Consider the following 231,533-nt stretch of genomic DNA (forward strand, 5'->3'; position numbering starts at 1 on the left):
GCCTACAGCTCCCTCATGGCCTGCAGCCCTGTCATGGCGGCCTACAGCTCCCTCATGGCCTGCAGCCCTGTCATGGTGGCCTACAGCTTCCCCACAGGGGAACAGAGGGGTAGGCAATGCTCTCGACCATATAGTCTGACTTCTGGGACTTGATGATCCTTATGGGGCCCTTCCAACTTAGGATATTCTATGATTTTATGCTTCTATGAAGTGTCCGAGCCCTCCATATCAGATAGTGCAGGACGTGATTCTTGCTGCCAAAATGTCTCCTGTGTGACAAGAACCAAACCCTCTGCATTTCACCCCAAAACCACCAGACTCAAGGTTAGCTCCTTGCACCAGTGCAGTATCTCTGCTGCTCAGCTCGGTAACAAGCCGCAGATAAGACAGTGGGGCTTACATTTCAGGACTTAAATATTCAATTAATCAATGGAATATTCCATTAGTGTAATAATCACTTGGCATTGGCTGATCTATAGGTACATCTCAGCTGGGCCTCGCAAATTGATTTCTGATGAAGTTCTAATTGACTGCACAGGCAGAAGAGGACCTGTCTGAGCATATTGAAGCAGGGTCTGTGGAGGCTCTGGCAGTACCACCTCCCCACAAGTAAGGGGAAGGAGAGGGGGAAGGTGTGATTTATGCCCCATTTATCACAGCAGCCTCTACCCTATCCTGTTTTATTGGTCCCAAGTGAAGCATGAGAGCTTACAGCTTTAATGTGGAAATTTGCAGGCAGCTGGAGACCCCCGTGAGCTGCTGACAGCTGCTTGTCACTTGTGCAGTGGGTGCCGGGGGGACCTTAAATCCTGAACCTCTCAACACGGGATGCAGCCGTGGATCAGGTCGCATTCAAAGGGCTGAGGTTTCCTCCAGAGCTCCCCACTCTCTGTAGAGCTGTACCAGCAAAGTCATGGGAGTTTATTCCCTGCTGATGTGGCTCGGATCCTCTGGGAATTGCGGTGCGTGGATGGGGACAGCAAGGCCTCCTTGGCTATCCTGGAGCCCTGAACCCTGTTTGCTGCCGTGCCTGAGCCTGGTGATAGCATGTCTCCTTTGCAAAGGTGTGGGCTTTGTCATGCAAGTTTGAGGGCACCTTGGGTTGTAACTCCAAAATGTCTCCAAAGGTTCTGCTGTAAGGACTTAGGCAAACTTCGTCCCTGCAGCCTGGTTGTGCACTTCTTTTGCTAGAGTGGATGCTGTGGGAGAGCCCCAGGAGAGCTTTGTGATGCACCTGTAGGTACAGGCACACAAAATATCATAGAATATCCCAAGCTGGAAGGGACCCTTAAGAATCATCAAGTCCAAACATGGAGGCCCAAATTCCCACCCTGGTAGGACAAGGCTGCTTGGAGATGTGTGTTGCGCCAGAGTATGGTTCTCCAGTGAAGGTCCACGCAGCCCAGCTGACAGTCCCATTTTGCTGCTGAGACCATCACCAGTGACCTGCTGGCTCCTTCTGAGCTCTCCTGGTGGGAAGAGGACACTATGCCAGGTATCTGAAGCATGCCTGGCTCTGCTTCTCCTGCAGCATGCATGGGGACTCAATGGTTGAGCTGGGCAGGAGGAAGGTGATGGATAGTGATTTCATGAAAACTGAAAACGGCAGCATCAACAAAACCAATAAGCGCGTGTGTGGCTGGCTGCTGAATTTTAAGAGAAACAGCTGTGTTTTTCAAACACACAGAAGTGACTGTAACTTCCTCTCCATCCTCTACCTACATTAACTTAAGAGACAGCCAGGTGCTTAAAGGTTACTTTGTAGGCAATGACTGTGCTGTAAAGGGCTACTCATCTCTAACAGAGATAGCTTTTCTTTTATTGAACATCATCCAGAGTGGCTGAAACCTGATAAAAAAATCCAGAGTGATAGCTTTCTTTTTTTTTTTTTTTCCCCTTCCTATTTCCAGTGAGGAATAATAACCAGCAAAATAAAAAGGCAGTTGTCTTGCTGTATGCACTGCTTTAAGCAAAGGCTTTGTGTGGCAGGGAATGCAGCTTAGGTAAATGCCCAATTAGAAAGATTTTGAAGGAAGACCTTTGAATCACCATGTCTGAACATGCCTCCCCCACACCATTTCCATTTTCAGTATTTCTAGCCTTATCTATTTGTTATACAGGAAGGAGATTTAAGAGGATGAAGCTGCATGTGTAGAGTGTAGGTGACGGAATTATCCCTGGGAAAATCAGATTCGGGTGGAAAGTGGCAATGTTTAGGGAAATGGCTTAGTAGGGAATATTGGTAGTAGGTAGTAGACTTGATGATTTCAGAGGTCTTTTCCAATCTTAATTATTCTGTGATTCAGTGATTCTGTGATTTTATGATTTTATGAATATGGTTTCATGTGGTCGTCTCTGGGACATGCAGTTGTGTGAGACACCTTGGGTTGATTCTCCTTCCTTGCAGCAAGGAAAAATGCACTGAGATTTATGCAAAAGGAGTTTCTAGCTCAAAAAAAAATAATAATAAATTCTACTTGGGGATGATGATTCCTCTTCACCTCAAACCTAGGGTGACAAGCTGGGAATCAAAGCTTTTCTGTGGTTGTAGCTGCGGGTTGCTTCAGAGCAATCTTGACTGATGAGGTTTGACTGATTCCTAGTTTGTTTGTTTTTGTTGTTTTCCAAATGAGTGTTTTTAATTACTCGGTGAGCAGAGCCAGAAATACAACCCGCGATGGAAATGCAGCTGAGTGGGGCTGCAAACGGGGTAGGAGAAGCCCATGCCTATGGCATGTGAGGACCTTTCCGCACACCACTTCCACCTGCACAGGAGACCCATTTCTCACCATCCCTTGGGTACTTTGGCTCATGAGCTCTCCCCTTGGGAGACATCCATGGCTGAAACATAGGGATGCAATGCACACTGAGAAGAGTCCTCTCCAATCCTCAGAAAATCCACCAGAATAGGATCTGGCCATACTCACGAGCATCTGGTGCATATATCTGCTATGGAAAGAGTAGACCCTGATCTTCAAAGCTGTCAGCCCTATTTTTACCCACAACATGAAGTTCAATTAAAAATCACATTTTATCTCTCCCAGATATATCTTTCTCTCGCTTGTCTCTCTCCTTTTCTTGCAAGCTGCGCGACATATGGGGCAACCACGCTGCGTGTGCTCAGAAAGCCTGTCCAGTCCTCAGCATGTCATAGATTCCCACACAAATATGGAGGCTATTAAGTAGAAGTTATTAAGTGTCATTGCTAATATGCTGGAATGTGACAAGGAAGGATTTATTTTTATGCTGGTGCCTTGGCCATCAGAGCAGTGGTGGGTGCGTGGTTTTTCTCCTCCACTGTTGGAGCTCATCAGAGTGGTTTCATTGACCTCTGCCTCCCATTTAGTCCCTGCTTGGGATGTTTTGGGGCTGGAACTAATGACATGGTGTGGTTTAAACTTGGAAAAAGTGATACTGAGCATTTGAGAACATCAAAACCCATGTGGAGAAGCAGATGTGGCCCAAGTGCTCATCCTGAATTTAAAAGAGCGCACAGGGCCCAGCTGAGTTATGGACCAAGGCATGGAACCACTTCTGATAAACTTCTCAACTTCCATTTCAGAGATGGGCAATGGGAACACCCGGTTTGTGTAAGTACTACAGGTTGTTTAATCCTTCCATCCCCAACCCACCTCTGGCTGAAGACCATGCCTGGAGTCAACTGTTCTCATCAGAGGCTGAATTTCAATCTTTCTAATAAAAACACTCTTCTTCTCCATGTTCTGCGCTGTTTTCTGGGTGATGAAATGCAGTTCCTCTCCTAAATGAAGCTATAGGCAGTTTATTAGCCTGCCTAATTAACCCATAATCAGCGTTTCGTGCTCCTTTAATCACAGGCTGCTCACACCCTCGGTTCACAGAGTGCAGCCATGCTACAGCACATGTATTTATAGAGGGAAAAAAACATGAAGTGTGCCACATGCTCTGACCTCTATTTACAGGGATAATGTCAGTGTGTTCAGGCACGTGGTGTGGCTGGGGGACAGAGTGCTGGGGTGGCTGGAAGGGTGAGTAGGTGCACGTGGGTCACAGATGGCTGGCTGTCATTGATAGTGGTGGTTTGGGATGTAGGCAGCTGGGGATGGAGCAGTGCCTCCTAACTCCATCCCTGCACTGCAGGACTGTCTCCCAGTGGTCTAGTTTTCTAGCAGTGATCCTTCCACAAATCTACACCACATCTGCTGAAAACAGCATATTCCTGAGACAACACCTGTGGCTTTTCATTTGTTAATTCTTCCTCTCCTTGTACACCTGGTGCCACCTCCCTCACCACTGCCTCCTGCCCTCCCAGATCCTCATGGGTGGATGCTCAGTCCTCCGCTCTAGCCAAACAAAATAGATTCAGCCTTCTTAACATCTCCTTGTAAATCAGGTTTCTGATTATTGCTGCTGCCCCCTGAACTCCCTCCAATTTGTCACTCTATTCCTGATGCTGTGGTGCGCCGACCATGAAGAGACAATGTTTGAAAACATCCTCAACCCGGGCAGCGATCTAACGAGACAGTGTATAAAAATATCGTTACATGGTGAGCTGAAGGCATTGTGCAGCTCTGTAATCATTTTCAAGATGGTAAAATCATTCTGCAAGGACAGCCTGTCTCCACTCTGATAAAATCAGGGCCAGAAAAGCAGTCCGGCTTGGAGGAACAAATTGCAAACTTGTTTTATTTTTTTTTTTTTGGCAAGGATTTATTTTTAAATAAGGGAGCTGTCATAAAATGGGACAGCTGTTGAGAAGATCAGGTATGAATAAAACCATTCCTTCCAGTCTGCTCGCCCTCTCCATATCCACAAGATCTGTTTTGTACAGAAGGAGATGGAGAAAATGCATCATGCCAAGAAGATGGCCAGAATCTGGATGATAAGTTGACATTTGAGCCTGGGGTACTGCTAGAGATCATAGAGTCATAGAATAGTTTGAGTTGGAAGGGACCCTTCAAGGCCATCTGGTCCAACTCCCCTGCACGGAACAGGGACACCTACAGCTGATCAGCTGCTCAGATGTTAAAGGCTTCACAAAACAGCCCTAGCATTCTCCCAGATTCTCCCAACTCATGAGCATTGTGTGCTTTGCTTCTCTTCCTCCCCATTACTTTCCTTCCTTTCTTCATTCCTGTCTCATATGCTGGGAAAAGGTGAATTTAATTCTGGGCTAATGAAATGCGTAATGTATTTCTTGAAGAATTACAGTCTGAGATAAGAGTGTGTACTGCTTTTTGCTAAACCTCTTGTGGTGGTTTTTTAAATTGTTTTTTATTTTTTCTCTCTTCTGTCTTTCCCTTTGTCTTTGTAAACACATATTGTGTAAGTGCTCTGTGCGTTTACGGAGTGCTCAGAACATTGTCCTCAGTGGCCATTGTTTGGGTTAATTTATGCTGCGTTGGGCATCACCGTTGGAATAGATCCAAAGTCCTGGTGATGTAAATCTTCTTGATTTATGTCTCTTCCTTTAAAAAAAAAGAGAGAGAGAGAGGAAATTTTAAAAAAGTAGAAAAAAAAAATGTAGCGAATCCCAAGGAGAGGAGAGTTCAGGACAATTTGCACCCATTGCTCGCTCCTGGCAAGGAAGGCTGGGATGATATGGGCTTGGTTAGCACAGACCTTTCATCTGTTTGCAGAGAGAAGGAAAATTAAATCTCATGGCCTGTTTGTGAGAGGAAATTGCCCAGAATAGCTCTGACAGAATAAGCTATTCCACAATAGCTCCCCATGCGGACACTCGAGCCACTTTGTTCCAGGCTAATTAGTGTGCTTCCAAGCGGAGTAATTACTTTGGAAGGGAAATCTCTCTTCTCCCACAAAGAGTGTCTACACAGAGGTAGTAGCTATTTGGGAATGGCACGAATGGGCCATTGCTGCTCTGCTGACCAGCATCACCTTGTTGACACATCCTGGGCTTGGAGAGGTCCCATCTGCGGGTGGGATACTCTGGGGGATGTTTGGAGAAAGGCTGGGGGAAGGAGATAGCACTATGGTGTACCTGTCTGCTTGTCTAGGTGAGGTAGGCTCACGTGGAGACCTCCAATGCTTTCTTATGCATCCCAGAAGAGGAGATGATTCAGAAATTAGAAAAAAAATACCACCGATCCTGTTATTTCATGTCCTTTTTTTTTTTTCGTTCCACAGTTTTATGGCCGTGTTATTAAATGTCTGCTCTGAGGGCTTATTTTTCTCTCAGAACGTCTCACTTTTTTTCTAAAAGCATTTTTTTTTTCTCACCTACTTTGCTACTGACTCACTGGAGAGACTAGATTTAGTCTAAACGTTTCTCAAGAGACTGCCTGGTGTCTCACATGGCTCGTTCCTCGTAATTCATAGGGAAGTTCTGTTTATGAAAGATGAGGAGGAAGATAGGGCCACGTTGCCAGCTTTGGTGTCGAAGCCCTTGGCAGGATTTGGTTTCCTGGAGACGGATGCTGACCTCCTTGCTGCTTCCACCAGCTTTGGTGGAGGCTGACTCAGCTTATGCCAGGGGTCCCAAGAACAAGTCTCCCAGTGACGACCAGTGCAAGAACATCTTCCCCACCATTCCTCCTGGAGCAGGTGTATATTTGCACTTGCCTTGTTGTTTTTTGAGTTGGGCCTGGCAAAATATTGATGCTAAGGAGAATGGAAAAATGACAGAGGATGTCTGATTCATGGACATGACTTTGTAGACATGGTGCCGATGGGTTGATGGTTGGACTACATGATCTCAGTGGTCTTTTCCAACCTTAATGATTCTGTGAATCTATGATCTCAGAGTCCATCTCCATCCACTCCAGGACCCATGCTTGCATTCAATACTTGATAGCTATCACCCAGCCCAAAGCAAACTCTCAGTTATGCTCTTCTCTTACGAGGAGTTGCTGGGAGTCTCAGCGCCAAATTCTTGCTCCTTGCACATTATTTTAGAGGGTGGCAAAGTCCTACTCTGCTTTACTGGAGTTTATGGCCTCTTACTGCTTGGTTATTCTTCCCCCAGGGCTTAGCCCAGAGAATATGGTGCTCTGGGATTTGGAAGGGGTGGAAAGAGGCTCCAGGAGGGCTGGATGATCCATGCTACATCCCTCCCCCCTGGAAAAAGTTCAAAACAACTTCATAAGCATTTTAGTGTCTGTTGGGGAGATTCTCCATGGCAGTAAACCCTGGCACAGTCTATAAATGCAGATGATCTGCCTGCCCACTCTGGAAAATTGATGCTTACATGGTCCACTGGGCCCTGTGTCCCTGAATTGCTGTCAAAATGCAGATCAGCTATTCCCAAGGGAATGCCGATCCTTCCTTCCAAAGAAGCACTAAAAGAAAATGGCTGGGAACTTTTTTTTTCCCCTTTAATGAGAACATCTCCTTAAGCTCAGTCTCCATGGGGTCCAAGAGAGACTCTGTGATGGGAAATGAAGTGGATTCCCCATGTACCCGGCTGCGAGAAGTTCCCTGCTATTTGGTAGCCTTTGAGGTGGGCTCACGAGACACGAAGTTGCTCAGGTGTGAATGGGAATCCTGTGCTGTGAATTCTATGGGTGTGCTGGGCTGGGGCAAGAGATGGATGGAGGGAGGTGGGGATGTGATCTGAGCCACCAGCATGTTCTGCTCAGAGTTGCTGCCTCTTCCAGTGGGATCTGGAGTCCAGACTGGGCAGTGGGGCAGTCTCAGGGCATATGTGGAAGGTTTACAAGCTGGCGGACCTGAGAAGAATGTCCTCTTGTGCTGGCAAGCTCAGGGTTAGAAGTTACTGCTGCAGATAACTAGTTGCCACCCTGCTAAACCTGCTGCTCCCTCCAACCTTGCCATGGACCCTCTCTTCAGCCAGTGGAAGAGACAAAACTGGGAAAAACAACTGTGCCAAAAGAATTGAGAGAGAAGGTTGTGTCAGTAGTAGAACCAGGCTTCATGAACCACAAGGTTCTATCCAGGGCCACATGTCTATAGAGACTGGTCATACCCCATACCACCTGGGCATCTTGTTGGCCAAATCCCTTTGCCCAGATTGTCCTGCGTGAGGAGAGGGAACATGTCCCGCAGAAAGGCCACCCCGCCTCTGCTTCTGGGAGGCTAGCAAGGGTCTCCCCTGCTCTCAATCCAGCCCTGGCTCTTCTACACTTACCCCAAGGAGGCAGAAGAGATTTTTGGGGTAGGGACAGGCAGCAGCTGGGGAGCCTCAGTTTCCCTTCAGTGAGTGGGAGAGAAAAAGAAACTCTTGTCAGACAGGCTGACACCTCATCAGTGCCTGCAGTGATGGATGTCTCCTTGTTCTGAGAGATTAATTACCTGAAAATAACCGTGCACCAGAAACTATGGGATCTGTTCTCTGCAGAGAGAGCAGCATGGAGGAGTGGGGACACCTTGGGGGGCTGTTTGGGGACACAAAGGCTGTCTTGAAATGGACAGCACAGGGAAAAGCCTTGTTGTGGCAAGGCAGCCTACCTATTTCTCCCTCTATCAAAGCTTTACCCACTTCAAAATGAGCAAATGCAAATATTGACAAGTTCAATAAAAAGGCCCTTCCAGCAGTAAATAGCTAGCCAGGCTATCTAATGAGGGGGTGCAGTGAGGGGTGTGAAGGTAGCTGAAGAGGAAATTGGCAGTTTTTACCAATTTCTACATGCTAGCATCTTGCTTATACCCTACATAATCCTAAAATATAGGCAGGCAGAGCTGTTGCCCCACCTCATACCTTCCCCAGCAACTGCTCCTGCTTCACTCAGGGAAGGTGGCTTTGTCCTTTGTGTTCAAAGGACAAAATCTCTTGCATTTACTGAATTCAACACTTTCCATAGGAGGAACGAGACATGAAAGTTCCTTCTCTCTTTGTGCCAACTGAAAACAAGGGGTGCTCTGCTCCTAGCAATAATTTGTCTTCCTCAGCTCTCTTGCAGAGGGCAGGACAGCTAGTAAATGTCTGCAAAGCACTCTGAAGAAGGGAAACATCCAAGGAATGCTGCAGGTACCAGGACTGTTGCTCCTAGCCCTGCTCTCACTCAGGTATGAGGGCTACAGCTATGGGATGAGCTCCACCCAAAGTTTTCACAGCATGTCACCAGCACTGGACGTGTGCAAATGGAGAAACATGGGTACAGAGCACTGGGGAGCTGTGGCGCAGTGTTGATCATCTCTAACAGGGTTGGCATAGAATCATTAGAGTCATAGAATCGTTAAGATTGGAAAAGACCACTAGGATCATCTAGTCCAACCATCCACCCGCCCCACCATGCCCACTGACCATGTCTCTCAGTGCCACATCCCCACGGTTCTTGAACACCTCCAGGGACGGTGACTCCAGAACCTCCCTGGGCAGCCTGTGCCGGTGCAGCACTGCTCTTTCTGAGAATAAATTTTTCATAATATCTGATCTGAACCTCCCCTGGCACAACTTAGGGCCTCTTGTCCTGTGAGTCCTATTCTGCATGCCATGATATTGTCTGCATAGAGGTTATTTGGACTCGAAGACGGTTGTGTTTAGGAAGCGTGTGTTAACTTACAGTGCTACCATAAAGATAAAACACTCTCTGGAAGCCAAGTTGAAGATCGTCTTTACTCAAAAACCTCCATGGGTGGGAGCAGGGTGCCTAAAACATTGTATTAATACTTTCTTAGCCTGAGGGACCCAGCAGAGATCCAAGAGCTCATCCCTTTGTGTGCCCCTTCCTCAAACAAGGCCAAACCACAAGCTCACCAGCCTGCCTCTCCACCCCCCTAAGCCTTAAGAGGGACTGAAGGCATGCTGAGTGAGTGATGGAGGTGACCATGAGCCTGGTGTGGAGCAGAGGACCCTGCTGCAGCCTTGCTGGAGCCTCCAGCCCTCCTCCACAGAGCTGCTGGTGCCAGGAGGGATGTCTTCCTGGAAGCCAAGCTGAACATTACACAGCAGACTCTAATGAAAACTAATTTCCACCAAACCTCCCCATTTTGTCTTCACAGCAGAAATGCAAACCAGGCAGTAGAGAGAAGAAAGCCATACCAGAACATGCTTGGCTTTGTTCCCACCACCAGTTTGCTTCCCTCCATCAACAACCAACCAGGACAGGAGTGTCTGCATCTCTCAGCAGGGCTCACCAGCATACTCCGTGTACCTCCACACAGAAGGCACCAGATTTTGCCTCCTTCAATATATAAATCTTGGCCAGATAGTGTCAACAAAACCCTTCTAACTATACTTTCTGTAGAACTCCATCACACCCTTGGCATGCGCAGAGGATCCTGAGCTGACATGGAGATTATTGTGATGCCCGGGGAAGTCTCTGAAGAAGATGAGCAGAGGGTGGGAACATCTTAGGAAAAATTCCTTTGAACGGTGGTGAGGCATTGGCACAGGCTACCCAGGGAGGTGGTGTGTCACTGTCCCTGGAGGTGTTAAAAGAAAGGATAGATGTGGCCCTGAGGGGCATGGTTAGTGGGCATGGTGGGATGGGTTGATGGTTGAACTGGATAGTCATAGCAGTTTCTCCAGCCTTAATGATTCTTTGATTCTATTCTATTTCTGCTCTTGGAGAGATCAGCCCTCATCAAACCAGGTGTCCTCTTCATTGCTGCTGGGCAGGGATCGGAGAGGCATGGGACGTACTTGGTGCGCAGACAGTAACAGCCTTGTCCATGCTTCTTCTTTCTTCCTGCTGACAGCTTGACAACCTAACAGGAAAAATGAAGTCAGTGAAGGGAGAAATGCTATCAGGAGCCCCGTGCTAAGAGGGCAGACAGGCCAGATTGGAGGAAAATGAGAAGCTGTCCGGACTAATGCAATCATTTATCACATAATCTTGCTCAGCAGTTGGGCGGGGAGCCTGGCAGTGCCTGGCACTCGGAGAAGGCTCTCTTGGCCCCTGGTACCCTTCTCCAGTTGGTGAGGGATGCTCCTCCTGGATTCTCCGAGGCTTGAGGTTTCCTTTTTGCGTCTTGTTGTACTTGTCAGACCCTCCTCCTTTTGCTTCCTGTTGTCCATTGCAATGTTTCCCTCCTTCCCAGAGCCAGCCTTTGCCTATCCCTGCTATGGGCTTGCACTGCTTCACATTGGGCTTGGTTTTTTTTCAGAAAAATGGCATCTCATCAGGTCATTGCTTGCGCTGAGACATTTCATCACCAGGCGATTTTGGCTCCACTCTATGTTAGCACAAGCCTGGAACTGGGATTTACTGCTTCCTCATATCCAGCCATAAAAAGAGGCATTGCTGAAACGCCGCTGCAAAAAGGGGTCAGCGCTAAAGTGTTACCAAAAGGAAGCAGCAAGGGAATTTCGCTCCCTGATCATGTTGCATCTTTGAGTTTGCTCTGCGTTTGGGCCATATGTGATCCGTGCCCCAGGGGAACGGGCAGATATCAAAGGGCGATTTCTGGTGAGGATGAGCTCATTCACCCCTGCTCAACCCTTGCTGCAATGCAGAGGGTGGGAGCTCCATGTTCACGCGGCTGCAATGTCCAGACCGTGGCTGGTTGGGGTACAGGCAGGGAACCCCACAAACACTGTGCTGTGTAATCGCTGGAGCTGGCCACAGGACGAGGAATCTGACTTCATCACCGCTCCCAGCCTTTGATGTTTGTTTGTTCTTTCTCCCAAGACCCGGCAATTCCAGGAGGAACACGGCACTCCTATGGCAAAGGGCAGATGTGGGTCACGATGGAGTCTCTCAGGGCTTTCCAGCTCTGGCTGTCTGCTGAAGCAATATTGGTTCAGGTCCAAGGCAAGGGGGGGATTTTGCACCCCATGCTGAGGTCCCACCAGGCATATAACAACAGCCACCTGTTTCCAGGCTTTGCAGCAGAGAAGTAGAATTTCTCAGACTGTTGCCTCCTCCAGGAATAGGGAATGTTAATTATTATTAATGGCTCCCTGTGTCTTTTACTATTACCAATACTAATTAATTGGATTATTACTATCTCTTGGAGATGTTTGGGGGTGGCACGTGCAGATAACAGACATTGCTTTCAGTATGGAAAAGGAACGAGAGGGAACTCAATGGTATTTGAATAGCACAAAGCAGCAGGGGTGGGCAGAGATCTGGGAAACGTGTTCGGGAGGGGACAGAGAATGAGATCAGAAATGCCAGCCCCAAACACTTCTTGCTTTGATTTAATGCTTCGTTTGCTATTTTCCAGCTATAAATGCAGTCCTCAGTCCTTAGTCCCGAGACTCCTTAGCTTGTTCACCCCGTGTCTGAACCAGTGATGAGCGTTTCCAGACAGAATCATAGAATATCCCTAGTTGAAAGGGACCTGTAAGGATCATCAAGTCCAACTCCATGGTCCACACAGGATCACCCAAACATCAGACCATATGACCGAGATCATTGTCCTGTCATCTCAGTGCTGTGACCGCTGCCCTGGGGAGCCTGTACCATGCCCACTGTCCTCTGGCAAAGAACCTTTTCCTGATATCCAACTGGAACATCCCTGTCTGGCCAGGACACTCCTCAAAGGCAAAAGCAAAGACTGGCACCATGGCATGAGTGTGCCTTTGTCCCCAGATCTTGGTCTCATTGCACTCCATCATTGTCCCACGGAGAAGCCCATCACAGTGGCTTTCCCATGCCTTGGACTTGGAATGAGCCAGCCTGCTTTGCAGTGAGACCTGTATGGCACAGCACCAATTTAACAAAAATATCTCAGAAGAATGAAGAAGGGGAGAGGTGTGTGTGCAGTCATGCGTGCCTGTGTATGTGTCCACAAACCCATTTGCTGTTTAGGTGTCAGAAATAAATTTTACCACTGGAGTCTGCAGCATCTGATTAGTGAATTATTCAGTTTGGAGATTGCCTTCACTGTGACCTCATTAGTAACCCTGAGGTGAGCGGGACGCATTAGACTAACCACCAGGCTGTCACTGAGGAGCAGAACTGGGGCATTAAAATGGATTAAAGTGCTTTACCAAGAAGTGCGGCGCAACTCATAATAAAAAAAAAAAAAAAAAAAAAAAAAAAGAAGACAAAAAAGACAAAAGAGAAAGCAATAGTAAGGGAAGAAGAGAAAGACAGACCAATAAAATAAGTAAACCAACCTGTTAAACAGGCAAACAAGCGTAGGGGCACAAAGTCTCAGAGTGCTGGCAAAGCATGAATCTTTGCACTAAAGCAGGGGCAGGGCTTTTTTGGGGAAGAGGCATTTGCATGATGCAGCCAGCCCTTAGGATCCCAGCCAAATCACCCTGGATGCCCAGGAGAAGCTAATCTGTGTGATCCCCACCGTGTTGACACCCAGCCCTGGAGCTGCTCCCCATTGGGGCAGGTTCTGTGGGGATGCAGGAAGGTTAGTGGAGTGTCATGGTGGGGTGTGGGGCTGTGGATGGGGCACCACCACTCAGGTGTGAGCAGGGATGGGGAAGGACTCCCACCAGTTAGGGAGCAGCGGGCACTGGTTTCTGTGTCCTTGTTCCAGGTGGCTGGGGCTTCTGTCACCATGTGTGACACTGGGATATGAACAGGGTGTCCTGGGCTTGCACCCAGTTGGTACATCCAAAAGAAGCAGGCTGGGAGGGGAGCAGCCCATCTGCTTTGTGTAGCTCTTGGGTGTGTATTTCTCAGTATACAGCATATTTCAGCCTTTTACAATTTTGTGGAAAGGGTTGGTCCTTTTCCATCTTCTCATTCTTTGGGACTGTTTTCCAATGCTTTCACATGGATCTGGTCTCTAAGCATTGGTACCCATGGTGGGGGCTCTGATTCTTCCATGTGAGGCTGTTCCTAGAATCAGACAGGAGCATGATGGGGGTTGTGCACATCTCTCAAACACACCTTGCAACTGGGAGTCACTGCTGACATGAGGAGGATGATGTGGTCCATGGTGACACCCTGAAGGGGACATGACAGCGGGAGGGAGTTTTGTCCCTTCTTAACAAACCTACAGAAGGGAGAGGGGGATGGGTTTATATCACGCTCTCTCAGGCTCAGTTATTCTTCTTACCTTAAGGGGGGAGGCATGGCTGATATGAACTGCTCTCATCAGGGGATGGGCCCAGTGACTGATGTGGTCTCATTTGTTTGCTCAGCAACAGTTGCAAATAATGGATGCTAAAAGGCTTTGTGGTTCATTGATGGCCATGCTCATAACCACACGCCCTTCGTGCAGAGCTGGGGAAGAACTGTGGAACACTCCTTCCAACTTCCCAGGTCCTAAGCCCTGCCTTAAACATGGTGTGAAGCCTGAGTCCCTTCGCTTTGTGCACAAGAGACCCTGTTTGAAAGAGATGGTCCTTGGTTGTGTCTGGACCCTGGGAGATGATTACCCCATGGTCTATTCCTTCCTCCCAACAACGCGGCTGCTGGAAGTGTGGACATGCAAACATGGCACAGCGCCCAGACTTCTATGGGGTCTTCATGTGGCAGTCCCTGTTGCTTTATTTCCATCTCCCTCTTCTTTAGTGACTGTCTGTACTGGCAGTGCCTTGCCGCCAGCTCTCACCAGAGCCAGTCTTTGAGAGGAGGACACTATGGGATTGCTCTGTGTTATTTGGTACGCAGAGGCATGGTGAGCTCCCAGGTTTTTTCAGTGGAGCCAAGTACTTCCTTTCCATCTAGCTTCAGCTGGCATCTGTCTTAACCAGGAAGACCCTACTTAATACTGTCTGCATGTTTCCTATTAATGGTCCTCTAACTGTCCCAACCCACCCAACTTTGGCCATCTCTGCACCTGGGCTGATTGCTGGATCGTTGCAGGAATGGCAGCTTGTTGTCTAGTTCTTATCCTTTGTAGGTTTTGGACATCTTGGACTATTCAGATTGGAAAGTGTTGGCTGATCCCTTACACTGAATCCTTCAGGCATGCCCTGGCCTCTCATGATGTTATGTAAGGAACAAGAGGGAACAAGGAGGGTCAAACACGGCTACTTGAGTTTTATTAGGTTTAATTGTCCCTGTTTTATTATACCTGAATGCACTAGGAATCTTAATTGAATCAATTTCAAACAGTCAGGGCAAACAAACCACTCAATAGAGACTGAGCAGGGAGCAATTCAGGATGTCAGTTCCCTGGGTCTTTCCTGAATCCTCCAGCCCTCACCCACCAGGCTAGTACGGGAAACTCATTCATTTATTGCTGTTTAATAATATATACTTCTGCACCATCTATCTCAAGCCCTTTGCATTGTCAAGTCATGTGCATTGACGTGGAAGCTTTGCTTTCCCTGGTGTTGCTGCTGGTGTCATCTTCAAGCCTTCGCCTAATGATGACTTGACGAAGTGAAGGGGAAGATGCAGCAGAAATGAAAAATGGCTGGGGGAGACAGAGCAGGGATCCCTGTCACTGTCCCAGGAATTGCTGCACTGTGTTAACTGAGCATCTGGAAGAGGCATATGTAGCAGTACACCTTAATCCTCTACCTAGATAGAAGCATTGCCATTTAAATTAGTGACATTTGCTTTGTTTTGATGTTGAGGATCTTGCCCAGGGCTATTGTTTGTTCCACACCTGTCCTGGGGCTTGGTGTTACTTGATGTCTTGCAGAGTTTGGAGGCCAAGCTTGCAGGATGGGTCTGAAGGACAGATGACAATGAAAGAAGCCTGCTCCCTTCTGTTAGGAATGAGTTTCTTTCTTCCATCATGTTTTTCCCATGGGAGCTGTTTGCAACCCACATCTTCAGTGATGAACAGATCTGCACGTCACATCTCCTCACAAGGCTTCTCCCAGATCCTGTTGCTTGCTTAATTATTTGGAGCAGTCCTTCCACTGCTGCAGGTTGGACAGCTGTAGCATGCAGCCTGCCCATCATCGCTCCCAGCTGTGTGCCTGCTTGTGGGACTACGCTCATCCTCACAGCTGGGCAAATGCAGATGTGAGAGCATCCCTTGTGTTGGCCAGATGCACCCTCTCCCCTCTGCTTGTCACTAAGTTAGTGGTAATGAATGTTAGTCATCAGCACAGATGGATTAAACACTGATCTAAGGCCAGAGCTCCGTTTACCACTCATTAGAGATGAGAACATAGTGGAGGACCAGCCCTAAAATCAGTGTGAGACAAGTGCGCAACCCCACATACATGCAGCCCAGCATCCTCCCTGCAGTGGAAGCCCCTCAGTCAGCAATTGGTACCCAGCCCAAGCATCCCCTGCTCACTCCACAGCAGCCAGGAGAAAGTGGCAGAAATCCCTGCCTGTTTTGTAAAGCAAAGCTGGGGTTTTCTGTTGGCCATTTGCTGAACAGCTGGAATGCTCCCTGTATCCAAGGAAACCTGCCTTAACCTGCTGCTGATGGGAGCCTTCAGTTTGGCAAGTTCCTCAGCTGTTCCCTGTGCACCCAACAGGAAGGTGCCCCCTCCTGGACCACTCAAGCTTTTCTGCCATCCACCTGAGTCCTCCTTTCTCCTGTGCTGCTCTGCAGAGGCAAAGCCTGGGAGCTATTTTTCTGCTTCTATTTTTTCTCCCCTTTCTTTTTCCTTACTCCTAACATCTCCAGTGGGCGAAGCACAGTGTAACCGCCCACCCCGGAGATGCTCCGTGCTGCATCTCTGGCTGGGGTCGTGTGCAGGAGCTGTGCAGTAGCGGGAGATGAAGGCTCAGAGGAGCTGGGAAGGATTAAAACCCAGGAATGCTGGTGAGGCTGGGAGATACCTGTGGGTGGACAGTGGACACCCTGCCCAGTGGGTGTGGCTGCAGCACGGCCCTTCCACCTCTCTGCAACAGCAGAAAAGCATCAGGGAAGCAGAGAGAAGGAAAACACTATCAGGTTTCTCTAAGGTTTCTCTACTGCTGGCCCACATTCACTGTCTGGATGGGGGCTTTCAGCAGTTCTGTGCCCAGAAAAGCTGCTCTTGCTGCCCTGACCCTTCCTAAATGCTAGATCCAGACAGAGCCCAGCTCTTTGCCCTGCCCTGCAGCAACTGAGCTCCCCATCCCATCCATCCATCCATCCATCCATCCATTCATCCATCCATCCATCCATCCATCCATCCATCCATCCATCCATCCATCCATCCATCCATCCATCCATCCATCCATCCATCCATCCATCCATCATATTCACTCCATCCCATCTCAACCCATCCATCCATCTATCCAGTCCATCCCACCCCACCCCATCCCATCCTATCCAACACTGCCAGTATCCCCCATCACAGAATCACAGAACCATACAATCAGTAAGGTTTGTAAAAGACCACTAAGATTATCTAGCCCAACCATCAAACCCATCACCACCATGCCCACTAAACCATGTCCCTCAGTGCCACATCCTTGCACCCTTGCTGTCTCAGCATTCTCTCCCAGCACAACTGATCCCATTTTTCCTTCCACGAATACAATTTAAAAACAAAAACAACAACAACAAAAAACCAACCCCTTTTCCTTTCCCATTTCCACTGCTGCTGGGAACTGGGAGCAGGCAGGAGTGTGAGAATAAAACAGAGCTCTATGGACCCAAGAAGCTGTGTTGGGGCTGCAGGATGGGCTGGAGGTGGGAAGGGTGGAGAAAACCCACAGACTGAGCCTGGGGAAGGCAGTTTGAGCAGAGAAGGGCTGGAGACCATGCCAGGTGTCCCCATGGGCGAGCAAGGAGAAAAGTGCATCTGTCCACTCCTTGTCTCCATCCAGCTTGGTCAGCCCTGCCCCAGCCCACAGCTGGCTTTTCCCCATTGCCCCACAGCCAGTCACCCTGGCTGCCCCCCCAGTTTGGACCCAGCACCACTTCTTTTCCTGCTGAACCTGCCAGAGCATCCTGCAGCATCTCCGGGAGGATCAGTGGTGTGGTGGGAGTGGGAGGCTGCCTCTTTGCTCCAGCAAACCCATCACGTGCGGTGGTGGTGGCTGCACTAAAAGCTTCTGCCTGCCTGTGCTGGAGCGTGGCCGGCAGCTTTCCCAGAGCTGGGTTAATGCAGCAGCAGCTGCAGAGCGCAGCCATAAGTGGGGTTAACACACTCGCCCTCCTGAGCATCCCTCGCTGCGTGGAGGTTAAACTCCTGCCTCGGCCTTGCAGGAGCTGGTTTTTAACACCAAACGCTTTGCGAGAGCAACCAGCACGCTTGCTCTTGGGTTTAGCATTTCTTTTGCTATCCCTAAGGTGGCAGTACGAATCCCCTTGCAGCAGCACCCTCTCGCAGTCAGGTTTTAAGCTTTGCAGTGTCTCTCCGCCTCCTAAAAAGCCTGGTGTTAATTTTGGGACTCGCACCCCGTCCGCGCCATCCTGCAGCCCTCAGCATCTGCTCAGCTTCTGGGGGACAAGGGATGCTTCAGTGGTGTGTATCGTGGGATGTCAAGGGGACACACCAGGTCTGGCAGAAGGAAATGCTTGGGGAATGGCTGGGGTTGGAAGCTCAGGGTCTGGTCAATAGGGCAGGAGATGATCAAGAGGCAGAATGAGCTGTAAAAAAATCCCAGTTTTCTACCGATGAAGAGAGAAATGAAAACATTATTGCTTTGTATTGGTGTGGGAAGCTTTGAAGGGTGATAAGAGGGTGTCAGAAAGCCTCGAAGGCAACAAGAGGACACCTTGCAAGCCAGCCTAATGTTTTCTCTCCCGGTTTCAGGTTTACTGGCTCTGTCTCTGGCATCACCTGTACAGTGCAGTGTGGCTCAGCCAGGGAATGGCATTTTGCAGGGGCAAAAGCTGTCTATGGCAGCACCGTGTGCCCAGAGGTTCAGAGGGTCCCCATGGGATCTTCTCCACCTCCAGAAAGACCCATCCTCTTCCAGAAGTGGTGGGCTGCCTTTGGGGTGGGCAGCTCCCGCAGTGGTCCTCCAGGCTTCAGGGCACTGCGACCAAAGGAGGTTAAAAATGATCTGGCTGGCAAAAATACCCTGTAATTTCCTCTCTGATCACAAAGTGCCCCCCTAGGAGTGCCAGACAGCCCTGGGCAGCAGGCACAGATTTGGATTTACTTCTGTTGTTCTGACCAAACAGCTGCTAAGGGCGTCAGTTATAGAGACATGATGATGTTGTCACTTTATGTATCATTTTTATTTCATTGCTCTCCAATGTTTGTAATACCCCGGAGCTCAGAAGCTTAAATAACAGCTCTCTCCATATTGATTTTATCCTTCACCATTTGGCACTTCTTCGTTCCTTTCCCTTGGAGTTCCTTATATCCAGGATTCTCACCGAGCCGCATCCCTTTCCCTCTCTGTGCCTGTTCCTTCCCCAGCCCACTAAACCATATTACCAAAAACCACATCCCAAAGGTTCTTGAACACCTCCAGGGACTCCGCCACCTCCCTGAGCAGCCTGTGCCAGTGCTTCACCACTCTTCTGAGAAGAAATTTTTCCTAATATCCGACCTGAACCTCCCCTGGTGCAACTTAAAGCCATCACCTCTCATCCTATCATTGTTACCTGGTGCCTTTTTATGCCCATTTCAGCTCTAGGGGCCATCTCCAGATTTCAGCTGGGTGCAGTCTTCTTTGTATTTGCAAAAATAAAGCAATCCTTTAATAATTAATTGGACTCATTAGTTACTTTTATTTATTTTAGTCAGCTGAGCTGCATCACAAGTGTTCCTCTGACACCTCCTCATAATGGAAACTCTTCGCTGGAGGAAAATTTGGTTGTTTGAGTTCTTGGACTGACCGGAGCTCGAGAAATGCCGCAGTGGATGGCAGAGGGCTGTCTCCATCCCTCCCCAGGGCTTCCCAAATCTCCCCAGCTCTGGGGGAAGAGCAGGGCTGGCGGCGCTCTGCCTGATGCTGCTGATGGGTTTGGCTGCTGTGGCCTGCAGCCTCGCCTGGCAGTGGGAGCGGGTGCTGAGCCAGTGGAGGGGAGAATGGGAAGATGGGCTCCTGGGACTGCCCCGGCTGAGAGGTGGGTTGTGTTTCACATTAGCTGATGCTCCTTGTATGGCTTCCAGCACTAGCCCCGGCGCAGAGGTGTGCGGCAAACAAGCTCAGATATGCGGTAGGCATAAATCAGGGTAGCCAGACCTTTTTCGGTAAGGATGGGGAGAGTCTCCCTGATGGTGGGAAGTGCTCAGTGCTGGGAATTGCTCTGCAATGGGCTATAAGATGCAGGGGACTTAGTCCTTTCTGTAGAACAAAGATTAATTTGCTTTTGTAGATCTCGGGCTTTGTCTTTTCCATGTAGGGATTACAATGGCGGGGCAGGAATGATCCAGGCAACACCATGGAGAGCAAAACAGCGCTGCATCTTCGAGTCTTGCTGTTGTCTTCTGCCTTGCAACCCTGGGATTTTGTCCCACAGCCCTGCAGTGCCATGCTCCAGATGGGCACCAGATCTGGCAGCTCTGGTGTGTGTCACTGCAACAAAAATGGCCTGAGAGATCACTACGTTGCTCTCTTCAGCCATAAGGATGGAACTGAACAGGAGGCTGGAATGCTGTTTTGGCATCATGAGCTTGGGATAGGTAAGTGTGAGGTTAGGGGGGGTGCTTTTAGGAGGGCAATGATCTTTAGTAAGGGGCACAACAGGAGAAGGATCCAGGCAGCAAGGGAGTAAGCAAGGCCATCATATGGCCATGGAGAAGAGAATCTCCCCATTGTTTTCTGTGCAGGCAACAAGACCCTTTGCTCACCTCAAATGGCAGATCTGTGGGTCACTGAAGGCCATGATGCACCATCTTGCTTTGGTGATCCTGCACTGGTGGTGGTGGGGCTGGGGCTGAGATGAATGCTTCTCCCACCCCGCCCCATGCTCCTGCAGACCCTGACCCCTTGTGGCCCCTCATGCACTTTCCTAAAGGTCTAAATTAAACTCTACCTGGAGTGTGTTCAAGGGCTAATGTACATCCTCCCTTAATTATTGATTGGTTGATTGCAGACTCTTTGGCAGGACATGGGCCACAGCTCACACGCCAGGCTCCTGCCTTTGATTCCCCAACAGCTCAAGGGGACCGAGGGCAGAGTCCTCATCACCATCTGCCCAGCCTTGAAGACTGCACTTCTCCATCCCCACCAGCCCACCTGTGCATCCCGGGGGCTCACGGGTTAATCCCATTAGCCCAGCACAGTGGGGATGGCCAAGTGCTTTGCCACAGAGCCCCAACCCATCCCAAACCCCACCCTGAACCTGCAGGTGAAGGCTTCCAACAGTCAGGCCCCATCCTGCAAGATGCCATCAGCTCCCAGCCTGTGAGGCTCAATTATGCCATTGAGCCTCAGCTGCTGTCATCCCCGTGTGGGGAGAGAATAGATGCTACACATTAGCGTGATTGTTAATGACTGGAAAACCAATGTTGAGAAACAAGTGTGGCAGGACCCGGAGAGGACGGCCCAGCTATTAGCCTGTCACCTCATGCTCCAAGAGCTCCAGCTTTTGTGTGATGTTGGAGAGCATCAACACAAGAAAACACCAACCCCAGCAGCCGCTGTGGGAGAGCATTCGCTTGCTTTTCTCTGGAAAAGTGTTCAGGGGTCCTGGTTGCTAAACCCATCTATTTTGGTCATGACCCCTTTGGGTTTGGCATGGTCAGTTCTTCTTCCCTGAGACTGTGGTGGGGGGAGAGAGGCTGTCTCACCTACACCCATCACAGGATGAGGAGATGCAGGCTGCCCAGAGAAGCTGTGGGTGCCCCATCCCTGGAGGTGCTCGAGGCCAGGTTGGATGCGGCCCTGGGCAGCCTGAGCTGGTGGGGTCAAGCAGCCCATGGCAGGGGGTGGGAGCTGGGTGATCTTTAAGATCTCCTCCAACCTAAGCCATGCTATGATTCTGTGATCCTATGCCTTAGGTAATTCAGGCTTTCACAATTCCCACGGTGAACCAGGAAACCATTTCAAGCAGCCAATGGTTCAGCCCATCCTTGGGGTGAGAGAGGTGACAGAGATTGCTGAAATGATGCTCTTTTGGGGCCGCAGCCCTTTCCCATGCAGATCTGCTGGCCACCACCCACCCACCTGGGAAGCGCTCTGGAGGCATGGGGTGCTTGGATGGGGCTGTACAGCCTTCCAACATCAGGGTCTGGCCTGGCTCTGAGCAGAAAGGCACCCAGGAGACACGCTGATGGCAGGCCATTAGCAGAACAATGCCGGGCCATAATTCTCTTAATCTGCTTGCAGCACACCCGCAGCCCCTGTCTGCCCTGGGACTCCTCTGGCGGGCGGCACATGGCTGCGGTGGGAGCTTTGGTGGTGCTGGAAAGGTGCCACGGTGCTGTGTGAGCTCGCAGGATGCTTGGAGATGGTTTGTCCTCCCTATTCCCTGGGCTTTCTAAGACCTTTATTTCTGTATATATTTTTTTTCCTCTTTGACCATTGCAGCCATTCTCCCTGGATACTGCATCCATGACTACACCTTTCCCCTGGCCATTAATTCAGGACCTGCCCAGGTGGGAAACTGGTTCAGGTTATAGCCATGAATGCAAGCACAGAAGTATTTGTTATCTCTGTGACAGCGCCGCCTCTTTAGTCCCCACCTGAAAATGTTTTCTCTTGAAATGTTTGATTATTCTGCTCAAATATACTTTGCTATACTAGTTCTAGGTTAGGCACTTGGTTAGGCACTGGCATTTAAGACCAGGTTGGATGGGGCCCTGGGCAGCCTGACCTAGTGGTTGGCAACCCTGTCCATGGCAGAGGGTTGGCACTAGGTACCTTTAAGGTCCCCTCCAACCCAATCCCTTCTGTGACTCTATGATTGTCCTTACGCTATCCTTCAGGCTGCCCCATGGAAGCAGTGGCTCTCCTGCCCTGCAACCATCTGTGTTCCCGAGATGTGCGGAGCCGTCCTGCTGCACTCAGCCTTACACGTCACCCTGGGTGAGAAGGGGCCAGAAAAAACATTGGCTCATCATTTCCAGCGAGTGCTGTGCTGGTAAGAGGCAGCGGGGCGGTGCGGGCCTGAATGGATCAATACAGCGATCAGACGGCGGAGCTGGGGATGACTGAGCAGATATGGGGTTATGGGGTCTGTGTGGTCCAGCCCCAAAAGACCTTTTGTGCCAGAAGCTGAGGGGCATGTTGCAGCTGTGACACGAGGCGGTGGCATTTACCTGGGTAGATCCTTCGCAGGTTGTCTCCAAGGGAAAGGCAGCCTGGAAGCGTGGTGCTAAAGGAAGTTGGGAAGCACAGAAGTGCAGGTAAAGGAGCTGGTTTGGAGAGCGGGGCGATCTCCTGGAGGCCCCCAAGACCAGGGGGAAGGAGCTGCAGCCCGGCCCCACTGGGGAGAGCTCTTGCAGGAGGAGCTGATTTCATCCTTCATGGAGATGCTTCTTGAAAGAGCAATTTGCCAGCATCCCTCAGAGCAATAACGGCGAGGCCTCTGCTCGAGATACCATCTCTGCGCACTGACAGCCCCATCACTCACGCCCCGCTCCAGCCTCCCTCTTCCAACGGGAGCAGGAGTGAAAGATGGAGGCAGGGATGGCACAGTCTCACCACCAATGATCCCGTCTGCTTTTGGACCTGAAGCAGAGGTGGCCTCACTGAGCATCCCCTTCCACCTGGGGGAGGAGGACATGGATGCTCAGCCAGGCAGATGCGGTGAACCCTAAACAGGTTTCGCGCATATGGAGGTATGATGCCAAGTGCCATGAAGCTGTGACCTCCAGGATAAAGGGAGACCCGCTCCCAACCAGGAGCTGGTTCTGCAGGTTGTGGGGTGTCCCTGCCTCCTGTGCTGTGCAGCACTTGGATGGGATGTTGGTTTTTGGGAGTAACGGGAAGGGAGAAGTACTCTGGGAGATGTATGAGGGAATGGAAAGACAGTGCCCCTCTGTAGTGATCAGTGATGTGACGCAGAATGGCATCTCTCTGCCGTGGGCGAGGAAACTGAGGCAGGGAGTGAAAAAACAGTGGGGCAATTCCTCCTCTGGTGCCATTAACCCCCCACCCTGTGCTCCTCTGTCTCACAGCCTCTAGTGCCAAGCTTACCAGGGATCCAGGTGTTCTCCTTCAGAAATGGGGCTGGAGAAGGAGCCTGCCCTCCAACCTGGGTATTTATTCACTGCATACTTTGATTCTCTGGGGGAATTTCATGAAGCTCCCCTTCCCCCCAGAAGCACCCATGAGAGCAAGACTGAACCCCTGTGCCCCACTCTGGCATCTCCAGACCTGCAATGTGGGTGCACGCAGCTGGTGAGGAGCTACGGGTGCTACGGGTGTGCGGGACCAGCTCCCATGAGCAGGGCTACAGGTGGGCACACTGCGCTTGCAAATCCCTGAAGGTGTCAGGTTGGCCCCTGCAGAGATTTGTCCGCCTTTCCCCACAATGTAAAGCCTGGCAGAAGCAGACCCTTCAAATACTCAGAGCCCTACACCTGTAATTCCCCCCTTCTCCCATGCTCCTGCCCGAAGCATCATCCCCTCAGCGCCGTGCCTCCGTGCACAGGAGTAGAGACATGAAACTATAGGGGGAGGAAAAAAAAAAAAAAAAAAAAAGGCATGCAGAAAAGCGCTGTAGAAAAGCCGAGCAAATTAAGCAGCGCTGTGATCTGCTTGGGTTTGTGCTTGCCAAAAATGCACCATGCATCTTAATTCGCTCTGCTGTTCAGCTCGCGCTCACTGCTCTCCTGATGCCATTTCGGCGCTCTGAGCTCAGCCTTTTCAACACTTCAGTCTTCCTCTTTCAGGAATGTTTTTTCTTTTCTTTTTTTCTTTCTTTTTCTTTTTCTTTTTTTTTTTTTTTGCATGTCTGAGTGCAGAATCTGCTGCAGGAGAGAGGGAGGAAGCGCGGGGAGGAGGACGGAGCGCTGACCCCGCATCTCCCGCAGCCCACCTCGGAGGGGTGTGTGTGTGTGTGTGTGTGTGTGTCTGTGTCTTTTCTAGAAAGTCCTTCCTGGGTGCTCTCCAGGCGCAAAAAAGCCGTCTGATCTAAAGAAAATAGAATATATATATTTAAATCGCCGTCATCCACGCCGCCTTTCATTCTCTTTCAGTCCCATCCAATCTTTCTCTCCTCTCCACCCTCCTGTCCGGATTGCAGTGGTGGGGCNGGGGTAGGAAACACCCAAGCAAAAAGCAGCATCGTCCTCCTCCAAAGAGCCGGAGAGAGCCGGAGCTGTCTCCCCCAGCACAAATTTAACCCCCTCTGCAACTTTTCCTCTGCTGGCTCCAGCGTTGCTGGGGTGGGTTTTTCCCCCTTCCCCCCCCCACTCCTTTTCCCTCGGATTGATTTTGGCGGAGAGGGAGGGGGTGGGGAATCCTTTTTATTGCGGAGAGCAGAGAGCACAGAGCCCGGCTCGCGCTGCCGAGCCTTCCTCCTCCTCTTCCTCCTCCTCCTCCTCCTCCTCCTTTTTGTGCCCTGCAGCAGGGCTGCCCAGCCCGGGGGAGGGAAAGCGATGGGAAGGGGGAGCTCGCCCCCTCCTCTCCCCGTTTCCCTCGCTGTGTTTTTTTTGCAGGTGTGTCAATTTTAATTCTGCCCAGTAGGTGGGACTTGGTGACTTTCGCACCGGTTTGCCTTATTTATTTATTTCCCCGTCGCGATCCTCCGGAGCGGCTGCGGGGAGCGGCGGGCGGCCGGGCCAGCATGCATCCCCGCCCGCTGCCGCTGCCCTAGCGGGATTACCGAGCCAGCTGCCAGCATGATTTCATCTGCTGGAGGATTTTTGCATCTGATCGCTTGAAGGTTTTGTTGTGTGTGTTTTTTTTTTTTTCCTCCTTTTTTTTTTTTTTCCTCCCTCTGTCTTTGTTTCCTTCCCCCCTTTCCCCCCCTTCCCCTCCCTCCGTCCCCCCTTTCCTCCTCCTCCTCTTTTTTAGAAGCAGCAATCGGAGATGGATGTCTCTCTTTGCCCTACCAAGTGCACTTTCTGGAGGGTATTTTTGCTCTGGAGCATTTGGGGAGACTATCTGCTTTCGGTGCTGGCTTGCCCTGCTAATTGTCTTTGCAGCAAGACAGACATCAATTGCAAGAAGCTGGATGATGGGAACCTCTTCCCTCTCTTGGAAGGGCAGGATTCAGGCAGCAGCAATGGCAACACGAGCATCAATATCACGGACATCTCAAGGAACATCACTTCCATGTAAGTGGGCTGCTCTCCCGTGTGCCGGGCTCCGGTGCCCTCTGCGCTGTTGCCGTCGCTCGCCCCGTGCCAGCCCCGCTCTCCCTGCGGAGGACCAGGATCGGGCTTTTCCCTTATCCCATCGGTGTGGGAGAGGAAGGGGGGGGAGGGCGTTAAAAAAAAAAAAAAAAAAAGAAAAAAAAAAAAAACGGAAAAAAAAAAAAAAAAAACACCAAAAAAAAAAAAAAACCCCAAGCCCAGCAACAGTTTGGCCAAGGCTTAAAAAGGAACGAAGTAAATGGGATTTGATTCCTTAGCAGGAGAGAACAGCAGGCGAAGATGCTAAAGCTGCCGCTTCCTTTAACTGTTTGCTTCTGCGGAGGGAAGGGGGGGGGAGAGCGGCACGGCAGAGCCACACACCGCCACACATACCCAAATCGGGCAAGGAAAGCGCGTTCGGAGCCGTTTGCTCTTTTTCCAGACTTTGGATCTAATTAGCGTGTCATTTCTTCACCCACCACAGCAAACGCTCCCTTCCGTGCCCTGGCTGCGCGGGGCTGTGGGATCTGTGCTTTTTTTCGCCTTTTTAAGGCTTGAGAGGCGGTGGGGGGGGGGGGCGGGGGGGAGAAAAGCAGAGCAGGGCACAGCATCCCTGGGTACCTTACCTAAGTCCCGCCGCTCTCACCCTGCAGCTGCGGCGCTGCCGGGGGCTTCGTGCAGGCGGGGGCAGAGCCGTGGAGCAGCACTGGGGCACTTCGCGTTTGTTTGCGTGCTTGTTTATCTGGAAAATCAACTCCAAGTAGCAAAGCCCACGTTATTCCCGTCTGAAAGGAGCGGATCTCCTCCCGAATCCATCACGCCGTGCCTCCGTGTGCGTGGAGGGGAGAGAAAAAAAAACAAAACATCCCCATCGCTTCCAATCTGGGCTCCTTATTTTCCAGTACATTTTTTGGGCGAGCTGAACTCCGAGCCGTTTCATTATTCTTATGCTAATTGAAATGTGAGCATTTAGGGAAATGCAGCCCCCAGAGCAAGTTGCCAGTGGGAGTTGAGCGGAGAAGAGGTGGAATCCTTGATGCTGGCAGTTAAATGCAGCAAGGTTTGGCATGAGTAATGGAGGCTTATTTATGTATTATTTCGCGTGGAGGGAGGGTGCTTTGCTGGGTCTGGTTGCATTTGGGCACCGTGCGATTGCAGCAGAGCCACGGAGTAATTGCGGTGCTTCTTTCGCTTGTCACCTTTGCTGGGTAAAAGATGACTGGAGCAGCTTCCCTGCTCGCTTGCGGTGCCCAAGCAGATTTCCAGCACCGCTATCCCCCAGCCACGCCACCGCCTTCCCAGCAAACCCACCCCGCAGCAGTGGGGCGAAACGAACGCTGCGCTCCCTCCCTGGTGCCCCATCTCCTCCCTGCGCCGTGGGGCTGGGGTGTTTTCTCCGAGTGGGTGATGCTGGAGAAGTCGGAGGAACTCGTGTTTTTCCCTGCGCTCGCTGTTTGTTGTGGTTTGGTTTTAACCCGTTGTTGGGCTGACGGCGCGGGGAAGGTTCGGAAGGCGTCGGCGTGGGTTGTCAGAGGTGCTATGGCGTGGGTCCTTTGTGCCCAGAAAATGTCTTTGGTGCTTTGAAATGGAAAAAAAAACGCTGATAAGCAGCTTGCAGAAAAGGAGAAAAGAAGAAAAAGACTCAACTCTGCCACTAGAGATGCTGGGTGGTTTTTTTGGGGTTTTTTTTTTTTTTTTTTTTGTGGTGGTGGCGTCTGGGTTTATTTTTTAAAATGTTTGCTCTTCTGTCACTTAATATGGATTGAGATGATCTATATAATTATGCTCAACAGATGAAGGATATTTTCTTCTTTTTTTTTTTTTTTTTTTTTTTTTTTTTTGGGGAGAGGAGCTTCTCTGTGTTGGGGGTGAGGAGAAGGTGCCAGGTTTGGCTGGGTGCATCCCGGTGCTGCTGCCAGCCCCACACCCTCCTCCCGGGGTGGAGAGCAGGTGGGTGCAGGAGTGGCGTGATCCCCAAAATGCTGCCAGAGGCTGAGGCAGAACAGGAGTGCAAACTTTACCCAGGAGGTCTGTGCTTCCAGGGGAGACGGTTTGAGTCTGGTGCCTATGGGAGCAGTGGGATGGCTTGGGCGATGGGGCTGCTTCCCAGTAAAGGACGAGCCCCTTAGAGCAGGGTCTTGCTCTTGCACGGGTGACATCGGGTCCAGCACCCACCATGCTCAGGGGTGGTGGTCTCTGCTCCATCCTCTTCTGGCGAGCAGGAAGATGGAATATGGGGTGGTGAAACCACCCTGGGCCAAGTGAGGCCTTAGTGATGTCCAGATGACAGGCTCAGCTTGGTAAGGGGCTGCTGGGAGGGTAGGGAGAGGGAAAGGCTCGAGACAAAACACTGTGAGCCACCTCAGCACATGCCTCCATCTCCGCCCTGATGCAGAACAGAGACCCCTCTGTGCCACCCCATCCCACTGCACCCAGGGATCTTTGGATTATTTTGCATCTCCGTGATGGATGACAGGAGGCTGCCACTAAAGCAGGGAGGATGGAGGCACCCAGCCCGTGGATGCCCACAGCATGATACCCCACAGTGGGCGCTGTACGGCCTTTGCTTTGCTGCTGCTTCTGTTTTCCTCCTCATCCTCCCTTTGGGGAGTGCACAGCAGTCCTGGAGCTGGGGGGGTTTGGTTTTGGGTAGCAATGTAGGCCCCCCCCCCCCATGTCTAGGGGGCACTAGATCTCATGGCTTTGGGATCCACAGGGCCATGGGGCAGAGCACGTGGCATGCAGCCTTCAAGCAGATCCAGGCAGGGACAGGTTAACAGCGAAGCACGAGATGAAGATGGAGGAGGCTGGTTGGCTGCCGTCCCCTGCCCTTTCCCAGCGAGCCCAGGAATGTCTGAATTTTTTTTGGACCGCATCCCCAGTGATGTGACTCTGAATGCGGAGGGTCCTACCCAGCCGAGAGTTTGACATATGCCCCAGCTGCAGACCTCCCGTCTGGCCTCACTCTGCTGCCTCCAGATCCGGGCAGAGCGTGACCCACGGGGCCGTGCTCAAGCCACGCAGCGTGCAGCCAGGGTGCTTTCCCCCATTGGCTCCCCACCCATCGGGATTTGGGGATGCTGGGCTCGCCTGGGCCGCCACGTGCCGGGAGTTACCCCGCTGGCAGTGTGGGCAGCGCCTGCACGCTCCGGCACGGCGCGCGGGGAAGGGCGGACGGAGGAGTTTGCCATCTGGGCCTCCCTACTCCTCAGCTGTTGCTATGGCACTGCGGAGATGCTGCCAGGAAGGTGGCAGTGGTGGCCTGCGTTTGTCACCCCTGGCTCCTTTTTAGGCAGGGAGATGTCCACAGGCCTGGCTGCCTTGCTCCCTGATGCAACCTCTCTGGGGAGGACGGGGTTTCTTAGGGTGAAATATCCCAAATGGGTGGGTTTGTATGGTGTGTCTGTGCATCCAAGAGGAGATGGGTCATCACACAGCACCAATGGATGCGGGATTTGGGGGTCCATCTGCTCGCGCACCCAAAGGTGAGCATCTTGTTTGGGGTTTTCCCTCTGAGGACAAGAAGAGCAGCCCATGGCGGCATCTGCTGCATCCCATGGGCACGGCTGGGAGTGGGAGAACTGCATCAGAGCTGGGTGTGGGGTGAGAGCTGGAAGCCAGCACCAGTGGTACCCACGTACCCACGCATCCTCCTGGGAGCAGCAGAACTCGCTTTGGTAACCCAAACAGCCACGAGCAGGGCTCAAGTTTGGGATTGCTCTGCTTCAGTCCCACTGTGCTCCATGTGATGCTGCTCTCTGGAGACGAAAGGCTCTTAAGTCCCCAAAGCATCCCGTCCCATTGTTCTTCCCACCTCCTGGTCCCTGACGTTTTGGCTGCTGCAGGATCTATTCAAAAGGGCCCTAATTCAACCCAGCTTTGTTTTGCACAGCCCTTGTTTACACAGAGTGGCTGTCCCAAAGCAAGGTCCCCAAGGAGGAGGGAGGCACAGCACGAGGCTGAGAGGATGGAATAAGCTTTGGAGATGCTTGTGGTGAGGAGGAGGAATAGGACGGTCCCGTTGTCCTGGAGATGCCTTAAGCTGGGAGCACTAAATCCTGACTGCCACAGTGCTGTGGGATCAGGTCTGCGGTGGGTGTTGGCCAATTTTTTTGGAGCATTTAAACTTGCACCGGCGCTTGGGCTTGTTGGGTCCGTGCCCTGCCCTGATGACCTTTCTGCTGGAACAGTCTTGGACGGATACATTTCCCTGGCATAGACAGTGTCTGGGACCTACTGTACTTTCGCAGCCTGTCAGGCTCTGTGCAGGGGCAGAGCAGGAGGATTGGGGACAGATGCAGTGTTGGGAGGAGTTGGCCATCAGGGCCAGTGCTCAGCTTGCTTTTCTCAGCCATGGCCAAGCTAAGTCAGAGCAGAGCAGAGGGCATCGGGCACCGAGAGTTACATCCCTGGTCTGTTTGGAGCGTGGGATTCCTGCTGGACTCCATTCCTGCCAGAGTCTGCAGGTCTCTGCCCTTCACACTCTGCCTGAGGGGTTCTCCAGGGAAGAGGCAGCTTTGTGCTGCTCAGATGCCCCAGGATCTTCTTGCTGAGCTCAACCTGGAGCCCGGTCTCGAGGTGACACAGCTAGGTTCCAGGGTGTATGTGACATCTTCCCAGCCCTCACCTTCCTGTGGGGCTCGGCGAGCTCTGTGCCAGCTCTGCCTGCTGGTTCCTCTCCCTGCACTGAGAGGATGCTCCAGGGCTAGGACAGGCATTTCACTGGGGAAGAAGCAGGGATTGGGGAAGGAGGCTGAGGACCGACATGTTTGCTGTTCTTTGGGGCTCAGAGATGTTTTCAATCTGGCTTTTTCTGTGAATCCCCCCAGCAGGCCATTACTGGGGTGCCCTTGGGGATTCCCACAGGTTGCACTCAGCGACGCTGTGCTGTGCTCCCCAGCACGCTGCCTTCTGCACCCACTGCTAGGAGGTGACCGCCAATTCATTCCGGTTGGATTTGGTGCATCCCATCAAGTGGGGAGTGAACCAACCCCCTGATCCCGCCAGGCTTTCAACAGAGAGCGTTAATAACGCTCGCCGCTCACCTGTTCAGCGTGTTATTTACGGGGCACGGTGAAATAGCAGTAATTTTGAGCTTTGGGCTTCCTGCAGCGGGGGCTTCGGCGGGTTGCATGGATGCTTTCGAAGCAGCCATTTGAAAGCAGCCTGCGGGCGCTGCTCTTCCCCAAATTCTCTCCTGCATCGAGAGGTGCACGACCAAACCCTTTGCACGTCCGTGGAGGGCAGAGGCTGCGGGCCGTGCATGATGGCAGCGCGTGGTGCACGAGCACCCCCCAGCCCACCCGAGTTTCGGCTCCGTGCTCCCTCTCCCTGCTCTATCAGCCTTTCCCCTCCCACTTTCCGAGGGCGGCTGAGCCGCTAGAGGGCAAGCGGCTGCGTGAGACGGCTCGGGTGAGGCTGCAGCATCCCCGCATCCCTACACCCCTGCATCCCTCCGGGCAGGTCCCAGCTCAGCACCCCGCCGTGCAGCGGTCCCATGGGGTCCGACCCTGGGATGCAGCAGAGCATCCTCCCACGGAGCTGTGGCAGCGGTCACTGCTTCTGCCTGGGTGTGAGCCACAAAACGCCGTGTGTCCACGTCTCTGTGCGTTCCACTGATGGGGAAACTGAGGCGCGGAGCAGTGCTACAGGCAGCACAGTGGGATCAGCAGATCCTTCAGCTGATCCCTGGGTATAGCACGGGGAGAGGCTGGGCACAGAGGGAATAAAGCTGCCAGTCCTGTGACATGGAACAGCCGTGAGAGGTGTCCTCAGGGAAAGCCTGGATGCAGAGGCAAGAGGGCACAGCTGAGAGCTGTTTCTGGCTGCCTGCAGGCTGAGTGCCATGCTCTTTGCTCTTTCAATTAACTCTTTGCTGCAGAAGCCAGGTGGAGGTTGGAAGTCTGGAGAGGCTGTGTGTCCTTCCCCATAGAAAAACGGTGAGGATATCTTGGTGCGAGCTGGAGAAAGAGTGAGCAGAGGTGGGAAACTGGTCAAGACCCCACAGCCTCTTCCATTTGTGGCTCCCAAGAGTGATATCCTCCCCTTTGGCATACCGGCCAAAGATGAGCCTGGTGCTTCCCTGCTGGCAATGGGCATGTCCTGCCAGCATGGTGGAAGGGCTGTGACACCCAGCGGTCCCAAAATGCAACAGCAAACAGGTCCCCAGCATCAAAGTAGGGATGATGATACGTGGGTCTGGAAGGACACTGTGATAGGAAGGGGGTGGTGGGCACTGGTTAGAGCTGTGATTTTGCTCAGAGCTTCATTTCACTTCAAGGAAGAGAGATTAAACTCCCCTTGGAAGGCTGCACAGCAGTCATTGCTCCGCTTATGCATAGCTATTGAGCAGCCAGCTTGTGTCGCTATGGGATTTGGGAGAAAGGAGCCCAGGGATGATGCAGGTTATATTTACATGCTTGTGCTTCTCCATTCTCACCATCCCACCCTATTCCCTGTCCTACCCCTGTGCAGCTGGGGACCCTGCCCTGTCCCCTCTGTGTGACATCCACCAGCAGCTCTGGACCTTGCTTGCCTGGAAGAGCAGCACTAGGAAAATGTACAGCGTTTTTAGCTTGTTTCCATGTGATGTAGCCTTTGGGAATCCAAAGCAGAGGCCAGCACCATAAATGCAGCAGGCTTTCCTCTAGCTGCCACACAGTGCTCTGCTGTAGCAGACAACAGAGCATTAGGGACCATCTCTGCCATCTCCTCTATTCTCTCCCTCTCCCAGCTTCATTCTGCCTACATGGTGAGGAAAACAGCCTGCTTAACCAAAGCTGTGGATTTGGCACAGCCTGGCCAAGTCCCTCCCAGGTGCAATTCCCAGTCCTACCCCAGCTCCTTATCCCCCTTGCCATTCTGCCTCACCCTCCTGCCTTCCACCAGAAGACACGTCCCAGCCTATTGCACTTCGCTGCTGCATGGAAATATGTTCCAGCAACGTCATCCTTGATGTCTGTGAGGGCCCTGGCTGTCCGTGGGGGGCTGAGAAGGTTGTGGCAGGGGGCAGAAGCCCTGTCCTGGGCTGTGCAGGTCTGTTCCTTAACTGGCCCTCCTGGAGCTCTACCCACGTGGATCCTACCAGGAAATGTTAAGATGGGAATGCTCAAGCAGATGCAGGTGCTACTGGAGACCCTATCCACAAACTAGCAGATTTCAGCAAGATGTGGGATCAGGGATGCTGCATGTTCCTGGCTCCCCAGCATCTGTCCCCTGGGAGTTCCTCTGCGCCAGCACAGGGTGGCTCAGTGTCACTGGGCATGTGTTCCCAGCTTGGGCCCTACGTGGGCTGTGGACACTTCTGTATCTCCAATGGCTGTCCCAGGATGGGCTCTGCAGCAGGGAGAGCAGAGCAGCACAGAGCCAGGTCAGTGTGAACACAGAAGCCTGATGCATTCTTGGGAAGGACCATGCAACTTGCTTTGAGTTGGGGTAGGTGATAGAGGGTGTCCTTGGGGGCAAAACCTGAACTTAGGAAGCATGTGCAGGGCAATCATGGGATGCAGGTGTGCTGATTGGGCAGGGAGGGACCTGTCCAAGAGAGTTCTCCACGGGGCTGGCTCATGTGGGGTTAACGACACTGTACAAGGCACAGCTGGGGCTGATTTGGAGGGGGCAGAGCCTAAAGAGGAATCAGGTGGGGGAGGCTGGGGCAGGTGCTGGTGGTAGCAGTGTTTCTGGGAAGAGGCTGTGGAGTGGTTTGTCGAAGAGTTGCTGGAGCTCTCAGGTATGAAGCTGTATGGTTGTCTGGTCTCTGGGTTTGGCAGCAGTTGTGCTAGGAGCTGTGTGCTCAGTGGAGGCTGTGCATTTGCTGGTTGTTGTCTTTTTTTGTGTGTGTTTTCCTGATGCTTGGGTTCTACGGGTTCAGCTGGACTCCTTGAAGCTCCAGCCCTTAGCTCCTGCAGTGCTTCTCAGCTTTGCTGCTTTGGAAACCTTGGTCCTTGTGCTGTCCTCTAGATGTGAATGACCTGTGTCCCCTGATGTTCCCAGCCTGAGCTGAACTTGGTGCTGCTGCTTCACGCTGCACACAGTCCCCCGTAACCTACGTGGAGCCCCTGCGTGGGCTGTGCTTGTCCCACTGTGCTTTGTGCTGCCCTGGCCCCATGGGAGGGCTCCCTGGCTCCAAGAGGCACTGGGAGCAGAGATTTATTTATTCAGAGACTTAATTAGCATCTTTAAATATTAAATAGTAAACAAGCTGTGTCTAGCGGGATCAACATTTACAAACAGGGATTTTATTTTATTTTTTTTCTTTCATCCCTCCCTGGGACATGCACTTGCCTTGTAAAGGAGGAGCAGCTGTGTGTGAGCTGTGGCCAGCGAGGGATGAGCCTAAAGCACTACTAGGGGGAGGAGAAGGGGGCCAAGCAGCCAGAAGGGCTGGGAAAAAGGAGGCAGGGATGCAAACGAGCTGAGATGTGCGCTTGGAGTATTGGGGCATTGCAGTGCAGGGTTTTGGAAGTTCCCTGCAGGCTGTGCGATGCAGGAGGTGCACTAGGAGGGGAGGGTTCCTTGCACGCAGCAAACTGCAACCCAAAGGTGGTGGTCCCTGCAAGGGGAGGTGTTTCACAGCTGATCTGCATGCCATTATCTCTGCAAATGGAGGCCTGCCTGTAGCAGATTACACTGGGGGTTATTTATTGGCAAAGCGCTGTACAGTTTTAATTTTTCCTTTTTGCTTATTCAGGCTTTAGCTCCAGAGGAAAATAGCCTGGGGTGGCTATGAAATGGATTCTCTCTGCCCCATTAACTTATTCAGTGAGTTTAATGGGCCTTTTTTCTCTGAGCCTTGAAGCCATCATTAAAAGGCAGAGATTTATAAAAGCAAAGATACTCCTGAGCGTTAGTCAAACTTTGGGGCAGAGGGGTGGGGGCAGCAGTGGGTGTGGGTGGGAGATGCTGTGTGCCTGCTGGGGACAGGGCTGTGGCACCATGTGGGCAAGGCTCGGTGCTCACCTGTGTCCTGAGCTCTCTTCTCTCTGCTAGAGGAACCTGTCCTATAGCAACCCCTGTGCTGAGCAAGTCAGTGCAGCAACGAAAGTGTGCTCTGTGCAAAAGTTACGCTTGTAGTCTGGTGGTTGCATCTGTGAATCTGGAGGGTGGCTGGGAAAACAACCCAAAGTGCAATGTCTGAGCGAACCCCTTCTTTGTGTCCTAATGCCACGATGTGCTCCAAATGCACCTTTTGCTGAGCCTCCCTTCAGAGAGTATGACTGATGAGGAGAGGGCTGGGGACAGAGCAGGATGGCCTGGATTGCTCCTGAACTTTAAGTCAAACCTGTGTAGGAAATCTGCTCCTGGCCTATTGTGTGTCCCCAGGTGCCCCAGCAGTGTGTGCTGATGGGAGGATGCTACAGGGGGGTGGAGCAGAGACAACTTTCCCCATATGCTTCTGTATATTTTTAATGTTATGTGCAGCCTGTGACGTGAGCCCCTGCTCAGATGTAATCCATGCATCTCTGCACCCATTCTGCTTCCAGTGTGAGGAGGCTGAGGAGCAGCAGCAGCATCACTGCACTGGGACTGAACTCTGAGCCCCTCAGTACCCCTGAGTGTGCTGTGGCCAAGCCGTGATGCTCTGGGATGGGAGGATCCCTGGTGCTGGCCTGTCTGTAACCTCCAGAGCAAAGGGGAGATTAGTGGCAAATCCAGCTGCTCCCATGTGCCTTGCTGGGTCATGGTAATTAGGTGAAGGAGGTGCTCATTTCCCGATAAACACCAGTAAAAAGGACTTCTCCCCTGCCCCTATAAATCCTTGCCTCCTCAGTGCTGTTACCTGCTGTGTAAATTGCTGCTGACCCCATAAATCAGCTGTGCTTTGCTCCAAGTCCCCTACAAGTGCCCCTTCCCTGTAAATCCTCTGTCCCCATCAGCTGTAAATCCTGAACCCCTGTGCAGCTCCCTGACCCTGGGGGGGCTGCAGGGATGGGCTCCTGGAGAGTGCTGCTGCTCCAGGACTGCTTTATTTTTTGAGATGTAAAAATAGCCAGAGCGAGAAGAAAATCTCCATTTATCCCTCAAGTGTTCAGGGTCATCTGGTGACCCAGCTTTGCTATGCCCATGTTGCTATCTTTTTTCCAGTGAGCACCAAAGGAGTTGCAAGCAGCAGAGTTCCCTTATGGAAACAGCCATCTGCTGGGGTGCTGCTGCCACCTCATTGCTGAGCTGTGGTTCCCAACAAGCTGCAGAGATGGCTGTGCTGTGGCTTTTCCCCTTACGAAAACCTGAGGTGAGGGATGAGGCATAGACCTGACCACGGGGATGGGCAGGAAGTCGGTGTGGTGACACCAGCTCAACGCTGTGATCTGCATTGCTTACATCTTTGCAAAAGGCTGTGGTTGGAGCTGGTGATGGAGTGGGGTCTTTGGGATGGGCAGGAGCTCTGCTGGGCGCACACAGCTGGTGCTGAGCCATGGGGTCGGGGTGCTGGCTGCTGCTAGGCTTGCAAAACACTGAGCCTTGCTGTGTGCAAGAACTTGGAGAGCAGGAGCTGGTTGCACGCAAGTGGAGCTGCCTCTCTCCTAATGAGCAGGAGCAGCAATCACTTTGCAGTTAGAGGCACCTGAGCTCTTCCCCAGCTTCTCCAGGCCGGTGCTGCATCAGCAGGATGAGGCCACTGGGGCACCTGGGGATGGTGCCCTTGGCAAGGTACTGCTGCTATGCAGGGTTTGGAGGCTTCCCCTTGGCTCCCCACTGAGCAAAGCAGTGCAGGAGAGCTGCTTACCCTCAGCTTTATCTGCCCTTCTGGGGATGCATCCACCGGTGTCATCCATAGCTCAGTTCTGCCCGATTCACAATAAAAGGTGATGCTGCAGTGTAAAGCAGGAGGGTGCTGCTTTAGGCGCTAATAAATTGCTCAGCCCCTTGGCCACGCTCTGCACTGAACCTGGGTTTGACCCAGCTCGCTATTTCCTTCAGACCTTTCTCCTGCTGCCAATTGTGCTTTTTTTTTTTTGTATTGTTGTTTTTCTTTCCCTAGCATCTTATGACTGAGGCCGGTGGTTGTGTGTTAACACTGGCACATGGTACCTTGCAAAAGGCTGGAGCAGATGCGTGGCTGCAGCACGGGGATGCTGATAGAGGTGGGGAAGGCAGGGGGCAGCGAAAGAGAGCGGAGGCAGATTTTAGAAATCCATATAAATAGCAAAAAATAAATTTCCAGCAAACACTTCCAGTCCCACAGTATTAAGAAACTGAAGCACTAGAGGATAAGGAAAGCATGAGCAATAACAGCGGGGATTTAGGAAGAATAAATCTTGCCAGACAAACCTGATTGCTTTTTCTTTTTGATGGAATCGCGAAATTAGTGGCTGAGCAGAACGTGGAAATCCTAATATATTTGGGTTTAGTAAAGCATTTGATATAGTGTCTTGCCAAATCTTACTCTTAAAATTAGTTTGGTTTGCCTTGGATACGATGCTGCTGAAAGGAGGGAAAATGGGCTGTAGGGCCCTGAGCAAATAGTGGTGGGAAGCGAAGGGAAAAGGGGGGAAAAAACACCAATGGGGGGGGGAAGTCAGATTAGTGTGGGAGGAGGCTGAGGTGGATATCTGCTGGGGTTGGGGGCAAGCAGATGGTGGCTGAGGGTGTCCCCAGGCTGTGGCACAGACCTGGCACCTTGTTGCCTTTGCCCCCATGCAGCATGGAATCGCCAAGCTGTCCATTTCATGGTTTGTTTTTTCCAGCTATTACCGAAGTAGTGGAGAAAATATTCAGTGTGACTGTCGGAAAGAACATCCCTGACCTGTGGAGTCAGGCACGTTTCCTCAGGGAAACCTTCTGTCTTGGAGCGAGCCTGGCTGGAGCAGCCGGAGGAAGCCCTGGGGGGACTGGGGCCATCTGATAGGGAACCTCCTGCCTGGGGTGGTGATGTGGACTGGAAGACATCAAGGTGCTGCCTCTTCAGTAGCAGGCTGCAAATATAAAGATACCATAGGGATGCAGCATGCTGGGATGTGGTTTAGTGGGTGTGGAGGTGATGGGTCAATGGTTGGTCTAAGATCATGATCTTAGAGATCTTTTCCAACCTTAATGATTCTGTGTTTGCAGCTTGCTGGAGGGGGCGTTGCATTATGGAGGCAGTTGTGGAGCTGGGAACAGCTTCTGGAAGGTGATGGGACTTTGATTCAGTGCTCCAGATTCCCTTGGGGTAACATGGGCTTTCTTCACCTCTTGCATTGCTCCCCACCACCCAAGCCCATAGCTGAGACCACCCGTGGGATGCGGATGTTTTAAAGCCAGGCAAGGTTCAGGAGGTATTTTTAGCTGTTCTAATTGTGGTAAATAAATGCCATTTTTACTTGTTGGGATTGAGCTACGGATAAATCACAACTAGTTCTAATGATGATAATTACCGGATTTCAATATTTATAGAAACGGGCGCTTCCTTCGTATCGGCGGCTGCTGCTGTGCTCTCACCTTCACAGATCGAAACCTTGGCTCATTATCGCTGCAGCTATTTATTTACTTGCACATTTTTAACCCACGGGTGGCAAAGCGGGGGGGGGGGTTGTGAAATGATATGGGCTTACCGGTGGTGTTGTATCTTTGGGCTGAGGATGAGTAGGAAGCATCTCCTGAGAAGCTGCTGGCTGTGTGCATACTTTTGGGGCACCCTTGAAAGGTGTGCAAGCTCAGCTGTGCCTGACAGGGCTGTAACCCCCAATGGGTGGATGTGGCTGTGCATATTTTTGCATATGCTAATTCAGAGAGTTAAAAATACATAGGTAAAGAAACTCGTGTGTGGCATCCCATCACCACACCTGAGCTGGGACAGCCACGCAGCCGCCCCAAACTGTTCCCATCCCACGTGTCCTCATGGGCATCCAGACTCTTGCACCCAGTGGGTCGGAAGCTCCCTCTCCCCACAAGGTGTAGAAAAGATTCACTTACTCAATTTGCTATCTCTCCAATGCCACATAAGCTGTATTGATAAATTAATCTTATATTGTTGTGACTAAACAGCCCTGCAATTTTTTACACTGTGCAGTCTAATCTATCTTGACAGCTGTATCATTAGTTTATATTTGTTGTAATCTTATTTGCCATATCGGCTGGGGGGGGAGTCGGGGGTTGAGGCAGCACTGTGCTGCTGCGCAGGTTCTGGGTGCAGCTGGTGTCTCAGGGTGCAGCTGGGATGGGTACACTGGGGGCTCTGGGTGCCCAAGGAACCAGCCCCGATATACTGTTCTCCCAATGGATAGATAATGCCGACTTTGGGGCTGACCCAGCCTCACCAAAGGAGATGCTGCTGAGGTTTTTGTGGGACGGGAGAAGGATGCTGAAAAGGTGAGCACTGGGAGACTGGCATCTTAAGAGAGGCTGTTGGATGATGGATAAGTTGTTTGCTCTGTCTGTCCTTCAGTTTTTTGAATGCATGCTCCATCTCGGAAGTGAGGGCTTTTGGGATGGTGTGGCAGGAGAGGGGCTGTGGGAGCAGGATCAGTGTGGTCACCTGTGCCTTTGGGGTTATGGAGCTGTGAGGACAGTGATGAGATGTAGTGTCATGGCATCGCGGTTGCAGTGATGTGGTGCGACGGGAGGATTGCTGCTCCCCCTGTGTTCGCTGTTCCTGGTCAGTGCTTGGCTGGGCTTCAGGTTGGGTATCAGGAAAAATCTCTTCTCAGAAAGAGCAGTGATGCATTGGAACGGGCTGCCCAGGGAGATGGTGGGGTCACTGTCCCTGGAGGTGTTCAGGAACTGTGGGGATATGACTCTGAGGGATGCGGTCAGTGGGCATGGTGGGGGTGGGTTAGGGTTGAACTTGGTGATCTCAATGGTATTTTCCAACTGTAATGATTTGCAGATGGCCTCCTTGCTTTGCAAGCAGGTTTGCATGGCACTTCTTGCCGAAACTATGGAGCAATGTTCTGGGCTGGTGCAATGACATTTCTGGGAGCAGGGAGCAAAGAGGTTCTGGTGTGCACCCAGGTGATCAGGGTTGTAAGCACTCGGTCTGCTGCTTTGTGCTTTAGGTCTTGAACCTGTTAAATCTGGGCCACAAATGACAACGTGTGTCACTGGAGCATGGGCTCCTGTTTGCAGCATCTCTGACCAAGAGCGAGTGGCTCAGTGACAGCCCAGCCCTTCCTTCCCTCCTGCGTGCAGTGCATTCTTCTGGGAGAGCGCTTAGGGTCTGGCAAGACTGAAGATGCACATAGCTCCCGATGCTGATGTGCCTCTCGAAGTTTGATGATGTAAGTGGTTTATTTAGGACTTTAATCAGGGCTTGCGCCCAAAGGACAAGCAGGATCTGGCAGCTCTGTGCTAAACTCGGACCCAGCATCCATCACCCCATGGATGTGCCATAGTGCATCTCGGTGCTGTGATGGCACTGCCCCTGTGCTGCAAGACCAGGGGCAGAGAGGGGACGTGCTGTGTGACAGACTCTGAGGCTGCTTGGAGGATGTTGGTGAGGATGGAGACATTGTGAGAGGGGTGCAGCGTCAGTGTGAATGTAGGAAGAACCCTGCTCCAGGAGACGGATGCTTGGGGAAACACCCGGCTCGGCATCTGCAGCCTGCTCACTGCCAAGCGTGGAGAGATGCTGTGAAATGTGCTTCATGCGTGTTTTTTGAGGTAGGGATGTGGGAGCACAGGGTGGGCAGCAGAAACCTCCCTAGAGGGGTGCACTGCACCTGTGGCAAAACTTGCCTCTACTCCTGCTCCCCTGTCCATGCCTGTCTCCCTGCCTACAGCGAGGTGCTGCTGGGGAGGGCTGCACCTTGCTGCTGTTTATAACCCTCAGCCAGTGTGAGGGTGTCTTGATTTTTTTTATTATTATTATTATTTTATCCTGGCTTATCCCTGGGTGAATTGCAGGTCCCTGCCCTGATTCCCAGATAAGTCTCAATCAACCACCAGTGCCAACCGTGGCTTTAAGGTCAGGGTGTTCCCTGTGCAGCTTGGGATAACCTCCTGCACAACCAGTTTCTGGACACTGGTGTCAACTGGGAGCCACAGGGAGTTCTGGCTGGCACTGCTATGTTCCACCCATACTGATGAGACCATTTCCATAGCAACTACAGAATTTTTCAAAGGGGAGATAGGGAAAAGATGTTTAAAAAAAAAAAACAAAAGCTACCCAGCTGCAGACTGCCTTGGGCAGAAGCTGTTGGTCAGCAGGTGTGATGCTGGGAGTTCAGGAGACTGTGGGTTGCCCCTCACCCGGTATGGCTTCCTTGGCTCAGTGTTTGGTCCCTGTGGCCAGGAAACCATGATGCCCTCGTAGCCCAAAATATGGAAACCAGAGGTGATGGTTGTATTGGATTGCTGGGCAGGGCTGTGGTGTGCTGCTGGGATGGGGATGCTGGGAGAGGTCCTGCCCTCACCTCGCACTGCCCTGCTGAGCCAGTTCATGGGAGCTTCAGTTCCTGGTTGAACTCAGATGTGTTTCTCTGCAGGAAACTTGCAGAGTGAATTACTGTAATGTGGCACGGCTGCTTTCTTCCACTGGGCAGCCTTATCTAGTGCCTGATCTAGTGGGTTGCAACCCTGCCTGTAGCATGGGAGCTGAAACTAGATGATGATCTTTGAGGTCTCTTCCAACCCAAGTCGTTCTGTGATGATTTCTCTCTGTAGTTGGGAGTAGCTAAGTTTGGGTAGTGGCCTGGAGTTGGTGGCCAGCACTGGGGCTTTGGCTAGGCATGCTGGCCACCAGGCAACCAAAATGTGGTGCTGGGGGCACGTCAGCCTGCGGCCCTGGTGGCATTGTCCACCATGAAACCCACCCTCATTCCTCCTCCTGCAGAGCAGAGAGAAACACATCAGCCTCTCTCCATCCCATTGCGGTACCCGCAGAGGGAGGAGTGGTGCAGGAGGGCTGTCCCACACCAGCTGCTGTCCCCAGTGAGCCCCAGCCTGGCACACAGCACAGGCTCTCAGGCCCCAGCTGCTGCAGGCTGTGAGTGAGCCAGCAGCACACAATGTCCGTATTCTTTGTGCGGAGCGATCTTCTCTTTGCTGCTGACTCTCTGGGCTCGTGTGCTTTGCTCCAAGGTATGGCTGGGACCTCCAGGTCCTGGAAAGGAGCAGAAAAGAAATTTGAGTGAGTGATGTGGTTTTTTGGTTTTTTTTTTGCTTGCATACAAAGTAAGATCTACTCAATCAAGGGCTTGTTTCAAGGATCTGGGGGAAATTGCTCTGTGACCCTTAGCAGCACCAAGAAGAAATGCGTCCCACTAAATAAATCATCAGCATCAGTGGTGAAAGCTCATGTTTGGGTAGCAGGAACCCGTGTGCTTCCCCCTGGGGAAGTTGTGCCTATAACTGTGCCTTTAACTGGAGATCTGAGATGGAAACCATCCCTGTATTCCGTGCTTCCATGGCTGGGTCAGCTCATACACAGCAGCCCTGTTAGCAGCATCTGTGGCTGTCAGTGCCTTCTCATGTTATATGTTTGCAAAGCCCTTTTTTTCACGTTTCTGTGAACAAAGTGGAGCGCTGGGAGAAGAGCTTTTAAAGTGTCTGTTCCTGCCCTGCCTCCTCCTGCCTGTGTCATGTTTACAGGCACATTGGCTCACGTCTCCTTCTAAGAGCTAGTTGTCTCCCCATTACGTACCTGCTATTTCCATGACCTTCTGCCCTATTGTAATGTGTGCATCCCCCTCCTCCCGAGTGATGCTTCTGTTCTTCCACCTCCGTGATAAGCAAAAACGCAAGCAGAGAAGAGAGAGGAAAAACCAGAAAGGGATACTTTATTTTCTCTGCCTGGGCTGATTGCACGCTGCAGGAATCCAAACGTTATCCTGACGCAAGTCTGCTGCCAACCTGTGGGTTTGGAGGCTCAGCACCCTGAAGGGTTTGGGAGCTGCTGTGCCTGTCTCAAGCAGAGCGGCTGGGAGCCTGGCCCCCATCCAGCCCAGCTGGGCATTGCTTCGTAAACATCGGGGCAGCCAAACTGCTGGTGGAGCGGAGTTCAGGCTCCTTGGGAAAACGAGTGCTTCGTGGGAGCAGGGCGTGAGCCCAGGACAGATTGGCTCTGCCCTTGCTGCACGGGGTCGGCAGGTTTCCTGGTGTTGGGGCTGTGGGAAAGCCCCGATAAATGAGGTTGTGGAGGAGGATGCAATGGAATGGAGGGTGCTGGATTCAGCCACTGAGCGGCCACAGCCATGGCAGAAGCACAGAGACCTTTGGGTGCCCGTGGTTCACAGCTCTGAGCTTTGAGTTTTGCACTTTGGGTTGCAAACGGAGGAGAAGTGTCTGCTGTGTGGCCCCAGAGCTTGCGGCTAAATTTAAACAGGGTTTGGGATGAAGCTGATGTGGATGTAAAAGCTGCCAAATTTAGACTCCTGTGGAGCTTGCACTTCTGCAAAGCGTGCCTGTGGGTTCATGGGAGTGTGCAGCAGAGAGCAGAGGCATAGCAGCGGGTCTGGATGGAGGGGGACAACAACAGAGCTCAGGGCAGGAGAGGATGCTTGGTGGCACTGCTTGTACCAAGGGTTACTCATGTCAGGTTGGGCACGGTGATCCCGCCTCTGGGCTCCATCCCTTCATTTGCTGGTGTGTGTGGGCACCATACTCTCCAGGAGAGGTGTGAAGCTGGAGCAGAGCGTGGCAACTCTGTCTGCATGACTTTATTTATATATTTTTAATTTCTGGATGGCCACAGACCTGTTCAGAGGTAGGAGCACAAGGGAATCTCACCTCTGGTTTGAAGTTGCAGGGAGAGTTTAATAAGGCAGAACAGGATTACTGGAGCTGATTTTTCACTAGGGTGCTGCTTCCTCTATAAAATGCTGTTTGATCTTTAAAGACCGCAAAATGCTCCACGCTGCCAACTCTCACTGCATGTGAGATCCTGTGGGTAAAAGCATCCTGGCAGGTGCATGGGGAGCCAGCTGCTGCCTGAAGGGGAGCCTGCTTGGTCTCCTGCACCCCATAAAGCAAAGGATGCTCTCTCATCTCAAGGCTTGTGCTCAGTGGAAGATACCTGAAGGAATGGTTTATTTCCCCTCGGATTGCCCTCTTGTCCCAGACAACTGTGGTGCAATTGGACGCACACGTTTGTGATCGCAGTCATTAATGGGATGTTAATGAGGTTTCTTCAGCACCATGGGCTTCTGGGACACCTCAGTTCTTGAGCACTAGCTGAGATGTAACAGCGAGGAGAAATTAAGGAGGACGTTTGTTGAAGGCAATTGTCCTGCTGCCCACAGCACTCCTTCAGCTCTGCTGTCCCACTTGCACCTACTTCTTCCTTTCTGAAAGCAAGTGACAGGGCATAACTCTGCACTGAAAGGTTTTGAATGTAGTGTGAGAAAATGGGAACATACTGCTTCTACATTCTGCAGCAATCTGTCCATGCTGGGTCTGGGCAGCCTGCTGTCCTCCAGTAATGCTGAAACATTGTCCCTGCGAGGGATTCTGTCTGCACCTTAAGTCACCAGCCGGAGCTGGACAAGGACGTGGAGGCTCCCCTGGGATCACAGAATATCCTGAGTTGGAAGGGACCCATAAGGATCATTGAGTCCAACTGGGGATGGGAATGGAGGGCTTTTTCTTTTGCCCAGCCTTTCTAGAAGTGCCCATTTTGGATTGTTGAGTTGGATGCCCAAGCTGACAATGGCTGGAGCCCTGGGAGGGTGAGTGGGAGCATCCTCCCCAGCACCGTGTACCCTGTGTGTCCCTGGCAAGAGGAGCAGATCCGCTAGTGCAGCAGGAGCTGTGTCACAGTGGTGTGTTTTATGATTGTTACCTTGACGAATTGCAATTACACTGTGGGGCTATGCTAATAATTAATTCTACAAAGCTGGATTTGCTTGCATCCCCACCCTTTCTCTCACTGACCTCAAATTATCCTTAATGATGTAAAGTTATCTGCTGCTGGGTGACTTTTCCATGTGCACTTGGAAAGGGGAAGCCCACGCTTTAAATAGGGAAAATATTGCCCTCATAAGTCTTCATTCAGCTGCACTTGCCTTTAATGCTCAGTTACCAATTCAATTTTATAACTTCCATATTGAGGGAATCAAGTCCTTCATGCCTCTGGTTATTAAATGTATGCGATAAGTGCCTTATAATACTGTGAAAGATGGCTGATTTCTTTATGGCTTCCTCAGCCCCATGGATAAAAGGGGCTGTCAGCCCCTGCTTGGCTGTGCTGTGCCCTGGAGCACAGGGCTTGCCCCAGTGAGGTGACACTGGTGACAGTGCTTTCCCAGCCTCCAGGGCTTGCTATCTGCTCCTGCACCTCTGCCTGGAGGAGGCAGGGCTCAGCACTCAATAAATGACTTCTCTCTGTTCTTCCCCCCCCATCACATTCGTATTTTCATGGTCTAGCGCTGGCGTGCCAAGCGGTTTGTTTATAATGCTAAACATATCAGGTAATTGAAAGCTAATGCTTCTATCTGCATTGTGAGGTGTAATGTGCCTGGATGACAAATCAATTTTCCTGCTGCCCTATGAGAGAAAGGAGTCCCATACTCTGCTTTCCTTTCCAATGTGTGCGTATCCTGAATTGGAAGGGGCCCACAGGGATTGCTGAGCCCAACTACTGGCTCCGGACAGGACCACCAACAATTCTAACCACGTTTCTGAGAGTGTTGTCCAAACCTTTTTTTCTCCCATGGCCATGTCCCTGGGAGCCCAATGTGGCGCTTGTGCAGCATGGCTCTGAAGATGAAGCGCCATCTGCTCTGTCAGATTGGAGCTGATGGCATCCTGATGGAAAGTCATCCTTCTTCATTCTGGGCTGGATGTAGATTTGGGTAACACATGTGTACGCATGCTGGAGAATACTTGGTGCTCCTCAAGTGCCTTTTTTTAGCTATTTACCACAGCACTTGAAAAGCTGAGAGAGATTAGATAAATATTATCCTTGTCATATAAGGAGGGTGAAGGAAGGTCAGAGACATTAAGTAGCCTCAAGCTAATCACTCGATAAATTGGCATAAGCTGCTGCTTTTCACCCCCCTGCCTCATTCACGTGGGATAAAATGAGTCTGGTTGCGTTTAAATATTTGTGGATGTTTTCATCTCCCTTGCTGTGTAGTCCCTGGGCTGGAAGAGGAGCACACAGGGGTGTGCAGGCCTGCTGCGTGGTCTCAAGAAAGCGACACCAGCCTGTGCTGTCAAACATCTCTGGCAGAGTGATGGGAATTCCCATGGGATGGTGGCCACTGCTCGGCTTCCAGCAAATGGGGCTGGCTCTTGGCATGTCTGGAGATGAGCCAAAAGTTAAACCCTGCCACCGGGTGACCATATGGCCAACGAGATCTCTGATCTGTCAGCAAAGCAGGGAAAAAGCCACTGGCTTCACATAGTGCGTGGGAGCTGCAGGGCTGGCAAAGAGGGCTTTGTGCTGTTGTAATTGGAGGCTGAGATACGATGCGGGACTGACCTCCTGAAGATAGCTGTTGTCCAGATAACTCTATATCTGCTAACTAATTTCCTAAGCAAAGAGACTGCTTCATGAGGAGAGGTTAATATGATGGTGTTACACTGGGAATAGCACAGCGCTGGTGGTGAAGAGCTGGATAAAGGAGGAAAGGTGGTGAAATGCATTGGGAGAGGTTGCTTGGAGGTGAAGTTGGCTCCTGCCTTCATGAAGGCATTGGCACAAAAGGAGCTGGCTCGTGGCCTTTGCTGCTGGCTCAGTGCTGGGGCTGTGGGAGCACAAAGGACTTAGCATGGACAGAGGGAAGAGCAGCAGCAAAACCAAGGAAGTCTGTAGTGTCTGTATGGGAGTTATGTGGGCTTTTGCTGCCAGCTAGGAAGTCATGTCAGTTGAGAATGACCTGGGGTAGAAGTGCTTGGTGCAGTGCTGGATTACAGGTGTGAACATGCCACTGTGCTGATGGGGCTGTGATAAGGATGCTATGATCTTGGGCTGAAAGCCAAGGTATTGCGAGTGCAAGCAGGGAGCTGCCTCTGTAAACTGAGTCCTGGAGACTGCTCCGTGTTTCTGGTCACCCTTATTCAAGATGAAAGGCTGATGAAGAAAACGGAGCAGTTCTCTATTACAGTGTCTATCACAGCGGAGATTGTTGTGAAGGTCACCAAGGCAGAAGATCCAGTTGTGTGCTGGGTCTGAAACCAGAAGCGAAACAAGCTCACCACCAAGGCTCTGTCTGAGCAATGTATCTGTATCACTTCTGGGTCTTCAGTCAGTATCTCTTAAGGCATTTGAGACAATTTGCCTTGCACTTCACTGCTCGGTACAGACCTTAGGAGATCTGACCTTGTGTAATTTATAAATGATTGGTGGGTGGGTCTGACTTCCTTGTAAAGGAAGGAGGAGTAAATAACAGGAAAGGAAAGCAGCTGCTTAAGCAAGGATAATTTTGACCCAAGACAAAATAAATATGAAATGCTTGTGTGTATGTTTTTATAAGAAATGAGAAGAGCAGGGCTCTGCTGCAGCATTTCAGTACAAATCTGTAAGGTAAAGCCCTAGCTTCTCCTAAACAGGATGTTTTGGTCTGTAAATGGCAGCTTTGCAGTGCAGGAGACCTGGACTTGGCCAGGACCTGCCGAATAGACATGAGGTAGAGAAGGAAGGGAGTAATTAAAATAAACAACCCTTTTCCCCTTTGCTTCCCCTTCCAGAAAGTGAGCGCTGCCATCTTTGTTGGTGATTCATCTCATATGGTCTTGATATTAAAGCTGGAAGTGAGTCTAGGTGGACACATATATGGTGCACGGTTCAGGATTTGTGGAGTATGGTATTACTCTTGAAGCTATTGCATCCCGCAGAAGAGCGGTTTACCTTAGTAATAACTGAGGAATGCCACAGGAATATATGTTGAGAAGAATTTGTAGGGAGGAGGGACTGTACTACTTGTACATGATTGCAGAGAACAGGGCAGGGCTGGGAGTTGTCACATCTGTTTTTGCTGTGAGGCCCGCACACGTGTGCCTGCCAGGTTAATGATCTGAGACAGAGGAGAAGGGAAGGGTTCCATTTTGGGCAGAAATTGGGAAGATGTAATCTTTCAAGGGCAAGCAAAGCCATGGAAGGAAAAGAGGAGGAACTGGCTTGAGAGATTGAAGGACGTGAAGAGGGACTTAAGTTCTAGGAATGAAGTTTCTTTGGTTGGTTTGCTTTCCTGTGCAACTGCTGCCAATTCTGCAATCACAGCTTGACTCCTTGAACTTTCAGAATAAGATGCATTTCTGTTTATTTTGTGCTGGCTGGATTCGCCTGAATCCACTTCTTAAAGGTTACACTACTCTTTCAAAAAGCTATAGGGAACAAAAGAAAATGGATTTCCGGGTGTATCTTTGGGGTGCCTGTCAACAAAGTCTGATTTGCCACTTCTAGGAGCTAGGGGGTGACTCCTAAGTTGAAAAAAAAATATATGTATAATTAACTTTCTGGGGCCCCTTGTGAAGGAAAGCGTCTGTGTAGCTACAAGGACTTCAAGTTGCTTGCTGAACTGTGCACCTAATTCAAGATGATGCTATCACCCTCTGTTGCACTCTATGTAAAACAGCTGCTGTGTCGTGGGATTATTCTATACGTAAGTGTGTGTGTATTTATTTCCACTTCCCTTGTCACTCCCTATATGGGTGTTGTGTGTGTATGTTAAATAACAAACCAAAGCGTATCTGGCTCAGGAAACTCCTGGGCTGCCTTTGGGAGGCTGGAGCATGGATTCTGGAGGTTTATTTATGGCTTGGTGCAATGTCATTTCTGGAGGGATTGAACTGCTCAGAGGGCAATAGTTGTTCTGCCCGGTGTGGGTCCATACTGGCATTATGGCTCTCTTCTTCTACTCCATGGTTATTGTGCAGCATTTTGTAAACAGAATGAGAGATTTCTTAATTTTGAGTCTGGAGCAGGCCAAGATGTTTGTAGTTCTGTCAGATTTGCAGCTCTCACCAAGACCCCCAGCCACCAGCAAGCCTGTGCGTGTCACTGGGAGCAAGCACAGGTCTCTTTCTACCTCTTCTAATTTGCTGCATGTGGCTTTGAGTGTCAGGTCAAAAATAACCTTGACTATTTTATTTTAGCAACCACAATCAATAAAACAAGAGCCAATCTGGCTGCCACCTCCTTCCCAGCTGCGGTTGCTCCATAGCTCCTGGCTCAGGGTTCCTCCATCTCTGCCCTTCATCAGTGCTCTCAGATGCTGTAGCTCCAGCATGCCCTAGTGGTAAACCCAAGTCATCCCCTGCCTGCCTCTTCTTTTCTTGGAGGAGCCTCTCCTTTGAGTTGTAGGAGCTGCTTTTGTAGCCTTGCAAGAAGCAAGTCCCCAGAAATATAATCCTGCAACCTTGTGCCCCAGGACATGCAATTTTAGTGCTGCCCCTTCATGGACTAGAATAGAATGGCTTGGGTTGGAAGGGAACTTAAAGATCATCAAGCTCCAACCCCCTGCTGTGGGCTGGTTGCCCCCACCAGCTCAGGCTGCCCAGGGCCCCATCCAACCTGGCCTTGAGCACCTGCAGGTTGGGGCACCCACAGCTTCTCTGAGACAAATTTAAAAGGCTTCAGTGATCCATTGAATCTCTTGACTGATGCCTCTCAGTTTTGTCCTACAAGAGTCTGCAGCCTTGGACGTTGACAGGGAACATGAAATGGCTGTGATAATGTCCTGTTTCTCATTCTGTCTGGGATGCAGGTAATCCAAGCTGATGAGCAGGTCGTTGAGGGTGAACCGTAACCTAGCCTGTCATGCAGCAGCCAGCTGGGAGTTTGTGCTGTGTCCTTATGCTAATCATTCTGGGGATGGGGAAGTAATGGAACATGTGGAAAGCAGGGGTGACTCTTGTGGGTCTCTGCTCTTCTTGGATCTGGATGGTGAGAGCAGAGAAACATGTTCAGGGTTTAGGTTTAATCCAGACTTTGGATTTTTATGTTGGTTTTTTCATGTGGATGGTATTTGGGTTATAGCTCAAGTAAGTCCAGTTTCTGTTGTGCTTGTTCATCTGTTCTTGTGCAAACAGTTCTCCCAGTGCTCGCTGTGTATTAAGAAGGAATGTATGACCTCTCTGACTGTTCCAGGAGTGGCTGAAGGTCCCCATTCCCCTTATTCACCCTCTGTTCCACCACATGAGGTCCTGTACCCAGAGGTGATGGTTCTTGGTGTTGGCCTATCACCCCAACCCTCCATCACATGGAAATGTTTCTCCTCCACAGGGCTGAGCACAAAGCCAGTGATGGCATCATGGCAAATGTGAATTTGGGTGCATGTGTTCCTGAACTTTGAGGCTGGGCTTCTTTTATGTCTTGTCTAAGGGAACTGGCCAGATGTTTCATCTCCTCTGAGGTCACTGTGATAGAGGACCACATTCACCTTCTCTGCAGCAAGATCCTCTTGGAAATGTGCTTTCTGGTGGAAGGAATATGAGTTTGGTCTGGAAGAAAGCCTCAACTGACCAAGGACTACCTGGCTGGAGAAAACCAAGCTTCTTTCCAGCTGCACAGTGTTGCAGCTCGTTAGGGGGCCCGTGGCCACGCTGCTGCCAGCACCATTCCTGTGCTGCTGATAACAGGGGACCCCATCCTCTGGGGCTGTCGATCTGTCACCTTCCCCCAGCTCTAATATTTACTGAGTAACGATCCCACGGTGACAGATCTATTTCTGTTTTCGTTCTCCATAACATACCTGCTAGACTGCCCCAGGCGACAGAGGAATTTATAATAAAGGCATGGTTTCCAAACTGAGTTTGGTGCTCTGCTGCCAGCAGCACTTCTAGCTAGCGGAAACCAGCGCCCTGTTTGTCCACCATAGTAAGAGAATGGATAAGTATATGACCATTTTTCCCCCCTTTTAGGCCACATATTTTTGTTGAGAGATCTTATTTACTTTTACTCCTTTTGAGTGGCATTGTTTCACTGATGTGCACGGAGAGAAGCAATGACTTTACCAATGGTGTACAGTGGATCGGTTGCATTTTCTACACTGAAAATTCTAGGTAAAACCATGTTGTTTTTTTCTTCCTTGGAGCGCTGGGGAAAGCAGAATAAAAAGCAGCATGAGAAACTGCTTATTTTGGCAGCGTGATGCATACCACATGTATCTGGGGATATGCATGCTTAAGCCAGTGTATGTCCAATCCCCAGATCTTCTGCAAGTTGCAGGTTTGGGCTATAGCAAAGGTGAACACGATGCTGTGTGCTGTCTGGATGGGTAGAGCCATCTGGATGAGCCATGGCTGAGCATTTCCTTCTCTTTCACAGACACATAGAGAACTGGAAGAACTTGCAGACGCTGAATGCTGTAGACATGGAGCTGTACACGGGACTCCAGAGGCTGTGAGTATGTCTTGCATGTCGGGGAGGAGAAGTGCACTGGGCAATCCCTTGCTTCCTAAGCAAATGGTTCCCTCTGTCTCTGCACTGTGGCATTCGGAGCCTGTTTAAGCTGCTGGCTCTGCAGTGTTTTGTTATGAGACTTCACAAAATGGAGATGAAGTGCTTTCTGGTCTTTGCTGGATCTGGGAGAAAGAAGATTGCTAGCTCCTGACAGCTCTGTCAACACACATCAGCCCTGACCTCTCCTCTCCCCCGCTGTTCTGGTGCTGGGCTTGTGCATTGTTCTGACTCATTTCAGTCCCACAATGTGAATTTCCAGCTGTCTCTGCCAATCCTTCATTGCTGGGCTGTTGGTTCTCATTTAGTGTGGTGGTTGTTGTGGTAGTGCTGCACAATAAGCAAATGACATCCCTCTGCGCAGCCCTCCTGGTTTCGGAAGAGCTTGACCTTGTGCATCACAGAGAAACTGAGGCCCTTGGGCCTGAAGTGGTTTGCTTGGTGCTTGGGAAGGCTGGGTACCAGCATCTGAACCCCATCAAACTGCATGCTAAACATACATCTTGCATGCAGACTGATGCAGTTCTCACCTTGTCAAAGCAAGCAGCAGTGGGGCATGCTGCTGTTTGCAGACCAGCAGCTGCTCCATGCTGAGCCTGTGCTGCCATGTATCAGCTGAACCTCAAAAGCCCAATTTCCTCTGCACTCGAGGAGGCTGTTTGGGGTGAGATGACCCTCCCCAGGGACTGGAGGTCTCCCAGCATACCTGCTGTGACATTGCCACTCCCAGTATCGGGCACAGTCTCTGGTGCTCAGCGCAGGGCTTTAGTGCAGTCTTCAACACTGATTTCATTGCTGCCCTTTCAATCTCTTTCCAGGACAATCAGGAACTCAGGACTACGAAATATCCAGCCACGCGCCTTCGCGAAGAACCCTCACCTGCGCTACATGTGAGTGCAGCTGGCTCCTGTCCATGTCCCCTTTTCTCCCTCAGCAAGACTTCGGACACAGAGCATGGCAGGAGGGAGGGAAGATGCTGAAGGGGAAGGGGTTGGGAGGTGGCCATCTCGTTATGCAAATCCTGAGGATCGTGGCTGTCAGCTCTCCTAATGAGCGGCTTTGTGAGCTGGCCTCTTCGGTGGGCATGGGGTAGGGCTGGAGTAGCAGTGTTGTGGGGTATTGTGGAAGTGCCCAGCTCCTGGGGCATCATTAGCCATCAGGTATGGTGTCCCACAGAGTTTCCTTATGCTTAAGGCCAAGGGAACTGATTCCTTTACTGGATATCTATTCACCTTCCCAAGGCATTGAGCAAGAGTACTGTGCTAGCGTGGAAGGTGTTCATGGGCTTGAAATGTCTTGTCAAAACAACTGTATCCAAGTTAAACCTTTCTTGGCTCTGGCATAGATTAAAAGGGGAAAAAAAAAAGTTGGTGAGAAGCGCAGAGCTTTGGGTGTGAGCTGACAGGCTGGATGGAGAGCATCCCTCCATTTTAGAAATGGATCCCAGTAGCTTTTTCCATGGAAAAATGGCCGTAGAGCACAGCCATTTGACTCTGTGGATGCATGTGGCCATTAATATGGGATGTTACTGGAGGAGAGAGAGAGATACAACCTGCAGAGCCGGATATATTTGTCTTTTGATGTGTGCTTAGAGATTATTTGAACTGAAAACCTCAAAAGCTTCATTTTTGGAAAACCAGTTACAGTTGCTAAGTGACGGTAAAGTACTTGCTAAACAGGAGATGTGCAGTACCAAAGGGCGTGAGTAGTTAAGGGCATTATGAACAAACATGAAGCTTTTCTGAGTTTTAAAAGTGCATATGTTGTTATAATAATACCTCCTTAGCACTGACCAGAGGGATTTCCCTGATTTCCACGCTTTATTATTTTGATTTGTGGCATTTGTTTTGTATTTTCTGTAGCCGTTTGTTAGTGGGAAATATTCTTTCCAAAATGCCTCTCCCAACTCGTTTATTTTTTTGAAGGTAGTTTGTCAATGGTGCTGTTGCGTTTGATGTACGTTACAGATCGAAATGAATAACATTAGATTCCTGATGAAATTAGTTTGGTTTTTGTAGGAGTTTAGAAAGAATTACGCTTGTTTTGAATCTGAACGTGTCATTAATGTGTACACATGCAGTTATTACTGCTTTCTTAGAAAACGTTTGGGTTTTTTTTGTCTTTTGAGATGGGGGGAAAAAAAAACATCCATCTTGTGTCAAAAGCTGAGGTTGGTATGCTGTGATGAAATATGTGTTTGTTTACTGCTCGGGCCATGTAAGATTGATCATGTTCTTAACGTCTTTCTTTCCTTGCTGTTTGAAGCTCGAGGCAAGTGAGTGCATTATTTGGTCGGTGTTTGCCAGTGGGATTTGATGCTGTTGTGCACACCCAGCAATGTGTCCTAGCAGTGTGTGAATGCAGCCAAGGTGGCTGCTCCCAGTGGTGGATTCTTATCCTTGGGGATGGAGACTTGGGTCTTGCAGGGACATTGGCTTCCTCAAACTCTTAAATCATGGTGCTGGCTTCCTTCTCCTGGGACTATCCAACTTTGGCATAGGAGCATGGATGCTGCCTGGGCTTTATGCAGCCTTACAGGCACCTGGTGCCAGCTGGGGTCCATTATGTGCCCATGGAACTACGTCAGCACATCAGAGCGTCTTCTCAACTGCTGCTTTCAGGGGAGTTCAGCTTGCTGAGGACCTGATGTTTTCTGGAGCTGCCATGCATAGGTGCCCAGGATAAAAGGGTTAATGGAAATGTCACTCTGCTCTGAGTCTTGGACAGCTTTAAGTGGTTACAGTAGCTGACAGGAGCAAGGGATATGGTCCCAGTCCACCCCCAGCAGAGTTGGCAGCAGCTGACGGGGTTGCAGAACAGCGGACTTAAGGCTCGTGGAGTCACTGCTGTGTGGTTTTGCTCCTCCTTTGCCAGGTGTTTGGATGATTGCAGGTGGGGTTGAGCCTGGAGACTGCATATGTCTAACAAACAACATAGAGACTTCACAGCCTGAATGACAGTGACCCTTGGCTGGTCTTTGTGGGGTGCTGCAAGCTGGATCTGAAAAGCAGCAGGCATTTTTCCACATGAAGCTTGTATACAAATGACAGGGACTCAATTGCTTTTTTCTTTCCCCCATCCCTCCCTGTTCTGGGTTGAATCCCAGCCTCCCACTGAAGTGACTTTTTCCCAATGCCTTTCATCAAGGCTTCCTCATCTCGGATGGACCAGATAGCTCTGCCTTCTCCCAGCAGCTTCTATTTCTGGCCCTTCCTTGGTGCATGCACTTGTCTTCAGACCCCAGCTGTGCAATCATAAGCAGATCACTTAGCTCTAATTGCAGGAGCTCAGGTTTGTAGGGGCTTAAAATAATGGTTCTGGATGAGGTTTGGTGTGTTCATTTAAATTCCACCCCCTCCCCCATTGTAGATCTTGGGCCATTGATTTCTTCTAAAAGTAGTACTGACTGGATGTTGAAGAGGATTGAATGTAAGTCTGATCTAAACTGAATGTCATCCAGAGTCTTTCTGCATGCTTCTTCTGGAAGTCTTTTTTAATTTCTGTGCAAAGTTGCATTGGCAGGTTCCTGCTCCCACATCTGTGCAGCTTTGATTGCCCCTTGGCTAATAGGGAAATGGTTGTGGAGAGCACTGTGCACGGAATGTGAGGAGCTGCAGATATAGGTTGTGGAAAAACTTAGTCCTGACTGCACAGATCTGGGTTAACTGGTGTAGTAGACTGCATAGGTGAACATAGAAAATGTTTAGTGTTGACACAAAACCTCAGTCTTTGGCTTGACATATACAAGAAGACTTTAGGATGGAGACACAGAAACCATCTGAATACATATTTACTATGTCACTGCATGTAGAAAAGCTTATTGAGGAAAAAGTCTTGCGTGCTCTTACCCTACCTGTCCTTCTCTTGGTAATACTGGAATGTTCTGGACAACTTAATTCAACTTGATAGAAAATTACAAGTTATGAGGATCTTCTTCGTATAAGTGTCATGATCATAGACAGAGAAACAGTGCAGACATGTTCACAATGCTTATTCAGGCACCGGGAAGTCACCAGAAAAACCCAGCACTGGGAATCAGTGCTCAGGAGAGGACAAGACCTGATTGTTTCCAGGCAATGCGTCCAGCCCTCGCTGCTTGCAGGTGGGAGGGTAGAGCTGTGCATGTGGGAGAGGAGGGTTCCAGCAGATTGTGCCTAGGGCTAGACAAATTGACTTCTGTGGTGTCTGAGTCTCCCTGTACTGGGAAACAGGTACTTAAGAGACTGTAATTCCCTCTAAATGTTTTCCTGAGCAGCTGCATACTGGGCCAGCCAGTCAGGAGGCACTGTGTTTGCAGAGGGTAATTGTGCGCACCTTATTTATTGTGGAGGAAAGAAAACAAATTAAGGCTGTGTAATTATAGAGACAGGCACACTTTTAAATAAGGCTTAAGTAGTCAGATTTCTATTTAGAAAATTAATAATTGCCATTTCTGCCTGCGTTTAGAGGCTCTTCTTAAAGTGTCTTCTGGAGGTTTATACATGCTCTAAATGGGTTTGTGGGCTGGCCAAGACACAGCTCCTGTCAGAGCTCTCTCTCAGCACTGCCAGAGCAGGGATGGGGTTGAGGATGAAGCTTTTTCCTCTATTTTTCACCCAAGCATCTTAAAGATGGAGTCTTTTGGAAAAGCCAGAGTGGGCTTCAGGAGTATTTTGTGCTGACTGCAGCTGGTTTTTGAGTATTGTATGGGCAGACCACTTTCTGTTCTATCTATGTGATCCTATCTGTGTTTTTGCTACAAAACTGAGGCTTGAGGATAAACTGGAAGGTGCTGGCAGGAACACACGTGGACCTCCTTTGACTGATGAAGACTGAGCTGGCTGATGTATGGGATTTACCATAGGTAAACCCACAGTGTGGTTAACCTGGAGTACCCTAGGACCTGTGCTGTTTGTTGTGTAGTTTGGAGGGTGGAGCTGGCTTGGGTGTCCTTCTAGGCACTGGGCAATTGTGTGGTGTCCATGTTCATTGCAGGGAGCTGGACTAGATGGCTTTCAAAGGTCCCTTCCAACTCAAATGATTCTATGATGTCACGTGAACTTGTACTCTGGTGCTGGAAGTAGTCTGCAGCTTTGATGTGGGAGTTCCCAGGGGCACTTTGTGGCTTTAGTCTTCGATAGTGAAGAAACTGGGCTGTGTCAGCTGAAAGCTGAGGGAGTCGAGCAGCTCAGAGTTGGTGAGTTTGTGTGCTCTTCAGTGCTGTTTCGGGACAGCACTTGAAGCCCTCTAGCAGCTGAGGCCTGTGTGATTACAAGGGCTGCAGGCAACAGGTTTGCAAGGCTGGCAAGGTTCACCTTCTTTGCTCTGTGCATTTGGGAGATTGATCAAGATCTTATAATATAGAAAGAAATAAACAAAATATCGGACTTTGAATTACTGCAAGGATAGCATCGTTCTCTCAGTCATGGCTTGAGGGTCGTTTTCCTGTCCTTTGTGTTTAATGATCTATTGCCTTGCTCTAAAAGAGCCGCTTGTGTATACAAGGCAGAGTTAAATTCTCTCTTTTGCTCTCCTCCTGTAAACAACTCCACACCCTGTGACTGCCTGCAGTCCCTTGCTTGATCCTGGATGCGCTGTTACCCTTTCTCTCTCTTCCTGATGATTTCTCCACGTTTTCTCCTTTCATCACTACACTGCTCTCATATCCATCTTGGCAGCCTCCTCCTAATCCAAACTGTCATGTGTTAATTGCTTATGTTTTCCTTTCTGTACTCCTGAGCTAGTGCAGTCTGACAAGTCCTGAATATAAGCTGGGGCACGGTAGATGAGAGCTCTTAGCTCACGGAGAGTATGAAGTAATGTGCTTAACTAAACCATCTCCTTGATAGTTTAATGTGTTTTATTTTGCATTTGCAAAGGACTAAATGGGAATTGAATTTTTTTGTGACTATAGGAAAAAAAATAATATGAGAAAAATTAAATAGTCTTTCACTTCCATTAGGTGAATGTTCTTTCATTATTCCTAATCAAGCAGGCAGTTTGGGTACAATTTGATTCACACTTTTGCTCTAAAGGAATACCACCCCACCACCTTCTAACAGCGAGCCTCCATGCTGTGATTTACTTGGGAAGCATTTTCCCCCATGTCTCTCTAGTTGTTCTGTAAAATGATGGGCACGCTTACAGTGCAGTTACTAAAATAAACAGTAGCAATGTCTCCTCTTCCGTAAACTTTCCTGCTCTGACTTTCTATCTGCTCTGTTCCCTGGATGCCAGCGCAGAGCAGGTCCTTGCTGATATGCAACTGACAGCGGTGGTTTGGTGGGGTGTTTATTCCCAGTCCTTACTGCAAGTGACAGACAGGCAGTTCACTGCAGCTGTTTGTTTTACCAGCCATTGTGAGCAAGGCTAGAGGAGATTCCAGTTCTCTGCAGGACTGTGGTTTTCCTTCAGGCTGGGTCGAAATCATTTGACTTGTATGTGAAGGGCTGGGTATAGGATTCCTGACTGCAGGCTGCTTCACTCAGCTCAGGAGAAGGTTTATGGTGTTGTAATAGGAGGTGGAGCAGTGATTTTATGAATTGTGTACTCCAATGGGACTTGAGAAGGAGACTTTCTAACTCAAGCACTTTGCACCTTGGGGCAAGAGTTGTTCTGCCTCAATCCTCCACTGAAAACCTGGAACAGCAGTGCGTGTTTTCTCTCCTCTTATTTGATCTATTTGCAGCATAACGCCTGGTATGGTTTCTAGTGATATCTGGCATTGAATTGTGGGATGTGGTTGCAACGTAAGATGAACTATAATAATTCTACCACAAATATTTGTTGCCTGCTCAGATTCTTATGTCATGTCTATTGTGTCTAGTACCTGGGCTCTCAGGATTTTAGCATGACTTTCTCTTTCCTTCCTTCCTTTGAAACGTTGAGATGTGTCCAGCTGTACTGTATGACTAAGGGGATCTATTTTTCTTTCTAAAGATTGATCAATTGTTTTTTAGAATATATGTGAACGAGGCAACTGCTGTTCTTCTCCAGCAGTTGCCTTTCTGGTCCTGTTTTTCTCTTATCTCATTTTTATTTAAAAAAATAGGAGAGGAGACCTCTTAGAAGAGAGGTCTTAGAAGAGAACACCAACAGTGCAGAATGAGCTGATTCTATGAGATATGGGACTGACTATGACCAGATTTTTTTTCTAGGCTCTTGGGGTCACTTCATAATGGAGATATTCCAGAAACATCCTCTGGCTGTTCCTTTTGGTTGCTCCCCAAAACCTGTGGCTCAGTTGATTAGTTGTGGCATAAGATGTGTCTTACCTGTGCCAGTGTAAGAGCTACTGCATAGAGAGAAGGAGCCTCCCAGAAAGGACCTGAGAGCATGGAAGCCTCATGGAAAGCTGCTGGGAGGATGAGCAATTATGGCAGGATGAATGAAAATTAAGTGACCACACAAATTATCTCACCTGAGATTTTTCTTTTTCTTGATACTGGTTTACTAATGATACAATTCTAGGGATGACTTTCCCTTTTTTTTTTTTGATGTGCAGGCAGGTAAGCACTAGGGCAGAAAAATAGAAACATTCAAATCATACGTTATTTGAGTAATAAGATACGTCAGGGCATGAATGATGAGATATTAATCCATGATAGTGTGTGACTAGGCAATAATTTAAATGTCATGAGTTAAGCAGTTGTGTGTTTTATTGGAATTATAAAATTTTATTAGAAAAATGTAGGTGAGGAGGGGAAGGTTTCTCACCAAACCTCTCCCTTCGTGTTAGGGATGGATTTTGAATTATCAGATGCAAGACACCGGGATGTTTATAAGGCTGTGAATAGGAGCACGAAGTCTTTCTTTCCCATGTGCTGTGGGTGATCAGAGGGGACAGGTCTGATCATCAGGCTGAATCAGGTGTGCCTGGTGTCCCCTTCTCCCTGCCTTGCTGTGAGTGGCCGTTCAGCACCACGGACAGGGGCCCTCCCGGCCTCCAGCCCCAGCTTCCCACCCGGGCCCCCTTCCCCGTGGCTTTGTCTCTGGTTCCCATCCTCCAGCCCGGGTCTGCCCTTTGTCCCACTGACCGGGCTTCTCGGTCTCCCAGCCTCCAGGTTTTCAGGCTTCCTGCCTCCAACCCTCCTGTTCTCTCTGCCTGCAGCTGGGCTTTCCAGCTTCCAAGCAGCCCCAGCCACCCTGCCTGCAGCACAGGCCTTCTCTGCTTGCAGCCAAGCCTCCCTGCTTGCACTGAAGCCTCCTGTTTTCCCTGACTCTTGCTCATCCCCAGCCTGCAGCGTGCTCTCCTTTCTCTTAGAACCTTTCCCTTTTCCTTCTGGCCCCCGCTAAGCCCCCCTAAAGCGATGAGTGGAGCAGCACTTGCGCATGCCTGGCTGCAGGTGCAAGCTGTGTCTAGCAATAAGGTGTGAGTTCACCTGAGGAATGACCTGCCTGGTTTCACTGCCAGCAGCACTTCCATTCTTCCATCTTTCCCTCTGTATGAAGCAAGTCTTCTGAGATGTCTGCTTGACAGATGCAATATAAACTTTCTGAACTGCAGTGGCTCCTGGCACTGGCTTTGTTCTGCAGCAGGAATGGAGTCATCCTGCAGCACTACTACCCGGCAGCTGTCTGTGGGTTTCTCACATGAGAAGTTTACTAGGAGAACTGGCATTTGACCTCACTGTAACCGCAGCTCGTGGAGCTTGGTTAAATGTTTGTTGAATCCAGTTGTGCTTGTTGATAATTGTGAGTAATTTGCTATCATGGAATAATGAAGGAATGCTTGCTGCAGTCTGAAGCACTCTGTGCTTCATGGTGATTATGCTTTTCATTTGAAAATACTCCTCATGATGACCGAGGTTTGTAGATAAAGGGTGGAGGAAATAAACTTCTCTTTTTTATGTACAACATGTTTTGAGAAGAACAGGAAATATGCAGCCCCTTTCTTTGGATATTCCTGTGAATTTTTTGACGGAACTAATTGTGAAGGACAAAACATGTTTCTGCTTTCAGTGTGGTTATGAGTGAGGATTGCAGTAAGCAGGATGTGCTGGACTCTGGCTGCCTTTAGTAGCTGTAGGCAACTCTCTGCTCAGAACAGTACTCCCCTGCGTGTGCTCAACTGCTGCAAACAGGCACATTTCTGCTCCAAACCCCGAGCTCAGGTGTGCCCCTAGGTGCTGCTGCCTCCCTGCTCCCCATCCCCATGGGTCCCTGGAGAGAGCTGTGAGCAGGCTCTCTGCTTGATGTTGTCTGTCTCCCAGGTTGAGTGTTTATCTTGCCATTTGATGCGGCATAGCTGGAGCATATCAGCATCACCTCCTGCTGAGGATGGGAGCCTCTGTGATGCACAGTAGGTGGCAGCTGCCAGCTCTACTGGCTGACAGTGCGGTCCCTTTGGTGGAATGCAGTCCCACTGGAGGTGCATGATCCCAGCTCTACCTTCTCCTTCCCCACGTGTGCCCCACGGATCTGCTCCCTCGGGGTGTCATAGAATCATAAAATAGCTTGGTTTGGAAGGGACCTTAAAGGTCATCTGTGTGTCCAGCTGGTTGATCCCAAGCTCTGCTGTGCTCAGCAGGGATGCGGGCTGGGTGCTGTGGGCTAATGGCAAGCTTTCTTTTCATTAGCTGGTGTAAACACAGCTCTTTGGCAGCAGCCTCCTTTTCTGAGCCTGGGAAGACTGTATTTCCTTTTATCTATAATTTAGTGAAGTGTCAAGCCACAGAAGTTGCAACAGTAATAAGCTGCAGAGGAAACTTATTTTTTTTTGCTGAAAAGGTGGGTTTCATTCCAGGGCTGTGGCTTTTTCATGCTTCTTCTGTAAGGGATGATGGCTGCCTGTGCAGCCTCCCTTGCAGTGCATTCATGCAACCTTCCTTGGGAAGCTCACAGGCTTTCCAGCTCTTTTCCCATACAGTATCTGCATGGCCAGGCAAACTGGGGGTGAGCTGTGTAAAATGTCATGGGGAAAATGGATCTGGTGGGGAGATGGAGGATTGTCTGGGGTAGGGAGGAAGTGTGTGTGTGAGTTCATGAGATGTAAGTATAAGGGAGAAATGGGTTTGCTAGAAAATACTTGGGAACAGTGCTTCTATATTAACCAGAACCTTCCTCTCCTCCTTCAACATGGCTTTGGAGGCAATATTAGAGTCTTCCTAATTATTTTTCTTGGACGAGTTTTGCGATCCTGATGATATTAATTATTCTTAAAGGTCAACAGCACTTACTTGAATCCCCTTCTGTTCTATCATGTAATCAGTTAATTAATTGGAAACCATTTAGCAGTGTCTGCTGAGAGCTTAGCCTGCCTAATGCCCTGTTGTTTTGCTGTTGCTGGGAGATATAGGCGTGTGTGTGTATATATATATATTCATCTTCATACCCTTCCTTTCTTCAGAGCCTCTGCTTGCAGATTCCTCATCACTGTCCCAGACTCCCTCTGCCTCTGGCAGCTCCCCAAGGCAGACAAATCTATGCTCAGGCATAGCTGTTACTGTTCCCTTTACTAACCCCTGCAAGAGCAGTGTGTGAGATTATTCAGGGCTCATTGATTTCTGGGCATTCAATTAAGTGCATGTGTGGGAGAACTATTTTTAATATAAATTTGATGCAAGAGCCCTGCAACAGCTGAGAGTACAGCCCTCACTGGGATGGGAGAGGGAGGACAAGACCCCATCCCAGGGCTCTTGTGTGCACCTTGCCCAGCTCCCGCATCCATGGGGTGCCTCCTAGCTGGAGTGGGGCGCCCACCCCTAATGTTTTAGCATACCCATGGGAGACACAGTGGGAAACACGTGGGATTCTAGGAGGTTGTATATCTGCAGTCTGGTGTCCCTGTGTGTATGGAGATGTTAGGAAATGTCCCTTAAGGTACTTTCCATCCCATGCTGTCTCCTTGCGCTGTGTCTCAGTACAGCAGGGGTGATTTTTATCATGCAGCCGTCTGGTTTGCTTGGGCCTGCTGGAAACCTGTGAGTGGGAGGCATTCCCCAGCTGTTTTCTGTTCCTATCTGGAAGAAACATGCAATTTGAAGCAAACAGGCAGGGTAAAGCCAGCCCCTTGCTGGAGTTGTCAGCTGGCAACCCTTGTTCTCAATCAGCACAACTCTCCAATACCTTTGCTGGGTATCAAAGCAGGAGAAAAGCCCAGTGTACAGTTATTCTAGATGTAATGGACCTAAAATGACTCCAGGCTGGGAGAGAAGAAGAAGGGTTGGTGCAAAGCATCTCTGAGGATACCTCAGCTGTGAGAGGACAGCCATAGGGACGGGCTCTTGCCTGTTGCAGGTTAATTTTCTTTTCCTTGAGTGGGAGATTGGCATGTTTTGTGGATGCTGCTGAACTCTGCCTTGCGGGGAAGCTGGCAGGCAAAAGGAAAGCAACTGCAGGGCTAACCTCTCTTTTAACCTTTCCTCGAGTCCTCTGGGAGCCCAGATGTCTTCAGAGAAGAGCAGTGTAAACAGCATACAATGACAACAGGAGGGCCAGATCTCCTCCTTTTGATCCATCTTGAAGCATAGGGGATGATATTACCCACATCTGCTGTCCACTTCTCATCTGTGCCATGCGCAGAACCAAAACTGTGAGCAACGATGAGCTTTGAGGGACGATGCGTCTCCATCAAAGCTTAGTGCAGCTGGGAGGTGCCTCAGATGAGATGAGTTGGAGGGTGTGAAGGCATCATGGAGATGGCCTTTGAGGGCTTTGGGCTGGGCTGCAGGCTGTTGGCAGAGGCGGTGGGAGGAGAGGTGCAGAGCAGATGTGCTGGGATCTGCCAGAGCCGTGGTGCCACACGCCCCTGCCCTGCTATGTTCTACAGCTTCTGCGTTACTATGCTGTTATTTAAAGAACAGTGTGGAGGAGTTGCCCCTCTCCACCCCCTTCCATCCTGTTTCAGTGGCATTTGGGATTTACAAATTATGATCTCGGAACTAGGAGGTGCAAAGGGATGCTGGGCTGTCCCTCTCTGGTGTCACATCTTTTGGGCATAGTGGGTGCGTACTTGAGGTGGCAGGGCCCCCACTGGTGATGCTCTCCTTTAATACAGGAGGTCTTGAGTTTGGGAGATTATCACAAATTTTGGCAATTAGAACAAGAAATAGCTGGGGGGGGGGGGAATGATGTGATAATAGGATGTGATGTGTGAGTTCAGATGCCTTGTAAAGCATGGTACGATATTTTTGGATGCATTTGGGAGCAAGGGGAGTTATGGTGTCCACACTCACAATGGCAATTTGGACCTTGGTGGCTATTTTATTCTGCTGTGGCTTGGGCCAGTAAAGACCTGGGCACTGCTGACTTACCTAGCTGTATTTTCCATGTGTGAGGTCCGTGTGTGCTGGGCACTCTCTGATGCTTTGCAGGCTCTGGTTCAGGTGTGTCCTGCTGGGGCTTTGTGTTGAGCTATGGGAGGTTTCAACTGAGTCCAGCGCTTGCAGAGTCTGCTTTGTGGTGAGGTCTGTATGTGTTTCTGCAGCTTCTGGGACTGGCTGGGGATAAATCTAACACATTAAGGAAAGACATCCAGTTTTGTGGAAGGCAGCTGGGGAGGTATGATGTATGCCCTGCCTCTGATTCGTGCCAGGCGCTTGCTTGAGTTCCTCCAACCCTGGCTGCTTTGTTCCGTGAATCCCATGATCAGAACTTCCAGAGTGGCACCGTGTTATTAAAATGCGTAGGAAACTTCCCCCATGCACAATTGGATGCCTCATGGTAGAAATGAGGGTGAGTGGAGGAGGGACAGGCAAGCAGAGTCCCTCCCCAGCAGCGCTTCAGACATCACGTTGGACTAAACTGCATAATATAACTTACAGTTTAATTACAGGGGCTCTAGCTTGTTGGTGTCATTAATGAGGCATCCAGCTTAATTTAGCTGAATAAAAATGGCTTTAATAGTGGGAACTCTTTTGGCAGCAGGGTAATTGAGAGAAAAGAAGAACATGCTGTTTCCTCTTTCACAAAAGACCACTTGCTCTGGGCTGCATGGATCTGGGATCGTCTCCTGATCAGGGTGGTGAGGCACTGGACAGGTTGCCCAGAGAGGTGGTGGGTGCCCCATCCCTGCAGACACCCAAGGTCAGGCTGGACAGGCTCTGAGCACCTGATCGGCTGTAGGTGTCCTTGTTCAGTGTGATAGAATTGGACCAGATGGTCTTGAAGGGTCCCTTCCAACTCAAATAATTCTGTGATTCTAAGCACAGGAGTGAGGGTCCTGTGCGGAAGGTGATGCTCTCCTAATCCCCACATGTCCCTCATGCACAAGGACCAAAAGGAGTGGCCCTCATTCCTCAGCCAGATTGCCACACCTGTGTCCTGAGACGGACTCTGGTTTGCCAGTGTAAAATCCACAGAGAAGGTGTTTTGCTTCTCTCCCAGGTGTCTCCTTGACACGTGATGTGCCATATTTTATTACAGGTGGAGCTGATGCTCGGGCTGTTATAAAGGTTGTCTGGCACGCTCTGCTACATGATTGTTTCCACTTTCCTATAACTGCCAGATTTTAATTGCTCAGGCTGAAGTTTTCTGTGTTGGGTGTCTGCTCCTGGCTCAATCCATTTTTTTTTTTCTGATGATTTCTGTCTGGTTTCAAACAAAACCTGCTCGGATGGCTGAGGCAGCGGGTAGAGGGAAAATGGGCTGTTGGGCTTAAGCCAGAAAACACTGGTGTGATGCTGCCATCCAGGGTACCCACACCCTCCTTTTGTGGAAGGAGGAAATCTGCTTGTCAAAGAGCAGGTTGTGCAGAAAAGGCTCAATTTTGCATTCTCCATGCAAGTGTGCCAATATTCAAATGAGTTTAAAAATACTCTGCTATTGCTTGGTGACTTCTGTGGTGCTCCCAGGTAAATGGTCTGGGTGTTTCAGGAGTTCTATGAGCTTTTTGGTCTTGTGGCACCCAGTTTTATTTCTCCAGGACTTTATAGAGGCAGAACAGTTCTTGATCTAGTTGGAGGGAGTTTTGCAGAGGATATCTGGGAGCAAGTAGAGGAGATAAGGGGCAGCAGCACTTGTTAGGACCCTGGGAATGGGAGGATGCAAGGGCTCAGGAGGTCATAGGACATGAAGAATGAGATCATAGAAGCATTAAGGTTGGAAATACCACTAAGATTATCTAGTCCAACCATGAACTCATGAGGAGTGCTTGGGAGTGGTTTGGAGAACAAGAAGTGGAAGATAGTATCTGGCCATAGAAGCAATGGGGACCTGGCAGTGAAAAGGGACTTTTGGCCTGGGAAACTCACTGTGCATGGCCACAGAGCAGAGGAAACTTTACAAGAGCTGAATTGGTTATAAAATGCCATTGCTCTGTTCACCCGTGGAGCCATAATTTAATCTCCTCGTGTGCATGTACTGTGATACTATCTCTAATTACATAATCACATGCTATTTTCCCCAGGAAGCCTGCCCCATCCAGCACAGGGGATGGATCTATTCTGGGGAGAGATTGGGGCTGTGCAGGGAGGTTTTCCTGTAGCAGCTCTGTATCTTCTGCCGCAAAAGTCGGCAGGTGGACTCAGTGCATGCATTAAAGAAAGGGACTGGGTTTTAGGTGTTTGGCTTTGTGACCTGAGTGACGTATTTTTACATTATATTTGTGGATGTGGTCCCTTTCTGTCTCCACACTGATATCAAGGCCTTGTACAAGGACCTTACTGACACAGTAAATGTCTGACACAACTGGGGCAAGGTCAGATGTGTGCGAGTGAGGACACATCTTGCCTAGTGCTCAGCGTGGGTTGTGGCATTATGGGGTGAGATGTGGGTGGTAGGAGTTGGTTCCAAGGGCTGAGGGAGAAAAGCTGAGCACATCTGCATGGCAAAGATTCTTGCGTTAGGGAGGACGTTTCCTTCCTCTATCTCCCTGTGCCCTAAATTGTAATAACATGATCATGCTATTTTTGATTCCCTTATTTGCGTGGAAAGCCTGTTGTTTTTTCTCTTCTCTTTCAGAATCCAATTTTCTCTTGACATTTCTGCCTAATGTAGCAAAACATGACCTTTGAGAAAGGACATTCTAGCAAGACTCACTCCCTCCTCTGCATCTCTGCCTCTCTCCCACATTTTGCTGTCTCTCATGCATCCCCTGTTACACTTCCCTCTCCTCTCTGTGTAGGGGGAGGGAGTGTACTGTCTCACTTCTCTCTAGCAGTGATCTGCTCCTTCTCCTCCTACTTTTCATCTGTCTTTGCAAACTTCCCAGGTGCTGAGTGCTCCAGAGTGGATAAAGGAAAGAGTTTTGCAATTTTTTTTTTTTACTTTTCCTCTGCGTAACATCACCTGCTATTTTTGCCACCTCCCTAAACTTTGTTGAAGGCTGTAAGCAATTTGTCTACAGCCCTAGAAATGGGGGGAATCTTAGTCATGCGAAATGAGGTGCCTGTGGTTTGCAGTGGTTTACACAGCAGGGCAGTCTGAGAGGCATGGGCAGAATGTAGTGATGCAGCACTGTGCTGTTGGGGTGTATGGGATTGTGTGTCTGCCACGCTTATGGAGAGCCATTGGGATGCTGGTTTGGTGTCAGAGCTACAGTGACTTCCCCATTCCTAACTGTAGCATTTTGGAGCAGGGATTTGTGGGGAGGCTCAGTAGCAGATGGGATGGATTCGGAGCTCCCAATGGGATGGGAACTGATGGCAGTGGAACCGTGCTCAGTGAGGGAAGTAAGGAGTCACCTCCTGTGTTTCCTGGAGCTCTGGATGCTAGCACAGATATGGGCAGATCTGGGATTCTGCCAACACCCCTCTGCTCACCCCAGGCATCCCCAGGAAGGCTGCCCGCTGCAGACAGCAATTTCCTTATCTTGTTGCGCTGCCGGAAATCCAAGGCTCTTCTCCTTGCGTGGCTGCCTCCTCCCTGCCTGGCCTGCCCCCAAAACATCTTTTCTCTTTTGCTTTTAGTAATTCTTAGTTTGATTTTTGCACTCTTTTATCCCCCCGGCTTCCAGCCGAAGAGGCGATATCTGTTGGGTTGCAAGGCTCTCCCAGGTAGATGAGATTTATGTTTCTGCAAGTTTGGGCAGATGGAGAGAGGGATAGGGAGCTGTTAGCTGCTGTGGTGGTGATACCCCTGGGTGCAAGCAGCAAACAGCCATAACGGGATACTTCTAATGCACGGCTACTAGGTACCATATGATAGTACCTTAGGTAATCATTGTTCTGTTGTTACGGCTCGGATGTTAATACTTTTAACGTGACAGTTTTACTTAATTTTTTGTTCAGCGTACAAAATTAGACTTGTTCTTTCTGCTTATGGTTGGTTGAGCTCCAGATTCACAGGCAAGAATCAGGCAAATCTTACTGTTTGAATTATTACTATTATTTCTTCTAGCACTGCAGCAGGATATAAACCACTCTCTCCTGTGAGGGAGGGGGAGGGGAGCGGGAATAAAATACAACAAGGAACTTCCATTCAGGTTCACCTTCATTAAAGTCTCTCATTAGGAAACCTAAAATTGGGTCCTAAACTGCTTGACAGCTCTGTAGGGGATCATGGGCCCTGTGGTGGCAGTAGGGCCGCATGCAGGAGGAATTATTTACCATGACTCCTTTTTTCTTGTTCATTTTCAGAGACCTCTCTGGTAACCGGCTCACCACCCTGTCATGGCAACTCTTCCAGACGCTGCGGCTCTTTGACCTGTAAGTTCCATCCCGGAGGTTCCTCCTGGAAGAAAAGGGGAGGCTGAGAGGAGGATCTTTAAATAGAGCTATTTTGAAACCTGTGAATAATTATCTAAAACTCCATTGGGCAGCACCTTCCTCGGGAGGGTTTCCTAGCTATGGGAGCATCAGAGCAGAACTGCTTCTCTTTTAGTGTTTGCAGTGGCTGGCTAATTAACGTCAGGATGATGAACAAGTCATCCTTGGGGTAGTAAATGGTTGACTAATGCTGGGAACACATAAGGCATGCTCACTGGGCAAGATTTTGAGTGGATCTTCTCAAAGACTTGGTCCTCGCAGTTGGTGTTACCCTCCAACTGATATTTTTTTAGCTCCTGGCCAAGCTTTAGAAACTGCCTTGATTTTGGGTGGATGACTCCCTTGATCTCTAGCAATTGAGGTACCTGCCAGCTCCCATGTGCATGATGAAATAGCGTCCCTCCTGGGGCACCAGTGGCCTTCAGCCTGTTGAATTATTGATGGAGCGTTCAGCGCTGTGCTTGAAGAATAAATGGACATGAAATCAATGGAGTGTTGCCCCGATGACCTGTTTTGTTGGATTTTAGAAATAGTTGTTTGGTAGGTATAAAAATATATATATATGTAGGATTTCTCCCAGAGGATCCTGGGAAGCTCCATTCATCCTCACCGATGATCAATAGAGCTGTAAGCTGGAAGTGACTTATGAAAGAATAAAGACAGTCTTTCAAGTGGGAGTAAGTGTGTTATCACCGGTGTTGCTGCGGTGTATTTTATTTCTGTCAAATTGTTAAATGAAAAATACTAATAGTGATATTAGAAATAGAGGAACGCCCTTCTGATGGGGAATCTGGCTTGCAAACGTAAAATGCTGAACTTGGAATTTGTCCCCTCGCTGATTGCTCTAAATATTTTTAAAGCCTGGCTTGGGTTTCAAGTTTAATAGCATGAGTCATTTGTATTCTTAGACCTTTACTTATTATCATTGCACTGTTAGGCAAAATTCAAATTGATGGTTGCTGCCCCCAGAGCGACCCAAGTGTGGAGGTGCAAGAGGGGCTGCAGTCCATTGGCAGAGCCTGGGGTCGCAGTGGTCCTGCAGATAAATGGCGATGTTTCCAATGTGGCTCATTTCTGTTGTTTCATTTCACTTGTTCATATATATTATATATATATATATCAATTTGGGTGTGCCTCAGGTCTGCCAAAACAAATGGGGCTCAAAAGACCAATGCCAGACAAAGAGGGAACTGAGATGCTGCTGTTTGGGCACTGAAGGGTGTGTACCCAACCAGATGCTGAATACATCCATAGTGAGCAGCGGATGCTGGCAGGGAAACTGGTGTGCTGGAGGTGGCTCCAGTCTATGTCAGCTGAGTCACTCGGGGCCAGGGCTCTGCAGCCTGGCAAAGGGAAATGAAGTGAATGGTTTGGCTCCTGTTGGAACTGTGCTCAGAGCTGTGCTCAGAGATAACGAGCCCTGATTGATGAAAGAAGTAATGTGGGTAGGCACATGGGAAATCACGGGGATGGGTAATAGGAAGGGAGATGGGAGATGGGACAGCCATTCTGTCATGAATTGTGTTGTCAGCAGTTTCATTGGAGAGTCTTGGCAGTGCCCAGCTTGGCTGGTCATCTCTGCCACTGTGCTCTGAAAGGCTTCTTGGCATCGCTCTGTGGCACAGGCTCAAGTGATCGACGAGAATCCTGTCTCGGGGCTGAGCTGGAATGAGGGCCTGGATAAGTTTATTTTCTTCTGAAGAAGTGCTTTGTGACTGATATTTCTTGTCATGTGTCCCCTCTGGGTTCCTCATCACTATGGAGCCCCTTCCACGTCAGCACAGGTAGGATGTACCAGAATAACGTGATGCTGCTGCTTCCCAAAGCAAGAAAGAAGAGGAATGTTTCAGCTGATACCCACTGGGAAGCTGCTGTTGATGTGCTTGCAGTGTCCCTCCTATGGCCAGGAAACTGCTGAACTTTGGATGTGTTTGAGAGAGAAGATCACATGGGAATGTAGCCTAAGCTATGGACTCTGAATAATCATCTACATAAAGAAGCTGGAAATGAAGGTAAATATTTCTCTTGTGGAATGGTCATGGTCCTGAGCATTAGAGCTTTTAAAGAAAAGTAAGTCTCCAGGCTGCAGAGAAATTAGGAAAGGATGTGCAAAAGTGGAAATTTTTTTTTGTAATTTTTTTTTAGAAATGCAGAGGATGGATGAGTAGAAGACAGTTTTTTGGCATGCTGAGCACCAAGCAGGCTCCCAGAATTTGGAAGGGAAATGGAATATATGGCCTACATAAAGTGAGTGTGAAGCACTGGTGAAAACTAGGAAGGGAGTTACATGAAGGAGTTACATGAAGGATTTACATGAAAAATTTACATGAAGTCAAAACTTTTCTGGAGACGAAGAAGGTGGCAAGGAGCTGAGGCCTGTGCAGAGGCAGAAGCCCAAGGCTGGAGAGGATGGGAGGACTGTCTCTGACAAAGTTTTGGGATGGGAGGAGCTGCAACTGTGTGAGATGGAGATCTCCATATGGGAACATACAACCTGACAAAGCCATGGTGAACACTGAGGAGACGAGCAGAGTGCTAATGTGAAGATCATGCCATGCTATGAGAGCAGGCAGGTGAATGGGAACCTGGGGCTTGAAAGAGCTGCCAGTCTGCATTCAAGGCGTCTTGAGCTAGGAGTGATATTACTTTAAAGCAGAACCGCTGAACAGAATGGAGCTTTTCCACTGATGACTCACTGAAAGAAGGATGGCAAAAATGAGGCATGCTTCCAAAGAATATTATCTCTTTCTCCTTCTGGCCAGAACAAGACTTGGAATGGATTCCAGTAACTCCAGCCCTAATTCCCACGGCAGAAGCTGACCTTGACCGACAGGGCTGGAGCTAATGTGTGCACAGCTCTCCAAAGCCTGAAGCAAGCTGAGCGTGCACAAGGAAGCGTCTGACACTTGCAACAGCTCATAAACATCGGACTTAGAGCCTTTCTTATCCAGAAGTCACAGCTGGTTTCCTCTGTCATGTCCTTGGCTTCCTTTGTCACGTCCTCAGGGAGCTTAGGGCTGACATTTCAAGAAATTCCTTCCCGGAAAGGCCTAAGACTCTGGATCCAATTACCTCCTTGGTTGGATGAAATGCTGTAGTCCTGAACATCTTGCTGCTCTGCCTGGAGTGTCAGCATTTCTAATACAAGCAGTCCCTGCCAGCTCAGCCTGCAGTAAATTTCTACAATGCTACAGCAAGAGGCTTTGGGAACAGCATGGCAACCTCTCTGGTGTTATGAGCCCAGCTTGACGTATGTGCATCTAGCTTAAAAACTTACTGCCACCAGCAGTCACACTAATACAGCTATAGCTAGACGATGGTACTTGCCTGCTCCACGCTTCAGCTAATTAGGATGTTGGATACCACGTGTTGCTCCCTATCAGAGTTCTTCCCTTTGTGTCCCACCCCTTTCTAGCAGGGGGTGGAAACACCACCTGCACCCCCAAGAGAAGCACTAGTTCTGGGAAACAAACAGAAATGGAAGGTGAAAACAGGTTTAGTTCTCCACCCTCTGTGCACGCTTTAGTTCTTGAGCTTAGGGTAACGGGATGCGTCCCGAGGTATGAGAGCGTTTTAATTGCAAGTGTACCAAAGCTTAACAGCAGCTTTATATGAATGAAAACAGACAGTAGAAGTGTGGCCAACGATCTCAGCTGCTGCCCTTTGAGAGGCTGTAGCTGCAGACAGCTTTGTTTTAACTGATGAGACCTGGGATAGAGTGTGTGCCTTGGTTAGCTGCCTAGCCCAAGAAAATCACTCTGCTCTGGGTGTGAAGCTCTTCTACTTTGAATACTGGTGCTGGGCATGATTGTCCTCATTTCCTTCTGTCCCAAACTTGAGCACGGTGCTGGTGCCTCTGTGCCCAGATTTTGCCCTGATGTTTTGCCTGGTGGCTGATGGATTATGCTGGCCTGTGTGTAGATTTTGTCCCTTTATGGGCCAGTTCCTCTGGTGCAGAAAGCAGCTTTGCTTCTGTAAGGAGACCAGCGTGCCTGCAGCGTGATGCTCACTGCTTCTCACAGGCATTTTCTGTGTTAACGAGACCATCAGGAAGATGTGGGGGTGTGCAAAGCTCCTTGAGTGCCTGTAACCAAGAGGTGCTTTGGCAGCATTTCCAGGCTAAGGCTACGTGAGAGAAATACCCTTATCCTCTCAGCAATGGGCTGTGCTGAATGCACATGGAAAGGAGCCCCATGCTTTGGATGTCTCTGAGATGCTGATACACCCGGTAAGCACATAGAATCACAGAATATCCCTTGCTGGAAGGAACCCATTAGGATCACTGAGTCCATCAGACCATGCAGTAGAGGAGGTCTCTTGGCTGCTGCATGGTGATGTATCTCCAGCACAGGGGGCTGTCTTCTGACCAGCTAGTGGGGTTTTGCTCCTCGAGGTGCTTCTGGTGCCTAGTGATCTGTGCAAGCCGCAAAGCTGGGATAATGATGAGATCTGAGAAGAGCGATAGAGGTTTGTTTCTTTGGGCCGGTGTAGAGCAAAGTAAGCATTGAAATCTCGGCAAACCTTGCTGGAGAGCTTGCCATTATGGCAGTGAGGGCTCCAAGCAAGGAGGAGCATCTCCCGTGTGCCAAGTGTGCTTTTGCAGTCATGTAAGAGGAAAATTGATGCACACATCTGTGTACACATCTAGAAACTCACGGAGTGCGTTCACATCATGGTGCCATGCCAGCTGCCAGTGGCACTCAGTATGTCTGGCCAGTGATGGGAGTTAATTTGTGCAAAAGCCCCTGTGGGGGTCTCGATTAGAGCGAGTTACATCACTGATGTTGGGGCAGGTCGTGGGTAAACTCTGCCCTGACGCACGGTGCTCCTGTATTATTCATGACCCTTTATGAATTAGCAATGGGCTGGGAAGGCTGCCTTCTATTACTTACAGAGCTGCCCGTAAGTGCTGTGGCAGCAGCTCTGCCCAGCAGCCTCGTTTCATGAGGATATTTGCAAAAGAGCAGAATTTTCCCCTCCTCTTGCTGCATCTGAGCCCACACTGCTCTAAAGGTACAGCACTAGTATCGTGTCCTGCACCCAGCCCTGCTGGTAGCTCTGATGTTGAGTCTCCAGCAGAATGTGGTTTCTGGATCCGTGGCCTCGATGAAGGGAATGTGAAGCCTGTGCAAAGAATGCCCTGTTGGTGAGTCCCACCAAATCACTGTGCTAATCTGCTCTGGCCTGTCAAATTCAGTGCTTTGGCCTTCAGGTCTCTTGTCTGAGCCTTGTACCTGTCTTACCAAAGTTTTGGGTGCTTGTGAAGGGAGAGGAACACAATAATGAAAAGCCACAGAGTGGAGTTCAACTCCATGTTTGTTCTGCAAAACAAAGTAAGTCAGATGTCAGTTTGTTTCCTCATAGAACAAGATGCCATCGTTAGGGCTCAGGTTTAACAACCCCGAGTGCCAGCAGGAGCTGCTTTCTTCTCCTGCTTTCACAGCGCTGCTATGGTCAAACATCAGCTGCATGTTTGGAACTTGCTTCTAAATCCTGTTAGTCAGTAGAATTAATTTTGTAAAAGGAAGCATGAATTTTGCAGTGATGCGTGGATCAGAGCAGAGAAGCAGCTTCCCCCTATCAAGAAGCAGCAGTATGACCTTTGGAGATGCCATTCTGCTTTGGGGTGACTGAGTTCACCTTTGTACTGACTGAGCTGCTCCCTGCTTTTTTTTTTTCCTGCTCTACTCTTTCATAGGGACTGGTTCTGTTTGTTCAGGCTCTGTCCTCCGTTTTGCTCAAGTTATCGGTCCAGCACATGTTGGTAGTAACTCTGTGCTGGCTGTGTGCTGGGGTCTCCTCCTTGCTGAGATCTGTTCTCCTCATGTAGATAGCTGTAGGGCTTTAAAAATGTAAATGAAATAGTTAATAGGTTGGAAAATCAATAATAATAAACATCCATTGTATATAAAATGTGTAACTGTGTCTTAAACGAAGTACATTAAAGGCAGTGCTTCTTTCCATTTCTCCCGGCCAGGTCAGCAGGGTCTCAGCACAGTGCTGTTTGATTTGATTAAAATGCATGATATCCTGCACATTAGCTCGTGTCCTGGAGCACCAGGAGGCTGTGTTCATACAAGGTACTCAGCAGAATCGCTGCCAGCTTCACTGAGCACTGGTGGAGCTAGAGGTGTGCTTTCACCAGCAGGCTCTTGGACCCCCGTAGGTGTGAGATGCTAGGAGTGAATTGGTGTGTTAGGGTAGTGTGAAGCTGCCTGCTCCTTCCTGAGGGGTAAATGTTTGAGCTCTTGGGATGGCGTCACTGTGGATGTGCCCTATCCCTGGAGGTGCTCTAGGCCAAGTTGGTTGGGGCCCTGGGCAGCCTGAGCCAGCAGAGAGGGCAACCAGTCCATAGCAGGGAGTTGGAACTGGACAGGCTTTGAGGTCCCTTCCAGCCCAAGCCTTCCTATGTGCAGTCCTTATGGTGAAAGGTGTCATGTGTATGTGTGTGTGCTGACCTGGAAGATGTAAAACCTTGCTCACAAACACATGGATGTGCAAAATTTGCCTCTCTGGAGTAGGAAGGAATGTGAACTGTGTGTTCCAGATGATCCTGCAGAGGAGTTTTCTCCTCGGTTATCCTTCCCCACCCCACTGTCGTTTCTTTCTCTCTGCCCGTAGGAGATTAGAGAGGAACCTCTTTAACTGCAGCTGTGACATCCGCTGGATCCAGCTCTGGCAGGAGAAGGGCGAGGCCAACCTGCAGTCCCAGGACCTGTACTGCATGAACTTGGACACAGCTGTCATCCCTTTGCAGGACATGAACATCACCCAGTGTGGTAAGATACAGCCCATTCACGGCTCCTGGGAGGGTGCTGGCAGGTTGCCTGTCTTGCTCCCTCTGGCACGTCTAGCTATCCATTTGAGAGGGAACCTGGTGCTACAGTACCTCACCAGGTGGTCAAGAATAACGTGATTGAAGATAATTGGGGTGTTTTGTGGATTAAAAATTGAGTATCTGGGTAAATGAGGAGCTGCTCTTTTGGTGTGCCCAAAGGTGCTGTGGGATTTTCTTTACTGTAGCTCTACTGCTTGGATCATAAACCATAGAATTATTAAGGTTGGAAAAGATCTCTAAGGTCACTCAGTCCAACTGTCAACCCATTCCCACCATGCCTGCTAACCATGTCCCTCAGTGCCACACCATTTCTCGAACACCTCCAGGGACGGTGACTCTGCCACCTCCCTGGGCAGCCTGGGCCAGTGCATCACCACTCTTTAGGAGAAGAAATTTCTCCTAATATCCGACCTGAAACTCACCTTGCTCAACTTAGTGCCATCACCTCTTTTCCTAAATCTGTAATCAATCTATGTGATAGCCTGAGAAGCTTCATATGCCTCTTCCTCTGTCTACTAAATTCTAGAAATGGTATATTGATAAGAGAGAATACTCTTTTAAATACGTATCTCTATCCGTTTTCTTTGCTTTGATTTTTTCAATTGAAAGCCTGCCTCCATAGGCAAGAGGCTGGAGTGTCCGCATCTCTCTGCTTTATGCTCCTGTTTAACAGAGTCCAGTGGCCTCAGGAGCAAGATGAGACATGTTCAATAGTTACCCTTTTTCTTTCACCTTGTTCACATGTCAGCTGCCTGTCTTGTATCAGTTCTTGCTCTGTTATTGCCATTACTGGAAAGCATTTCTTGTAGTATAAGGGGAAGGATGTGTACCTACAACAGAACAATTAAACTGTCTGTACATGAGCAGCTGTCAAACTCAGAGGATGGAAAAAAGGAGGAAAAACAGAGGTTTTCTTTCTTTGATAATCGACCTCTGTTCTAGGAATCTGAGTTCGCTTCTTGTAGCAGTAGAACACAGACAGCATGCATTTCCATTTGCATGAATTTTTTGTTTCCAAGTTCATGATGTCCCTTTATTAATCCCTGGAAATTGGCCAGAGTGTGCCTGCATGTGGATGAACTAAAAAGATTTGAAAGAGCGCTGTAATTTCCTCCCCAAATGGGAAGAATAATCTGTAAGGATTAGAGGGGAAAGAAATCTGTAGGAATCGGGGGTGGGAGGAGAGGTGACCCCATCAATGGTGGTATTGGATATGAGGGGGCACAAGGGTGATGATTTGGGAGCACAGATGTCCTGGCTTTGGGTCAGCATGATGGATGCTGCCCTCCCATGATGGGAGGGGGTCACTGTTCTCTACCCAGAAGAGCCTAGAAGGCTCTTTGCCCTTCTAATTGCAGCAGACTGTCTTGTTTCACGTTGCAAGGATATTTGGTGCCTATGGCACCAAGAAAGGAAAGGATGCGAATCATTCACTGTGAATCAGTGAATCTTTTTGCTACTGCCAAGGCAGAACAAGGGCACCTTTTGTTAGGAGAGCGGTGGTTGATATGAGGATGTGTTCTTGGTCATCTGCTATTGATTGTTATAAATTAGAGGGACATTGTCCTTCCTCAGTGTGTTGGGCACTCTCTGCCATAACCCTAGAGGTGTGGACACTTTGGGTCCTCTCTCAGTGCATCAGCTTTCCTGTCACTGGTGACTGCTCTCAAAAGCAGCATCTGTGGGGCTAAAAGAGATTGAGAGGGTGTTGTGTGAGGGGAGCAGTGGCCAGGACTGAACACAATTTATGGATTAGAAACTGGGAGGATCTTGTCAGCTGGCATATCTCCAGTATCCACATTACTGGATGTGGAACATGTCTCCATGCTCCCTCCTTTCCTTGGCAGGACAACACCGTGCCATTGCCTCCTGCTACGTTTTGCAGAGTGCTGGAGGCTGATTTGACAAACAGCTTGGTGGGATTCGTGTCCACGTCTGTGTCCTGTAGCAAAATGCTGCCCCACACCTAAGCACCTCTATGTCTGCCCTCCCAGACCTCCCCGAGATCAGTGTGAGCCATGTGAACCTGACGGTCCGGGAAGGGGAGAATGCTGTCATCACCTGCAATGGCTCAGGGTCGCCACTGCCCGACGTTGACTGGACGGTGGCGGATCTGCACTCCATCAACACGCACCAGGTAGGGCCCAAGGGATGCAGGGCTGCTGGGTGCTGTCATGGCTGGGGCCTTGGGTTCCCCACATCTATGAAGGGGGAGGGTCAGTAGGTGTTGTGGAGTGCAGTGAGAAATGTGAAATGGCTGTAAGGAAAATTGAGGTTGTATCTTATCCATATGAGAACCCTGAAGGACATTGCAGGCAGCAAAACCTTCCCTCTGTGTGACAGGAAAGCGAGGATGAGATAGCTTCATATCTCAGTGCTCCCTAATTGAATCTTAACTCATGTCTCCTCTAATGAAACTACCTGTTTACAGAGGTGTCTGCAATAGCTGTAGCCGAAACAGGCAGCTAAGCAAGCTTGTCTAGAGATGAGCTATGTTTACCAATACCTCAACACTCGTGGCTCTCCACCTCCCAGTAGTCCATCATAGAATCATCTGAGTTGGAAGGGACCCTTCAAGGCCATCGGGTCCAACTCTCCTGCACTGAACAGGGATACCTACAGCTGAACAGGTGCTCAGAGCCCCATCCAGCCTGACCTTCAATGTCTCCAACGACAGGACATAAGATACCCTCCCCTGGTCCTACCTGTCCTTGAATTTTAAAGCCTTTCTTGCCTCTTACGCAGAAACTGTGATACTCCTCTGGGGGCAGTAGCAGGAAGGAGAGAAGCCAGTGGATGCTGATTTCTGTCTGTATTTCTCTGTGATGTACAGACCAACCTCAACTGGACCAATGTTCATGCCATCAACCTGACCTTGGTGAACGTCACCAGCGAGGACAATGGGTTCCTGCTTACCTGTATCGCTGAGAATGTGGTGGGGATGAGCAATGCCAGCGTTCTGCTCACTGTCTACTGTAAGTAGCAGTGGGGAGACTTTGGTGATGCAGAGACTGGAGGGGGAGCTGCAATTTGTATGAATACACAGCAGATTGCTGCCTGTGATGCACTGATTTTTTTTTTATGAGAATTTAGAGCTGAACACAGCAGTGGGCCCTTGTTTAGCTCTCTTAAGGTCAGTACTGAGCAGAATTTCTTGCAGAAATGAGCACTGGAGCAGACAAGAGCCACAGGAACACACTGGTGGTGGATGCCTATCTGCTCATCTCTTGGAATATGCAACGGTGTGAGGAAAAGACGTAGAGGAACTAAACTTTCTCAGTGAACAAAGAGTTGCTCACCCTGATATCATGAGAGAGGTTAAATGTCGCCCCTGCTAAAGCCAGTGTAAACTTTGCCTTTGATTTCAGGGTGCTTCCTCCCAGATCTGCTCCTACAAAGTTGAAGAGCACGTGCCATGCGAGCACACTCATGTCGCATTTCAACCATTCACTTTTAGCTCCGGGTAGCTAAACTTTTTCTGTGCTTTCTAATATATCTTAACACAAACCTGACCTTAAGAAGAAGTTTACATAGCCTTGCACTCCTGAGCAGCTGAGATTTACTGTATGTTGCTGTGTCTGTAACATTTGCAATTTGTAGTTTGGAAATCTGACCTCCCTCACCCCAAAACTCCCTGCCAGGCACAGTGAGGACCATGTGTGATTCTGGCTAGTCTTGGTGAACCCACATGCACTGCAAGCCTAGTACAGGGTCCTATAAAGACAAAGCAGTCACAGGGGATTGGAAAGAGGAGAGCAGATGCTTTTCTTCTTTCATCTTCCTCCCAGTAAGTACTATTGATGGACTGAAGAATGGAGGTATTTAAAGTTCACATCAGCTTAGAGGTGATAAGTCAGCAGGTGGGTGTTTTTCCTTTTGCACTGCATTTTAGCATGTTTTTCCTCCACACCTTAAACAGCACTGTGCCAATGCCTGTTTTCACCCGTGTAATCCTCTAAGCTGCTGACAGTTTCTGCTACCCCTGCTCTCATTGCCCAGACCCATCACTCAGGCTCCAATTTCACACCCAAAAAAAAAAAAATCTGGGTTTCTCTGCGTAGGTGGCTGCCTGATTTGAAGCATCCTTGCCAAGAAGATGTGAATAAGCCACATGTAGATCTAGACTTGCGAGTGAAATGAGGTGGCTGGGATACAGTTATGGTTCAGGGTAGCTGGGTACCATATTTTTTCTAAAAGATGGGTCAAAGTCAGTGATTTTTTTATTTTTTTAATTTTTATTATTTTTCCTTGTGGATTGTTTTTGCAGCTGGATACTATCAGGAAAATGAGAACCATAGGGAAGGCGTATGTCTTTTTGTGTCCTTTGTATTTGCACAAAATTGTTTTTTCTGGTCCACACCTTGCCAGCCTTAGGGTTTAAGACTTCATCTGCAGATGTTGTATCTGGGCTTTCAGAAGTGATGGTAGCACAACATCTGAGTTGTTGGAGTTTCCCCGAAGGGAAGGAAATGCATATGCAAGAAATTGCAGGACACATCCCTACTTTTCTCTGTCCTACTCTATTCCCTTAAATTAAAACACCCATGGAGGGTGCTCAATGAGAGGGAACTCCTTTGGGATATTCAAGCAGTCAAAATTCCCAAGGACTTGCAGCCATGGGGAGGGTACTTGCTCCCACAACCTATGAAATCTGAAACTGTTCCTTGTGACTGGAGATCCCCCACAGGCACCTCACACACAGGTACTGTGACAGTGCTACGTCCTGGTGTCCTGTATTGGATCAGACTGCCTCCCTGTGATCTCTGAGAGAAGGAGCACAGCCAGGTTATGTGGACTGGGTAACTCCCATCTAAATAATTTCTTGGCTGGTGAAGGATCCAACCCTGGGGTTAATTTATAACCCTGTTAACAAGCCCGGCATTATGGTTCAGATCCTCCTTCTGGGGAGTGTGGAGTGGTTCTCATGACTTTAGTGCTCCTTTTTTTGCAGGCATCCATGGGAACAATAAAAGGAACAAGGGATTTTGGAGGCTGCGCTTTCAATAATCTTAATTTCCCTAGTGCAAAAGGCATGATGCAGCTATTGGGTTGCTGTGAGCCTGCTGTGTTTCTCTCTGCTAGATCCCCCTCGCATCCTAACTCTGGAGGAGCCAGTGCTGCACCTGGAGCACTGCATTGCCTTTGCAGTGCATGGGAATCCAGCTCCCACCCTTCACTGGCTGCACAATGGCCAGGTCCTCCGGGAGACGGAGATTATCCACATGGAGTTCTATCAACAAGGGGAAGTGTCTGAGGGTTGCCTTCTCTTCAACAAACCCACTCACTACAACAACGGCAACTACACGATTGTGGCCACCAACCAGCTGGGGTCAGCCAACCAGACCATCAAAGGACACTTCCTTGAGAAGCCCTTTCCAGGTAGGATGTTTGGTTTATCTCATTAGGGTTGTCTGCAGTCCAAAGGTCTTAATATGGTAGCACCAGTAATCCTGGCACCTAGAGGAGGTGTTGCCAACTTGGATTGGGTTGACCTTTGAGAATAGTATTGGAAAAGGGGACACCAAAGGACAGCTGAGGTCTCAACTATCTAATTCAGTGATCGACATGGCACAAACATTACCAAAGGTAGCGAAGAGGAATCAGACCCCATTGAACTAGAGGATCTTTGAGGTCCTTTCCAACCCAAGCCAGTCTATGATTTATGAAATCTCTGAGGTGTAGTTATCTAAGGTGGCATCTGACTGGAACATGAGAACTTACGTATGTAGCAACAAGTGAGGCACCATGGTAAATCTAGCATTGTGAAGTTTTAAGGAGCTCTGCAAGATTGTGACCCCAAGCACACGGTTCACCTGTTAATGTGATGTTGTGTTGGGACTGCTGGTTCTCATCAGCCACATATCAGCAAGGCCTGATGTGAATCAGTGTAGAAAGGAAACGCGCAAAGCAGTTTAATAGCAGGAAATCCCCCTTTCCTTGTTCATATCAAGAGGAAGAATTTGATCTTGAACTTTCATGGAAGTCAGTCTAAACTGCATTGAGAGAAGAGACTAAATGGCTTAGATGTTTGTGTTTGTAATATATTCTGCAATACACAGATAGTGTTCTTCTATGTAGTTGTTACTTATAAGCTAAATAAAGGAAATCCTCTTAAAGTGAGGCAGCTCTGCCTTTTATTCTTTTATTTTTTTCTTCCAACTTGCATTTGAGAGATGATTGCAACTGGATGAAGCAGTGTCAGGATTGTTTTCTTTCTAAATATGACATGTGCAATTCCAGGATGACAGGTCTACAAAAAAAAGGCGACAACTCAATTAGTTGCTTTGCATCTGTTTGCTAGGAATTCTTAACCAATTGTTTGGAATTCCCTGGTGCGCTCCCTAGTGATTTATGGCTTAACTACAAAAAAAACCCAAAAATGTTTGAAGACATGAAGATCCAGCTCTGGGGAGTATAGCAGAGACCTTCGGTGGTGATCTTTCTACTCTGTAGCAATGTGGAGGGCTTTGGTCTTCTCTCTGGTATTGCAACATGGCACTGACCATCATGGAGTTAAGGTCTGTGCATGCTGCTGCCTTCAGGAATGATGCCATGAGAAAGTGGCAGCTCTAAATTGGCCCCTGCAGCCCAAGAAAATCCAGCAAAATAGGGCATTTGCTAAATATAGAAAAATACCAATGGTATTCTCATTTATTATTTATATCATGCCATATATGTACACAGAGTTTTCCCGCAGGTCAGATATCGTAAATGCAAACCCAAATCTCTGCCTTGAAGATCTGACAGTTGAACAAATGAGCTGATATGGATGGGAATGGAAAATTTATATTCAGGCCTCAAGGATGATACTCTGTTTGGCTATCCAGCCTATTTATGCTTCATGCTGTCGGGGAGGAAGAGCAGCTTACAAAATGTAGGTGGGTGAGGTGAGGCACAGGTTTGCAGCGTCAGCTCTGTCAGGTCCCACCTTTGTGACCCCATTTCCCCATGCGTGAAATGAAGACACATCTAAGTAGGTGCTGGACCTCCAGAAAAATAGGCAGATCTGCTCTTCTGGAGAGCTGATTTTGGAAATGTATCTAAGTCGTGCTGTGATGTGGGAAGGCACATCAATGTTTGAAGCACCTCTTCTGTCAGAGGTTCTGAGAGAACCTGTTTGTGTGAAATACATGTAGAGTATTGCCCTTGTTGGTGCATCTTCACCAATGCCTTGTGTGTGTTATTGATGTGGAGTGCTTACATACCCTGAACCAACTTCCAGCAAGAAATGACCCATTTCTCTTATTTCTCTTGATCTAAAGTCCCAAGCTGTTCCTCACCCTTGCAGACCCTGTCAGCACAATCCAAGCTGTAATTTATTTTCCCTCAAGTTCGTTGCTCTGTCCGCTACTGAAGCTGACGTTAACACTCAATGCAGTTGATGTCTATAATTTCCCATGTGAAGGTAGATTCCTCCAGGAAAATGCAACAGATTGAAGCTTCCCCATGGTGGTTCATTTGGGAAGCTTATTGCCTATAGCTGTTCACTTGCGCACAGGTATTGCTGTGACTACCGACAATGGGATTATTAGTTTTAATAAAAGTCTTGGCCTGGAATAATTTCTTTCAGCATGGAAAAGGACCCTGTGAACTTTTTTTTAGTTACCTTTGGTGTGTAACCACTCATTGGTATGATGCCAGGTTGTGCTGCCCAGCGTGGAGCAGAAATGAGCTGTTAGAAGCTGGATGGGAGCTGGGAGATGCGTGCCATGCTGTAACTTCTCTGTGCCATGTTGTGGCTCCAGGAACCAGGAAAGTGGCTCCTGGGACAAATTTGTCTCATCTCTCAGTGAAGATCTCATTGTATGTTGTCTTTGGCACCTCTGCCACAGGCTACTATTTCCCTAACTAATCCACTAAGTTGGTCTACCAGACTCCCCCTTGATGAGAGTTAGCTCTTTGGGAACTTCTCACAGAAATCTCGTTGGCTAAAATTTTTTGATTGTTTTACCCTTCATAAAGTAGATACGTTCGTTGGGAAAAACTTCTGGTGGGTTTCTGCTGAGTTTTAGTCCAGCAAAGAAAAATGGAAAGAGGAAAATGAAGAAGCAGAGAATGTTTTATGACTGGAGTGAGTCTGTGTTAATAGGTAAAGAAGTAGAACTCCACAGAAAATATTTCTTCCTCAATTTTTTTTCTCTTGCTAGAAAAAGCCAAGGGAAGTTGTTTCTGCTTAACTTGAAACAAAAATATTTTTTTGGAGTTTCTTTCCCCTGGTCTGGAAGGCTGTGTTTGTCACTTGGGGATCGTTTCATGCTTCCCTTCCAAACCTCACCCGTACTTCAGTGCAAGCATTTCTGCGTCCTTCCAGGAGCCCTCTGCCAACAAAGCTGTGTAAACTCCAGTTAATATCAGGCTCAGTTTCTTACATGGGCAAGTGAATTGAAAGCTGACGTTGATCTTATGCTATGTAAACTGAGTGTCATGGAGAGCTTTAAACCTCATTGTTAGAGCCCTTGGAAGTCTTCAGAGCTGAAGGGGCCTTGCTGAATAGACCAGAGCAGTCAAGTGGCTTCCACACAGCCTTCTTGGGGAGGAGGCAGCTCTAAGAGAGCCATGGCCTCACGTCCAGTGCTGATACTATTAGCATTCATGAGTGGACTTGGTAGGCTTTTGAGGGAGCCCAGAAGAGGCATCCTCTGACCCCCTGCCCCAAGCTGGTCGGTTCTCCTTTTAATCTGGTCCCTGTCCCTGTAGGCCTTTGTCGCAGGGTGAAGGCTGCAAACCAAGGCAAAACCTGCCTCTCTGCTTCCATCCCTCTGAACACCTGTGTCTGCTGAGCTTTGCTTATTTGCTAAAAGCAGACATTTAACAGCTAGTCAAAAGGCCCATAATTTCAATTTTTCAACCTTGTAGTCGCATCCTTCCAGTCCTACTTCAGATCAAGGCCCCTGCGCACTTACTCCTGACTTCCAGCATGTCCTGCTGGCATGTGTGTTGCAATCTCCGGTTACAGTTGCCCAAAAGGATAAAATATTAAATGTTTTGGTTTCTTGGGCTCTTGAGGTGGTAGAGTCAGCCTGAGGTGGGCTGGGAATGAGACTACTGTCCCTTTGCTGTGCTGCTAATTGTGTTGCTTCTTTCTTTGTCCTTTCCACAGAGAGTACGGACAACTTTGTCTCAAGTAAGTGTCTCCTTTGCATATTGTGGGAGTTGTCTCTGGCTTCCCTATGCATGACCAAGATGGATAGGGAGGTGCTGATCAGCTGGCATTTCTCCAGAGCCCTGGAGATGCTCACTTCCCTTAAGTGAGATCCTGAAAAAGGATCTGGTGTATAATGATCCACGTACAACATGCTGTGTAATGTGTAGTGGGATGAGAATTGGACTGAACTTCCAAAGTGTTTCCTCAACAGACTATACTTCTTTATTTCCCCACTCTTCAAAACCCATCCAAGTAACTGCTTTTTTTGGATCAATTATGTTGAAATTAATCTCATATTTTATCCCTACAGTAGATGTTTGAAATCTCTGAGGGATGGCTGAGGGGTGGAGCTCAGCCACCCTAGCAGAGTAGGAGCCCAAATGTTTATCAGTTGTAAGGCTGAAGTAGCCTTAGCATTATCTTGGTCTGTGTTTTCTCTATGGGTGTGCATGTCACTCTTCGATGGTTGATTTTGGTGCCATCTGAAATAAAAATGTGCAGCTTTGGTTAGGGGTGAACTGGATCTTCTAAGTCAGACACTGCCACTGGGGGCATGCTGGTGTTTTGGGAGCTCCATCAGAGCCCCACTGAATCTTCCTTATTGCTTTGGTTTCAGTTGGTGATTATGAAGTGAGTCCCACTCCACCAATCACTGTGACCCACAAACCAGAGGAGGACACTTTTGGGGTGAGTACTGTCCTCTTCTCAACAGAACTGTTCTGCGTGTATTTCTTATTATTAACAGCCCAATGTTTCTAGTCCAGTGCTGTTTTGAGATACTTACAAGGGAAAATCTCTTTGTGATTGAAGCGAGTCCACAATAAGAAGGATTTTATGGTTTGTGTTGAGGAAGCGAAGTACTGACGTGAACCGCGTGAGCCTCTTGGGTCTGCAGCATGGAACCAGGGAGCTCTTTGAAAATAAGACATCCTGTGAAGTTGTTGCTGGCAGGTCAGAAATTCTTACTCTGAAAAAGTAGCACCCAGAGAACAAACAAACAGTCGATTGTGTGTTTCATACTGTTATCGAACTGTTAAGTTCAGCCCTGTTAGAGACTCAGATTTAACTTGGTTCAATTTTGTCAATGCCAGTTTGCCCTCTCTTCTACCCTGCAGGGCATGCCAAAAATAAAAAATAAAAGAAAGCCTATGGCTTATGAGACCTCACCATTTTCTTTATTTTGCAGAATCCAGGCAGGAAAGAAAAAAAATGTGTACAAGTATTGGAAAAAACTAGCATGTTATACAAGTGCTCTAATTCTGTGAGAAAAATTAAAATCTTGAAACCTGTTAAGTATTAACAGAATGAAGAAAACACAATTCCCCTTGGTTTCAGCTCTCATCCAACTGAAACTCTTCTATAGCTGAAGTAAAAGCTTTGAACAGTGAGAAAAGGGTAATAATGTGCAATGATTATTAAATACAAAGCATAGAAAACAAGCTGGGGGATGAAAATAGCTTGTGGTAAAATGAAAAAAATTAAATATCATAGCTAATGTGTTAAGGGCAGGGAAAATGTTGCAAAAGAAAATAATTGTTTTTGGTTAATGATATTTTTTATTTATACCATACAGTTTTGTAAAAATCAAGTGAAGTTTGAATGCAACGTGACCCATAACAGGAGAACAATTGGGCAAATGCCAAAGGAATTGCTGTTTACATCAGTGTATTAAAACTATCTCAAGCAAAGACCTGAAGTAATAAATATTTGTAAATGTTAAAATAAGCCTGGGATGGTGTAAAGCCTTTAGGACGGGGAGGTTTTCTCTCCTCTGCTTGTACACTGACCTATTGGTAACAGAGCTCCAGTGAAGGACTTTGGACACTTCTCTGGTATAAATATTTACCACTAAAAATAAGAATAAATAGTGAACTATTGGAGGCATTAGGAAAACAAAACGTTTTTGGGGAAAAGGGTTCTACCTGGTTTCTTCTGTTTTTTTTCTGTGCTTATGTTCTTCCCATTCTTTGTCCTGAGAGATGGTTGAATGGAGAGGGTTGCTTTTTCTAAAGAAAATTCTGCTGCTCCTGCATATTCTCAGCTCAGATTACTAGAGCTTTAGTGTTGTGACATCAAGGCATAGCAGTGACATTCCAAATGGAGGCTCGTGATGTATGCACTGTAGTAGAGGTCCTCCTTGCCAGCTGAAACATGGTTTGAGAGCCCTGGGAAAGCTGGTGCCAGACCAGCACTGCTGACAAGGAGATCCCAAACCTCCAGCACTGGGTGTGATACTTCCAGTCCATACCAGACATGTGTTTTTGCTTGTATTTTCCTTCATAGATGATATCCATGGGGCTGCAGCAGGTGGTACAAGCCTACAGAAAGGGTAACTTGGCAAGGAGATACATTTTTTTCCAACCTAGACTCCCAAATTCCGCTGCCTTGACTCTAAGCTTTTTCTTTCAGGTTTCCATAGCGGTTGGGCTAGCAGCTTTTGCTTGTGTCCTCTTGGTGGTCCTCTTTATTATGATCAACAAGTATGGCCGACGGTCCAAGTTTGGGATGAAAGGTAGGTGCAGCCTCCTTCCTATGGCAGGAGGCACCTTCCAGGATTGCCCAGTCCTTATAGCACACGTGGAAAGGTGTTGTGGATTTGTTTGTATGTTGTCGGTACTGATGCAAAGCCTTCTGAAGAGAACATTATCCATCCTTCTGCTGGGATGTGAAATTGTTTTGGTTTCTGTTGGAAAAGCGGGTGCATCAATTCTCTGCTTGTTCATGAGTTGGGACCACGATGTGCTATGAGTTTGTAAGGTGTGTGCCAGGAAAGCAAATGCTGACCTACCTTTTGGTGATGTGGAAATCTTTCTGTTGCCTCTGGAAAATTTCCTCCTCTGCTTTGTGAACAGAAACTTGAAAGTTTTTTGAAGTGATTGGAAAGTGAGAAGGCTTCTGATGTTTGTTGCGCAGAACTGATCTCTCTCCTACCAGTACCAGTGTTGGCTTGCTGTGATGTTGATGGAACTAATGGCAGAAGAAAGCAGATGACTGTTTATCATCTCATTTTTTTTTGTGAGTCTGCTGTTGTCTCCAGCTGAGGAGTGTTGGTGGTGCCCAGTGGGGGCTTCATGCCTTCACGTGACAGTAATTCCCAGCCCAGCTGGTGGCTCTTGCATTCACTTGTTCTGAAGCCAGGCTTTGGCAAACAAGGGCTTGGGCCAAGACTTCTGAGTCACAGCCTGTTCCTGGCCTTGCTGGTGTCTGCCTTGTGGAGCAGGTTGATGGGTTTGGGAATGTTCCTTGTGCTTGTCTAGAGCTTTGTTTGCTTTACAGAGATGTTTCCTGAGTGGGTCCAGATGGGATTCTGGCTGGAGTTTCCCTTGTGAATCCTATGGAGATGGAAGATGGGACTTTTAATTAAATAGAAAATCTTCTACACCAACTTAGCAATATTTAGTCCATATGTCCAATGATAGGAACCATCTGGTAGGGTGTACTGACTGGTGGGTGGAGTAGAGGAATGGAAGACATGGTTCTTGGGATCAATTCCCAGCTCTTCTACTGACTAATGTCCGTAGTCAATTAGCTGTCTTAACCTCTGCCTCTGCTTTAATTCCCCATCTGTAAAATTGGGATGATGTTATGTGCCTTCTGGTGGGATTTGTCAGAACATTGTTGAAGTGTTTGGGCATTTGCCACTGATGAGGCTTAGAGATATAAATATAAAAAGGAAGAGTAACTTCTGACCCTAATGGAAGAATCAAAGAGGAGTGAGCATTATGTGAGTAACCAGTTTTGGAACAGATGTGTGCATGTGTTCAGAGGTGCTTGGACAAGCAAGTTAGTGGATATCCTGTGTTCACAGAAACCAGAGGTGTGCTGTGATGGACCCTTGCGTGTACAGTTTTGGGGAAGAAAAATATGTAACTAGAAAATCCTGCTCTCCTCCTTGTTAGGTCATAATTTTTCCAACCACAGCTATGCTGAATTTCTATAGGTTTTATTGATTACATTACTTTGAGAGGCAGAGATGATAGACATTAAATACATCTTTAAAACCATGTAGATATCTCTGCAGTGTTTTGCAGGTGTCATAGGTGTCTTCATCCGCAACAAAAACAACTCTTCCAATTGCTTGCAGTGGCTGAGATGCTCGGCAGTATCCTGGCTATGCCCTGACAGCTAATTGACTTATTTACCCTCAAGAGATGCCACAGTCCCCTCTGCTCTTTCCAAAATACGTTTTCTAATCTCGCCTTCCCATCTGCTCAGTAGGTCCATGAGCCTAGAGCCTTGCTCTCTCCTTAGGTTGTTTTAGGGTCTCAGCCAAGCTGTTGTTGGATGGTCCAAATCTGGCAATGATACCTTCAAGCCTGTGTTTGTCCTGTGTGCACTGGATGTCTCCTTCTCTGGTGTCCACTTTATGGGCTGCTTTTCTTTTTCTTTTCCCTGGAGGCTGGGTTCATGGGGTGCTGTTATTGTCTGGACCATTAGATCACTTTACTGAGTGGTGCAGAGCTCTTCTCCTAAGGGCTCATGTACGGGTCCTTCCCTATTCTGATGCCTTGTGCTGGACATAGCACAGCCTGCAACCATCTCCTAATCTCCTTTAGCTGGGTCACTCATTATCTATTAATTCCTAGGCAGGAACCATCATGTATAACTGACATATTATCATTTATTAAGGAGAGAATAAAAAAACAACCACCCCAAAATACAAACTGAGTTTTTTTGGGAAAGTGCATCACTCCCTGAATCAGGAGCTGTTTGCAGCCAGCTGATATGCTGCCACTTGTTGAAATCCCAGCTTGGCAAGCCTGTAGGAGCAGGTTTTTCCTGTTGTTTTCATCACGGACACAGAACATTGTGTACTCATGTTGGACACATTACCCAAAGTACCTCCTGAGTCTGAGCGCATCTTTTTCCTAGAGTTAAACAGACGGTTTATCTCCAAGTGAAAGAGGGATGTACGTGGAATGATGGAGATCACAGTGGGCTGCCAAGTGTTGCCTGCTAGGGGGGCCCAAGAGGCTTTAGGGGCAGAGCAAAAAGTCTGGTGCTCTGTGCTCAGCTGTCCCTTGCTCCAGCTCTGGGATCAGTATCTCAGTCTTCCCGAGCACCCGCTGGAGGAGGAAGGTTTTACACCTCACCATTTGGGGTCAGCCTCGTAACCGGGAGCCTCGTAAAGCCGCGTCTTCCCATCAAAATATAATCCCAGCAGATGACAGGAAATGAAATTTCATAATATAATAAAAAAAAGCCACACGCAAGTCCTGGGACTAACAAAAATGAAATTTCATAAAACAATAATAACGACACAGAAAAGTCCTGGGACTAACAAAACGTTTGGATGGCACGGTGATGGGGGCTATATAAATGCTTAGGTTGATGGACTAAATATATGCTCCTTCTGCCTGTTTTCTTTTACATTTGCAAGTGCCTGGGGATAAAGAGTGTGTGCTCATGCATATTTGTGTGATGTATTCCTTGTGCTGCACAACTTTAAAATAAAAAAAGTGAGATGGAGAGAAAGACGTTAGAGAAAATCCAGAGACAAGAGCACTTGTCGTTTTGCTGAGGTGAACTGTTTTCCAGGCTCTGAGATTAAAAACTACTTACATTTTCCAAATGAGGTTTCTTCCTTGGGTGGAGGCAGTGCCAGCTAATGGTTCAGAGTTGGCTGCAGCTAGCAGAAAATCCACTGCGCTTTAATCTGGTTTCCTGAAGAAATAAGGCATGTGATAGCACTGTGTCTGTGTGCCCAAGCATGTGCATCTCTTGCATGGTGTTTCCGATCTGCATGCAGAAATTTTGGGGTCTGCTGACCCAGAGGAGAGAGTGAAAGGCCTTAGAGATGCGTTGTTTTCACAGCATCCCCTTGTTTTTACAGGCACTGGGGAAACAGGGGGGCTAAATATGGCAAAACTGCTTGGGTAATGCCCTACTGATAGAAATATCTTGAGCCTTTCTGGGCATCAGGGTGTCCATGTAGATGTTCAGCTTAGGACAAGAAAACTAAGCATATAGGAAAGGGGTTTCATGGGTGATGTGTGCATCTGTTCAAATGTGTACGAGTGACTCCTTTCTGATTAGGCAGAAGAAATACAAAAGAGGTGTGAAAGAAAAGAATGAGTGGTAAATAAACACTGCCCACTCTTCCTGTGATGTTTTAGAAATGGCATCGCTATCAGTTGGTTCGGTATTTGTTTTAATAGCCCTGATCAAAGTGCTGGCACTGCTGATGTGCATGTGGATGTCAGAAGCACTTGCAGAGCTGTTCCATTGTAATTTAGCATTAGTTAATAGGTACTTAAAGTAAAGTGGTTGCCTATTTGATTATGATTGGGGGTTATTAACATTTTTTTCCATAAACAGATGATAACTGTCCGCTGAGTCGATTGCAGAACAATTCCAGGGTTCTGATTCAAGAGGACCAGCTCCTGCAAAGATATACTGGGAGCCTGGCTTTTTGTTTTTGTTGATTTTGTTGGATTTTTTTATTGTATCTTTTCTTTTGCTTTCCTCTTTAATCATAGAATTAATGCTGCAGCTTTGAGGGTGGGGGGGGGTATACACAAACACGTAACCTACCTTTCAGATGAGGCTTAATTCTGACCTGCCTTGCCTTGGCTGAGTGTGGTTGTAATCATGTGCCGGTTGTTTTTCTCTGGTGATTTGTTTGCAACTGTATAGGAATGAAAAAATGGCTCTGTATCTTGGAGAGGCTTGACTTTGAGGGTTAGATGCTCAGAAACATGCAGGCAGAGCGACCGCATGGCCTTTTTTGAGGTCAGGGTCTTTCCTTGTTGGTACCTTTCCTATTTATTTTAAAAGCTCCTTGATGTACTTCTTGTGCTCCATATTACTTGGTTCTATTTGCCTGGGAAGTGGATTGAAAGGGCATGTGGTTTCACTGGGGCTTCTTTCGATAAATGCCTGTTTGTTTTCTGCTGAAGTGTAAGCTGTGCAATTTATTTATCTGGTGGCTTCAAGGATATGAAGCACGAAGCTCCTGTAGCTGGTAGGTGCCTTGCCCTCTGCTCGGTGTGCCAACCGTAACAAGGTTGTCTGTAGCTCTGTGGCCTTGTGCTTCTTGACAAGCCTTGGCTCAATGCCGCCTACACAGGGGCTGTGATGAGGCCACCCCGTCCTGTGATTCCTCTACTCCAAGGCTCTCACAACAGTAGTTACTGCTCATGTTCCATTCTCCAGGTTATGTTATTCAGATAGAGGCTTTGGAAGATACAGATGTTGCACTGGAAGGGCAGATGTGGCACTGAGTAACGTAGTTAGTGGACATCGTGGTGATGGGTTGATCAAACTAAGATGATCTTAGTGGTCTTTTCCAGCCTTAATGATTCTAAGATGGCCTGGTACAAAAGCAGGGAACTACCATTGGGGAAGTGCACCAGAAAACTGCAGGAGAAATTAGCAGATCAGCACTGATTTAAATATAGAAATAAAACATTTTCCCTTTCCCAGAAGCATTAATAACCTATTTATAAATGAAATAAAAAGTGCACTGACCAGCCATCAGCTAGCACCTATTTCAATTGCTTTTACAGAACCAAAATGTCTATTTTAGGCAGCTGCTAAAAGCAGCTAGAAAAAATGCCAGCTTGGTAGTTTTCCTGTGACCTGGGAAGCCCTGAACCTCCTTCATGCTGCATTCCTGCAGGCTCTTTCCCCATGACCCCTTGCCCGTGGGCACTCTTGTTTGCTGCTTCATCCACTCTCCATACAGCAACAGCTGAGTCTTGCCAGCTTTTTATCTGGCCATCTTTTCATCTGGCTGCTTACACTCATCTCATCCACAGCTTTGAACATGCCCAGAGCTAAGGCTTGGTCCCCAGAGCAGCTTCCCCTCAGGGCCATGTGAAAGATGCTGACCCTCAGTGTCTGTCTTCATGTGACTTTTCTGTAATGAAACATATTGGATTGACAACAAAGAGACTGAAAAACTCTTTCTCAAGAACAGGTACAACACAGCAGCAGAATAGACCACTTACCTAGGAGAGAAAGCATAGAGAAGTCTTGGATGCCCCATCCCTGGCGGTGCTCATGACCAGGCTGGATGGGGCCCTGGGCAGCCTGATCTGGTAGGGGGCAACCAGCCCACGGCTGGTGACCTTTGAGGTCCCTTCCAACCTAAGCCATTCTGTGATTCGTAATTTATTCATTTTTGAACCAATGTGACCAACCTGATGAAGAGAGAGGGTGCAAGGCCCGTGAAGATGCTGTGTACTGTCCAGTGTCTCTCTGAAGGCAGCCAGCATGCACACAACTTAGTGTCACCTTTGATGCGGCTTTAATAAGGTGGAAGGTGATGTGGGAAGAAGCAAAGGGCTTTAATTAATAGTTCAATTGTAATTTGTTTGTACTGCAGTTGTTGAATTATTTTTTGGAAGAGATTTACTTACTGTTAATGCTGATAAATGGTCCTTTGGGAGGATGCCCCAGATGAGTTCATTTCCCTCTTCCTTCTTGTGACTGGTTGAAAAATCCTTGGCCATTTATGCCTTATTTAGCATAATGAAGGGCACTGTCCTTAAACCCTGGAAAAGGAGAGCTTAACTCTGGTCAAGGGGCATGTAACTGGAATGGAAATAGCAGGACTGGCAAGAGAAACATTCATTGATCATTGAGTCCAGCTCCTAAGAAGACAACACAGAGTGATGCTGCTTGGCTTTGAACTTGGGCTGAGCATGCTTTAAGGACTGCCTAGAAATTTGGAGGCAGTGGAATAACCTCCCGGGGGAATGGATAGGAACTCTTATTTGGGATGGCTGAGCTTCAGTGGCTGAAAGCACTGAAGAAGTAAATTGCAGGGGGCACTGAAGCATCCAATGATCTAATGGGTTTGTTCCATCTCCAATTTCAATTTTTTTGTGATGCAATAGCAAGCCTATCTGTGTCCTGGACCATCCCAAGAAACACCATCAGCAGCACCAGCGTTTAGTGGCTGCTGGTGACAGTGGAAGTGCTGCAGAATGCTGTGTGATACTCAGGCATCTCACTGCTATCTACGCTACAACTATGCTATTAAAAATCAATGGACCAGAAGATAATACCTGTACACAAAGCTGCTTTGGCAGTATTGTGTGCATAGGAGGAATAAATCATATTTGAATTCAAATATTTTGCTGGGGATGGAGGGGCGAGCTTATTTCCACTTGGGAGAGTGGAAGTCTGTTGATGTCATAGCCCTGGATGGTGGATGGTATGTTGTGCGTTTCCTCCAAGCCTGGATTCTGGTTCAGGAAAGGAGCTGGTTCATCAGGGCCACCACGCTGCGTCCTACATGTGCTGGTGCAGGGTGGATTTGTGGCTCTGCTGGGTGCCCTCTGATCCAGCTGAAAATCCCCACCTTGAGACCAGTGAGAGGTTTTCCTATGGAAAAGGAAAAATCCGCTTTTGACCAGAGTCCCACGGGGAGGAGCAGCCCTTGGCAAGGCAGTTTAGCCACATCTGCCTTTGAAGCCACCTGAGCCAAAGCAGTGCAGCAGCTTCCAAAACCACAGAGGGTGAAAAAAACATATAATTATGGCAGAGATAATGGACAGATCTACACATATCTTAGAAGCAAGTCTTTAAATCTCATTTAACCTGAACCACCCACAAGGGGAGCTGGAGCCAGAAATCTCCATCCCCATCTTCTCTGACCAAGAACATGATTTGTCCCCAGCAAACTGGTGATGCACTGGCACAAGCTGCCTAGGGAGATGATGGAGTCATTGTCCCTGGAAGTGTTCAAGAAAAGGGTGGATATGGCACTGAGAGACACAGTCAGTGGGCATGGTCGGGGTGGGTTGATGGTTGGACTAGATGATCCTAGTGGTCTTTCCAACCATAATGATTCCATGGTTCTATGAAACTGCAAGTTTTTCCTAGTCTCACAGACAGGAGAAAAGAGGCTTTGAGTTAATGCAAGGGGGGCAATACTGATTTCCTTCATCCTGTTTTCCCTCTAGCGTGAGATTTGTGAGGTGGGCAGCTCAATGGGATCAGTGTCCTTCCGTAGCACCAGTGAAAGCCTGCAGCGCTGAGGCAGCTGCTGGGATCAGGGCGAGGGAACTGGCCCTTTTTGCTGCTGACAAGACGATTTCATCTTGATGCTCTAAAAGCTCTTGTGACATCCGCAATTTTCCAGATGGATAACGAAAACCTGTAAGCAGGGACGTCTCGGCGGCTTTCGAAGCGCTCGCCTGTGGAGCTGCATCCATTGGTTTCATATCTGCTGACAGAGCTTAATAATCATTACACTAAGTGGAGACGGCACTTGGGAAGCAGGTGAAGCTGTTGCTGTCCTTGGGCTGAGATGCTCTGTGGAGATCTGTCCCTAAGGGCTGATTTCTGTCCTCTTTCCTTGCAACCGCGCTCCTGCTTGGCAGCCCCTCGGCACCTACTCCTTACTTTTGAATGGATACTCCTGGATCTGGCCCTGGGGTTGCAGTCCTGATTTGGGAGGAGGAAAGCAGAGCAGGAATTTCCTGCAGTCATCAGGTGCATGCCGTGTGCCAATAAGCAAAGCATGTCTTCCTCTTCCACAGCATTCCTAATAGCAATGTGGTCTTTCTGATTGATGAGGGGTGTAACAATTAGCATGCTCTTACCTATTAAGCTATGATTTTTTCATGAAGGAGAAACATCGGATAGTACAAAAACAGAAAGCAAAAACCCCATCATTTTGAGGCAACAATAGCCTCGGATCAATATTTAGTTTCCTTAATCGATTTCTCCAGCTTTTTTCATATGCAGTTTCAGTAGATTCTTGTCCCTGCATGAGAGGGAGGCTGCAGCAACTCAGAGCAGCAAGGCACGGTAATGGGGGATCCAAGGAGGGCACATGGGACACGGGTGCTCCTGTATGGGCTTGTGTTGCTCTGCACTGCTCACCAAAGGTGCTCTGGGATGAGACCCAGGAGGGGTGGCTTGGTGTGAGCATCACTGTTATGTGGGTGAGACGCCCTCGTGGTGACGGTGCTGATGCACACAGAAGCCCACAGAGTGGGGTTCCCAGAAACAAAACATGGATCAAAGAATGGCTTGGGTTGGAGGGGATCTTAAAGTCCATCCAGTCCCAGCCCCCTGTCACAGACAGGGCTGCCCCCCACCAGCTCAGGCACCTCCAGGGACAGTGACCCCACCACCTCCCTGGGCAGCCTGTGCCAGTGCATCACCACTCTTTTGGAGAAGAAACTTTTCCTAATATCCAATCTGAACCTCCCCTGCTGCAACTTGAGGCCATTCCCTCTCATCCTATCGCTGTTACCTGGGAGCAGAGGCTGACCCCCACCTCACCACAACCTCCTTACCAGGAGTGTGGAGAGCAGTAAGGTCTCCCCTGAGGGTCCTTTCAAGGAGTTTGCTTCATTTCCAACTAGTTACAGAAGATATTATCTAAAACCAGATGTGACTCCAATCCTGGTGGTGAGCATCCCCAGCTGAAATTTTGCTGCATCCGTGCACTGTCTTTGCAGCCCCTCACTCTGCACTCACCTATGCCCACCCATCCTACTCTGTGCAAGGGAAGGTTTTGGGAGCACCTGGACTGGCACCAGCAGAGAAAGCTATGCAAATTTACCATTAATATGTGTGTATTATAGGTACAGTGTACGTAGAGCTCATAAGCAAGCCAATTTAAATTAATTTTTCAAGTAAGTTTTTTTTTCCTGAGACACTATCAAATATGTTACAAAGCCTGAATATATTGCAGCCTTCATTGACTAATTCTGTAGTTCAATCAGGAGAAAATAAGGCATCGGATGTAGTTCAGCGTGACTTGTTTTTATAGACTAACTGCTTCATCCTCTCGATTCCGCTATCGTTCAGGCTCTTAAATAATTTTTTCCCTAATATTTCCTTGGATGTTTTACTATAAATTTCTGAGTTGGGCTTATTAATTTCTTCTGCACGGCAGCCATGAGAACCAACGCGAGCTGTGTGCATATGCGTGTATAAAGAGGGAAGCATCCTTTCTGATTTACAGTACGCTTGTCTTCTCCGTGAGTCTGTCTGCTCAGAATTAAATTGGTAGCGACATCTGGTAATAATGCTTTATGCCTTTTGGGCTGCTGGATGCTTTTGCTGAGTATCCTGCTACAGGCGCTGCAGGTTTGTCCCCCTGGCTGTGGGACCGGAGAGGAAGTGTTGCTGACTTTTCCAGCAGGACTTTGACCACGAATTCATTTTCCCTTGCGGTGCCCTCAAAGAGGTAATTCTTCTATCTCCTGTTTGCTCTCAGCCTCCCTTCATCTAAAGTGTCACGATAGAAATTGAAATTAGATGTGGATGTCTGCAGAAATCCTTTTCTCCCTGCTGCAGGACAGCTGGATTTTAGATTTCCCTCCCTTTTATGTGCTGTCATTTAGTTTTAAATAGAAAAACATATGGTCTTCCCTATGTTTTTCTTTTTCTAACCAAGTTTATTATGCTACTGGTGTGTTTAGAAGTGATTTGGGTTTATTCTCTCTGTTTAAAGATTTCGAGTAACGCTTCTTGGCTGCTGCTGTCTGTTAACGTGATATTGGAGTTAATGGGATGTCAGCATGTGCCAAAACCCCTCATCAGCAGAGCAAGTGTATTCCACCCTGGCATATTAAACTGATGTTGGAAGGGTAAAGGAGGGCATCTTCCTTCCTCTTGATACATCGATGGCTTTACCTATACGTAACTTCTGCTGAAGACACTATGATCAGGTCATGCTGTAAAATTTAATTCCCAAAGAGCATCCCAAACGAGAGGCTCAAGCCTGCATTTGGTGTAGGGATGCTGCAGAAAAGGAAGCGTTTCCTCAATTGAGTTTGTCAGTTGAGTGTTTACCGATACATGCCATTGGGTCTATGAATGCACACTTTTCTTTTTCATTATTTTTTAGTACTTGGGTGAGACTAGAACTGATGTTTATTTACCTGCTCCTGCACGGCCTGCAGGAAGCTGGGTAAGCTCTCTTGTTGCAGGAGGTTCCCGTAGTTCAAAGTCCTCCTTGCTCTGCTGACCCGCGGAGCAGCAGCCGCTTCAATACCGGGCTTTGATCCCTGGCTGCAGGCAGGCAGAGGCTGTGTGATGCCTGACACTGCACCTCGAGGACAAATCCTGCTTTCCAGCCAATCACAGAATCTATACATTTCCACTGCATCAAGCTCTACCCTGAGATTTTAACCCATATGTGTTTTTCAAAGCTGTGTTGTCTAGATCTGTAATAATGTATAGCTCTATTAACACCCTTTCTCAGTGGTAATGTCTTTAGTTGTGGCTGAGTACCCTGGATCATTACTCATGAGCTACTTTCAAGTGTTTTTTAAGGTAGCAATGCACTGTAACTCTTTGTGCATGGGGAACAACAGCAGGACGATGCTGGTGAAGCTGTGAGCAGCTGGCAGCATGCGTCCATTTGTCTGCACTGAGCTGGGGATGGCCAGAGTGAGATTTGCTGTTGGGCAGGCTCCTTAAGGTTAAATCATCTTGGCTGGAATTTTCACTAATTGTTCCCGAAATGTGCTGGCATTTCCTTAATGTTGGAGAAAGAGGGAGGCCAGCACTGGGTCTGTTCTGGGGGTGTGAGTGGGGAACACCAGATGGAAGAGGAGTGGCGATGTTTTCCCATTTTGGTTGTTGGTGCAGGAGATGGAGAGCTGGCAGTTAAACCTTAATTTCTTTTATTTGTCCCGTAAGGACAGCAGCTGTGACCCATGGATGCGGCTCTACCAGTGCACACTGAGGTCCTTCAGACTCTCAAGCTCAGCAGGTCAGGATGCTTCCTTCTGAAGGATGCTGCCTAGACAAAGACGTTTGATTGACACTGAGTCCAGCTCAGCTCTGTCAGCTTAAATTATTGACAAGCTACAACCAACTCGATCAGGTAGCAGCAAAACCAAAGCAAAACACAAACCTCTCACCAGCCAAAGGTCTCCCTACAGTCGTACTGTTGTAGCAGGGGAACCGTGCAGCAGCTTTGAGTTATTAACCTCCTGCGTCTGGTGGGCTTGGAGCAGGTTCAGCAGGGGTATCCTGAAGCACTGCAGGACTGAAGTTTGGAACATGGAAATGCAGCTTTCTGTTGTTCTGAGCGAGCAGCAGCACTGCGGGCTGTTGCCTGTTTGCGCCTCGTGCTGCAGCTGTCAAGGCGCAGGGGGTCAGCGCGGCGCGGTGCCGAAGAAAGCCTTCAGGATATTAAGACGTAATCTCCTGGAAGCTGTGGGCTGGGGGAAGCGTTGCTAGTAAATATTGGCTCCTACAGGATAACAAAATGAGCATTCCTCATCTGGCTGAGGTAGCTTATCCCCGTTTCTGGGGCATATCACGAACGCGCGGATGAGGCTTTTGCTGTGGTTGTGCTGCGTCTTGTGCTATGGATATGGGAAATGTGGGGTGGGTGGTTGCCATGTGAGAGCTGCTGGAGGAGCGAGGCCCTGGTGATGCAGCTCATCAGCTCCAACACCTCACAGCACACGTGGGGCTCCTCTTGCCCCATTGAGCTTTGCTTGGTTAGCAGCTGGTGGATCATTTCATTAGCGGTTACCTGTTGAGAAGGACACGTGCACCAGAGTTTTTCTAGGCAGGGGAGTTTAACAAGTAGTGAGGGGAATTAACAGGCAAGTCCTACTGAAATTCCTGTACCATCTTTTGGCAATACTGGGTTTAATGTCTGGGTTATACAGGGTTGGAGTAGGGGGAGGGTACATAACAATGTTTTATTAAGGACAGGAAAAGGGCTCTGCTCGCAGTAACCTAAGGTGAGCCACTTTGGAGGATCTTCATGCAAATATAATAGGACAGAGAAAAGCTTGGAGGTTCCTTTTGGTACTTGAAGGGAGTTTATAAACAGGAAAGGGAGTGACTGTCTAATAGTGATAGAAAAAGGGGGAATGGCTTTAAATCAAAAGAGGGGAGATTCAGGTTAGATGTTAAGAAAAAATTCTTTAGTCAGAGGGTGGTGAGGCCCTGGCACAGGCTGCCCAGAGCTGTGGGTGCCCCATCCCTAGAGGTGCCCAAGGCCAGGTTGGATAGGCCCTGGGCAGCCTGAACTGGTGGGGGCACCCAGGCCACAGCAGAAGGTTGGGGCTGGATGGACTCTAAGATCTCTTCCAACCCAAGCCATGCTGTGATTGAGGACAAAGTCTCCCTGGTGGGACCAGTATCCAAGCCATGCAGGGTGTGTAAGGGTTAGGGTCTATTCAGCCTTACGTGACAACTTACAGGCTGTTAAAATATCAAGGCCAGATTTTTTAAAGGTGAGAGCTCCCTATGTTGGGTGTAGTGTACAGTGTAAAATCATCCTGAAATGCTTTCCCTGGAGCCTTCCTCAGGATAGGAGTACATGCTGGCCATCCTCAAGTGTTCGTTCAGCTCTGGCTTGCCAAGAAGCAGCAGACACAAGTTTTAGGAGACATTTAAGTGCATGCTAAGCATCTTCTGAGGTATACATTTCTGGCAGATCTCTCTGGTATCTGCTGATGAGAGGTGCTTCCCATGTTCCATCGCTGTGCTCTTTGTTGGAGCTTGTTAATATTAAACTTTTTATTATCATGTCAGCTAGGAAAGATGAGCTGCGAAGGAGGGTACATTATCACAGCCTTCTGCAGGCAGCACAGGGGAGATTAGAGATGTTTGCAGCAGCTGAACAGACAAGAGTAATGGCCTGAACTTCAGGCAGATTTCAAGTTGTTAGAGTTTTTGGAGAGAGGAGGAGGATGGCATTGGGCATGGTAGTGATTCTGCTCGGACCAGAGGAGGAGAGCCACAGTTTCAAGAAATTCTCATGCTGTGACCTCAGCGGCAGCTCTGCAAAGTCTTCTCCAGTGCATGGAGGGGGCTTTGGTGGGATGGTCCTCATCCTTCTTCTCTTGGGAGCTCCCTTGGGCTCTTTGCCCTCCCTTTGCCTAAGCACTCAGTGCTAATCTCACAGCCCAGCGTTCCTCTCCATGAGCCCATCACTCTCCCGGGGAATTAACAAACACCTTTAGCACAAACACTGAGCTGCCCCCGGCACAGCAAGGTGTGCTGTTTGCAGCTCCCCCCGTTCCGTGCCACTTGAATATTTCAGTCCTGACAAGTGCACCGTGCACGGATTTTCCACTCACAGCCCTGCGTGCTCTGCTTGTTCCCCAAACCCGAGTTAGTTCCGGCAGCTTCCAGTGCTCAGTGTCGATCATCATGCAGCTGAGCTGGTGTATTCCATGCGGGAAAAGTTGTGTGTGTTTTTTTTTTTTTTTGTTTTGTTTTTTACTGGAGAATGAGTGAATTAAGCTACGTGTTTACTGCCACTTGAGCAAAGCGATCCCAGGCTGGGCCACAAGATACATGGCTGGCGTTGAAAATTAAGAGAGCAAGCATCAACAGAGAAACTAAGAGAGAGAGAAGGGAGCCTGGGTAATGGGATTGCATTTCTTCCGCACTTATATGACCTTGGAGATGAGCTGCTTCTCCGCAGGGATTTGGGGAGTAATGCATTTGATAGAGTCAGCTGAGAGGTGTGCATTTGTTTGTGGATATTTATGCCCCAAGCCCTCATCTATGTGCATGGTGTTTGTTCCTTTGGCTGATCCCGGTGTGTTTTATCAGGGACATGGGGCAGCCTGGCAAGTGATGCCATGGGACCCTCCTGCAGCACACGGGGGTGCAGTGCAAGAGGTTCAGGTCTTCTCCTTTGAACTGCCACCTGAAAAGCCTGAATAAGAAGCATTGCACCCCCTAAAAGACAGAACACAGTGGCAAGTCCCCTGAGGACCAAATCTATGCTCCTTAGGCTCTGTTGGAGGCAGATTTCAAAGCAAGGAGCTCCTGCCTGCTAATGTGCCCTCTTTGTGGCATTACTAGCATGGAGAAGCAGCATCTCTTTTATGCTGTCTGTTGGATACCATGCTGAGAGGTATCAGTTGCTGAGGCATCCCAGCCCTGCATGAGAGCTTCCCAGATCAGGACCAGTGTTTTGGTACCTATTGGTGAGACTGCAGTAGTGCTGGGCAAGTTATAAATTGTTCATGTTCTTTTTACAATGGACGGTCACAAAAGTGAGATATAGGGAAATTAAACAAGCAGTTTACTGTCAAGCAGGGAATAGGTGGTGGGAGAAGAGCAGGGAGAGATGCTTCTCTGGATCAGAGTATACCTAAAAGTGTGGCGTTCAGTGTTTCCTCTTGGCTCTGCAGAGTTTCATCAAAGAGCACTAGTTATATTTTCCTTTATTTTTGGTATGTTTTTAGATTACTGTTTCTTCTAGAGAATGTGTGAAAATAGCCTTTCTGTACCAAGAGGAAAAAGACAGAAGTTCATAGCTTGGAGAGAGACAGCCTTGGGTCCTGGTGGAACTTTCTGTGTGAGCATGATGTATGCTCAGGGAGAGAAGGGAACCCCTCCTGCCTCCCTTGGAAATAATACAGGTGTGAAGGGAGCGGTGTGACAGTGAATGCAACATCTTGCCTGGCTCTTGTGGCTGAAAGGGCAAACGGGGTATTGAGTGGGTATGGTTACCTTTCAGGCTGCTCTGGGTGCTTTATGGGGCCTTCAGCTGATGGGCAGCATTGCTTGTAAGTGGCCCCTTGTCCCCACCCATGGGACAGGCCTGTTCCAATGCCTCACCACTCTTTCAGAGAAGTTCTTCCTAATATCCAACCTGAACCTCCCCTGGCACAACTTAAGGCATGCAGTCTAAAAAAAAACCACACAATAGACGCTACTCTCAGCATCCAAGCAATTAAAATGTCTGCTCCGGGCATAAAAAGAGTCTGATAATAATAATAATGGTGAAGTTAATGAGATTTCGGATGTCTTCACAAACTGGCCTAGGTTTCTGAAGTTCAAAGATGCGTTGTGTGAATAAAGTTGTAGCCCCTGTGAATTGTGGAGCGCTTTTTCCCCCTACGCATTTTGGGCTGTAATGAGATTTGGGCATTCCTGATTGAGCAGCCTGTGTGGAGTATGTCTCATCCCAAGGGAAATATGCATTAGTCAAAACGCAGCCCAGGAGGGGCAAGAGCAAATCTGCAAAACATTCTGCCTGCCTCCTCTTGGAAGGAATTCAGAGAAGAGCAACTCAAATGATTAAGGTTCTGTAGGGAATGTATTGTGAGAAAAGATTAAGAAAAAGCTAAATATATAAAATCCACCTAGAGAAGAGAGAAGGGGAATCGATCCCAACTGGAGTCAAATAATGGAGAAGCAAAAAGATTACAAAGGATGACGGAAGGGGAACAGGGGGGGCAAGGAATCAAGCAACCAAACACCTGTGGGCTGCGTATCAACGTCCTTCTTCTAAAGGCAGGAGCTAAGAGGAGCATGGAGAGGTCTCAGAACTGAGTGCTTGGGAGCCTGGAAACTTTTGGGCTATGCTGCGGTGGGGTGAGGACCCTGAGGTGGTGAATGGAGATGTCCTCCCCAAGGTCCCTGCTGGCTGGGATGGGATGGACTCTCATTAACACACTGTGCTGCTCTCTCCTTGTAAAGGGGTGTCTGTGTTTTCCTACCCCTGCTGTCGTGCCCATGCATGCAATAGCAACATGGAAAGCACGGTGGGGACTGGCTGCAGTTTCCCCGCCTTGGCTGATTAATTAACTCTTCAGATTAATTTCCTTTCTGATTACTGCCTGATTAATTCCTCCTAACTCCGTGAGACCTCCTCACCACTTAATCCTCTTTATAAGCCCTCAGAGTGTGATGCTTGAAGTAAACATCAGGAAGGGAGGAAAAAAATAAAAGAGCAAACACGATGAAACACAAACACATCATCATCGCACCAGGACCAGCACCTGTGGGGCTGTACTGCAGCACCCTGCACGCAGGGATGCCCACTCCCCTCTGCTCCTTGTGCCCAGGCGTCCTCCCTGTGCTGCTTTTCCAGCTCATCTGCAGGAAATGGCATGATGTCACTTGTTGAGCCTGATGATTAGCGACAATATCCCAGCAATTTGCAAAGCGGGCAGGAGGATGGAGCTGTGTTTAGCTGTGTTCAGTAGCATTAGAGGAGTCTTTTCTTTTCATGGCTTCATTAAAGCAACCATCTGAGCTCATAAAACAGCTTTTGATGCGTGCAAGAGCTCAAGATGCTGGCTGGCAGCACGGCGGGGTGGGCCAGGCACGAGGACACGCATGTCTGGTGCCATGGGACAGGTCCTAGAGATGTGCGGACAGCTGGCAGCAGCCCTGATCCCAATGAAGTTTTTCATTTCCTTTTTTTCTTAAATTCCTGAGTATCCATTCCCAAAGGCCTCTGGATGCTTTTATCAAAGTGTGAGTAAAAAAGCATAACTTATAATGAGAAGAGAAATGCAGCCAAATGAATTGCTGAGCAGGAATGAGGGCTTTCCCGTATCTTTCCTATATGCCGTAAAGCAATGCACACCCCCAGGGAACTTAATGTTTAAAGAGCAGCAGCAAGTTTGGGCCATTGTTTATGAGGAATATTTTGTGGTTGGATGTAAGGCTGTAGCGTGCATGAGATAAGACCTAGTGAGTTGCCAGCCTAGTGGTTGGGTTGGAACTGGATGATCCTTGAGATCCCTTCCAACCCACGTCATTCTATGATTCTGTGAATTTATTTTCCTTGTGACCTCAGCTGAAATGGACAGGGAGAATGCTTTACACCCAAGAGCAACACTTGATGTGCCTTATGGGTTCCTTCCAACTTGGAGTATTCTACGATTCCTTGAAAACTTTCTTTTTGTTTCACGGCTGAACAGTGTCTCATCCATAAATGTGACCAAACTAATGGATTTGGCTGAAGTGCCAAGGAAATAAAACAAGATGGTATTCAGATACAGGCATGGGCGATGCTTTATTTCTGTGCTGACTGACAGCACGAGCAGAGGTTTTGGATCACGCATCATTCCCAGCCTGCAGGCTTTGCTGCAATAGCCTTGTGCAGGTCTACCCCTGTGCCCTGCCTATGGTGGTGATACCTAAATCAGCCCTTAGATCTGCTGCTTTGCATTGTCCCTGCTGGAAACATGCTGCTCTGGCTGATAAAAGAGATTGAACTGTACACAGAGAATATGTTATTCTTGTATACATGGCATTCAGCACAACTCTGATGGATTACTGAGGTATAACACACACTGGCTTGGGCAGGCTGCAGCTGGTAAGCTCTGGCTGTGAAGTCGCTTGGGCCAGTGTTTGCTTTTCTCTGATGTTACTGCCTCTAAAAAATATTCCCTTCTGGCTACGTGAGCTGCGTTCTAGGTGATGTGTGACAAATCAGAGCTGTGCTCTGCTGCTTTGGCTTGGGCACGAATAATTCTGGAAAAATAGCCCGGAGTTCTCTTTGGTCCAATAGCCTAGCTCCTGAATTGCAGGAAAGGATTAATGGTCTATTTTGGCTATTTCTGAAATTATGAGGTGATTGCAAGGTCAGGTGAGGAAAGGATGGGACCCTCCTGGAATTGACACACCATCGCTCTGACATTCCTGCAGGGTAACACAGGGTCACATTTCTTCACCTTGTCCTTCGGCTCACCCCAGCACTTGGCACACACATCTGGGTAGAACTGCCCTAGGAGCTTAGAACCATTAAAAGACCACCAAGATCACCCAGTACAGCCCATCCCCACCCCCACTGTGCCCACTGACCACATCCCCTAGTGCTACATCCCCACGGTTCTTGAACACCTCCAGGGACGGTGACCCCACCACCTCCCTGGGCAGCCTGTGCCAGTGCATGACTTCTCTTTCTGAGAATAAATTTCTCATAATATCCAACTTGAACCTCCCCTGGTGCAACTTAAGGCCTTTCCTGCTTGTCCTGTTAGCTGAGCTTCAGCCTGGTTTTGAGGGAGCCTGTCCTAAATCACAGCACGCTGGAAGCCTTCAGGAGGACACCTAATGGGGGGGGGTTCCCCAATGGTTTGTCTGGATGGCATCATTTGGATCAGATGATTCACTTCTGCGAAGGGGAAAAAGGAAAAATTTGGATATTCTGACTATATCCTGAAAATCTTGCCAGAAGCTGTTGGAATACAGCTTGGTGGAGCAGCGCTGGCACACTTTTTGTTTCCTACGCAGCCTGGAAATAGGAGCAAGAGAGAGATGAAAGCCAGATTTGCAAGGAAGGTGGTAATTCTGGGGGAGAGGGGAAATAACAGACTGAAAAGGATAGATGGATTTCCAACTCCTGCACATGATCCAGATATGCACATAAATTATGGTGGATGAAGCTGTAGTTTTAAAGAGGTATTGCTGCCAAATCCCTAGAAAAGATGTGTTAGTGCCCAAGGAAATTTCTCATTCTGTAAGGTAACCAGAGGGTGAACGTGTGATCCTTTGTGTACTGTGTTGTATCAGAGCCTCCTGCACTCCTCCCCCTTGGGCTGCTTCAGCTCTGTAAAGATGACTTAGAGCATGAAGGAGGTGGTAGGACTCCTAATCAGAGAAGCAATATCATTTCCAATCTGTGAGCCACCAACCCTTTTCAATGTCTTCTTTATCTATTTCTAAATAATGTACATAAATACATATTTGCTGCATGGTCAAAAACCAAACCAGTCCGTAACAGTCAGGAGGAGAAGTCAGCCAGTTTTAGACAGTGTGGAAAATGTTCTTTTCCTCAGGATTAAACCCAAGCAAACAAAAACCTCGGGCAACTTGAAATCCGATGCTGAGACGGGCGCATGCACAAGCTTCGTTGCTGCAGACTGAATAATGCCCTCCTTCATCCCGAGCCCAGCTACTGGCCTTGGATGTCTGCTTAGCACAGTGGGCTCTTGTTGCCAAAGAGGACAGAATAGAGAAGATGGGAAAAAGTACATGTATCTAGCATAGTAATAATAAAACTGTGGTGCCCTAGATGTTGGTGAGATACTTGAGAGAGGCTTGTGAAGGGAGATGGTTTATGAGCAGAATGTGCAGCAGGCACTGCGAGCTTCTTTGGGGCTCCTTTATTTATGCTTTATGTATGTAAAGACTTTGGTAGGTGCCTCTTCTTCATCCTTTCTAAATCATTGCTTCCAGACGAGGCAATGTCTGCTCAGGTAGAGATGTGATGTCTTGAAAATCTTTGTAGCTACAATGTCATACTAATTCCATAACAGAAACTGAAAGCTGCATGTGTGGCAATTAGCATTGTATGGCGTCATCTGCAGTCTCAAACTGCTGAGCCGTGAAATGTGCAGCCTGGTAGGATGCAGTGGTGTGATGATTTAACTAATATTTTGTAGAAAGACTGTCATTTCCAACACGGACTTCCAAAGTTTGCATGTGGCATTCTCCAATGCCTGTAGAGATGCTAACACTTGGCAGAACTTCTTTTTTTAGGAGTTCATGGATGGAAAATAGCTCAAAACCATCAGCTAGTAGGCAGCTAGGCGTGAATGAAAGGGCTGCAGCTGTGTGAACCACGCACATCAGCAAGTTGTTGTGGCAGACTGATGTTCATCTACCTGCTGCTAACAGCCTCACTTGGCTTGTGATGCAACTTCCCAGGGGAGCTGTAGTCTCTTATGTATGGATTTACTGCAGTGTAAGCTCCCAGGATGGGGGTCAGCCCTGGGTCCGCCCCTCCTGTGTTTCTGAAGGGCAAAAAGATGAGGCTGGGCGGGGAGATCCTGCTGGGCAGCTCAGAGCTCTGCCCGCAGAGAGCTGTCTCAGCAGCATCATATGAAACACTAAATTCTTCTTCTCTGTTGTGTGATTGTTTTATGCGCTTTTCTCAGAAAAAAAATCAATCAGGAAGGATTGATAATTTATAAATTGTTGTTTGTATTTTTTTCACTCTCCAGGGGGGAAAAAAGAAGGATAAAGCAGGAGGTGAATGCCAGAAGTGGAGAAGTATGTGGGACATGGAGCTGAGAGCTACGTCTCTTGTCTGTGGGGTTTGAGGTTGCTCAGCACCCATATTAGTAAGGGGATTGGTCTCCTGCTGACCCATCAGCTGGATAAAGGAGTGAGGGTACAAGCTGTGGATGTGCCTATTGGAGAAATCAGGGGTGCAACCTGGAGGTACAAGGGCACATCAGCCCCAGCAAAGTTATCTGGGTGTGGGAGAGAGCAGAGCAGTGCTGGGTCTGTGCAATTCTGCATGCATAGAGAGCTGTGGAAGGAGAGAGATGTGACTAGGCAGGTAGAAGGAGAAAGCTGGGTCAGCTGCCATCCTGGTTTACACCAGAAAAGAAATACCCTCTGGCAGCATATTCTACTCTTCCAAGCCTGCACGCTTGCTGTCACAAACGTCCCCACACAGGGACACGTCCTCCTGCCCACCTTTGCCAGCTGCTGCTGACCCCTGGGCACATATCCCATCTCCATCCCACCCAATCACCTCCACTGAATCCTCCCTGAATTACAGCAAGGGCACGGGTGGAAGGACCCACCTGCCCTGGGAACTGCTCTACTTTGAGAATATGGGGGAAAAAAGAACCGTGGCCTTAAAGTAGAGAAAAATATGGCATCTTTATAAAGATGCGTGGAACAAGAAGACATGGTGCTTAGGTAAATAAATGCTGTAGATAAGTACTTAGATACTGACATCTATGTTGGCTGATGGGTGAAGTCTGGTACAGAGACATGGATGGTCTCTGTAGGCCACATACATAGGAGGGGCACACAATCATTATATTGCCCTGTACCCTCTCCGAACTGTTTGCCCCTTCACAATGCCTCTGCCAGAGCACTCATTTGCATGGTGAGTTGCTGTTTTTCCTCGGGAAGGCTGATTTCTGGTCTCCATTCTCTGTGGCTTTCCAAGCATTGCACTGCCAATTTGAAAGAGAGGACTCAGTAAAGCCATGCACACCCATTTATGAAAAGAAAAAAAAAAAAACAATATTGAAGCTCTCTCTAGCTCTGTTCCTGTGCATTTCTGGTCCAGCAGGATGAGAGGAGCTGAGCTGGGGCTGCCTACCCCCTCCATTCCTTGTGTACCCATTGGAAACTGCAGCATCTTCTGTGCCACCGCCTCTGCCTAGCGGGGTTTCATGCGTTAGCAGATGGTGTAGAAATGCAAAACAAAGTCTCAGAGTGGACTGTTGACATCCTCCCTTTAGGTTGTTCAGAAGTTGATTCAAATAGTCTAAATTCATCCTGAATGTTTCAAAATATGCTTTGGAGAATTTGGCAGGGATGGTCTGGAAAACTGGCTGGCTCCCAAAGCTTTCCTGTTACAGATACTCCTGCCTGAGTTTTCAGCTCTTATGCTTCTATTCATGACCTGAAACAGATTCACAGTAGTTATCTAAACCACTGAGAGGCTGAGGGTTGTGGGATTTTTGTCAATTCCTAGAAAGACTCGGGCGTTCAGCTTGGTTTTAGAAACGGCAAGAGCTGGCGTGGGCGATGCTTCTTCAGAACAGCTCTATCTTCTTCTTTCTGACAGATGACTTCTACTTTATCTGCCTTGGCTTTGTGATACAGCCAACGCTGGTCTGTCCCAGTTGACTCAGTGTTATGGGAAGTAGTTGTTGCTGGATGGGTGAATCAAAAAATCATTAAAGTTAGAAAAGACCACTGAGACCATCTAGTTCAACCATTGACCCACTCCCCATGACTACTAACCATGACCTCAGTGCCACATCTCCACAGTTCTTGGGCACCTCCAGGAGCAGTAATCCCACCACCTCCCTGGGCAGCCTGTGCCAGTGCATCCCCACTCTTTCTGCTATTTTATTCTATAGCAGTCACTCCATGGGCAGGAAACTTTCCGTCCTCACCCACCGATGCCCACTTGCAAAAATTCTTTACCACTTCACAACCCAAATGCTTGTTAAGCAGAAAAGGGCCAAGACCTGACCATGTTACGAAGAAAAAACTCTACTCCCACCTTCAAAGTTGTGACTAAAGTTGCGAGTAAAGGGTGAAAAAATACCCCCAGTTTCTCCTTTCCAGGCTACTGGTGAATGTGCGTTGGTTCATAGCACTACCAGAGACTCCACTGAGAGCACTGTTTAAATATAGCAGAGCTGTGCAACACCCCCGCGTGCCGGACACTCTGGCTGTTCCCAGTGTGTCCAACGAGGAACACGGTGGAGCAGTTTGTTCTGGCTGCTGCTAGGCAGCAGATGCTCGCTATCTTTATGCATCGTCCTTATGAGCAGTCCATGGGGCTGGACAGCACTCAGGTATCTTCTGGTGAGGTTCTGATTCAGCCATAGATGACAATACTAGGCTGGTTACTTAGGGTACTATCACAAGAGGTGCTTTTGTATATGTTGCTCTCAGAGTAGCATGGGCTAGCAGAAATACTCCTGAATCCATGTCTTGATTTATGCTTTCTCGTTGGCCATCCTCATTAGAAAGCATTCTTTTGGACTGGAGGTCTTCTAGTCCATCTTGCCATGAGTTATCATAGAATCACAGAATTGTTTAAGTTGGAAGTGACCTTTAAAGGTCATCGAGTCCAACCACCCCTGCCTGCAAGGTTGCTCAGAGCCTGGTCCAGCCTGGCCCCACATCCTACTCTTCTCCCACGTCTTGTTCCACCATGGCAGCAAATGAAAGGAACTTCTCTCTGCACTGTGCTGCTAACAAGGCTGCAGATTGATGGCTCCTGGTTGCAAAAACACTTGTTATGGGCTTGACAGGCTGCTCAAGGTTGCCTGATGTTGCAGGGCAGAAACGGAGGGAGTCGGTGAGATGCGTGCTCGCACTTTATGGCCCTCCTGGTGGGACTGGTAGGCGGCCTGGCATAGCAACCGCTCAGGGCATTTACTAAGAGATTTATGAGTTTGTAATTTTCAGAGGCCCTGGAGCAAAAGTGTCTTTAATTAAATTTTGATTCTCTCCCCTCTTTCTCCCTCCCCTGCCTTCACCCTCCCCATCCCATCCCTGCCTGCGGTTGTTTACCGAGACCCAGCAAAGCTCTCGGAAAGCAGGTAGGAGTCTCTGAGCAAAGCCAGGAAGAGCAGAGGATGGCAAAGCAAGCAAACAGATGGCAGATATGACACAGCAGCCCCCGGCTGGCTCTGCCAAGCTCAGAGAGGGCTCTGTGATGCAGTTCAAGGGTCCCACAGTAAGAGCTTCCTGCATCCCTTTACTCCGGCCATGGATTTGGCAAGGTGTCTGGGGGAGCGATGGCCAAGCTGTGTTCCTGTGCTCTCATTTGCCCAGTGTGCAGATCTTGGCATTGTTTAGGGCTACCTGGAGAGTGCGGGTGTTGGGGACGAGACAGCCTTATGCTGCTCTGCAATGCCTTGCTGCTGCCTGCATGCTTTTTCAACCATCCATCCACGTGGGGAGCATGAAATTAAAGGAAAACAGAGTGTTCCCGTTCATAATTATTTTGTTTTTCTTTAAATGGAAGTTGTAGGCGTGCTGTCAAGGGGTCTCCCAGAAAATGCTGCTTGGGCATTGCCTGTGGTTTCCCCCTATGCCAGTCTTACTCTGTGATATCCTTCCCAGCCACTGAGTCAGTGGCAGTGTCCCTACCCAGCCACGTGCTGTCAGCCCTGTGAATAGATTTCTATCAACCCACTCAGCCCTAAAGAGCTGTAGCTAAAAGGCTCTGGAGACATAATTTTGTCTGCATAGCAGCAGCGACGATTTCTTTGAGAGGTAGGATGAAAAGTGGCTCTGTGCCACTGATTTTGCACAGACTTGATCGTTGCTTCTAGAAAGCCACTTGGTTGAGGTCCAGGTGCTTCCACCTCCTCCCTTTGCTGCTGTCCTCACCTCATGCTGCCCTCCAGCTGCACGCTTGCATTGCCTGCACGTTCCATCCATGCTCTGCAGGGTGCTGCCAGCCCAGTGGCGGTCTCTGGGTGGCTGAACATGGGTTTGGCAGGGTCTGCTTGGGGATGCTCTGGCAGCCTGAGGTGGGCTGTGTGCTAGCTATGCCTGGCCTGGAGCTCAGCAGACATAGAATCAGAATGGCTAGGGTTGGGAGGGACTTTAATGGTCATTGAGCTTCAACACCCTGCCGTGGGCTGGTTGCCCCCACCAGCTCAGGCTGCCCAGGGCCCCATCCAACTTGGCCTTGAGCACCTGCAGGGATGGAGCACCCACAGCTTCTCTGGACAATGGGCTGGTGTCAGTGGGACTTGGGCTGATCCCTGCTAGAAAGCTGCCAGCATTGTTCAAACTCTCTTTTTTTTTTTTTTTTTTTTTGATATATTTTCCCCTTCTCACCACGCTGTGGGCGAGGTTGCTGTTTATCCAACTTGCTCCTTCCTACACCCTCAGTGGTGCAGATGGAGGAGCTTCATGAGTTTCACTCATCTCCAGGTCTGGCTTCCCAGCGTGGATGCATTGTCACTTTTCTTGTCCAGAGATACAAAACCCTCGAGCAAGGGATGTGTTTTGGGGGCACGAGGTGTGGGGCAGGGGGATAGCACTTAGGCATGTAGGCAAATGCCATTCTCTGCCTTCATGGGTTGCAGGCTAACAAGAGGTATTTCCCTCCCACCTACCTGCAGGATGCTGGGGAAGGAGCTGGGGTAGGATGTGAATTATGCTGAAGATTTGGCTGGTGATGGCTCTCCTCTTACACTTTAAATGCTGGCAGCTGAGGTTGTAAAAATCAGCAGAGTTAAAACCACAACTCTGAAAAGCCTGCCTTAATATCCCTCCACACTGTCAAGCTATTGCTGGTGCCAGCCACACACTGGGCGACTGTTTTGATGCCCAATCTCTTGCATCCTTTCATGAGTCCTTTTCTGTAGAGTCTTCCCCTTCCTCATGCCTCTCTTCTGGCTGTTTGTTTATATTCTGCAGCCTCCGGGGCTGGCAGCACGTCCAGGTGCCTCTGGTCTCACGTGGAGCTATGTATGACTTGTCCCTGTTCTCTCACTGCCCGCGGCAGCGTGTCCATCTGGTTAACTCCCACCTTCGTTCCTTTTCTGAAGCTGCTCCATCTGCACAGCTTCTTCCCTGGTATCCTCTAGCCAGAGGCCTCCTCTGAGTGTTTCTTCTCACTGTGCCCCGGGCCGTGGCCACTGTGGGTATGGGGAGCTGTTTTCTGGTGACAGCTTCAGGACTCTTCTCCCTTTAAAGCTCCCTTTCTTTGGTGGATGCTGCTGGTATCTGCAAAATATCTAGGCTGGTGTATAGCAGCATCTCTCATGCCAGTGCCATGGTTTGATGTTTTAGAAGATGGAGGTGGAACTGGGGTGATTCCAGCAAGGGAGCTGGGAGATAAGCCTAGCCTCCTTGGGCACCTACTGGAATCAGTGGATGTTCCATTTCTGCAAACCAGGCTGCTTGTTTGAGCTGATGTTTTACATTCTTACTACATTAAAAAAACGTCTTGTTTTGAAAAGCTTCGGTCTCAGGCTGACAGGGTGGCAACAGGCAGAGAGTTTCTGGTTGGGCACTGGAGAACTGGCAGAGCAAGAATGTGCTGGGAGGTGCAGTGGCTGGGGCAGAGCACCTGGCGATGCTCTGACAGGTGCTGCATTTGCTAGTGCTGGTATTTAGATGCAGGCGATGCTCCTCGCTGACCTCTGATGGTAGCCACGTCTGTGACTGTAGCTTAGCATTGAGAAGGGGAGCGTGCAATGCTGTTTATAAAGGGAAATTTCCCCAGGCCTTGGAGGAATTAATCATTTTATATGCTGGACTCTTGCCTTCTGACTGATCTATCTGAATTACAGATTAACTGGCAGTGTGGGGATGGAAGAAGCCATTTCAATGAATAGTTCTCTAATTTATTAAAGGCATTTTTGGGGCTGGTGGATAAACAATGCGGCAAGTTCTTGGGGTGGGGAGCTGCCCTGTGCCCCTCTTGCTGTTTCCCAGCCTTTCATCCCCTACCCGTTTGGCTGGACTAGATGATCTTAGTGGTGTTTTCCAACCTTAGTGATTCTATGACTCTATGATTTCCACTCCCTGCTTATAGGAGCCCTCTCAAACCCGACGGTGGTCCCAGAAAGGTGGGAGGAGACCTTGAGCTGGTGGTACTCTGCAAATGGGCTGCCAGCTCCCAGAAAACTGTGATTTCAGAGCCTGTCTCTAGGGGCTACCTCTGTGACTTTTAAGCAAGTCACCACCTTTATGACCAAGGAATATAAATTTTGGGGTAGGGCCTGGCAGGAAAGCATGAGTTCACTGATACTACGATTGGTTTCGGGCAAGCCAGGGCTTGACTCCTACCACATATGTCTACAATAGGCTCTGGAAAACCTGCAAAACCTCCTATTTTTTTTTTTTATTTTTATTTTTTTATTTAAATTTTTAAATATATATTTTTAATGTGATTTTCTCTTTTGCAGATGCTGTTCCCTGGGCTTACAGGGAAGCTTGGTATCACCAGTGTTGCTGCTGGGCCTAGGGAACACCAGGGCTGCCCAAATCGCAGCCCCAAGTGCCTTTCCACTGCTCAGCAGGAGGGAAAAGGATTTGTATGTTTGTTTGTGGATATTTCTGACATGGACTTTATATTCCAGAAGAGTCTCATAATATTACGGGAGCAGATTCAGGATATAAACTGCTATACAAGTTAAATACGTTTTGTTTCTATAAGGAACATACTATTTGTCTTAGGATAGAATAAATCTGAGAGACTGATATCAGTGCCGGGGATCAACGTGAGGAGAGCAGGGGAAGAAAGAAAAAAAGAAAAGAATTGATGAGTTTTCTGAAAGAAGCAGAATTTTTAAATTTTCGTTGTTCTCACACATGAACTAAAGTAAAGTGGGTCGCAATGGGGTGGCTTTTTTTATTATTATTGACTAGATAAGGATTCCTGTGTTGGTCTGAAAGTAAATATCATGGGTCTGACTTTGTTTGGCTCTACAGAATTGTGCCTCAAGCGGATGCAATTGCTCTCCTGCTGGCAGGGAGTAGGCATCACTGTGTCTGTGGGAAGTGAATTCCATTGCCATGGAACTTGTCTGCTTGATCACAGAATCATAGGATGGCTTGGATTGGAGCGGACCTCAAAGATCATCCAGTTCCAACCTCCCTGCCCCAGGCATGGTTGCCAACTGCTAGATCAAGCACTAGACGTTTTCATAATAATTTCATTTAAAAACATAAAGGTCAAAAGTTGACCAAAAGCCAACAACCAAAACCTTTTTTTCTTTTTCCTGAAAAATTAAGAACACTTTTTAATTGCTGCATGAGAACCAGATGGCAGTGCTGACCAGTTTCATGGTCCAAGAGGAAAGGGAAAACAATAACACAAAGCAAAGACAAAGCGTGTATTGTGCCAGGTACTTTACATTTTTGAGCACTCCTTCCATTTGCAACCTCTGAGCAATGCAGAGCAGGGCGTTTATTTATTTTTTAATGTGTGATTTTTTATCTTGACAGAATATTAAACCAAGATAAGGGAGGCTTGAAAATTAATGTCCTGTAATGACAGCACAATCCCTTGGTGTCTTGGGAATCTCATAAATTGGATATTTGGAGAGGGGACCCGCAGCTCCCTGGACTTGCAGGGGCTCTGGTTACCGCTGGAGAAAATCAACCTCTGCAGGGCTCCAGGGATAAGGCCCTAGTGTCAGCACAAAGCGATGTGGCTCCGAGATAGCCTTGTCAGGGTAATTGATCCTGAGCCTTTGCCTTTCCTGTCAGGGCTGCCTGTCTCCTTACCCATAATCCCCGCCACTTTGATGGCCAGTCAGGAATATGGGACTTGGCCCAGTTTTGTGTCCATCCAATAACATTATGAAATTGAGAGCGACACTTCCATTGGCACTAATCTCAGTAAGAGATCAGAGCCAGAGGACAAGTGGTTTGCTTTCATGGCGGTTAAGCTTTCCAAGTAGATCAAGACAGTCCAAGACTGATCTGGCAGCAGGACGGGGAGCGGTGGGAGCGGGACCCAGGCAAGGAGGTTGATGAGGAGCACGCCCACGTGCCTCTGATAAGGCCTTCTCTCCTTGCATGGTGTTTATTAACTAGAGCTGGTCTTGGCAAAGGTTAGGAAAATCCTTGGGTAGGAGCAATTTCAGCTGTTGCTTCTGAGGCCTTCAGTAGCTCTTGATACTTTAGTGTTTCCCAGCACACATAGTGATCTTGGTCAGTGGTCAAGAGGTGTGGTGGAGCTGGTGGTGAGCCCATCCCCAGGGTGCTGCTGACGGCCCCTTGTGCTAAGGAAGGAGCTGGATCCATGTAGAGCAGTTAGGTGCCACTTCCCAAAAGCTTTCACCCAATGTTGGCCACAGTGTTGAAGGTGATGCAGTTGCCACTGCCTTAACACACACCTTGTGCATGTTTTTTGCCTGGTACAATTGCAGAATGAGATTGAGGAGCAGCTCAAACCACCTCTGCTTTCTCCTCCGACTTGCCGTTTTCAGCCAAGGTCTGGTTTGAGATGGGAGGGAGAGCATCACCTCAGTACTGAGTCCTGCAGCTCATCTGAACTGGAGTTTACAGAAGCTGACCCCTTGATGCCTTGCCGGGAGCCCTTTCTCCAGCCTCATGCTGCATTTGCGCATTCACCCAAGCAAGGGCTTGGGGAAAATGTTTATCAGTTTGTCACAGTCTCTCTCTGCAGTGGCTGGGGGCCAGGAGGAAGGATAAAAGCCTTGGGCTGATTATAAATTGGAAATGCAGAAAGAAAATGTGTGTGCTAAGCACTGAGCAGGCAGCTCTGGGTGTTCATGTGGGGTCGCTCGGCTGCTGGGTGCCCATGAGAAGGAGGAATGCTATGGGGCTATAAACACAGCCATGGGGTGCTGTGAGTATGGGGATAGCATATGCTGCTGCTTCCTCACCTGTTTCCCTGTGTCAGTGTCCCTGTGGTGTATCTGAGCACTCCTGATTGCTCATCAAACTGAAGAAAACAGTAAGGGATGCCAGAGAGTGAGCACCTCCCTTCCAGCCAGGGAGGCAAGGATTTGGGGTGGGAAAGGGCTGAGCCCTCCTGTAGACAAGCTGTAGGAAACACTGCAGTATATAAAGTGCATCTTGCAAACAGAGGAGATTAGAGAGCTGATATGATGTTATTCCGATTGATTTTGCTGTTGTATTTATACCTGAAGGTAAAGAGCAGACATACTGGAAATCAATCGGCCCTGTGCTCTTCCCCACTCCCTTTGCAGTGGTGTTTGAATGAAATGCTTATATCATTTTTACGGCGTGTCTGTGATAGGGATGAGTGAGCCAAGAGATTAACGGGCGCTGCTGTGGCCTCTACCCAGCAGCTGCCCAGCTCACTCCTCGTAAAGCCTGTGCTGGAGCTCAAGGTGCCCCTGAGGTGGAAGTTGGGAGGCTTGGTAGGAAAACACCAAGAGGCAAAGTCAGGAGAAAAGGCTGAGGGGGAAATGTAAATGTTATAAGCTGAGAATCTGGGACAAGGTTGTAGGTGGGCTCCTTACATCTCACTGCTGGTCTGCTACCCAACAGTCTCTCACTCATCATCCGGGTACATCCAGGAACCTCCATTGGCCAGTGTGTACTGCTCTTTCTATCACACTAAAATGCCAGCTCAGAGGGGTTTCTCTGCAACTATTGATGTGCAAGACTCTGGCTGGGTCCTTGCATCTCATGGGGAACATGCAGGGGACGCTGGAAAAATCATTTTCTGAGCTGTAAATGGGGAAAGCCAGATGGGGGAACAGTGGAAGGTGACTGGATAATGTCTGTTTAAACAGTTCTAGATTTGGATTGGATGTAAGGAAAAAGTTTTTTACGATAAGAATGGTGAGGCACTGGCCAGGTTGCCCAGAGAGGTGGTGGGTGCCCTGTCCCTGCAGACACTCCAGGTCAGGCTGGACAGGGCTCTGAGCACCTGATCAGCTGTAGGTGTCCCTGTTCAGTGCAGGGGAGTTGGACAAGATGGCCTTGAAGGGTCTCTTCCAACTCAAACAATTATATTATTCTACTATTCTATTTAATTCTATTTAATTCTGTTATTCTAGTGTCACCCATCTCAGCCGTAGAAGTGTTTTCTTGCAGGCCAACAAAGCAACTACCCAGTATCTTTTGCTGATTACACGGAAGAAGGTGCTGCATAATCAGTACCTGACGAGTCAGCAAATCTTTGTGCTGTAAGACCCAGAACCCTCTCCTGGGGGCCCATGAGTCCTGGCTGCAGTCTCTTGCCTGGTTAGATGAGCTCTGAGGAGAAGTGCTCAGTACATCTGGGCTGGGAGCTTTAAACCAGATGCAAAAATTCCTGCTTTGCCTTCCTGCAAGTGCTGGTTGGCTTTGCTGTCACGCATGGCCCTGGCTTGTCAGGTACCTTGCTTTTTAATTATCAGATTGTCTCATCATTTTTACTGTAAGCATTTTCTGTTGCCTGATCTGCTGAATTTATGCATTTGTGCCGCCATGTGCATTGACTTTACATTTTGTACGATTTGATCTTAATGTTTCCATTTCTGAGTGTGAGTGCTTATAGGATCTATGTTTAAGTTCCATAAATAAACCCAGGAAAGGGAGGGTTAAACAAGAAATAGGCATGGGAAGATGGGGAACAACTTGGGATCTCCACTACCAGTGGGGCTGGATATGATGCTCTATGCTTGTAGGTGGTGCTGGCAAGGAGAGGCTGCACCTTTCCCACGTTACAGATCTACTGTCACTCAGAGGAAGAGGAATCCCATGATGGGGAACCCAACGGTTGGGATGGACATCCCAAGGGATGAGGAGAAATGGCTTCTTCCCCTCGCAGGAGGGCAGGGGATTGCTGGCGCCCACGGCAGCCTGGCTCCAAGCAGGTCCCTGCGAGCGCTGCCTTGGCCCCGTGCCTGCATCTGCCAATAAAAATTAAGAAATTGATTTCCTTTTGTTTGCCTTGACAGGACAAGGCTCTTTTTATGAGACAGTAAATGTGATCTCGCTCTGAGCATGGCTAGAGTTTTAATTGTATTTGTTGTGCTTTCACTTATTGTTTTATGAGTTTCAGTTCTCTTCCTTGCTGGTGCAGAGAGCAGCCCTGGGGGACTGTTTGATTTCAGCTCCAGCAAAAGGTTGGAATTTTTTAAGCATTTTGTTTATTTGCTTCTGAGGAGCTGAAGTTTGGGGTTAGTCTTCTGTCTGTGTTATAAATAAACGTGTGCATGTGGATGTATAGGTCTGAACTGTAAACTGGGATTATGTGCTGGCCAGGCTGTGATACGGCCCTTTGAGGAAGAGCATTTAAGATGAAGATCAGGGAAATATGGAAGGGCGAACAGAGGCTTGAAATCAGAGGAGGAGGGGATTTTATATATAATATATAATGGAGTTTAATGAGGTCTGCTTCAATACTACTATACAACGCATGGTGACCCACTTTACTAGGAGAGCTTTTTTTTTTTTTTCTAGTTATGGGTCATATACAGTTCCTAATTAAGCAAGTTAATTATATAGCTCTTTTATATTACACGGGCAAATGCGGACGGCACAATTATCTCTCGCGGTGATCATTTTTGATCAGAAATGACGTTCTGACCGATAGATCCTGGATGCATGGCTGGAGGGAGAGGGATTGCCTCATGATCCTGAGCTCTTCCCTCCTCACTTCTGCTTAAGCAAACTCTAGTCCTGTGCTGGGCACTTGGCCTGGTATACGATGGAGTTGTCCTTTGTGGAGTCACATGGAGGGAGCATAGTCCTGGTCCTGTGCTGCCCCATCCTTCCCTTCCTGGGCTGGCAGAGCCCCTGCAGCAGCCCAGAGTTTTCTGTCCCAGTGCTCAGCCATGCGTGCTGCCAGGCATTAGGGAAAGCATTCAAACCCGTATCTCCCTCAGTGCAATTTAAACCTATTATTTCTTGTTTTATCCCCAGTGGACATGGAGAACAGCTATTATACTTCTCTTTGCTGCAACCTTTTACATATTTGAAGGCTGTTATCACGTGTCCCTCCAGCCTTCTTCTCTCAACACAAAGCACAATTCTTTCAGCTTTCCCCTGGAGGTCATGTTTTCTACACCTTCCATCATTTTTGCTACTTTGGAGAGGTTACTGCGATAGCAAGCTGGAGTTTTTGTTGTTCTTCACCTGTCTGCCTTGCAGCATTCATTATGTTACGGATGTGTATGAAGTGACCATTATCTTATCTTCTCTAATCTGGGGTTATTTATAAAATCTGCTATATTCCTGAGCCTGTATTTTATCAGAAAGTATAGCTTTTAGCCTTGATAAATAATTTACCATTATGATATGATCATGCAAACAAGGGCTCCTTAAGCTATTTGTTATTATGTGCTTTATTTTTCTTAAATAACAAGTTGTCCATGTAACACCATAAATGAACCAGAGATTCATAGTCATGGACTAAAACCTATAACCTATTTCATAGAGCTTCCAGACAGACAGGAGCAAAACCACCACACCAAACTCCAGTTTAGCCACAGGGAAGAGTGGTGAGTAGAACATAAGAGGCATGACACGTTTGATGCTCGGAACATACAGAAGCTGTTTAAAATACTAGCAAATGGATTCTGAATATGTGCAGTATGTCTGTAGCGCAGACTAATTTATCCACAAGAAAAATCTGTTGCACCACTCTTTAGATGTTAAGTTTCAGAGCAGAGGCAGAAATATTTCATGTAATGCATTTAGAACGCAGGACTGTACAAAAGGGCTTGCCCCAGACTACCTTTGACTATTATTCTGCATTTTTACAGTACAAAACTGGCTTGATTCCTATGTCCTCCGCCCATTCTTCTGCCAAGTGGAAGATAAACTTAAATCTTAAAAACTGTACTCTTTTCCTACTCCATTTTTTTTTCCCTTTAACCTTACTTGGAAAATCCTCTGCTGAAACCAGTGAGAATTCTTCCAAATAAAGCCATTCATCAGCATTATACATCAAAATCTCAACCTCAATACCTACTTAGCAGCAAAAAATATATGATATTGCCAAGAGAGATTAAAAAAAATTGAAGTGCGAGTAGCTGCCTTATAGTTACAGATAGAAGTTACAGATTACGGTATATATTTGAGTGTCAGAGCAGTAGTCAAACCTATAAAAGTGATCAGTGACTGCTTGATATCAGTGATGTTTTAAAGTCTGTCTCAGGCTCGTGCAGCAAGCCTGGTGCTTGTCTAAGATGTGGAGGGGAAGGAGGGCAGTTGTGTGCTTGGGGGTGCTGGGTCTCATCTGTGACCACCAAGAAGTGTTGGGAATGAAACAGGGCCAGGGATAAGGAGCCATGGATGTGCTGTAGGAGTTAATGCTGCCCAGATTTTTTCCCCCATGCCCTTCCCACCAACAACATCATTAAAGATAGGGGAAATTTGAGGAAGCCCTCAGTTCTAAGTTGTGTCTTTAATCCAGTTGTAACCTGTTGAGGATACTGGGGAGGAATTTGCCGAATGGTATGTGCCAGCTCCATGCCAAACGTGGACAGAAATTCTTATGAAATCTTGAAAGCTAAGACGTTGCAACCAACGTGGTTTGCTCCTTAGGACTCTGATGATTTTCTTTTCCAAGACCTCCATGGATTATTGCAAGAACAGAATAGACTGTATGTGGATTGTTAGCCTTGTGGTGTCCTGACTGTGATTTCTTGGATTTTTCCACTTCTGCAGAAATAGGAAGAGGCAGAGATGGTCATGGAGCATCAAGGTTTGACTTTTGGTTGGTAGATCTTGCAAATGCCTTCTAGCATTGACTATAGCTGGAAGACTAAAAGACTGAGTCAAATCACAGTACCCAGTATTTGCTGGGGACTAGGAATGCAAATGTGGATCAGGTGAGACATGGGTACCTTTGCCCTAGAGATCTTGGACAGGTTTGAACTGTGCAACCAGAGATAACACATGTAGAAGCTGAGCTGCAGGAAAAAAAAAAAGGAAAATGTAAAGATCAGACTTGGAACCTGCTTATTGGCATGGAAACTGCCATCTGAACAGCAGGTAGTAGCTGCTGGTGGTGCTCAGTTTCACAAGTACCCAGCCACCTTGGTCATGCCCTACTCCTTCGGACAGAGCCATGTCCTTCTAATGTGCATGTACCAGAGGGATGCCGATGTTGTCTGTGGTTCTTACTGGTCTTTATGGTCTCTCCTCAAATAATTCATACAAATTCATTCTCAGATGATATTTTTATGGCTTGTTTTTATGAAGTGCTTCTTGAAGTGAAGAGGTGGCCCCTTCCCATCACAGTCCAGCCAGCAGAGTAGCCTGTCCAAGGAGACATGCTCCACGCAAAACCCAGTCCTTTGGGTTTGCATGCAAAGAATTACTAACATGAGTGAACAGAAGTCCTTCAAAACATGATTATCTGTTTGCTTTTCATGTTTGGAGAAATATGGCGTGTATAGTGCCAACAGAGGCATCTTGTGGCAAGAGTTGAGTTTTGCCTTTGCTTCTCAAAAGCTGTAAGTCATGTGGGTCCTGGGACTAATTTAAATAAAAACAAGAACCTGCCAGAAAGAATTCACAGTAAAGAGAGAGATTTTTTCCTTGTGACTAAGACACCTGTCATGGCTGCCAGGACTCAGCTAATTACACAATAGCTTTATTATATCCCACTTGGAAGAACAAACAATACTTGATGCCTCAAAAATGAGCAGTCTTTAGATGAGGTTAATGCAGGCAGAGTTATTGTATGCAGCCTGTATTTACCCTGTCCTCCCAGAGACTCCACAGAGCAAAATGGCCTGAAGACTCCCCTCTTTGTTGCTAGTGGTACATAATAAAGTAATTGTGTAATTAGAAGTAGATTGCTGGTAGGAGAGAGGTATTTCCAATGTGATGTAGGTAAAAGACAGGCCTCTCTGAATAGATTTGAAGCCTTAATGCAGCACCTCTGCTCATCATTGCTTGACCTGCTGGAAGGCCCTGGCAGCTTCCAGGCAGGAGATAAGGAACATCTCTAGCTGAGTGTGTTTTTAACCCCTTGTGAAAATGTAAGGCAGGTTGCATTGTGCTCTCCTTATCACCCAGCTCCTCAGCATCCTATGTTTATGCAGCACTGAAGTCTGCAGCGGGAATTTAAGGGTTTTACCTTGTGATGGAGATGTTTGTGTGGAGCCACTGCGGGGGCTGGAAGTGGGTGCTATGAGGCAGGTGGACCAACCTGGGAGAGCAGCCGGTGGGTGGTGCTGGGTGCAGCTCTGCTGCTGCCTTCTCTGTGTCATGTGTGTGTGTATGGCATGAGCTGAGCAGGATCTGTTTCAGTACATCATGGGTCCCTGTAGGTATCATCCTGATCAAAGGGCTCTGTGTGCAGGGCAGTGTGGGACTGGAAGAGTGAAGACAAGGCTGGTGATGTACTGAGCAACAAAAATATGAGTGTGGGTTTGGGGTAGAATAGATCATCTTTGGGAATAATGTTTTTCTTGTCTAAGCTTGGTATTCTGCCAAGCTCGTAACAGCAGGGTGTACAGGCACCAGAGTGACTGCTCTGCCACATGACAGCTCAGAGATGACTTTGAGCCAGGATTCACCTCCGCTGTGTTGCCACCTGTAGTTACCTTAACCCCCGTGGAAATGTCAGTCTGGTACCATGTTACCAGCAAAGAAAACGTGAAGAGTGTTCCCTGCGACTTGTCTGGAGAAACTGGTCGTGGGCATGGGGTGGGACAGTAGGATGGGATGGTGACGATCATCTGCTGACCCACAGCAATTCATGAGCAACGGGGCTTTTGTGTCACCATTCCCATGTCATTCCTGATGGATGTCCCTGGTGTTCGCAGGTCCCGTGGCAGTGATCAGCGGAGAGGAGGATTCTGCCAGCCCACTCCACCACATCAACCACGGCATCACGACGCCTTCATCCCTGGATGCTGGCCCGGACACGGTGGTGATCGGCATGACCCGCATCCCTGTCATCGAGAACCCTCAGTACTTCCGACAAGGTCACAACTGCCACAAGCCAGACACGTGTGAGTGCCCGAGCCGGCTGGAGCCCCCGCGAGCACCAGGGGATGGGCTGGGGGATGGGGGAAGGAGGGTGAGGAGGAAGAACTAAGATGATGAGGAAGGAGAGAAGGTTTTTTGTTGAGGAGAATGGGTCTTGGTATGGTTCAGAAACCAAAGTGAATCTCAGGTCTCAGAAATCACAACATACATGTAGGTGCTTCCAAAGGAGATTTTCCACCCTCACCTTCACCTCCCTTCACCCTCTCTCCACCACCCACCAGTCACCTTCCCCCCTTGCCTGAAAGTGCCATTCGAAGCCGGGCTCTGCCTTGCTGGGTCCAAGGCATGAGCAGGAGCTGTGGGGTCGGAGATGACCCCATCCTGGCCGGGGAAAGGACCTGCCTCCCCTTCCTCCTCCAGCAGTTTCCCAGCTGCGGGGCTGCCTCCTTGGGACAAGGACAAGCTCAGGACACGTGGCCATAGATGGGGCAGATGTGTGGTGATAAAGAACGGTAGGCTTAGAAGCTGAAGGTCTTGTTTTCACGGGCTTCTGTAAAGCCTTTCTGCTTCTCTGTATAAATCTGGGTTGTGAGCTCGGCTCATTAGGATAGCAGGTGGTGGTAAAGTGGTCCTCAGTTTTGTGCTCCTAAATTCTGAGTGTGAAAGCGCTTGGTAAAAGGATGCTTTTCTGGGAGTCCCTCACTGTGGGCTGGGTGCAGCCCCCTCGACATGCAGCTCATAGTCAGTAGTTCAGTTTTTCTGTGCTTTTTAGCAGCTCTGAGATGCAATGCAGGAGGTCCAGATAATGTTCCTCCCCTGTTATTGCTCATCTGTTTGGTGTTTCTCAGTTCCAGGCAGAACCAGATCTAATCACAAAAAAAAAAGAGAAATAAATAAAACAAAAATCCCCCAATAAATTCACATCTCCCGTGGTCCAGCCACAAGCAAGGAGTGCCACACCGAAGTCGCCTCCTGCTCTCCCCTTTGCTGACTCATGAGCGCAGGAAACATAACTCAGCCCCTGGAAGCAGAGCTCTGGGAGGATGCCAACCTCCCACCTGCATTAAACCTTCTGCTGAAGGAAAAGGACCCACAGCCTTCTGCTCCATCGGGAGGGTCCCTGGAGCAGCCCCCCAGGTGCTGTGAGCTGGCCCCAGCTCCTGAGTTGTTATCACAGCTCGTCAACTGCCGGAGCGATGGGGTGTATCCAATTAACGCGCCCGGCTTTCCCTTTGATTTTCATTTTAATGCACTAAATTTGGTCTGTTTGCAGAGAAGGGGGAGGAGAGCGGTGATTAGGCAGGAGCAGAGAAGCTGAGTGCAGCGTGGTTTTGCTGTGCCGTTAATTATGTATTTTACATTGCTTATAACACCTCATCTCAAAAATGATTTACAAACTCTGATGGCTTGGAGGAGGGGGAGGGGGGCTGCATATTTTTTTCTTCACTTTCTGTGCTCTCTTGAATCATTTTATGCGCCGACCATTTTGGCATGTGGGTACCGTTGCAAGGGTGCAGCAGCCAACCTCAAAACAGAAAGGACTGAATTTTGCACTGAGCAATTGCCCCATGGGTCTCGTTGTAATGGGGTGCAGGGGAAGATGGCCTTGGAGTTTCAAAGGGCTGTTTGATGAAGAGCTCAGTGTGCCATGGGGGACACCTGGAGCTGAAAGGAGACACAGGGGGCCATGTAATGCTAGTGATGACTGTGCACACCCTGGAAATCCACAACCAATTGCTCACTTCTGTGCTTGGGGTGTCCTGGGGCTCTGAGGGTGATGAAACCAGATTCCAAAGCGAGGTGCTACATTTGGGTGCTAACAAGAATTGGATCACAGCTGGATGCTGACAGCCTGAAAAGTTGTGGTTTTTTGGGATTTCTTGCCATTCACAGGGCAAAAAACCCCAAACGACAGGGCTCAGAGACCTCAGGCAGAGTTGGATTTGGAGTGCGTTGTATTTTAGTCCCTGAGACTTGGACAAAACTTCTGACTTCACTGGTGGCTTTGCTTAAGGCTGGAAAGTTTCATAATTCACCTTTTATATTAAGCATGCTTTGGGGAGCTTTTGCTGTAAGGGCTTTGTTTGATCTGATGTGCTCTGCTCAACTTAAACCTGAGCTGGAGAATATTTGTTGCTGCTGTTCTCCCTATGGTTTTCTCGCTGAAGGGTTTTTCCTTCCCACTGTACAGAGCCTGGACACAAACATTTCTTCATTGCCTGCCATTTGAAGAGAGGAGAACTTTTCTGGTCCAAGAATGCTTCAGCTGAGCCCAAATTGATGCAAGGTTTCCACTCTCAGAGCCCTGCCCATATGCAAGGCTGTAGCATTCTCAAACAAAGGCTTTTCATGGCATCCTGGGCTTCTCCCTTGCATATAGGTGCTGCTAAAGCAACATCATCAGCAAGTAATTTCTCCTTCCAACACTCAGCTTTTCTCCTTCCTCCCTCCTGCAATTGTCCCTGTGCTCTTGAATGTCGTCTGGGTTGAGGACATGCCGATACCCATTACTGCACTGCAATGAGAAGAGCAAACTCTATATGCTTAATGCAGTATTAATAGTACATTGATGTGATATAGATTTCTGTCACCCTCTATACTAGCAAACATCGCTTATCACGCAGGGATGACGGATGTTTATTCCCAACCACTTAGCTCTGCATAATGGAATTGCAGCTGAAATATGGAGAGCAGCTCCCTGCCCATGATTCTATGCCCAGTGCCGTCCTGTGGACTCTTCTCCAGCTAACATGTCTTCCTACTCGGGGATTTGATGTCCTCCTGTCAATGGGATGAAGGGTGCAGGAGCCAACTCCCAGCTGGCACAGGCTGCCCAGGGAGGTGGTGAAGTCACTGTCCCTGCAGATGTTCAAGAACTCTGGAGATGTGGCACTGAAGGACATGGTCAGTGGGCACTGTTGGTGGTAGGTGGGCGGTTAGACTAGATAATCTTAGCAGTCTTTTCCAACCTTAATGATACTATGATTCTCTTACCCTCTTTCTGCTACTGCCTCATTTAGAGGAGCAGCAGGGATAAGCTGGGCTCAGGATCCTTCTCCCTTCCTATTCGAAGGCTTCTCCAAGAGCCACAGAAGCAACTGCACTGTCCTGCTTTCTTATGACAAAATGTTGAGTCTTTGGGAAGATGCTCTCCCCTTTCTCACACCATAACTTCAAGGCAGCACTAGGGTTTGCAGCCAGTTCTCCTTTCAGCCACACTCAGCACCACCTGGAAGGTTAGGGAAGAGGACTAACAACGAGGACAGAACAACCACGAAGCAATGTCAGAGGCATAACCTAAAATAGACCATTCCTCCTGTTCTTTGGCATGTCGAAGAACAACTGAGTGGTGTATCTTCTTGGCAGATGTCAGCAGGAGAAGCAACAGGTTGTGAGGAGTTTGCACCTCTCTATATTTGGAAATAAACAGAGGAGAGAACAGGGCTTGTTGTAGAGCAAGCACTGTGGACAGAACATCTGAGGATGGAGCCATGCCTTTCTACATGCCGTCCCAAGGTCAAGGGGTTGATAATGCAAATAAAGACCCAACCTAGCCACGTCTGTGCGCAGAAAGCGGCTGCTGGTCTTTGTGGACAGGCAATGTCAGCTCACTGCAGCAGATAGCACCTGGTTGGAGGAAAAAAAAGGAGCACTGACCTCAGCTAAGTCCACGAGGTGGCCTTCATGCTGTTGGTAAGACAACATCACCATATAAGTGCTTTTTGGCAATAAACAGGAACATTTTAGCTTAGCTCCATCTCCAATGTTCAGAATTTAGATTTGCAAAATGGGTAATTATGAGTAGCTGGAGATTACTTTTGGTGAAAGACTGGTAATCTTTCTGAAGAAACATTTGGGAGGCGTGTTTTACTTCGATACTAACAATTAATTATCAGCACAGTGCATCAGATGCAGATTTGTGCTTGGATCTGAGCTCTGACGTTTACCTGAATGCCACAACACAGTTTTGCAGTTGTTCTGTTTCCTGGTATTTCTCATTAGACAAACTATGTCTTCTTGAGAACGACACAGATCTGTGAAAATAATCCAGATTTCACTGGAGTAAACAAAGCCGGGTGGCAGATCCTTTCCAGATCCCGTTCTGCCTCCAAGGGATGATGCTCAGCTCCCACCAGCGCAGTGGAGCGCAGCTGCTGGGGTCAAGAGGTTGGTTTTGGCTTTTTTGGGTTGGTTTTTGTAGCCAGATGAGCGGCACTGCCTGTGCTTTCCTCTTCCAGGACTGGCTCAGCCTCAGGGCCGCCATGCGTTTCCCACGCGGGTGGAGCAGCCGTCCTTCCATCGAGTCCTAATGAGGGCTTTTTTTCAACCTCATTTATTACAGGCTGCCCTGACATAATTACATATTTGAAGTTAGTAATTACATGTATTCATGCTAATTAAGTAATTAGATATAATTACACTAACTGTAAATACATGGTAATCGGCTAAAAAGAAGTACTTCAGAAAAAAAACAAGGCAAATCACACAATAAAAGTGCCATCAGCACTCTTTCACTCAGTACCCTGTCTTTATCTTGTATTTTCAATGCAGTTTAAAGGGAACATTGTGGTCATTTCAGAAATCATATTTTTCAAACAAATTGATTTCCTTACCTCTGCTTCTAATAGGACTTGAAAACAAAATGGGAAGGACACTTACAACCCCAGTTTATCTTGCCATGGTCAATTCTTTTTGTTCATTTAGTGTGTTTTGTTCACCCTGGGCATGAGAAGCTGAAAAGTCTGCAGCATTTCTATTTTTGGTCAGTTCGTTTTCCCATTTCCATCAAAAACAACAGCAAAACTAAGCCATAAATGTTTTCTGTATTCTCTTCTTTTTTCCCCCTGAAAACCAAAACAAAACCAACTACTGGTAGTGGAAATGTGTTGGGTTTTTGTTGTTGTTTTGTTTTTGTTGTGTTCCCCCCCCATCCCCCTCAGGAATACGAGGATTTGTCAAATATTATTTTTGTGAAATATAAATGTGGAGCCAAGCGTGAAGTGACAGCAGCACTCCGCTGCCCAGTGCCCAGCCTGGAGCCGTGTTGTACAGACCTCAGTCCCTCCTTACACATCTCTGCTCTTTCTCTAAACTTCTCTTTCTGTCCTCTAAATGAAAAGCCCCAGGCTCGTCTCCAGCAGGAGCCAACACTTGTTACTTTTCTGAAGTAGGCACTTGTAGGTTGAGATTTCTGCACTGGGACTCCTCGCTACCTTATGGTCTTGTCCTTCAACACCAACCCGTCTGAGACACGTTTGTGGAATTTAATGAGGACCTCAATACTCATCTATGTGTGTTCTACTATATGTGGAATTTTGAAGCCTGGCTTTCTGGCTGAGGTCTGTGGAAAAGCTCTGCTGTTGGGAGGTGGGAATGCGCTGGAAGTCCATGCAAAGACCACAACTGCCCAGCGGATGCATCATTTCAGGAAGAATGCATACATGCACTCGTGATGCTGTGTTGTATCTGTCCCTTGCTCAACCACTCTGCTGCCTGCACCCTCATCTAATGCAGGGCTTCACACGTCCTCCTATTCCCTATGTTAGTGGCTATGTCCCCAGATATCAGTGCTTTTCTCTGCCCAGCTGTTCTCATAGTGTTTGTGACCCCATGGTGTTCTTAAACCTAAAAGAGGTGTCCAGGCCAGAGGAAGGAGAGCAATGTCCATCAGCCACTGCTCCTCACGCCTGGGGCTCTGTCCCAGCAAGACGAGAGCTGAAAGCATGCTACATGAGATGGTACATGGTACGTGACCTGAGATATTGCAGTGCTGGTGCCAGTGGTAATGAAGGAGGTTTCATCTGTGTTCTCCTAATGGCTCACTGATTGCGTGAATTATGTTGTGGGTTGCGTTAAGATAGCTCGCGTGTGTGGGTAGATTTGTGGTACTGATTTTTTTTTTTTTATCTTGCTTTTATTGAATTTACTGCAGCTTATAATGTTGGCTATTGGGAAAGTATCTGGGCACAGGGGCACCTCTATGCTTTTGGGGCCAGAAGGATGGGACTGTGATTTGCTGTGGGGTAGCACCCAGAATTTGCAAGGAGATTGCATTGTGACTCTTTAGTATAGCTGGGATGGTTTTCAAGTTTAAGATCTAACTCTGAGGTATGTTGGGATTCATCATAGTCAGACATGAGTTGTTTTCTGATTAGAAGACAGAAGGCTCTCATTCTCTGTTCATTGTCCAGTTAAATTGCAATTCCTGATTAAAAATAGCTGCTATTGTTTAGGAGTCAGGATAGGTTTGCATAACGGCATGCACAGCAGGAATGTTATTGGTGGTGCTGCCCTGTGGGAGAAGAAGCACAGCCTGTGCTGTGCAGTGAAGCTGTGCATCAGGAGAGACTATGAAATAAAAAACGTGAGTGCTGATTTTTGGCTAAACAGACCAAAATGCCCTGTTTGGTTCTGAAAGGTGAGGAAAGACCCACGCAAAATGACGTTCTTCCTCAGTCTTGTTGAACCCGGTGTGATGTACCAAAGCGAGCTGACCACGCCGAGAACTCAGCAAACCCACCTCCGCGTGGAGCTGATGCAAAATTTGTGTACGAGTGTCTTGAGGTGAAAAGTACATTGGCTTCATGGCATGTATGGATTGCTCTAGATGCCTGGGCTTGTCTCCCATTAAGGCAGGGTTTATTGCATAATCCATTTTCAGATTCCTGCACGCTTGCTCCTAACCAGACGGCGAGTTACCTAACGCTGAACCCTATTTAAATCTGCTTTTCAGGCCCTCTCTCCCTGTCCTTACATGAATAGATCTGTTTAAGAGACAGGAATAAACCAAGACTCAATGAGAGCATGAAAATATCTCTGTGTACCACATCAACAATAGGACCATCTTGCTGCCTACAGCTCAGTGCAGTCACTATGGCATGCAGTACTGCAGCTGGGGATGACCTGCAGCGTGGTGTAGGCTCTGCTTTGCCTGTTGTTGGTTCCAGGTTCATATTTGTGCTGATGCTGGCTCTCTGAAGCAGTCATGGGTCTGCAGAAATGTCGCACCTTTCTTTCAGCCCTACTAACCTATTTTTCTCAGTGATTTGGAGCACTGAATCTGAAGGGTAACATACCTACATAAATATATATATATGTATTTGTATATAAATATATATATATTTGATCTATTTCAAATGCATGGTTTTATATCAGTTGGGCACCTGCTCTTATCTTGCTAATATATTTTAACAACTTTTACATTATCCTTCCCTGCCCTCCTCCTTTTTCCCCATTGTGAGAGAGGTTTTTTCTTTTTTTCTCCCTAAAAACATCTCTTAAATTCAGGACAAGCAGTCTCTCTGGCTCCTGTAAGAGAGACTGGGAGAGAAGGCATCTAAGTCTCCTAAGTACTTATGGCAAATTTGCAATTAGAAGAAAACACTGGAATGGAATGACTTCAGCCCTTGTCTCCCTTCCCCCAGCCCTCTACCTCCCTCTTGCAGGATTAAGCTGAGCTAATCCTCAGATGAGCAAGATCTTTGGGAAAGCAAAGCAGCAAAGTAAAACCAAGGGAGGGGAATGAAAAATCCTTCACACTCAACACTAATAAGGAAATTTCTGGTGTCCTACATTATGAATTGGATGAATTTTTAATGGTTAGAAATGCAGTTGATTTATAATGCATCCATCCTGGACTGCAGGGCCAGTTGCCAGCTAATAAATAAATGGCAGGCCCTTTGTATTAAAAGTATCAGTCATTTTACATCTCTGCACTGTAATTGATGTGGAGCATTGAGCAAGAGGAGATGATGGGCACCATGTGTGTGCCAAAGCAAAGGAGCTCATGTTTTAAAACATACCTGAGATCTCAGCCCACTCTCCAAGCCTTCTCTTGGAGCACAGCTTCTGCTCCACCCCATTGCTCACAATCCAAAGCCAAAAAGACATAAAGAGCTTGGCAGAGGTCTCCATGACTTTGAAATGGTCACTTTAAGCCTTGCTCAGGGCTGTGTTTAGTTTATCTTATGGATAGGGCATAAGATAAATTCATCTAGTGCTTGATCTAGAGGTTGGCAACACTGCCCATGGCAGGGGGGGTTGAAACTAGGTCTCTTCTAACCCAAGCCATTCAATGATTATGATTGTATGCTTTAGGGCAGATTTGCCCCCAGGGAGCCAGAGAAGTTCCGGCTGAGGTGGCTGCCCAAGGCTCCCTTTGTACATGTGGAAGGATGGGATGCTTTGGTCTGCCATGGGTGAGGAACTTTGCTCAGGATGAGGGTAGCTTGGTTGGTACTGGATACCAGCACAGCTCAGAGGCAGAGATCGGTGTGAGATCATACGAATCCCACCACAAATGCTCACAGCGAGGGCTGTGTTAAAAATAAATCCTGGGCAAGTTCCAGAGATGGGGTGAGACTGTTCTCATGCCAGATCCCAGCAGAACCCAAATGTCAGGGGAACCAGAGCGAGAGCACAGAAGGCACCTGAGTATTTGAGGGATGACGTTTATTTTCCCCTATTATTAAAGGAGAAAATGTACCTGGCATCTTGCTCCTTCACTATTTCCCAGAAAGATGCATTTATGCTTCCGGCCCAACAAGATGCTGCCAAGCATCTTCACTTCCATTTTATGGTTGAGGAGAGGGAAGACACTGATTTGCTCGAGGTCACACCAGGTTGCTGACAGCGAGCAGTCTGGCCCATGTTTAGCTTGATGGACCATGTTGCATGGATGAGCTGCCACCTGAAGTCCTTTCACAGCCAGTCTTGTGCAAAGGGAAGTCAGGAGGTTGGATGGTCAATCTAGTTCTTGGAGCTGTCATCTATATATAATAATCCAACGTTCTGGATAGATTCTTTCTTTTCACGTTCATGGGGCCTGCTCTACAGTCTATAATGTTTCTGCTTTGCTGTGTTAACTAATTCTTTAATTAATCAATTAAGAGACCTTTATTTCCCTACGATATCTGCTGACCTCATTGCACCTAGGCATTGCCTCCTGCCCTGCTTTGTCAGAGTGATGCTGGGCTGGGAGGGAAAGCAGTTATTTTTTTCCTTGGCTGTATTTCTTTGCTGATGGAGTTGAGCGGGGAGCCTGGGATACGAGCTTTGCTGCCCAAGGAAAGCACTGCTCTCCAAGATACAGACTTTCATCTTGACCTGGAGGAAGGAAGCGCTTATTGGCTGTCTTATTATATTTCCCCATGGTAGCATAAATACTATATCCATGATAGATATGGATCTTATGAATAATATAGAGATTTGGACTAAGTAATAGCTATGCTCTTTTTAATACATAAGATCCTCGGCATCAAGTAGTATTAATGATCTGTTTTGACGTGGTCTCTGCAGAGGACAATCACAAACGCCATTTCCATGAGAATTTGAGAAACTGGGGGAGAAATCCTAATGTGTTCATCCCCTCTGTTTCCTCTGGGACACTCCAGAAAGAGTATCCTGTCTGCTGATTTTTTTTTTTCCCAGTCTTCCCTAGACCCTCCAAGGATGTGAAGGCTGAGTGAGTTCTGGGAAAACAAATCCCTTCTGTGGGCAGGCGGTGCTGGGCTATCAGAGGAGACGACTTTGTGAGGAAATGTAGTACAAAGATCCTAGCAGCTCCCTGTGGTCACTAACAGTTCTCTGGACATTTCTGGAAGAGAAAAATGATTAGTTACAGCGATACGGCTGAATGCAGGCAGACATAATGATATTCTGTGTCTCTGCTGATGCGAGGCTGGTCTCTTTTCAGTAGCTTTAATTTGAAGTTCTCCTTTCCACCTGCTCTCTAAAACCCTTGTGCAGCCTTGCTGCTGTGTGCTATCAAACAGGTGGTTGCATTATTACGAGAAATCCTCTCTGAAGTCCACTCATTAGTGCCTTAGAATCTTTTGGGATGAATTTAAGACGCTAATAAGTATTAACCCCTAATACTTCTTTCCAGCTACATCACTGCAGGGGGCAGGGTAGCGTGACAGCCATTGCAGGATGCACTGCGGTTCATTTTGTGCATGGCTGTTTGCAGGGAGCAGTACCTGGCTGCTCCCTGTGCTCCAAGCTGCCTTTCCCTGTAGATGTGCTAGGTGCCAGTGCTACAGCTGCAGAGCTGGAAGGCCTCTAAATTAATGGAGCTGTCGGAGAAGGTTATGAATGCTTTTTCAATTTATTTTTTTTCCTCCCAAACGCAGCATCTCGAGCCTTGAATCAGGCTGTTAACCTTTTTCATCCTTCTCTTTCTAGCCACATTCATCTTTAAAGTTGTTTAGTTTCCTTCTTGCACCATCACCTTTTCAACAGGAACGTGGGCAAGGGATACGTGAGGACTCTCTACCCACCCTGTGGCAGGAATCTCTTGCTGTCCTCTCTGGGCTGTGTTGAACAGAGAATGTGGACTCAGGTGTTTCTCTGCAAAAGGAATGGTAGCTCATTAACACTCTGTGCCCTGCAGATAACTTCTATTGATCATCAGCTGCTTAATCACAAACTCTATCACAGTTCGCTTCGATTACTCTTTTCCATTTCGTCATCTCTGGAGAATCAACCTGACTAAAGTTAATGTACTCGTTACGCAGTTGGGAAACCACTGCTGCAGATTGATATGTAAAACTCAGGATTTAGGAAGGGTTGCGTCCTCACTCCTTCACGTAACAGCGTGACTGTATTGAGTGCATATTCCTCTGCTTGTTGGGGTGGAACAGGCACTGGGAGAGTTGTGCTGAGCTCAGCTTTGACCTGCCTGGATGGCAGTGCTTACCTCTAACATCATGTGGAGCTCCGGCTCCACATCATAGGATGAGACGTAATGGCCTTGAAGTTGCACCAGGGGAGGTTCAGGTTGGATATTAGGAAAAAATTATTCTCCCATAGTGGTGATGCATTATAACAGGCTGCCCAGGGAGGTGGTGGGGTCACTATCCCTGGAGGTGTTCAAGAACTGAGAGGATGTGGCACTGAGGGACGTGGTCACTGAACTTAAAGCAAATGTAGAATGCTAAGTCCCCTATCAAAACAGATCTTAGCACCCCTGAAATCAGCACCTTGAGTATGCTGCTGCTGGCTATTTTGCTGACACAGTGGGGCCATGGCTGGAAAAGCTGCTGTGTGAATAGAGGCTTTACTCTTTTGGAAACTGTCAGAGTCATGGGGAGGGGAAGCAAGGAAGCTGTGCAGGAAGTGGCAAAAGTATTTGCCAGTACTAGCCACATTTTTAATGAAAAGCTCTGAAAAGCAACAACTCGGACTGAATGAGGTGCACAGGTCTTGGGGGGAAGCCCTGAGACAGGCGTGCTGCTTGTTCCTGCCTCTCCAAATTTATCTTGCTTTCTGCTTTTGCTCGATGTTCTGATATAATTCATTTTCCTTTTGTCTTTTAATACTTGCTGTATAAAAACGTTTTCCTTGAACCTATACGCAATCAGGGCTAAATATTCTGCACTGGTTATGGTGTTTCAGTGACCTAATTTGATTGTGGAGGGTCATGTCCTGTATAATGTTGTCTCATTTTCTCACTGGTCGATACAAACTCAATTTTGTTTTCTTTGAAAAGAAAGGAAGTGGGGGCAGGAGCTGAGCATCCCTGACCAAGCTTGTACCTGCAGCTCTTACCTTGTTGCCTGGCTGTAAGACGGCGATGGCACATGTAGTTCAGCCTGAATGGGACCTGCAGGCTCCGTTTTTTTTTCCTGCCAGTACTGAAGGGGAGAAAGGATGGAAACTACAGGAGAGAAAGGCCCTCATTTGTAGCTGCTGGCACCTCTGATTTGCCTCAAGGAGTCATTGCAGCAAGCTGGAGCCCTCTTGACGGAGCTTATCTCCGGAGGGGAGGGTTAGCTGTGTCTCCCCATGGGACCTGGGTGAGTGTTTAGCTTTCTCATTTTGTCTCCAATTAGATGTTTGGTCCTTTGTATCTCCTTGTTTCACCTGCATGCACCGTGCCTGCCTCAAAACCTCTTAACTTTATTTATGAATAGCTCAGAGGGGAAAAGGAGGGTCTGGTCTCAATTTGTGTACGGCTCATTTGCATGGGAAAGAAGAGTACAGTTTCAGAAGGGGTGGTCCCCTGGTCCTCCTGGGCTCCTCGGGGCGGCTGTGACAGCTCCATGGAGGCTGGGGTTCAGTGAGCGGTGGTGGCAGGGCTTGCTCATAAACTGGATGTGCTGTGGCGTTTTAGCAAAGCTCTTTCAGAAGAAACTGGTTTTGCAGCAGCTCATAAAGGATGTGTCAGCCCAGTGTTGGGTCTGTAGGAAAAAAAGAACCTGCTTTTGCAAAATGAAAATTGCAGCAAGTACTTAGCTGTGGGCTTGTGGGCCATCTGCGGCAGCTGGGATTGCTGGTGTGGCAAATTACTCAACTGGTCATTTCACTGCTATTTTTCCCATTGGTCCCGAATTTCTTCCTTGGTTCTCAGGGTATTCTTTTTACACAGCCCTACCCCCTCCTCTCCAGTTGAGCATTAAATTAAATAGATTCATTGTGGTGAAAGAGCAGGAGTCAGAGAGGCATTGGCAGGCAAAATGAACCATGATTTTCAGCTTAAGATGCAGGTTGGAGTTAAGTGCGTGAGTCAACAGTTCTGTGTTCCTGTTGTGGCCACCAACTGGGCTCCCTTGGCCCAAGCCAAGGACTTAGTGGTGGTGAGAAGAGGTCAAGGAACAGAGTGGTTGGAGCATAGTGGTGATATGTGTGGCCAGGAAAGGACCAAAAGGGCAAAATCATGAACCTAAAGAGCAGGAAGAGGGGAGCGGGTTGGGCATTGGCTGCTCGTGGGATCCTGCTTGGCAGGATACCTGGTTTCCATAGACCAATGTCTGGCACAGGCTAGTCAATGTCCCTGATTTGATCTCCATTTTGGAGTATTTAATCAGTGAATCCAGCGCAAAGTCTCTTTAAGAAGAGGCTGGCACAGAGCAGCTGGATGAGCATTGCAATCAATGTATCTGCTGTGGAATGCTTCCTGCAGAAATATTACATCCTCTCTCATTTACTTGATGATCTTTAGGGTGAATCAATCAAAAGATGCTGCACACAAATAGTTCAGCCTGTGGTCCTGTGGGTGTCCATTAGAGAGACATTTGCTCTGTGTTAATGGACCTGTTGATTAACAAACAAACCATTGCTTTTGAAACAGAAAACTGTTACTTGATAGCAAAGGTTAACATTGGATATTCTGCTGCCCCACCTCTCTTACCCCTTAACTCAAACTGTGCCAACACTGGGAACTGCTGCAACAAAACCCAGATCTGAACTACTGGAAATAGAAGCATTCACATCTTGCAGGAACAGTTATTGGAGGCGAAAATTTTCAAGGAATCTGGAAAGGCTTGAGACTTTTCTCAGACTCAGCATGTGATTTTGTCACTGTGTCATGTTCTCTGCACACGTCTGCCTTTAATTGTGATGCCCTCCTGGCCTCTAGCGATGTTTGAGGAAGATCTCCCCATCATTCCCAGCAAATCCTTGAGGGACCAGGCTTAGTTTTTCATCATATTGAGGGTGTGAGAGTTTATATTTGTTTCTGTAAAGCCTCCAGTCAGCTGCAGCAATTGTATGTTCATTTCTTTTCCCTATGATGTGGATATTTTGCTAGTCTCCACTTTTTCTGGGAGAAAATTTTCCTACGTTGTGGCATTAGTTCTTGCATTTTTGACATTAGCAGGGCGTGAACCTCAGCACATGGGTGGACATTTTAAGCACCAGCAGGTAAAGATGACATCCACCTCTTAGAAGTCGTCCTTACCCATTGGAAAGCCACAGCTATTGCAGATAGGCAGGACACAAAAGGACTAGAGTTGTCACTGTGGCTTGTGTTCAGCCTTGTGCTGGTTGTTGCAAGCAGCTGTTGTGCTCCTGCAAAGTGTGTTTGAAACCTTGGTGCCTGGCCAGAGGTGATGAAGACATCTCCTCCCTTAGACTAGTGGTACCTTATTTAGTTAGCTCTGTTCCTTAATTGCTGCAAACCAACTCACCCAGAGCTGTCCTTCCCACAGCTGGTGGGAGTCAGAGTGAGGAGGCAGTTAGAGGATTAGGGAAGCAGAGTGAAAACCATTTGGCGTTTCTATCCTGATTCTTCTGGGTGCCTTTAATTAGCATGATTGCTCAGTACGCGATTTTGCCATGTTCTTTAGCTCCCCTGGTTAGAATAATTATTCCCCCAGCTCCTTTTGTTCCAATTCCTGATCGCTTACAAAGTCTCCTGTTAAAAGCCATTAAACCCATAATGTAAAACGAGAGTAATCGCTCGGCAATGCGTGCTCTCAGCCCCACACGTGTGTGCTCACACGTTTTGGGCCCCGCTCCTCATCTCCTGCCACGTGCTCCATGCCCACGTCCCATGTGTAGCAAGTGGGATGGGGGATGTGTCCTGCTGGGGTGACAGGCAGGGCTGCTGCCTTCTGTGTGATGGTGAAGAGGAAAGAACTTATCTTTTACTCAGAAATTTTTTACTCAGAGCGGTGAGGCACTGGCACAGGCTGCCCAGAGAGCTGTGGGTGCCCCACCCCTGGAGGTGCTCAAGGGCTGGTTGGATGGGGCTCTGGGCAGCCTGAGCTGCTGGGGGGCAACCAGCCCATGGCAGGGGGTTGGAACTGGATGGGCTTTGAGGTTCCTTCCAACATAAGCCATTCTATGATACGATACGATATGATATTTTTTTTAAGTAAAGCTGATTCCTTTTTTCTCAAGTGTGAAATCTCTTAGTGGATGGAAAATGGGGCTTTGGACAGTTGCATTCCTGGGAGTTTCCATATTAAAATTCATCCTCGTCCTGAGAGCTCAAACTCTTCTCTGTCCTTCATCTGTGCTGACACATGACCAGCACATGCCAGTGGCACAAGTGGGACAGATGGACACAAAGGCTCATACAGAATTATACGGCATGAAGTGAGGTTGGGCTGAAGTGCTTTAAATGCCTTGTTTGCTTAGATGACTTGAGGAGAGTGATTTATTTGCAGCCCCAAAATGAAACTGAGTCGAAGATGAGTCTGGCAGTCATGTAGTTTATTAAGCTTGGAACTGATGGCCAGAGCAAAACTTCGGAACTAGATGGTCTGCTGGGAAAACCTGGTAGGAAAGGAATGCATGCGAGCAGGTACCAAAATGTGGTCTTGAAAGAAGGTGTAGAATCAGGTGCTCTCTTCTGAAAAGCTTAATTATGTTGTTCTGTGATATTTTGGTGTAGCTTGTTTTGAGAGCCACCTAATAGGGCAACCATGAAGAGAAGAGCTGTGGTGGTAGACCTCAATTCTGAAACAATCATCAGAGTACAAGCGCTGGAGAAGCACAGATGAAGGACAACAATTTCAGAGAAAATTGCATCCAAACAGCCTAAAAAGTCAGCAAATCCTCATTCCTCAAAGCTTAGTGCTGCTCTTGCTGGGTTTTTTTGCCCTCAGCTTTTCCTCCTCCCATTTACATCTCCTCTGTAGCACTCTGTGCCTCCTTGCCTGCTGAGATTCTCAGTTCCATTCTCCTCAGTTTCTCCTCAGTTCTCCTCAGTTTCCATTCTCAATTTGCAAAGTATTAAATCACATTTCCCAGTGTAAGCTCCTCCTGACATTTCTGGCTCTTGGGCTTGTACCACTCCTGGGCTTCCTGGAGGGCAGCTCTGGCCTTTCCAGATGAAGTGTTGCTGGAGTAGGTGGCAGAGTAAAGAGACCTGAGTGAGCAAGAATTTATTCCGGGCCTTGATCATCTTCTCTGCCTCCTCTTGTTGTCTGAGGAGCAGGAGAGCATCGCTGGAATTGCCTGGGCAGGGAAAGTCCCAGCTGCAGATCACAACTGCTCTTCCCTATCCACTGTGATGCAGCTCCTGGGGTGTCTGCGCTCACATCTGGCCCCACTAAGCTCTCCTGTCCTCTTCTAGACTTCAGGTCTCCTGGAGGGGATAGAATAGGACCTGGAGCTGGGCTGTTCCCTGCTCCAGTGCTCATGCCATGGCATCCATCTTTTGGGGACCTCAGACAAACCGTGTTCCTATTCTGTGCCACAGTTTTACCATTTGCATTACGGATATAACAGCTCCTGCCTCCCAAGGGAACGAGCGAGGCATAACAAATTAATGTTTATGAAGAGCTCAACGACAGAAAAGAAGTTTGTAACAAGGCTGTTGCTGTTCTAACTTAGGGGCTTCCTTTGCTTGTTGGCTCTTTGATGTGACGATCGGCGGTGCTGGTGGATCAGCTGTACGGTAATTGGAATTAATCAGCAATTACAGAACATGAGCCCAGCTAGATTCTTTCTCAGTGGATATTCATTTCTGAGCAGATTAGTCAGTGGTTTCAATATCTCCATGTAAAGTGCTTAAGGTAACTATTGCTACTGCTATCTAAAGTGGCTGAGGAACAGAGGCAATGTCAGAGGAACGTGAATACCTGTCAGGCAAAGTGGAAATGAGGAGCTCTTGTAAAGCTGTGCATAGTTCTTAAACTGGCAGCAGTTTGAGGGCTGACTAAAAAAAAAAAGAACAGGAATAAAAAAAAAATCGGCAAAAGAATATATTTGAAAACCAAAGTGATGAAAATGAGGTATTGTTGGGATCTTTGATGCCGTGTCCCATGGGCTTTGTGGAGTGCAGAGACAGAGGGAGCGCATAGCTGTGAGAAATGGGGACTGGCAGAGCAAGGGAGGCATTGCTGTTCCTCGAAATGGTGAGAACTATAGAGGAGAAGGCTCTTGGATGTCTCGGTGCAGGCACACAGATGGACAGAGACAGGAGGATGACCTGACAAACACAGTATATCAGCTGCCACCAAACTCTCAGGCATCTGGAAACTTGCCTGCAGCTTGTTCTTGTGGCTGACCTGTAAACCTCAAGAGTTTTGCCACTCATATTTGCACGGCTGTGGATGTCATGAGGGACAGAACAAGGCATCCTCTTTGCTTAGAAACCTTCTATGACCATTTACAATTTAAATGAGGTGAGGCAAAGCTCTGTACGCTGTGGGCGAAATTGCTGGGTGCCCAGTCCTTCCCCCTTCCCTGGTCCTCTTACAAGTAATTCCACATACTCTGGCTTCAATCTAATGAAAACAAAATCGAGGAGGCCCAACTGATCTGGCTGCTTTCCATCATGCAGTGGGCCTCCAAGTGGCTTTAAATAGCTGCACCTCTGTGCAGTCTGGAAAAAAGCATTGGCTGTGCCTCTGGACAGGGAGGGAAGCTTTGATTCAAATCACAGGGCATCTCAGATGGTACAGCAGACACAAAGATAGCCTTTTTTATTTTGCCATTGATCTTAAGTAGATTTTTTTTTTATTTTTCCTTCTTTTTTTTTTTTTTTAATATATTTTTTAATATCCTGATAAGCACTTTCCCACTTTGGGGCTTTTCCTATGGGGAATTGGTGGGGAATCTTGGAGCTCTGCCTCCTGAGCTATCAGGCTACAACATTTAGTATCTTGGAACTACTCCATCCATGAAGGAGTTCCAGAGAAAACAAACTTGTGATCCCAGCTAATATGGAAATGGCTCACGTTAACGGCAGCAACAGAAAAGCTACAGACGCCGGAATTCCTCCAACCAAAGGTTTAATCAGTCTTTCACAGTCTTACGGAGTTCATTGCATGAAAATCCACGAATGCTTTTCTCAAGAAACATTGTTCAGCCATTGAATATCTCGCAATATTCTTCTACCCCTTCCTCTGCTTTAGTTAAGCATGAGAGAAACTTGTGTTGGAATGAGATCTTCTGGATCTGTTTGCTTCTGCTCTTTCTCTTGTTCTTAGCCCATCTCTTCCCATTCCTTTCCTCAAAAACAAATGCAGTGCCTCAATCCTCTGCTCATGATTTTGGCTTGTGGAGAAGGTGAAGATGCCGCAAGCTGTAGTTAGAGCTCCATCTAGCACATTCCCAAGAGGTCTCCAATGCTGTGAGGTCTCCTCTGCCAAAGTGGGAGACTCTTACATTTGAGGTTAAACCATAGAAAATGAATGATACAAGGTGAGCTGCTGTGGATAGGGATGAGGATCCTGTTTCCATGAAAATGAACAACCATAAGCATTTCCGTAGCTCTCAGACCCTCTCTGTGAATCCTAAGAGAGTTGTTGTCTACTTGAAAATCCGCTTGAGATCTGTGTATTGGTGTGAAATTCATTTGTGGGCTACGTTTTCTTGCCTTTCTCTGCAGACAGAGGTGCTGGGCTGGTGTAAATGTGAGGAGGGCCAGGCCCTTTAACTTCACCTTGGATTGTAAAGGAGATGATGTGCTTATCTCCAACTGAGGGTGCTGGGGAGAGCCTCGTGGTGAGCCCCTGTGACCTGTTTGTTGTGGCAAGCCTCAGGCTGGGTTGCTTTTTGCCCTGTTATTTATCGGAGGGGAGGAAGAAAGAGAATTTTGTATCCTAGCCCTGCAGATGAACCCATCCATGACAGGAAACCTGGATTGCTGTGTTGCTTTCCCCTTAAGTACAGATGTATGGGTCCTGGCTTTGGCTAGATGGATAGTTGTTTCCTTCACTCGGGATGTGGGCCAGGCTTGATGGTTTTCATGCCTCCTTTGATGCTATTCATACTTCATATCTGTGCATAGAGAAAGATAAAATGTGCAGTGGTGTTGGACTCTCCTATTGCTTTTTCTTTAAATCATAAATTCTGCTGTAACATAGGAGAGAGATCAAAGCTTTGTCACTCTGTCTGGACAGCAGTGTTATGTTTGGCCAGCTTATTGCCCCCGATTCACTATTTTTACTTAACCCATTTTTGCCAGGCATTGTATGACATCCCGTTGCTTTTCGCATCTGTTCCCACAGCAATTTATGCTGCTGTTTTAGTAACAGCTTACATCCATGGGTTTCAAAACGGGGCTACACTGCTCCTTCTGCATTGGTGGATGGGACTGCCATGAATTGTGCATCATTTCTGTGTCATTCTCTTGCCTCCCCATGTTGCGATCCCTGGTGCTCTTCACATGTGGCTAGAGCAATCTTGCATCTCAAAAGCCCTAGAAGCATGGTATATTTGAATGGTCATAGTTTTACTGGAAAGTAAGCAGTGATGGCAAGGTGAAATTATGTCTTGTTTCCTTAGTTTTGCTTGCAGCGAAGGCAGAGTGTTCCTAGCAAGGAACTATCCATTGGCTGCACTGAATGTGTGCATGGGGCAGAGAGGCTGAGACCCATTATCCAGGGTTGGGAAACTCAAGACAGCTCTGGAGGACTAAGTGGATGGCCAGGGTTGAAGACAAAAACGGATTGCATGGTTCGGTTGCCTTCAATCTTCTTGTCCTTTCATTGCCACATCTCTCAGCTTGCTTAGAGAAATGCCCCATCTGCCCCTTCCATCTCAAGCTGTTACAGCTGCACATGAAAACTGAGCTCATTCCTCCTTCCCCATTCTCCAACACTCTCCATACATTTATTCCACTACCATATCACAGCTATTAGGAAAGACAGGGAGTATCGGGTTTTGATATAAAAGTGGTCTCATTAAAACAGGGTGAAGTTTAATCTCTCAGACCCTCCCCAGTTTTGTAGATCTTTGGTGATACTTTTGCTTTGAATCTACTGTGTTGATTTTTTGTTTGTTTGTTTATTTTTACCTCCTCGCTATTTCCTAGCTTGTATATTAGAGCTTCCCTCCAAATCTACACCCAACATTAAAGATAATGGTTTTTTCTCCCAGTTTTCATCTGGCACAGACAAATGTGAAACTTCACATGAGAAATAGTTTCTAACATTTTTCCAACCTTCCAAAAAGGTGAAGTCTTTTTTTTTTTTCACTTTGGGGAGATTAAAAAAAAGAAAAGAAATAAAAACATTATTTAAGAAATTTTCAAGCTATTTCATGTACTAATAGCTTTGATGGTAGAAAGCTGACATTTGTCATTGCAGAATCCAAACTCTGAACCTGTTGAGATTCACTCATTCTCATCCTGGACATCTTGGTGAACATCATTCATCTCACACCTGTCAGTGAATACATAAATGTAGCAAGAGCCTTGTTGGTTTCTGCTCCATACAAGAGAATGGGTTTGAAGGTAGCAGTACAGTATGGGAGAAAGCAGTGAGACAAAATCAGTCAGACAAGAAGCATGTTTTTATTCAGATACTTTGGGAATTTGAATAAATCAGAAAGAGAAAATACCCGAATGATCGATGCTGCATTGTTTTCCCAAGTCAGCAGTATGTGTGCTCAGCCCCCTAGCTTCAGAAATGGAGGCTATCCTCCTGACACATCCCTTACTGCCCCTCGCAAGTGACTGCATGTCAGTTATGGGATAAACCCTACTCCAGTCCCACTCTACGAGGACCTTGCTGTCAATGGAGGTCCCTGCAGCTGGGATTCGGAGTGCAGTGCTGGCAAAGAGAAAATCCTTTGGCATTCCCAGCCTCAAGTCTTGCTGATCTTTCACATGTCCCTTTGCCGAGGCTGTCTGTCCCCAGTGGGTTTTTAGGTCTTTTGCACATGGTCCAGCAGAAGTGGAATTGCCTTAATTTAGCAGAGCTGAGAAATGCAAAGAAAATAAAGCAGACAGGAGTGCTCCTTTGAGATACTTGGTATTGTTGAGTATAGACTTTCCCAGCTATCCTTTGGTGACCATAAAGTATATTTATATTATAAAAAAAAACAAAACAGGATAAATAGTGAAATTCAGGGATGTCATGTTTATTTGTCTCCCAGTGAGTCTGATAAGAAATGGACTAGTTTACATGCACTTTTCCAAGCATCAGCACTTTAAACTCTGCTTTGGCTCTGAGAGTGGAGCTAGGCTCTTTCTCACCACTAGTGATATTTCAGCGCCTGGAATGTGCCCATGAATTTTGTTTATGACACATGAACTGAAGTTGAGCCTTTCTTATTCTCCCTCGGGGATCAGTCCCTTAGGGCCACTGAGAATAACAGATAGTTTCCCCCAAACAAGTTTAAACAGTTCCAAATGAAACAAACAGCTTTTGTCTGTCTGCATCCTCAGGTTCATCACAAGATGTATGTGTCTGATGAGCAGATGGAATAAGACTATACAGAAAAGAAATAGAATGAAAATAGAAGAAATAGGGGAAAAAAAATATCTGGCTGGTTTAGGTTAGCTTTCTGTTCCTGGCCTAGTGGAAGGCACTGTTGAGATCAATTCACAACACGTCCAGGCTGCTTCATGCTGTTCTAGTGATGCCAGTCTTGGATTAACTGACCTGACTTGCTGAATGTCCTGTGACCGTATGGTGGAACAGGAACATTTTAGAGAATCTAGAGCAATTATCTAGCCAACGCATCCCACTTATTTTCTCGGAAAAGCCTTCTAGGACCATAAGAAGTTGGGACAGATTACAGCAGTCCCAAGGCTCCTGCCATGCGTGTCTTGGTCCTGGCAACACAATGGCTCTGCATTGAGGATGACCTTCAGTGATACTACCCCTATTCCTGCAGACTGTCATCCCAGTCCCCTGGGACGGTCTCAGCTGTAGAAATACTACCACAAACAGGTGTCTGAGAAAGTAATATTAAAACTGTCGAGCTGGCACCTGAAGACAAATATGAGACTTGCAGAATTTTGTACAAAAAAAATTGGTAGTAAACAGAGGTTCACACCAGGAAGAAGAGGCTAAGAAATTCTATGGGTTATGAGAGTCAGGTCTCCTCAGACACTTTTGCTTGAGGAATGTTAAGCAACACTAAATAAATTACTAAAGAAGGGCAGACCTAGGAAGGCTCCTCCATTTTCCTCAATCCCTGCCCAGGGGAAAGATGGACTAGGTAGGAAGCAGGACTTTTCCACCCTTGATTAGCGGAAACCTCTGGAAGAGAGTTATTCCCAGTTCTCCATCCAGACTGCTTGCATGCTCCTTATCTCAGAGCACTTGTGCCTGCATGCATCAAGTGGAATGAATGCCTGGTCTTGATGGAAAGAGAGAGCGAGACAGCCCTGCCCAGAGAGGGTGTTTTGGCTTTAATTTAACTGCAGCCGTTTGCTGGTTATTCATTTGATTCTTTTTTAATAATTACATGTGTGTCGATATCTCTCTCTTTTTTTCTAGTTTTGCTCTTTTTTATTTTTTCGTTTACTTTATTTTGCTTTTTTCTTTTTTCTGTTTTTTTTCCCCCTTTAGGTTTCAGAGAAATTATGTTGAATCCAATAAGCCTCCCTGGACATTCCAAACCTCTTAACCAAGGCATTTATGTTGAGGATGTCAGTGTTTATTTCAGCAAAGGACGTCATGGCTTTTAAAAACTCCTTAAAAGTCCCTGTTCTGATGTCAAGTTTATAGGCTGTGCCCTCAAAATGGTGGGAAGCAGTAAGCGTGGTCTGTATGGATTGAGGTCTCCTCCTAATAGGACTCTACAGCCCTGCCTGTACACACGTTAAAGCCAACTGAAACTGTGGTTTTCTGTCACCAGATAACAGGGTTGTTCTTTTCCTCCAATGGTCGCTGTGTTCGTTAAATATTCCTGCAAGGCACAACAGCAGCAATGAGAGCAAATAAAGGAAATTAAACTCAATTGAAAGGAGTCATCCTAATAACACAGTAAATAATTGTACTTTTGCTTTAAAATAAAACACAAAACAAAACCAACCAAGCCAACCCAACTGACATCTTTAGTCATGTCCTCCCTGCTTGGAGTTTTCCTTGTAAGCTTGTGTCTTCGCACCACCCAGTGAATGCCGCCGTCACCTCTTACTGTGGCACCGCGATGGGAGCTCTCCCAGAGCGATGAGGCGGGAGCTTGGAAGAACCTAAAGCAGAACGAAGACTTTTGGTAAGAGCAAAGGCAGCCCCGCTCCCAGTCCTTGCACAGAAATTAATGTCGGAAGGAATAATAATGGAAAGAAAATCTTACTTCTCTGACAGGAAGAGAATGTGGTTATCTTTGAAGTGCACATATTCTAGGAGGCTTTTTTTGTCTGTCTGTCTGTCTGTGTGTGTTAGAGCAGCGCGCTGGATCTGACTATTTCGTTGTCGTGCTCTGGTCTCTCCCTGCTGCTTGAATGATGAGCTTTATCTGAGGAGGTGCCTGGACTTCCCGCATGGATGGGGAATCCATAGCGCAGGAGGGTCTGCGTCCTTGCCAGGACTAGGGCAGTAAGCAAAGTGGAAAAGCATATCAGACGCACGCAGTCGCTGGACCTTTTCCAGCCCCATTTAGCTCTATCCTGTATTTCCACCCATGTAGAGATTGATTGTAACCCAGTCGCATTCCCAGAACGATCAGCTTGAGACAGACTGACTCAAGGGGAGGAAAAATAAGTATTCTGTTGCTTCTTCTGTGGCATAAACAGGAATATCAATCCTGTTCTCTGGCCAACATTCGTATTCTCTCCCCCTCTCCCTTCCCACTTTTGTCTTACTTCATCCAAAGCCTCTCAGATGGAAAAACAAACCCTTTGATCCTGTTCTCAAGAGAAGCCAGCTGCCCTCGTGGCAACTCACAGGGCTTTCCTTCAACTCTCTGGATGTCACGTGTATGGGGAAATACAGATTTGCTCACACATACCAGTGAAAATCTGTAAGCAAAGCAGATTTTCTCTAAAGGAAAAAAAGGAAAAAACCTCCTGAAAGCTTCAGGCTTGGCCAGATCTTTTTCTGAGAGAAGTATTGAACCAGGAGCTTGCTCACCAGCCACTCTGCTTTGCTTGCCTTCTCGGTGGCCCAAGATGACCTTATGACCAGAGATGTCTCCATATCACCAGCCCAGAAGGGTTGCTGCCACTGGAAAGAATCACAGTCCTTGTCCACCGGAACTGGGCAGAAGCCTCAGAATGGGATGTTCTGCTTCATCCTGCCTTTACAGGTGACCTGCATGAACCGCCCTGGAGACGGCCAGGAGGTTTCATTATTGGCTTTCCCATAGGGATGTCCTTGGGAATGTTCCATTCTCTCGCTTCTTTTCCTGGTTCGCTCACATAAAAAGGTAAAGTGCAATAGAAGAGTACCGGAGAAACGGTGGCAGATTGCTTTAAGTTAACGGACATGCCTTATGGGGGCATCTGCGTTACGACAAGGAGGCCCGGTTCAGGTTGGACCACTTCACAAACCATGACCAAACTCCAGCAACGTTTCCTGCCTGCACCAAAGCTGGAAACGCAAGAGGTGCACTGCGAGAGAGGATCCGTGGCCATTTATCTACATCGTGATTCTGCACACGGAGCGAGGAGGAGCTTCCCAAAGGGCGCGGATCACTGGATGCTCATCCAAACTGAGCTCCCCATCTGCTGGGAGTCACCTGTCTGACCAGGGGATGTCTCAACCATCTGAGCTGCCTCCTCTCCCTAGCACTGTTCAGGGGACTCTGCTCTCAACTGTGTGTATCAGTCGTGGAGACGCATCCGTGGGCCTGGACCAGAAGCCTATATCTGAACACCCTAGCAGAGGAAGGGTTGAATTTTGCAGCTCAGGTCCATCTCTGCTTAGAAGAAATCCTCCGGACCGTACAGCATAATTTAAAGCAGTTCTCCCCACTGTGATCAATGTCTCAATTTGTTTAACACCAGTTACAGTCTCTGGTTCCTCACTGCTGAAAACGGAAGCCAGTCATGGCTGTTTGTGATTGGTGGCTTTAAGTAGCAAGTCTAAGGATGTTTTTTTTTTGTTTTCTTTTTTTTTTCTTGTTTTCTTGTTGTTTTTTTTTTTTACATTTTATTTTATTTTTAATTATTGTAAATCATTACCTCATTTTCCGTCAATGAGACTCCTCCATCTTTGAGCATTCTTATCTTGCCATAACTATCATCCTGTGCTAATGGGAAATGGGACGGTCCCTTTTCACAGAGACTATAGGGGTGTTCAATGTCTAGTTTCTTAATAAACACTTTATTTTCTAACGAAACAGCTGCATCAGGCCTCTTCTTTGAAGACAAAATAAATAAATATTCAGAACGACACGTCCCATAGTCCACTTCTTCATGAGATGTCCCATGCATGGGGAGCCTGGTTTGTTTGCATCTTCAGGGCGGGGGTGTGCGGGAGGGATTTGTGGCTGTGATGTGACATTGCTCAGGTGTAGCTCTTGCTCCTGTCTCTCTGCTGCTGATCTCAGTTGACAACACATTGGTTTTTGTAGCTCCAAATGGTCATATCCTCAGGGTGAAGGTGGTACTGTTTGCAGATGGTGTTAGGGTTTGCCAAAACCAACTTCTGCACTCAGTGGAAAGAGTTTTATTAGGAGCCTTATCTCTCAGGGATCTTGGCACTAAAAGTTTAATCCAGCTGCAGCGTTCACTTCAGGATGTGCTGTTGCTGCTTGGCTATGCAGGTGTCCCTCTTGTTTGTGCTAGCAAGGATGCTTGTGATGTAGAGGCAGTAGGGAAAGACGAGTGGCTCCTTCTTGGAAGTTCACGTAAGGATGGTTGGATGCTCCAGGAGTAGAGAAGAGCTGCTCTGCAGCTTGCAGGGCTTGGCTCAAGGATATGCCTTAGTGGCTGTGTCTTAGTATTGTTAATAGGAGGAGTCATTTATGTGATTTAAAGCTTCTGCGCCAGCTCACAGGTGACTGTGGGCATGAGGCTGGGGCCATGGTTGAGTTGACGTTGGTGGATGGTGCTGGAACACTCATGGAAAAGCTGATGAGAATTTTGATAAGAAAGTTGAAAACATGTTCCAGAATCTTTCTGTTGCTGTAACTTCCTGGCATGAATTTCAAGCAAATGTCTCCAAATGACACCATGAGTGAATTTCTGCTTGCCTTTGCTTTCTAATAAGAATGTCTCTAGAAGTGATTGGGTGGTGTTGTTCACAGGACTGGTGATGGCTGAGCTCTTTATCTTTTCAGGGGTGTCTACAATGCCTGGGACGAATGGTTGTCTCCTGACCAATAACCATACACATGGGCTGGCCAGCTGGGCTGCACTGGATATCATCCCTGTTTCCCTCTCCTTTTTGAGCTCTGGGAAGAACATGGGTGATGAAAGCTCTGCATTATCCTCCCAACCACTTCAGGATCTATTATCAGGTTTCACAGCCCAGTGACATTGCTCACAAAGGCTTGATTAGCTAATTAGCTGGGCTGCTGATGTGGTCAGCCTTAGTCCAACTTGCTTTGTATTTCAGGGCAACCAGTTCCTTGTGCATGAGTTCCTGTGGTGTTTTTGTTGCTACCAGTTCCCAAGGAGCAAACATAACTATGCTCCAGGGCTTTACGTGTATTATGGAGGGGTTGGGCACTTGTTTCTCCTTGTGTTTGCTTCTTGGTCATCTCTGTTACTCGATGTACTCATGTTCTTCAAGGCAGTGGGACCATGAGTTGATACTGCTGTTCTGCTCTCCCTTCCTACATTGTCTTCAGGTGGCTCCTGAGCTATTTACAGTGCTTACTGCTGAATGAGTTTGGGCTCTGGTTTGGTAGGGTGCAGGCAGTGGTGTATATCAGCTCCTCCTGTAAATCACAACCCTTCCCAGCCCTTGCACAGCGTGGAAGCTGTAGATGATCAGGTAGAGAAGGATGTGTTGTTTCCTTGTGTTCCCCTAATAACATGGAGTCATGAATTACTTATAACTGAACTGAGTGTGATGGACACAGGACAATTTTGGCACAATAATATTCTGCACAGTGGAAGCAGTGCACTTTGGGCTTGGCTTTGCTGCAGACGACTGTTTGATATGTGTAATAATGAAGGTTTTTATCAAGGTATTTTGGTCCTGCTGTGTGTTGTGAATCTCTGTAGCTGCTCATCCCAGCTGCACAGGATGAGTCTTGATGTTCTTTGCTGCTCTTTATTTAGATGTGTGTTTAAGGAGTCAGCCCTTCCTTTCCAAGAGTCTGGAGCCCCTTTTGAAGGTGGTCTGCTTCTCCACCACCAGATCTTTGGCCTTCCCAGCATTTGTCTGTGCCATGTTGGGTTGTGGAAGGGGAGGACAGTGGGACAGAAATCCCAGGAGCTGTGGAAAGCCAGAAGAAAGTGCTTCTGCCATTTCAGCAATGCGTCACCACTCTGCTCTGATCTGCAACCGGAGCAAGCTGCAGATCCTCAGGGTTAAGCCTGGGCATTAGCAGAGGATAAGGAGGCCTAGACACAACAGTAAAGCTGAAAAACACAGGTCTGGGTGAGCAGTGGGAAGACAGCATGCAAGAAATCAATGCTGTGTGACTTTATTTTTGTTTAACATTTTGAAGTGCTTCTGGTGGGGTTTAGGCAATAAGCCGAAGAGTCCTTATTAACTGTGTATTTACCAGTGCCTCCAGGCCCTGATCTTTTGGCAGAAAAAGTTAAGAAGCTGTGGGAAAATAAACACCTCCACTTGGAAGGGGGAAGAATGTGATGGAAGACCACAATGTGCACAACTGGAAAAGGTGTTCTATCTGGTGCAGCAGCGTATCTTCCTCTCCTGTCACGGTGCATTTTGCTTTGCCTTTTTTTTTCCTGGTTTCCCTGATGTCCTCCCACTCTCTCCTTGTGATGGCCAGGCTCCTTGGTGGTGCAAGCCACTGGCCTGGTGTGGCCAGGCTCTGTGTCACAGCATTGGCTGCCAGCCTCACGTCTCCAACAGCCTGAGCTTCTTGCACTGCAGGGATGTATGGCAGGCCATAGGACATCCTACCATGTCCATACAATGGGGGATCATGTAAATTCAACCCATGACCAGCTTGATCTTGACCCCCAGAAAACAACAGAGGAAATCCAATGGTTTGCCCAATGTGGATCCTTTTGTGTTTGTAAGAGTGCAATTTCTGCAAAACAGCACCAAGGTGGTGAGTGATGTGTGTTACTCTCTTTGGTGCTCTCTTACCCCTTAGCCCTGTATGCTGACTAATGGGAAAGACACATCTTGGGCACAGGATTACACATACGCTGCCTCTGCTTCTTCTGGGAGCTCAGTTTGGTTGCTTCAGCTCCTGATGTCACTCTTCAGTTCTGATTTTCACCTCCTTGGATGGACCACAGCAGTTCTGGGGGTTGTTTGTCCATCTTCCTTGTTGGGATTTGGTAATGGGCTTCCAGAGAATTGGTAAGTGTTTGCTCATATTGACATCAGTAAACAAATGAAAAGCAATGTTAACTGGGGTTTTTCAAAACACGGCCTTGAGGTGAAGTAATGTCTTTGAATTTGTCAAGTTAAGAATTGGGATAAATCCCAAACCAACTCTCAGTACTGGTAAATAGATGTGAGATGATTTCCTAGCTAAGAGAAGATGATGGTCTCCAGCAGTGAAGCAAAGTGCACGTGAACTGTAGTATTAATTTTGAACTTGTGAGTGTAACTGCTGACTAATCAGCAGGAATAAATTTGGGTTGTTCTCTGCAAAGCGAAGGGATTTGTTCCAAGCACTGGTTAAATGATTTGCTCTGCTGCTACTGTGTCATTTGTGACCTGTTCCTGATTTCTGCAGATAAGATGTCTTCTTGTAAGGATTTGCCTATGATTTCAGACTATTTGGCCTTTTTCTTCCAAGGTTTTGCTTCAAATATTCATGTTGTGAGACAGGCTGACTGGTGCCACTTTTGCTCTCAGGTTGGGTAAGTGAACATTTGACAGACAGCCAGGAAGAGGTGCTCTTCTGTAATCCCGTATTTGGGGTTGTCCTTACTCTTGTGATTCCGTTTCCTGTCTTGGGACAGGTACCAACCCACCAGGTCTGTCTGCTGGAAAAGAAACTACTGCTCCCTATGGCAACTGGAATAGTGAAGAGCTTGTTTTCAGAGCAAGGAGACTTCATGGCTCCAGCCTGGTTTTTGGGAGCAGCCTTTGATCTGTGCACGGGTATCCACCTGCAGATGGCAGAGAGCTGCTGCTGGAGGTCGGCCTCTTCCTGAGAAGGCAGAAACAGCCAGTCTGGAGTCACATTAGGCTCAGTGAACTGCCAGGAAGTCTGAAGGAGCTAATCATGGCCAGGTCATTATCTTAAGTGAGTCAGAGGTGTGTCCAGGCTGTTTATTAAGATAATTGGGGTGGGGGCAGGGATATACGCAGTCTGTGGACTAGATTGAAGCAATGGAGAGTATTGCAACATCTGATACAACAGAGAAGGAGCTCACAGTCTTCTCAGCTGATGCTCTGCATGTGTCCAGGATCTGACCCTGCAGGGATTCAGCCCCTGCTGCCAATAGCCGGTATTTAAAGTGGCATCAGGTTTTTCATTTTGCTGCATCAGTCCCCAGCAATATTTGGGGATCATAGGAGCTGCTGTGCACAGCACAGCTTGGTAGTACCTGGTTCAGTCCCCATAGTGTGGTGAGAGTGGCTGCAGGTTTGATTTGTGCTTCCTGAGACACATTTGCTCATTGACTGATGCTAGAGGGGGTTGCAAATTTAGGAGTGTTTAAGCTCCACTCCTGTGCTCAGCGCTGCTAGAACAACTCCAGAGACACACAGCCCCTAAAACCATCACATCTCACAGTGCACAGATGTTACAGGCGACTGAGAAAGGACTCACTTAGAGACAGGTAAGTGTCAATTTTTCTCCTCCCAGGGAGCTATTGTGTGTGATACGCTGAATTCAGACCTCTTGAAGGAATTATTTTGATGGGTCTGATCTAAATGCATAAAGGATAACTTCCTGCATGAGACAGTATCAGTGAGAAACTGTCAGTCCCTGCTCAGGGACTGGATGGGGTTCTTCTGGCTGGAAATGCTGCAGATCCAGCACTGGGGGAGAGCTGAAAACCAGAAGAGCAAAGTGGTGTTGGAGTCTGGGGTTAACCTTCAGAAGACAGCAAACTCCCTGCCTGTGTATCTGGGATGAAAATACTCCCCTGTGACTAGAAGGTTCTGTTTAATCCTGTTAACAACAGAGGGGAATCCTGAGAGTTGGGTTCTGTTCTATGTATGTCCTTAAGCACTCCTACATGACTGTAGAGTGTGAAGTATCTAATCTTGTGCCAAATGTCCTTCCCTGGACACAGTGGGGTTGGCCTGAGCCTTGAAGAACATGGGCAGATTGATGCTGATGTTAGTTTTGCAAAGGAAGGAGAATATCTCCCACCAAAAATAGCAGAGTGACCTTTAGGAAGTAAAGAAGACTTCTGAGCATTAAATCTATTGTTGGGAGTCTCTAAATGGGTAAAGAATGACAACGTCCTTTATAAGGAAGGAATTATCTGAGCGTCCCAACAGCAAGAATAAACAGTACTGGTGAGCTGTAAATGCAACACAAACTTTGCTCCTCGATCCTGAAAGAACCATAGAAAAATTATTTGGATGATCCCTCTAAGGGATTGTTCAGCCTTTTGGGTCAGGTCTGTGCCATTAGCTTATGACACCTTGAAGCTCAGGCTTGCCAGCTGTCAGATCTGTCAGCATGGGGAGGAAACATTGGTTGCAAAGGAGGGTACCTTGGCATTACATCCTTGGAGTTTCCTGAAGTAGCGTTCATGTCTGGAGATCTGAGTCAATGTTCATTGGTCATGGAGCAGGGATTTGTGTATCTCTGTGTTTGCATGCACAGAACGAATTACATATTGTTGGCGGAAATGTTGTGTGGGGTTTCCAAGAGAAGAGATGCCACTGGTAAATGAGATCATCTGCCCAAGGCAGAGAACTGGAAGTCAGGATGGTGAAGTCCTCAGTGGATTAATTTGTGACATCAAGGTAAGTTTCTGCTGCTGCTTCCACTTCTGTAATCTTGCATAAATCATTGAAATCTCTTGTAGTGCACTGGTGGTATTTGCACACTTGCTGCTGGGGATGGATGAGATCCTGGCTCTGAGTCATTATTCAAGTGAGCAGTTCTTGAGACCCTCAGCAGCAAGCACATCTCTGTGTCATAGAGACAGAGCTGAGCTCTCCCGCAGTTCTGCTTCAAGCTTGGAACAGCTTCTGGGTCCAGAAAGAAATATACGAGAGCACAGCAGGGCTGCCAGGAGCTGCACGGGCACATGGGCTTGGATGGAGAATGATGAAGCTTGGTAGTTCCTGGCAGTCAAATGGCCATAGCACAGAAAGCATCTACTGCTTCTTGGATAGAGGCTGACGCCAGTGACTAAATCCAGAAGTGTTACAGTGTTGGCACTGGTTTGTGGTGTCCTGACCTCTTGGCAAAAAGAAATATTGAAGATAACCAGGGTCAACTCAGCACCAGAACTCAGAGTCAAAAAAGTGAAAGCTCTGATGGCAGAGGGACTGGTTGGTTGGATTGTGTATTTGTTTTCTGTTTGAAACTGCAATCTAAGAGAAGGGCTGGAAGTTGAGCTTTAATTTTATAAAATCATAGTTTTTCCCTATCTCCATTATTTTTCTGTAAAAATTTAGGCCCCGTCTGCCCTGGTTAAATGGCTGAATGTTGCTTGACAACAGCAGGAAACTTGTATTTCTTTGTTACTGTCTATTTAATTACTGCGACCAATTCATTGGTAAGAGTAACACTATTATTGCTAAGGGCTGGAGACACCTTCCCTTTCCATCACTACATGGCTCCAGGGCTCGTAGGATGCAGCTCTGGCAGCAAGGTGAGATAAAGAGAACATTTATTTGCTGCCCTTCATTTGTGCCAGCCCAAGAGCTTATGAGGCCACGGTCTAACCCAGGTCGTTAGTATGATCCAAGTTAAAAATAACCCTGCTTCCACCCCTGCCTCCTCCAAGGTTGTTTTTTACCTGGAGGATTTCAGGGCATGGCTTTGCCAAACTGCAGTGAGAGCACGAGGCAGGGGAGTGAGGACGCGGGCATCCGTGGGGATGGGGTGGTTTCAGCATGAGAGCTGGCAGCTTGCAGCGAGTGCTGAGACAGCCAAGGAGGCTGCTGCAAAAACTGGGAGAGAAGTGGCCAGGAAACTTGTGCTCTTCCTTAAGATTTTATTTTTTAATAGAGAAACCTTTGGGGCTCCTTTCAATTCATAATAAAGAGCAGGTTGAAAAGGAGAGGGCAAAGGAAGACAGTGAGGCTTGCAAACTTCCTTTAAAGTTGGAAGGTCACCTTTAAAAATGGATGAATGCAGCGTTTGGAGGAAGCTTGGAGGCAGCAGGCCTGGGGTTCAGCACTAGAACAGGAGGCTGAACAAAGATGAAAAGAAGAATCCAATAGGGATCTAGGAATAGCCACAGAGATGCTAGGGCCTGTGCTAGGCTGCATGGAGGGTGTGTTTAAGGGCTGTTTTCTACCCTCCCTCTCAGAGCTGCTGCTGCGCTTGGGGACGTAGAGGGGAGGAGCAAATTCAGTACTGCCCAGAGCCAGTGGGGCTGTGGAGTGCGTGAGTTGGGCTGTGTGCATGCTGAAATGTGGAATAAAACAAAGGCATGGCCTGCCCGTTCTGCATTCAGGGATGCTGTGTAACCCTGAGGTGTCTCACCTGCCCTGCTTCCGTTTATGCTCAGGGAGTGAGAAAAGGATGCCCACAGCAGGGGTCCTGGTAATGCTGGCTGGACAGAGAGCTTTTGGGCTGCATTTTGGGTGATTTCCCACCTCCTGCTACTTTGGGACTCTCATTGAGCGGGTGACAGTTGAGGTAAGACCACTGTGTTGTACAGAGTCATGTGATTTTATTTCCCTACCCACATCCCACCTCATGCTAGAGGCCAACATACTGCCAGACACTTGACAGTCCTCAGTGAACTGCCTGAGAAAGAATGCTGAGGTACCTTCGTAATCAATACTCAATAAGACTTGCTATGTCTGAGGCTATAGTATGGCGGCCATTCTCAGAAAGGGAAACTGAGGCACAGGATGTTGCCATCCCCAAGCTGATGCCTGGGGGAGCACATGGGAGTGCATGGCCAGGCAGGAACGTGGCCCCAGGGAGGCACAGGGACTGTGACCGGGGAAGCCTGTGGCCCTGGCACTGGTATCTGGTGCATCTGCTCTGGGCAGAAGCTCTCTGTGACAGAGATGGAGAAATATTTCTTATGAGTTCATCGCAGCACTGAACTCATTTCATATTTAAGCATTTCTTGCCTGGCTTTCCCACTGAGCCAAGGTGCGGGGCCATCAGACACACGCTGTCTCTTGCTTATTAAGTGCTTTAACAAGCCCAGCTAATTACAATGTACTCAAGGATTTTCTAGCTTGTGAAAGCAGTCCCTGTTTGTTTGTGTCAGCACTGTAATACATTAATACACCAATTAAACCACCGTGTGCATGTGTGCTCACATAGCTTAACATATAGGAAAGCATGTAGCTGTCTTTCATGTCTACCAGAGCTCTTCTTGCTGCTCCAGCTCTGCGGGGACGTCTGTGGTTTTACACTCAACCTTGTTTCCTACGGGACACACGTTCCCTACATAAGAACACAGTTCAAACTCCCAGCAGTATGCTGTTTTACAAGGCTCTGGCAGACGCAGGCACTCTCTGTCGTTATGGTTTTGCTGTTCCAGGAGAGTTCCTCGGTGTTGATGACACAGGTGATTTGTGCATGGAAGTGCTTCTTCTCTCCCTCCTGTCCTACGGGTTCAGCAGTGGGAGCAGCTCTGTGTGGTGTCTGCGCTTGTTTCCAAAGGGCCCAGCACATTTTTTAAGCCACGTGGGTAACGAGCGATAATCAGTGCATGGGGCACTGAGCGTGAATCAGTGCAGGGATGGGTCTGGAGCAGGCAGCGAGGGGCAGAGGGAAAAATCTCCTGCAGCGTGCTTCTACTGCAGTGAAAAGAAGGCAATCGTAGGGGGAGGAGAAGGAGAAAAAGCAGATTAAAGGAAATTGAGCAGCTGTAATAAATACACTTGAAATTGAAGAGCATCTAGGATGCAGTGATTATATTCCCTGCAGAGCTGAAGTGCCGAGGAGGGTCTGCAGAAAGGGCAGCCGTACAAAACCACTGGCCTTTCAGCGAGCGGGCGCACAGGGAATGCAAAATGAGTTGAGAAAGCTGGCCGAGCTTTAATGCAGGTCTTTAAGGTCCAGTTGGGAAGGCTGCCCTAAACATTCAGTCTAGTAAAAAGTAAAGAAAGTAAAAGAAGGGACGAAAAGAATGAGATTCATGGGCTGGTTATAGAAGAGAGAGAGAGATCATGATGGGGCACTGCTGAAGTATCACAGAGACAACAGAAGGGAGGAAGAAGAAAGTGGAGAGGAAACAAAGGGATGGGAAGCAAAAGCCATATGGGATGCTGAGGGCATATTTCAGACAGCGAGGTATTTTTGCACATAAATATCTGTGAGAGACAATGAAACTGGTATCACAGCAAGGATGGACTTGGAGAACATTGAGCTGGTACAGAGGGTATGGAGGAAAGGAGTGAGTGCTAATCTCAGGAGTGATGTATGGAGAACTTAGGCCGGCCACAGAGAGCAAAAGCCAGCTTATGTCAGTGATAAGAGGAGAAAAGGATTGTTAAATGTTTCTCATCTGCGGAAATCGCAACCAACTTTATAGAGGATGAAGAGGAAGCTCTCCCCATATCAGTGGCCAACTGCTGAAGGGCACCAGACAAGGTGAGCATCCCCTACATATGGAGAGCGCATCCTGTGATATCCACATGTGTGAGCGTGCACACAACTCACTGAGCTCTTCTTTGACATTTTAATTTCCTGTCCGAAATGGAGCTGATTGATGAGGGTTGGAAGGTGGTGGGCATAGCGGGGACAAGATACAATCCAATGAGTTTAATGTCTGCTCTGGGAAGTTCTTGGAAATCTTAAACCTTAAGGGATGCTGTGGGAGAACACCTGGGAAAACAACACTCTGTGATGGCCAAACTTGTGTGGCTCGAAATACTGGGAGACCACACTGACCCAATTTGCTGGGGTTCCCCAAGGATCTAGCTGCCACTATACATATACACGTATGGGAAATTCAGCAGATATGATTCACTGAGATTTTCAGCAAGTATTTGACAAGGACTGGCACCACCAATTAATGACTGAGGGCAGAAACGCTGGTGTGGCATTTAAAATAAGTCTGCAAAGAAATCTTGTCTGAAGAGCATAAGACAGAAAGGAGCTATTGCTATGGCCGGAAGCGTTTCCAATTGGAAAAAGGTTGAAAGTGATGTATCCTGGAGGTCAGTCTTAATCATTTGTGTTTTTCATAATGCCTGCTAATGGCCTGCAAGGGAGCACTGAAAGCAGCAGCCAGAGTCACCTCTACTGCAGCACCGTGGACTGGAGTCCATCAAAGTCCACCAGCACCAAGCATGGCCAAGGTGCCACATATGCCCAGCGATTTCCTCTTTGGGATGTGTTTGAGAGAGGAATCCCAAGTGAGAGAAGTGGTCCTCTCAGACCCTCCTGCAATGCCACGAGCAGCACAGGGAATCCTCCAATAGCAGAGGAGACGGTGTACAGGGAGACTGCAAGTCAGGCAATGGAGACACTGTTTTGCATATGAAGCAAGGATAAATGAAGCAAGCTGGACTGCACAAGAATCTTTTCCTTCACTTAACTCCTTCCAGAAATGAAGATGTGATTTTGAACAGCTCAGTAATTATTTTTACCTTCGTTATTTTTAGATTTTGTCTGTTTTCTCTACAGTTCCAATTTCTAGGCTGGAGACCTGGTGACAGAGACTGGACATGAGCCGTGTTTGCAGGCTGTGTAGATGCAAGTGAAGTTTGGAACACTGAGTGCTTATCTGCTCTCAGATACCAGTGTGTGTGGGTTTGCCCATTACTTGAACAATCTCTGTCCTGAGAAAAGGTTCAGGGCTTGATTTAAACTTGATTGATAAAGAAAAGGCATCAGGATAACCTGTAAAACATGAGCTGGATCACTGTCCAAGCTCAGATTGCAATAATGAAACAGCATTTGCAGGCAGCCTGCTAGAGTAAATGAGTGGAAACGGGCCTCTGATTTTTCCACATTACCATCCCAATATCTGCTGGTGGCTCTCCAATTAAGACATTTCAGGAAAGCAAGATCTATACTCTTGTTCAAGCCATTTTCCAATTAAACAACACCTGTCCAAGGCAAGTAAGGAGAAAAAAAACAAATGGATTACAGAGATCATTCTACCATTACTCCCTGCTCTGTGCCCTGCAACACCACCTGCATATATCCATCTACAGATTGCTATTACCAGCTGTGGGGGGTGCAGTGAAGATCCCTTTCATGCCTTTGCTTCCTCAGCTAACTGCAAAATGTTATTTCCCTTTCCCTCCTTTCACAGCAATCTTGCCTATGTTGCTCCTTTCTATTAGCAGTATGTTCTTGCTGTAAAACTTCAATACACAGGTTTAAAACTTAAGCTGGTAAGCTATATATGATATATACATGAATGTATATATAAATAATCTTGGTCTTGTAGCTGAATATCCTTGTAGGTTCCTTCCCCATATGTCTTGAATACCAACTTAGCATTCAACCGATCCTCACACATAGCTCAGTTAAAGCTGAACATGCACCTTTTCACCATCTGCAATTAATCATGTCTTCTGAGGCTACCAGCACTGCAGAATATTTTCTTGAGTCTCACCAGGGTCCGTAAGAAGAATTAACCGGTTATTTTTCCCCTGGTACAGACACTGATGTTTTGGCACAGGAGAAAACTCTAGGATTTTTCTTTCCTTCTGCACACAGTGCAATTTTTAATGTTCTTCTGTGAAAATTTACCCCAACTGTCTGGCTCATAATGGCATGAGACATCACTGAAGGATGGCAGACAGAAAATGGACAAATTTATGGTGTTTTATTACCCTGTTTTCTCTCTGTGTTGGAAACGTCAGAGTCAATAAACCAGGACAGAGACTCGTTTGTAATTATAATAAAGGCAAGACATGGGGAGATACAATAAAACTGTAGCATCAGGGAAGGAAGAGCAGTGTCCTAATGAGAGCATGTGGCTTCTTAAGTAGTCCTGAAGAGGACAGGGGAATTTCTCTTTGCATGAAGCATTACAGAAGCACCAGTCCAATATTCATCAAGTCCTAACTGTGACTAACTCAAATGCCAGCAAAAGGAGTAGAAGAAGCCCATCACCTCACAGACCTGGATGTCTGAATGAGGACCAGCTGCTGTCCCCATCAGATTAGCTAAATCTTTTGTACAGTCTGTCCTTCTCTTTTTACCACTGCATAATCTGCTGCTTCATAACAATCACTGAAATTGCCCAAACCGCAGTAATTTTGGAGCCCAACAGGCAGAGATGTCTCGCGTTACTCCTCCTTCAGGGGTTTCCTTCTGCAGGAGGAGTTGGCAAGATGAAGAAAGGGATGGCGTTGTGCAAACAGAACAGGCAGTGAGAGAACCAAGGAAACCTCAGGCAGAAACAAAGACAAAGCAAGGTCTGTTTGAGGTGTTAGGAAAACATGAGTCTGAGGGAACACCTCATCAAGCCATAGACAGAAGTGCATCTCCTGTGTCAGTCCTAGGAGAAAGGGAGTTGGAGGAGGTGAGAAGGAAGGGAAAGGAAGGAGAGAGATGGAAATAGGGCAAATTGGAGAGAGGCTTTTAATGAAGTCATAACTTGAGCCTGAGCTCTGTCTTTCAGCACTTCATGTTTTCATTCTGTATGGCCTCACTTCTGGAATTTTCTTGTTCCATGAGTTTGGCTGCATTAGTCACTCGCTAATGACCACCAAAGGACACCACTGGTGGGAGAAGGACTGGGCATGGGGCAGTAAAAGATGGAGGGACCCTGAGTTCCCAGGAGTAAAAGCAAAAGAGAAAACAAAACAAGAGCAGAAAATGCTATGTTTTATCCAAATTTGTCCTTTTCCTTTGTGATTAAGGTGAGATCAGAAGGATTTCCAACCTACCTGGAGCTGCTCTAGTTTGTAAACACAGAAAACCAGGCCCTCTCCTCAAATCACCCCAAGTTCAAATTGCTTTGAGTTGATCTAGATATTCTGTCACAACAGATTTTTCCAAAAATCTTTTCTCACTTCCACATCAGGAGGGATCCATTTGCTTCTTCTGAAAATGCTTCTTCAGTCTGCACCCACGTTTGGGGCCAGCTCTTGCTCTTTTCAAAGTGGGCTCTGCCATGCATCACCATGGGACCACTTCCAAACGATCCCTCTTCCTCTAATGTCACCTTTCTAACAGATGCATGGTCCCCAGAATGTATTCAGTATGTCTGAAACTGCTGTGTGAGGGATTTTTTAGCATTTGTGGTGGGGGCAGGTTAAGGTTAGAAGCTGATGATGGAAGATGGTGGCAGCAGAATCAGATGAAGCAGAACCAGTGGCTAGAACCTCAAACCCATGGATTAGTCCAGAAACTGGATAACACTGAAACAGCAGTATCCAAACCGCTTTCATCCTCAAAATTGCAAGGAAAATCTTAACACTGAGCCCTGAAGCCAGAGCTGAAATATCTACCTGTGTCCACATGCGAACTGCAGCATGGCTGAGTGTGACTGCTGGGACTCAGATGGCACCAGCAGGATTCGGCTGGTGAAAAGAGCGGCAGGTTTGTTCACCTTGAGACATCCAGTGCTCAGAGATTCACCACTGCAGGGGTATGTATCAGCAGGTCTCACTGCCTGTTTACTAGAGGTGGGCCTATCCAGCACACCAGCTGGAAATTGCTGTCTCATCAAAGCTGTCAGTAAGAGGAGGGAGGTTTCGGTGCTGCTCACAAATCAAGGCGTGGGTGGAAGATGCTATGGGGAGAAAGGCTCACACAAACCTAGAAGCTCTTCTCTGGCTTTGCAACAACTCAGAATGATTTGTATGCAGCCATGGAGGGATGCCCATGCCAAGTACTGGAGCCAGTCCCCATTCCTCTGCAGAGGGGATTTGACTGGGGAAACGCGAGCCTTGGTACCAGGCAGCAGTGAGCACCTGGTCCTTGCTGGAGCAGCACAGGCAGAGTTGTGGTGGTGAATCTGCACGCTGGGGAAGCCAATAGCCAAGAGGCTCAGAGAGCTTGGGGGCAGAAGGTAAGCCTCTGCGTTCCTGGTGGGAGACAGTCTTAAGGCTGCTGAGAGCAGGTTGCTTCCAGCTTTATTGTGATTATCCATCTCAGCAATAGGATGCTGCTAAGTGTCTGATTACTGCGTTGTTAAAGCCTTAAGCCTGAAATCTGACTACTGCATGGGCTCTCGAGGGACAGCCACTCCTCCTTCGTCCCTCCACCAGTAATCCCTCCCTTCTCTTGGAAAAATAATAAAAAAGAAAGACAAGTGATATCTGTCCGCAGCAGCGCTTTCCAATCAAGTGAAAAGTAGCTGGAAAATCAAATCATCCGGTAAGTTCCTGCAAAACACAACTCTATCTCTTTAAAATCTCTCTTTCTGAAGGGCTGAGCTGAACAGCAATAGTTGCTGATGTAAAACAAACCATTATTCCTCCTATCTCCTCTCCAAGCCCCCTCCCAGCAGACGCATGAGTCTGAGGGAGGCAGATGCTCTCTGAAGACTATTTTCCTCCGTTAAATAAATTCACTTTCAAATAATGTGTAATTAAATGTGTGGTATTGAATTAATGTTTTATTCTGAGTGCTCTGGCAGCAGGGGACTGAGGGGCCTGGCTGGTGGAAAGAAAACACATTTGCCAGAACGACTCACTTCCCTTCTCTCAACCCCTTTTCCTCCCACCCTGCCAGGAATCCCCATCCCCGCTTTTGAGAGCTGCTGGAACGTGCCACTGAGTCAATGAGACGATGCTTTGTGCAAAGTTGCACTTATGGCTGTCATGGGGCTCTAGGGCATCTACCCAATGCAAAGACCTCTGCATCCCACTCTCGTCCTTCTACCTTTCTTTCACTCCTCAGAAGAGCCCAGTTATATATCTAACCCTCTTATTCAAAAAGCAGAGCCTAAGTGTCCCCTTGGAATCTGGAATTGGTGCTGGATGTCTCAGGAGATGGGCTGCTGAGGCTGGAGAGGCAGACTGGCTTTGCAGCCTCATGTCAGCCAGAAATTACTTGAGAGGAGGCAGGAGATTATGGAAACATTGCTGTTTTTAAGCCTTTCATCTAGAACATTAATATGATATTAATCCCAGTGTTATGTGCTTCCATGGGAGCTGAGGAGGAACCAGTGCCTACAGAAACGTGGGTAGGTGCAAGGGGTATCTGTCCTCACCCGAGGACATCTGGACACATGCCATTTTCCCAGGCTAGCTCTGCTTCTACAGGACTCTCCCAGCTGAGATTTCTCTGCATCCAGTAGCCATGGGACAAAGTATCTTGTTCTTATTGTAAAAATAATCACCAACTGTTTTGTACTCTGACCTATGGGACTGAAATGGATGACAGAAGCTGGAAATGGTGTTTTGTTTTTTCATAGGAGTGTTGGATAGTTCAAGCTGTGACAAGTTTTTCCCTTAAAAAGTGTTTGTGGAGCAGTACCAAATGCATTTAAGTATCACTAATGTTTTCCAGATTTTTTTTTAAATGAAGAAAACGCAAGTTTGCTTGGGTTTGGGTTTAAATTTGGCAGGTGTGTCACACCAGCCCATGTTGCCTGCTGCCTAACCAGGGTGATGGTTTTCAGTGCAGTATGGAATCTGGGCATGCACCTGGTAATCTCTTGGTTGAAGCTGTGGTTGCATCTTGCCTTCCTCTCAGCTCCTACGCACACATACATGCCTCTCAATGCTCACATTTAACTCAGAGTACATTGCACATGCCATGGCTGTTGCTGCTGCTGTGTGGCTGATACCAGAGCTGGGGATGCAGCAGCTCCGGTTACTGCAGCTCAGCAGGTGCTAATCCAGTCACTCTGTGCTGCTAATCAAAGCACTCTGTGCAGCTGGGGGGGCTGGTTGGCTGAGTAGCAGCTCTCCCATGAGTCAAGGCTGGCTGGAGTTAGCTGATGAGGGAGAGGCAGCTCTTTGGGTCAGTGCTTTCTCTCCATGTGGTATTGCAACAGCAGAGGAGCTGATGATGTCCTGATTGCAAGAGGTACGCTTGGTGGATGGAAGGTATTCTGAAAGGATCAGAGATCTGGGCTGCAGATCCTATTCGAGCTGTCATCCAGAATTAGGAAGAATGAAATACAGCCTCAGAAGTGTGGGAATGGTCTGAGCTAGGTGGTCTTGCAGGGTCTACAAAGCAGCGGGAGGGAAGGACCCTGCTGCTTCCAAGGCTGGGCACCCAGATGGCTCAGCCAAGGATTATGCCTGTTTCATGGAGGTCCTGGAGATTCAGATATGCGTTCCATCAAACCCCATGGCTTTGGAGTCATTTTGAAAGAACTCTCAGTACTGCTTGGTGCTTATAGTCATGGCTATTTTGAACCTGAGTCCTTAAAAGGGTGCCTTGACAGAGGAACTTGGCAAAGAACCAGTGTCTGGGCACAGAGCCGAGCTGCCAAAGCGTGTACCTGGGCCTTTTCACAAAGGTTGCTTGTGTCAGAGCTGGGAGAAAAGCCACCACAAGTGGAAGGCTACCTGCTCAGAGTTGTTGTGGGAGATAAGAAACGGCCTGTTTATTTCTCCATTTTTTTATATAATGTTGTAGGACTGATTCTTTGTTTACATCTACTTCAGAGCAGTCCGCAATTGAAATCAATATCCTCCATTGACTTTGATGGATTTGCAGCAGGCCAAGAGGGAGACTCAGATTCTGTGCAGCTAGCCTATGCGTTATCTTCTCTCGCTGTGAGACAGGTCTGTAAGAGAATGACTTATCAGCCCTCCACTGCAAAGCTTTTCGATCTGGTCCTACCTGATCTGCACTCTTTTCTCTGATCAGGTACATCAGGTAACTCATCAAGATGCTTGGTTGACATCCAGACCGCAATTGACTGCCTGACAAAAAAGGCACTCTGTTTGGTAGTTACATGTCTTAACGACACAATTTCCAGCGCAAACTGTGAGCTTGGTTTATTTGCTTTTAATTGTCATGGAGCAGGCAAGCTATGCGGGATTTATTCCTAAGAATTATTTTAGCAGTGAGTCAGGGAAGAAGTGAATGAATCATATTGACTGAGAACTCTGCTACCTTTTTTTGTGGACAACTTATGTATAAAGAAAAAAAAGAGACAATTCTTTAGCATAAATTAGTTGTTACAGCAAATGACTCAGCCACTACTGAAAAAAATGTCATTGTTATCACTTACACCGTGTTGTTGATGTAAATGAGGCTCCTGAAATCAAGGCCATTACCACAAAGAGCCCTAGATCACACTCCAATCAGGATACCCTGTAAACACACCTGAAAGAAATCTGTTTCAAAACAGAAAGGCAAGAAATAGGAGGCCAGGCCAAGTGAGAAGAAATGGCCTGGAGTGACAAAGCTAAGGGAGGGAGGAGCTGATGATGGACAGAGGCAGGAAAATAGCTCTCTCTGGGGAAAATAGCCATATGTAAAGGAGGAGAAACTGGTAGAAAATTGATATCGGTCATTTCTAGGAGAAAGCTGCTGATGAAAGAGGGTAGCAAAAGTAAAAGGAAAGATTTCCATAGGTTTCCTCTCTTTTCCCAGGAAGCTAAATGTTACTTGTGAATTGAGGGTCCAAGGAGAAGAAATCCACTGAAAATACAGCACCTAGTTACATTGCTGCTTAGGAGCTGGAAAGAAGGAGGTGTGAGGAATTAATTTCAGATCTAGTTCCAGTTGGAACGCATCATCCAAGTTAAGTTGTTTTGCATTTTGCTGCAACATAGGTACTGTCACTGTTCATGGTTTACTCTTATTTGGAGTTTGATTTGTCCATTTACCTCCCACTGTAGTCATCTGTGTTGAAACACTGCACCATGCGCAGCCAGGTTTCAAGATTATTATCAAACTGTGGTTTTAAGGATGCTGGTTGTGATAGGAATCTCAAGCACAGAATTTGCAGCATCACTGAACCCTTCTCTTCCTTTCCTGACCCCCAGGACTGAATTGGAAATGAGACAATAATTGGTATATTAGATTCATGAAATAGGCCCATGCAAGTTGCTGATTTGTTCTCATGTGATTGAAATGCAGCTGCTATTGGAAAAACATTGTTTTCACTACACCCTGTCTGTTACTAGCTCTACAAGCTCTACCTGGGATTTGTAAGTTGAAAGGGAGTCTTTCTGTCTTGACTTTGCCATAGGTAAGAGAGAATCTGCAATATGAGTGTAAAAGATGGGTGAAGAGTCACTGAATCAGTCATGTAAGCAAAAAAGTTCTGGCTTTTTCAGGCCCCTTCCCCGGGGCTAGTGCAGAAACAACCTATCAGGACATGGTAGATTGATGCATGAGAAATGTAGAATTCATCTTGTTTCCTCTTTCTCTTCCTTTACATCTCTGGTTGCGCTGGGTCTGCAAGGTTAGCAAACTAGAATATGTTTGTGTCAAGAACAGGAGCAGATGCAAGTAAGGGACACATGGGAACAAATACAGGGAGGGAGGAAGTTGCTGTTTTTAGACAGCCACTTTTCTGACTGAATGCACTTGAAGCACAGATCAAGAATGCCATTCTGCAGAAGGTTCAGAAGAGGTTAGGTAAGATCCCATCGCAGATCTAAGGCCACAACCCTTCTGCCTTGAATCTTCTAGAGAAAAGGAAAGCTTTCTGCTTTGGAAGCAATTTGTAAAAGGAAGTGCAGCCTCTCCGATTTACCCTCTCGCTCACAGCTTTACTTACCCACGTGGCAACATGACTGAACTGATGCTGCGGGGCATTCCCAACCAGCTGCAGGTCAGCTGTTGTCTGGTGTGGTTCATGTGTTTTGCAGAATAACAGAGGAGGTGAGGGTTGAAACGTGGTCTCCATGTTTGCCTTGATGGACAAAAAAGAAGGTGAAGGATCTGCCTGGCTCTCCTTCTCTACCAGGTGGTGATATAGTAATCCTCAAACAAGGACTCCAATATGTTTCATTTTAAGCCGGAATTACTCAGTGCTGTGCGTTCCCATCCTTCCTGTGGATACAGCACAGCCTTGAATGAGTTCCCACCATGTTGTCAAGTCTGGTTATTTTCCTGCCGGGTTTTGCAGTGGTTCCTGCATAGATTCTTCTTTTGAACTGTCTGGTTGGCTTGTTTTTATAAGTTAATGGTACAAGGGGGGAGGAAAATAAGAGAGTGGTACTTACGGGAAGGCAGTTTGCCTACACCTTGTCAGCAGGGCTGACCACAAGGCAGCCGAGACAGATTAGCACACCAATGCCTGCCTAAAACAAATAAGCACCAGCTGTTTATCAGACAGGGCTCCGCTTCCTCCAGGAGGAGGTAAACAGATTTATGCAGATGAACCTCCCAGGTGCCCTTGCAGCACAGCATCTTTCATGGCTATTCGGCCTTTGTTATGAATTACGGCCAGGACAGATGAGCAGAGAATAGATGCAAGGTTAGCGCAATAACAGCCATTTGTACGGCGCCGGGGCACTTTGTCAGTGCTTTGTGTTTAAAGCTCATATTTAATAATAATGCAGGATTAATCACAGTGCTGATCTCACTGTGAATGGGAGAATTTGATGTAAACTTCAGTATTTTAAGCCTACAGTGTGTGAAAAGGCAATTTATTATAACTCACTTATTATTCCATTTGTACCTAAAATACTATGAAGCAAAATTTATTGCCTTTCAAGGTTGAGAGGAATTGTGATCAGCAAAAGCACTTTTCTGACTGTCCATTAAGATTGTCCAGTCGCTGTCTAACTGCTCAACTTCATGAACCTATTTTATATTTGTTAATAACCATCCAAGTTTACTTTAAATCCAGCAATGCTGCGTGGGTCTGCTATCTCAAAAGGATTACTCCTCCCTTGGTTCATCTCCTTCTGCCATAATATCTCCTTAAATTCTTCATATGCGTTTTCCCCGAAGCTTCACAGGTGACCCTAACAACTTGCTGTGAAATCTGGGTTTTGAAGACAGATGGGGTATTATTTTAATAATGTAGACATAATTACACAGTCTGGACGCTGGCTCACAGAAATGTCTCATCATTTATTAAGACGTTGTTGAGAAGCAAAATTGGGAGCTGAAAATTTGGGGCGAGACCTCAGGGAGTTTGGAAAGAGAGGTCTACTTCACTTCTCACGATGTTACCAATTAGGAGAAGTGTTAATAATTTCAAATATTATCACTGATTATTCTGAGATAGTTCTTTTTTTTAATTTATCTCACATTAAATAGGTCAGTTGTATTGCAGTGCCACATTTCTGTTGGGATTCTGAGTTTTTTAAGTATATGTGGATTCTTCTTAATACAGGATCATTTGACTGTTGCTGATCAGGAGACAAAGAATGCAAATACATGGTTTGTCAGTACAACAAATATTGGATACTACTGTGATCAGTGCTATAGAAATGCTTGCCAAAAGGAAAAATACTTTTCCTCTATTAAGTAAATAGTAGCATTTGAACTTATCTCGGATTAGGACTTTCCTCACCCAAGTGCATCACTTAACATTTCAACAGGTAATATTTCAGATTTCTCAAGGTACTCAAACACTCAGCTGAACCAGATGGAGAAGGAAAAGCCCACATGTGGTTTGTTCTCACTCGTTGTCATTGCAGACTCAAAACCAGTGTCATTTTGGATGTGCCTAACATTCTGTTTCTTAATGTTGCTAATATTATTAATATTGGTTACTAACAGTTTTCAGTCTATTGAACGATTAATGAAAAGGTCAGTGAGATTCCTCTGCAGAAGCATCGTTCATTACAAGGCCCATTGCATAAGCAATCTTGCTCCATTTATCTTCCCTAACAAGCAAAAGGGCCAGAGATTGCAGCTTCTTAAACCTCCTCATGAGCTCCTAATGAGAAACCTTAATTGTATGAAAGCCATTGTGACGTTACTCTTCCACCCCATTGGCTTTTGGATGTGTTGTTGTATCTGGGTTGCTGTGAGGCATTGGTGCTCTTGGTCCAATACTGGTGCCTACCGAATCAAGGGTGGCGGGAGCTGGTGGTAGGTTGAGACTGCAGTTGGCGATGCTTCCCTGCAACCAGTCTGAAACCTGCTGTCAGTCACACTTGCATCTGCTCTGCCCCAAGGGAAATGCATCTGAGCTGATGGATGCATACTCGTATGGCTCCTGTGGCACATGGAAGAGATGGAAGACTCAAAGCTATGAATGCCACAAGGTGGGACGAGAGAGGGCACTGTCCCATCTAATGCTCCTGCCTGAGGAGACCTCTAATGTGTCAGCTTTGCTCACCAAGTGCTGGAGAAGAGTGTGCAGCTCTCACTGCCCTGTCGTGACCATCAAGCTGAAGCTGTGGTGATCTGTTCTACAGCAGTTTCCAAGGCAGGCAGTTAGCTCCAGTGAAGGGAAATACAGAGGGATAGCCAGCTGCCTCTAGCTGCCTTCATAGTTCATTTCAGGAATGAAAAAAATGCCTCTTAATATTGCCAGAGGAGCTGTATGGGCACTGTGATGCTAGAAAGATGCTTAGTGCTTTGGCAGGAAGTAGCTGTGCCCTGGTGTCATCCCCCAAAAACGTGCCTTGAGACCCCCAGCCTCTCCCTGCAATCAGTGGCATTCAATCAAGACCCTGCATTTGTGGATATCTCACTGGTCACTTGTTTACACTTGTAGATGCCTACTACCTGGGTAGATCTAGCCCTTATAAATGACCATGTTAGGTGACGTGTGAACAGCCAGTGCAGACCAATCTTTATAGGCTTCTGTATTTCCATTAAATTAATAGCTGTGGCTCCTCTGAGACTTCCTGGAACCTCAGTTGCTATTCTCTGTCAGTCCTTGCCATCCTAAATGTCAGTGGAAAGGCTCATTGAAACTAATGGTTTGAGTTCACCCCCTGTACCAGGAATTTGTCCTGGGGTGACCTGGTTTCTGAGGGAACGGTTGCATGCGAGACGGATGTGGGTTGAAGTGTTGCTGCAGGACAGTGCTCGGTGCTCCCAGCCAGCTCCTGCTAGTGCCCTAAGGTCCGTGGGGTCATTGGTGCTCTTCCTCTTGGGAACTCTTCGACTTGCCAGTGTTTAGCCTCAGAAATCTGCCTGAGCTTAGGTTTAAACTGATCCCTACTGAAATGCAAAATTCAACAGCTTCTGGAAACTCAACCTTCTAACCTCTCCTGGCCTGGCATCAGAAGAATGTGACCTTTGCCTCATCTCACAGGAGATTATTTATTTCCTGGATCATTCCAAAAAGATTCAGGTCTTCATGGCTGATTTTGCCCCAAAGGTTCCTCTCCCTGAGGGCTCGCCTGCTTCAAGTTGTAGTGAAAATGTGATAAACCTCAAGGACTTTCCTCACAGATGTTTTGCATAAGCCTAACTCCGTCCCAGAGATGGCTGCATTCCGTGGGTGGGTAAAAAGATCCCTGTAGATACTTTTGCAAAGCAATTTCAGCTTGCTAGAAAATTGAATTAATTGTTTTCCATTCCCTGAATTAACCCTGATTCATTCTTCCCTCAACCCTCTCCCTCCCCTCCCTCCAACAGATGTCCAGCATATTAAGAGGAGAGACATCGTTTTGAAGAGGGAGCTGGGAGAAGGTGCCTTTGGGAAGGTGTTCTTGGCCGAGTGTTACAACCTCAGCCCCACCAATGACAAAATGCTGGTGGCAGTGAAGGTAAATCCCAAGGGCGAGTGGCAGAGAGTACAGCAGGGGCTGCGTGGGAAAGGGAGGCAGGGGAGGGCTGGGGGCCATGGGAGGAGATTTATCTGATGCCGGAGATTGTGGTAAATCCACTTAGTCACACAGAGTTCCAGCGTTTTGCTTCAAGGTCGTCTGTTCTCGCCAATGCCAAAGCTTCTCTTCCTGCCGACGCGGCCAGGAGACGTGGAGGAGGAGCGGGGCTGGAAGGGCTCAGCTCCGTGCAGCTGTAGCAGTGGTGGGGAGGCTGCCTTCCCTCTGCGAGGGACTGGGACCTTCTCTTAAGGGATTTTATCTTGCTGAAGATGAAACAAAAAGAGGCCTCAGCAAAAATAAGCACTTGAAAGCTAAGCACGGCCAACCAGTTTGCTGGGAGCAGTTCGCTGGGACAGCTTTGCTGCAAGATGAAAGAAGTAAGGCAGCAAGAACTGCAAGATTGCACTTTTCACCTCTGGGACTGGTTAAAGCCAAGGTAGCACAGCTACCTACATCATTAATCGCCTACTTATGTGGCTGGCACCTGCCCATCGGTGTCAGCCATCCCTGATGCGATCCCATCTCTCAGGTCTCTACTGATCTTCATTTGCATGTAGGCAGAAACAGCATCCAAACTTGTTTCTGTTAATTGCTACTATAAGCTTACATCTCCAGAGTGCCTTTCATCCCGACAGATCATACAGATCCAGAACTGGAGCGGGGCCTTGAAATCAGGCTTTTTGCCAGTTGTGGGGGGGGGGGGAACATCCTTCTAATTTGGGCCACATTTTATGTGGTAGGTTTAAAAAAAATAAAAAAATAAAGAAAAGGGGGAAAAAAGGTTTCACATATTGAGCTGAGCTTTGGCTGCATTTCCTGAAGATCTCATGCTCCCAACAGGGAGTGAAAGCCACTTCTGTGGTCACTGCAGCTCTGGGCAGCAGCATGCTGCTTAGGACGTGGGGTCTGTCCCTGCTGTGTTCTATGGATCTCCCTGCCAGGGCCAGCACTAGGTCAGTGAAAGAGTGTGGCTAAATGGACTCAGATTTCCAGTGGATCTAAAGACTGCAGCCCTGCAGATCTGCTTTTGATGTGATGGTGTGGATAAGTTTGCTGTTCAATTCAGCTTGCTTCTGAAAACATTCTAAGAAGCACTTAAAAAGTATAGTCAGCAAGAAGCATTGAGGTTACAAAGTCAAGTGTTAGCAATGCTGGAGAGGCTGCTATTCGGGGCATGTCCTCCAAACTCACATTTTTCATTTCTCTATGGGCTTCTCCTTTGTGATGACCACTCCCACTTCTGAGAGCTCTCTAGAAGTGAGTGTGCTTGTTTTCATAGCCATCCAGCTGCGTGCTGGGGTTGCATGGTCCCCATGTGGCAGAGGGCAGATAGAATCTCAGGGAAATTTAGGTGTCAGAATCCACCTAGCTGGAGGACAGAGTCACCAAACTGCCTTCGCAGCCAGACTCCAGGTAACAGACCTACGCTAACATTAAACATGGTGCTTGTGGAGACCTGGCTCTGTTGCCACATGAGCAGGAAATTCCCAGGACACATCAGGAGAGCTGACAATTTGTGGCAATGACTGCAACCTGCAGACATGGAGCGAATGGCTTGATGTCACGTGGCAATCCAAAGACAGAGACACAAATGCAACCCACCCTGAACCTTCCTAGGAGAGGCATTCTTACTCTGGACTTGGTCTCTTCTTCCGGTCTTCATCTTCTTTTATTCGTGGTAGGTGGACAGTTGGGCTAGATGATCTTAGTAGTCTTTTCCAACCTTAGCGATTCTATAATTCTTTCCTGGTTCTGCTGCTTCCAGTTCTTGTTTATGTCACTTCTAAAGGCTGTGCAACCTTAGCTATGTTTTTTTAATATCCTATTTTGTGTGATATTTACAAAGTCACAGTCCTCACACTTCGTGGAAGTGACAGAGTGTGAAGGAGATGAAACCAAACTCACTGCAACCTGAAATGTTATGTGCAACTACAGGAAAAAGGGGATAAAGGAGTCATGGGGGAGGGGAAGTGTTTTCCCGGGGAGAAAAGAAATAATGGGAAGCATCAACATTATAAAGATATTAAATGACTAAAAGTAATTGGGTGCCTGAGATAAGGATGGATGCTTTGCCATCTGCACAGCGTAACTATCATCCATCTAAATATCTCTAGTCAAGCTATCCCAGAGGACACAGAATTACAATAATATTATGCCATGTGCCTAGCAGGGTGTGGGCAGAAAAAAGGGAATGAGGAAGTGTCCCAAGGCTTGCAAATTCTTGCAAGCCTTGAAAAAAGGTTGAAAAACCTTGCAGGAGATCTGCTCAATGGGGAAAAGCAGCTCCTGTGGAGGACTCGGTACTTCTCTGTCTGAACTCAGCAGCACAATCATCAGTCCTCACGGCTCTTCCATCTTGTCCAACATTCTGGACATCCCAACTTCTTTTGCTAAGCGCTCATAGTAGAGCCCTCCCTTGATATCCTGTGAAGACAACACTCTGCTCTCCTATGCAACTGCCCAATTACCCGTGGACAAGCCGGCCTCCAAGCCTGGTAACCCACCTCCATCAGCAGCTGCACCCACAACATCTTCAAAGCAGCCCTGCAATGCTGGGCTGCAACCTAGCCTGGTGCACTCACATGTGAAAGACTAGATATTCTCAGTAAGGATACTGATTTCAGCATCAGTCTGCCAGGGGGGCTGTTATAAACAGCGGGGAATAAAAACATGATTTTAAAAATTATGAGAAAAGACTTGACAGTGTCCTTCTTCAGAGGCGGTTTGAAAAATCCACACAATAACTGCACAGCCAGGCAAATCCATCTTCTGAATAAAGGTAGTATAGTCAGCTATTTCAAAATAAAAGACAGATAGCAAGGACTGGCTGGCTCAGGAATTTAATAATAATGAGATATGAAGCCATTCACCCCTAGGTCACCAGTACAAATCCTGCCCAAGCTGGGAATAATTGGAAGCTATTACCCTCTGAGGCATGTTTGCTGCTTCCTGGGAAATGAGTTGGACACCCCACTGAGCTGGTAAATATACGAACAAAATGCTGAGGTGGTGCCACCAGTACCGGCTGCTAGCTCTCCTGGTGCAACTGGGCGGTGGTAGCGGTTTCGATCCTCTCCCGTCCTCATCAGCTCCTCCTCGATACCACAACCCCTTTGGTTTTGGCCCCCTCTGGTTTTGCCCATCCCATACATATGTGTCCCTTCTTTCAGGCGCTGAAAGACCCCACACTGGCAGCCCGCAAGGATTTCCAGAGGGAGGCAGAGCTGCTCACCAACCTGCAGCATGAGCACATCGTCAAGTTCTATGGTGTGTGTGGTGATGGCGACCCGCTCATCATGGTCTTTGAGTACATGAAGCATGGGGACCTGAACAAGTTCCTGAGGTATGTGCAAAGGAGGGCATGGCAGATGCAGCACAGCTGTACCCGAGTGGCTTGTCATAGATCTGTGGTGCTTCAGAGAGCCACAGTCGTGTGGATGGTGGTGGGCTGGGTAATGCGAGCAGGTAGTTCAAAGGAGGTGGATGGCCCTCTGTAGATTTGGTGCTTGGAGTCCTACCCCACATTTCCTCTTTGGTAGTCCCAAGGGTTGTCCAGGTGAGCTATGGATAGAAACCAGATGTTTCTTCTCCCACCCCTGCAAGTCTGGGAGGTCACCAGCCATGACTCACCCAGATACTGGTTCAATAGCACCAGAACTAAAATACTCCTGAGAGGATCTTTCTGGAATCCTTCATCTGATTGCTGTCCTGGGCATTTACTGATTTGGAGTTTGCGTTTCTATATTCAGAAAAGAAAAGAGAAATTTAGGAGGGGGCTAGGTAGCGTCTGTGCAGTCCATTCTTGTGCCCTAGATCTCAGCAGACAAAATATTCTAACCTGTGGCACCACGCCACTCCAGAAGATGGGCAGTGCCAGATAAAGTGCCATAATTGCCTCCCATGCCTCTAGAGAGATGCAAATTGCTGGACCCCCACCAGTCACCATTCATTAGCAGATAATTTGTGTGCCCTGAATCTGCCAGTGGTGAGGGGCAGAGAGCAATGGTGGGAGGATGTTTGTGGTGCTGCTCTCCCACGATACAGAAATTATGCTCTGAAACCTGCATGCAAGTGGAGTGGTACTTACCTCTTGAAATAATTAGTAGGTTTATTTCCCAGTATTTACAAAATTGGACCCTTGATATTTTCCTGCTTTGACTGCTAAGTGTGAGCATGATTGCAGTGGGAACAAGAAGCTCGAGCACATCAGATTTAGGTTTGGGGCTGGGATATACTCTGTGCTTTATATTTCCATCATCACAATCAATTTCTGATCAAGGAAAACAAGAAAATGAATCCTTTCCTGAGGTTTTCATTTCAAAGCAATCACCTACACCAGAAGGGCAGCGGGGAAGGATCCTACGGACAACCCTGCCCACGGACAACAGGGAGGTTGGAACTAGATAATCTTTAAGGTCCTTGCAACCCAAGCCATTCTATGATTTTTTCAAGCAGGGCCAAGCTGTCTGCAGCTCTCTTGGAGCATCCACAGGGCAGTGGCTGAGCTGGGAACATACCTGCATTGATTCCTCCCCTCACTTTGGCATAGTAGAGGCAGATTGAATATATAGGTCATCCTCTGTCTCATGCTCTGGATGGATGACATCTTTGGCCAGGTAGGACTCAAGATGGAAGCTTGCAAGGGGGTCAGTGGGTGATGCAGGATTCAGGTTTCCCTTGGCAGATAGCAGGTTTTACTGGGGCTCTGGAGAAATACAGACACAGCACTGTGGGGAGCACAGCATTCCTAGGGCCAGTGTATGCCAAGTGGGGGCTTCTGAGTGTTCAGACTCCATTCTGAAGGCCTGCAACCACTGCATTCCCTCTCATCTCGACAAATACCTCCATCACTTCCTCCCTTTCCTTCAGCACACACGCATAGGTGATTTTCTTCCTCATACTGACAAAAGCCTCCATCACACCCTAAAAAAGAAGAAAAAGGAAAAAACAAAACAAAAGCCACACTTCTTTGACAGGGACCAGCCAATCTTATGATCTTGATGTGGAGTTGAAGCAAACCCCTTGCTCCAAGAAGAGATGGGGAGATCCTTTTTTGTGTTCCCTGCATCTTCTTGATGCAACCAAATGCACTAATATCCCTCCAGTTAATCTCAGGAGTGAGCTGATACTCCTTCCTTCTGGACTACACCCGTGTGGGATGGAGAAGGAGAGAGGAGGGAGGAATATGTATTATGCAGGACATAGCTAGATAAATCCTGTATAGTAGGATGTAGAGGGACCCAGCGAAAGAAAGGCATTGGCTCATCATGTTTTAAATGTGACCTGTTCCCATCATATGCAGACATTTCTTTGGAGGCAATTACTGTATCTGAAAAAGGTGGCAGTAATGAGATGGTATTATGTCCTTCACTTCTCATCTTGGAATACTTACTCTTGATGACACCAGGTATCATGCACAGTTAAATATGGTGTAACTGCAAGGCACTACTGGCATAAGATGTCCAGCATGGTTTTAGAAACCATTGCTTGTCCTGCCCATCCCACACTCGCTGCGGTATCACCCACCCATGGCTTCCCAAAACACTGCTGGCTCCTCAGCTCTCTGGGCTTCCTTTCCTCTTCCAGCTGTTCTAGAAGTAGATGGCAGGAGGGGACCCCTGGGGCCATGTCCCTGGTGGCGGGGCAGCAGGAGGTAACTGAACACAGCAGCATTTCAAAAACTATGGATTGATCCCCAAATGTCTGGATTCCTTGGTTTGCCCTAAGCCCAATAGAGCAATCAGGAAACAAAGGAGAGAAACAATTTAGGTCTTGTGGGTTGTTCGGTCCCATGTCAAGGAGGGAAAGCTCTGTGTGTGCATTTTAATTTGCAGGCTCTCTGCAGGGCTACTGCCGACAACAGGGTGAAACACCAGGAACTATTTCAGTGTGAACAGTATGAAAGCTTCAGAGGAGATGCTGTACTGCATCTTAGTCACAAGGAGGAAAGTTGCAGCAAAATCTCTTGCTTTTCCCTAAATATGAGGGCTTTTGTTATTCCACCTTCAAAGAGGCCACAGCAGGGTGAGCTCCATCGGGGAAAGAGACATCACAGAAGGAGCGCAGCAAAGACAGGCCTGGTACACAGCTAGGGAGAGGATGTAAAGGGGGACAGAACAGGAATGACCCTGACCTCAAGTCCCGCCTTTACAACGCACTTTGTTCAGCAGAATGTTGTCTTTTGTTGTCCAGGATGTTCTCTCCATCTGCTGACATTCAAACATTACCCCTGCACCTCTGCTTGTGCCTTCAGAGTTCACAGCACCTGTGTTACCTCTGGGACAGTTTAGGGTATGAAGAATACTTTCCAGGGATGCCAGTTTTCTTCTGAAACCTTGCCTGTGATCTCTGGTTGTATCGGTATATCAAGAGGAGGTTGTTAGGTGACAAGGTGTGTGGATGAAATTGAAGAGGCTGTATGGGATTAATAGAGTAAGCAACAAGAATATGACAGCTGGGGAAGAAAAGAGGGTGGCAGCTCCACATCTGGGAATGTTTCCAAGGTATAAGAATTAACTAGGGCAAACACATAGATATCTGGAAGCCAATTCATTTTACACCAGTCTTGCCAGAGAGTAGAATGGCCATGGTGCATCAAGCTAGTGGGCCCTCTGCCCCAGCAGTCTGTCTTCTACTTGTGGCTGTAAGAGGTTTCTTGGAGAAGAGTAAGGATAGAAGTATGTATGGCACCTACTCACCCACCGAATGTTCACCCAACCTCTCGTTCTCTAAGATTTTCTTTTTTTCTTTCCCCTGGAGCTGTATGTCCATCCTCACAATACAGAGCTGGGGGTTAGTCCCCAGCCCAGCAGGAGCAGCAACCATATGGGATTCCTATCTCCTGGTCACTTTTGAGACCCAACTCTATGCTTTTTGCTTCTTCCTCCCTATAGGGCACATGGCCCAGATGCTATGATCCTCGTGGATGGGCAGCCTCGACAAGCCAAAGGGGAGCTAGGGCTATCCCAGATGCTCCACATCGCTAGCCAGATCGCCTCTGGAATGGTGTACCTTGCCTCCCAGCACTTTGTCCATAGAGACCTGGCCACCAGGAACTGCTTGGTCGGAGCCAACCTGCTGGTGAAGATTGGAGACTTTGGGATGTCAAGAGATGTCTACAGCACTGATTACTACAGGGTAAGGCAGCTCCAGTGGCCGTCCAATGCTCAGAGTGAAGGGAGACTAGGAAATGTGACAGTTAATCAGTTTTTGGAGCTTTTGGGCTCACTCATTTGGTTATTCCCTCAGTGAAACATGCACACATGTCCATCAGGCACACTTGTGTTTGCCTGATCCCTGAACCACTGTCCTCACTCCTTTTGGTCCTGGACACGCCTGTAGTTCAGACATCCATGCAGATGCCTACACACAGAGCTCCCTGTGATACCCCAGCACAGTCACACACTTTGGGATGACTCTGATGTCATCGTGATCTTCCTTCCTTCCTATTTTTCTTCCTCTTTTTTACAAAGGCTTTGATAAATTGGAGGTAATCCAAAGAGGGTGACAAAGATGATTAAAAGACTACAGGCTGTGACCTCTTGCGTTAGATTAAAGAAACTTAATACAGGGACCTAGAGGAAAGGCAACTGAAAGACTGACTGATAAGTGCATAAAATATGGAAAAGGAAATAATAGGCAATTTAAGCTCAACCTCAAAAACACTTTTTCCAGCAGGGACATCATTTAGACAATGGAATAATTTGCCAGAGGTAGGTTGCTGAGGGCCTGTCATTAAAGAAGTCCAGGAAGCAACTAGATAAAAATGCCTGGGTTTAGTGCAGAGTCTAATCCTGCACTAGTCTCTGGGGACTGACTCGATGAGTCAGAAATGTCTTTCCAGCCTTATCTTCTGCGATTTATGCTTGTGCTGTCCCCTTGCCTTTGTGCCCAGCTGCACTGCCCTATCTGCCTGGGATGGCAGCATCCCTTGGGGGGGAATGCATGTTTCTTACTCTTCCTCAGCTTGAGAAATTGGGATGTACAAAATGTTTGGAGCACAACGGTGTAGGGATTTGTGGCTGGGCCACCCACCAGCAGGGAAGCGCTTTTCAGGAGAAAGAACAGAGGTTTTTGCCTGGTGCTTGGTGTAAGGCTGGTTTATTTCTGGTGACAGTGCAGATGTTTGGCTCTGAGGCTGATTTCTATCAGTTACCTAAGAAAGGGTTGACCTGTGGGCTTGATCTGATGGCAAAGGTTTTCTTTACGTGATAGGAAGTTGCAAAGTGGAGCTGGGGAGGAAAAAAAAAGATGATCAGGTTTCTGCTGAGACGTCATCTCTCCAAGGCCAGCACACAGCCTTATCACTAAGTTTAATTACCAGTGAAGGAACCAATCTTCCCTGTGCAGCACAAAAGCCCACGATGGGAAAAGGTCTCAGTGGACTGACCGGGCAGTGATGAGGTGGCTACAATCCCATCACTGCAGAAACGTCAGTAGATAGTGAGTAGGGAAGAGCAGAGCACAGGGGAGGATAAGAAGCAGCTTGTGAGATTATCCATGCTCTTGCTTGGGTCCTTCAGCAAATGGGAATTGGATGAGAGGGCCCCCAAGAAGTGAGAACTGCAGAGATCCTCATAGGCCAGCTCACCGTAGTGGAATATTTTGTCTTCTCTGTGGTGTCCTGTAGACCTCATCCTGTCTGTGCAAAGCGCTTTGCTGATGGTTGCTCTGTGCTCTCTCATGCCATGTCGTAAGGCTCTGCTCGTGGACTTCTCTGTTCACACAAATTACTGTGTGTGACCAAAGCAAGAACCCGCTTACCATTTGGTACCTTTAGAACTCTAGATCACTAACTCAGACCTCCACATACACAGAGACCTTTTCTCTGTTGCTATCCAAAGAGAGATCCTAGGAAATTACACTTTCGACTACTCATATTTACTTGGTTATGAAGAAGCATTTACTTTCTCCTGCAACATGGGTAAGATGAACAGTTTGGTTTCACAAAAGTTGTGCACTTCTGCTCTGTATTCCTCACCACTTTAATTCCCAGCATCCCTGGCATGAAAGCTGTCTCTTCAAGGCTCCTGAGACAATCTTTTCAAGTACACAGACCCACCACAAAACCCACCAAGGTTCCCTGAGTGAGAGTTTTTGAATGGAGAGAGAGAACAAATGACCTCAAGCACTAGAACCACATTGCTCCTGGGCCTCCCCCATGGAAGGTGGAGATGTGGCTGAAGAGTTGAGCTTTGAAACTCCTTTGTGCTGTCCCTGGTCACATCCACAACCAGCATGGTAAAACTCCCAAGGCTGCTTCTCGATGTTTGTGCACAACATCTCTGCTGTTGACACAACCTGCCGTTCCCAGAGGCGGAACCTGGAGCAAAGTTCTGTTTCAGGAGATTTCTATAAAATACTGCTTAGTGTGCCCAAGCTGCAGCCTAGGAAGAATTCCACAAAATAGCATCTTCTGGGAACGCAGTGGACGATGACGCCTCAAAGCTGACCCCAGATGATGTGTCTGGAGGATTCTCACTCTGATGGGTCCCTGTGTTTGCTGCTGCCCAAGCCCCACGAGCACGGATAGATTGGCATGTGGGTATGTGAGTGCGTTCCAGGCTGATGATTAACTCATAGGCATTCAATCTCCTTCCCATTTTTTATCTTCTAAAACAAAGAAAAAACACCATCTGCCTCCTGCGTTTGTGGGATGCAGAAGTGCTTTACAAAGGTGAACTGCTTAATTTCCTGTCACACATTTGGGTATGGAAAACAAACATTTGCGTAACAAAAGCAGCAGAGAGGTTTGTTTCCTCTCTCTCCAAGGTTCTCCACGCTCTGCCTGAAGACAGGTGCATCTTTTTCCTTGTGCATAATATCCCTGATGGTTGTGGAGGTGTAGGCAGGGGAGAAGTGAAATGGCATCAGGTCAGAAAGCAGAGGAAGGTGGAGGTACAGGGGAGATGGGGAGAAGTAGCCCACACTTGTGTGACAAGTCAGGGATACTGAAGGATCATTTCTGGGATGTGTTGTGTAATGTGCCACGTGATCTTTCATTTAGGTCTCTATAGGAATGCAGGGTGGAACAGATCTGTAAGGGAGATAAAAGGTTCAGGAGCAGTTTTTTTCCACTTGTTTTCCTTCTAGAAAATACATGAGCAAGGGATTTTTTAGGGATGTCTCAGGACTGTGACACCAGGTGGTTGGCTGCTGTGGGTCAGGGACGTTGTGTCCCAGCCACACTGAGCGCATCTGGTGCCTGCCCATGGAGCAAGATCAAGATCAGTTCCCTTTCTTCCCCCAGAATGAGTAATCCAGCTCCCAAACAAAGTCATTTGGCAGACACCCAGGGAAAGGGCAGTATTTCTTTATCTTTAGAAGAGAGCAGCCTTAAATCCTAGTCAGCAGTCCTTAATAACTTCCAAGGTTATGTGCTGCCATGGGTGGGACATCAGCAGCGAAGACACGGGTTGAGTAAAGGAAGGATTTATGCAGGCATTGAATCTCATGAAGACGTCCCTCTGTCCAGTTCTGCTGTGTCCTACCCCTCTGGCATCCTGCCCCAAAGCCCAGGCTGGGCTTGAAACCTCTGAGGAATTGAGCACCGTCCTTTTCCAGAGGTCTGTCCTGAACGTGCCCCAGGTTGCTGTTCATCGTGGGGAGGACACCTGCTTATAAAAAAAGAATAATAAAGGACACATGGCGGGTTTGCAAATGGCTTTGTAAATAAGTTTCTATTTCTGACAACACAGAGCTCAAAACACAATAAAAAATGCACAGAAGAATTCTGCGCCTTCAACACTTTGGAGTGCTCGTTGGATTTGGGAGAGACAAGGTTTACAGGAAGAAGCAATATCTTTTATTAAACATCTGATATTGTTGGAGAGGGAAGAAAAGAACATTTTAGACACACAAGTCCTCTCTGAGCTTTCTTTTTTTTTTTTTTTGAGGTGATATCAGTTGATTTAATAAAAGATTAATATCTCTTCCTATGAACCTTGGCTCTCTCATCCTTAGACCATCGCTGCCAAGACAACATTTCTGCTATGACTTTGGCCTTAGGTCAGCGTTCTTTAAAAAGTCTAGGATTCCTCTGGCAGATGCCTCCTCCTCTGAAGCGTGAAGGTTTACTCTGTAAGCATTTTCTTTCTTCTCTTTTCTTAATATGGTTAGATTTAAAAAAAAAACACGTATTTTTTATAATTTTCAGTGCTCATTGTGAGATTCCCTTTCCCATCTAGACCAACTCTTACTCTATTTCTTATCCCCTGGAGATCAAAACTGTTTTCTTTCTCCTGGGCTGCAGTCAACTAATTTTCCAGAGAAGTTTCCATGCAAGTAATAGATCAGTGAGGTTTAACAGCTGCCTGGTTCATGTTCCTTTGGAGACTCATTCAGCGTGGTTGATAAGACTAATAGACGAGGCTTACACTGAAAGCAGATTTAGTGAGACTCAATGCTTCAATGTCAGTGGGTGAAAGAACAAGATGATCTTTGAAGTCCTTTCCAACCCAAGCCATTCTATGATTCTAAGAAGGCAAGCTCAGTTCCTGGCTGTGCAGACAGTGGTGAAGAGTGTTGTGTAGAAGGTACAATGCGTGTACCACATTCAGCTTCCAGCAAAATTCAATTTCCAGCAGGTAAATGCTGAGCAGATGCTGAGTGGTTAATCACCACCTTTTATCTCTTCTGCCTCTTCTCTCAGGTGGAAAGTACAGCGTGCTACTCTCTCTCCTCCTATCTCCCAGAGCGTTGGGAAGGTTTCATATCTGTAAATATATGTTATACTATGGAGAGGACTTAGGGGTGAAAGAGCTTTCATTTACTCCTGTACTAGGTGGGATCCTGGAGGGCATGTCCAAAGTAAGAGCAGGGAAGTCCTGGAGTGACCTGGAGTTCTTCCCTGGAGACCCCCAGGGATGGTTCAGATGGGCCAGCCGGGCAGGTCTATAGTCTTGCTATGTACAGGAGCCTGCATATGCTGTTGGAAATATTATAGTATCTGTTTACTTATGTGTCCCCTTCATCCCAACCCCTGATTTGTTATTTCTGTCCCTGTTTTCATGGCAATCATTCCTTCGGTATGTCCCATGAGGCACGTGGCTTGCAGCACAGTGCCTCACAGCTGCTCCAGTTAGCGGTTTGGGGGCAAAAGAGCCAATTTCCCCTTACATGGTGATGAGACTGGAAAGAGGGGAGGTGAGGGAACCACTCTGCTGTGGGGCTGTGGGGTAAGTGTCTTTGTGCTCATCGTCGTGTGCTCAGCGTGCAGGAAAATCAGTGTGGTATTGAATGTGCTGGTCCCTGGTATCTCCATGGCTCCAATATAAACCTCTGCAAATTGAATTCGTGGCACAGTTCCTTATCTCCTGGAAGGAAGATGTAACAACATCATCTTGTGTTTTAGACAGACATTTTTTCTCAACTCTTGCCCATTTCTACACTGAGGGAAAAACAAACGTTGAAGAGTCTCTGCTCCCCCACCCCTCCCTTCCTCCTGTTTGAAACATGAAGAGCCCTTCACACAAAGCAGCTCAAGTGCAGACGAATTAATTGGGGAAATTAGGTTGTGTTGTATTTCTGGCATTTTCTCAGAAATGGTAATTGCCCTAATTCTCCACCCTGCCAAGCCCTCTGTCTGCACCTTGTCCCCCCCTCCCTTTTCCTCACTGTCAACCTGTCTTTCTCCTGCTTCAGTGGCTGTTTTCATGCTGTTGCCATTTATCTCATTTCAGTAATGAGAGGGATATGGCAGGTACAGAGCTCTCGGAATCTACTGACATCTTCTTTGAAGCAAAGACACAAAAGAGCAGTTTGTTTTTGGGAAAACTCCCTGCCACAGCACTTGACCTCCATGCTCGCCACTTCTCCTGGCTGGGATGTGTTGCTGCTCCAGTGCAAGTCATTTGGCTCAGATATTTTATTTAATACAGTCTCAATGTTCACCCAAACGTTTAACCTCTCCATGTGTCCCCTAAACCTTCACACACTCACTAAGAGCTAATCAAACATATGATCTTTCAATCCAAACTCAGTCCAATTTCCAGAGGTTTGAACTGAGGTTTTTGCTTTCTCCCAACCATCACACTGAACTCCAGATTGCAGGGGCAGTCTACAGCCTTTCAGTTTAGCTTCTTGATGGTTTTTAATTCCTGACCTCTCATTTGCTGGGGTCACCTCTGTAGACAAACAGGGAGGATTTGTTCATTGTTCTGTTTATCCTGATCTAAGACAGCTGGTGGTGTTCATGGTGGGTTCAGATCAAATGGAGTTACCACAGTGGGTAGGAAAGTGTTGGAACTCCTTGTTCTAGAATATGGTAGGTGCCAGCAACTGAGATGGATGAAAAAGGGATTGAACAGAGTTGTAGAAGCAAAATAATCTATTAGGGACTATCAAACACAGCATACAGATCTAGAGAGGTGAAGGAAACTATTTGTGAGCCTAACTGTAGCAGAAATGCTAAGTCACAGCTTGAACCTGTGATTGAGCACCTGGTGGGAAGGCAGGGCCAACCCAGGGGAGCTCAGGTGCATGCAATTCACCTGAGTGACTGGAAGGGGGTGAAGCCAGGATCCACCCCTTCCCAGATCTCATTTAAGGGTTGGCAGTGGAGGTGAGAGTATCTCCCTGGAGAGCTTTGCATGCCTGAGGTTTTCTAAAGGTAAGCAATTTTTGTTCCTTTGTTTCTGTGTCCATGGCTGCTGTATTTGGGCTTGTCCTTGTTTGTTGTAGTTGAGGACTTTGCTACCCCACTATTATTGCTGTACCTTCTATCGCATTTTAGTGTTACACTAACCTATCCTAGAGTAGTTTTTTTCTCTTGAGTAGTAGAATCATAGAATTGTTTCAGTTACAAGGTACCTTTAAAGACCCTCTAGGATTCCTCTTCCCTGAGCAGGCAGATCAGGGTGTTTGGAGGACCCATCTGTATAGTAGACCTATCCAAGAGTGAATATTCACCTACTGCTTGCTTGTAATGTGCTCTGTTCCTCCTGCTGCCCCTACTCATTCAGAAAATTAGCTGAAAAACTGAGATACATAGAAGGTCAGAGTCTCCCTTGATGGAAATCCAGTTGAAATGTTCTCCTCTGGAGTACTACCAGAAACAAGGGAAGGTTTTCTATGGGGTAATCCAGAAGAGGTGATTGTTTCTGGGTTTTAGCAGAAACAATCTAGTTAAAAGTGTAGTGAGAGCAGAAGGTGGAGAACCGTATGCCAGCAAGCTGCATTAATTTAGCCCCAGGTGCACCAGTAACCATGTGTTTCTGGACATAATAAAAAAAAAAACAGTTTGCACTTTGGAAGAAGCACTGCCACCGAAGGGAGATCCATCTTCTCTTGTCTGTGTTGTTGGACCCATTTCCCTGTTGCTTCCCAGCTGTTCAGTGGTCTTCTACTGCTTCCCCACCTGCAGGACCATGGCCCAGCTCTCCTTACAATGGCCATGAGCTCACAAATTGGTCGGGAAAGGTGGGGAGCAGCCCCAGCCCTCAGCGTGATCAGTGAGAGAACTGGAGGCAGAGAAGTTGTAGGCTAGTTTAGTGGGAGTATGGATAAATTATGTCTTGGCTTGCTTTTTATTTATTTGTCAGTGTATCATGTGAAGTAGTGGTTTTTCAAGCAAGGAAGACTTAAAGGTTTTCCCCAACGTGGCAGGCCGCGCTTCAAGACGAATTGGAGACTCCTTAATTAAGTTATTTACATGGAAAAAAGCACTTCTTTTTTTTCCCCTCTAGATTCTTGCGTGGTCAGGGCTCCCATGGGCTTCCACCCCTGTTTCCTCCCCGTTTCGTAGTCCTACCCCTCTCCCAGCCACAGAGAGCTCCTTCTCCTCGCCAGCTGGATGGAGAAAGCCCCTATTTGCAAGCAGCTGTCTTTAATAAACAGGCTGTTTAGGACTAGGCTGTCAAAGAGAGCATGTTCAATGTACAATCAAGGGGCAACGATGCACAAAATTGCACACACACACAAAATAGGAATCTTTTCTTGGTGTGTTGAGCTTTGAACGCTTAAGTGATTCCACCTCTCTCTTTCCCATTCAATTATGCGGGCAACACATGATAAGATTGCTAAAGGAATTAGTGAGTGAAATCTTTATATTGCCTAATCAATATTGTTCTGCTCGGTACAAGGCATCTCACTCTCCTCTCGGCCCCAGTTGTGTTTTCATTTATTTGCCCTCTGAAAACACAAAGGTTCACCTCCTCTGAGCTGTGGTGACCGAGAGGAAAAGCAGCAGCATGTCTGTTGGAAGTGTTTGTACTCAGGGTTTCTTCCTTGCACTAGAAAAGATATAATACAGGAATTATTGCAAACCCAGCCAAACCCAAGTTTCGGGGTCTTAAAGAGGCTTGGAAGGCCTTTCCTCTGTTGCAGTTGTATGGCCTTACAGAAACAGCCAGCAACCTTACAAGCAAAGACAACGGATGGTAATTTTTCTGAGCATCACTGAGGCAAGATGCCAGATTTGATGGGCTACTAGACTGATCCAATATAGTAAATCCTGTGTTCCACTGTGGATTCTGAGACCAAATTATCAATTAATGTGAAGCTTTAAAAAAAAATCCAAATCCCTTTTAGTTCCCTGCAGTCATTAGTGACAAGATACAATATCTATAGCTGAAATGCTTTGCCAGCATCCCTTGGCAGTAAGGCAGAAACTCCACTCCTAATTTTTCCAATACATACAAGAAAAACATATGAGATCAGTGGTTTTTAGAGTCAGATTCGGCTGCCTCTTCATATTTATTTAGAAGGAGGAATAAATCAGTTTTGGGTTACTTCTGGGTTAGTTATTTGTTATTGGAATAAACGCATGGTAATAGATCTGACAGGAGAAGATGTTCCTCTTTCAGCTCTGTGTTTGAGGTAGAATTTGCTTTGTTCTGCACTATATTATATTGATGTTTTTCCCCACTGCTGATGACTTCATCTGCTCCACTTCCTCCCAGTGTCCATACCTCTGCCACAGCTGGCTTTAGGATGCGGATTTATGCGAGAGATCTTTCTTTTCTTTTTCCCCTAACTGTAAAGCCGTAATGCAGAGGCAATTTAAACAACCATCATGAAACAATTTGCTAGGCCTTTCCTCCACCCATTTCCTACCTCAACTTCTTGGGAAGGGAGGCGAATCAGTCAGTCACAGGGCAATTCCCCAAGCAGAAAGAGCTGTCAGCTACATTTAGCAGCTCAATTTTCACCTCTGGAGCAGGGTGGGAAGGCACCCGGGGTGATGATGAGCCAGGCACACCCTAAGCCCTAATTTTTGATTTTCCCTGGGCAGCTGTCAGCCTGAGCACCCAGGGACCACAGCCAGAAGTCTCCCCTCAAACCACTGTGCTTTCATCTCAGGATTTTGTTTCCTTTTTGTCCTGGTGGGAACACAAAGATCTGACTAGAAAGCCAGCAGTCCTTCTGCTAGTCATTCACTTTTAATTTGTGCACTGAGATCCCTAACCCTTCCCCTCCCTCCCGTTCCCCAAATCTTCCTGCATTGATACACAGAAAATGTAGAGCTGTGTTTTCCAATTCCCTTGTCCCTTCCCAGGGTTCACTGGCAGTTTTGTGGGTGACTGGGAGATGTGGGATGAGGTCCTTTCTTCTTCCCCCAACCTGGAGCAGACTTTTGGAGAACAGTAGAGTCATGTACCAGGTGCTTCATGGGGACACTGGGCTAAAGATGACCTTATGCTTGACTACTTGAGTGAAGACATCAGGGATTTCTCTGCTGGCTGAGCTGGATAGGTCCTTGTGCCATGCCCAGGAGGACTGGTGATGGATGAGGAACTGGATGCTTAAGTAGTAGATCCACAGGAACCACTCGTCTCCTAAAACTTCTCCAGTTTCTCCATACCTGTGGAGAGAGAAAGACAGGCACTCAGGACCACCAGAGGATGGGGCCTGGCTGGCAGGGAGATGTCTGAGGAAGCCAGAGCATCCACTGGCTCTTGCCCAGCTTCAGTATTCATCCCTTACTCTCCCTCTGCACTGATGCAGGTGACAGTGACCGTGGGGTCTCAGCCATCCCGTGCCCTCATAGAGAGGGTTGTGCAGCATTGGGGTGTTGCAGCCAGTGAAAGACATGTGGTTCAGTTAAAGACATACCCTTTCCCTTCTTGTCCCCTTGCTTCATCACCCGCATCCCTCCCTCCCTCTCTCACCCTCCCCTTCTCTTTTTGTTTGTCTCCTTCCCTTGTTTTCACCCATTCACTGTCAGGAAGGGCCGCGTCCGAAGGGCCAGCTCAGCGCAGCGTGGCAGCGACACAGACTGGCACCGTCGGCAGCTGCAACAGTGAGTGGATCCTGACCGCTGGGGCATGGAACAACACGTGGGGCTCTGGGACTAGGTTGGGTCCAGTGCGTTTGGCATCCCAGGGGCTCTCATGTGCAAGGGGAACTGCTCATGCTTCTCTACTGCAGCAGCTCTCTGGGGCTTGGCTGTACAGAGAGGGTATGTGGGATGAAGGCAAAAGTCCTCAGTACAATCCTCCTCCATAGGTGTTCAGGCTGTGTCTGTACTAGTGAACAGTTTGGGATGTCCTCTGGTTTATCTCCATGCAGCTAAACCTCTCCTGCCTCCAAGCAGGATGGTGTTCGCTCCACCCAATGGGAATTCCTGACTCATAGAATCGTAGAATCAATGAGGTTGGAAAAGACCACTAAGATCATCTAGTCCAACCATCAACCTGTCACCCATGCCCACATGCTGTTCCCTCATCAATTGCTTTGGTACTATTGATTTGGCATGACCCCAAACCTGTCCATTTGAACAGCTGGACTGTTGCATAGCAGCCTTCGTGCCTTTTGTTTGCTAGTCTAGACACAGCTCTGGTGTCTGAGCAGCTTGGAGCTGTGTTTGAGTGGATTGAAAGCAGCCCAGTCCCACCACTCTCCTCCCTCAACTGGTGTACAGAGATCAAGATGGGTTTGGTGCTCTGGCGGAGCAAAGGAACTTGGGTTGGCCAAGGTGGTGGCTGAGTCTGTTTGGAATTGAGCTAATCCACCCAAAGACACTGTACAGAGCATGATGAGGTGGATCCTCCATGTTGTTTCTCAATGTTTTCCTGGTGCCAGAACAGGGCTCTGCTGGAATCATGCTGGGGTGTGAGTTTAGTTCCTGCTGATTTTACAGGGGATGTGTCAGTGGGTAAGAAGAGGTGCCACCAAAAGGTGATTTTGTTACATTTATCCCTTTCTAAGGCAAAATTGAATTGCAGGGTGTGGATGGGAATTTAGTTCTAAGCTCTGATGTAATTTTGTATCCTCAGCCCTGAAGGCAGTTTTTAAAAAACGATTTCCCTCTGTGCCCTGACACTATTTTTTTTTGCCTTTCAATCATGTTCTTATGACAGAACAAATACCAGAGTTGACCTTTGCAATGCGACATAATAATATGTGACTTCTTTATAGCTCTTTTCATCCAAAATGCTCAGCATGCTGCAAATCTGATCCTGCTGCCACTTACCACTGGACTTAGCACTCATTGTGTGAGCCATGCCTGGGGAAGCCTAGGGAGCACTGACACCCAGAAGTGCTGTACCACCTATTATTTGCAGGATCAGGCCCCAGAGCTATGCAGCACGTGTCTGCGAACAGCCACATTTTGGAGATTTCTCCTCACTCTCAGAGTTGCATGGCCAGTATTAATAAGACAGCCTCCCCTTGGCTAAAATGTCACAACAGGCCACACTTATGTCATATTTACAGCTATCATCTTCAGCCGTGTTGCTTCTTTTATTATTTTTTCCCAGCCTTGAATGCATGCTAATTAATAAACTCCCTTAGCTTGTCATGCACTATTTGATCCTGCAGAAATCACAGTATTTTAACTTAATAGCAAACAGCAATTAAAAAATTATAACTATTCAGGGGGAAAAAGGAGCATAACCACTTGTCTTCTGCATCCCTTCTGAAACAGCCTTGCACTGTGCCCTAGGCATTTCAGGCTCAGGTCCTTTGGCTTGATAGAGGATGGAAATTCCAGACTAGAGAACACTTCTGTTGAAAAACACTTTCCCCTTCCAAACAGGAATAGAAAAGCAGAGAGCTCAGTTAGCTGTATGGGGAGGAAGAAGTGATATCCCAGCCTTGGGCTGGGCTGCAGGTTGTACCAATGTCCTGTAACCAAAGGAAATTCAGTCTATTTGTTTCCTACTCTTAAAAAGGTGATCCCTGCTCATCTTCACCAAGGAGATGTGTATTTAAAAAAAAAAAAAAAAAAGAAAAGAGGTTGCAAGGGATGCGGTTGTTAGGGTGCTGGGAGACAGGTAAGTACAGTGGTAATACATAGGGAACCTGTAAGCTGAGAAATGTCTGTACTGGTTCAAGGCAAGTTGATGTTGGAAGTCCTCAGTAGGTAGGATCCTGGCACCCACCTCCATTTACTACATTCAGGACAGTCAGAACCAGGAGAGAGCTCTGTTCTCCCCTCTTGGTGATGGGAAGTGGTTGTGTTTGGGGTTGGAGACCCAGCAGCCATCAGCAGGCATCTACACATTCTGCTGTTTTCTCCCACTGTGCCACCCTTAGGAAACAAATTCATTAGGAGTAGAGAGGACTAGAAGGGATTCCCTGGATCATCAAATCCAATCCCCTGCTGCATCAATCACTTCAGATTTATCCTTTTCATAATCAAGCGCCACTATTAACTGCGCTCCTCAGGGAAGACAGCAGAATCTCATTGCTTTAACTTGTAGATCCCTCTAATTCCCAGCCTATGCTTAGTCATGGCCTGCTCTCTGAAAGGCAGGTTGCTGGCACAGGAGCAAGAAATTTAACACAGTTTTCTTAAAATAACTGCCCAGAAATACTATCCACAAAAAAGCTGAGACTGCAAAAGGGAACGTGCAAGGTCAGGTAATGACAACGGCGAGGCCTTAGCTCACATTTTGTGTCTCTGCCATGTAGTACATACTTTACATCACCACCTGCCATTAATCTTGTATGATCAGGTGCAGTTACAAGGCAGAAATGCTCACAGAACAAAAGAACTTTCTATTCTTCTCCATAATATTCATTGTGTAACCCTCTGTCTCCTTTACAAAGCATAACTAAACCCGAGCTAAACATTTGTCTATCTTTTCCCCTTCTCGGCAGGCTCCTTCGTGCCACTTACTGCTTTATTGTACAAGCCATTACCTGCACAGCACCTCTGAGAAGCCAGTGAGTTGCACTGCCCCATTTTACAGGTTAGGAAGGGAAGCACAGAGCTATCAGCTGCACTGCCCAAGGGCACGCAGAAAGTGTGACAAAAGCCAGAATGAAATTCCACCTATGGAGCTGCAAAGACATCTGTCCTCTCAGATGCTCCTGATTCATTCCGTGCAGTCTTGCTCACTCCAAACCATCAGCACTCATTAGCTCTGACCCAGACAACACAGAGAGATGGCACACGGAGAGCCATCCAAGCTTGGATGGAGCATAAACTGCTGGAGCCATTCAGGAGGAGGTCTCACTTGACAAAACCACATTTGCTTATTTAACTTGGCAGGTATTCAAGTGAAACAGGCATGGGAGGGAGGTGTCAGAGCTGATCTGGGTATACCAGCACGTGGGATTTTGGCATTCTATTTCAGTGCTCCTGTTTGGTAAAGAAATCCACTCAGAAAGCCTTTTTTTTTTCCTAACCGATATTTAAATGTTGTAAGAATTGTAGTGTCCACCTTAATGTTCCTAACAAATTGATGTATTTTATTAGCCTATAATCTGAACGTCATTGCTGTGGTTACTATAAAAACGTGACGCTCTTCAGAGGGAAGGGTATCAGCAAGTCTAAAGTGTATGCAGATAAATTCCATTGTCATAAAGATCCTGGGGGTCAGCAAGCAGCCCCCAACCCCCCGTAGCAGCTGAGTGGAGCATCCCATGATGGGAAGAGGGAGCGCAGAGCTGTGCTGGTTCTCATGAAGTTGCGATGTGCGAATGCCTGGGACTGTGCCTGGCTGCTTCTGATGGGTTCAGAGGAAAGTGATGGTGCCAGTGACAGCGGGGTAAGGTGACACCACGATGGTGGCTCCTGAGCAGGTCCCATGCCCTGCACGGAGCCTGTGGGCTCTTGCAGGTTGCCCCTTGCTGGCTTGGGTGAATCTCAAAGACTAATTACCCTTTGACTTTCTGTATTTCCATCTCTGCAGAAGGCTGCGGTGGAAAAGACAGAAGCACCAGGATAATTTACTGTGGTGTTATGCAGCAGATTACCCTGTACTTATAGGGTCACCAGTTACCACATAATTAGACCTCCATCGCAGGGACGTCTGCCATAGGTTTCAAAGCAGGGCTTGGAAGGAGCTATGTCTGCAGGAGGTTGGGGATGAATGGCAGCAACGGCTGCTGCTGCTTTCCAGGTTTCATCAGGGAGCGCTCTGCTGGTGATGGAGGATCTGCTGATGCGCCCTGCCCACGGGATGGTGTCTGTGGGACAGCCATGGGTCAGGGCAAGAGGTGGGCAGCAAGACCATATGTTCTGGACTGCCACCCTCTGTCTTTCCACACAACCAAAGTGAACACCTGGAGCATTTTGAAGAATGATAAATGCCTTTCATTGTCAACCCCAAATTCCAGTAGCAGTAAGATGGAAATTTCAGGGTGCGCCTCTACAGCAATTGTTGTTTTAAATATTACACAGCCATAGGCTTGTGACTCAGCCCCACCATAAGGTCAGCAGCCTCTGGAGAGGTAAAGCAGAAGCAAAGAGAGGGGGTAAAGCAAATGATTTTTGAGGCAAGATGGAAGGAGCTGTACATAATTAATTTGGCTAAGGAATGGACAGAGCTGGGAGATCACATAACCAAATAATTGTTTGAGTGGAAGGGACCCTTCAAGGCCATCTGATCCAACACCCTGCACTGAACAGGGACACCTACAGCTGATCAGGTGCTCAGAGCCCATCCAGCCTGACCTGGAGCATCTCCAAGGATGGGATATGCTACCTGATTGCAAATATTTGCGAAGTTGTGAACCTGAATGTTAGAAAATGTTACTGAGAGAAGTATGTAGAAGTCAGTGCAAGGATAAAGTGCTGAAGATGAGGCTATGTGGCAAGCAGGAAACTTCCATTGTGTAAGCAAGGTTTGCTTATGATTTCCTGAAGGAGACAGTGGGTAGCCACTGGGGTATTTGGATTGGTGTCCATCAGTACCTTGGCATAACCTTTAGGTCCCTCCTTCACAAAGGACAGAGGGCAGAATGGAATTTAACAGATTTTTTTTTTAGCTGTTCTCTTTGGGCTGTAAAGCTGTTTTATACATGGACTTGAATGTCACTGCCTGTGCGTGCTGCGTACACATACCCGATGTTCTTGGGCTCCTGCAGCTTATCCAGAGGCAGTGAAACCCGCCAAGGCTTTAAGCCCTGTATTTGTAGTCACGTTTTCCCTTGGAGTAAATGCTCCAGCAATTACATAATTGAGGACTGTCCTGTCTGCTCAGCATATGTCTGCAGGGGTCATTCATCCTACCAGACACTGCAGAACATTAGTGGTTTCTTTAGACTCACATTCTCCCTTCCATCCTTCCTCTTGTGGCTAACACTAATGGAGAGCTGATGTCTAAGGACTCTTCTAGGAAAACCTGCATAGCCCAGAGAGCTGACCACCAAGGAACAGTCCTGTCTTATGGCAAAAACAGTCAGATGTGTCCTACTGGGTTTGTGAAATGAGCCCAATGGGGTGGGGTGTTTGAGGCAGGCATGGAAAGGACACCTTGAGAACAACATGAATGAGGCTTTAGGTCTCAGGAAGTTTAGCCATTAGCATCATCTAATCGTCATGTCTCTGCAGTGGCCAAAATCGTGTGTGGGGGTGCTGGGCTTTGTCTCTGTGGTACAACGCAGCTCTCCCTTCAGCACAGCTTACCCCTGGCACTGATGAGTTTCATCGCTTTGTTAGTAGGTGTGACACTGCAGCCTCTGATAATGAGCTTTTTATTTTAACATGGCTTGCAACGTGTTTGTGTGAGATGCCATCTGTGCTTGCACTGCCTTCATTAGGAGAAAAGCATAAGCATCTTCTGGAGTTGTTTGGTATTTCTGTCATATTTCCCTGCTGAGAAACCATCATTCAATGAAAGGGGGAGAACTTGTACCCAAAAAAAAGCACCATAACCCCAAGTACTTAAACAGGCCAAAAAAGCCATTGGGAATTGTATAACTGGAAGCCATTCTCTACTGGTCAACAGGAAATTAGCTAGAAGGAATGATCCAGCTACTTTACTGCTGAAAGTTTTTCATCATGGTAAAGCACTGAGGCCCCATCCTCTGATGTAAAGCACTGTATGTTTTCAAAAATGGAAGGAGCAGCTCTCTATTTTAAAGAGACTTCCAGCTTTTGTGCCTGCATACTATGATTGCTTGTGAATTTTCTGCCCGAGTTTTGGCTATAACAGGTGCTACTAAGACTTGTATGAGCAGAACTGAGCATCTGACCCTTCAACATCTCTGTGTGCCACTGCATATGTGTACAGGCACTCCTGGTAAGCCAAGAGGCAGCATGCTCACCCAGCACTCACGACGACAGGCTGTCAGATCCCGTGCAGAAAGGGACTGCTTCTACTGGGAGATCCCATGCCCTGGGTTGTATTAAATTTGTGTCTCTGTGCTGCAAGGCCTATGCTCACTGAAACTGACATTAACAAGAAATAGATTTCCAAACAATCTAGCCTAATGAATCTTGAATATTATTATGATTAATGCCAAGGCAGTTGAACTGATTATCCAACATCCAGAAGTTAAGTAATGGAGCCTTATCTAAATCATGTAGTGTCGTCAGTCAGGAATGGCTCTGGCTACAGAGAAAGACAGAGCATTACTGGTTACCCAGAGGGGAGGCACTGTCAGGGCTGAGAGAGAGGGACGATGGAAGGGGAGATTATGAGATACCAATCTGAAAGTATTTTAGCATAGAGTGATAGCACGTGCAAGCACTTTATTGGTACTATTTCCTAAGCTGCATTTCTCAGGCCACTTTGAGACTTCGTTTTTATATCACCAGGTTAGGATTTATTGGTCAAATCTTCTTCCTACTTTCTGGAGCCAGAAACTGAGCTGATTTGCATTCTCTGTGTCGCCAAAAGAGCAGAATCCTGATGGACATGTTTCTTACATTGTGATGGTTTAACTTAGCCTCTATCTGATTAGTGTTTGAGCTATTAAGCACTTCTTGTAGCATTACCAGCTCACTACAAAATGATAATGCAGATCAGTCATGGATGATTTCTGTTGGTACTCACAGTCTTTGCAGAGCATGGATTCCCTTTGAAGTTGGAACCAGCTGATAGCTGTGCTGTTTCATGGGTATTGCACGTCCCTGAGCATGTCTGCCCTAGAAGCGTGTGGTGTCTCCTACCTGGTGGAGACAAATTTGTCAATCCATGTGGTGCCTGACAAACTGGCTAGATGGTGACTGGAGTTTAAAAGGGTTTAGTGCTGTAAATGGGGTGCCCATATTGGGGCTGTGGTGCAGAAGACCACCGAGGCCACCATCTGCACACAGCCCACTGAACCAGCCCAGCACCATTTGCTTTGCAAGCTGCAGTTGCTCTGCCCCTGTCCCTTCTCAATTGATGAGGTATGAGCAGGGGTTCCTCACAGTCCATGTCCCATGTTCATGTTGGAGATCATGATTCTTGGCAGACCCCTCTCCTAGCAGTGGGTAGTGCTGCTTTGAGTTATGGGAAGAGAGGGGAGGGATGAGCTATGGTAAGGAGCACACCAAACAGATTGCTGGCAAACATAATTAAAAATATATGCACGATTACTCCTCTGTTTCCCTTTTCTTAACCATCCTCTGCATTACCTCTGGCATTTTTAGATGGCAGATAATATAACTGAGAGGACTCTTGGGTACTGGCAGCTCTTAGAGAAGCACTGATTTATCTCAGGCCGTTTTGACGTAGCAGAATTTACCTCTAGCTACAGCCACTCCTCCATGTCTGCCCCCCCCCCCTCCATTTGCATAAGTAATTGGCAGCTTGTTAATGGCTCATTAGGAATGCTGGAAACCGTGGGATTAAAACACACTCAGTGGAGCAGAAATGAGGGGGAAAGGGAGAAAGGCCACTGTCCCTGCTTGCAAATTGCACTGCTTGATTCAAGGCGATTCAGAATTACAGGTCATAAAGCAATGCGATTGCTAAATGAAGGAAGGAAAAACAATGTCAATGGCAGGCTTTGTTCTTAGACTCGTGTTTAAACGCAATATGTGCGTCTGGGGGGAAGAAACAGTAGTCCCTTGCCAAACGGTCCTGCTGACAGCAGGAAGGTCTCACCCCCATCTCAGTGCTGTGTTAACCCTGCCTGAGCTCTCCATGCTCCTGAACAAGTCCATCTGGTTCTTTCCATCACGGTGCGTACAGGACACACGCAGAGTGCGGACACAAAGAATTAAGTTGAAATAGTTGTTGGAAGCTTTTTGCTCTTTGTTGACTGTCTTTAAGCCCACGTTGAGCGCAACGGGGACAGCAAAGGCACGGGACCTGAAGGCAAAAGCTGCGCTCAGAGAGTTTGCAGGAACATCTTCGAAATAGCTTTGAAGAGCAGGAGGGAACTGAGGCTTCAGCCCAGCGCTGGTACTGCTTAAGGCTTTTCAGAGTCAGGAGAAGAGCTCTGGGATTTGGGAGGGTAATTCTGGAAATGGTGCTGTCAAAGATACAGCTAACGCATTTCTTTCTGATGAAACAGAAAGGAAATTACAGATAAAGTACTGGGGAATCACATCCAGTCACAAGGTGCACTTAAATGCAGCTACCTCTAATGTAAACTACTTAGGGACTTAAGAGCTTGGTAAGGTGACAGTTAAGGCCATGAACTGCAGGACAGCTAACATTCAGCAAAGCTCAAATCTGTCTGCGTGTCAGAATTAATCCCTCTGCTTTGCACAAGGTGCCCAGGAATCTATCAGGACTCACACATGTGAACTGCTGGCACATCTGACAGACACAGAACTGCCTCAGTTCTGCTGGACCCAGCACTGACTGGAGGAAGGAGTGTCTCCTCCTGGATTTTCAGCCCCAGACTTGCTCAGCCCTTTGCCTCATTCCTGCAAAGCCACCCCCTCGTGTTCCAACCTCATCCCACCAGCTTCTACTCACGAGGACACAAACTGTAGCACTTCTGTTTGTTGTCTGTTTTTCTCCAAGAGTCCAACTTAGCCAAACAGGGAAGCTTTTAGTGCTTCCTGCTTCCATTATCTTTTTTTTTTTTTTGTCCTTGTGTCCTCCCGAGTGACCCAGCCACCTGTGGCTCTACAAGGCTGTTCAGAACGGCTGAATAACACACGCTCCCTGCAGCACGAATCAACGTGTCTTGATGGGGCTATGCATCTGGCTGCTGGGGACAGGCTCAGAGCACAGCATTTCCCAGGGATCACGCAGCTCCTAAGATATATGTTCACATGCAGCCCAGCCTGGGATGGCAGCCAGGTATTCAATTAAAGAAGAGCCCAGGTCGTCCCTACCTACAGCGGTCAGGGAATGCATGTCTTATCACTAGGTCTAAAAAGAGGTGATGTGTTGAGTGGATTCTCCTGGAGAGAAATAGCAGCAAGGTCCTCATGGTGGGGATGGCTTAGGGGCTGCTTTGGGGTGTGACCCCAGAGCTAGTAGGGTTCAGGAAGGGGAAGGTGGGACTGCCCATCAACACCCAGCTTTACTGCTCTGAGATCTGCGTTCCCACGCATCCAAAGTTCTCCTGAGGGTTTTTCAGCCCTGCTCGGGTTCTGATTTTCTGTGTTCTTTCTGTGAATGGCCCAAACTGAATATATTGCACTGCCTTTTCTGTACACTGCCGTTCCACTACCTGCTGCTGCACTGCCAAGCTCATCGGGGATGGCATGTCATCCTCCCTTCCTAATCAGCCGGATGTCATTCAGAAAGCTGGGACAAGGAGAACTCTTTCCCTAGACACCAGCTTTCCTTCCTAGCAGACAAACCTAGAGCCTTGCACTACTACTTGTACATAGCACTTATATAGCTTTACATCTTCAAAGTGCTGTACTAGCATTAAGTAATTATCTCTCTCCCTAATGGCCATTAATGCTGCCCTTTCCCCAACCTCCCCCAGCTCCCCAAGGTTCAACTGTAATACAGCAATAAGCTGCTCCGAGGGAGTGGCTGGTTATCTTGCAGTCTGTGGGCTCAGACATGTAATGAGGCTTCAGAGCACAGCCCCAGTACCCTGGAGTATCCCAAACATGTGCTATCCCAAACATGTGGCTGCAGCTCAGGTCATGCCCTTGTGAGTATCCGTTAGGAAGCGATGCAGATGATACTGCAATCTGGAGATGGAGACAGACGAAGGCAACCTTGGCAGCTCAGAGGATGCACGCTGATTGCTCTATTTATTACTAGGATAGTACAGCAAAGCGAAAGAGCAAAGCAGTGGGAATAACATGTCAATGGGGGCATGGGGAGTTGATCTAGGGAGAGAAAGTTAGAGAGCTAAAAATGTCAAGTGAAGCTCGACAGCCATGGCAATGGGATAAAGAGGCCAGTCTGCAGGTCTGTGAAGCATTAAAATAACAAGGAAAAAAGGGTGAGCTTGGCAGCATCAGGATTTAAGGGGGGGAACAGCAGAGGATTTACTTGCTGTATTTACTTGAAAGCAAAGCTCCCTTGCAGGCTGTGGAGTGCCTCTGGGGGAGATGTGGCAGTGCTGTTGTCTGAGGACACTGCATCTGTAGTGGCCTTGGGAAGTGCACCTGAGTGGTGGATGGGATCTCCCAAGCATGGCTCCTGGGGGGTGGAGGGAGGAGGGGTGGGAAGATGACACTGAGGGATGGAGAAAGGTGGGTTTGATGACACAATAACAATTCTGTCAAGAGCCAAGGACACACCATGTAGACTAGCTTGGCAAAAGGGAAAAAAAAAAAAGCATCTATTTTTTTAATAGGCTCATTTTGCTTTCATGCTCTTGGCAATAACTGGTCCTGCAAATGAAGCATGAGCCGTGGCAATCACATGCAAGTCTGTGCTGGCATAACACAGATCACAGCCACTGCATGTTATGCAAAGGATTGCTGTCATCCTGGACATGCTGCTTCCAATGCCACTGGTCACTCAATCCATCTGTGCTCAGCTCTAAATCATTTTGCTACATCAACGAACAGCAGCGCACAGCTGACTGCAGGCCAGGAAGACTTGACTTCATGTTCACTTGCTGCACAGCTTCAGAGCAGGGCCTTTCCCCACCTTCCTGCATCTGTTTTCTCATCTGTGAAATGGGAGTTTTAATCCTCATCGGTCTACAAGGGGGGCAGATAGGGTTAGTCAAAGGAAATGCTGTAAAACGTAACGCTCGGCCTGGTGGTGCTACACTGGGCACTGGAGTGGCCCTATAGACAATTCAGTTAATGCCAGTTCTGCTCACAGTCAGCAGGTAGGCAAGACTTTGCATTTGCTCTCAAAAATGTGACACCTTATTGGAGATGGCAGAGAATACTTCTGAGGTTCTCACTGATGAGCACGGCTGAACCACATGCTGTGATCCAAGCACTGCTTAATTTTATTATTTTTTCCCCAAAACGAATGTATTCATTACTACTGGATTTATTTTTAGTAAGACATATGTCTCACATGACACTGAGGGTGACGATGAATATTTGACAGTTGCTGGACTCTACCACTTGAGCTTAGCCAAGATTGTGTTGTCACATCCTTGGGACAGCTATTGACTGTGCATGTCACTTTGCTGGCAATTTGTCACCCAGATGTGTCTGTAGGAGATGAAAGACCTCGTCTGCATTACAGTTTATTACAGCTAAGATGGGGTTACTGGCTTCTGTGCTGCTTTCAGGGCCAGATTCTCAAGTGGTGTGACTCAGGGCACTGCCTTGCAAGCAGTACTGCTAATGCCGGTTGTGTAGGCTGAGGATCTGGTTCATAGATTCTGAATGCCGCTAGATCCGTTCAAAAGAGCGTGAGATGGGCTCACTACATTGTGTTAGCTGTAATCTCAGACGATTCTGCAAGATTCAGGATATTGCAAATGTGGAGAGCTTTGTAATATGTAATCATTTTGAGATTGCCGGAAAAATAGAGAGCTAGGGCTACTTAAGGGGAAAAAAATAAGCATTAGCTCAAAACATTTTCTGCAGCAATCAAGTTTGATGTATGTCATGTTCTATCGATAACATTTCCTTGGAGCCCTTTACAAGTAGGGAAAGCAACTTGTAAAAGCTAGGAATGAAGGAAAGAGCTAAAATTACAACCAGGGTTTCAAAGGAACAAAGAAAGAAAAGATTTCCACTTCCATTAAGGGAGTTCAGAGCAGCAAGCTTTGACCACACCAGCCAAGGCGACTCCGCATGGGAAGTGTAGAGCTGCAAGGAGTTTTATCTCCATGCATCGCAGTTCAGAGTATCTCTGCACTTAGGAATGAAAGATGCTCCCGAGACTTTTTAAACGACTTCTCTCTTTTGCAGAAAGAGGCTGTTTCGGAGGTAGGAACAGGTCCACAGACCTCTGAACACAGTGCTGTGAGCACAGGTCTGAATGCTGGCAGACCTCGGAGGAATGTGGCTGCCATCTTCCATGCAGAAACCTGCTAAGCATCAGACCCATCTCACAGCCTATTCCAGCACTGCTCCCACAGCACTGTCCCTCCTGCTTTCAAGAGATGGGGCTTGCCTCTGTACTGGCCCTTCCTCACACTGGTTCAGTTTTAATCAGGCGAAGAAATCTGTGGGAGTGTGGGGAAACCAGAGGCTTGGGATAGAGCTTTCTACGAGAAAGATTTTCATCCAAACAAATGCAACAATCTCATTATTTTGAGTAGCCACACATATGTAGAAATCCTAGAAATCTTCTCCCCCAAATCCTTCATAGGATCTGAGAGATTTCTGCCCATCTGAATCAGCTGCAGTGCTACCAAGTTATTAGCAATTGCTTTCTTGCTGTCCATAATGAGATGAGCAGACTTCAGAGCAGCACTACAAATGCACCTTCTCTCATCACCACGAAGCCCTCAGCCACTTTATCCTCAGCAGAAAGAAGTGCTGGAGCCTGGTGGCTGCGTGGCTCCCTGCACCGGCTGGGCTTATCAATTAGCTGCGTCCCCACAGATGGTGCTTCTTGTGTAGGACAGAAGAGAGAAAAGAATTTGCCCTGCTTAGACACACTTGTTTAGAAATCTCTAGTGAATCTGAAGGTAAATCCATCTGCTTTCAAGCTGTTTGCATGCATTCACCTGCTGCAGTCACGTACCTATTGAATCATAGAGTTGTTTGAGTTGGAAGGGACCCTTCAAGGCCATCTGGTCCAACTCCCCTGCACTGAACAGGGACACCTACAGCTGATCAGGTGCTCAGAGCCCCATCCAGCCTGACATGGAGTGTCTGCAGGGATGGGGCACCCACCACCTCTCTGGGCAACCTGTGCCAGTGCCTCACCGCCCTTACTGTAAAAAACATTTTCCTATATCCAGTCTAAATCTCCCCTCTTTTAGTTTGAAACCATTTCCCCTTGTCCTATCACAACAGACCTGCTACAGAGTCTGCCGCCTTCTTTATTACATCCCCTTTAGATACTGAAAGGCAGCAGACCCTGATAGAGAAAGGACCTTTCCCTTTCAGTACCCCATGGGACTTCACCTTTGGCCTCCTCCATTTCCAGGCTCACCAAAGGAACTGGCTTTCCTGCCTTCGTTAACTACCGGGCATACCTTTACAAGCAGACCGCCTTTTTGCATTGCGGTCCTGCAGTCATTTACATATTCAAAGCACTCTTTGAAAAGGCCTGGAGCACAATTTCACCAGCGCCACATCATCTTTCACGCAATTAGGTGATGAGCAGACGCCTGCACATGGCTTTTAGAAAGCCTCACCGAGGAGCAACAAACCCCACTCTATTTCTGGTGGGTGCTGAGGGCCTGCAAAACCCATCGCAGCACCCTGCAGGACACTCTGCTCCTTGCCTTACCTCCTGGTTCATCATTGTTGTTTTATTACTTTACAAGCCCATTTTGGGAGGAGAGGACATCATTTATCTTGGTACATTTCACTCCCTATCCATCATGCCAATCAGATGGGACTGGCGGGTAAGCCCATGGGCGGTCGGGGAGGCTGTATCCAACCTAGGTCTTTTGAGAAGCTCCACGTTGAGGCAGCTCATGGGGAGGCCCTGAGTTTATCTGTATCACATCAGAGCTGAGCCCTTCCTCAGGGCTCCGTTCACTCAGATCTCCTCATGCCTTTTTCCTCATGCAGGTTGGAGGACACACCATGCTGCCTATCCGCTGGATGCCTCCAGAGAGCATCATGTACAGGAAGTTCACAACGGAGAGCGACGTCTGGAGCTTCGGGGTGATCCTCTGGGAGATCTTCACATATGGGAAGCAGCCCTGGTTTCAGCTCTCAAACACAGAGGTACAGCAGTGCTGAGACACCTCAGCTAGAAACCGTGCTTGCTAATATCTCTCCTTTCCAGACTTCTCATGCACTGATGGCTCCCAGCTTGGCACCCACGATAGCTCCCTACTGTGTCGTTTTTCAGGCATAGAAATAAAAATCTTCACATGGGAGAAGCTCAATTACCTCCATTTAAGAGCTGGAGAAATGGAGGCATGCAGGAATCAAAGAGCTCTGCCAAAGCCATGGGTCACCCCTGGTCTCTGCCTTCCAAGTTCCTGACATACCTCCACAATAGCCATCTTGGGTACTGACACAAAACACAAATTATTGCTGGGATGTGTGATGCTCTGCATGTCCCCTGCTCTCTTTCTCCTTATTTTATACCCGAATCTCTTACTGCATTCTTCATTTTCTGACAAAGTGAAGTATGTTATACGGCATGCGGCACGCTTCTTTGGGTCTGTGTGTCATAAGAATACCTACTCTACAGTTTGGCCCTGTTCACTGAGGATGGGACCCAAGTTTGTCCTTGTTATTTCTTTGAATAACAAAAGCTGCAGCCCATCAGTGTAGGGCTGCACCGTAAAAAAGTTGAGGGAAGGATGGCTAGCATTAGCAGTGTCAGAGCTGAGGTTTGAGGCACATCAGCAGAAATGCTTTGGAAGGTTTTTGCTCAGAATAGCAGGGGGTATGATGGAAGAGGAGCAAGATGCATTGACAGAGCAGTGTGTGGGAACCTTGCACATTTTCATCCTACTGTGTATCTAATGGATTTCAGAAATTTCACCTTTTGTAATGAGAAACGTACATTTTCTGCTTTCTGGATACAGATCCCTTAATTAAGTGAGTTGCAGAGATGGCAAATCCAAGGTGTTGCTTTACATCTCTAATACTTGCCCATTCGTGTGCTCAATGGGGCCTGACTGTATATCCCAAAGTAGCACACGCAAACATTTTAGAGACACAAACAATGGAACAGACAGCGACAGAAGTTATTTGTCACGCTACTTAATGAGCTGCTCTGGCATTTCCCTAGGAAGGTAAATACAAACACAAATGAGCACATGTAGCTCATACCCAGCTGAGAGGCATGCTGGAAGAGAGCTCAGCTGCCCCCATGCCTTCTGCCTCAGTTTCCTTTGCAGGGAATAGGACTCAGAAATGTGCCCCATGGCTTATAGGAGAAGAGCTAGTTAGGATCTGCACAGATGCAGCTGCATTGGTTTTCCTACCATAGAAACACAGAAACATTAAGGTTGGTAAAGACTGCAAAGATCATCTAGTCCAATCATCAGTTCACCCCCACCATGCCTACTGACCACGTCCCTCAGTGCCACATCTTTACATTTCCTGAACACCTCCAGGGATGGTGACTCCACCACCTCCCTGGGCAGCCTGTGCCAATGCAGCACCACTCTTTTGGAGAAGTGTGCAGAAGCCAGGTGGTTGCAGTGCTGGCACCTCCACCAGCTCCTGCATGGTGAGGCATCAGAGAAGTGGCTCTGCAGCCATACAGCCCAGCTGGCCAAGCACCAGTCCCTTGGGTGAGGCCATTAGCAAGGGGAGGATGATCCCTCCTGCAGGTTCTGCATGGCCTCCAGAGAACTTTTAGCAACTTTGTTCAAGGTTGGAAGAGATCCTTTCTCAGCAGAGGGATGAGGCAGGGAACCACTTCATCTGAAAGCCTCAGATGATAGTGCATTAGCTTCTGTCCATGCCCTTCTGTTGACCTGGAGAGGCAGGACCCACCACTGGGCTCCTGTGCACATTCAGGATGCCTGCCAGAAACCATACGTTACCTTTGACCCCTCCCATATGCCAACACTGCCAACAGCCTTAGATCCATGCAGGCTCTTCTACACAGTGCATCCTCCTCAATCCGCTTTGAGCAGGTCCTAATCTCTCTGCTCTGCATTTATTTGCAAGCAGCAAAGCGATAAGTATCTGCTGAGCTGCGTGGCGGGTCCATTACTATTCATAAATGATAAATTCCAAACACCCCTCGCTGGGTGGCTTCCCTCAACACACTGCTTGGGCTCTGCGTTTGTCTGCAGAGCGTGGCAGGTCACTCGTGCTCCGTGATGCTGGGACTCATCAGCTCCAACCAAGGTGGGCAGAAGGTAACAGCAGCTCTCTGACAAATCATACGCTGGTTCCCTTTGCATCCATTTCTCCAGTGAGCAAAACACAAACAGACAGTCAGGGGATACCAGCGGCATCCTTTTGAAAAGCATTTCATGCTGTCCAAGAGCTCGCGTTTCTCTAATTAGCAGCACTGACCTGATCCAGAGCAGAGTGTTAGCATGGCAGGGTTTTTTTTTTTAGAACAGACATGATTTGAGATGAAATTTTATTTTATTATTTTTTCAGCTGCTTTTCTATTGCAAAATGAGACAGAGCTGCCCTCGGAGATGAAGGCAGAAAGAGATGCGCTGAACTCTCTTGTAGAACTCTCCTGGGCTTTGCAATGGAAAGGGCTCTCAATTTTCAGGGAAATAAAGCAGCATTTCAGCTGTGTGAAATATGAAAATATTAATTTAGCTTGTGAATTTAAAGGCTCTTTTTTTTTTCTTTCTTCAATTATCAGGAAAATAGTAAGAACTTCAATTAAAACTTCATGTAATTTGCTTGTGACCTCCTGTCTGGAGGGTACATTAAAGTAGATAGGTGTCAAAAGAGAAAGACGCAAGGTTGCAGAAGGAAACAAACTTTTCAATGATAAACTATCACTAATGACTCACAAACAGGTGAGCAGTGAGGATCTGTAAACCTGGCACAGGCTGCCCAGAGAAGCTGTGGGTGCCCCATCCCTGGAGGGGCCTGGATGGGCCCTGGGCAGCCTCAGCTGGTGGGGGCAACCAGCCCACAGCAGGGGGTTGGGACCGGGTGGGATTTAAGATCCCTTCCAACCTAAGCAATTCTGTAACTATGATTCTAATTGGCACCACAGTAGTCAAGAAGCATCTGGCACAGGACGTGATCCAGGACAAAACATCATCCAGGAACTGCTCAGTTTTTGCTCAGTGTTTCTTTTTTCTTTTCTTTCAGGTCATTGAGTGCATTACCCAAGGCCGAGTTCTGGAAAGACCTCGGGTCTGCCCCAAGGAGGTTTACGACATCATGTTGGGCTGCTGGCAGAGAGAACCTCAGCAACGGCTCAACATCAAGGAGATCTACAAGATCCTCCATGCTCTGGGCAAGGCCACACCAATCTACCTGGACATCCTTGGCTAGCAGTGGCCACTTGTCAAAAGTCCCCGATCCTTCCTTCCGTCCTTCCTTCCCTTTCCCCTTCCCAAGTCCTTTGCCCCTCAGCTCCCAAGCAAACATCTTCATATAAACTCAAGTGCCTGCTACACATACAACACTGAAAACAAAACAAAACAAAAAGCAAACCAACAAAATTCCCACAAAACAACGACCTGTAAGGCAGTTCGGCTTATATATATTTATAGATATCTCTCTATATATAACTTCCACACCAATACAGAAAGAAGCTGCTGTTACAGAAAAATTATAAGACTTAAAAAAAAAAAAAGGGAGAAAAAGTACTTAAAATATATATATAATTTAAAAAAGAAAAAAAGGAAAGAAAGAAAGGAGAAGGTATCTTTCCCCTGAGCAACGAAGCAGTGAGTTGACATCCTGCTGTGAGTATGGCTCGGGCTGCTGGGCAGGGCTCGAGTCTGGCTACGGCAGCAATGCCAGCCTGAGTAGGTGCTCTGGGAGGAAAGCCCTGCCCTGGTTGTATGATATGCACTGAATGTGTGAAATCAGTCCTCCCTTCTTGTCCTTGCCTCCCTTCCTTCTTCCCAGCCCACAGGTGATGGGCACAAAGACAGGGCAGTGCCCCTGGACAAATTCTCTTTTACCAAACCTTTCCTTCCCTCTCCGTCCTTCCCCGTCTCTCTCTGCCTTTTTCCTCCCTTCGACATTTCAGGACAATTTTTCTAATTTGCTGATTCTTAACTGTATAGACTCAAGGCTTTCAAACACACAGTCAAAGGATTGTGGCACCTACGGGTATAACACACAATGGGAACCAGCTGCCCTCCCGCAGCCAGCGCATCGGATGGGCCCAGCCCTCCCTCCTCCTCTACAGCAGAACTGAAAGAACCTCCACGGGCTGAGGGGGGTCCTGGAGACCCATTCCTGATTCATCCCAACCCACTGTGGCATGTGAGACAGGAGCGCCGTTCGTCTCAGTGCCCAGTGGAGATGGCAACGTTGGGAGGAACCCCCCCATGCCCCATCCCTGCCTTTTCTCCCCACCTTTCATTTTTGTTGGGGCCATGGGATTGTTACCAAGCCACAGCCAAATTAGTGCAGACCCTCAGCAGATATGGTTGCATCCCCCGTTCCCTGCATGGGGGAAGGCTGCAGCACGCAGCAGGAAGCGTGCCAGCATCCCAGCTGGGCATGCCGTTGGGGTCAGCATCTCCCAGTGCCCTCCCTCCTCATCCTCTTCCCTTCCCCATCCCTGCCCCATGCCTCAGTCCAAGCCTTAGGCACAAGCCAGTGTGAGGCCAGGGAAGGGGACAAGGCTAGCGAGATGGCTGGGAACCTCCCAACACCTGCCTGCAGACCCCTTGCCATTCTCCTCACGTCCCCATCCCCTGAAAGGATTGATGCATCTGCCTTTGAGCTGTTGTGAAATGCAGAGGCTGAAGAATAGCTCCACAGGCAGCCCCGGGAGGAGGAGGGGAATGAGGGGAAGGTGCCTCCAGGAGCAGACAGCTCAGCGGATGGCTGCAGCAGCCAGCCTTGCATCTCAATGAGGATAAAGGGCTGACAGGCAGCAACAAGGGGGTGCTGGGGACAGCCAGGGAGAGGCTGAAGCATCCTCCCTAAAACCCATCTCCCTCATGCAGGAGATAATCCCGACCTGGGGAAAGGCTGAGTCAGAAATGAATCCTGCCCATCCAGATGGGGCTGAGAAAACAAAACCTTCCCTGGGATGATTTTTTCCTTCAGATAGCAGAGGGTGAGGGGGAACCTCAGCCTGGCAGATGCTCTCAGGAGGCAGTGAGCAGGCACCACAGGCACCATCAAGGCAATTGAGAAGGCCAGCACAAAAATAACCTGCTCGGATGCGGTTCTCGTCTGGAAGGGAATGAAGATAGGGGAAGAGGCGATGGAGACAGGATCTTGACTCCTTCCCCATGGCCAGAGAGGTGTTTGGGGCCAGGATGCAAGAGGAGATGCATGAGTCTGAGACCGTATTACAGCTGATTACAGCTGGCTACTAAAAGGGAAGATTTTGCATCCCCTCCTCGTCCTCTCTGTCTCTTGCCAATCTCTACCTCCCACCCCTGGCTCTGGCATGACCTGGCTTAAGGTTTCAAGCGGGGCAGGGGATGCTGCTACAAGGTTTGTGGTGGCTGTGGGTTTAGGCCGTGCTTGTGCGAAGAGCACATCGAGTTCAGAGTGAGAGAGGATGGATGGTAGTAAAAACGTGCAACCTTCCCCTTTCTGTTAGATCAGGGCCAGAGGGCCAGTCTCATGCAGCGGAGGCTGGACAGACTGCCACTGGACAGACACCAGCAGCTCACAGCATGGGCACCAAAGGTGGTACGGTCAGGGTGTGAAATGACAGCGTCCACACACGCAAACAAGGTGCCATGCCACCCCCCCAATAGCAGTACTTGCTCTGTTGGGAGTGGATATCTCATTTTCCTCGTTTACAACTTAGGTTCATCTTTGGAAGTGAGAAAGATTGGTTGAAATGTTGCTAGACCTGGAATGGCTCTTTCTGCCTGTAGGCTGCTTTGGCTAAAAGGACTGGAGACTGTATCCAGGGAGAACACGTGATGGTGGTAATAGCCCAACGCCTCCAAAAGAAAACCCTCCACTGGGGCTGCCTGCCCTGTATCCCAAATGGTCTCCTGCTCTTGTGGCTCCCTGACACAGTGCCAGATTGTACAAGGCCTCAGTTTCATCTACCCTCCTCTCTTGCTCTTATGCTCTCATTTCTCTTTCAGCTCACTGGCCTTTACACAGGCAGATTACCTACAGTCACTGTGTTTCCATCGTCAATGCTATTCCCCTATAACCATTCTGCACAACAGTTATATTCTCCTTTCCCTCCTCCTTTCCTCCTTGTTCTCCTCCCTAACACCACTACGCGTCCCTTTGCCAGTTCTTTGTACTGCCCTGACAGCGAGGTGAGCTCAGCAGCCGAGCATCACACCGGGACCTGGTGCAACATGGTTAGGAATAAACAGTCAATGAGAGGCAAGGAGATGAGTCCCCAGAAGATGTGAAGTGGCTGAGACCAAGGTTCAGGCTGTCTGACTGCTTTATGGTTAGCCCCACCAAGTGCAACGACTGCTTTGACAAAAGGTACTTTTGTCAAAGCTAATCGAGAACAATTGCTCAGATGAGCAGGATAAGATGTGCTACAGCGCTGGCTCCCGGCAGCTGCTGCTTTATACCCGGCAGCCTGGTGGTGCTGGATGGAGGTTTGTTGGTGGGGAGGGAGGGAAGGCTGGTTTTTGTTTTGGAGACATGACTGAAACTGCTGCATCCCTTTTTGGTCTGACAATTTTGGATGGGAAGAGGGAAAGCGTCCATGCTGAGTTCCTGGTGAACCCTGAGACCTCATTTCAAGAAGGACTTTCCCTGGAGCAAAAGTAGAGCTGCCCATCAGCATGGATGATGGCACCTTCCCTGTACGAAGAGGGGCTCTTGTGGGGGCTCTGCCACTGCTCCACTGCAAGCAAAGGGAGAAAGAAGAGCAGGTTTGGAGGGAAATCCTCACAGAGTGCCGTAAATCTAAGTGCAGGAAGTATTTGGAGGCAAAGAGAAATGAGTTCACAATCCTTCTCCATTTTCAAGAGAGATACTTCCCATTGCCCTGACTCTGCTATGAGGGGAAAGCTATCCCTGCTGCCTGGGAACATCAACAGGTCTCACCCAGGTCCAGGGCAAACCAGACCTAATTCCCAGCAACTTTCTAGAGAGGGTTGTTGAAAGGGAGATGGGAGCAGTGCTGGTTTGGGCACTGCTGAGAAGGGGCCATGGAGTCTTCCCCATCCCAGCAGCATCCTGCTTTCAGGCACCAGCTCTGTCACCTACGGGTGTCACTGACACAATGCTTTCTTGGTGGTTAAGGTGCTATTAGAGCATGGTACAGATGGCAATCTCATGCCAGGGCTGCAAACTGCGGGCAGTAAATGTGTCGCCAGTCTTAGGGGCTCATCTGTGACCTGTCTCATTTCTTCCAAACAGTTTTCCTTCCACCATAAGTCTGTCAGGTTGCGAGACGAAAGCTGAGACACAGCTAAGGGAAGACATGCAATGATGTGCCAGACTGGAAGCCCATCCTGTCTCCCACAAAACTTACCATTCGCTCTTTCTAAATGTCCCTTGATGCATATATTTTGGGGGCAGAAAAGAGCCTGGACTGCCTCATCTCAGGCCTGTGCCCGTGTCCACGGGGTGTTGAATTGCAGACAGGTGGCTCTGGGAACATGTGCTGCACAGACAAACGTGAAAAACGTGGAATGCCTTTAGAGAGGCTGCTTGTTGAGAGACATCATTAGCTTTGAGCTGTCTGCTTGTCCCCAGGAGTGGGTGGAACAAGGTGAGAAAATATGTGGGGAAATAAAAAAGCCAAGGGAAGGGAAAGGCTGGTTTTTGAAGGCAAGTATCTTGGGCTGGGAAATTGAGACTGGTTTTGGGAGCGTGGCACAGAATTTTAAGTAGCACAGTGGTTACAAGCAAAGAAAAACAGCAACATGCTGGAGCACCAGGAAAAGCCAGCTGTAACACAGGGCAAATACTGGTTTAAAAAGGAGACAGAAACCAATAAAAGCAAGGGACCATTTACCTAGGCGGAAAACAAAACAGCCAAGGTTTATGCTTGTTTGTGATTATTTTCTTTTTCCAATAATTAAATACAACTGTAGAAACAGCATTAAGAAGTTATTTTTTTTGAGGCCACAGACAGGAGCACAGTACTACATGAGCTGGTTTCTTTCATGCGAAAGGCTCTTCCTAGAAATCAAGTGTGTGAGTTTCCTTGAATTCCGGCTATGGTTCGAAGAATGCAGAGCTGGGTCACTGCAAGCCTACAAAGCCATAAGTAGTTCTGAACACGTGATCATCAGACATTCATGTGCAAATCTGCCTGGAGACAGTGATCTGTTTAGCAGTGTGATCTTAGAAAGTTTTATGGAATTGGGCTCAATTTTTCCCCCATGGAATGTCCACATCCTTTGCTCCACTGTGACTTCAGGATGGTGATGCAAAGGTGTAGCAGGAATGCTAAGTCACAGCTTGAACCAGTGATTGAGCACCTGGTGGGAAGGCAGGGCCAGCCCAGGGGAGCTCAGGTGCACACAATACACCTGAGTGACTGAAATGGGTGGAGCCAGGATCCACCCCTTCCCAGACCTCATTTAAGGGTTGGCAGTAGAGGCAAGGGTATTTTGCTGGAGATCCCTGCATGCCTGAGGTCTTCTAAAGGTAAGCAGTTTTTCTTCCTTTGTTTCTGTGTCCACGACTGCTGCGCTTGGGCTTGTTCTCATTTGCTACAGCCCAGGATTGTGCTATCCTGCTACTATTGTTGTACTTTCCATCATGTTATTGCATTACGAAAGGCAATGTAAATAGCTAAATATTTGGTGAATTATGTTTTTCCATTGATAGGACAGGGGAAATGGTTTCAAACTAAAAGAGAAAAGATTTTGATTAGGTATAAGGAATTTTTTTTTTCCTTACAATTAAAGGCAGTGAAGCACTAGCACAGGTTGCCCAGAGAGGTGGTGGGTGCCCCCATCCCTGCAGACACTCCAGGTCAGGCTGGATGGGGCTCTGAGCACCTGATCAGCTGTAGGTGTCCCTGTTCAGTTCAGGGAGTTGGAAGGGACCCTTCAAGGCCATCTGGTCCAATTCAAATGATTCTATTCTATGATCTAGTCAGGAATTTGCTGAGCCAGTGAAGCCATAGCTTACACCCTATGTTTCTGTAACAGCTGTAGGTGTGTTCTCTTTTCATAAAGAAATGGTGAGCATAAACAACCTGCATAAATAAGCTGCTCGCTGTGATGCTGTGCTACAGTGGCTCTTTTGATAGCTGGAAGCTGAGTACACCAACAGGGCTCCTCTGTGACAATCAGGCACTAGCATTCCAGAAGGCTTGCTCTCTTTCTGATGGAAAAGATAGGGCCTTGGAGCCTTGATATAGAGTGCAGCTAGTCTCCAAATGAGTACCAAAAATAGAAAACTCCAGTCTCTGCTTTCTAGGAATGGCCAAAATTGCTCAACTCTAAGGTGCTCCTCCTAGACTCTTGCATCAGTACACATTTAAGGTTTGTTTAAGTAGCTGTGAAGTCCCCAGAAACGGGAATGTCTCCTGTTTTTCCATTACCACCCTCACTGCATGCAGGAACTTCAAGCCTGGAGAACATCGGCATCTTCAAACATTCATTCAGTCTGGCAGTGTCACAAGTGACACAGGCTTGTCAGTTGCTGTTCCAAGAGGAAAGCAGGAGCATTCAGCCTCTTCTGTATCTCTTATTCCTCCCTCCCAGTACACTACTGAGCAATGAAACTTCTCCCTGAGAGAAGTGACAGAAGTCCCACTGCTTACAACTCTGAAAAACTGAACCAAGGAAAGGGGTAAGAGAGCAAAGAGGAAAAAAAAAAAAACAAAACAATTTTGCTGCTTTTTTTTCCTTCCCCTTTTTCAGGGGCTGAACTAACTGAGCTGATAAATTGTTTTAATCTCTATGTCTTTAATTTCTCACAAACCCAATCTGAGAAGTCTTTCTGTATGCAAAGAATGAGCAGCGTCTCTATTTTCATCTGCTAACCCAACAATATTAACATCTCTCCAAGGAGAAAGGAGGCACAACAACTCTAACCATCACTTCCTCACACCATCAGGAATTCTCTGTGGGAACTGATCTCCTGCCCAGCACAAGTGACTGATGCTACAGCTTAAAAACTTGAGCAGTTGTTCAGTCAGGGTGTTTAACTGCAGAACTACTGGTTTCTTAGGACAAGGTCCCAGCAGGGAAGGACTGAAATACCTCTAAAGAAAATCACAGCTCTGGGAGGTCTGGATATTTTTTTGCACGCTTTCTCTCTCTCTCTCTCTCTCTCTGCTGGTTTCCATTCTCAGCAATCTATGTTGCTTGATATTTAGATAGCTGAGTTGCAGCATTCACTCCCTTCCGAGTACAGAGGGCTGGTGAAGCTGTTTGATTTTGAAGTGGTAGGCAAGATAAGATTTCTCCCCCTGCCCTCTTCTCTTTCTCCCTGTGCAGCTCCTGTCCTTGCAGTTCTCAGGACTCGACTAGCAGTTTTCAAATGAAGCGAAAGGCTTAATGTGAGGTGAATCCCGAGACCACAAACAGTCTGGACTTCAAACAGTGAGAAAATTGGCGCCGAATGATTCCGCACACAAAGCAGAAAACTTTCATTTCCTGCAGGCAGGATGGAATTGACTGTTATATTAAGACTTCAGAAGGAGCACTGCCCCGGAGTAATTTCACTGCTGTCAGGCAATGTTGACATCTAGATTAACCTCTGTGCAGTGAATTTTACAGCAAAGCCTCATTGTAATGCATGTGGGGTATCTCCTGTAAATCCCAGCTGAAGCCCACAGTGTCCCACCCTTCTGCACACGAGAAAGGGTTGGGGAGCAGCCGCTATCATTTTTGACCCCAGCAGAGCGTGACTCTAACCTCATCCCGGCCACTTCTGCTGAAACTGATTTCCTACCCTGCCACAGTGACAGTAGCTCCAGACAGTATTTTTTTTCTTTAATTCCCTAAAGAGGCTTACATCATGAAGCTGACTTTTTTTTTTTTGTCAGTGACAAACAGTTCCCTTCACACATCCACCCAACAACACAGATCTAATTAAAAAGCACTAGTTAACCAGTAGCAATTAGGTGCTCGCACTGATTAACTCCAAAGCATGCAATCCCCACAATGCAGCGATCAGACCCGAATGGCAGATAAACTCCTAGCTGTTGAGAGACAATGGCATCCAACCCAACTCAACAGCCCACAGGTGCACTATTAGCTCTGTCTACCAAACCAGAACTGCATGAATTAAAGAAGTGCACCATGCGGGTCAGAGGACATAACAAAAGAAATCTCCTGACTCCTGAACTCAGTGCTCATGCTGTTAAGCTAGACGTTTAGGCCAGAACCAAGCTCTTTTGTCCTTTGCTAGAAGAGCAGGCCAAGCAGCGAGAATTCCCAGGCAGGAGCACCACTGCTTCTTCACTCTTTTGCAGACAATCCTTTTGGTGGTAGATACAAGATACGCCTCTGAGATCTACTTCTTCAGGAAGAAAAACAAAACACTAAAATCTAAAAAACTGGAAGAGGAAGGGAGTTATTTGTCTGCTACTGCCACACTTTCTCCTTCATACCCTCATTTTCAAACTCAGACACTGGTCTGCAGTCTTATGCAGAAAGTTCTAGGCAAGAGACAGGCAATCAGGCACAGAATAGGTTAGTTGCTAACCCTAAGGGCAAAATCTCACCGGTAGTTCTAGAAACGTCGGAGCCCTCCCATCCTTGCACCAATAGTTTTTTTGATACGTTTGTCTAAGTCTTTGGATAGCCTATGAAGAGGTGACATACCTGTATTTCACCTCATCTCCAAATGGAGTTGTGTGGCCCTGGCATTTCTGAAATCAGTCCCATCAGGAAGATTTCTTCAAACTAACATTTACCATTCCCAATCAGAATACGGCTGAAAAGGCTATCCAAGGTTATAGAGAAGGTCAAGCTGTTGCTTTGGACCGAGGAAGGAATTTGATGGACCAATTTAACCGCCACAGCACATCAAAACCTGGTGGCTTCATTTAAAAAGTAATCAGTATTGTATTTCGCTTTAGACATCCGTGCATTAGTGTTCTGCAAATATGATTTCCTCTTTGTTTGCATTATTGATGCCATAAAATGTCAGACACATTAAAGAAAAAAAAAAAAGAGGCCAACCTTTGGGGTTTGGAGTGATTCTGGCTGAATTGCAGTTGGGTTACTTTTCCTTTTATTTCCCATGGTAGTGATGCACTCTTACTCATTCTGCTATTGCTTTACAAACAGTTCTCTGTAAGTGTATTTATTCAGCCAATCATACTTCAGGAAATGCATAACCTTGATATTTTTTGCTTTATGTGGAACTGTGTGTATGTATCTGTTGGGGAGGGGGAATGGTGCAGGGAAGTGGGAGGGTGGAGTTTTTTTTACAAGAGCCCTCCGGTGCTTGGTAGTAAGTTGTTTTTCTGCAATGCTGTGTGACACCCTTCTGCTCAAGTGGCTGAATTGATTTCATCTCAAGAACTGACTTTTGTGATCATGATTTGAGACCTTCTGGTTTTGCTCCATCCAGAATCTTAGTCATTTGCTTTCACCATTCAACAGCCATCTGCCGTCCACAATGGTGCCTAGATGTCTACGCCACACAGATTACACAGTACTTAAGTCTCAGGCATGTGACAGAGGAGTTTTAGCTCCTTCAAGTCCTTGACCAATGGCAAGTTTACTGATTTAGTTCGGTTCCTAAAGTCTTGCTCACTTAAGGCTCCCTAACTACTGTTTCCAAGGCAAATACTATTATCTGCTAAGTGCTTTTTCTCCCAGACTATTAAAGAGCACAGGCTTTAGTAGCCATGTACCTTCTATGTTAACTGTCTATAACAAATGCTAATCTATTGTTCAATATTCCTGTGAACTTTTTGGAAGAATATTCTCTCTTAAAGTGAGTTTTTTTCCCCCCAGTTTTTACACTAGTTTTTTGTTCTTTACCTTTTCAAAAATATTTTGACAGACTAGAGGAAAAACTTGCCTGTCAGTCTGTCCTGTTAACTTGTTTCTGCTTTGATGCACTCACCAGGGAGCTCAAACATGTGGTTTGTGTGGTTTCCCACCAGCTTACCTAGCATGAGAATTAAAGCATCTCTGTCTTGGAAGTACAAGTGGAATGGGGTGGAATTCTCTCCCCTATGCAGGGATTTTCATTATTGGTAAGATTTCTCTTGAGCTTTTCCTTACAGTGATGACAAGATTTGGGAGCAGGTTGAAAGGAATGCAAGGAAGGAATTTAAGGAAGGGACTCAACTAGGAGCTGGACTTCAAGGTCATCTGTTCACCTACTAAGCCTCTCCTTGTTAATAGAGCAAGAATTCCCCAGCTTTTCATTAGCATCTTCCTGTCCAGCTTTCACGTTCATATTCCCGTTTTGATGGCCTTCAGATGATCTCCAAATCTTCTTATCTTCACAGATCTATCTCTGGGGTATTCAAACAGCCCAAAAAAGAAACAGTAAGGTCTGAATGGGCGTTTAATTCAGTGTCCTTCTGCTTCTTTTTCAAAGGGGCAAAGACCATGAAAGTACCAAAATGGGAGAAGTAGAAGTAGTGCAGCTTCTTTTTCAACTGAAATATTTAAGATGCCATGCAGCAGTACCTATAAATATGCCTTGAAATGTTGAATGAGTACAAGGAGTCTATTTGATTTTGTTTTTATGCCTGTAATTTCTCTCACCAAGAATTCAGCTGTTACTCAGCCCCCAGCAGGTTGTTCTGATTGCTGGAGAGATGGTGGGGATTGATTCTGGCTGGGATCTGTTTGAGGCTAGCCTCATTCTCATGTACCTAGATTGAGACAATAGAAATAATCAGCAACGGACTGAATTGTTGTTCCTGTCTAACTAAGCCTTCCTGTGCAATGGCAAGCTAAACTCTGAAGGGTTTGAACACCTGTAACTTTGTCTGGAGTCAATGAAAGCTGTGGATACTGAAGATCACTGAGATTTTACAAAGAGAACAGCAGGACACAGAAGAAAAAATCTAGAAGAAAAAAAAAAACAACCTACAATATTGTATATGAAACGAGATTGGTTGGTTTATACTATGAAAAAATCCACTGTTGTAAAAGAATCAGAATCCTGGCAGCAAAGAAAATTGACCGTCAAGACAGGAGCAGACCTCTATCCTACTAACTTCCCCTTGCCTTTAATTTCCTTTGTCTCTTTCTGCTAATGTAGGACAAATCTTGTCCTACAGCTTTCATGAAATCTGAAATTAATGTAAAAGTCGGGTCTGGGAGAGGAAGAGGGAGATCAAACCCTGCTGGATGATGTAACGGCTTTGTAGCCTAGCATCTTTTCAGTAACAAGTATCTGTTGCGCTTTTTTTTTTTAAACCCACGTTTGAGGTTGAAGTATTGTCCCCAACAACGACAAACTACTTCAATCCTCGACAACAACATGAACAACCGTTAGTAAGGGGGAAGATTTCCACGGACAGACCAAGTGCCGGAGCCGCGTCCCTGCGGATCAGCACCGCGGACAGCGGCCGCGCCCGCCCTCACTGCCCTGCCTCGAAGGGAGCTGGTGGCCTCATGCCTTTCTTTTCTTCTTCCAATCCCCCCTCCCCCCCCCATTTTTTTTTTTTAATTTCTAGCGCGAAATCGCTGGCCGATATCTGTTTTCAAGTGATGGAGGTGGGATGGCTTAAGACTTAAAACAATTAATCCAAGAGAACAATAATTCCCGCGGAGTTAAGCCCTCTAACCTGTTTTCTTCCCACATTATTTTTCCACCTATGGAGTAGAAGTCTCTTACTTGGAGTGTGAAACATCCTTATCTTCTAGTCTACTGGAGAGCCTGGCATACGGAGAATGACTATTCTGTTAGAAGTTCAGAAACTGAGTATTTATTTTAGTGGCAGGATCATGTGATTTTCTTTGCCTATCAGCTAAATTTACTGTTTGTAAAGCACCAGGAGACAAATTTATTGGAAAATTCAAAGCAAGGGGCATAAAAACAATACTGTGGACCCTGGAAATCATTTTGAGATCAAGCTATAAAAAAGTCGCATTACTACGTAATGGAGAACTGTCAGAAAAGAGTCAGCAGAAGATGAAAAGCCATGTACAAAAGAAAGAGCAAGCATCAACAGACAAAGCTCTGGATGGAAAAGTAGTCATATCTCACATACAGGAAAAAAAAAAAGAGGCTCTTCAGTATTCAGATTTCTCAGCTGTCACTCTTGGGATTTCATCTCATTTGTTTTTTCCTGATCATACTGTAGAGGATATGACTTAAAATTAGGGCCGAACATCTTCTGAACCTCACCATCCTCATGAGAATCTATTGTAAAGGGGCATGAAGGTCCATCCTATCCTTGAAAAACACAGAAAGGACAGAAAGGTGGGGTATTCCTCCCTCCCTAACACGTACATCTTTCTATAACCAGTTTCCTCTGTACCCTTTCCTCTCCATACTCCCCTGCAGTGATTGGCAGTTGTGACTACAGGACACCCAGACTGAGACTCAGTGACAATGAGGACTGGGAAGTGCCTGAGACACAGGGCCTCAGAACTTGTGAGTAGCAATACTGTAAACAAGGAACTGTGGTCATATTTCTGATGCTTATGGCTACCTAGAAAGCAGAGAGAGTGAACTTACAGGGGACTGCAAAGATGATTTAATGAGGAGCTCAGAGAGCTAATGGTGGTGAAGGAAGGGAGCAAGGAAGCCTGTTGGAATGTATGGAGAGGAAGGAAATGGTCCAGGATTTGATTCTCAGTAAGGGGTCAGAGATCACCAGGGCAGTAAAAGTTGGATGTGAGCTGAGGTGAGGCAGAAGAGAGTCCTGATCAGGGATGGATGTGAGGAAGCAGTCACTACAAAGTGATGCATATTCACCTGAACTGGTCCTGAAGACTTGGAGAAAGCTTGCCAGGCTTCTCTCAGGTCCATCTTCTCTGCAAGAACTATCATTTTCACTGCATTTATTCTTCTGACAGCTCTGCTTTCAGCATAAACAGGCTGTCTTGTCTTAGCCCCCTCCTCACTCCCCCTGCTCAGCCCCCACACTATGCCAATTCCCTGGGTGAAAGCAAAATGCCTTTTCTATTTTTTTCTTTAAACAAAAGTGTCCTTTTAAATTTTCAGCTAAACTGGGAGGCAATTTCTTGCATGAGAGCTTTGTATAGATAGGCTTATAGCTGAACAAAAATAAATAAATACACTAAATAACCTCTCCCATGCCCACCTTGTCTTAATGAAGTGCTACTTTACACATGTTATTTCAGTAGAAATTAAGGATTTTTGTACAGGCAAACTGACATGGTTTTAGCCTTCAGCAAGCACTACAGCTCCCTCTGTCCCTTCCATGTCAGGCAAGAAGGCAAAAGTTTCCCCAGGAAAAGGTTAAGGATGCACACAACCTTCTTGGGCAAAGACTGTATGCGGTCTTCAAGCTGTGTCTTGAAATAGATTTCAGGGGCTGCAGTGTGCCTCCTCTGATTTCTGTGTGTTTGATGTAATATTGTCCATCAGTGGTTTGTGAGTATGTACAATGATTGATGGCAGACAAACCACTGCGGCTTCGCATGCTGGCACTCTTGTCACCAGGAGAAACACCATCCTTCAGAAAATTACATCCAGGGAACTGCTCCTATACTCAGCTGAGCACTTGAGCCTCACAGGCAGGCTTGCTCCCAGGAGATGCTGATCCACAGTTTGCTCTGCCAGGAGAACTGGCTATGAGAGATGGATGGGGCTAGATTTCAGAGGAAAGGTATTTTGATAGAGATTTTGTTGTTACTGTTACTTAAACCAGGTTATTTTAATCTCAGTTAATATTAGTGAAAGTCTGCATGAGCAGAAAACAAATTCTCTGGTGATGCTTGCTGAATTGTGGTTTTTCGTTTTTGTTTTTTCTTTTACCCCATGCACTAATCCATGTGTTTGCTTAGTGTGGGGTTGCCTTTGCATCTTTTGAATTCTATTTGCCATTTTGCAACTGAACTGCTGGTTCTCAACCTCTTCCATGCTGCAGTCTCCCCCTTTTTCCAAACGAAAACCCACCCTCCTCCCCAGCAAGGAACAATTCAGGATATCCCTCTAGGGAGGGCCCAGCAAGAGCCCGGTGGTTGCGCTCTCTGCCTGCCCATCCCACATCCACGCAGAGGGTGAGGTAGCCTGATCTGGGTATTGACCAAGGTAGGGTTCCTGCTTCTCCTCTGCCTGCCCCGTCATAGGCATAGAGCACACTGCCACCATGGAAGGGGACGACTGATACAGTGCTAGTCAGACTTACAAAAAGACTTCTTAAATCCAAGACTTGCAATGAGGTCAAGGACCTCTTAAAGTGCTGAGGTATTTACCCCCTCCCAGACCATCCCTTCCTTCCTGCCCTTTGTTGTCCCTTCCCCTCTCCCCAGCCTTGAAATGAAACAAAAATTATTTTTTTAAAACTGTGTTAATACTTTATGTTTAGTATAAACGATGATTTAATGGCATCACCAAAGGTCATTTCTTCCATCTCCACTTTACCACGTGCCCTCTTCTCCTCATGGTTCCACTGCCCTCCCCCGTCCGAGCATCTCCCCACCCCACCACAGCGTATCACACACAGGGAAGTGTTCAGCAATGACCACTGGAGAACAGATTTCCAACCACAACCGCCACACCAAACCACCACAAACTGGCACCATTTCCACCTTTAGAACAAACAGTTGCTGCATCTGAAAAGCAGCCTCATTTCTTGAATTAAGATTTTTTTTTTAAAAGCCTTTTATACCTATTTACATGTGTGCGTGCACCGTGTGTACACAGGGGTATCTGTGCATACAGATGCACATGAATCTCCCCCTCAAATATGAATATATTGTATGTTAGAGCTGTAAATATTCCTTGGTCATGCGTCTATGTCTTCTTCAAAGTATCATATCCTCAATGTTATGTTAACAACTTCACTTATTGATCGATGAAACTGTGTGTAGACCTGTACCCTCCTGACATAGTTTATGTAGCTATCTCTTCTCAAATAAAGTACAAAACTACTACGAGCTGGTCCTCCTTTCCATTGTATTCTGAATGTTCTACTTTAATTTATAATAATCTATGCTTAAACACATTTCCCAACCATCCCAACAGCACAGGAACAGACCCAGCCAAAAAGTATAACAGCTGTAACAAAACGTAGTAATCTACAGGTGAAATACTGTCTCTACTGCTGCAACTGAGGGTCTCGCTATTGACCCAATTCATTCTTCCTACCACCTCCCCGGTGCAGCCTTCACCAACCCCAGCTCACTTCATCCCAGTAGAGATGACAGAGTCCATGCAGCTCCTCCCCTGGCAGTGGGTCTCCACATCACTACATCCAGCAGCTCCTCACTGCGCAGAAATTTCTCCCTGACTTAAAAAGGATTCAGTAACTGCCCTGTTGGGCTGATGTTGCCTGGAGAGCTCAGCACCCAAACTGAACAACCCCCTGTGAATCTTGGGGCTAGGAGCAAGACCAAAGAACACAGTAAAATTCACCATTGTCACCTTGACTCTTGACATTGGTTTCAGGGAGAAATTACCAAGACCAGAGGATTTTCACCACTGCAAGTTGAAAAAAAAGTCTTTGCACAGATACGCTTACTGGGCAAAGCCATAAAGGTGATTTGTGAAGTAACATTTAATTTACTGCAAACGACACCACACTCCAGCTGCCAAGAATTTGACTGACAATTTCTATTTATTTATATCCTGCTATACAATATCTGCATTAATGTTGTAAATTTTTCTGATTGGAATTTTACAGTGTCTGCCTGGATATTTATTGATCATAAAATAATCTGCACAACCTGTTATACTCAAGGCAGGGAGAATGGATGCCAGAGAAATCATTTGACAGGATTTGGGTACCTGTGTCCAGGTAACAGAAGATGCTCAGATGATATTTTTATGGCTTTATGTATTAATCAAGAACCAGTCTTTTGAACTGCTTTTCTGCCATATTCCGAAAGCCTCTTCTGAAACATTTCCAAGAGCATGGTATTGGTTTTCTACCAGCAACTCCATATGGACCCTGCAACTTGTCTCATTTGCAGCTCCTCACTATTGAGAAATCCCACCTTCACAAAGAAATCTGGTGTTTTCACAACTGTTCACTAAGACAGCCTATGACAGAAGGATTTGGCTCTTTCAACAGCAGTGAGCCCACCCTGTATCTTTGATTTTTTTTTTTTTGACAGGAAAAGACAGAAGCATAAAATTTCTGCCCACAAGGGAAAAATTACGAAACTTGGTCCCACCTGGGTGTTCCCATATCGCCTAGTAAACAGTCTTCTATTTCATTCACAGTTTCAGCTTTGCAGCTTTTCAGCACCTTCAGTGGATTCTGCCTCCTAACTTTGGGCTTTTTTTGTTGTTATTGCTAGAAGAGACCTTTGCTCCCCCACGGAAATCAGAGTAGTGTGTGCATCTACTGGAGGGAAGCACAAAGTGTACCTGTCTCACTGTGTGCTCATAGTCACAGCTAAGCCCACCTTCCATACTGCATCATCACAGAATCATTACGGTTGGAAAAGTCTGCTAAGATCATCAACCCATGCCCACCATGCCCAGTAACCATGTCCCTCAGGGCCACATCTCCAATGTTCTTGACCACCTCCTGGGTCAGTGACTCCCCCAGTCCTCCCAGTTCCTCCCTCCTGTGCACAAGGCGGCATACCAACATCCCAAATCTTCCTTTCCTTCAGCTTCTGTGATCTCTCATTGCACAACACCCATGCAAACACCCTTGGCAGCCATGTAGGTGTACAATACGTTCACACGCCTACTACTCCTTGCAAGGATATCTCCAGCTCAGGGCACACACAGATTCCAATCCACTCTCCTGCTGTCCCCAGTCTACCCTTCCTCTCAGCTCACACACCTTCTCTCCCCAAGCACACACATCTCATGCCCGGTCCATCACACACGTACCTTCCTACCAGCATCCTCCCAGAGCAACACTTGTACAAACCCAGCACACATACATCCTACTACTCCTGCCCACCACTCCTCTGTCTTCTCCTGCTCTCATTCGTTAAGACCCCAGATTTAGCCTGCTCTTCTCCCCCTGAATGCTGCACTAGCTCTTTCTTCCTGCTGCTTTCCAAGACCCACAGCCTCACCCCTCATTAAACAGCTTTCTCTTCTCTACATCAGCATAACAAACCAGAGGCTGACAGTTTGCATTTTAACCTCATTAGCTGTGGCGAGGCAGCTTGATGGAGAGTGTTCCCTTTTATTATTGATTTAAGGCATTTACGTGATAGAGACCCTTTGAAATTCATTGAAAATACAATACAGAAGAAAACAAAAAACCTCTACTATGTGACCAAGTTCCCTAGGAATCCCCCCTCCCCGTGCATGTTACAGGTCCCTGCTACTTCTCTTTGCCTATCCAGGATGAGGTGGTTACATGAGCATGCAGCAGCTGGTGGAGCACCTAATGGGGCTGGGAACAAAACCACACCGAACTAAAACAGCAGCTGAGACTGTCTACAACTGGGCTGTCACTGCAGTACATATCCTGGATCTGACAGCATCCCCTATGGGCAGGGAGGCAAAGGAAGGACGGGCTTTGCTCGGGGCTCCCTGCACTTCATTCCTGCCACAGCCCCCATCAATGGGCTCAGGCGCACACAGTAACCTTTTCAAGCTCCACAAAACCCTTCACAGATTACCCTTTAGAAAGCAGGAGAGGGAACCAGACCCCTCTGTCCCCTCCGGGCAGATGGAAGAGAGAGGTCCCGGCCTTCCCCCAGGTTGCAGAGCTCCAGCAGAAAGGTTAACGGCACGACGTAATCTTAAGGCACAAGCACAGGGCAGGAGCAGGGGAAATTATTTCCTGCTGAATTGTGGCTGCCGTTATTCCCAGAGAAAAGCAGCAGGTATTCAGGAGCTTCTCATTAGCCAGCATGATTTCCATTAGGCTGTCTATTAACATTTTGTGGCCGTAATAAACACCTACATAATTAACACAAAAAAATGAGCTCTCTCTACGCTAAGAAAGGAGGCCAGAACAAGCTGGGAATAGCACAGACAGGCTGGTTCCTGCCTGGAAATTTCTGCTGGTGAAGGAACTGCTCCTTCCATCCTTTCAGGACAAACCCCCTTACAAAGAGTCAGGATTTAGTGTTCCAGTCTTCCTGGCTCAGCCTACCTCTACCTCCAATATGCAGCCACAAAAAATTCTGCAGATAATTCTTAGAATTTATCCTGCAGATCCCACAGGGGAAATCTGGGGCAGCCCGGTATTCCCTAGTCCCTTGCCACAGCAGCATCTTCCTCCTAAGAACTGATGGGGCAAGAAATACCTTGGGAACAGGCGTGTGATCCCAGCTAGCAGACAAGCCTCAGGAGCTCATAAAAGGTCCCCACGGAAAGAAGATGGGCTTATTACAACTGGAGCGCGTTTATAACCATGAAGTACTCCAACACTTCAAGTCTGCAGTGAATTAATGGGAACACTGTGACAGAGAGGGAAAACCACACCTTCCCAATGCCTCCAGCACTGGCTTTCCATGCCTCCTCCATCCTGCTCCGTGCCTTAACAGCATTTCTGAATACTGCACTCACAGAGGGGAGCTTAGAGGTTGCTATGACTCCCTCCTAGCCCTTGCCCTCTTCGCCAGCTCATTGCCAATGGTGCCATGGGTAACCCCATGCACGGGAGGTTGAGGACGTGTCATTTTGACAGGGCTGCCTGTCCCCCTGCCTCTGGCTTCAGACTTCTGCTACTAAGAATACGTGTGCCCTTTATCATAGCTTTGAAATAGAGAGAGACACTTCGGAATTCAATTAGTCAAACAGTTGCCACAGCAACAAAAACATATAAACTTAAATGATTTATACTCGCAGACACCACTTCAAATAGGAATAAATTTAATACAGCAGCTGGGAATGAAATGCATTGTACAATAAGAAAATTGTATTTTTTCTCTCCCCGATGATAGGCCTCAAGGTCTTAATGCAATATAGATGAAAAAAGATATTTGGGCAGAAGGAAGCAGAATACATTGTGCTGTATGTACAATGCCTGCTTGGAGAGTACAACACATAATGAGCACGTACATCTAATCACAGAGCTCCAATTCTGTTTGCAGACAGCCACAGATCAAAGATTGCAGCTAGCAAATTGACTGCTTGGTTTCACTTTCTTTCTTTGACTCCCTTCCATCTCACGAAACCTTTCCTGTCAGCCCTCGCCCAAGAGGGAAACAAATCAACCTTATTCCAGCAGCTTCTCTGTCTGCTATAGAGCCAAGTCCCAGCCTGGTAAAGTGAGATTTGTGTATGTGTTTATTTTTTGAGCAGAAATGCTTCAGTTCAAACATAGTTCTAGGATTCAAAGTAGAACTTAATTCCAAGAAACGTGCAGGAAAATATTTCCTCTGCAGGAAAAATGCAAAAGCTTGCAAGCAGATCTAGAACAATCTGTCAAAGTGAGAGTCACCTGCAGTAGCTTTCCCCATTAAAGGTTGGATTCATGACTAAAGCCACCTTTCCTGCAGCTCTCCTTGACTCCAAGATTGTCTGGACAGAACTACGGGTATGAGGGCCGTGAGACTGCACAGAAAGTAACGCACGTGCAGACCGCTGGTATAAGTACAACTTCAGTTCATCCCAAATCCAGTACGTACAGATATATATTTTTTCTAACGAGAAAAGTTTTGCCTGGTGGAAAAAACTAGTAAACATCCAGGGAAATGGACTTTTCTTATGGCTAGTTTCCAGCAAACAAGAGTTGTCCAGAATTTGGGCAGAAAGTACCTTCTCCTTAGAGCAGCTGGCTTAGGTCAGCATTGTGGAAGGTTGTGTGCTTGTATAGTTCATCTACCTCCATTGGAAGCACCAAAGCCAGCTGCCATCAGTCCTTGGCAGAGCCTGGATCAGAAGCAGCCTATGTCCAGAGCAAAATGAAGTGGCTCCAAGCACTGCCCTTTTAATATTTACCATCACCCACAAGCAAAAGTCAGTTTTCCAAGGAGGCATTTTGGGAGCCACCACCTGCACCCAGCAAAGCCTGATCAACACTGACACACGCTACCTTCAACAGGAAAGAGATTTTATTCTAGCTATCAACAAACAAAAACAAAGGCTGTAATTCTAACAGAAGCTAGGGGCTCCTCAAAGGAAAAAAAAAAAAAGTAACATAAAAAAACCAAGAACCCACAGTGAGGTTTTATGCTTGTTTAAAGTAGGAGGTCAAGAGTGCTGCTCATCATCAGAGCTGGCAGATGGGGTAGAGAGTTCATGATGCTTTGGGCACAGATCAAGATCAACACCTGCAACTCTGTTTGGCAGCGTTGGAAAGGAAAGCACGCAGATGCAGAACAACAGCTAAACAAAGCTAATAATGAAATCATATTTATGTAGACAGGAAGGAAGCTCAATTGCCAGGAGAGTACTAAAGTCTACAAGTGTAAATACATACCAAATAAGTCAGCTTGACAAGATGCCAAGTTTGCTCAGCAGAGTGTGGCACTTTACTGCTGAAGTGCTCCCGTAGCAGGGAAACCAGGAAAATGTCAAAAAGGTCAATGGGTGAAATGTGTAGCTCCATTAGGAAACTATGAAAACAAGCTTGTATCAATAGGGTTTAGCACTATCTTGCTCACTTGCAAAGTGCCCACTGGTCCTGCCATATTGAAACACAAACATCTTGCTCCAGCGCTCTGCATATTGTTGATCTACAGCTCGCTACTCTCTTCATATGGCAAAATAGAACACGATTTATAAACAAAGGAGCTGATGTACTGAGTTTAACAGCTTGAAGGCTCCAGATTTCAAGCACAACTCACAGAAACAAATTCTGTCATCTGGCAACACCGAGATCATGAAGGATGTAGATGTACAAAGATGATCCACGAGGATGCTCAGGGGGCTGGAGCATCTCTCCTCCATACAGGGGCTGAGAGATCTGGGATTGTTCAGCCTGGAGAAGAGAAGGCCCCATCCCTAAAAGTGTCTAAGGCCAAGTCGGATGGGGTTTTGGCAACCGGGTCTAATTGAAGTTGTTCCTGCCCATGGCAGGGGGCTGGAACTCGCTCTTTAAGGTCCCTTCCAACTCAAACCACCTGATGATGTGGTGAAGCAACTGTGTCAAGATTTGTAGGACACGTATTTCCAATATTTGGCTATGAAGAATATAATAAATTAGTAGTTTTACAATATCTCTGAGCCTCCTCTCTCAAACTAGACCATGCACAGGCTCTGAGTCAAGGTAAAAAAGGAAAGCTACAAAACAATAATAAATAGCACAAAGTAATGGAGATGCTTAGGGCCATCACAATATTTAGACCATGAATCAACCTTCCATAAAGATTACAAAAGATCCTGAACAGCTAAAGGATGGAGGTAGGACTGAAAAATAATTCAACTTGAGAAAGCAAGTCTTGACTCAGCAGGGAAGCCCCTTTCATCTCCCTTTTCCTATGAAGGTAACATCTGTTCTACACTTTCCCTGCCCCATCTCTCTTCAATACGATGGCATGGAGAACAGCAAGCTGGCGTGTCCAACCCCACTCCACTGCTTCTGGATTATAGAGGATGAAGCAGTTCAGCAGCCAGCTCCCCAAGCCACAAACTACATTCATCATCATCTTTACAGGCCTATACACAGCTGGCTCTCCTGATGATAATGTGTTCTACAGTTTCCCTTGCTGGCGTGGCTTATGTTAATACTCCATTAACATTGCTAATCAGAGACAGACTTCTGGCAGCATCTCCAGGGGATGAGCAAATGTTGTCCTATGCCTTTTTTTTACTTTTGGAGATCAGACTTTCAGATGAAATCCATTCCCAACATCTCTGATTTCAGCAATTAAATGAAGTTGCCACATCTGGGAGCTGTTCAACGCTGGATGCATGTGCTTCTTACTGCTCCAGAATAAGCCCTTTTAAACACCTTTTATGCCAATCCTCAGAAATATGACATTTGGAGCTTCAATTCACGTGGGAAATCAAAGGCTGCTAGAAAGACGAGATGAAATCAAATCAAAGATAAAAGGTACAGAGGGTCCTGAAGGTCTAAAAGTGCAGGCGGCTTCATCCCAAGAGATGAAAATCTTCATATGGCAAACCTTAGTCACAAGGGATGAAAACTGAGACACGGGGATGCAAGTTGTCCATAGAGCCCCAAGCAGGTGCACAGGATTCCTTCTAACTGCAGCGTGGCTACTGTATGTCTAAGACCCCTCAAGTCCTGCTCTCAGAAGCAGCTTCCTGAAGGAGACCACCAGCCAACTTTTGAGCCTTAAAGGTACCTTTGTCCTCCCTTCCTCCAGCATGTGCCCAGTTCTGCTTATTTCACCCAGATAACTAGGTCTTACTTTGATCTAAGATCTTAACGGCCTCAAGTTGTGCCAGGGGAAGTTCAGATTGGATATTAGGAAGAATTTCTTCTCAGAAGGAGTGGTAAGGCACTGGCACAGGGTGCCCAGGGAGGTGGTGGAGTCTCTGTCCCTGATGGTGTTCAACAAAAGGGTAAACGCAGTACTTAGGGTCAAGGTTTAGTGGGCACTATTGGTAGGTGGACAGTCGGACGAGATGATCTTAGAGATCTTTTTAATCTTAACAATCCTGTGACCTATTCCTTCCTATGTTTTGGAGTATTTTCAAACCTCCTTTTGCATCGCAGAAAGAGCTGATTTTTATTTGAATAAAGTAGTTCCAGGCACCTCAATATGTTCTGGTATCGAGAAACTGACTGAAAGTTTCAGCTGTACGGATAAAAGCAAGGCAACCTCCTTCATTAATACAATTTTCAAGCTACCACAGATTTCAGGTGGACTGTGATTCTCCATAAGATTCAGAGTATAAAATTAATGTTTGTTAAATAGAGCAGGCAAAAGCAAAAGCCTACACAGTGGAAATAAAGTTATTTCCAAAGAAAATATCATAAATGAGGCAGAATGAAACACAAACATTGGAAAGGAGACGTGCACCTCCCCAGCTCCCTCAGCAACGTGCAACAGATGAGCAGAGAATGGTGCAGCTGAAGCAGTGCAGTGAGTCTGATCAGCAAATTCATGCTCTCATTCCTACAGATGCATAAACCCGTCTCCCAGCCAAAATTAGGGTATGCTTCCTCTCTGCTTTTCGCCTTCCTCTCCCCCTTGCAGAATTCCTCCACCTCTTGACTCCTTGTCTTAAACGGATCTTCCATCTCAGGAAGTGAGTCCTCAGTGATACACGCATAAGGAAGAACAGCTTGGTTTTAACAAGCAGCTGCAGACCAGTTACATCTCACAGCAAAGCCAACGCTTGCCTTTCCCCCAAAAAAGCCAACTTAATTAACAGAAAAGAAGGAGAACTCACAAACAAACAATCTTCATCAGTATCTAAATGATTAAGTGGTATATGACTCATACCCATTTGGAAAGGTTTCTCCAGAGCTCTCCAGGCTTCACCAGAACCCATTTAGATGCACAGATCAGATATGCAGTAGCTGCAGGGTTTATTTCAAACACTTCAGGAGCGTGGTTTCTGTGCTCACTTCTTTTAAAGGTCTGAATTTCCATTTCAGCCGAGGATGTTCACCAAAGATGATGAAAACCGCGCATATATAGAAGGTCCATGGCACATTGATACTACCTTCAGTCACGGCTCGGAAGTGATTTCTAATATAGCCATGATTTAAGAAAGTAAGGTGCTTTGGAGCCATTAATTAACTCACTGCTCTCTGAGGAAATTCACATTCCCTCCACCATTCACGTCTACCTAGAAGGACCGCACGCCCACAGAAACTATGCGTGGAAATGTGAGGTTTCTGTGGGATGGAGCTGAGCAGACCAGACCGTGGGCAGGTGCAATGAAAACTTCCTCGCACAACACTTCAGAGCAGCTCCATTGCCTCCTGCAGCACCAGCCCCAATGCTTAGGTCAGCTCCCTGTGCCCAAAATGACAGCTCCCACAGCACCCCCCAACTTCAGGTGCAGGGATTGTTTCTTCCAGCCTCAGTGGGAAATGCCAATAAAGGGAAGATGAAAAACGGGCAGTGAAAAATTGCACCCATTTTTTCCTCTACGTAACTTGTCCTCTCTCTCTCTTACTTATACATTATTCAAATGTGTTCACCAGATCATTTAGAGTTTTGTTACGTGTCTTCCACATGCAGTGTCATAGCATGAGTGAACAGCTAGTTCACAGACACCACAGCTCTCCTCCCTGGCTGGATGAGGGTTAACTGCCTCGAGCAAGAACTGAGACCCAAAATCTAACGAAGATGCGTGCCTCCTCTACTGCTCTGCAATATTAACTATTCTGCAATTCGCTTCTGTTTTGTTTCAGCAGCTTCCCTCCTTGAATCATCAGAGAGCAAAATTGCTTCAAAATAATACCCAGCTATGTGGAAGGCTATTTGGAGAGGGAAAGAGCAGTTTTACTCTGGATTTACATGGAGCCTAACTCACACATTTTGCTCGCAGAGTCAAGTCTACCAAGGCATATTTTTTTTCCCCAGCCCAGAGTCAGCACCCCAGGAGCCCACCCTCTGCCTTCTGTCATTACAGACAGAACAGCATCCCTTATGCACGGATACCACTACACCAAAGGCTTTCAGCTCAAGAGGGGAATTTCTCCCAGTTAGGAACAGTAATGAATGGATTTTAGGGAAACTCAGGCCCCACACATCCATCTAATATTGCAGGTTAGTACTTCTGAAACCCATAATAGAGTGGTCCTGTCACAGCATATAACATCTCTGGGTTTGCCTAACATCACTGCACGCTCCATCCAGTGGATACAGAGTACATTTGTGGGGTTTCCACTGCACTTGTCTCTCTCTTTCACGCATACAAATGAATCTTAAAGTACAGATTAATATTTAAACAATCAGGACTACAAATATCTTCCAACCTGCCTGGATAAGAAAGTTCTTGTATGGAAAAACAGAGTGGGGAAAATGCACAGGGGAGAAAAAAAATCTTTGCAAGTGGGAATTTACTTTTCATTTCCGCTCCCTTTGATATAACCAGGATTAACTGCATTTCATCTCTGTCTAAAGGACACGTTGGGTCCCCAGCTGTTTTTCCACAGTCAGTCCCTGGAGAACAAAGATTAGGAAGTTAAATGAGTTTGGGAATCTCATCTTCGCTTTTAATTAATTTGAAACAAATGCATGCTGATGACAGCACCAAAGCAAGACTGCCAAAACTTTCTCCATCTGCATAAGGAACTGAGCACCAAAGAACCTGGGATCTTACCAATGGCTTTAACCCTTATTTGCTGCAACTACAGCCCCAAAGTTGGTGTGCAATAAGCATCAAAGGCTTTAGCAGTTATCAACCCCTTACATCCTATGGAGACATCCTCTGCTCCAAGCACAGAAGGGATCTAGCCCTGTAGTCCCTTTCCAACGGCTTTCAAGGTCCCTAGAAGAACAACTCTCAGAAATGCATCTCACTGGGTTAGAATCATAGAACAATTCAGACTCTGAGGAGCTCAACTGTTGCTTCCCTGCTTGGAGCCATACTTCCAGCTCTTCCATGTTGTGTTACATGAGTTACAGAACTACAAACGCGTTCTGAGTTCCTCATATGGGGGGGGGGGGGGGGAAGAGGAAAACCAGCCTGGTTATCCTGTTTTCTTACCAGTAGCAGCACTGGCGGTGTCACAGAAGCTTGCTGGTTTGTTGACTTTTAAAGGCAGAGTGGGGTCAGATAGAAGCAATAAGACAAGTGTTTGGTTGTTCTGGTGCTGATGAAGTGAGCTATGGCAGAAATGAGAGTATTAGGGCAGGGACACTGAAAACCTACCTGGAACTGGAGGTTAAATCTGAAGACAGCCAACTTTAATTTTGGCAGAGAGTTTACAAGTGTTGGAGAAGCCATTCTGCAGGGACTACAACCCTGGCTGTCAGTAGTAATAAAAGCTCAGCTCAAACAGCAATTCAGAGATGGCTGAGGGAGAGGACAGGTAGGAAAGTGGACGGGATTTACTGATCTGACAACACGATTCACTTATACTCAGCCCTGGTAATGGAAAATGGAGCAGGGAGCCACATTTGCACTGGAAATTAAGCCAAAAGAAGTCGATAATGTAGGAGAGAAGATTCGTACCCATCAATCCACACTGAAGGTCTTCAGGAGAGACCTTAAGAACACCACAGGGGAAGGAATTACCTTAAGCACCACAATCCCCACTGGAGGCTAACTCAATGGGTGCCTTTCATCCATCACAGCTTTGTTATGCCTCTCTCACTGTTTTGCCAGAATAAGGTTAGGCACAACGACACGGATATGGAGGTAAAGATGACAACAGACAGGAAAGAACCACTCGTGAGTGACCTCGTGAGTGACCAACAACTCAAAACCTGGTTATGTGGCTGAGAAGCGAGGTACTTAAATGTGCTTACTGCCTGCACATGGGTACATAGATAATATATCAAGAAAAAAATCATGCCTAGAGGATGATTTTGTTCAATGAAGACCTAGGGCACCAGCACCAGCATAGCTCTGATATGATTTTGTTTGTGCAGGTAACCAGCCCACAGTCTGAGGTTAATTTTAGAGAGACTCCACAGATGCAGAAAGAGATTGCCTCATTTAAATTAAACAAAGATTCCTATAGCTGCTGCTGTGCAGTCACTTCCCCTCTGTAATTGAGCACCGGCATATTTACATGGGGGCTTCTGTGGTTGGGTGCAAGCCATCTTCAAGATATTTTTACTGCTTGCAAGGGAATCTATGAAAAAGGATGAGGCTGGATGTCTTGGAATGCAAAGTACCAAGCTGGATTTTAACCACAGCACAGTAGCAAATGGGTTATGCTTGGCTTTTTTTTTTTTTTTTTTTTACTATTCAGCTGGTAGCAATAAAACAGTGATTGACTCACCCCTTTAGGGAGCCAAGTTCTTTATCTTGAAAGAGCAATAGTGAAAAAAGGCCTGTAAAAAAAGGAGGCAGCGTTCTCAGAAGTCACTCTAAGCCTGCCTTCAAGCCAAGCACTGGAGACGTCACTCCTCTGCCTCCAGCCCTCGCACTGACATTTCTCCCCAGTTCCTCGGTGCACTCGAGGTTAGAAAAGCCACAGTTCAGCCTTGTCTCTGGCTAGCGAGAATAAGCCTGAATGGGGCAGGAGTACAACTTGAGCTGCTCCTCAAGGCAGTGCCCAGCAGTAAAGTGCAGGGAAAAGCCCTTCCAGGCAGCAGCAGTGCACAGTTTTGCTCATGCTTTCCACTGATGCCTGCAGAATTGCACCTTTAGCAGCACCAGTATCTGGAAGGATGATGTTCACCCAGAGGCCCCTAATCTTAGCATCCACTTAAGACAGAGAAGAGACAGTCCTCAACAGCAATGAATAGAAAAGGCTTCTTAAGTAAGACTGATGGGCACAGACAGATCTCCTGGCGCTCTGCTTCGCCAGCTCCCAGATCTGTATCAGCATCACATCCATTATATGGTCCTCTTTTTGGCTAGGGGCACAGTCACGGTTCAGTGTTTTAATTAGTCTACTCTAGGCTATCTCGGCCATAAAGGCTCACAGAGAGAAAGATAAACACTATGCAGAAATCATGTTAATTTATAAAATATTCAATTAAGGAAAACAAACAACATAAACTAAGATCATCAGAGCTAGAAGACGGGGAAAGCCATCCTGCTGGGAGTCAGCTGCCTCTGGCCTTGGGCAGGAGAACACATTCCTTCTCTGCACTTCTTGCATCAGAAAGGCTCGTGGAGAACAGGGATGCCTGGGACGTGAAGCTACAGACCAGGTCTGCTGCAGGAAGTGTTGGCAGCACCACCCAGGCCTCTTTACACCCTCAGAAGCAAGATCACTTGCCTTCATCTCAAGTGTTTTTCAAAGCAAAGGGAGGCACAGTCCATCCCAAGTTAACTGATACGCAGTGGAATCACATTTCTTCAAATCCTAGGCCCACCATGTGCAGTTCAGATAAATGTAAATTGCTTAAGTGTAAAGCTAAACTTCAGAAGCTTCTCCTGCACTCCCTCCCTCCGGGATGGGACTCTCGAGCCCTGCTGAGAAAGGACTGTTCACTGCCAGGGAGCTGGACTAGATGACCTTTAAAGGTCCCTTCCAACTGAAACGATTCTACAATTCTGTGATT

The 231,533-nt window shown here is 47.4% G+C and overlaps 1 protein-coding gene and 2 long non-coding RNA genes across 8 annotated transcripts in view; 2 read left to right on the forward strand and 1 right to left on the reverse strand.

The window, feature by feature from the left end:
• NTRK3 (neurotrophic receptor tyrosine kinase 3) lies at window positions 24,906-204,173 on the forward strand. 6 transcript variants are annotated; one of them, XM_021407493.1, is made up of 18 exons: window positions 24,906-25,401; window positions 25,728-25,795; window positions 50,943-51,017; window positions 51,893-51,964; window positions 67,571-67,639; window positions 74,321-74,478; window positions 76,532-76,674; window positions 77,371-77,512; window positions 79,620-79,916; window positions 83,638-83,661; window positions 84,299-84,369; window positions 86,092-86,194; window positions 122,061-122,249; window positions 169,180-169,310; window positions 172,541-172,713; window positions 176,264-176,507; window positions 200,512-200,670; window positions 203,704-204,171. In XM_021407493.1, the coding sequence occupies exons 3-18, from the start codon at window positions 50,989-50,991 to the stop codon at window positions 203,887-203,889; spliced, it is 2,190 nt and encodes a 729-aa protein (XP_021263168.1). In that variant the 5' UTR covers window positions 24,906-25,401; window positions 25,728-25,795; window positions 50,943-50,988; the 3' UTR covers window positions 203,890-204,171. The 6 variants fall into 6 exon arrangements, with proteins under 6 accessions (XP_021263168.1, XP_021263171.1, XP_021263165.1 ...); XM_021407496.1 differs by lacking the exon at window positions 24,906-25,401 and adding an exon at window positions 186,535-186,609 and having other exon boundaries at window positions 25,455-25,795; window positions 203,704-204,173; XM_021407490.1 differs by lacking the exon at window positions 24,906-25,401 and having other exon boundaries at window positions 25,456-25,795; window positions 203,704-204,172.
• Window positions 209,092-216,669, forward strand: LOC110403789. The gene is made up of 2 exons (XR_002441830.1): window positions 209,092-209,124; window positions 210,930-216,669. It is a non-coding gene; the product is annotated as an uncharacterized LOC110403789 (long non-coding RNA).
• LOC110403790 overlaps window positions 228,370-231,533 on the reverse strand; it is an 8,389-nt gene continuing 5,225 nt past the window's right edge. Inside the window, exons 2-3 of the long non-coding RNA XR_002441831.1 lie at window positions 229,057-229,175; window positions 228,370-228,509 (exon numbers count right to left, since the gene is read on the reverse strand). This is a non-coding gene — a long non-coding RNA (uncharacterized LOC110403790). The remainder of the gene's footprint in view (window positions 228,510-229,056; window positions 229,176-231,533) is intronic.

This window comes from Numida meleagris, chromosome 9 (assembly GCF_002078875.1).
Source record: "Numida meleagris isolate 19003 breed g44 Domestic line chromosome 9, NumMel1.0, whole genome shotgun sequence".
Taxonomy (NCBI): Eukaryota; Metazoa; Chordata; class Aves; order Galliformes; family Numididae; genus Numida; species Numida meleagris.

Bases quoted from the DNA above. Each gene is read 5' to 3' on its own strand.
- NTRK3 (XM_021407496.1), top strand. From the start codon at position 25,548: ATGGATGTCTCTCTTTGCCCTACCAAGTGCACTTTCTGGAGGGTATTT. The intron at 67,640-74,320 runs GTAAGTTCCATC...CTCTGCCCGTAG, and splicing joins ACGCTGCGGCTCTTTGACCT to GAGATTAGAGAGGAACCTCT. The intron at 200,671-203,703 runs GTACAGCAGTGC...CTTTTCTTTCAG, and splicing joins TTCAGCTCTCAAACACAGAG to GTCATTGAGTGCATTACCCA.